This window comes from Ranitomeya variabilis, chromosome 4 (assembly GCF_051348905.1).
Source record: "Ranitomeya variabilis isolate aRanVar5 chromosome 4, aRanVar5.hap1, whole genome shotgun sequence".
NCBI classification, from domain to species: domain Eukaryota; kingdom Metazoa; phylum Chordata; class Amphibia; order Anura; family Dendrobatidae; genus Ranitomeya; species Ranitomeya variabilis.
Genome location: NC_135235.1, coordinates 414,120,503 through 414,384,466, shown reverse-complemented (window position 1 = coordinate 414,384,466; position 263,964 = coordinate 414,120,503). Strand labels below are relative to the sequence as shown.

The 263,964-nt window shown below is 44.8% G+C and overlaps 3 protein-coding genes across 9 annotated transcripts; 2 read left to right on the top strand and 1 right to left on the bottom strand.

Annotated features, from left to right (window-relative positions):
- Window positions 1-38,351: 38,351 nt before the first annotated feature.
- Window positions 38,352-92,850, bottom strand: LOC143765027 (uncharacterized). 4 transcript variants are annotated; one of them, XM_077251258.1, is made up of 9 exons: window positions 79,462-79,509; window positions 74,903-75,038; window positions 48,030-48,221; window positions 47,821-47,944; window positions 47,181-47,269; window positions 46,937-47,086; window positions 46,706-46,855; window positions 46,513-46,624; window positions 38,352-39,728 (listed from the first exon to the last, which is right to left on the bottom strand). In XM_077251258.1, exons 2-9 carry the CDS (start codon window positions 75,008-75,010, stop codon window positions 38,656-38,658), a joined length of 1,998 nt encoding a protein of 665 aa, XP_077107373.1. In that variant the 5' UTR covers window positions 75,011-75,038; window positions 79,462-79,509; the 3' UTR covers window positions 38,352-38,655. The 4 variants fall into 4 exon arrangements, with proteins under 4 accessions (XP_077107373.1, XP_077107371.1, XP_077107370.1 ...); XM_077251256.1 differs by lacking the exon at window positions 79,462-79,509 and adding an exon at window positions 92,814-92,850 and having other exon boundaries at window positions 38,353-39,728; window positions 47,172-47,269; XM_077251255.1 differs by having other exon boundaries at window positions 38,353-39,728; window positions 47,172-47,269.
- Window positions 79,487-151,895, top strand: LOC143765023 (uncharacterized). Of its 4 annotated transcripts, none has more exons than XM_077251249.1 (9): window positions 79,487-79,619; window positions 92,278-92,419; window positions 95,855-95,880; window positions 100,819-100,960; window positions 104,621-104,797; window positions 128,165-128,288; window positions 128,378-128,469; window positions 128,698-128,800; window positions 150,167-151,895. In XM_077251249.1, the coding sequence occupies exons 4-9, from the start codon at window positions 100,883-100,885 to the stop codon at window positions 151,678-151,680; spliced, it is 2,088 nt and encodes a 695-aa protein (XP_077107364.1). In that variant the 5' UTR covers window positions 79,487-79,619; window positions 92,278-92,419; window positions 95,855-95,880; window positions 100,819-100,882; the 3' UTR covers window positions 151,681-151,895. The 4 variants fall into 4 exon arrangements, with proteins under 4 accessions (XP_077107364.1, XP_077107363.1, XP_077107362.1 ...); XM_077251248.1 differs by lacking the exon at window positions 95,855-95,880 and adding an exon at window positions 95,445-95,696; XM_077251247.1 differs by lacking the exon at window positions 95,855-95,880.
- A 6,547-nt stretch (window positions 151,896-158,442) lies between these two features.
- On the top strand, window positions 158,443-238,044 carry LOC143767902 (uncharacterized). The gene is made up of 11 exons (XM_077256423.1): window positions 158,443-158,564; window positions 195,494-195,647; window positions 195,762-195,953; window positions 198,849-198,972; window positions 201,561-202,692; window positions 209,298-210,207; window positions 226,539-226,709; window positions 226,795-226,918; window positions 228,023-228,117; window positions 232,870-232,981; window positions 236,714-238,044. Exons 2-11 carry the CDS (start codon window positions 195,570-195,572, stop codon window positions 237,733-237,735), a joined length of 3,960 nt encoding a protein of 1,319 aa, XP_077112538.1. The 5' UTR covers window positions 158,443-158,564; window positions 195,494-195,569; the 3' UTR covers window positions 237,736-238,044.
- Window positions 238,045-263,964: the final 25,920 nt, after the last annotated feature.

Here is a 263,964-nt window from a genome sequence, read left to right as displayed (position 1 = left end):
GCTTATAACTTCACAATTGACCATTTTTTTGTTCAAAATAAAAAAAAAAGGTTGAAAACTCTGCTGTGCATAATAATTTGGAACATGCATTTTGAGTGTTTATTTTTTTTTAAAAGATACTGTTTTCATAGGCAGTTTGTTCCAAAACATTGCAATTATACTAGAATAGTAGATGACTGGAAAATAACAATGACTGCAATTCAGATAGGTAATTTAGAGAAAATATGAGGAAATATTATTTGCATAATAATTTGGAATACAGTGTAGGTGCTCATTGCCCAAGATCCCGCTGTCTACACTATTGAATTGTGATTCACCTATATAAAGAGGTAGACCAAGAAGTAAAGTTGTTAAAGTTTATAATAGTCACCTACACCGACTTTTGTGATACCAAGTAAAGGGAGTCTGTCAGCACAAAATGACTGTTCAAGCCAAGTACACACATGATAGACTTACATTTCCATCTATCTCCACCTTCTTCTGGCTCTTGTAAAGCCAGAGGTGTCAATCAAGGAATAGAGGGAAAATAAATGGAAACCAAGTAAATGGGAAGTTGCGCTGAGCATCTTGCCACATAAAGGATGCTTGGGTTGAAAAGTCATTTTGTGTTTATAGACTCCCTTTAAAGGCAACATGTCACTTAAATTTCCCACAATAAATCACCATTGTCAGGTTATTCATTTATTTTACATCTTTACAGGCCTGCTCTGAGGTAAGTTACAAGTCAACAGTAGTTTTTTTATTTGGGAAGTTCCTGTTATGCAGTCCTTGCTGTAATTATCACTTTGTTATTCCTGGATCACATATTATATGAAAGCATACTGCTCGGTATATGTTGCTTTGTGATATGCCTATGTCCTAGACTTTAACCCTTAATGACCAGTGATTGGGCAGCATGGTGGCTCCGTGGTAAGCACTGCAGCCTTGCAGCGCTGGGGTCCTGGGTTCAAATCTCACCAAAGTCAAAGTCATCTGCAAGGAGTTTGTATGTTCTCCCCATGTTGGCGTAGGGTTCTCCGGGTTTCCTCCCATATTCCAAAGACATACAGATTTTGAATTCAGATTGTGAGCCCCATTGGGGACAGTGATCATATGTAAAGCGCTGCAGAATAAGATAGCGCTATATAAGCAAAGCATAATAAATAAAATACTTTTATTGTATTGATTAAGAGGACTTGTCTATCAACACCATAAAATAGAAACGTTAAAGATCATGTAAATATGGTAGTACCCTCTGGCAAAATTACAGCAGAAGTTCGCTATATATTATAGCTGAAATCTTGCTGCATTGGTCACAATTGTTAGCACTGATCATGACCATTTAACCCCTCTGTCCCACTGTTCATAGCTGCACCTTGATGGTTAACAGAAGGAGGAGGCTCCTTTTTCAGCCCATTAGCACCCGGAGATAACCATAGTTGACATGGCAACCTGAAGCCAAATAATTGACATGATACAGTGGCCTGTCAGACACTGCCATAAACGAGGTCTAACAGGCTAAGGCTACATTCACAAATCCATGTGACACATTTGACTGCTGTTTGATTTATTTTTTTCATTCAGAACTCGGACCCATAGTCTAGAATAGATGTATTCACACATCTGTTAAAATGACAGATCCGAAAGTGAGTTCCGTGAGACATATGGAACATATGCTACCTATCTTGATCCAATTTGCCGATGAGACTCAGCCTTTCAAGTCAATGAGGATATGTGAGACATAGATGCTATTCGGAAATCTGTTTTCCATCTGTCTCACAGATCTGTTGCTTCGTGATCAACTTGAATACAAACATATGACCTTCCAAAGGTTTTTTTTATTAGCACACGTCTCCATGAAAATAAAATGGAAGAAAAAAAATCCAGATGTTACTACGATGACACCTAAGCATAAATGTCAGTCCGTTGCTCTTGGACAATATCAAAAAACTATATATATATATTTTTTTGTAAAATATTTGCTTTTACTGTGCAAATCTAGTGAACCCTAAGAGAACCTATATGTATCTGGTATTACAATGATCGTAATTACCTAGAGAATAAATCTGTTTTATTTCTCTTACCGCACAATGTAAAACATAAATTAAAAATTCCTAATTTTTGTTCATTCTGAATCCAAAAAATCTGAATAAAAACTATAATTACCGTATATACTCGAGTATAAGCCGAGAATTTCAGCCCATTTTTTTAGGCTGAAATTGCCCCTCTCGGCTTATACTCGAGTCATTCCCAGAGATCGGCAGGGGAGGGGGAGCAGCAGCTGTCTAATAATACTCACCTGCTCCTGTGCGTTGTGGAGCCGCATATTCATTACTGTAATGAGCAGTACCAAGTGACCGCTCAATACAGGAAGAAGCTGCCGGCGCCTGGAGAACCAGGGACCTGCAGGGACCGCGCCAGGAGCAGGTGAGTATAACGGGGGCATATTCACCCATCGGCGCCGCTGTCTTCTGCATCTGCAGTGATGCTCAGGCCAGAGGGCGCGATTAGTGTGCGCCGCCCTCTGACTGAACAGTCAGTACGGAGGACGGGGAAGACACAGCGGCGCTCAGCGGTGGGACAGATGAATATAGCAAGTGCCGGGGACCTGAGCGACGAGAGGGGAGTATGTGATTTTTTTTTTATCACAGCAACATCATATGGGGCAAATATCTCTATGAAGCACTTATGGGGCCATGTGCAGTGTTATATGGGGGCAAATATCTCTATGGAGCAAGTCCACCAAAAGAAAAAAATTCACATCCGCACTGCTGATCTTGGTGAATCCAGAATGATAAATGTTTACCACTGTAACATCTACAGGCTGCGCTGGCTATGCGTCTCCTCCACTCTTTTACTAAATGGGGGTGCCGCATCCAAAACAAAAGTTCAGAGTCCAATGAAAAAAAATAAAAAAGGAGCGCACTTACCCCAGTGGAGTTCAACATCACTTTATTAGGACATTCTTAAAAATCGAAGGCAGGGAGGGATAGTGTCAAATGCGGACAACGGCCGTTTCGTGCTCTACGGCACTTCAACGGGTCCTACCACTGACCGGATCCGGGGAGTGTTTTATAGACCCACCTGGGTCAGAAACACCTCCCCCTACCTACTCAAAACATGAACACAATTACATTTAAAAACAACATATAAAATTTAAAAACAACCTCTATGAATGAAAAAATAAGACAAGGATGAGTATTATAACCATAAATCTTTTACAAGAAGACCGACATGTCAACTTTATCGTTTAAGCCAGATGGTCCTGCTGCATCAGTGCGCAGAATCCATTTGGCCTCTGCATAACAACAGGCGGTTTAAGTCTCCTCCTTCAGGTAAGGAGACATGTTCTAAACCGGCAAATCTGAGTAGCCGTGCATCGCTCCCATGGTGAGTACGGACAAGATCTATTAATCTGGAAGCTCCTTTTCCTGTTTTCACGGAATTAAAGTGCTCTCTAATACGCACAAACAGGGCGTATCGTCTTCCCAATGTAAAAGTTCCTGCATGTACAAAAGATGACATATACCACATAAGTGGTCCTGCAGGATATGAAGTCCCGTACTGTATGTTGTATGTGCCCCACTCTAACTTTACTCCCCGTATAGTGATACCTACAAAAATTACAGCCCCCACATTTATAATTTCCTTTTGGAATACTATCTGTGAGCCAATTATTTTTGTCTGTTACAAAGCGGTTACGGACTATATTGTCCCTGATATTTTTGCTACGGCGGCTGGCAAATAGAGGTCCCCTATCTACTACTTCTGTCAAATCAGCGTCCTGTCGCAGAATCTGCCAATTCTTGCGGATTACTGTTCTGATGTGACTGTCCAGTGGACCGAACTTAAAGCTGAACACAAATTTTTTCTCGCTCTTTTTTTGTAAGGTAGTGGAACCATTCTCAGCAACTGCCCTATCATAGGCTGTGCTTAACACATCGGGGGGATAACCACGTTTTTCGAATCTCAACCAAATCAATTGACTGCCTCGTGAACCCCATTGGATCACTATTAAGTCTTTTCACCCTAAGGAATTGACTATACGGCAGTGATCGCTTCATATACGAGGGATGGGCACTGTTGTAATGCAATAGTGAATTTGAGGCAGACGGTTTTCGGTACACCTCTGTGGATATGCCTCCTTCATTGATACGTAATCTCACATCTAAAAAAAACAGATTGGTTCCTCCAAATTCCGAGGTGAACCCCATATTCATGGTGTTTGATGTCCCCATGTACCTCACAAACTCTGTGAATGTATCCTGGTGCCCATCCCACACCATGAATATATCATCGACATACCTAGCATAAAGCTTGATATGTCGAACAAAGGGGTTATTAGAGGAGTAAACGTACTCCTCTTCAAACCTGGCAAGGAAAAGATTGGCCAGGGTACATGCGACGGGGGTACCCATCGCGGTACCCTCCGTCTGCAGGTACCACTGGCCATCAAATTGGAAGGCATTATGCCTAAGGATGAAGGAAAGTCCTTCACAGATAAATTGCACAGTATCTCCTCCTGTAGGTGTGTTTTCTAAAATGCGTCTAACAGTGTCCACCCCCAATTCCTGAGGGATTCTTGTATATAGACTTTCGATATCAATCGAAGTCAAGGCATATGTTTCGTGACATTCAAAACCCTTCAAGATTTTTAAAAAATCCCCCGTGTCTTTAATGTAAGAAGGGACATCCCGCAGGAGTGGACGCAGTAGCCAGTCAATATAGGAAGACAGAGGTTCAGTAAGAGAGCCCACCCCCGATACGATGGGACGGCCGGGGGGGCCTCCACTGATTTGTGTAATTTGGGTATGTGGTACCAATGCGGTCTTCTCGGGTATTCTGGAAGCAATTTTTCGGCCTGTTTGGAGGAGAAGACCCTTTTTTCCACATAACATCTCAAAAAAGTACGTAAAAGATTCTTAAATTTTGTGGTGGGATCCCCCTTTAACTTTAGATATGTTTTTCCATCTGAAAGTTGCCTAATTGCTTCTGTTCTATAATTCTCTCTCGTTAACAAAACCTCATTTCCCCCTTTGTCCGCCCCCCGGACAATCACATCAGACCAGCTCCGTATTTCAGACAGAGCACGTTTTTCATTTGGTTCCAAATTATCTATCGGAGATTTGTATATTAGACCCTCTATATCTTTTAGAACCTGTAAAGAGTTAGAGTTTGTGAGGTACCTGGGGACATCAAACACCATGAATATGGGGTTCACCTCGGAATTTGGAGGAACCAATCTGTTTTTTTTAGATGTGAGATTACGTATCAATGAAGGAGGCATATCCACAGAGGTGTACCGAAAACCGTCTGCCTCAAATTCACTATTGCATTACAACAGTGCCCATCCCTCGTATATGAAGCGATCACTGCCGTATAGTCAATTCCTTAGGGTGAAAAAACTTAATAGTGATCCAATGGGGTTCACGAGGCAGTCAATTGATTTGGTTGATTCAAAAAACGTGGTTATCCCCCCGATGTGTTAAGCACAGCCTATGATAGGGCAGTTGCTGAGAATGGTTCCACTACCTTACAAAAAAAGAGCGAGAAAAAATTTGTGTTCAGCTTTAAGTTCGGTCCACTGGACAGTCACATCAGAACAGTAATCCGCAAGAATTGGCAGATTCTGCGACAGGACGCTGATTTGACAGAAGTAGTAGATAGGGGACCTCTATTTGCCAGCCGCCGTAGCAAAAATATCAGGGACAATATAGTCCGTAACCGCTTTGTAACAGACAAAAATAATTGGCTCACAGATAGTATTCCAAAAGGAAATTATAAATGTGGGGGCTGTAATTTTTGTAGGTATCACTATACGGGGAGTAAAGTTAGAGTGGGGCACACACAACATACAGTACGGGACTTCATATCCTGCAGGACCACTTATGTGGTATATGTCATCTTTTGTACATGCAGGAACTTTTACATTGGGAAGACGATACGCCCTCTGTTTGTGCGTATTAGAGAGCACTTTAATTCCGTGAAAACAGGAAAAGGAGCTTCCAGATTAATAGATCATGTCCGTACTCACCATGGGAGCGATGCACGGCTACTCAATTTGCCGGTTTAGAACATGTCTCCTTACCTGAAGGAGGAGGAGACTTAAACCGCCTGTTGTTATGCAGAGAGGCCAAATGGATTCTGCGCACTGATGCAGCAGGACCATCTGGCTTAAACGATAAAGTTGACATGTCGGTCTTCTTGTAAAAGATTTATGGTTATAATACTCATCCTTGTCTTATTTTTTCGTGCATAGAGGTTGTTTTTAAATTATATATGTTGTTTTTAAATGTAATTGTGTTCATGTTTTGAGTAGGTAGGGGGAGGTGTTTCTGACCCAGGTGGGTCTATAAAACACTCCCCGTATCCGATCAGTGGTAGGACCCGTTGAAGTGCCGTAGAGCACGAAACGGCCGTTGTCCGCATTTGAAACTATCCCTCCCTGCCTTCGATTTTTAAGAATGTCCTAATAAAGTGATGTTGAACTCCACTGGGGTAAGTGCGCTCCTTTTTTGTTTATCTCTATGGAGCAGCTTATGGGGCCATGTACAGCGTTTTATGGGGACAAATATCTCTATGGAGCATCTTATGGGGCCATGTGCAGCATTATATGGGCAAATGTCTATGGAGAATCTTATGGGGCCATAATCGGCATTTGTGCAGCATTGTATGGGGCAAATGTCTCTATGGAGCATCTTATGGGGTCATAATCAACATTTGTGCAGCATTAAATGGGGCATATTTTAACATGGAGCATCTTATGGGGCCCATCATAAACTGTATGGAGTATTGTATGGAGCATTATATATATATATATAGGGACAGCACGGTGGCGCAGTGGATAGCACAGCAGCCTTGCAGCGCTGGAGTCCTGGGTTCAAGCCCCACTAAGGACAACATCTGCAAAGAGTTTGTATGTTCTCTCCGTGTTTGCGTGGGTTTCCTCCCACATTCCAAAGACATACTGATAGGGAATTTAGATTGTGAGCCCCAACGGGGACAGCAACAATAATGTGTGCAATCTGTAAAGCGCTGCGGAATATGTTAGCGCTATATATAAAAATAAAGATTATTATTATATGGGGCTCCTGATTCAATATGGATATTCAAAAACACTTAACCTACTGATGTCTCAATAAATTTTACTTTTATTGGTACCTATTTTTATTTTTGACATTTACCGGTAGCTGCTGCATTTTCCACCCTAGGCTTATACTCGAGTCATTAAGTTGTCCCAGTTTTTTGTGGCAAAATTAGGGGAATCGGCTTATACTCGGGTCGGCTTATACTCGAGTATATATGATAAATGTTTTGTGCCCCAAAATGGTACCAATAAAAGCATCAACTCAAAAAAAATTAAAAAGCTATAGCGCCAAGAATATGGTGATATAAAAAAAATTGTTTTGTATACAAGAATATAAAAATGTAAAAAATATATAAATCTGGTACAGCTGTAATCCTATTGGCCAGAAGAATAAAGCCGTGAACGGTGAATAAAAAATATATAAACGCAATTCTTGAACTGCTTTTTTTGTTTTGGTTATTCTGCCTACCAAAATATAAGGCTAGGTTCATATTTATCCTGTATTCTAAGCTGAGCACTTACCTTGGGGTCTGGCCTGTATTCTGGCGGTGTCAGGTTTGATATTTTTTTTTTTTTACTGTTTAGTACACAAATGTCTGGTTAACTATGGTTCTGTTCATGTCTTCAACTCCTTAAGGACCAGACGATTTTTTTGTTTTCGTACTTTTCTTTTTCCTTCCCTTCTTCCAAGAAACATAACTTTATTATTTCTACACCCACATATGTGTATGAGGGCTTGTTTTCTTGTGGGATGAGTTTTTCGTTTTACTAACTTGATTTTATGATATAATATACTGTAAAATGGCGGGTAATTCAAAGTGAGGTGAAATTGAAAAATAAAATACAATTTCGCATTTGTTGTTTGGGTTTTAAATATGATTAACCAGGTCAGTACAATTATTGCAATTCCAAATTTGCATTTTTTTTTCAATATAAGTGGTGAAAAAAAAAACCCTGGAGATTTGCTTGTGTAAGGTCTATAACACTGTAACATTTTCAATTCGGTTGATGGAGCTGTATGATGGTTTGTTTTTTTCTGGGCGACCGGGTTTTATATTATTGTTACTAATTTGGGGTAGATGCAATGTTTTGATTGATACTTATATCAGTTTTTTGAGCAGCTGTGGCGACAAAAACACAAAACATAATTCTAAACTTTTTTATTTTTTACAGTTTTTACCAATTGGGTTAATTCATTTTATATTTTTATATATTACTGACTGCACTTTTATGGATGCCACAATACTACATATAGATATATACTTTTTTTTAGACCTTTATTTTAAATAACGGAGATAGGTTGTATAATATTATGTTTGATTTTTATTTTATTTTTTGTTTTTTATTTATTTTATAGTCCCCTTAAAGCAGGGGTCAGGAACCTTTTTGGCTGAGAGAGCCATGAATGCCACATAATTTAAAATGTAATTCCGTGAGAGCCATACTATATGTTTAACCCCTTTCTGTCATTAGCGATCGGCCACGCACACGGGTGGTGTGTGGCTGATTGTGGCCAGGTGTCAGCTGATTCTCACAGCTGACACCCGGCACTAAGTCCCAGGAGCAGTCATGGACACAATCGCAGCATTCCGGGAGCAGGCAGAGGGCTGACAGCCCCTCTGCCTTTGGATCAGAAACCTTGCAACGTGACGCGGGGTCTCAATCGCTGATATTGTAACCCGATGTCATCATGGTGACATCCTGGTTACCAGAGATGAGAAACTTCCTGCATGCGCAGTGCATGTCAGGAAGTCTCTCAGTTCAGTGTGCAGGGATTGCGGCTCTGACAGCTTCAGTAGCATGCAGATGTGCATGCTCTAGAAGCGATCAGCCTGCACAAAACGATTGTCCCATTGTGGGACAAAGTGTAAAAGTAAGTAATTAATTTAAATGTAATTTTTTAAAATAATTGTAAAAATATAAAAACATCAATATTCTATCATTAAATAAATATTTGAATTTAAAAAAAAAATCAAAACAATAAAAGTACACACATTTGGCATCACTGCCTCTGTAATGACCCGACCTATAAAAGTGTCCCACTAGTTAACCCCTCTAGTGAACCCCATAAAAAAGAAAAAAAAACGAGGCACAAAACAATGCTTTATCATTACACCGCCGAAAAAAAGTGGAATAACACGCGATCAAAAAACTGATATACAAAAACATGGTACCCGTGAAAACTTTCTTGTCCCGCAAAAAAAACGATACAGCGTCATCAGCGAAAAAATAAAGTTATAGCTGTCAGAACTCAGAATAAAGCGATGCAAAAATTATTTTTTACATAAAATTGTTTTTATTGTATAAAAGCCCCAAAACCTAAAAAAATTATATAAATCAGGTATCGCTGTAATTGTACTAACCCGAAGAATAACACTGCTTTATCAATTTTACCACACGCGGAATGGTAAAGATGCCTACCCCCCAAAGAAATGAATGAATTGATGATTTTTGCTCATTTTGTCTCCCAAAAATTGGAATAAAAAGAGATCAAAAAATGTCATGTGCCCAAAAATTGTACGAATAAAATCGTCAACTCGTCCCGCATAAAACAAGACCTCACATGACTCTTTGGGCCAAATCTGGAAAATTATAGCTCTCAAAATATGGTGATGCAAAAACTATTTTTTGCAATAAAAAGAGTCTTTTAGTGTGTGACAGCAGCCAAACATAAAAACCCGCTATAACTCCTCTTTCACACGTCCTGATATTTCCGGTACTGGAGATGTCAGTGTCCGCTGTTGTGATCCTTAGTGGTTGAGGATCACAAATTACTCCAGCTAAGTAACAAACATAGGACAAGCTCTAGGGAGGTGGCAAACTGGACTGACCGCAAATCTGAACCTATCCAAACACACTAGAAGTAGCCGGTGAACGTGCCTAAAAATCCTAGACGTCTCGAGCCAGCCTGAGGAACTAACTACCCCTAGAGAGAAAGAAAGACCTCTCTTGCCTCCAGAGAAATAATCCCCAAAGATATAGAAGCCCCCAACAGATAATAACGGTGAGGTAAGAGGAAGGCACATACACAGGGGTGAAAGCAGATTCAGCAAATGAGGCCCACTAATACTAGATAGCAGAAAATAGAAAAGGGAATCTATGCGGTCAGTAAAAAACCCTTACAAAATATCCACTCTGAGATTTCAAGAACCCCCACACCAACTAACGGTGTGGGGAGAGAAACTCAGTCCCCTAGAGCAACCAGCAAGCGAGGAAATCACATTTTAGCGAGCTGGACTAAAAACATAAGGAACACTGATAATCAAAAAATGATCAAACAAACACTTAGCTTGTCTTGGAGAGACTGGGAGCAAGGTAGCCACAAGGAATCTGAAGAGCACTGAATACATTGATAGCAGGCAAGGAACTGAGTCTCCAGGTGAGCTAAATAGGAAACCAACCAAGGATAACGAACCAGCTGATACAGCCAACCTGCAGAAAGACAACACTACACAGTACCGCTTGTGACCACTAGTGTTGTGAATTTGGATTCTGGGCTCCCCCGGTGGCTACTGGTGGAATTGAACTGGTGTCTTCATCTTCTCTGTTCACCTGTTCCCATCAAGATGTGGGAGTCGCTATATAACCTTGCTGCTCTGTTAGTTGCTTGCCGGTCAACAATGTTATCAGAAGCCTCTCTGTGCTTGTTCCTGCTCCTAGACAACTACTAGATAAGTTGGACTCTTGTCCATGTTTGTTTTTGCATTTTTGTTCCAGTTCACAGCTGTAGTTTCGTTACTGTGTCTGGAAAGCTCTTGTGAACAGGAATTGCCACTCTGGTGTTATGAGTTAATGCCAGAGTTTTAAAGTGATTTCTGGATGGTGTTTTGATAGGGTTTTCAGCTGACCATGAAAGTGTCCTTTCTGTCTTCTGCTATGTAGTAAGTGGACCTCAAATTTGCTAAACCTATTTTCATACTACGTTTGTTATTTCATCTTAACTCACCGCCAATACATGTGGGGGGCCTCTGTCTCCTTTCGGGGTATTTCTCTAGAGGTGAGCTAGGACTAATATTTTCCTCTGCTAGCTTAATTTAGTCCTCCGGCTGGTGCTGGGCATCTAGAATCAACGTAGGCATGCTACCCGGCCACTGCTAGTTGTGCGTTAGGTTTAGTTCATGGTCAGCTTAGTTCCCATCTTCCAAGAGCTAGTTCTTATATATGCTGATGCTATGTTCTCTTGCCATTGAGATCATGACAGTTTGACCGGCCCTCTAAAGGGTTAAAATCCTTGGCTGAGAAAGGAGAGAAATAAGTAGTCTGCTGAAATTTTTTTTTTTTTTTTTTTTTTCTCTCCTTCTAATCTTTGAATGGCTCTGTGTCCACCTGTTTGTAATGGATCTTCAGAGTGTAACTGCAGGTTTGAATAATCTCGCCACGAAGGTACAAAATTTGCAAGATTTTGTTTGTCATGCACCTGTATCTGAGCCAAGAATTCCTTTGCCGGAATTTTTCTCGGGGAATAGATCCGGGTTTCAGAATTTTCGAAATAATTGCAAATTATTTTTGTCCCTGAAATCTCGCTCTGCCGGAGACCCTGCACAGCAGGTCAGGATTGTGATTTCCTTGCTCCGGGGCGACCCTCAAGACTGGGCTTTTTCATTGACACCAGGGGATCCTGCGTTGCTCAATGTGGATGCGTTTTTTCTGGCCTTGGGGTTGCTTTATGACGAACCTCATTTGGAGCTTCAGGCAGAAAAAACTTTGATGTCCCTATCTCAGGGGCAAGATGAAGCGGAAATTTACTGCCAAAGATTCCGTAAATGGTCTGTGCTTACTCAGTGGAATGAGTGCGCCCTGGCGGCGACTTTCAGAGAGGGTCTCTCTGATGCCATTAAGGATGTTATGGTGGGGTTCCCTGTGCCTGCGGGTCTGAATGAGTCCATGACAATGGCTATTCAGATCGATAGGCGTTTGCGGGAGCGCAAACCAGTGCACCATCTGGCGGTGTCCACTGAGAAGTCGCCAGAGAGTATGCAGTGTGATAGAATTCTGTCCCGAAGCGAGCGGCAGAATTTTAGACGGAAAAATGGGTTGTGTTTCTATTGTGGTGATTCTACTCATGTTATATCAGCATGCTCTAAGCGCACTAAAAAGCTTGGTAAATCTGTTTCCATTTGCACCTTACCGTCTAAGTTTATTCTATCTGTGACCCTGATTTGCTCTTTGTCATCTATTACCACGGACGCCTATGTCGACTCTGGCGCCGCTTTGAGTCTTATGGATTGGTCCTTTGCCAAACGCTGTGGGTATGATTTAGAGCCTTTGGAGACTCCTATTCCTCTGAAGGGGATTGACTCCACCCCATTGGCTAATAATAAACCACAATACTGGACACAAGTAACTATGCGTATTAATCCGGATCACCAGGAGATTATTCGCTTTCTGGTGCTGTATAATCTACATGATGATTTGGTGCTAGGATTGCCTTGGCTGCAATCTCACAACCCAGTCCTCGACTGGAGAGCTATGTCTGTGTTGAGCTGGGGATGTAAGGGGGCTCATGGGGATGTACCTGTGGTTTCCATTTCATCATCTATTCCCTCTGAAATTCCTGAGTTCCTGTCTGACTATCGTGACGTCTTTGAAGAATCCAAGCTTGGTTCGTTACCTCCGCACCGAGAGTGCGATTGTGCCATAGATTTAATCCCGGGTAGTAAATACCCAAAGGGTCGTTTATTTAATCTGTCTGTGCCTGAACATGCTGCTATGCGAGAATATATAAAGGAGTCCTTGGAAAAGGGACATATTCGTCCATCGTCATCTCCCTTAGGAGCCGGTTTTTTCTTTGTGTCAAAAAAAGACGGCTCTTTGAGACCATGTATTGATTATCGGCTTTTGAATAAAATCACTGTTAAATATCAATACCCATTGCCGTTGCTGACTGATTTGTTTGCTCGCATAAAGGGGGCCAAGTGGTTCTCTAAGATTGACCTTCGTGGGGCGTATAATTTGGTGCGAATCAGGCAGGGGGATGAGTGGAAAACCGCATTTAATACGCCCGAGGGCCACTTTGAGTATTTAGTGATGCCTTTTGGTCTTTCAAATGCTCCGTCAGTTTTCCAGTCCTTTATGCATGATATTTTTCGCGATTATTTGGATAAATTTATGATTGTGTATCTGGATGATATTCTGATTTTTTCGGATGACTGGGACTCTCATGTCCAGCAAGTCAGGAGGGTTTTTCAGGTTTTGCGGTCTAATTCTTTGTGTGTGAAGGGTTCTAAGTGTGTTTTTGGGGTACAGAGGATTTCCTTTTTGGGATATATTTTTTCCCCCTCTTCCATTGAAATGGATCCTGTCAAGGTTCAAGCTATTTGTGATTGGACGCAGCCCTCTTCTCTTAAGAGTCTTCAGAAATTTTTGGGCTTTGCTAACTTTTATCGTCGATTTATTGCTGGTTTTTCGGATATTGCTAAGCCATTGACCGATTTGACTAAGAAGGGTGCTGATGTTGCTGATTGGTCCCCTGATGCTGTGGAGGCCTTTCGGGAGCTTAAGCGCCGTTTTTCCTCTGCCCCTGTGTTGCGTCAGCCTGATGTTGCTCTACCTTTTCAGGTTGAGGTCGACGCTTCTGAGATCGGAGCTGGGGCAGTGTTGTCGCAGAAAAGTTCTGACTGCTCCGTGATGAGGCCTTGTGCCTTCTTTTCCCGTAAATTTTCGCCCGCTGAGCGGAATTATGATGTTGGGAATCGGGAGCTTTTGGCCATGAAGTGGGCTTTTGAGGAGTGGCGCCATTGGCTTGAGGGGGCCAGACATCAGGTGGTGGTATTGACTGACCACAAAAATTTGATTTATCTTGAGACCGCCAGGCGCCTGAATCCTAGACAGGCGCGCTGGTCATTATTTTTCTCTCGGTTTAATTTTGTGGTGTCATACCTACCGGGTTCTAAGAATGTTAAGGCTGATGCCCTTTCTAGGAGTTTTGAGCCTGACTCGCCTGGTAACTCTGAGCCCACAGGTATCCTTAAGGATGGAGTGGTATTGTCAGCCGTTTCTCCAGACCTGCGGCGGGCCTTGCAGGAGTTTCAGGCGGATAGACCTGATCGTTGCCCACCTGATAAACTGTTTGTTCCTGATGATTGGACCAGTAGAGTCATCTCTGAGGTTCATTCTTCTGCGTTGGCAGGTCATCCTGGCATTTTTGGTACCAGGGATTTGGTGGCAAGGTCCTTCTGGTGGCCTTCCCTGTCACGAGATGTGCGAGGCTTTGTGCAGTCTTGTGACGTTTGTGCTCGGGCCAAGCCTTGTTCTCGGGCTAGTGGATTATTGTTGCCCTTGCCTATTCCTAAGAGGCCTTGGACGCACATCTCGATGGATTTTATTTCAGATCTGCCTGTTTCTCAGAAGATGTCTGTCATCTGGGTGGTGTGTGACCGTTTTTCTAAGATGGTCCATTTGGTTCCTCTGCCCAAGTTGCCTTCTTCTTCCGAGTTGGTTCCTCTGTTTTTTCAAAATGTTGTTCGTTTGCATGGTATTCCTGAGAATATCGTTTCTGACAGAGGGACCCAATTCGTGTCTAGATTTTGGCGGGCATTCTGTGCTAGGATGGGCATAGATTTATCTTTTTCGTCCGCTTTCCATCCTCAGACGAATGGCCAGACCGAGCGGATTAATCAGACCCTGGAGACATATCTGAGGTGTTTTGTGTCTGCTGACCAGGATGATTGGGTTGCTTTTTTGCCATTGGCGGAGTTCGCTCTCAATAATCGGGCCAGCTCTGCCACTTTGGTGTCCCCGTTTTTCTGTAATTCGGGGTTTCATCCTCGATTTTCCTCTGGTCAGGTGGAATCTTCGGATTGTCCTGGAGTGGATGCTGTGGTGGAGAGATTGCATCAGATCTGGGGGCAGGTGGTGGACAATTTGAGGTTGTCCCAGGAGAAGACTCAGCTTTTTGCCAACCGCCACCGTCGTGTTGGTCCTCGGCTTTGTGTTGGGGATTTGGTGTGGTTGTCTTCTCGTTTTGTCCCTATGAGGGTCTCTTCTCCTAAGTTTAAGCCTCGGTTCATCGGCCCGTATAAGATATTGGAGATTCTTAACCCTGTTTCCTTCCGTTTGGACCTCCCTGCATCCTTTTCTATTCATAACGTTTTTCATCGGTCATTATTGCGCAGGTATGAGGTACCGGTTGTGCCTTCCGTTGAGCCTCCTGCTCCGGTGTTGGTTGAGGGTGAGTTGGAGTACGTTGTGGAGAAAATCTTGGACTCTCGTGTTTCCAGACGGAGACTCCAGTATCTGGTCAAGTGGAAGGGATACGGCCAGGAGGATAATTCTTGGGTGAATGCATCTGATGTTCATGCCTCTGATCTGGTTCGTGCCTTTCATAGGGCCCATCCTGATCGCCCTGGTGGTTCTGGTGAGGGTTCGGTGCCCCCTCCTTGAGGGGGGGGTACTGTTGTGAATTTGGATTCTGGGCTCCCCCGGTGGCTACTGGTGGAATTGAACTGGTGTCTTCATCTTCTCTGTTCACCTGTTCCCATCAAGATGTGGGAGTCGCTATATAACCTTGCTGCTCTGTTAGTTGCTTGCCGGTCAACAATGTTATCAGAAGCCTCTCTGTGCTTGTTCCTGCTCCTAGACAACTACTAGATAAGTTGGACTCTTGTCCATGTTTGTTTTTGCATTTTTGTTCCAGTTCACAGCTGTAGTTTCGTTACTGTGTCTGGAAAGCTCTTGTGAACAGGAATTGCCACTCTGGTGTTATGAGTTAATGCCAGAGTTTTAAAGTGATTTCTGGATGGTGTTTTGATAGGGTTTTCAGCTGACCATGAAAGTGTCCTTTCTGTCTTCTGCTATGTAGTAAGTGGACCTCAAATTTGCTAAACCTATTTTCATACTACGTTTGTTATTTCATCTTAACTCACCGCCAATACATGTGGGGGGGCCTCTGTCTCCTTTCGGGGTATTTCTCTAGAGGTGAGCTAGGACTAATATTTTCCTCTGCTAGCTTAATTTAGTCCTCCGGCTGGTGCTGGGCATCTAGAATCAACGTAGGCATGCTACCCGGCCACTGCTAGTTGTGCGTTAGGTTTAGTTCATGGTCAGCTTAGTTCCCATCTTCCAAGAGCTAGTTCTTATATATGCTGATGCTATGTTCTCTTGCCATTGAGATCATGACACACTAGAGGGAGCCCAAAATAGAATTCACAACAGTCCGCGTGTGTAATACTTGCGGCATGCGTGTGCCGCATTAGTATTACAAGGACGGGCTCCAGGGAATAAGCGCAGTTCCCCGGCACCGGGTGATGAACTCGGCTGTCATCATTCTTCCCTGCTTGTGCTTATCGCTGGCAGAGCAGTAGAGAATGATGAGAGCCATGTTAAGCACCCAGTGCTGGGGAACAGCGCTTACTGTAACGCTTCTTCCCCGGTGCCGATGCGTGTCACATGGATGACATCCATGTGTGTTATGCATATGCACGTGTGCTGGATGTTTTGTGGCCCGTGCTGACATTAAAAAACGGACACACGGTCCATGGAAACACACTGACATGTGCACAGAACCATTCACTTGAATAGGCAAATAGCGCCTAATTCCTCCGGAGTCTCCGCATAGCTGCCTAATGGTATAAAATTCTGTGACACACCCATGGTGTCAATATGATCACTGCACCCCTAGATTAATTCATTGAGCTGTGTAAATCATAAAATGGGGTCACTTATGGGGGGTTCTGTGTTATGACCCCAATGGCGAGGGTCTCAGAGGAACAAGTAAGTCTGCGACGTACAAAAATCCAGCTCATAGGGCAGTGGTAACTGGGTTGACCATATAACTACTCCTAACGCCAACACTAGAAGTAGCCGGGGAACATGCCTACGTTGGTCGCTAGATGTCTCGCGCCAGCCGGAGGACTAACTACCCCTAGAAGAGGAAAACAAAGACCTCTCTTGCCTCCAGAGAATAGACCCCAAAAGTCGGATACAAGCCCCCACAAATAATAACGGTGAGGTAAGAGGAAATGACAAACACAGAGATGAACTAGGTTTAGCAAAGAGAGGCCCACTTACTAATAGCAGAATGTAGTAAGATAACTTATATGGTCAACAAAAACCCTAACAAAATTCCACACTGGAGATACAAGAACCCCCGAACCGTCTAACGGCCCGGGGGGAGAACTCCAGCCTCCCTAGAGCTTCCAGCAAGGTTAGGATACAGATTATGTACAAGCTGGACAAAAATGCAAACAAAAACAAATAGCAAAAAACAAGAAAGCAGACTTAGCTTAATTTAGCAGGAACCAGGATCAGTAGACAAGAGCACAACAGATTAGCTCTGATTACAACGTTGCCAGGCATTGAACTGAAGGTCCAGGGAGCTTATATAGCAACACCCCTGACCTAACGACCCAGGTGAGCATACAAGGGATGAATGACATACCCAGAGTCAAATCACTAGTACCACTAGAGGGAGCCAAAAGGTAAATTCACAACAGTTCTGCTGTTTTGGCACCTCCATGGGCTCTCCCAGTCAGGGCCGGACTTAGCCCAAAAGGCGCCCTGTGCGAGACTGCAAGACGGCGCCCCCCCCCCCCCAAACTTTGAAAGAAAACAATAACGCTTTAGTATTGACAACACGTTTACTTAGAAAACTTGTGTTTCCCTGCAAAACACTTCAAGAATATCCAAATACACTAATACTGCAATAACGGGAGTTATAAAGTGCTTTAAAGCGGTCCAAAAGTTTAAAAAATGACTCTCGGTCTACAGCCCTATCGAGTCAGGGGCATCCCATTAAGGGTTTCCCCACCATCTGGGTGTCCTCGCAAACCCCCGAACGGCATACCTGCCGCTCACTTACTTCCGGTCCGCATCGCACCCCACCTGCTGCCGTCCGTCTGCAACGCCTCTCCTCGCTGGCAGTCACCCCTGCACTCTGATTGGCTGTCTGCCTGACGCTCACAGCCAATCGGAGCGCAGAGATGACGGCCAGAATGGAGAGGCGTTCCGGATGGGTGGCAGCAGGTCAGGTGCCGTGTGCAATTTGCAATGACGTTGACGGTTCTCCTGGCTCCAATGGAATTGTGTCCATACCACTCCTTATTTCACATTCTTGCTGCGGAACATCTGAAGTCGATTCCTCAGCAGTGCTCGGTACATTGGTGCCACCACCATGTTCAGAAGATTTTACAAACAGTCTTTTTAAAGCCCCTGCTTGCTTTTGAATTGCCTGCTCTGCTAAGGCCTTTCGCTTCCTGTTCTGTGCACCAGACGCTTTCTTAGGGCTCATCTTGCCTGACAAATGCTATTCCTCCCTGGAAAGGTTAGGTGTGGACCAAAGGTCTTATTAGTGCAGTCCACAGGCTACTATCTATCACCATCTATCTACTCATTTAAACCTAGGGTGGCAGAGGTGAGCAGGTGATAAGTAACTAGAAACATGTAAGACTTTGTAAATTCCACAAATGAATCCCCCCATTCCCCCCCGCCCCCCCCCCCGGACAATTGGCAGCTTTGTAAATTCATACCTCCCAACTTTTGAGGAAGGGAAAGAGGGACAAAGTCAGCGGCGCGCATAGCGCGCCGCTGCAAATTTTAGGCCACACCTCTGACCACACCCATTTCACAACTAGCCACGCCCCAACCCCATTTAGCACTTCTGATCACAATGTTTCGTAAACAATAATTATGAACAAAAAAAATATGGCCACACACGACGCTCCATAGTGTACAATGGCCACACACGACGCTCCATAGTGTACAATGGCCACACACGACGCTCCATAGTGTACAATGGCCACACACGACGCTCCATATTGTACAATGGCCACACACGACGCTCCATACTGTACAATGGCCACACACGACGCTCCATAGTGTACAATGGCCACACACGACGCTCCATACTGTACAATGGCCACACACGACGCTCCATACTGTATAATGGCCACACATGACGCTCCATAGTGTACAATGGCCACACACGACGCTCCATACTATACAATGGCCACACACGACGCTCTATACTGTACAATGGCCACACACGACGCTCCATAGTGTACAATGGCCACACACGACGCTCTATAGTGTACAATGGCCACACACGACGCTCCATAGTGTACAATGGCCACACACGACGCTCCATAGTGTACAATGGCCACACACGACGCTCCATAGTGTACAATGGCCACACATGATGCTCCATACTGTATAATGACCGCACATGATGCTCCATACTGTATAATGACCCCACATGATGCTCCATACTGTATAATGACCGCACATGATGCTCCATACTGTATAATGACTGCACATGAGGCTCCATACTGTATACTGGCTGCACATGATGCTCCGTACCGTATATTGGCCGCACATGATACTTCGTACCATATAATGGCCACACATAGCTACTCCTACACACGCGGCTGCGCTCCGTACACACGCGCTCCGCTCCATACACCTCGTACACATTCAGCTCCGCTCCGTACACCTCATACACACGGCTCCGCTCCGTACACCTCGCACACACACGGCTCCGCTCCGTACACCTCGCACACACGGCTCCGCTCACCTCGCACACACACTGCTCCGCTCCGCACACCTTGCACACACTGCTCCGCTCACCTCGCACACACACGGCTCCGCTCACCTCGCACACACGGCTCCGCTCCGCACACCTAGCACACACACTGCTCCGCACACCTCGCACACACACTGCTCCGCTCCGCACACCTTGCACACACTGCTCCGCTCCGCACACCTCGCACACACACTGCTCCGCACACCTCGCACACACGGCTCCGCTCCGCACACCTCGCACACACACTGCTCCGCTCCGCACACCTCGCACACACACTGCTCCGCACACCTCGCACACACACGGCTCCGCTCCGTACACCTCGCACACACACGGCTCCACTCCGCACACCTCGCACACACGGCTCCGCTCCGTACACCTCGCACACACACGGCTCCGCTCACCTCGCACACACGGCTCCGCTCACCTCGCACACACGGCTCCGCTCCGCACACCTCGCACACACACTGCTCCGCTCCGCACACCTCGCACACACACTGCTCCGCACACCTCGCACACACACTGCTCCGCACACCTCGCACACACACGGCTCCGCTCCGTACACCTCGCACACACACGGCTCCGCTCCGCACACCTCGCACACACGGCTCCGCTCCGTACACCTCGCACACACACGGCTCCGCTCCGTACACCTCGCACACACGGCTCCGCTCCGTACACCTCGCACACACACGGCTCCGCTCCGCACACCTCGCACACACGGCTCCGCTCCGTACACCTCGCACACACACGGCTCCGCTCCGTACACCTCGCACACACGGCTCCGCTCCGTACACCTCGCACACACACGGCTCCGCTCCGCACACCTCGCACACACGGCTCCGCTCCGTACACCTCGCACACACGGCTCCGCTCCGTACACCTCGCACACACACGGCTCCGCTCTGCACACCTCGCACACACACGGCTCCGCTCCCCACACCTCGCACACACACAGCTCTGCTACATCCACACTGTACACCTCCTGACCCCACACACAGCCATTACTTACCTCATCCTGCAGCAGAAAGTTGCCAACCAGCACAACTTCGGAGGTCACGATCATGTGACCCCTGACTCCTCCCCTCCTGTGACCTCATCACAGGTCCTGTGCACAGAAAGCAGGCGGGCAGCCATACGGAACACAGGCGCAGCTCAGCTCTTCGGTCCTCCTCTGCTCTGTTCTCTTCTTCCTTTCCGGGAACAGAGCGGCGGCGCCCAGGGACGTGTGACGTCATGTCACACGCTGTGCACACAGCCAATCTCTCCCCGCTGGGGACAGCAGTAGGCGGAACTAAAGTTCCCTACGTGCTGTCCCTGCCCGGCGGGGAGAAAGGCTTGTGCGTGTGACAACGTCACATGCACAAAGCCGAGCGCCCGCTGGGAGTGGGACAGCGGCGGCGGGCGCCACAATAGGTGCGAGCGCCCTCGGGCCAGCCGATGATTAACTGCTAATTAAATCAAAGGCTCAAATCGGCGCCCTATGCCTTCTAGTAAGCCTTGGCGCCCTGTGCGGCCGCACAGGTCGCACAGGGCAAAGGCCGGCCCTGCTCCCAGTGGGTCATGGCACCTGCAAACCATAACAGTAAAATCTGGCGCTCCTTCCCTTCTGAGCTCTGCCATGTGTCCAAACAGTGGTTTACCCACACATATGGGGTATCAGCGTACTCAGGACAAATTGCACAATAACTCTTGGCATCCAATTTCTTCTGTTACCCTTGGGAAAATAAAAAACTGGTTTGTGGAAAAAATATTTTAATTATTTTCATGCCCGGGCGTTATAAACTTTAGTGAAACACCTGGGGGTTCAAAGTTCTCAGCACACATCTAGATAAAGTTCCTCGGTGGGTCTAGATTCCAAAATGGAGTCACTTGTGGGGAGTTTCCACTGTTTAGGCACATCAGGGGCTCTGCAAATGCGACACGATCCCCGCAGACCATTCCATCAAAGTCTGCATTCCAAAACGTCACTACTTCCCTTCCGAGCCCCGACGTGTGCCCATACAGTACTTTTCTCCCACATATGGGGTATCAGCATACTCAGGGCAAATTGGACAACTTTTGGGGTCCAATTTCTCCTGTTACCCATGGAAAAATAAAAAATTGGAGACTTAAAAGTTCATGTTTGTAAAAAAAATATGATTTTTTTTATTTTCACGCCTGGGCATTATAAACTTTAGTGAAACACCTTGGGGTTCAAAGTTCTCACCACAAATCTAATAAGTTCCTTGGGGGGAGTCTAGTTTCCAAAATGTGGTCACTTGTGGGGGGTTCCACTGTTTAGGCACATCAGTGGCTCTCCAAACATGACATGGTGTCCGATCTTAATTTCAGCCAATTTTGTGTTGAAAAAGTAAAACGGCCCTCCTTCCCTTCCGAGCTCTGCCATGCGCCCAAACAGTGGTTCCCCCCCCACATATCGAGTATCAACGCACTCAGGACAAATTGCACAATAACTTTTGGGGTCCAATTTATCCTGCTATTCTTGGGAAAATAAAAAAAATTTGGATCTGAAGTAATTTTTTTTGTGAAAAAAAGTTAAATGTTCATATTTTTTTAATTATTCCAAAGATTCTTGTGAAGTGCCAGAAGGGTTAGTAAACTTATTGAATATGGTTTTGAGCACCTTGAGGGGTGCAGTATTTAGAATGGTGACAGAAGCAAGGAAGAGGATGTCATCGCATGAAGATGGGAGGCGCCGGACCCAGACCTGTGACGCCCATCGGACCCGGACCGCCCCTTGGCGAGTATAATCTAAGTTGTTTTTCTTATCTTTCAGGTTACATGGGGGGCTTATCTACAGAATTACAGAATGCTGTAGATAAGCCCCTGATGGCTGTGGCCACAGCTTATATGCGAAAAATGAGGTGACAGATTCCCTTTAAAACGGTTTGTGAAAGGGAGGGTTTAGTTGAGCAGTTTTCTTCTCTCCTCGGAGCTGATTTACTATACATCTAAAAGTGAATGTAAAATGTTGCTATCAGTAAGCACAACACAGAGGGATGATAGTGTAATATATATAGAGTTGTACTTTAAAATGACATTCCTGCAAACGTATGCTTCAGGGAGGAAAAAGACACAACCAGCAGAGCCTTTAGTGAGGCGGGTGGAGAGGGACCAAGCACAGGTATGAGTGCTAGGAGGCCATTGGTCAGTCTGTAGGTGATCTCACTGAAAAATTGTCAATAGGCGTGGATGTTCAGGTGCTGCGGTCGAGTCCTATGATAGGATGGTGAGATTGCAGGACCTGTGTGACGTCAGTGGTCACGTGTAGCCCACGTGACTGCCGCAGGTAAGAGGTGCCATAGGTTTGGTCCTTATCATACGCGTTTCGGAAATCAGCGGTTTCCTTCATTATTTTTAATATTATTTTTTGGTAAAGATTTGTCTGAGAGCCAGATTCAGCCATCAAAAACTACATCTGGCTTGCGAGCTGTAGGTTCCCGACCCCTGCCTTAGAGGATTTGAACCTGCAATCGCCTGATCACGTATACCATATTAAGCAATGTTACTGTATTGCTATTTATAGAACAAATCAAGGTCTCCAATGAACATTTGCCAGAGGCTGGCATTCATAGGAGCACTGTCATAAAGGGAACGGGTCTTCAGCAGGCCCCTGGCAGTAATGGCAACACATTGGCACCCCACAACCGCGTGGGGGCAATGGGCGGTTATAACAGCACACACTCTAGGGATGGCTTTAAATGCCACTGAGAATGACAAAGAAAAAAAGAGATTGTTCCAGCTTCCAAGTAGTCCGAAAGGAATAATTTATTGCTTGCATATAAAACCAGACTTGTGGAGGCAAGTTCACATGACCAAATAGCAGCGTATAGCAGCTACGCGTTTCAAACACACTAGGTGTTCTTTGTCAAAGATATACCATAGATAAAATGGTAAGTATTTAAAAACACCAAAGCCAATGAAAATCAGTCAAAAGGTGATGTGACAAACACTGATTAAATTCACAACCAACATATGTGAGAATAACCACAATGTGAAAAAAAATAACAATTTCATACAAAAAGTATACATACAGTACAGACCAAAAGTTTGGACACACCTTCTCATTTAAAGATTTTTCTGTATTTTCATGACTATGCAAATTGTACATTCACACTGAAGGCATCAAAACTATGAATTAACACATGTGGAATTATATACTTAACAAAAAAGTGTGAAACAGCTAAAATTGTCTTATATTCTAGGTTCTTCAAAGTAGTCACCATTTGCTTTGATGACTGCTTTGCACACTCTTGGCATTCTCTTGATGAGCTTCATGAGGTAGTCACTGGGAATGGTTTTCAATTCACAGATGTGCCCTGTCAGATTTAATAAGTGGGATTTCTTGCCTTATGAATGGAGTTGGGACCATCAGTTGTGTTGTGCAGAAGTCTGGTGGATACACAGCTGATAGTCCTACTGAATAGACTGTTAGGGTATGTATCCACGTTCAGGATTGCATCAGGATTTGGTCAGGATTTTTCATCAGTATTTGTAAGCCAAAACCAGGAGTGGGTGATAAATGCAGAAGTTGTGCATATGTTTCTATTATACTTTTCCTCTGATTGTTCCACTCCTGGTTTTGGCTTACAAATACTGATGAAAAATCCTGACCAAATCCTGATGCAATCCTGAACGTGGACACATACCCTTAGAATGTGTATTATGGTAAGAAAAAAGCAGCTAAGTAAAGAAAAACAAGTGGCCATCATTACTTTAAGAAATGAAGGTCAGTCTGAAAAATTGGACAAACTTTGAAAGTGTCCCCAAGTGCAGTGGCAAAAACCATCAAGCTCTACAAAGACCACCCCAGGAAAGGAAGACCAAGAGTCACCTCTGCTTCTGAGGATAAGTCACCAGCCTCAGAAATCGCAGGTTAACAGCAGCTCAGATTAGAGTCCAGGTCAATGCCACACAGCGTTCTAGCAGCAGACACATCTCTACATCAACTGTGAGGGCTTGTTTCCACATGCGAGAATCACGTCCGTGTCTCGCATGTAGAAATCAAGCTCTGGTGTCTGCACTCCGGAGCAGAGCGTGTGGCCGCATAGGAACACATGGAGCCGCACAGCTCCGCTCCTGAGTGCCGGCGCCAGAGCTTGGTTTCTACATGCGAGACACGGACGTGATTCTCGCATGTGGAAACAAGCCCTTAAGAGGAGACTGTGCAGCAGGTCTTCATGGTAAAATAGCTGCTAAGAAACCACTGCTAAGGACAGGCAACAAGCAGAAGAGACTTGTTTGAGCTAAAGAACACAAGGAATGGACATTAGACCAGTGGAAATCTGTGCTTTGGTCTGATGAGTCCAAATTTGAGATCTTTGGTTCCAACCACCGTGCGACGCAGAAAAGGTGAACGGATGGACTCTACATGCCTGGTTCCCACTGTGAAGCATGGAGGTGTGATGGTGTGGGGGTGCTTTGCTGGTTACACTGTTGGGGATTTAATCAAAATTGAAGGCATACTGAACCAGCATGGCTACCACAGCAGTGGCGTATCCAGGGGGGGGGCAGCCGGGGCATTTGCCCCGGGTGCAGCTGACGGGGGGCGCCAGCGGGGCCGCCTGATGATGCGGCATTGCGGCTGTCTCATCAAAGCCAGGCTCCTCGTCGGTGCCGGCGGCATTCTGCCGCCCCCACAGGCCAGTGGGATAATCCCGTGCTGCTGCGCTAGTATGTGCCCGGTTCGCTTGCTTGCCTGAGAGTGAGAGTGACAAGAAGAGTCCCTTCAGCTTAAGCCAGCGCCTGGCCTGCGCGTGCGCCCCTGACAACTGCTGAGAGGCACTGACCGCTGCTGGCACTTCCGCATCAGGGAAGCGCCAGCAGCGGCTGACGTCACTGAGCGTGTGACAGGCTGCCGCTGCTGCTTCATTTGTCATTGCGCCGCAGTGCCGGGTGACTCGTCACTCACTGCCTGTGTGTTGTTTGTTGCCTGCATGGTTGGAGTTGGATGGTGACGTCGTCGGTGGTGCCGGTGGTAAGTGCTCCAGACCGCGGCCGCGGGGACCGGGTGGAGCTGAAGTCTGAACTAAGTTAGTTTGAAGACACCGACCGAGTCACCGAACCGAAGAGCCTGCCTGCATGCATGATAGGGGGAGGGAGAGGGAGCAGCGGCTCCGGCCAGAGCAGCCTGCAGGGCAGGGGCAACAACGCAAAATGGGTATGTGTGTCTGTCAGACTCACTGTTGTCGTGAGAATGTGAGTCTGAAGACTGTGAAGCTTAGCAAAGCAAGGCAAAACCTTAGGGGCAGGCACTGGCAGCTCAGCTGGATGAAAGACTGGTCTGAGGGAACATCATGATATCGGGGGAATGGATGCGGATGGGTTTCAGAAATCAGGACATTAAGGGGGCACAACAAATCAGGACAGTATGGGGGGCACTGTGGCACAAATCAGGACATTATGGGGGCACAAATCTGGACATTATGGCCCATACTGTCCAGATCTGTGCCCCCATACTGTTCAGATCTGTGCCCCCACACTGTTCAGATCTGTGCCCCCACACTGTACAGATTTGTGCCCCCATACTGTACAGATTTGTGCCCCCATAGGGACAGGAATGTACCTTGCCTTGGTCATACAGTTTCAATAGAGTTAATGTTCAAATGGGGGAGGTTGGGGGGGGGGGGGCGCCGAACTGATCCTTTGCCCCGGGTGCAGGAAAGGCTAGATACGCCTCTGTACCACAGCATCTTGCAGCGGCATGCTATTCCATCAGGTTTGCATTTAGTTGGACCATCATTTATTTTTCAACAGGACAATGACCACAAACACACCTCCAGGCTGTGTAAGGGCTATTTGACCAAGAGCTCGGAAGGGAAGGAGCACGGTTTTACTTTTTCAACGCAGAATTGGCTGGAATTGAGATCGGACGCAATGTCGCATTTGGAGAGCCCCTGATGTGCCTAAACAGTGGAAACCCCCCAATTGTAACTGAAACCCTAATTCAAACACACCCCTAACCCTAATCTCAACTGTAACCCTAACCACACCCCTAACCCTAATCCCAACCGTAAATGTAATTCAAACCCTAACTTTAGCCCCAACCCTAACCCTAACTGTAGCCCTAACCCTAGCCCCAACGGGAAAATGGAAATAAATACATTTTTTACAGTTTTCATAACTAAGGGGGTGATGAAGGGGGTTTGATTTACTATTTATAGCGTGTTTTCTAGCGGATTTTTGATTGGCAGCCGTCACACACTAAAAGAAATTTTTTATTGCAAAAAATGTTTTTTGCGTTACCACATTTTGAGTGCTATAATTTTTCCATATTTTGGTCCACAGAGTCATGTGAGGTGTTGTCTTTTGCAGGACGAGTTGACTTTTTTATTGGTAACATTTTCGGGCACGTGACATTTTTTGATCGCTTTTTATTCCGATTTTTGTGAGGCAGAATGACCAAAAACCAGCTATTCATGAATTTCTTTTTGAGGGGGCGTTTATACCGTTCCGCATTTGGTAAAATGGATAAAGCAGTTGTATTCTTCAGGTAAGTACGATTACAGCGATACCTCATTTATATCATTTTTTTATGTTTTGGCGCTTTTATACGATAAAAACTATTTTATCTACTATATAATTGTCTAAGGGTCACTTCCGTCTGTCTGTCTTTCTGTCTGTCACGGATATTCATTGGTCGCGGCCTCTGTCAGTCATGGAAATCCAAGACGCTGATTGGTCATGGCAAAACAGCCTCGACCAATCAGCGACGGGCACAGTCCGGAAGAAAATGGCCGCTCCATACGCCCCGCAGTCAGTGCCCGCTCCGTACTCCCCTCCGGTCACAGCGCCCGCTCCGTACTCCCCTCCGGTCACAGCGCCCGCTCCTTACTCCCCTCCTGTCACAGCACCCGCTCCGTACTCCCCTCCAGTCAGCGCTCACACAGGGTTAATGGCAGCGTTGACCGCGGTGTAACGCACTTGGTTAACGCTGCTATTAACCCTGTATGACCATCTTTTTACTATTGATGCTGCCTATGCAGCATGAATAGTAAAAATAATAAAAAAATAAAAAATAGTTACATACTCACCCTCCGGTGGCCCCCCGGGATCGAAGCGGCCGGTTACCGATGCTCCTCGCGACGCCACGATGACCGCTGCATGCAGTGCGGTATCGCGAGATGATGACGTGCGGTCTCACGAGACCGCTATGTCATCATCTCGCGAGACCGCCATGCAATCTTCAGACCGGAGCGCGCGAGGAGCATCAGTAACTGGACGCTTCGATCCTGAGGCTCCAGAAGGTGAGTATGCAACTATTTTTTTTTAATTTTAATTTTTTTTTTTTAACAGTGATATGGCGCATACTACGTGACTGGGCAGTATACTACGTGACTGGGCAGTATACTACGTGACTGGGCAGTATACTACGTGACTGTGCAATATACTACGTGGCTCTGTGCTGTATACTACGTGACTGGGCAATATACTACGTGGCTGGGCAATATACTACGTGGGCTGCGCAATATACTATGTGGGCTGCGCAATATACTACGTGACTGGGCAATATAATACGTCACTGGGCAATATACTACGTGGGCTGCGCAATATACTACGTAGGCTGGGCAATATACTACATGGGCTGCGCAATAAACTACGTGGGCTGCGCAATATACAACATGGGCTGCGCAATATACGTGCGCTGCGCAATGTACTATGGACTGGGCAATATACTACGTGGGCTGCACAATATACTACGTGGGCTGCTCAATATACAACGTGTACTGTGTGGGCTGCGCAATGTACTGCGTGGGCTGTGCGATACACTACGCATACATATTCTAGAATACCCGATGCGTTAGAATCGGGCCACCATCTAGTAGAAAAAATAATTATTTTTGCATCGCTTTATTCTGAGGACTATAACTTTTTTATTTTTTCGCTGATGATGCTGTATGGAGGCTCGTTTTTTGCGGGACAAGATGACGTTTTCAGCGGTACCATGGTTATTTATTTCCGTCTTTTTGATCGCATGTTATTCCACTTTTTGTTCGGCGGTATGATAATAAAGCGTTTTTAGCCTCTTTTTTTTTTTTTTACGGTGTTCACTGAAGGGGTTAACTAGTGGGACAGTTTTATAGGTCGAGTCGTTAGACGCGGCGATACTAAATATGCGTACTTTTATTTTTTTTTATTATTAAGCTAAAGGAATGTATTTATTGGAACAATATTTATATATATATTTTTTTTTTTTACATTTTTACTTTGCCCTGGGGGGCATCACAGTAAAGTGACAGATCGTCGCTCTGACACTTTGCTGTGCACTGTGTCAGATCGGCGATCTGAAGTGCACAGCTCCAGGCTTCCCAGCGCCTGCTCTGAGCAGGCGCTGTGAAGCCACCTCCCTGCAGGACCCGGATGAAGCCCCGCGGCCATTTTGCATCCGGGGCCTGCAAGGAGGAGACGCTCGGTACAAGGTGAGCACATCGCCTTGTACCGATCGTCTCAGGGAAGCACGCAGGGAGCCCCCTCCCTGCGCGATGCTTCCCTATACCGCCGGAACACTGCAATCATGTTTGATCCGTGACCGCTCCTGGCACATAGTGCCGGATGTCAGCTGCGATAGTCCCCCCGTGAGCTCGGCTGATCGCGCTGGACGTACTATTCCGTCCTTGGGAAGTGGGGCCCACCCCACATGGACGGAATAGTACGTCCAATGACAGAAAGGGGTTAAGGGCTAAATTTATAGAACAGAGCTGGAACAAAGGCTTGATGGAATCCACAGGGATTCTGTCTGCTTGCTTATAATGAATGACCCATTCATGTCGCAAGTTTTGTCTGAATCTCATGTTCAAGGACTTAGGGTATGTGCCGACGTTGCAGATTTGCCTGTGGAATTTTCTGTGTAGATTCTTCCCTCTCTTGCCAGAAAACGCAGGTGTGGATTTGCTGCGTTTTTTATGCTTTTTTCCATGCGGATTTGTCTGCGTTTTTATAACCTAAATAAAGCTAACATACTTAAAAAATAAAATAAAATTGTGATGTTATTTCTTGTCCAATCTCTTCATTTGCATACTCCATTGAAGAATACTGTTTACACAGATAGATGATAGATATATGGAATATAGATTGATGATAGATAGATACCAAGCCCAATGTTTAGTAATAAACATAATAAAATGGTACATAGAGAGTTAAATAAAGACACACACACACAAAATCTGTGTTAGGCCGTGGTCACACTTGCGAGAAACTCGCACGAGTCTCGCACCTCAGTACCCGCCACTGCCGCCGGCACTTGGGACCGGAGTGTGCGGCTGCATGTATTTCTATGTAGTCCTTTGGGTGGGCAATTAATTTTCCCAAGGGGGCCACATGAGAGACCGTGACTGTAGTGGAGGGCCGAACCAATAGGCTGAAATTAGTTCTGCTCAATATTAATAGCAATATATTATAATTATTATATTATTGATAATTTAATATTAATTGTATCACTTAATGTTGAGCAGAATTAAGTATGCCGACATCCCCCTATATATCGTTTGAACCAGAGTACAGCCCTTTCTGTATATCGTATGAGCCCAACAGCCCCTTATATGCGTCATGAGCCCCACACAGCCTCCCTATACACACTGTATGAGCCCCGCCCAGTCTCCCCCATATGCAGCATGTTGCCCCTATAGCCTCCCCATGTGCAGCACCATGTCACCCCCTTAGCATCCCCATACAAGACCACCACATACCTCGGTCCTGTTCCCTGCCTCCAGTGCGCGGACTCTCCGGAGTACACAGCTGATGCAATGAAATGACGTCATCGGGTCATCTGTTTCATACGCTGATTGGTGGTGGAAATGGCCGGAGGCCCCTCCTCCTCCAAAGGCAGAGGTGTAGCTAGGTTTTCTGGCACCCAGGGCAAGAATTCAGTTTGCCCCCCTATCTTTCCCAAGTACATATGCGACTTGCACACTTAGTCACGTACCAACGAGCTGCTCTCCCTAATGCTCTCAATGTTCAGTGAAAAACTGAGAGAAGCTGGAAAAAAAGCTCGTTGTCACAGGACCATAAGTTTGAAAATCAGTCGCATATGAGTGAAGTGTCCATGTGATGACTGCTGGAACCTGCAGAGCTGAATCCTGACATTGCAGGCTTCTGAATTCTCACAACGAATGCACTGCACAATTTTAGGATTCTCCCTTGGCGGTTACAAGAGTGGACGGTCATGCCAGCACAAGCATGCGATTTGTATACTTCTGGCCACATTCCGATTAGACGTGTCTGACCTCGCTCAGTTCATTTTCATTGAATGAGGCCATACATGTCTAGTCAGCGCGTGACCGCATGCATGTAAATCGCTGGCACGAGAGAATCCTAACGGTGCAGTGAGCACTGTGAGAATTTAGAAGTCTGCAGTCACGTAGAATGACTGCAGACTCATCACAAACCTAGACAACTCCTTTAATGCTCCTAACATTAATAAAAAGGTCAGAATTAGTCAGTATCACAAATAATATTAACATCCAGGTACCTTCTAGATGACGTCATCTATGGAGTCGTTGTCCTTCTTGTCTTCATCTTATCCAGACCCCTTGATGAGTTTTCTCATCCACAGCCGTCTCTGCAGACTTCCATATTCTCTGGTCTTCCGCCCTACGTTGAGCCCCTGAATAAATAATTGCCCCTCACTATATGTCTGCACAAAATATGACCCCACGCTGTCCCTCTTATGGTACATGCTCTTCACACTGGCCTCTCTTTTCCATACTGACCCCCTCTTCACACTGTCCTCTCACACTGTGTCCTTACCAGTCTCCATACTGTACCCTCTCATCACACTTTCCCCTCCTTGGTATACTGTCCCCTCCTGGCTGTACTCTTACACTGTACCCCCCCATGCTACGCCTGCCCTACTCAGTCTCTATTCTGTGCCCACTCACTTTTCTCCCCCCATACTGTCTCCTCACACTATTACCCTCCCTCCTCATACTGTCTCCTCTCATATCCCCGTTCACCAGTCTTCTCATATATACTCCTGACTCCCCATACTGTTTCTGCACACATCCCATCACCCTCACTCCCCATACTGTGTCCACATACATTTTCCCATCGCTATTCATACTGTGGCCACATACATTCCCCCGTTCACTCCCCATACTGTCGGCACCCATTCCCCACTCACCATACTGTGTTTGCACCCATCCCCCACTCACCATACTGTCTGCACCCATCCCCCATACTGTTTTCTCATCCATGCCCTCATTGCCCCATACTGTTTCCTCATACATGCCCCCCATACATGCTCTGCATCTCCCCCTTTGCTTATTTTGTCCCACATTAAATTCTCGATCCCCACCAAATCTCCCCCCACACATTAAGTCCCCCATCCATTAAATCCCCCTATCCCCACCCACACATTAAATCCCCCATCCCACTCCAAATCTCCTCCCACATTAAATCCCCCCATCCCCTACTCCAAATGTCCCCCACACATTAAATCCCCCATCCCACTCCAAATCTCCCCCCACACATTAAATCCCCCCATCCCATTCCATTCCAAATCTCCCCCTACCCTTTTTATCCCCTCATCCCCTACTCCAAATCTCCCTCCACACATTAAATCACCTACTCCAAATCTCCCTCCACACATTAAATTCCCCCATTCTCTCTCCAAATCTCCCCACACACATTAAATCCCCCATCCCCAAGCTAAATCATCCCCGTGCAATTAATCTTCGGTGTCTTCAGCTCCATTGGAACACTTACAACCAGTGTGCTGCCCTGCAGGGCGGCAAGTGACGTCAACAGCGTGATCACATGATCTGATCACGCTTCTCGCGTCGCTCTGACCCGGTGGTCAGAGCCTCAATTGTACTCGCGTCTGTGAGTACAATTGATCCCTGGGATCCGGCGCGCTGCAGCTTCTCTGTTCCGGCTGTCAGCTTGACAGCCGGTACAGAGAACAGCCAACTCCCAGTCCGCAGGGCAGCAGAATGCAGCCGCTGGGGGAGACATTGCGGACCGCCGCATTAGGTGACCCGACTGCGCCTTTTGGCTGCGCTCAGGGCACATGCCCCAGCTGCTCCCCCCACAGATACGCCTCTGAGTCCATCAGCGGCACAGCGCAGAGCCGTAGATGGAGTCAGTGAGTGGGCCGGCATGGTGCGGCCTGTGGACCTGATTTCCAGCCCCACGGCTGTCTCGGTCCGCAGATGTGGCAAAGTGCAGCCCGTGGGCCACATCCGATCCTTTGGCTGTCTCAGTCCAGCCCGTGGACCGAGACAGCCATGGGGCTGGAAATCAGAGGTCCCCACGGGCGGCACAGTGCCTGCCCGCTCGCTGTCTCCATGTGCGGGTCTGACTGCGCTGCGCCTGCTGCTGACTTCTTTGGTGGAGGAGGGAAGTCCGCCCACTTCCTCCACCAATCAGCGTGTGAGCGGAGGCAGGGAGAGAAGCAGAGCGCCAGGGAACAGGATCGAGGTATGTTTTTTTTTTTCTCAGGTGTATGGGCTGTTTGGGTGGGCATGGGGAGGCTATGGGGGTGTGACATGGTGTTACACACATGGGGCGACATGATGTTGCACACATGGGGCGACATGATGTTGCACACATGGGGCAACATGATGCTGCACACATGGCGTAACATGGTGCTGCACACATGGGGCGACATTGTGCTGCACACATTGGGCGACATGGTGCTGCATATGGGGGTGACATGCTTCACATGGGGAGGCTATGGGGGCGACCTGCTGCACATGGAGAGGCTATGGGGGCGACATGCAGTGTATATAGGGAGGCTGTGTGGGGGCTCATGCTGTATATAAGGAGGCTGTGTGGGGCTCATGCTGTATATGGGGAGGCTGTGTGGGGTTCATGCTGTATATGGGGATGCTGTGTGGGGCTCATGCTGTATATAGGGAGGCTGTGTGGGACTCATGCAGTATAGGGGGAGGCTGTGTGGGGCTCATGCAGTATGGGGAGGCTGTGGGGGCTCATGCTGTATATGGGGAGGCTATGTGGGGCTCATGCTGTATATGGGGAGGCTGTGGGGCTCATGCAGTATATGGAGAGGCTGTGTGGGGCTAATGCAGTATATGGGGAGGCTGTGGGGGCTCATTTTGTATATAGGTAGGCTGTGTGGGGCTCATACAGTATAATGGGGAGGCTGTGTGGGGCTCATGCTTTGTGTGGGGCTCATGCAGTATATATAGGGAGGTTGTGTGGAGCTCATGCAGTATATATAGGGAGGCTGTGTGGGGCTCATGCAGTGTATATAGGGAGGCTGTATGGTGCTCATGCTGCATATGGGGGAGGCTGTGTGGGGCTCGTGCCGCATATGGGGGAGGCTGTGTGAGGCTCATGCCGCATATGGGGGAAGCTGTGAGGGCTCATACCGCATATAAGGGGCTGTTGGGGGGCTCATACGATATACAGAAGGGCTGTGCTCGGGTTCAAACGATATATATAGGGGGATGTCAGCATTCTTAATTCTGCTCAATATTAAGTTAAACAATTAATATTAATAAAATTATCAATAATATAATAATTATAATATATCGATATTAATATTGAACAGAATTAATTTTGGCCTATTGGTTCGGCCCTCCACAATGGTCATGGTCTCTCATGTGGCCCCTCGGGAAAGTTAATTGCCCACCCCTGTTCTAATCTATACTTTATGAACTTCAAATATTAAGATATTTTTTACGAGCGCTCGGGACATCAAACAGCACAGCCATAGTATGGTGTACAAAGTAGGATTTCTGCTTTATTAATGCACAGGTCAAGTATAGTGTCACAGTCAACCTAAACTTGCAGAAAGATGAGGCCAATAGGAATTTAGAGGCATGAACAGAAATGTGAAACTTCTCTGCCCAACAGTGTTAACTATTTGATTGCCATGGAACAAGAGAATGAGACAAGATGGATACTCAGAGACAATATGGAGTCTAAATAGTAGAAAGAAATGCGGCACTCACCCTTTTATGCTTGTGAAATCGTGCTGTTTTTATTGGACCGACATGAAAAAGTTGTTACATGTCAATGTGATACATCAGGCGTACAGGAGGGTGCGGGAAGAGAAGAAGTGGACGACGGCCGTTTCGCACAAGGTGTGCTTCGACGGGTCCAGGTGATTGATTACTGTTCGTCATTTCCTTTTTAAAGGGGATTTAGACGTATGTGCATAGATATATACTAACAAATAGATAAAACAATCGTGAAAGTGCATTAAAAACGAGTAATCATAAATCACAAACAGACTTATAACTTTAGGCGAAATTTTGAAGCTTTTTGACACAATTTATAACATTAGCTGCGTTTATAGGAAAACCGACATGTCTAATCTGTCATTTAAACCAGTCGGACCTTGTGCGTTGGCATTCAGTATCCATCTGGCTTCTTTCTGCATCAATAATCTATTGTGATCGCCTCCCTGCGGAGGATATTTTACAATTTCCAAACCAGCGAACCCTAACAGCTCTGGATCAGAATTATGTTTTTCTTTCATATGCTGTATAACCTCAAACAGCCTTTGGCTGCCGTCACACTAGCAGTATTTGGTCAGTATTTTACATCAGTGTTTGTAAGCCAAAACCAGGAGTGGAACAATTAGAGGAAAAGTATAATAGAAACATATGCACCACTTCTGCATTTATCACCCACTCCTGGATTTGGCTTACAAATACTGATGTAAAATACTGACCAAATACTGCTAGTGTGACGGCAGCCTTTGCCTGTATTTATCGATTTGTAATGTTCTTTAAATCTGGTAACTAATGGTCTTATTGTTTTGCCGATATAAAAATATAAACAAGGACAAAATAAAACATAAACCACAAATTTACTAAGCTGAAAAAGGGTTATTTATTATGTGCAAATGGCAGAATTTACAATTGCCGCACTTATGGTTCCCTATTGGAGTATTGCTGTTTATCCAGTTAGTATTTTTAGGTGACAATATCCTATTGTGTACCAATACATCTGATAAATTTTGAGCACGTTTATATGCAAATCTCGGAGTTCTGGTATATGTCTGCTAGATCCTTATCTGTCTGCAGAACATGCCAGTTCTTACGAATCGACTAATGTATGATATTGTCCAAATTACTATGTTTGAAACAAAAGGAAAATCTCTTTCACAGCATTCCCCCTTTTTTGGAATTTCTTTTTAAAAAAAATCTGTGTATGTTTCTTAATCCGATTTTCGGCTTCCTCCAACAATTGTGAGGGATAGCCTCTTTTTCTAAAGCGCAGTTTTAAATTATTCACTTGTTCATTGAAAATTTCATTATTATTGTTGATCTTACGTAATCTTAACGTGTGCGCAATGTTAAAATGTAATAAATTATTAGTTGCTGTTGGCTTCTTATATACCTTAGTGATTATTTCTTCTTCTAAGTTCTCTATTTTTACATCTAGATATTCTAAACTATTAGCCCCATAGCAAGATGTGAATAACATATTTTCTGTATTAGTTACATTGAAATATTCCACAAAGTTATTAAATTCTGTCCTTTCTCCATCCCAAATTATCAGAATATCATCCACGAATCTAACATAAAAGCAAATATGCTTCAAAAATTGATTAGCTATGTTAGTAATGTATGTTTCTTCAAAGATTGCTAGAAATAAATTGGCATATGTACATGCAGTGGGCATACCCATTACAGTCCCAACTTTTTTCATACCATTTATCCATTAACTTAAAGGCATTGTGAGATAAAATAAATTCTAAACCCTCCAAAATAAACGAGGTTAACCCCATCTCTGTGTTCGTATTTTGTAGAACTTTCTGAATTGCTTTCAAGCCTTTATTTTGCGGGATACGAGTATAAAGATTTACTACATCTATTGATGTTAGTGAGAATGCACATTGCCAGTCTATTTCTTTTAAGGCCAAAACAAGGTCTCCAGAATCTCTAATATAAGATGGGATTGTTGGCAATAATGGTTTTAATAACCAATCTATTTATTGGGATAATGATTCTGTTAAAGGATTAATGCCAGATATTATTGGGCGACCTAGTGGCCTTTTCATACATTTGTGGAGCTTAGGTATACTATACCAATGGGGAAATTGTGGAAATTCTGGTAGCAAACTTTCTGCGCGTTTTTTCGTTAATACACCTTTTTCTACATATTTTCTTAGTATTGTTCTTAATTTTGTTTTATATTTCTGAGTTGGGTTATTAGATAAAAGGGCAGTATGTAACAGTCTCCTAATTGCATAAGGGCTTCTTCGATGTAATAATCACGGTCTAAGACCACTAAGTTACCCCCTTTATCTGCCCTTCTAATCACTATATCATCCCATTTTTTTAGCTCTTTTAATGCCATTAGTTCTTTATTCGTTAAATTTTTACTCGGTGTATGGTAAAAAATGGCTTCTACATCTTTTATTACTAGATCTTGAAAAAGATCAATGGTATTACCTGGGGAAATTGGGGGCATATATTTTGACGATATTCCACCTCTAAATGGGGTTTCTTGGGAAGTTTTTATAATCTCCCTATTAGTATTTTGTAGTAAAGTGGGATCATTTATGCTAAGTAGCAGTAATGAATCATCATTGTCAGTTGTATTTTCAGGCGGGTATACCATGAAGCCTAATGTACCTATAGAGATTTTATTTTCCGACGGAAATTGTGAGGTTTGGCTCAGTGAACTTTGCTTTTTGCCCTTGCTAAAGTGTTTTTGTAAGTGCAGTTTTCTTATGCTCTTAAACAGATCTATTTTAAAGTCCGTTAGATCAAATTCTTCCGGCAAACAGTAATTGAGTCCTTTAGATAAAAGTGAGATATGGTCCGCTGTAAGAGTTCTTTTAGATAGATTTACTACTTGAAGATCCTCTTTTTCTTCTTCTGTCATTATTTCCTCCAGGAGACTGGCTTGAGTTTTCTCCGGACATTTGCGTTTTCTACCTCCTCGTCTAGTTTTCTTCCTAAAGGGGTTGACGAGCCTGCTTTTTCTGGAGTATTATGTTTATCATCACCTGTGTCTTCTGCTACGCTTGATTCGGAGTCGGTGATCCAGCCGTCATGAACAGTTTTTTTATTATAGTTCCTGCTCCCCTTAGGGTTTTGGTTTTTATTAAAAAATGATGAGCGCTTTTCATTCTTATTCCAAGTAAAAACTTGACCCATCTCAAAATCACTTTTTTATCTCTAAGGTTTTTCCTTTCTTTTTTTGTTTTATTTCTATTCGTAAAAATGTCAATTTTCTTTCTAGTTTATTATCAAAGTTTTTATTTTGACTTTCTGTTAACCGACTAGATAATTCTGTCTTTGATTTTTCCAGTTGTTCACATAGAAGTGTATATTCTTTTTCATTTTGAGAGGTTACCAGATTTAATAAGCTACGAGAACATTGTAGATGTATTTTTTCCCATTCTTCCTGAAAAGCTGTATCATTCTGGAATTTGGAAATTTTTGCGGTTTGGAAATGGTAAAATATCCTCCGCAGGGAGGCGATCACAATAGATTATTGATGCAGAAAGAAGCCAGATGGATACTGAATGCTAACGCACAAGGTCCGACTGGTTTAAACGACAGATTAGACATGTCGGTTTTCCTATAAACGCAGCTAATGTTATAAATTGTGTCAAAAAGCTTCAAAATGTCGCCTAAAGTTATAAGTCTGTTTGTGATTTATGATTACTCGTTTTTAATGCACTTTCACGATTGTTTTATCTATTTGTTAGTATATATATCTATGCACATACGTCTAAATCCCCTTTAAAAAGGAAATGATGAACAGTAATCAATCACCTGGACCCGTCAAAGCACACCTTGTGCGAAACGGCCGTCGTCCACCTCTCCTCTCCCCGCACCCTCCTGTAAGCCTGATGTATCACATTGACATGTAACAACTTTTTCATGTCGGTCCAATAAAAACAGCACGATTTCACAAGCATAAAAGGGTGAGTGCCGCATTTCTTTCTACTATTTGTTCATTAGACTATATGCTATTAATGCTGAGCACCTCAAACCCTGGGAAATCGTGCAGGCTGTTAAATTGGATTCACGTGTATCCAAGTACTGATCGTGTACTCCTCTGGTGCCGTTCGTTCCACATACTTTTTCTTTTTTGGTCTGCACAATATGGAGTCTGTTCTTTCACATCTTCCACATGTAAATTACGAGAATGTATATGCTTTCTCTCCTTTATGAATTTTGTGATGTTCAGCTAAACCTGCTTTTTGGGCAAAACATTTTCCACATTTTAAACATGCAAATGGCTTCAACCCTGTGTGACTTCTTTGATGCATAAAGAGTCCTGATCTTTTGGCAAAGCATTTCCCACATTCTGAACAGAATATTGGCTTCTCTCCTGTGTGGATTCTCTGGTGTTCAACAAGACTGGATTTCTGGGTAAAACATCTCCCACATTCTAAGCATGAAAATGGCTTCTCCCCTGTGTGAATTCTCTGATGTTCAACAAGAGTAGATTTACAAATAAAACGTTTCCGACATTCCGAACATGAAAATGGTCGCTCTCCTGTGTGGATTTTCCAATGTTTAACAAGATCTGATTTAGTGATGAAACATTTTCCACATTCTGAACATGAAAATGGCCTTTCCCCTGTGTGAAACCTCTGATGTTGAATAAGAGAAGATTTCTGAGTAAAGCATTTCCCGCATTCTTCACATGAAAATGGTTTTTCTCCCGTGTGAATTCTTTGATGCTGAAAAAGATCTGATTTGCGGCCAAAATACTTCCCACATTCTGGACATAAAAATGGCCTCTCTGCATTGTGTATTCTCTGATGTTGAACAAGACTGGCGTTCCGGGAGAATGTTTTCCCACACAGTGAACATGAAAATCCTCCATGAATCTTTATATGACTACAAGGAATATTGCTCTGAGTAAGGCATATATTACCTTCAGAAGACGAAAGTTTACCGACATCCATGTGCAGCCTCTGAAAATTAACAATTGGTGCTTCCTGTAAAAAACTTTCTCCCAACTCAATTTTAGGAAATAATTCACATCTTCTACTATATGTTTGGTCTGTAATTATGTCTGATCTATGAGAAGGACGTTCTTGGTTAGAAGGATGGGACAACAGAGTTCTACTGTTGTGTCCTAGATAAATCATTTGAGTAAGAGTATTTTTTCCAGGAGAATATTTTGTGATATTCTTTACTTCAACTTCACAATCTGGAATACTTGAGACATTTCCCTTCAAATCTTTGTTGAAGTCACCTGCTGGGATTATAATAATAATAATAATGATTTAAAAAATGTTTATTATTCTCTGCTCACGTGGAAATAAAATAAAAGGGACAAAATAATATATGTACATTATAATATATATATACCCCTTTAAATTTTTCACTCTTTGTTTCATTGCAGCCATTTGGTAAATTTAAAAAAGTTCATTTTTTTCTATATTAATGTACACTCTGCACCCCATCTTGACTGAAAAAAAACAGAAATGTAGAAATTTTTGCAAATTTCTTAAAAAAGAAAAACTGCAATATCACATGGTCATAAGTATTCAGAAGCATCCTTCTGAGCTAGTACAGCCATGAGTCTTCTTGGGAATGATGCAACAAGTATTTCACACCTGGATTTGGGGATCCTCTGCCGTTCCTTTGACGGGCAGGTGTCCATTCTATTCCCATATAGACGTAGCTGGCTGAGACTGATGTGAAAATGCCAAAAGTGGCAGTTACGTAAAAATATTAAGAGTTCTTAAGGTATTTTATACAAGTATTCTATCACCATGTCTTTGACACCTAACCTGAGAGCAGCATAATGTAGATACCCTGATTCCAGCGATGTGTTACTTACTGGGTTGTTTAGTGTAGTTTTGAGAAAATCACTGTTTTTGAGTAAGAGATTATCCTTAGAGGACTAGTAAACCTGCTGCCAGGTAGTCAAGCATATTCATGAGCTCTGTATAACTCCGCTCCCACCACTGATTGGCAGCTTTCTGTGCAACACTGTACATAGCCAGAAAACTGGCAGTCAATGATGTGGGTGGGGTTATACAGAGCTCACCATTCAGAAACTACTAGATCTGCAGGAGATAAAACAATGATTTTAATTGAGTTATTCTGCTCACAGATAGGAGATTGCTTGGTGACAGATTCCCCTTCTTCTTCTTCCCCTCTCTCTCTCTCTCTCGTCATACGAAACACGACTTTGGCGCCAAGATCGCGTACCGCATGACCGACCCCACACAGGGATCGGGTCGGGTTTCATGAGACGCCGACTTTACCAAAAGTCGGCGACTTATGAAAATGAACGATCCGTTTCGCTCAACCCTAGTCACCACTTCTGCATTTATCACCCACTCCTGGTTTTGGCTTACAAATACTGATGTAAAATACTGACCAAATACTGCTAGTGTGACGGCAGCCTAACAGTGCCAATCTGACACTGTCTGTAGTTTACTTAGCAAAATCCTGCTGACAGGCTTGCTTTAAACCAGAGAGCGTTATGTTGCACAAAAGAATCAATAAATAACATTTCCCACATGTCTACTTTACATGAGCACAATTTTTGAAACATAATTTTTTTTTTGTTAGAAGGGTTAAAAAGTTGACCAGCGACTTCTCAGTTCTACCACAAAATTTACAAAACCATTTTTTAGGGACCACATCACATTTGAAGTCACTTTGAGGGTAAGAGACCTATATGATAGAAAATACCCAAAAGTGACACGATTCTAAAAAATGCACCCCTCAAGGTGTTCAAAACCACATGCAATAAGTTTATTAACCCTTCAGGTGCTTCACAAAAAGTAAAGCAATGTGGAAGGAAAAAATGAAAATGTAACTTTTTCCCACAAAAATGTTACTTTAGCCCTAAATTTTACATTTTCACAAGGTTAACAAGAGAAAATGAATGACATTTGCTGTGTAATTTCTCCTGAGTACACAGATACCACATATGTGGTGGAAAACTACTGTTTGGGCGCACACCAGGGCTCAGAAGTGAAGGACTTTTGAAACACCAAAAAATTGTCTGGAATAGATAGCGGACACCATGTCGTGTTTGCAGTAGAGCCCCTGACGTGCCTAAACAATGGAAACCAAAAAAACAACAAAGAGAAAGATCAAGTCCACACGGAAAGGAGCACCTCGAACATATGTAAAAAATGCAACATTTTTATTAATAAGCTTTACAAAAAATAGTGCAACACACAGAAAGACACATCACACAGAAAAAAGATTAAAAACATTAAAAGTGCAACAACAGCACAAAGCTTGTACAAAAGTCATATCCTAATATAGGGACAATGACATCCCACATCCCTAGCCCCTCCAAAATAGTAATATGATATGATGGCTGTGATATGCTATGTGGGTATCATTTTGTGTATATTTCTATTTTACTTATTTTCATGGTGTTGAGTTGTTATTTGCCATCTGATATTCTCCCCACAGTTCTGTACTGTTATCTCTCCACAGGGTCAGTGAATAATGTTGTTTGCTAATATGCTAATGACATGTTGACCTAGATTGTTGAAACAATGAGCCCCTGTGACCCACCCCCCTAACCTGTGAATGGGGAGGTGAGACAGAGATCAGTCTGATGTGTAACCATGATGTGAAGAGCATATCAGAGAGAAAGAAGGGAATATGGACTGTTATCCTCTGTGCTGGATTGTTGGACTTTTATCCTGTTACTGAAATGCAATCGTGTTCTGGAATATTTTATCCTTTGTGTGATGGATCGTATATATGGACCTTTCGTGTTTTGCCTAAATAAAGGTCTTGGAATTGTTCACTATTCTCTTGCTCTGTTTATTGTGTGATACCGGAGAAGGAACCAGTGACAACTGGTGGCAAGTAGCGGGATCAACAGAGCGTAACCTAATGGAGAACCACCCACAGAGTGAGTACAGAAATTGGACTGTATCCAGTTTACAGGAGAGAGCCAGAGACCTGGGCCTGAACTACCAGGGACTGACTAAAGAGGCCTTAATCGATCTACTGGTGGGTGCTAGCCAGACCACCTACTCCCATATGTCTGAAGGATGAGCACTGGAGACGAGGACCCCCACCCCAAAAAGCCAGTGGGTGGTGTGGTACGAAGAAGAGATGGCGGTTCTGGGCCCAGGCGTCTCTCAGGAGTACAAGGAGGAGGCTGCCCGCCAGGCACAGCGGAGGCAAGAAGCAATGGAGCTTGAAAGAGGGTGTAATGCAATGTGGAATGTAAACCCCACGATCCGGGAGTCTGTACGGATCACCCGGACAGAGTTTTAACCATTTGATGAGGCTTCCGGAGATGTGGAGGGGTTCTTCAAGGACTTTGAGCAGCAGTGTGCTGTGATGGAGGTGCCCCACTCTTGCTGGATGCATTTGTTAGTGGGAGTCCTGAACGGTAGCATATCGGAGGCTTACCGAACCATTGACTCACAGCGGAATCGGGATTATAACATTGTAAAGCAGACTATCCTGGATTACCATGCTATCACTCCAGACTCATATAGGGCCAAGTTCCAAGACCTCCCATGCACCACGGGGGGGTTCGTTTAGGATGTATGCACATATGATGTCCCAGGCATGTCGGAGATGGCTGGAAGCAGAAAACGCCTTTACTGTGGAAGATGTTATACAGGCGTTCCTTATAGAACAGTTTCCTGCCAAGTGCCCCGCAGAAGTATGGGAATGGGTCCGGGAGCGCATGCCGTGCACCGTGGATAGAGCTGCAGCTGTGGCCGATGAAGCCCTTACTATCCTACCGCAATAAAGGAGGCTTCTGGACAATGAACCACGGCCTTTGAACGCGCCCCATCCCCCTCCGATTATATCTGCCCCTCCACCCAGCCGCAGGCCAATGACAATCACAGCTCACAATCCTGGGCCCCAACAGTTCCGACCACGACCTGGGGGTATCACCGAGAGGAGATGTTACGGGTGTGGGCAAGCTGGACATTTGCAGTCTGGCTGTCCCTCAAGGATTCGGAGGGAGCCCCACCTCGTCCAGTGCATCTTGTGCACTCCATCCCGCCTGAGGAAGAGGAACCACCACCCCCACTAGAGTGGACCACCGACCACGGCACCATAGATACCCCTCCTGGAGTATACGGACTCCGGCCTTTGTCCAACAGAAATACAGAGCAATGGCATTGCCACCAGTAGGATGTCTTAATTGATGGATACAAAGTGCCATCTGATATTCTCCCCACAGTTCTGTATTGTTATCTCTCCACAGGGTCAGTGAATAATGTGGTTTGTGCTAATATGCTAATGACATGTTGACCTAGCTTGTTGAAACAATGAGCCCCTGTGACCCACCCCCCTAACCTGTGAATGGGGAGGTGAGACAGAGATCAGTCTGATGTGGAACCATGATGTGAAGAGCATATCAGAGAGAAAGAAGGGAATATGGACTGTTATCCTCTGTGCTGGATTGTTGGACTTTTATTCTGTTACTGAAATGCAATCGTGTTCTGGAATATTTTATCCTTTGTGTGATGGATCATATATATGGACCTTTCGTGTTTTGCCTAAATAAAGGTCTTGGAATTGTTCACTATTCTCTTGATCTGTTGATTGTGTGATACCGGAGAAGGAACCCGTGACAATGGCCTACAGTATAACCATATACAATGTACTTATTATACAAGATAAAAAATTCATATATACATGGTTCTCAGATCAAAGCAAGGAAACAATGTATACAAATAAGTCTAGACCAACTGATATCACAGTACCATATAGCCCTATAGATATAGATAGAAAACAGTGAAACCCACAGGCAAGGAAGATCATTGCCAAAACGGCTCCAACCAAAAAAGCCATGCAAAATAGAAGGACCACAAAGTGTGGTAAGGTCCTGCATGTCAAAAAACAATCAAATACATACACCAGATGGGATCCAAATGCTGAGATCAGGCTAAGGCCATATGAGTGCTGATGGAAGAGAAAGGGGGGGATGTGGGGTGTAAGCCCACGCGTATCGCCGCACAAATTGCGGCTTCCTCAGGGAGAAGTAGCATACTGTGTAGCGTGTCAGTCGAATATTTATATAGAATAATAATGAGGTAAATGGTGTTACTATTTTGGAGGGGCTAGGGATGTGGGATGTCATTGTCCCTATATTAGGATATGACTTTTGTACAAGCTTTGTGCTGTTGTTGCACTTTTAATGTTTTTAATCTTTTTTCTGTGTGATGTGTCTTTCTGTGTGTTGCATTATTTTTTGTAAAGCTTATCAATAAAAATTTAGCATTTTTTACATATGTTCGAGGTGCTCCCTTCCTTGACCTTTCTCTTTGTTGGTTAAGTTGCAATTTTTCCAAGTCCACGGTGAGCCCCAATATTTATACATTCAGCGGTGCCCTCCGCCTTCTTGTACTCATAAACAATGGAAACCACCCACAAGTGACCCAAGTTTGTGTGGTGAGCACGTTGAACATTTGCAAACTGTAAATCTGCCATTGTAGTGTCCATACATTGTAACCAGGTTGTGCTTCTGGAGACATGGACCTCATAAATTAAGCAGGCTCTGATCCCTATAGAAATACCAAAAGTGAATGCTAACTGCAGTTTAGGCACAATGTGCTGTTCAGAACGGAGGGGGCATTTGGATTTGGGAGCGCATAATTCTCTGAATTTCTTTTGGGTGTGAAAAAAACATTTCGTTTTTCCAGAGCCTTTGTACTACCAGTAACGTGGAAGCCCCTATTTTTTCATTGACAGATAACGGACCTGAGTGGGGACTTTTTTTTTGTGGATTGCGTTAAAGCTTTTATTGGGAACATTTGACATAACCATTGGGATCACATTTATCCTGCGCTCTATGCTAAGCACGTATATCGGGGTTTCCATCCAAATCTCCAAATGATGTGATTCAGATGAAATCCACGAGGTATCCATTCACTAAAATGAGGCAGAACAGTTACTCTGGACTCCGTCTGGCCTCCGTTCAGCGGTGTCTTTCTTTTCATACGTACACAAAACTGTGAAGAACTGTGATGCTAGCCTAAAAAGATGTACACTGCCGGATCACAGGTCAGACGGCATCCATAGCACCTCCATCTGCCTCTTTATAGGGAATATTCCACTTGGGGTTCCGTCTAAATCAGAGGTGTCAAACTGCATTCCTCGAGGGCCGCCAACAGGTCATGTTTTCAGGATTTCCTTAGCATTCCACAAGATGCTGGAATCATTCTGTGCAGGTGATTAAATTATCACCTGTGCAATACAAGGAAATCCTGAAAACATGACCTGTTGGCGGCCCTCGAGGAATGCAGTTTGACACCTCTGGTCTAAATCATGTATTTCAGAGATTTACACAAAAATCCCGGTGTAAGGGCTCAGCGTAGAGCGCAGAATAAATGTGAGCCAAGCCTTACTGTGATCTTTGGGAGTCAGAATAAACAAATCAACAGAAGGTGAAGATTTATTTTTTACGCTGTTCTTCGTGCGGTATAAGTGATTAAGGGACTTTATTCTTCAGGTTGGATGATTTTTAAAAGGAGTCTGTCAGCACAGAATGACATGTCAAATCAAGTACAGACGCTTGGTGCACACTTAGTGGGGCCAAACATTTAAGTGCACCTTCCCACCTACTTGTTTTCCATCTATCACCACCCACTTTTCTTGCTTGACTGACAGATCTGTTTTTTAGCTATCCAAAAAAGGGCTGAGATAGACAGAAAACAAGTAAGTGGGAAGGTGCACTTAAATGTTTGGCCACACAGAGAGTGCACTGACAGCCTGTACTTGGTTTGAACAGTTATTCTGTGATGACAGACTCTCTTGCAGCAAGCTTAAAAATCATTTTACTCCAAGATCCATGTTTTCCTCGTTCCTCGGGTGATTGCCAGCCTGTTTAGACAGATTGATCAGAGAACGAGCATTCCTAGGAGCGCTCGTCCATGTTACAAAGCCACCGTAAAATGTATTTATCATCATTGTCAATCTCTGATAACACAATTAAGTTCAGATAGAAGACATTAGACTAATGCTGCACAAAAACTGCTCTAATAAGAAATTGTAATAGAAATTTGAGGAGAGGATTTTCTCACCAGAAATGATAACTACATTAATTTCCTCCTCCTTAATCTGCGGATCACTGCTTAAACAAGCTTGTTCTTCGTCGTCTGAAACGTCAACTTTAATATCAATCAGATCTTCTAGCTGGACAAAAAAAAAAAAAAGTTATATACAGGCACTTTTTTATTTTATTTGGACGATTTAAAATAATTTTTCTGCCTCTACCTGACAAGCCTGTGGATTATTATCATCTTCCACTGGACAGTCCTGGGAATACAGAGGACTTGGAGATCGCTCTGGTGGATTTCTCTTACTTAAAAAAGCTTGTTCTTCATCGTCTGAAGCGTAAACTTTAATATGAATCAGATCTTCAATCTGGACAAAAAAAAAAAAAGTCATATAATTTTAGTTTATTTACTGATTTAGAAGATTTTAAATATTTTTTTCTGCCTCAACCTGACAAGCCTGTGGATTATTGTCATCTTCCACCGGACAGTCCTGGGAATACAGAGGACTTGGACATCGCTCTGGTGGATTTCTCTTACTTAAACAAGCTTGTTCTTCATCGTCTGAAGTGTCAACTTTAATATGAATCAGATCTTCAATCTAGACAAAAAAAAGTGTTATATACAGCCAATTTAAAATTTTATTTACTGACTTAGAACATTTGAAATCATTTTTCTGCCTCTACCTGACAAGCCTGTGGATTATTCTCATCTTCTACTGGACAGTCCTGGGAATACAGAGGACTGGGACATCTCTCTTGTGGATTTCTATTACTGGATTTATCTGTAGGAGACACAGTGACCAAATGCCCCAGATTTATTGATATTTTTACGACAGTTGCATCAAATTTTTGTCACAATTGCACGTTTCTTAGGACCTTTAACTGCACGTGTCAATTTAGAAATGTGTGAGATTTGAAGAAATAGTCTAGTGCTTAAACAATACAACACTGATGGAAAAGAAAGTATATATAAAAAAGGGCATTTTGGATGTTTTTGGTTGTCATTATGATTTCAAAAGAGAAAACAGTAGTTTGACTATAAATGGCTTCACCCAACCACTAACCATGGGTGGAGAAAAAGTTTTGGTATTATCATTCATATTCTCTGAAAAAAGGCCAAGAAAGCAAAAATTCTGCCGGGGTATGTAAGCTTTTGATCACAACTGTAAAATTATTTTTGCCTGAGCGGTGAAAATGTGTTTCCATTTTCGTTTATAAATTTACAATTTACGGTACTCTCGACCTTAATAAATAGGATCCGTTGTGTGTAAGTCCTAAATCAAATCAAATGAAAATTGCTTTCTCCATTCAATTAATGTAAGTCTCCTCCTACCTGGTAAAGGGGGAGACTCACGGCTATCCATCATGACGTCCTTGTACAGATCCTTGTGTCCTTCTAAATACTCCCACTCCTCCATGGAGAAATGGACAGTGACATCCTGATACCTTATAGGAACCTGACACACAATGGTACAGTCATCATCCAGACACATCATCCCTTGTGTTACTGTATAATGCCCCAGTATTCCCAGCAGCGCTCACCTCTCCACTCAGCAGCTCAATCATCTTGTTGGTGAGGTCCAGGATCTTCTGATCATTGCATATCTCAGGTATCAGTGAGTGAGGTGGAGACTCCATGATGGTGCTGTGGGTCCTGCTCCATCCTTCTGACACATGGAGGCATCTTCTGGTAATCCCATGCTCACTAGATGTCTTTTTTACTAATCTATAATCCTAAATATGTACACAGCATGTAAATATTCCTGTATACACGTCCAAAATTTTAGCAAGGTCTAGTAAACACATTCAAAATTTAGGAGCCAACAATGGTAACACACTGTTGCTCAGTAGCCATAGCAGCTGCCCTGTATCCCCAGGGGCATTCTTTCGGTAATAGGTTGGCACATAAGTTCGGGATGTGTTGCGGTCCATCTATAAGCCATGTGAGCTGTAGTACTGAAATCTAATAGCACAGTACAGAACGACAGGTCACCCAGGTAATGAAGAATGAAGTGCAAACATGGCAGTGATTAAGGCTATGTGCACACGTTCAGGTTTTTTTGCGTTTTTTTCGTAATAAAAACGCTATAAAAACTCATTAAAAACGCATACATTATGCATCCTATCATTTAGAATGCATTCTGCATGTTTTGTGCACATGGTGCATTTTTTTCTGCAAAAAAAACCGCATTGCGGTAAAAAAAAGCAGCATGTTCATTAATTTTGCGGATTTTCCGCGTTTTTCCCGCAATTCTATGCATTTGGAAAAAAACGCACAAAAAACGAGTCAAAAACGCAAAAAAAACCGCATGCGGTTTTCTGGCAGAAATGTCCGGTTTTTGTCAGGAAAATTTCTGCAAGAAATCCTGACGTGTGCACATACCCTAAAAGTTTACGCCCATCTTCATAAATTGGTATTGTCGGATAGTGCTTGTAAATATAAGCCAATTTATTGGTGATAGAACTTGTCAGTCGATCTTGAGATATTAAATTGACACTTTACTTTTGATTGCAGTTCATCGCCTTGGAGACCGACCACCGCAGCTAGACAGCAGAACATGCACAGCACTTACAAGTTCTTTTCCATTTAGCTTGTAAGTACTTTTTTGAAGCCAGGATTGGAGTAGGGCAAAGTTTCCTTCTAATAATTTCCAGCTCAGTGCTTTTAAAGGGAATCTGTCACCATGTTTTTGCTACCCCTCTGAAAGCAGCATGATGTAGGGGCAAAGACTTTGATTTTAATAATGTATCACTTACTGGGCTGTTTGCTGCAGTTTTGATGGCATTACTGTTTTATCTGCTGCAGACTGTAGTGATAAAATAAAATGACAATTTTATCAGAAGAAGTTTATCGAAACTACAGCAAGTATTCCATCATGGAATCAGGGTCTCTGTCTCTATATTATGCTGCTCTCAGAATAGCTGGCAAAATCTGAAGACAAATTCCCCTTAAGCTTTACAGCAGTGGTGGTCGGTCTTCTAGGCAACAAGAAGTAAAAAAATAAAAGTTTTAATACCTAAAGAAAGGCTACACATTTTAAAAAGCAGTAAATGACAAACGTGCCTGTATTTATAAACACTATCCAGTAATATCCATCTATTAAAGGGAAGGTGCCACCAGTTTTCTTGTAGTTTGTTTTTTTGTGAAATTAAGCTTAAAATAGTAAATAAAATGTATTAATGCAATGTTTGCACTGTTTGCAAACATTTCTATATGAAAAATATTATATACTTTCTTACAAATACATATATTTACCACTAGGGGGAGCATTTTCCGTTTTAGACCTCAAGAGGCTATAGTAAGACTTACCAGCTTTACTGTTAGCTGGAAAATTGGGGCAGTAACGGCTGACATCACCATTTCCCTCCCCTTTTGGGTGGTCTAATATCCCTAGGGCAGAATAAAGAGCAGCATGACAGGGCAGAGCCATTTTGTGTGTGACTGCCCTGTGACCTGCTATCACCAGCAGTTACTGCATCAGAAGCACAGCTTGTTTACAGAAGAGCAGAACACAGTGGGCTCGGCAGCATGGTGGACTGGAGGAAGAGTGAAGACATGTGGTGTGTATGGAGCAGCATTATCAGAGCTGTCTGTGACTCATCCTTCAGTAAGATAAGAAGGAGATCCAGGTCTGCAGTGAATAGCCAGGCATTGTGGAGGGAGGGGAGTGATACATTGGTATGGCTGAGAAAGACTGATGGGAGAGAGACATGTAGAATGATGAGTGAAACACTTGGAGCGTGATGGGGAGAGAGATACACATGGAACAGCAGGGGTGAGACACGGAGCGTGATGGGGAGAGAGATACACATGGAATAGCAGGGGTGAGACACATGGAGCGTGATGGGGAGAGAGACATGTAGTATGATGAGTGAGACACATGGAGCGTAATGGGGAGAGAGATACACATGGAACAGCAGGGGTGAGACACGGAGCGTGATGGGGAGAGAGATACATGGAATAGCAGGGGTGAGAAACATGGAGCGTGATGAGGAGAGAGACATGTAGTATGATGAGAGATACACATGGAACAGCAGGGGTGAGACACGGAGCGTGATGGGGAGAGAGATACACATGGAACAGCAGGGGTGAGACACGGAGCGTGATGGAGAGAGAGATACACATGGAATAGCAGGGGTGAGACACATGGAGCGTGATGGGGAGAGAGACATGTAGTATGATGAGAGATACACATGGAACAGCAGGGGTGAGACACGGAGCGTGATGGGGAGAGAGATACACATGGAACAGCAGGGGTGAGACACATGGAGCGTGATGGGGAGAGAGACGTAGTATGATGAGTGAGATACATGGAGCGTGATGGGGAGAGAGATACACATGGAACAGCAGGGGTGAGACACGGAGCGTGATGGGGAGAGAGATACATGGAATAGCAGGGGTGAGACACATGGAGCGTGATGGGGAGAGAGACATGTAGTATGATGAGTGAGACACATGGAGCGTGATGGGGAGAGAGATACACATGGAACAGCAGGGGTGAGACACGGAGCGTGATGGGGAGAGAGATACACATGGAACAGCAGGGGTGAGACACATGGAGCATGATGGGGAGAGAGATACACATGGAACAGAAGGGGTGAGACACATGGAGCGTGATGGGGAGAGAGACATGTAGTATGATGAGAGATACACATGGAACAGCAGGGGTGAGACACGGAGCGTGATGGGGAGAGAGATACACATGGAACAGCAGGGGTGAGACACGGAGCGTGATGGGGAGAGAGATACATGGAATAGCAGGGGTGAGACACATGGAGCGTGATGGGGAGAGAGACATGTAGTATGATGAGTGAGACACATGGAGCGTGATGGGGAGAGAGATACACATGGAACAGCAGGGGTGAGACACGGAGCGTGATGGGGAGAGAGATACACATGGAACAGCAGGGGTGAGACACATGGAGCATGATGGGGAGAGAGATACACATGGAACAGAAGGGGTGAGACACATGGAGCGTGATGGGGAGAGAGACGTAGTATGATGAGTGAGATACATGGAGCGTGATGGGGAGAGAGATACACATGGAACAGCAGGGGTGAGACACGGAGCGTGATGGGGAGAGAGATACATAGAATAGCAGGGGTGAGACACATGGAGCGTGATGGGGAGAGAGACATGTAGTATGATGAGTGAGACACATGGAGCGTGATGGGGAGAGAGATACATATGGAACAGCAGGGGGGAGTGTTGTGAATTCTGCTTTTGGGTTCCCTCCGGTGGTAGTAGGTGGTAATGCAGTTGTCCCTGGGTTGCAGTCCTGGTCAGGTGTGTCTGCTGATTGCAGTTCTGACTGGGGTATTTAGGTGTGCAGGATTCATTAGTCCTTGCCAGTTGTCAATTGTTGTTGGGAGGTGTTGGACCTCTGCCTGGTTCCTCCTGCCTTTCTGCCAAATCAGCAAAGATAAGTGTCTGGTTTTTTTTTCCTGTGGCACACATGCTGTGTGCTTCACAATTCAGTGCTATTCTTTGTGTTTTCTTGTCCAGCTTAGATTGTGTCAGTATTTTCTCAGTCTTGTTGGATTCTCTGGAGTGGCAGATATACATTCCATGTCTTTAGTTAGATTGTGGAACTTTTTGTATTATCTGTTGTGGATATTTTTGGAAGGGTTTTAATACTGACCGCCTAGTAATCTATCCTAACCTTTCCTATTTAGCTAGAGTGGCCTCTTTTGCTAAATCCTGTTTTCTACCTGCGTGTGTCTATTCTTCTCCTACTCACAGTCATTATTCGTGGGGGGCTGCCTATCCTTTGGGGGTCTGCTCTGAGGCAAGATAGCATTCCTATTTCCATCTATAGGGGTATTTAGTCCTCCGTCTGTGTCGAGGTGTCTAGGGTTTGTTAGGCACACCCCACGGCTACTTCTAGTTGCGGTGTTAGTTCAGGATTTGTGGTCAGTACAGGTTCCACCGACTCCAGAGAAAGTTTTCATGCGGCTCCAAGGTCACCAGATCATAACAGTACAACTGGCCCATAATGAGTTAAATGCATCTCAGAAGAAGGGAAGAAAGGTGTTGAGCCATTTTTTTTTCTGCAGTCTGTTTTGTCTTTTCTTCCCTCTTTATTTATGGGTGGCTGAGGAGTCTTGTGCCAGCATGGATGTTCAGGAATTAGCTTCTCGTGTAGACCAGCTTGCTGCTAGGGTACAGGGTATTTCTGATTATATTGTTCAGACTCCTGCTTTAGAACCGAAGATTCCTACTCCTGATTTGTTTTTTGGTGATAAGTCCAAATTTATGGGTTTTAAAAACAATTGTAAACTGTTTTTTGCTCTGAGACCGCGATCCTCCGGTGATTCCATTCAGCAGGTTAAAATTGTCATCTCCCTGCTGCGTGGCGATCCACAGGATTGGGCATTTTCCCTGGAATCTGGGAATCCGGCCTTGCTTAATGTAGATTCCTTTTTTCAGGCTTTAGGATTATTATATGATGAACCGAATTCTGTGGATCAAGCGGAGAAAACCTTGTTGGCCCTGTCTCAGGGTCAAGAGGCGGCAGAATTGTATTGTCAGAAATTTAGAAAATGGTCTGTGTTGACTAAATGGAATGATGATGCTTTGGCGGCAATTTTCAGAAAGGGTCTTTCTGAATCCGTTAAAGATGTTATGGTGGGGTTTCCCACGCCTTGCGGTCTGAGTGATTCTATGTCTCTGGCCATTCAGATTGATCGGCGCTTGCGGGAGCGTCAAACTGTGTGCGCTGTGGCGTCGTCCTTAGAGCAAAGTCCTGAGCCAATGCAGTGTGATAGGATTTTGTCTAGAACGGAACGACAAGGATTCAGACGTCAGAATAGGTTGTGTTATTATTGTGGCGACGCTTCTCATGTCATTTCAGTCTGCCCTAAGCGGACAAAAAGGATCGCTAGTTCATTTACTATCAGTACTGTACAACCTAAATTTCTGTTATAGGTGTCCTTGATCTGCTCATTGTCATCATTTTCTGTCATGGCGTTTGTGGATTCAGGCGCCGCCTTGAACTTAATGGATTTTGAGTTTGCCAGGCGTTGTGGTTTTCCCTTGCAGCCTTTGCAGAACCCTATTCCTTTAAGGGGGATTGATGCTACACCTTTGGCTAAAAATAAGCCCTAGTTTTGGACACAGGTGACCATGCACATGGCGCCAGCCCATCAGGAAGATTGTCGATTTCTGGTGTTGCATAATTTGCATGATGTTATCGTGCTGGGTTTCCCGTGGTTGCAGGTACATAATCCTGTGTTGGATTGGAAATCTATGTCTGTGACTAGTTGGGGTTGTCAGGGGGTTCATAATGATGTTCCTTTGATGTCAATCTCCTCTTCTTCCTCTTCTGAAATTCCAGAGTTTTTGTCTGATTTTCAGGATGTATTCGATGAGCCCAAGTCCAGTTCCCTTCCACCGCACAGGGACTGTGATTGTGCGATTGACTTGATTCCAGGCAGTAAGTTTCCTAAGCGCCGACTTTTCAACCTGTCTGTGCCTGAACATACCGCCATGCGGAGTTATGTTAAGGAGTCTTTGGAGAAAGGGCATATTCGGCCATCTTCTTCACCGTTGGCAGCAGGTTTTTTTTTGTTGCTAAGAAGGATGGCTCCTTGAGACCTTGTATTATCGCCTCTTGAATAAGATCACGGTCAAGTTTCAATACCCTTTACCTTTGCTTTCTGATTTGTTTGCTAGGATTAAGGGGGCTAGTTGGTTTACGAAGATTGACCTTCGGGGGGCATATAATCTTGTTCGTATTAAGCAGGGTGATGAATGGAAAACTGCATTTAATACGCCCGAAGGCCATTTTGAATACCTTGTGATGCCATTCGGGCTCACTAACGCTCCATCTGTTTTTCAATCCTTCATGCATGATATCCTCCGGACTTATATTGATAAATTCTTGATTGTATATTTGGACGATATTTTGATTTTTTCCGATGATTGGAAGTCTCATGTGGAACAGGTCACGATGGTATTTCAGATCCTTCGTGACAATGCTTTGTTTGTGAAGGGGTCTAAGTGTCTCTTTGGAGTTCAGAAGGTTTCTTTTTTGGGCTTTATTTTTTCTCCCTCATCTATGGAGATGGATCTGGTTAAGGTTCAGGCCATTCATGATTGGATTCAACCCACATCCGTGAAGAGCCTTCAGAAATTTTTGGGTTTTGCAAATTTTTATCGCCGGTTCATTGCTAACTTCTCCAGCGTGGTTAAACCCTTGACTGATTTGACGAAAAAAGGCGCTGATGTGGCGAATTGGTCCTCTGCGGCTGTCTCTGCCTTTCAGGAGCTTAAACGCCGATTTACTTCTGCTCCGGTGTTGCGCCAACCAGATGTTTCTCTTCCGTTTCAGGTTGAGATTGATGCTTCTGAGATTGGGGCAGGGGCCGTTTTGTCTCAGAGGGATTCTGTTGGTTCTTTGATGAAACCGTGTGCCTTCCTCTCCTGCAAGTTTTCGCCTGCTGCACGCAATTATGATGTCCGCAATCGGGAGTTGTTGGTTATGAAGTGGGCGTTTGAGGAGTGGCGACATTGGCTTGAGGGAGCTAAGCACCGTATTGTGGTCCTGACCGATCATAAGAATTTGATTTACCTCGGGTCTGCCAAATGGTGGAGTCCTAGACAGGCTCGATGGTCCTTGTTTTTTTCCCGTTTTCATTTCGTGGTTTCGTATCTTCCGGGTTCTAAGAATATTAAGGCTGATGCCTTTTCTAGGAGTTTTTTGCCTGATTCTCCTGAGGTCCTTGAACCGGTGGTCGGCATTCTGAAAGAAGGGGTGGTCCTTTCTGCCATTTCCCCTGATTTACGGCGGGTTCTTCAGGAATTTCAGGCTGATACACCTGACCGCTGTCCTGTGGGGAAATTGTTTGTTCCTGACAGATGGACTAGTAGAGTGATTTCTGAGGTTCACTGTTCTGTGTTGGCTGGTCATCCTGGTATTTTTGGTACCAGAGATTTGTTTGGTAGGTCCTTTTGGTGGCCTTCGTTGTCACGTGATGTGCGTTCTTTTGTGCAGTCCTGTGGGACTTGTGCGCGGGCCAAGCCTTGTTGTTCCCGTGCTAGTGGGTTACTTTTGCCATTGCCGGTCCCTGAGAGGCCCTGGACGCATATTTCTATGGATTTTATTTCTGATCTTCCGGTTTTCCAGAGGATGTCGGTTATCGGGGTTGTTTGTGACTGGTTTTCTAAGATGGTTCATTTGGTGCCTTTGCCTAAATTGCCTTTCTCTTCAGAGTTGGTTCCGTTGTTTTTTCAGCATGTGGTTCGTTTGCATGGTATTCCGGAGAATATTGTGTCCGACAGAGGTTCCCAGTTTGTTTCTAGGTTTTGGCGGGCCTTTTGTGCTAGGCTGGGCATTGATTTGTCTTTTTCTTCTGCATTTCATCCTCAGACAAAGGGCCAGACCGAGCGAACTAATCAGACTTTGGAGACTTATTTGAGATGCTTTGTGTCTGCCGATCAGGATGATTGGGTGGCCTTTTTGCCATTGGCCGAGTTTGCCCTTAATAATCGGGCTAGTTCGGCTACTTTGGTTTCGCCTTTTTTTTGTAATTTTGGTTTTCATCCTCATTTTTCTTCTGGGCAGGTTGAGCCTTCTGACTGTCCTGGTGTGGATTCTGTGGTTGACAGGTTGCAGCAGATTTGGGCTCATGTGGTGGACAATTTGGTGTTGTCTCAGGAGGAGGCTCAACGTTTAGCTAACCGTCGTCGGTGTGTTGGTTCCCGGCTTCGGGTTGGGGATTTGGTTTGGTTGTCTTCCCGTCATGTTCCTATGAAGGTCTCTTCCCCTAAGTTTAAGCCTCGGTTTATTGGTCCTTATAGGATTTCTGAGATTATTAATCCGGTGTCTTTTCGATTGGCGCTTCCGGCCTCTTTTGCTATCCATAATGTCTTCCATAGATCTTTATTGCGGAAATATGTGGTGCCCGTTGTTCCCGCTGTTGATCCTCCGGCCCCTGTTTTGGTTGATGGGGAGTTGGAGTAAGTGGCTGAGAAGATTTTGGATTCTTGTTTTTCGAGGCGGAGGCTTCAGTACCTTGTCAAGTGGAAGGGTTATGGCCAGGAGGATAATTCTTGGGTTTTTGCTTCTGATGTCCATGCTGCTGATCTGGTCCGTGCCTTTCATCTGGCTCGTCCTGATCGGCCTGGGGGTGCTGGTGAGGGTTCGGTGACCCCTCAAGGGGAGGGTACTGTTGTGAATTCTGCTTTTGGGTTCCCTCCGGTGGTAGTACGTGGTAATGCAGTTGTCCCTGGGTTGCAGTCCTGGTCAGGTGTGTCTGCTGATTGCAGTTCTGACTGGGGTATTTAGGTGTGCAGGATTCATTAGTCCTTGCCAGTTGTCAATTGTTGTTGGGAGGTGTTGGACCTCTGCCTGGTTCCTCCTGCCTTTCTGCCAAATCAGCAAAGATAAGTGTCTGGTTTTTTTTTCCTGTGGCACACATGCTGTGTGCTTCACAATTCAGTGCTATTCTTTGTGTTTTCTTGTCCAGCTTAGATTGTGTCAGTATTTTCTCAGTCTTGTTGGATTCTCTGGAGTGGCAGATATACATTCCATGTCTATAGTTAGATTGTGGAACTTTTTGTATTATCTGTTGTGGATATTTTTGGAAGGGTTTTAATACTGACCGCCTAGTAATCTGTCCTAACCTTTCCTATTTAGCTAGAGTGGCCTCTTTTGCTAAATCCTGTTTTCTACCTGCGTGTGTCTATTCTTCTCCTACTCACAGTCATTATTCGTGGGGGGCTGCCTATCCTTTGGGGGTCTGCTCTGAGGCAAGATAGCATTCCTATTTCCATCTATAGGGGTATTTAGTCCTCCGGCTGTGTCGAGGTGTCTAGGGTTTGTTAGGCACACCCCACGGCTACTTCTAGTTGCGGTGTTAGTTCAGGATTTGCGGTCAGTACAGGTTCCACCGACTCCAGAGAAAGTTTTCATGCGGCTCCAAGGTCACCAGATCATAACAGGTGAGACACGGAGCGTGATGGGGAGAGAGATACACATGGAATAGCAGGGGTGAGACACTTGGATGATTTTGATGCGTTTCCGCAGCGTTTTTGGATGCGCGGAATTGCATCAAATCCGCAGTGTAGTGCACAACCAATCTATTAGATGCGTCTTTTCTGGCACTTTGCCTGGCTCTTCCCACTTGCCCTGTAGCGGTGGCAAGTTGGTTTCATATTTGTGGGGTTGATGTCACCTTTCTATTGTAAGGTGACATCAAACCCACAGCATAGTAATCGAGAGGCGTATATGAGACACCTATCCATTACTAATCCTATAGTTGTATTGTAAATAAAGACACAGCCAGAATAAAGTCCTTTCTTAATCTTAATTAAACTATACTTACCGAACGCATAATCCCCGAATCCCTCGTCCTCGTCTCCTGCAACAAAAATAAAATAAACCACAAATATTCCTCACCTGCCCGCCGAGAAGATAATCCCTAATGTCCCACGACGATCCTGATCACTTTGAGAGCAGTCACATCAGTGATATGACTGCTCTCAAAGACAGCCGGCGATAGACTGACAGGATGAGATCGCTCCCTGCAGTGGATCACTGCACCACCGTGAGTATAATTTTTTTTTATTTTTATGTAAATGTGTATGTAATGTAACTTTTTTTTTTTTTTTTTAACTGTGAGCACAGGTAGCGGCAGATGATACTACTCTCCCATCAGACATAGCCCAATGGGAGCAGTAGTCTCATCGGTCCGCGCCTGCTTTTTTACCGCAAGTCACCGCTGCAGATCACAGTCAGCTGCGGAATCACACTGACATCTGCCAGCATGATCCCGCAGCGCTGTGACCGACAGTACCGGCGGTAGCGTTACCGCAGGTGACAGTCACAGCTGTGGGGGTCACGCTGACATGCGACAGCATGACCCCCGCAGCTCCTGTTATCGCAAGCACTGAGCTGTGTGTGCAATGGGGAAAGACATGCAGGGAGAGAGGAGTGCATAGGAGAGAGAGCGAACAGGCACAGGGGGATGGAGAGCACACATGGGGAGAGAGACAGCACCCAATTGGGAGAGACAGTTACCTCCAGGGTCACAGAGGGAAGATATATGGGGGAAGGAGCATGGTGACTGCAGCACAGAGTATTTCAGGAGAGCAGAGTGCTGGCCTATGGGAGATCACAGAAGAGATATATGGGGGAAGGGTATGTGATCCCTGTTGTGTGCACGCTACTTTTCTCCTGTTTTGTGACTAACATTCTTGCCATCCCCCCTTCCCCCACCTTAATCCCTGTCCTGTCAGCTGTCCTGCTCTTTCTCTCCAGGTGTCAGCTCCCTCTCTGCAGGCTGTGAGTGCAGCTTACCAGAGATCACAGGGACTGTGTGTGAGGAGGCGGAGACAGAGCAGGAGAAGCACACAGGGAAGGCACCATGTGAGAGCAGAGGATGTCTGCCCAGGACGTGCAGTGCCTGGAGTACAGAGAAGCAGGGAGGTAAATCACCCGCAATCCCCACTCTCCATCCTCCAGCTCCAGTGAGCACTTCTGTCCTGCAAATAGAGAGTAAGTGGAGCTCGGCAGATAGCACTGGGCTATAATAAAATGGCGGCCAGTCACACCTACAGCAGTGTATTGTGCAGCCCACAGAGGCGTGCCCAGCTCACTGCTAATGCTGCTGCAATGTTAGAGATAGGGTCAGCACCGGTCTATTATCTCCTATGTCCATGGGGTGCCGAAAATATGACACTGTTAGTTTCGTGCTACTGCTGTGAAACCAAGATGTCAGCCCGAGTGCCTTCTTTAAACTCATATAACACACGAAATCTGTTTCACATGCATTTAAAACTTGGTTATAGCAGCATGTTATGCTACATTACAGTTATTTATTAATGATCTACAAACACGGTACCTTCCCTTTAAGATGGGAACAACCCTCTAAATAGATATTTGTACAAATTCAGCCTAATAGATTGGTTGATGAATAGAGAGATTATGACCATGTGTCAATACTTAAATCAGTTTTTAGTGTTAAGGGTCCCTTTCCACTTGCGAGAGAAAAAACGGTCCGTAATCTGGACCGAAAAAACGGATGTAACGCATGCGATTGTCATGCGAGTGTCATGCGAGTGCAATGCGATTTTTAATCGCATCATCCGTTTTTTTGTAATCGCATCATCCGTATGACATCCGTATTAACTGTCCGATTTGTACGCACCAGTGTCCTTTGAAAAGCCGGCAAATCAGTGCTGTGTACAGTAAAATCACACTGATAGGTTAGAATAGAGTAGATATATACACATAGAATGTGTATATATACATATATATATGTCAGTGAGACACCTATATATGTATATTTATATTTAATGCAGCGCTAGATAGCATAAAAGCCGCTAATTCAATTGCCGGCTTTTGCTCTCTCCTTCACAAACCCGACATGATATGAGACATGGTTTACATACAGTAAACCATCTCATATCACTTTTTTTTTTGCATATTCCACACTACTGTTAGTAGTGTGTATGTGCAAAATTTGGCCGCTGTAGCTGCTAAAATAAAGGGTTAAATCGCGGAAAAAATTGGCATGGGCTCACGCGCAATTTTCTCCGCCAGAGTGGTAAAGCCAGTGACTGAGGGCAGATATTAATAGCCTAGGGAGGGTCCATGGTTATTGGCCCCCCCTGGCTACAAACATCTGCCCCCAACCACCCCAGAAGAGGCACATCTGGAAGATGCGCCTATTCTGGCACTTGGCCACTCTCTTCCCACTCCCGTGTAGCGGTGGGATATGGGGTAATGAAGGGTTAATGTCACAGATTAATAATGGAGAGGCGTCAATTATGACACCTATCCATTATTAATCCAAAACTACAAAATGGTTAAGAAAACACACACACATTATTACAAAGTCCTTTAATGAAATAAAGACACAGGGTGTTGTAATATTTTATTATTCTCTTAATCCAGCTGATGACCCTCGTTCTATAACAAAGTAAAAATAAAAAATAAACAATATCTCATACCTTCCGTCGTTCCGTCAGTCCCACGAAGTAAATCCATCTGAAGGGGTTAAATCATTTTACACCCAGGAGCTTTGCTAATGCAATTGTGCTCCTGTGTGTAAAACCCCGGCGAATGAATGAAATGCAGGGTGACCTGGAGTTACCTTGAGTTGCGGTGAGGCGCCCTCTGCTGGATGTCCTCATGAACTGGAGCCTGGTAAAAGTTCCCACTCTCGAGTTCATATGAGGACATCCAGCAGAGGGTGCATCACCGCAACTCAAGGTAACTCCAGGTCACCCTGCATTTCATTCATTCGCCGGGGTTTTACACACAGGAGCACAATTGCATTAGCAAAGCTCCTGGGTGTAAAATGATTTAACCCCTTCAGATGGATTTACTTCGTGGGACTGACGGAACGACGGAAGGTATGAGATATTGTTTATTTTTTATTTTTACTTTGTTATAGAACGAGGGTCATCAGCTGGATTAAGAGAATAATAAAATATTACAACACCCTGTGTCTTTATTTCATTAAAGGACTTTGTAATAATGTGTGTGTGTTTTCTTAACCATTTCATACTATTGGATTAATAATGGATAGGTGTCATAATTGACGCCTCTCCATTAGGCTTGAGCGAAACGGGTCGTTCATTTTCAAAAGTCGCCGACTTTTGGCAAAGTCGGGTTTCATGAAACCCGATCCGACCCCTGTGCGGGGTCGGCCATGCGGTACGCGACTTTCGCGCCAAAGTCGCGTTTCAATGACGCGAAAAGCGCCATTTCTCAGCCAATGAAGGTGAACGCAGAGTGTGGGCAGCGTGATGACATAGGTCCTGGTCCCCACCATCTTAGAGAAGGGCATTGCAGTGATTGGCTTGCTGTCTGCGGCGTCACAGGGGCTATAAAGGGGCGTTCCCGCCGACCGCCATCTCACTGCTGCTGATCTGAGCTTAGGGAGAGGTTGCTGCCGCTTCGTCAGAAGCAGGGAGAGCGTTAGGCAGGGTCCATTAACCACCAAACCGCTTGTGCTGTAGCGATTTCCACTGTCCAACACCACCTTCGGTGTGCAGGGACAGTGGAAGCTACATTTTTTTTTTTTCTCTCAGCGCTGTAGCTCATTGGGCTGCCCTAGAAGGCTCCCTGATAGCTGTATTGCTGTGTGTATGCCACTGTGCAAACCAACTGCTTTTTTCAAAGCACAAATCCTCTTGTTCCTTCCTTTCTGCACAGCTATCTTTTTTGTTTGTCCACACTTTTTATTTAATTTGTGCATCAGTCCACTCCTTATTGCTGCCTGCCATACCTGGCTGAGATTACTGCAGGGAGATAGTAATTGTAGGACAGTCCCTGTTTTTTTTTTTTTTTTTTGTGGGAGATTAAGATTGGCATTTCTGCTAGAGTGCCATCCCTGTGTGTGCCATCTCTCACTCAGTGGGCCATAGAAAGCCTATTTATTTTTTTGCTTGATTTGGGTTCTAAAATCTACCTGAAAAAAAATCACTACATCAATCAGAGGGAGAAAAATATTGGCCTCAGGGCTTGTGTGCCACTCCTGACTCCTGTGTGTGCCATCTCTCACTCAGTGGGCCATAGAAAGCCTTTTAATTTTTTTGCTTGATTTGGGTTCTAAAATCTACCTGAAAAAAAATCACTACATCAATCAGTGGGAGAAAAATATTGGCCTCAGGGCTTGTGTGCCACTCCTGACTCCTGTGTGTGCCATCTCTCACTCAGTGGGCCATAGAAAGCCTTTTTTTTATTATTATTATTTGGTTTCTAAATTGTCCCTGAAAAAATCATTTTATCTTATTTGGTTTCTAAAGTCTCCCTGAAAAAAAATAAAAAAATAAAAAAACAGTGGGAGATTAATATTGCCCTTTCTGCTTGTGTGCCAGTCTTGACTCCTGGGTGTGCCATCTCTCTCTCTCAAATTGTGGGCCATAGAAAGCCTATTTATTTTTTTGCTTGATTTGGGTTCTAAAATCTACCTGAAAAAAAATCACTACATCAATCAGTGGGAGAAAAATATTGGCCTCAGTCAGGGCTTGTGTGCCACTCCTGACTCCTGTGTGTGCCATCTCTCACTCAGTGGGCCATAGAAAGCCTATTTATTTTTTTGCTTGATTTGGGTTCTAAAATCTACCTTTAAAAAAATCACTACATCAATCAGTGGGAGAAAAATATTGGCCTCAGTCAGGGCTTGTGTGCCACTCCTGACTCCTGTGTGTGCCATCTCTCACTCAGTGGGCCATAGAAAGCCTATTTATTTTTTTGCTTGATTTGGGTTCTAAAATCTACCTGAAAAAAATCACTACATCAATCAGTGGGAGAAAAATATTGGCCTCAGTCAGGGCTTGTGTGCCACTCCTGACTCCTGTGTGTGCCATCTCTCACTCAGTGGGCCATAGAAAGCCTATTTATTTTTTTGCTTGATTTGTGTTCTAAAATCTACCTGAAAAAAAATCACTACATCAATCAGTGGGAGAAAAATATTGGCCTCAGTCAGGGCTTGTGTGCCACTCCTGACTCCTGTGTGTGCCATCTCTCACTCAGTGGGCCATAGAAAGCCTATTTATTTTTTTGCTTGATTTGGTTCTAAAATCTACCTGAAAAAAAATCACTACATCAATCAGTGGGAGAAAAATATTGGCCTCAGTCAGGGCTTGTGTGCCACTCCTGACTCCTGTGTGTGCCATCTCTCACTCAGTGGGCCATAGAAAGCCTATTTATTTTTTTGCTTGATTTGGGTTCTAAAATCTACCTGAAAAAAAATCACTACATCAATCAGTGGGAGAAAAATATTGGCCTCAGTCAGGGCTTGTGTGCCACTCCTGACTCCTGTGTGTGCCATCTCTCACTCAGTGGGCCATAGAAAGCCTATTTATTTTTTTGCTTGATTTGGGTTCTAAAATCTACCTGAAAAAAAATCACTACATCAATCAGTGGGAGAAAAATATTGGCCTCAGTCAGGGCTTGTGTGCCACTCCTGACTCCTGTGTGTGCCATCTCTCACTCAGTGGGCCATAGAAAGCCTATTTATTTTTTTGCTTGATTTGGGTTCTAAAATCTACCTGAAAAAAAATCACTACATCAATCAGTGGGAGAAAAATATTGGCCTCAGTCAGGGCTTGTGTGCCACTCCTGACTCCTGTGTGTGCCATCTCTCACTCAGTGGGCCATAGAAAGCCTTTTTTTATTATTATTATTATTATTATTTGGTTTCTAAATTGTCCCTGAAAAAATCATTTTATCTTATTTGGTTTCTAAAGTCTCCCTGAAAAAAAATAAAAAAATAAAAAAACAGTGGGAGATTAATATTGCCCTTTCTGCTTGTGTGCCAGTCTTGACTCCTGGGTGTGCCATCTCTCTCTCTCAAATTGTGGGCCATAGAAAGCCTATTTATTTTTTTGCTTGATTTGGGTTCTAAAATCTACCTGAAAAAAAATCACTACATCAATCAGTGGGAGAAAAATATTGGCCTCAGGGCTTGTGTGCCACTCCTGACTCCTGTGTGTGCCATCTCTCACTCAGTGGGCCATAGAAAGCCTTTTTTTTATTATTATTATTATTTGGTTTCTAAATTGTCCCTGAAAAAATCATTTTATCTTATTTGGTCTCTAAAGTCTCCCTGAGAGAAAAAAAAATAAAAAAATAGGTGGGAGATTAATATTGACATTTGTGCTTGAGTGACAGTCCTGCGTGTGTGGCATCTCTGTGATTTGGTGCCACAGAAAACAGAGTGTGTAACATTGTGCCTGACTTTCCTTGTGGTCTCACCAACCTGTTAAGGGATATTGAAATCATACTGAAGTTATAGCTCACCGTGTAAGTTGTTTGACAGCAACAAATAAAGTTACTTTGGTTAAGTTTTTAAAACAATGAGGAAGTCTGGTGCAAGAGGTCGTGGCCGTGGGCGTTCATTGTCAGCTGGTAATGATGGTAGTGGTAGTGGAGCATCAGGTGGTCGTGGGGATAAAAATATTCCACCTAAGTCTGGAGCTGTGGAGCCAGTTTCGTCATCTGGCTACACAAGGCCTCGAACGCTCTCTTTTCTGGGAGTAGGAAAACCGCTTTTAAAGCCGGAGCAGCAACAGCAAGTTTTGGCTTACATTGCAGACTCAGCCTCTAGCTCTTTTGCCTCCTCTTCTGAAACTGGTAAATGTAAAAGCAGCGCGTCGCTTGTGGATGTTCACGGTCAGGGACAAGTCGCTTCCTTGTCCTCTTCAGCAAAAACTACAACAAGAGAGAAGGATGCAGCAGGCGACACAACGGGTTACTCCATGGAGCTCTTTACACATACCGTCCCTGGCTTAGAAAGTGAAACACTTAACAGGCCATGCCCATTACAAGTAGATTCTGACATGGAGTGCACTGATGCACAGCCACAGCCAGAGTACTATGCTGCTCCTTTGACTCAGACCACAACATTGCCCTCTCAGGGTACTGATCCACAATCAGACCCTGATGAGACTATGTTGCCCCGCCACGAACGCTATACCACCGACCGACACAGTGACACAGACGAAGTTGCACACGAGCTCGAAGAGGAGGTAATAGATGACCCAGTTGTTGACCCCGATTGGCATCCATTGGGGGAACAGGGTGCAGGCGGCAGTAGTTCAGAAGCGGAGGTGGAGGAGGGGCCGCAGCAGGCATCAACATCGCAACAGGTTCCATCTGCCGGGCCCGTATCTGGCCCAAAACGCGTGTCAAAGCCAAAACCTGTTGGAGGACAGCGTGGCCATCCGGTTAAAGCTCAGTCTGCAATCCCTGAAAAGGGATCCGATGCTAGGAAGAGTGCAGTCTGGCATTTTTTTAAACAACATCCAATTGATCAGCGCAAAGTCATCTGTCAAAAATGTTCAACTAGCTTAAGCAGAGGTCAGAATCTGAAAAGTCTCAATACTAGTTGCATGCATAGACACTTAACCACCATGCATTTTCAAGCCTTAAGTCCCTTAAGGTTGTAGCACCCTCGGCCAATGAAGCTAGTCAGCAACGCAACATCCCTTCCGGCACTGTAAGGCCACCATTTTCCGCACCACCGGCAGTATCTGTGCAGGTTTCTTTGCCAGCCAAAAGCAGTCAGGGTCAGGGAATCACCAGTTTTGTAGGAGGAAATATTGCATCTAGGGCACCGGCGGAAACAATACCGTCTCCAACCGTCTCTCAGTCTGCCATGTCCACCGGCACACCCGAAAGTTCCACGATCTCCAGCTCTCCAGTCCAGCTCACACTACATGAGACTCTGGTTAGAAAAAGAAAGTACTTATCCTCGCATCTGCGTACACAGGGTTTTAACGCCCACATAGCTAGACTAATCTCGTTAGAGATGATGCCCTACCGGTTAGTTGAAAGCGAAGCTTTCAAAGCCCTGATGGAGTACGCGGAACCACGATACGAGCTACCCAGTCGACACTTTTTTTCCAGAAAAGCCATCCCAGCCCTGCACCAGCATGTTAAACAGCGCATCGTCCATGCACTCAGGCAATCTGTGAGTACAAAGGTGCACCTGACTACAGATGCATGGACCAGTAGGCATGGCCAGGGACGTTATGTGTCCATCACGGCACACTGGGTGAATGTGGTGGATGCAGGGTCTACAGGGGACATCAATTTCGGGACAGTTGTGCCTAGCCCACGGTCTAGGAAACAGTTGGCTGTAGGCGTTCGCACCCCCTCCTCCTCCTCCTCCTCGTCCTCCTGCAGAAGCTACAGCTCTTCCACAGACCGCAGTCGGCCAACCACTCCATCGGCAGATGACACTGTTGCACACCAGTTGTCCCATTATGGGCCAGCTACTGGCAAGCGTCAGCAGGCTGTATTGGCTATGAAGTGTTTGGGCGACAACAGACACACCGCGGAAGTTCTGTCCGAGTTCTTGCAACAAGAAACGCAGTCGTGGCTGGGCACAGTAGATCTTGAGGCAGGCAAGGTAGTGAGTGATAACGGAAGGAATTTCATGGCTGCCATCTCCCTTTCCCAACTGAAACACATTCCTTGCCTGGCTCACACCTTAAACCTGGTGGTGCAGTGCTTATTGAAAACTTATCCTGGGTTCTCCGACCTGCTCCTCAAAGTGCGTGGACTTTGCTCACATATCCGACGTTCGCCTGTACACTCCAGCCGTATGCAGACCTATCAGCGGTCTTTGAACCTTCCCCAGCATCGCCTAATCATAGACGTTGCAACAAGGTGGAACTCAACACTGCACATGCTTCAGAGACTGTGCCAACAGAGGCGGGCTGTTATGTTTTTGTGGGAGGATACACATACACGGGCAGGCAGTAGGATGGCAGACATGGAGTTGTCAGGTGTGCAGTGGTCGAAGATACAAGACATGTGTCAAGTCCTTCAGTGTTTTGAGGAATGCACACGGCTGGTTAGTGCAGACAACGCCATAATAAGCATGAGCATCCCCCTAATGTGTCTGCTGATGCAAAGTTTGACGCACATAAAGGATCAGGCGTCTGCACCAGAGGAAGAGGAAAGCCTTGATGACAGTCAGCCATTGTCTGGTCAGGGCAGTGTACAGGACGAGGTAGCGGGCGAAGAGGAGGTGGAGGATGAGGAGGATGATGGGGATGAGTATATTTTTAATGCGGAAGCTTTCCCGGGGGCACTGCAAATTGGTTGCGTGGCAAGGCCGGGTTCTGGTTTTTTGAGGGACACAAAGTGACGTAGATTTGCCTGAAACTGCCCCTCAACCAATCACAACCGGAGATTTGACAACTGGAACTTTGGCCCACATGGCGGATTATGCCTTACGTATCCTAAAAAGGGACACACGCATTACGAAAATGATGAACGATGACGATTACTGGTTGGCCTGCCTCCTTGATCCAAGCTATAAAGGCGTTGCATTGTGCAAAATATTATGCCACATGAGAACTTGGAACTAATATTAGCAACCAAACAATCAACTCTTGTTGACCGTTTGCTTCAGGCATTCCCAGCACACAGCGCACGTGATCGTTCTCACACGAGCTCCAGGGGGCAGCAGACTAGGAGTGTTAGGGGTGCACACATCAGAAGTGGCGTTGGACAGAGGGGTTTTCTGACCAGGTTGTGGAGTGATTTTGCTATGACCGCAGACAGGACAGGTACTGCTGCATCAATTGAAAGTGACAGGAGACAACATTTGTCCAGTATGGTTACTAACTATTTTTCATCCCTTATCGATGTTCTCCCTCAACCGTCATTCCCATTTGATTACTGGGCATCAAAATTAGACACCTGTCCAGAATTGGCAGAATATGCATTGCAGGAGCTTGCTTGCCCGGCAGCAAGTGTCCTATCAGAAAGAGTATTCAGTGCTGCAGGTTCAATATTAACCGAAAAAAGGACTCGTCTGGCTACCCAAAATGTTGATGATCTAACATTCATTAAAATGAACCACAACTGGATTTCGAAATCTTTTGCCCCACCTTGCCCGGCAGACACCTAGCTTTCCTATGAAAAGCTCTTGCCTGTGGACTACTGTGAATTACTTTTCTGATGTCTAATTTGCTGCAGCTGATTGTCCAGCATACGACATGTTTACACCTCCCTAAATGGTCAAACTCCCCACACGGGGCCGTGGTATTGCGACTTGGCGCAAGCACCCGTGAGACTGCTGTTTGTCTGAAGAGGTGGGTGTGCTCGCTTTTGGTCGACGGCATTGCTGGGTCCCTCATAGTACAATAAAGTGTCTCTGGCAGTGGTGGTGCGCACCCAACGTCAGACACACTGTTGTAACATGAGGGGCCCTGGGCCTGTACCGCCGGCCACAAGAGAGTTCACCCACCCCCAGGTCAAAGATTGCTCTACCACTTCCACAGTTATCTCTCACACTTCCACCAATGTTTAGTCTATGCGCTGACATCCTTCCATACCTGCCACTGACAATACCATTGTGTTGACATGTATGATGGTACTTAACATAGTCAGGGGCAGTGTCCTCTATTTACCACAGTAAATACTTTGCGCTAAATTAGTAGGTCTGAAACAACGCAGAGGATCCCACCCCTGAACCTAATGATTGCACCCTTTAGTGTTTTTTTGTTTTGTTTTAATGCGAGACATTCACATTTATTTGTTGTTTTGGACTACTAACTGGCAGACACTCATTACAATCGGCCTCCGTTGACCAGACCACTGCTGCCCGTGTACCCCTGGAACCTATGTTACAGTGCCTACAGCCAGCCCATTTTATTATGTTAGGCCTTCGAAGCCTGTCTGCGGTCCCTCCTTCCACTAGGCCTCCACTCACCTGACCACTGCTGCCCGTGTACCCCTGGAACCTATGTTACAGTGCCTACAGCCAGCCCATTTTATTATGTTAGGCCTTCGAAGCCTGTCTGCGGTCCCTCCTTCCACTAGGCCTCCACTCACCTGACCACTGCTGCCCGTGTACCCCTGGAACCTATGTTACAGTGCCTACAGCCAGCCCATTTTATTATGTTAGGCCTTCGAAGCCTGTCTGCGGTCCCTCCTTCCACTAGGCCTCCACTCACCTGACCACTGCTGCCCGTGTACCCCTGGAACCTATTTAAAGTGCCTACAGCCAGCCCATTTTATTATGTTAGGCCTTCGAAGCCTGTCTGCGGTCCCTCCTTCCACTAGGCCTCCACTGACCAGACCACTGCTGCCCGTGTACCCCTGGAACCTATTTTACAGTGCCTACAGCCAGCCCATTTTATTATGTTAGGCCTTCGAAGCCTGTCTGCGGTCCCTCCTTCCACTAGGCCTCCACTGACCAGACCACTGCGGCCCGTGTACCCCTGGAACCTATGTTACAGTGCCTACAGCCAGCCCATTTTATTATGTTAGGCCTTCGAAGCCTGTCTGCGGTCCCTCCTTCCACTAGGCCTCCACTCACCTGACCACTGCTGCCCGTGTACCCCTGGAACCTATTTTACAGTGCCTACAGCCAGCCCATTTTATTATGTTAGGCCTTCGAAGCCTGTCTGCGGTCCCTCCTTCCACTAGGCCTCCACTGACCAGACCACTGCTGCCCGTGTACCCCTGGAACCTATGTTACAGTGCCTACAGCCAGCCCATTTTATTATGTTAGGCCTTCGAAGCCTGTCTGCGGTCCCTCCTTCCACTAGGCCTCCACTCACCTGACCACTGCTGCCCGTGTACCCCTGGAACCTATGTTACAGTGACGCTCAGATTTAATGACGTCATGGAGGTATTCCTCCTCTCTGGGCGTCGCTGGGATAGCCGGAAGGAGCGCTGTGCCGGCGGATGCATCCGCCCACATGCGCCGCAATACTTTCATGCGGCAATTAGAAAACAGCTGCAGTAACGATATAAAACTGATCAGGCACTACGATCCACACAGCCCCCCGAGGAAGCTCTAAAACGCGAAACGCGCGTCGGGGCTATCTGTGAGGACACCTGGCATAGATCGCACACATGGGTAAGCACATTACTGAGTCCACGGCTTAGCCACATTACTGTTTTCGGGCAGGTTGCAATATGGGTGGGAGTTAGTGTAGACAGGGGTATTCTTATAGAAAAGGTTACTGACCACCTGGTTTTATACCACTGTCTCCCCTCCCTATTTTTACTATCTGTGTAAATATACATAGGTTACCGTGCCATGTTAGTGACTCATTGCAGGTTACATATGGTCCTGCAAGTGCACCCTTACGCTCTTTTTATTGTGTGCATATCTATGCCTGTGTTGCCTCTTAGTCATGCACCTTATCCTCATTACCTACTATTTTATGTGTTTGTATTTTGCTAATAAAGTTTACTAACTCTATTTACATTGTATTGTCATCCATTCTGTGAGATGGGGCATTATGCTCTTTTGAGCTTATAGGTTTATAGTTATTAGGGAGTTTTGCCCCTTGTTTTCCCCATTGGAGTGCGATGGGCACATCCGTAAGAAGGGAATTTATTACTAAAAATTACATCCACAGTGTCGGTTTTTGTTATAAAAAAAACCTATGTTACAGTGCCTACAGCCAGCCCATTTTATTATGTTAGGCCTTCGAAGCCTGTCTGCGGTCCCTCCTTCCACTAGGCCTCCACTGACCAGACCACTGCTGCCCGTGTACCCCTGGAACCTATTTTACAGTGCATAGAGCCTATTTTTTTATTTTATTTAATATTAATAAAGCCATGATGGACTACGCTGTACCACGCTATGAGCTACCCAGTTGACAATTCTTTTGTGAGAAAAGCCATCCCACCCCTCCACCAGCATGTTAAAGACCACATTGTCCTTTCATTCTGTCAATCTGTGAGTCCAAAGGTACACCTGACAACAGACACATGGAGCGGTAGGCATGGCCACGGAAGGTTACGTGTCCTTTGTGGCGCAATGGGTTAATGTATTGGATGCATGGTCCACACAGGGGACAGCCTGGTAAGTCTGTCTGCAGTCCCTAATTCAAGTTGTCCTCAACTGAATAAAGCTGAGCTTCCACCTTCTGGCTCTGATTAACTGCTGTTTTTTACAAAATTGGTGTTTCCGGCCTACTAACGGTGTCTGCCCCTGCCTGGTGTTGTCCTCAACTGAATAAAGCTGAGCTTCTACCTTCTGGCTCTGATTAACTGCTGTTTTTTAAAAAATTGGTGTTTCCGGCCTACTAACGGTGTCTGCCCCTGCCTGGTGTTGTCCTCAACTGAATAAAGCTGAGCTTCTACCTTCTGGCTCTGATTAACTGCTGTTTTTTAAAAAATTGGTGTTTCCGGCCTACTAACGGTGTCTGCCCCTGCCTGGTGTTGTCCTCAACTGAATAAAGCTGAGCTTCTACCTTCTGGCTCTGATTAACTGCTGTTTTTTAAAAAATTGGTGGTTCCGGCCTACTAACGGTGTCTGCCCCTGCCTGGTGTTGTCCTCAACTGAATAAAGCTGAGCTTCTACCTTCTGGCTCTGATTAACTGCTGTTTTTTCAAAAATTGGTGGTTCCGGCCTTCTAACGGTGTCTGCCCCTGCCTGGTGTTGTCCTCAACTGAATAAAGCTGAGCTTCTACCTTCTGGCTCTGATTAATTATTATTTTTTTTTTTTTTAATTGCTGGATGGGGCCTAATACCTCTGTTTACTGCTCCCTGGTGTTTGTCCTCAACTGAATAAAGCTGAGCTTCTACCTTCTGGCTCTCATTAAGTGCTGTTTTTTAAAAGATTGTTGGTTATGGGCCTACTAACGGTGTCTGCCCCTGCCTGGTGTTGTCCTCAACTGAATAAAGCTGAGCTTCTACCTTCTGGCTCTGATTAACTGCTGTTTTTTAAAAAATTGGTGTTTCCGGCCTACTAACGGTGTCTGCCCCTGCCTGGTGTTGTCCTCAACTGAATAAAGCTGAGCTTCTACCTTCTGGCTCTGATTAACTGCTGTTTTTTAAAAAATTGGTGGTTCCGGCCTACTAACGGTGTCTGCCCCTGCCTGGTGTTGTCCTCAACTGAATAAAGCTGACCTTCTACCTTCTGGCTCTGATTAACTGCTGTTTTTTAAAAAATTGGTGGTTCCGGCCTACTAACGGTGTCTGCCCCTGCCTGGTGTTGTCCTCAACTGAATAAAGCTGAGCTTCTACCTTCTGGCTCTGATTAACTGCTGTTTTTTAAAAAATTGGTGGTTCCGGCCTACTAACGGTGTCTGCCCCTGCCTGGTGTTGTCCTCAACTGAATAAAGCTGAGCTTCTACCTTCTGGCTCTGATTAACTGCTGTTTTTTAAAAAATTGGTGGTTCCGGCCTACTAACGGTGTCTGCCCCTGCCTGGTGTTGTCCTCAACTGAATAAAGCTGAGCTTCTACCTTCTGGCTCTGATTAACTGCTGTTTTTTAAAAAATTGGTGGTTCCGGCCTACTAACGGTGTCTGCCCCTGCCTGGTGTTGTCCTCAACTGAATAAAGCTGAGCTTCTACCTTCTGGCTCTGATTAACTGCTGTTTTTTAAAAAATTGGTGGTTCCGGCCTACTAACGGTGTCTGCCCCTGCCTGGTGTTGTCCTCAACTGAATAAAGCTGAGCTTCTACCTTCTGGCTCTCATTAAGTGCTGTTTTTTAAAAGATTGTTGGTTATGGGCCTACTAACGGTGTCTGCCCCTGCCTGGTGTTGTCCTCAACTGAATAAAGCTGAGCTTCTACCTTCTGGCTCTGATTAACTGCTGTTTTTTAAAAAATTGGTGTTTAAGGCCTACTAACGGTGTCTGCCCCTGCCTGGTGTTGCCCTCAACTGAATAAAGCTGAGCTTCTACCTTCTGGCTCTGATTAACTGCTGTTTTTTAAAAAATTGGTGTTTCCGGCCTACTAACGGTGTCTGCCCCTGCCTGGTGTTGTCCTCAACTGAATAAAGCTGAGCTTCTACCTTCTGGCTTTCGGCCTATACTATCAGATATTAAACTGCATTTGGCCTACTAGTGTGGTTGGGCCCTTGAAACAGTGTCTGCTGCTCTTGGGTTTGCTACTCCACTGAACAAAGCAATGCCGCCTGTTTAGTCCTGTTACCAATTTTGAACTGCATTTAGCCTACTTTATTCTTTGGCCCTATATCTGTTTCCTCCTCATCCTGCCCATTGCCCAGCCACTGCTAGATGAGTCTGCTGGTACATTGACCTAGACCACTACATTCCCCTTGCACTCTACACAGCCAGAATCTGACCCTGCTGAAAGTAAGGTTCCCCTTCCCGCATGTTATACCACCTTACACAGGGACAAAGAGGAAGGTGCAGATGAAAGTGCAGGTTCCTTCATCAGGTGGGGGGGCATACTCGTTGGCGACGTCACTGGCACAGGGCCCCTCAGAGTACGCAAAAGTGTCGCTGCTGGTGGGAGGCGCCCCCGCCATGCAAACACACCGCCGTACTTTGAGGGGCCCTGTGCCAGTGCCAATGCGAACGAGTGGGCCCCCCCTGCTTGCTCAGGATCACAGCACTTGCAACGTTGAAATACTTACCTCTCCCTGCTCCACCGCCGTGACGTAGTCCGCGTTTCCTGGGCCCACGAAAAACTTGAGCCAGCCCTACTCCCCCCACAACTTTTGCCAAATGACCCCCAATTTCCTATGCCCAACTATTATTATAAAGTTAATTAAGATTGACAAGCTTCAGAAACAAGAATGGATGTTTTTGGCATTAAAATGGGCACTGTAGGTGTTTTCCTGGCCTCCACTCACTGCCGACTATGCTTCCCCATTGACTTGCATTGGGTTTCGTGTTTCCGTCGATTCCCGACTTTTAGTGATAATCGGCCGACTGCACTCGACTCGACAAAGTCGGGTTTCACCAAACCCGACTCGATCTTAAAAAAATGAAAGTCGCTCAACCCTACTCTCCATTATTAATCTGGCTTAATGTCACCTTACAATAGCAAGGTGACATTAACCCTTCATTACCCCATATCCCACCGCTACACGGGAGTGGGAAGAGAGTGGCCAAGTGCCAGAATAGGCGCATCTTACAGATGTGCCTCTTCTGGGGTGGCTGGGGGCAGATGTTTGTAGCCAGGGGGGCCAATAACCATGGACCCTCCCTAGGCTATTAATATCTGCCCTCAGTCACTGGCTTTACCACTCTGGCGGAGAAAATTGCGCGGGAGCCCATGCCAATTTTTTCCGCGATTTAACCCTTTATTTTAGCAGCTACAGCGGCCAAATTTTGCACATACACGCTACTAACATTAGTAGTGTGGAATATGCAAAAAAAATGGGATATGAGATGGTTTACTGTATGTAAACCATGTCTCATATCCTGTTGGGTTTGGGAAGGAGAAATGAAAAGCCGGCAATTGAATTAGCGGCTTTTATGCTATCTAGCGCTGCATTAAATATATACATATATAGGTGTCTCACTGACATATATATATATGTATATATACCTATTCTATGTGTATATATCTACTCTATTCTAACCTGTCAGTGTGATTTTACTGTACACCGCGCTGAATTACCGGCTTTTCAAAGGACACCGGTGCGTAAAAATCGGACAGGACTCGCATGGTGCGAGTGCTGTGCGATTTTTTTCTCGCACCCATTGACTTGCATTGGCGAGTCTCGTCCGAGAATCGCAGCAATACGCAGCATGCTGCGATTTTTTTCTCAGCCGACCCAGATTTTTCTCAGTCCGATTTCGGCTGAGAAAAAAAATCGCAAATGAAAAGACACCTATTGAAGAACATTGGTCCGAGTGCAATCCGATTTTTTATCGGATTGCACTCGTCCGTTTTCCTCGCAAGTGGAAAGGGGCCCTAAGGTGCCAACAAGTAGGCCACCATCATTGTTAGTAGAGGCACACAGGGCAGTGTCAAATATCACTGTTAGGTTTCTCTACTGGGCAAGGTTGGTCATGTGACCGATTCTGCCTGGAGAGATGGAGCTTGATGCTGTCAGTGGCAGCTTTCAGCGGCCTGTTTGTCTGGACTTATTTTACACTTTTGGAGAGGAGGCTTCTTCCAGACCTGCTATACGGATTTTGAAAATACATTTTTGTTATGTCTCGGTTTTATTAAAAGTGATGTCACATGACATAATTTACAGATCCCCTCACCTCTCCAGTCAGCAGGTAGATGATCTCTAGGGTGAGGGTTAGGATCTTCTGTGCCACGTCCTTTCTGCCTTGGTACATCCCACAGGGTTCAGTCATAGAAAGAACCATTGTTTCATAGAAGACGTTCTTAAAGAGACTGCAACAGAAATTAAAATGAACCAAAATCTCTGGTAAAAAGAATGCATTTTTTAAAGGGGCTTTCCCAACTGTGACATTTAAGACATATCTACACAATATGCTATAAATGACTGATCCATAAAGATTACACCCAACACATATGAGCATAAATAACTGATAGATGCCAGTTTCTTCCCATCTCTGGAGGACAAAACGTATCTTTAGTGCTCATTTTTTTCCTTAAGGGCTCATACTCATTTGCGTGAAAAACGGACGAGTGCAATATAATTTAAAAAAAAATTGGATTGTATTTTGACCAATGTTAATCTGAGTCCCGATTTTATTCTCAGCTCAGATTGGACTTAGAAGAAAAAAAAAAAATCACAATATCCTGCGATTTGCTGCGTATATCGGACAAGGCTCGCCAATGCAAGTCAATGGGCGCAAGAAAAAAAAACGCACAGCACAGGGACAATGCAAGTGCCGTCTGATTTTTAGTAACCAATGTCCTAGAAAACCCAACATTTCATCAGCCAATTACAGTAAATTCACTGTGTGACCTGTCAGAATAGAAGAGATAGAATAGATATATATAGAACAAAATACATTGCCCTGTCCTTCAAACTGCACATCCAAGCTCTCGCCACCTCCTGTCGCCTCCAGCTCAAAAATATTTCCAGAATCCATCCTTTCCTCAACCCTCACTCTACCAAAATGCTTGTGCATGCCCTAATCATCTCCCGCCTCGACTACTTCAACATACTCCTCTATGGCCTACCTTCTAACACTCTCGCACCCCTCCAGTCCATCCTTAACTCTGCTGCCCGACTAATTAATCTCTCTCCTCGCTACACTCCTGTTTCCCCCCTTTGCAAATCCCTTCACTGGCTCCCAATTTCCCAGCGTATCCAGTTTAAATTACTAACACTGACCTACAAAGCCATCCATAATCTTTCTCCTCCATATATTTCCACACTAATCTCTCAGTATCTTCCCTCACGTAATCTCCGGTCCTCCCAAGACCTCCTTCTCTCCTCAATGCTTATTCGCTCCTCACCCAATCGCCTCCAAGACTTCTCCCGAATATCCCCCATCCTCTGGAATTCTGAACCCCAACACATCCGGTTATCCACTACTTTTGGATCCTTCAAAAGAAACCTGAAAACCCACCTCTTCAAAGAAGCTTACAGCCTGTAATGACCACAAGGCCACCTCAACACCATCGGAGCTACTGCAACCCTTGACCTACTGTCTCCTTCCCCATAATCCTGTAGAATGTAAGCCCGCAAGGGCAGGGTCCTCGCCCCTCTGTATCAGTCTGTCATTGTTAGTTTTGTTTACTGTAAGTGATATTTGTATTTTGATGTAACTCCGTCTCATGTACAGCACCATGGAATTAATGGTGCTATATAAATAAATAATAATAACATTGAAAGTTGTCAGTGACCTATATAATTAGTGCAGTCCGTGTGTAGTTTAATGTGCTTAGCTAATAACTAAGTAACTTAAAGAAAAAAATGGCGTGGGGACCCACGAAATTGTAATAACCAACACAGGAAAAGCCGACAGCTAGGGGCAGATGTGTATAGACTGGGATGGGGGTAGTAAGCATGGCGCTTCCCAGGCTATTAATATCAGCTAACACCTGAATACTTAGCCTTACCTGGTTATTAAAATGGCGCCCCCTATAACTAATAACCAGCAAAGGCTATATAGACAGCTGCAGGCTGATATTAATAGGCTAGGAAGGGGCCATGGATATTGGCCCCCTTCTCAGATTAAAAACATCAGCTTTCAGCTGCCCCAGAACTGGCACATCCATAAGATGCACCAATTCTGGTGCTGAGCCTCCGCTCTTCCCACTTGCCCTGGTGTGGTTGCAAGTGGGGTAATGGTATTGGGGTTGAGGTCAGCTTTGTATTGGCAGCTGACATCAAGCCCAAGGGTTAGTATGGAGAGGCATCTATAAGACACACCCATTACTAACCTTGAAGTCAAAAGGAAAAAACCCAAACACAACCTGAATAGAGTCCTTTAATTTAAATAAAGACACGGACATCTTTATTTGAAATTAAAAAAAAACAAAGTTATGCTTCCCTTTACACCTAATCCACTAAAGCCCACATCCCCTGTAAAAGACAAGAGATAATAAACCACCATATTCCTCACCTGTTCAACGAGAAGATAATCCATTTGTCCCTTGATGAGTCTAGCTCTGCTACATCTAGATGTCATGCTGAAAGATGGCATGATTAACATCAGCCCACAACTGTCTGCCTAGCCTTTGCTGGTTATTAATTATAAGGGGCCCCCCCATATCAATTTTGGGGGGTACCACAGTTTAATAACCAGTGAACGCTAAGTATACAGCAGTGAGCTGATATTAATACCCTGGGAAGCTCCATGTTTATTACCCATTCCCAGGCTATAAACCTCAGCCCCCAGCTGTTAGATTTCCATCTGCTGATTATTTAAATTTCGGCAGACCCCATACCTTTTTTTAATTTAATACATTTACAGTAAGCTATACACGCAAAGCAAGTTATATATCTCACATATTTCTACCTATTTACCTATGTATTGAAGAATATTCTGTTCGAAAACTTTCTTTCAATGACAATTACTCTATGTAAAATCTAATGTTAAAATCGCATTGCATACGCAAGCCACACAGATGTCAAACAGATGCTAGGTGAGAAAAATCACATTATACTCGCATGACATATGGCCGACTTTTCAGGAACAACATTGGACCAATTTTATTAACGCTGATGGGTAAGAGCACTGATTTATATATACATGTGCAGCCACCTGTGTGTTCATTTTCAACATGGGTGTGGCCTTCGTCTCACTACTGTTACTTTAAGATGACCCTCATTTATCATACAAAAATAGCAGATCCTGTACATACACCCTTTAAGTGTGGGAACAACCCTTTAAGAAAAAAATGGACAGCACTCTGCCTATAGGTTTTATTTTGTAACAACATGATAAAGAGACTGACTTTCAGTTATTCTTATATAGCAGTATGCTGCAAAACTAATGCAAATCAGTTGGAAGCACGTAGAAGACAGTAGGACTCCAAGTGAACATCTATTTTTTTTTCCTCTTTTGAAAAACTGTTGTACACATACGCAGGAGACTTAGTAGTCTCACAGGTCTTTTTCCTCTAGGTGTTTAAAGGGACTGTCAGCACAGAACGCCTGTTCAAACAAATGTATGGTGGCCACGCCATGATGCTCCGAGCACTTGTACGGGGTTTGAGTGCTTTTTGCAGCTTACTGTCAAATCAAGTGAACCAGGCACAGCCATTATAAAATGCATAGGTCCTGTTAAACAATAAAGGGGTCGCTGTCTCACCGAAAAGCTGTAACCCCTTCAATACAAAGATCAGTGGGATCAGACCCCTACCAATCTGAAGATGTTGGATAGGCCATTACTATTAAAAGTATTATAAAACCTCTTTGAAAAGGAATGTCATCAAAAATTAACTGTTATTTAAATCAAGTTTCTATGTTAAACATATTTTTTAAATACTTTTTGGTGATTTTTATTTTTTTTATAATTTTAAAATAAAAATCTTGTCATTTTTAACTCTAGTTACTAAGATTAATATTTGTCAGCTGCTTCCCGTTCTGTGCCAATCAACTTTCAGTAGTCTCATTATCATTACTAGCATGACAGATGACCTCTAGATGAATAACGTTGGATACCACATTCACAGTAGGTGATGATCGCAGCTTGTCCTCTCCTATAGAAGTCACAACCTGCAATCTAGACTGCAGATCTCTAAATGTAGTCAACAGAAGCCCAGGAAAGATCCCCACCCCATAATCATGTACAAAAAAAATACAACCGCAGGATTAAAAAAAAGATTAGAAACATATCCGGTGTTAACCTAGTAAAAATTATTGCAAGAGGTTGAGATTCCCTGTTACGCTACGTCCACACGTGAAGCACAGAATTTATTGCAGATTCTATTAGAAATATTCAGAACATTCCACTAGTATTAAAGGCAAATTTTGCTGTGGATTTGGTGCAGGTTTCATCCTATTCTTTGCAAGAGGTGAAATCAAAGCTGAAATCTACAGGAAAAAAGTGACAGGCTGTATATAAAAAATCCACACGGTGCCAAGTTGTCTGCACACGTATTTCTGCAGTGTGGATGCCATCTACTATGCTGGTCCCACTCGCAAAGCACATCACCCACTCAGAACGTCTCCCCTGCATGTAGGAGCCCGGGCACTCAGGCTGTCCTACTCCTCCACTCTCAATGCCCTGAACTAATAGGAGCCCCCTAGACATAAACCAAAGAAGCACACACAGTCCTGCCCTGCAGCAGCAGGAGGTGTCGGCCCCTATAGCAGCTCCAGGACACAGGGGACAATGTGGGCAAAGACAAGAAGTAATGTCATCAGCAGACTGCAAGCACCACTGCTCACCAACCATCTCACCCGGAAGTAATGTAGGCTCTCCAGCTCCTAGAGAGCTAAAGGACCTGGGACAAGGTCAACGTCATGTGACAAGTCACGTGTGCGGGAGGAGTCGCACTCCAGGCTGTCCTGGGGCTGGCAGTGAGCTGCATGAGGATTACTTCCTGGTGAGTCAGTTGCTGCACATTGCGAGTGTTAGTCAGTTGTGTGATTTTGCGTGGCGTTTCCTAACAGAGATTCGTCTTTGTGCTCCTAAATAAAGTCCTTGAGCCTTTCTACTCCGAGTCCGTGCAGTGTACACTGCAGCCATACTGGTCGGGGCTTAGCGGAGCTGTGCTTATATTCTCGGGAAGAGGCTGCTCCCTAGCAAGAATATGTTTGTGTATTATCCGTGCTTGCTCCCTCTCCACGTACAAGACCCCTCTGCTCCCCCCCTCCCATGTACAAGACCCCTCTGCTCCCCCCCTCCCATGTACAAGACCCCTCTGCTCCCCCTCCCATGTGCAAGACCCCTCTGCTCCCCCCTCCCATGTGCAAGACCCCTCTGCTCCCCCTCCCATGTGCAAAACCCCTCTGCTCCCCCTTCCATGTGCAAGACCCCTCTGCTCCCCCCTTCCATGTGCAAGACCCCTCTGCTCCCCCCTCCCATGTGCAAGACCCCTCTGCTCCCCCCTCCCATGTGCAAGACCCCTCTGCTCCCCCCTCCCATGTGCAAGACCCCTCTGCTCCCCCTTCCATGTGCAAAACCCCTCTGCTCCCCCTTCCATGTGCAAGACCCCTCTGCTCACCCCTTCCATGTGCAAGACCCCTCTGCTCACCCCTTCCATGTGCAAGACCCCTCTGCTCACCCCTCCCATGTGCAAGACCCCTCTGCTCCTACCTCCGATGTGCAAGACCCCTCTGCTTCCCTCCCACGTACAACACCACTCTGCTCCCCTCCCATGTACAAGACCCCTCTGCTTCCTTCCCACGTACAAAACCCGTCTGTTCCCCCTCCTATGTACAAGACCCCTCTGCTTCCCATGTACAAGACCTCTCTGCTCCCCCTCCCATGTACAAAACCCCTCTGCTCCCCCTTGCATTTACAAGACCCCTCTGCTTCCCATGTACAAGACCTCTCTGCTCCCCCTCCCATGTACAAAACCCCTCTGCTCCCCCTCCCATGTACAAGACCCCTCTGCTTCCCTCCCATGTACAAGACCCCTCTGCTTCCTTCCCATGTACAAGATCCCTTTGCTTCCCCACCCATGAGCAAGGCCCCTCTGCTCCCCCCTGTCATGATCTGTACTTTTGCCCTGTCCTGTATTTGAATAATATGCCATTTGATGTATGTAACTGTTCTCTGGTTTCTATTAGCTGTAATATATGTATTTTCTTGTGCTAGGAGTTTACCTGTAAAGGCCCCCGTCTCACATAGCGATTTACCAACGATCACGACCAGCGATACAACCTGGCCGTGATCGTTGGTAAGTCGTTGTGTGGTCGCTGGGGAGCTGTCACACAGACAGCTCTCTCCAGCGACCAACGATCAGGGGAACCTCTTCGGCATCGTTGAAACTGTCTTCAACGATGCCGAAGTCCCCCTGCAGCACCCGGGTAACCAGGGTAAACATCGGGTTACTAAGCGCAGGGCCGCGCTTAGTAACCCGATGTTTACCCTGGTTACCAAAAAAAACAAACAGTACATACTCGCCTTTCGGTGTCCGTCAGGTCCCTTGCCGTCTGCTTCCTGCTCTGAGTGAGCCGCCGTACAGTGAGAGCAGAGCGCAGCGGTGACGTCACTGCTGTGCTGCGCTCTCACTGTACGGCCGGATCTCAGTCAGAGCAGGAAGCAGACGGCAAGGGACCTGACGGACACCGAAAGGCGAGTATGTACTGTTTGTTTTTTTTGGTAACCAGGGTAAACATCGGGTTACTAAGCGCGGCCCTGCGCTTAGTAACCCGATGTTTACCCTGGTTACCAGTGAAGACATCGCTGGATCGGTGTCACACACACCGATGTCAGCGGGACCTCAACGACCAAAAAAAGGTCCAGGCCATTCCGACACGACCGGCGATCTCGCAGCAGGGGCCTGATCGCTGGTACGTGTCACACATAGCGAGATCGCTACTGAGGTCGCTGTTGCGTCACAAAACTAGTGACTCAGCAGCGATCTCGCTATGTGAGACGGGGCCTTAACAATGTCTCCTTCCCCCAATACTTGCAGCCCTAAGCTATAATGTAATTAAGCTTTGTCAACTAGTGAAGGAATAGCCATTCTTCCTCACAGCAGGTGGCTAGTCAAATGTACATACTACGGAGCCGTACAGTCTAGAATCTTCTGATGGACTCAACCATTGAATAGAAGGTGTGACCCCCCTACCCCCCTTCATGGGCGGATCCCAGGAGCTCAGACAATCCATTCTTATTTTGAGATCAGATGTGAGTTGATGCTGGAAGGAGAAGGAGTGGGGATTCTTAGCTGAGGCAAGACCCCACGTACATCTGTGACTGCGGAAGCGAACGGGACGAGACTTGAGCTGAGGACATATCTCGTCGTTCGTGAGATTGTTTAGGATCTCTTGGACACGTGTGGACTATTATTTTGTTAGCTGGCACAAGGATTATCGGGAGGTGCCCCCGAACCTGTTCCGTTGGACTAATTGTGGACTCTGTAGATCTACCTGCATGTGTTGTTCCAGCGTTCTTGATAATAAATCTGTGGAATCATCCCTTGGCCTGTTGTCCCTTCTTGCTCTGCCGTACACCCCGTCACAAACTGGTGGCAAGCAGCGGGATCAGAGCAGAAGGAATGGAGGACAATGGCCCAACATCGGGAACCAGCACCGCAGAGTACAAGAACTGGACTTTGGGGAGCCTACAATCAAAGGCCCGTGAAGTAGGAGTCCGTTTTAAAGGACTCTCCAAGGAGCAGCTAATTGAGGCTTTGGAAGGAGTTCGCCTGCAAGATGACGCTGAGGAAGGATCCTCGCAGCAAATGGAGGAAAGACTGCAGCCGGAGGTAAATACCCAAAAGAGTCAGTGGGTTGTGTGGTACGAGGAGGAGTTGGCATTGCTGGGAGAGGAGGCCACAATAGACGATAAGAGAGAGGCCATTCACAGAGCTCAGGAGAGGGAGAGGGAGGCCATTCACAGAGCCGAGGAGAGAGAGAGGGAGGCCATTCACAGAGCCGAGGAGAGAGAGAGGGAGGCCATTCACAGAGCTCAGGAGATGGCATTGCTGGAGAGGCAGATCGCTTTGGAAGCAGCTAGAAGCTCCAGACAGACTATAACCCCAGCACCCACCATGAGGGAACTTCCCAGAGTGTCCCGCAAAGACTTCAAGCCGTTTAATGAGGCTGCAGGCGACATTGAGAGCTTCTTCCAGGACTTTGAGCATCAGTGTCGATTAATGGAAGTCCCGGACAGGGAGCGAGTCCGACATCTGGTGGGGCTCTTAGAGGGTGGAGCTGCCGCAGCCTATAGAGCTATGGGCCCTCGAGAGAACTGTGAGTATGCGGAGATTAAACTGACTATTCTAGAACATTATGCTGTGACGCCAGACACTTACAGGACTCAGTTCCGTACTTTAGCCTGCAATGAGGAAGTGTCTTTCAAGATGTATGCCCACAGACTCAAACAAATATGTAATCGCTGGCTGGAAGCAGAGGAGGCCTTAACCTGGGAGACCTTTCTCCAGGTTATCCTAAAAGAGCAGTTTTACTTCAAGTGACCTGCTGAGATCCGGGAATGGGTGCGTGAGAGGAGACCAGCCACTGTGGAGGAAGCTGCAGCTCTAGCTGATGAGGTTCTCACCATCAAGCCTCAGTGGAGGGTTCTGTTAGAGGATCGAGAGAGGCCTACCAGCCCCACAACCCCGGTGGCCCCCAGTTCTTCTGTCCCCATTGTTCCCCGTTCCTCTAAGCCACCACCTCATGCTGATACCCGTGTAAATGTCCCTCCAGTTGCTTCTACTGCGTTTTCTGGAATACGACGAGGAGAGGAAGTAGCAGAGCGCAGGTGTTATGGCTGTGGGCATCCGGGGCATCTGCAGGCCTCATGCCCAGCCAGCTCATGGAGGAGTCGTCCTCAAACCCCTACAGCACCTTCAGGTGGGGGCCGGCCTCCAGGTTCCCTTACCCCTCACCCAAGAGGACGCCTTGGATGGAGTGAGACCCAGCACAGATGCTATCGATGTGGGCAGCAGGGGCATCTGCAAGCCTCCTGCCCAGCTGTTCCAATGAGGATTGATCCTGTACCCAGTCATATTATTAATTATGTACAGCCAAGTGCCATGGAGGAAGACGTGTTACCACTACGTGAGGACCGGCCTAGTGCCTCACCCACCCATGTTGCACCACTAGGAATTTATCGTGTGCGACCTGCAGCTATGACGACTTCTGCTCATCGAGGTAAACACTTGCAGGAGGTCGTGCTGGATGGACAGAGACTTATTGGATTTTGTGACTCAGGGGCTTTCCTCACACTGGCTGATCCCCGAGTGGTTCGGCCTGAGGCAATCCATAGAGGACCTGGGATTGTCATTGAACTGGCTGGTGGACAATGGAAGACTATCCCCACAGCCACTGTGGATCTGAACTTTGGTTTTGGGGTCAGGCGATGTGTGGTTGGGGTGATGGGTGGTCTGCCTGCAGATGTTCTCCTGGGCAATGATGTGGGAGAGCTACGATGCCAATTCGTGGCTGCATGAAGCCACATGTAAGTTACGCTCTGCCTTTGTGTACTTAACCAGCGACCTGTAGAGGTCCCTAGTACGTACACAAATTGGGAGGGGAAGGGATTGTCATGATCTGTACTTTTGCCCTGTCCTGTATTTGAATAATATGCCATTTGATGTATGTAACTGTTCTCTGGTTTCTATTAGCTGTAATATATGTATTTTCTTGTGCTAGGAGTTCACCTGTAACAATGTCTCCTTCCCCCAATACTTGCAGCCCTAAGCTATAATGTAATTAAGCTTTGTCAACTAGTGAAGGAATAGCCATTCTTCCTCACAGCAGGTGGCTAGTCAAATGTACATACTACGGAGCCGAACAGTCTAGAATCTTCTGATGGACTCAACCATTGAATAGAAGGTGTGACCCCTACCCCCCTTCATGGGCAGATCCCAGGAGCTCAGACAATCCATTCTTATTTTGAGATCAGATGTGAGTTGATGCTGGAAGGAGAAGGAGTGGGGATTCTTAGCTGAGGCAAGACCCCACGTACATCTGTGACTGCGGAAGCGAACGGGACGAGACTTGAGCTGAGGACATATCTCGTCGTTCGTGAGATTGTTTAGGATCTCTTGGACTCGTGTGGACTATTATTTTGTTAGCTGGCACAAGGATTATCGGGAGGTGCCCCCGAACCTGTTCCGTTGGACTAATTGTGGACTCTGTAGATCTACCTGCATGTGTTGTTCCAGCGTTCTTGATAATAAATCTGTGGAATCATCCCTTGGCCTGTTGTCCCTTCTTGCTCTGCCGTACACCCCGTCACACCCCCTCCTATGTACAAGACCCCCTCTGCTTCCCTCCCACGTACAACACCACTCTGCTCCCCCTCCCACGTACAAGACCCCTCTGCTTCCCTCCCATGTGCAAGACCCCTCTGCTTCCTTCCCATGTACAAGATCCCTTTGCTTCCCCCACCCATGAGCAAGGCCCCTCTGCTCCCCCCTCCCATGTACAAGACCCCCTCTGCTTCCCTCCCACGTACAACACCACTCTGCTCCCCCTCCCACGTACAACACCACTCTGCTCCCCCTCCCACGTACAAGACCACTCTGCTCCCCCTCCCATGTACAAGATCCGTCTGCTTCCCTCCCATGTACAAGACCCCTCTGCCCCCTTCCATTTACAAGACCCCTCTGCTCCCTCTTCCATTTACAAGACCCCTATGCTTCCCTCCCACGTACAAAACGGGTCTGCTTCCGCTTGCATTTACAAGACCCCTCTGCTTCACTCCCACGTACAAGACCCGTCTGCTCCCCCTCCCATGTACAAGACCCGTCTGCTCCCCCTCCCATGTACAAGATCCCTCTGCTTCTCCACCCATGAACAAGACCCCTCTGCTTCTCCACCCATGAACAAGACCCCTCTGCTTCTCCACCCATGAACAAGACCCCTCTGCTCCCCCTCCCACGTACAACACCACTCTGCTCCCCCTCCACGTACAAGAACCGTCTGCTCCCCCCTCCTATGTACAAGACCCCTCTGCTCCCTTCCTATGTACAAGACCTCTCTGCTCCCCCTCCCATGTACAAGACCCCTCTGCTCCCCCCTCCCATTTACAAGATCCCTCTGCTTCCTCTCCCATGTGCAAGACCCCTCTGCTCCCCCCTCCCATGTGCAAGACCCCTCTGCTCCCCCCTCCCATGTGCAAGACCCCTCTGCTCCCCCCTCCCATGTGCAAGACCCGTCTGCTCCCCCTCCCAAGCACAAGACCCGTCTGCTCCCCCTCCCAAGCACAAGACCCGTCTGCTCCCCCTCCCAAGCACAAGACCCGTCTGCTCCCCCTCCCAAGCACAAGACCCGTCTGCTCCCCCTCCCAAGCACAAGACCCGTCTGCTCCCCCTCCCAAGCACAAGACCCGTCTGCTCCCCCTCCCAAGCACAAGACCCGTCTGCTCCCCCTCCCAAGCACAAGACCCGTCTGCTCCCCCTCCCAAGCACAAGACCCGTCTGCTCCCCCTCCCAAGCACAAGACCCGTCTGCTCCCCCTCCCAAGCACAAGACCCGTCTGCTCCCCCTCCCAAGCACAAGACCCGTCTGCTCCCCCTCCCAAGCACAAGACCTCTCTTCTCCCACCCCCAAGCACAAGACCTCTCTTCTCCCACCCATGAGCAAGAACTCTCTGCTCCCTCTCATGTACACGACCCCTATAAATCCTCCGTACCTCCTTGTTTCTGTAGCAGTTGCAGTATATGTGCGTGCAGAGTCTGTATTATTGCCACGTTGGGTGTTGTGGTATCTTTATTGTATATACAGGAACCCGCCACTGTTCCCTTTGTTAAAAAGAAAAAAATCCTCCTTTCTCACCAGAGGACCTTTGCAAATTATGACATTTTACCAGAAATATAACTTTTTTTTTTCTGGTAAAATAACAGAAGCCAAGTAGATCTTAAGGACAATAAAGTCTTTTCGGTTCTGTTGGTGCCCATCAAGTGACAGATCCAACACTTCTGTCAGTTCCTTTGTTCTGCTTTTATCACAGCATTACAATAGAGTTAACTTGACCCCAGTTTGGACAGAGCCCAAGTGTAATACAACTGTGGGGAGTACAGCATCCCTAGGTGCAAATAAGTGTCTAGTCTGGAGCTCTTATTTTGGTCCATGATCAAAGTGGAAAAGATATGTATAAAAAGAACAAAGCAATTGATGGCGTTATATGAAGTTTTATATCGTAGAGCTCTGGGTACCAGACTGGTCATGCCATGTTTTATGTACTGGCGATCTTTAGTTTTCATAAAACGAAGGCAGTCTGACATATCTAGGCAACTAACTTTATATGATCTAAGAACCTGAGATTAAAGTGGTTGCCTGCTTCTAATGGATCCCCCAAGTGATACGGTAGGTGAAATTTGTGACAGTCTTGATGCAAGGGTTGATAATCCCTTGAAATCAGTGTTTTGGAATAAAATTAACTTTTAATAATAGGATATTAACAACCGTGAGTCTGCCATTTGAAAGAGGACTCGGGGTCTCTAAGGTCTTTTATAGACTAGTGTACCACATTATTTGTCTTGTCTGTCTTGGCACCTTGCACTTTCGGTTACCTCTTTTATACTATACTTATTAAAAGTTATATTTTATTCCAAAACGCTGATTTCAATTAAGGCTAGTTGGATGTAACCATCTGCTACATTTCATTGGTTTAATCCATGCGGCACCAGTTGTCTGCAATATACTAACATGTCTGCTTCTCCAGAGCGAGAACTGGACTATGTAGCTCAGGGGTAAGGAACCTTTTTTCGGACAAGGGACATTTGGATATTTATAATATCAGTCACAGGCTGAACAAAATTATCACCTTTAAAAATTAGCCTGTTATATGTGGTCAAACAATTAACTCTCTGCTAATGTGATGGCTGGAACTGCTTTTCTTTGGTGAGGTGTGCGATAAGTGGTACTGATGATGTTGCTACTCACAACTGCTTTTCCAGGCTAGCGTCAGTCTGTAGCTCAGTGGGCTCTGCAATAAGTTTTGTAAAAAGAAGAAGGCCACAGCAGTAAGGTGTTCCAAACACAGATGTATATTACACTGCTTGTCTCCTCAAAGAATACACAGGACTACTGTATGTACATCATATAGGATACACTGAGACTGCTGTATATACATCACAAAACATACACTGAGACTTTGGTGTATATACATCATACAACCCCTGGCAAAAATTATGGAATCACAGGCCTTGGAGGATGTTCATTCAGTTGTTTAATTTTGTAGAAAAAAAGCAGATCACAGACATGGCACAAAACTAAAGTCATATCAAATGGCAACTTTCTGGCTTTAAGAAACACTAAAAGAAATCAAGAACAAAAAATTTATTAGTCAGTAATGATTACTTTTTTTAACCAAGAATAGGGAAAAAATTATGGAATCACTCAATTATGAGAAAAAAATTATGGCATCACCCTGTAAATTTTAATTCCCAATAATGTCTCTTTTGGAGACATATTGCTTTAAGTTTCTGGTCTTGACGCTTTGAGGTCTTCCTTGGTCTACCAGTATGTTTGCCTTTAACAACCTTTCCATATTGTTTGCTTTTGGTCCAGATTTTAGACACAGCTGACTGTGAACATCCAACATCTTTTGCAACATTGTGTGATGATTTACCCTCTTTTAAGAGTTTGATAATCCTCTCCTTTGTTTTCAGTTGGAGCCATGATTCATGTCAGTCCACTTGGTGCAACAGCTCACCAAGGTGTGATCACTCCTTTTTAGATGCAGACTAACGAGCTGATCTAATTTGATGCAGGTGTTAGTTTTGGGAATTAAAATTTACAGGGTGATGCCATAATTTTTTTCTCATAATTGAGTGATTCCATAATTTTTTCCCTATTCTTGGTTAAAAAAAAGTAATCATTACTGACTAATAAATTTTTTGTTCTTGATTTCTTTTAGTGTTTTCTTACAGCCAGAAAGTTGCCATTTGAAATGACTTTAGTTTTGTGCCATGTCTGTGATCTGCTTTTTTTCTACAAAATTAAACAACTGAATGAACATCCTCCAAAGCCGGTGATTCCATAATTTTTGCCAGGGGTTGTATATGATACACTGGGACTGCTGTCTATACATCACATAGAATTCACTGGGACTATTGTATGTACATCACATAGAAGGAGAAGTGTGTGTATAATAGCCAGGATCACTAAATGTAAAATACAATACATTTTGTTGATGAACAACCGACCAAGCAAAATTATTTAAAAGCAAAAAGCTAAAAAGAGAGTGAAAGTAACCACTAATAAAATCATGTAAGGACTGTCAACCCTCCTCCAATGTGCTTGCTAGAGAAAGTACATAATAGTACCTGAGTTGTCACAGGATGCAATATTCAGGAAAATAGCCTGATCAATGATCACACTGGTCTACAAAAAAAAAAAATTCTGGCATGGACTTTAAGAACAGTTTTAGACTAATTTGAGGGTGCTGAATTCAAATCTGATCTCATAATTTCTCTATCACATCATGTTTTTGCGCTACAGGTATATAGCCCATTTTCAAGAATTCCATGATAAATATAAGTAGTGTATGAAAGTGACGGTTTATACGGCTCACTAAGGTAAATTTAGTTTTCATTTAGTCTCCCAATAAATGTGAGAATATCTTTGTTTTCTTTGAACATGCATAATTCCCATTTGTTATGATAACACCCTTGTTTTCTGTGCTACTGGGACAGTAGAGCTACAGCAGAGCATTGGGTGAAAACTGAATGGCCTCAGCGACAGAGTTTGGCATCTGGCGATAAGAATGTCATCCATGATCCTCTAGTGGATAGGAAGGACATTCTTTCCTCCCTTACACATAAAACTTGGATTGATGAAGCAGTTCGTCAAAGCTCTCAATCGCAGTGGAGAATGCTTTAACTATATATGTTCAACTTTTCCTGGTCTTAGTGAAGAGAAGAAAAAGGCTGGAATATTTGCTGGACCTCAAATAAGAACACTTATGAGAGACCCAAATTTTATCACATCAATGAATGTGACAGAAGAGCGAGCTTGGAATGCATTTTGTGATGTGGTGCAGAATTTTCTAGGGAATAAGAAAGCAGACAACTATGAAGAGATTGTGGAAGAGCTACTAATGAGTCTGTGAAATCTTGGATGTAGAATGAGTATCAAGATTCAATATTTACACAGCCATTTGGACTTTTTTCCAGAGAATCTTGGGGATGTGAGCGAGGAACAAGGGGAGCGTTTTCATCAGGACATTAAAACAATGGAAGAACGGTATCAAGGCCGGTGGGACTCACAGATGATGGCTGACTATTGCTGGAGCTTGATAAGAGACAACCCAGAAGCTGTACATCACAGATCAGCCAAGAAAAGAAAGTTCAAATAACGGCCATTTGTCATTCATCTGTGTGCCATATATATGTGTTTTTATATTTTGGAGTTTAATTCTGTAAGTATATTTGATTTGCTGTACATAGACTTTGTAATCTTTGTTATTCCTTGATTAAAAATATACAATGTAGTATTGAAAATCATGTGTTTTTATCATAAAACATTAAATAGGAGTAATTTTAATAAAAAATTGAAAATATCTCGAAATCCTGATGTGATAGCCAAAAACGGAGTTCATATTCGTAATCAGCAGCCAAAATTGACTTAAATTATGTTTTAAAACCTTTTGCAAGAAAAATTGCGTTGACCAGTGTAATAGAATAAGAAAAGCAATGTGCAATTGGGCTAAGTAATAAAAGGTCTATGACACTGAAAGCCGAATAATAAAGTCACATCAAAGCAAAAAAATTGTAAAAATGTGTAAATAAAGTAAACAACCCTTTTGAGATGGATTTTTTTTTTTTCAGAATAAATGTATATCACTAAATAAAATAATTTAATGTATATTATAGATGTGATCATGCTGCCGCCGGCGCTTGCCTGCTGAATGTGATTTTTTTTTTCTTCAATATATATTATATTCAGTATGTAAACTAGGGGGCAGGTCATTGAGGGATCAGTGACCTGTCATAAGCCATAAAGATGCATATGTAAGGCCTCTTTCACACTTCCATTTTTACAATCTGCACAGGATATGTCAAAATGTTGAAAAGACGGATCCTGTGCTGATTGTAAAAAACAGATGCACTGGAGCCTTTTTTTTGACGGTTCCAGTGCATCCTAGAAGGCTATGTGCACACGTTGTGTATGCGTCTTCGCCACGGTTTTTCGCTGCGAAAACGCATACACAACACAACCCATGATAAAAATAGCCTTCCCGATGCTGCCTGCAGCGCCGGTTCCCAGTGATGCATAGCGAGACAATGACCTGTGATGACGTAGCGGTCTCTCCAGACCAATACGTCATCGGGTCATTTTTTATTTTGAACATATCTTTTTACTATTGCTGCTGCATAGGCAGCATCAATAGTAAAAAGAGTGAGCGAGAGAGAATTTCCCTGACCGGAAATTCTTCCGCGCATGCTCAGTTTGAAAAGACGGCATCTGCCGCTGGACTCCTGCTTTTCACAGTCAGTGATGGATCCTGCACCCATAGGCTTCCATTATAGCCAACAACGGGCAGCGCAGGATACGTCGCTGAGCGGTTTTCCGACGTGCAGAAAAAACATTCCTCTGTGCGTTGTCTCTGCCCGACGGCAGCAATTTTACGATGGATCCAGCACACAACGGATGAAACATGTGGCCATCCATCACTAATACAAGTCTATGAGAAAAAAACGGATCCAGCAGCACCATTTGCTGGATCCGTTTTTTTCACAAAACGACAGATTGTGACGGAAAAAGAAAGACGGAAGTGTGAAAGAGGCCTAAGCAGATCACCACATAAATACCCTACGACCACAGGCCACCCTGGAGCATGAGAATCTCATTAACTACAAATAAAGATTAAACAACAACCACTAGATGGATTTCATCACCCAGGTATGATTTTTATCAGTATAACGACGCCAACCTGACTTTTTGTAGGTTACTGTGCGCAATCCTGCTGACAGGTTCACTTTAAAAACTCAGTTTGGCCAGCATGACACACCACTCTTTTTACATTTGCTCTAGATAACTGAATATCTTTTTTTCCTATGATTTCAGCCTAACATATTTTTTTTTCAAGAAGGACTCATTGGGTGATTTGATTTCATACGCAGGATTTTTTTTTAACCCTGCTGTTCTGTTAGGTCAAAAATGACCGTTTTTGAAATTCTATAATGTTATAAAAATTCAGCGTGTGATTCTGAGACTTGAGGCTCCCTGACTTTTCGTCATTAGGGGGGTACTCTCTGTGGGAATTTTTTTTTTTTTAATTTTTGTTTACTTTATTTGGTACAATTTTACAGTACAAGTGTATGTGAAATCTAAACAGAACAGCAGGGTTAAATTCACCTTTGCAGTTATTGAAACTCCAAAAGTAGATTCCAAGTCATGGGAAATTATTAGGAAGGACTTGCACTTCTCCTTCATGTAACATCCACTTCTGCCTTTGGCTCAAAAGCTGACTTGCATCTTTAAAAATAGTATTAAAAAATGCTATGTGTGATTACCACCATAGGATTTTTTTCTTGGAAGCTCTTGGCTGAAACCTTTCTTTCCTGACTCCTTTATTACATGCTAAAGTTGACTCTGTTTCAGTCCATGCATTAACTGTTTATCTCAACAGGGATCAAACAAACTTGCCTACTACATAATTGAATATTGATGGATCCCTTACAATCTGTGAGCCACCTATAAAAATGTCATGTAGACAGGATATTGTTGAAGATATACCCCCATGTCTTTTGAAACATTGTAGATGACTAGAGGTAAGTACCATAGTTTCATGTACTGTTTAGGAATGGCTATTCAGTAATTTTATACTGATGAAAATCATAAAATTAGTGGATCCTGTTTGTCTTGACTATATTGCACCATAGTGCATGATTGATGCAATAAAATATCTGCCATACATTGGTTTGGGATTTGACTATTAGACAGTGCATTACATCACTTTGTAAAAGGGTTTTCCTTTCTCGCTGGCAGACAGGAATTACATATACTCTTCAACATTGAAATTGCAACATAAAGAATGAAAAGTCGTGGAATTATGGAAATCATGGGTTGGATAGGCAATGGTATGCAAACAATGAAAGACTGGAAACAACATTTCAAAACATGTAAATGCATTCAGTATTGTGTAAAAGCACCTTTTAGGCTCACCTGTTGGGGTGGCTTCACAAAGCCGAAGGTCAGGGTGGACAAACGGACCCAGGGCATTGGTACAGATGGCTTGAAGGTATGTGAAGAAACAAAGACTTAGGGTACTTTCACACAGTGGCACTTTGGTCGCTACAACGGCACGATCCGTGACGTTCCAGCGATATAGTTACGATATCGCTGTGTCTGACACGCTACTGCGATCAGGGACCCCGCTGAGAATCGTATGTCGTAGCAGATCGTTTGAAACTTTATTTCGTCGTCAAGTGTCCCGCTGTGGCGGCATGATCGCAGCGTGTAACAAAGGTGTGCATGATATTCCCAATGTCCCGTATGACTTCTACATCGTAACTACGTCATGAAATTATCGCTCCAGCGCCGTGCATTGCAAAGTGTGACCGCAGTCTCCGACGCTGGAGCGATAATCAAGCGACGCTGCAACGTCACGGATCGTGCCGTCGGAGCGATCAAAGTGCCACTGTGTGACAGTACCCTTAGACACATTGGAGCCACAGGACCAGGAGCGCATAAAAAGAGGAATACATCTGGTCTGAGGCATCACACTGAGAAAGGCAGCAAATTATTGTACAATAACATTGTAAGCTTAATGCAATCAGTGGGTTAATTGAGGAGATGGCTAGCAGAGGGTTATCCGTCAAAAACTTAGTTTATGAAGGATCACAGAAGGTTTGAATGATTGATGCACATCATAAACTATCTATAGAGTCCCAAGACTAAGGCACAAGTGGGTGTATCTAAATGGTCTGTAAGTGGCCTAGGGAGATAATTCTACAGATATACACAGGGCAACTTGCAAAATCCATAGAGCACAACTGTTTTGAAAGGGCAAAGAGCTTATACCAACCTCAACAGATGTGTAACAGCGCCAAGCACAGAAGTACACCTACTCTCACACATTGGTATACTATCAGTAAGATGATTAATTGTGTGAGGAATGTTCCGCTACAGTAAATGCACTTGGGTACACAAATCATCAAGATCCATTTCTGGCAGCTCCTTTTGCAATTGCCAACAAATAATGCCCCACATGTGGTCTAAAGATGCTGTAGGTCATGATTGCACGTTTAGGCCTTGAGGGTTGCTCACAGTAGCGTCAGCAAGATGCGACCTGGCAGTCTCGTGTTGCAAAACGACTTCTGGCACATTTCTGAGAAATGACTGTACTGCTAGTTCCATGATCATATCAACGTGAGCTGTGAGTTTGCCAGAAATAAAGACTAGACCATAATCCTGGCAGAAGGACTGGTGTAACACTCTTGTGAAGTCCTCTTTATGGCATTGCTCACATGGTCCGCATACTAATCTCCGGCTGTCATTGTGTCCAAGACAGCATTGGGACTCCGAACTGAAGTAGATAGACCTCCATTGCCAACTTATTCTGGACTATGATAGCTTTGGAAAGCGGTCACATGAGGTCAATGGAACACCTGTTGCTGAACGACTGGCTTGCAGAACACTGTCATACAAATATCTTCTGATCGTTCGTGTACACTCTTGACACCTTATTCTTAATATGTAATGCCTAATTTTACTTGCAGTACAGAGTAAGTGAATCGTGGAGCCAGGGGTAAAGCCATTTCTCCAAAGTGTCCCAGGAGCCATTTTTTAGCACAACGACGCCAGGCTGCATGTTACTTGTGCTGTGAGCAGCTTGCTTGGCTTAAATGTGCTACAGGGGCCTGCAACGTCTCCAGACTTGTCTTCCATCGAGCACACCTGGGACATCATAGGTTGGGATCTACAAAGAGAGCTGCCACCAGTGCATTTGCATGATTTGTCCAAGTGCATTGAGCAAAGCAGAACATTCATTAGACAACCATTAATAACTTCATTGATAGCAGCCAAGTCGTTTAAGTGCGGGGATTTCTGATGTGATGCTTATACACAATGTTGAATAAATCAAGATGTTTTGAAATCTTTTCCATTTTTCATCATTTGTATATCACTAACATGTCTATCCTTCCTATGATTTCCATAATTTGACGACTTTTCCTTCTTAGTGTTTTAATTTAAAGCGAAGCTGTCAGTGGGATTTTGCTAAATAAACTACAGGCATTGTTATGTTGCCACTGTTCCACTGATTAAAATGATACCTGGGGTGAAGAAATTTGTATTGTGGTTCTTGTGTAATCAGTGTTAGAAGTTTTCAGTTAATGGTATGCCTGTGCTCCAGGGCGGTACTGTAGGCAGAATCTTATCTGTATATTCTAGGCCAGAAAACCTAAGAAGTGACCTGCCCACAGGCCACCATGAAAAACAAACATGTTCCTCATCAGTGAGACAGAGAGAGAGACAGACTCTTTATGCTTTAGGGCTGATTGTGGGGTGACCTGTCTTTCCTTGGTTTCTCTGGCCTAGAGCACCAAGATAAGACTCTGCCTGCAGTTCCGCCCCAGTGCATGAGTATATCATTACCTGCAAACTTCTAACACTGATTACACAAGAACCACAAGACGGATTTATTCACAGAAGGTCTCATTTCAATCAATGTAACTGTGGCAACATGACAATGCCTGTAGTTTACTTATCAAAATCCTGCTGACAGGTTCACTTTAATTGTTGAGAGAAAACATATGGGGATTTAATTTTTTATTATGGGTTTACCATTTATAGAGATTTTTACACTCATAAGGCCAAGCCCTTACAAAAGTACCCAGGTTAGAGATGAGTGGATCGCTCCAACTACGGTCAAGGTCAGTTCTCTCTGGCCATGGGCAGGAGCAGCGGGATATCCTAAGCCAAGCCTGGGATTTCAGAAGATCAGCAAATTGGCACAGCTCCTGTCAACAGCCAGCGATCACAGATTGTGGACCAGTTTTGCGCTAAGCGATCTGCTCATCTCTTGCTAAGAAAAGAAAATCGGAGGTAATTTTAGAAGAGTAACACTCAGGAATTAAAAGTAGAAGCAACTCCTCTGTTAAGATGCCCATACACATAACATAAATGTAAGCCAAACAAGCGTATTCTGGAAAGCCGAACAACCATCTAATGTGTTTAGTGGTTTCTTTACTCTCCCCTTACAGCAGATGCCATCCAGCAGAAGGATTGGGTATGTTGGATTTCAAAATGTTGATCCTTCTGTTATGATGGGATAAACTACCAAGTGCCGATAGAAGTTCAGTTTAAGATCTGTGGCCACAGTTCTTTTAATCCTCTTATTTATCAAAATTCTGACAAACAGTGGGGAAAATACGGTAAGTATTTGATACACTGCCGAACTGGCAAATTAACCCACCCAAAAAGAATGGAGAGATCTGTAATTTTTTATTCTAGGTACACTTCAACTGTGTGAGACAACCTAAAAATAAAAAACAGAGAATCGTATTGTATTATTTTTAAATAATTAAATTGCATTTTATTGCATGAAATAGGTATTTGATCACCTACCAAACAGCAAGAATTCAGGCTCTCACAGGCCCTTTAGTTTTTCTTCAAGAAGCCCTCCTACTCTGCACTTATTACCTGTATTAATTGCACCTGTTTAAACTCATTACCTGTACAAAAGACACCTGTCCACACAATCAATCACACTCCAACCTCTCCACCATTGACCAAGACCAAAGAGCTGTGTAAGGACACTGGGGTCAAAATTGTAGACCGCCACAAGGCTGCGATGGGCTACAGGACAATAGTCAAGCTGCTTGGTGAGAAGGCAACAATTATTGGCATAATTATTAGAAAATGGAAGAAACACAAGATGCCCGTCATTCTTCCTCAGTCTGAGGTCCCATGCAAGATCTCGCCATGTATGTTAAGAATGATTTTGAGACAGGTCAGGAATCTGCCCAGAACCGTGAAGGATGGTGGGAGAAACCTCATACTTTGGGGGTGCTTTTCTGCAAAGGGGACAGGATGACTGCGCTGTATTGAAGGGAGGATGGATGGGGTCATGCAATGCAGTATTTTAGCCAACAACCTCCTTCCCTCAGTAAGCCCTTTGAAGATGGATCATGGGTCTTTCTTCCAACATGACAGTGACCCAAAACACACAGCCAGTGCAACTAAGGAGTGGCTCTGTAATAAGCATTTCAAGGTCCTGGAGTGGCCTTACCAGTCTCCAGTTCTGAACCGAATAGAACATTTTTAGAAGGAGCTGAAAGTCAATGTTGCCCAGCGACAGCCACGAAACCTGAAAGATCTGGAGAAGATCTGTATGGAAGAGTGGACCAGAATCCCTGCTGCAGTGTGTACAAAGTTGGTCAAGAACTACAGGAAACTTCTGACCTCTAATTGCACTCAAATGTTTCTGTACCAAATACTAAGTTGTGTTTTTCTATTGTATCAAATACTTATTTCATGCAATAAAATGCAAATTAATTATGTTAAAATTATACAAAGTGACTTTCTGGATTTTTTTTTTTAATACTGTGTCTCACAGTTGAAGTGTACCTACAAAAAAATTACATACCTCTCCGTTCTTTGTAGGTGGGAAAACTTGCAAAATCGGCAGTGTATAAAATACTTATTTTCCCCACTGTACTTTCTCTTTTGTGCATAGCCTAAAGGGACCTCCAGTGAGCTGGATTCTAAGCTAGATACATCACTTTACATTAGGTCGAATACAAGGAGAAACATGAGTCAATGCTATATCATTAAAAATCCTTTACATTTTGTTACAAAAATGTTAAAAGCAAAATTATACATCTACAAACAAAATTGAGCAAAAATGTAACAAAAGTGGGGACAGTGCACAGGAGTGCTATCCTACCTACATCCATGAGTGATGACCACTATATTTGATCTATAAATGTATGTGTCTGCCAACCTTCACTAGATTGTTGACTGTTGTAACTATTTGTCATGGTTGACATTGCTCCATTTCCTCCAGTGCGAACTTGGATGTGGGTATTCAGCAACATTTGAATTCACGTTGACATCAACATTACATATTGCTGCGGTCCACTGTGAATGCTCCACTTGAATGTCGCATGTATAAATATTATTATGGGCATTGTCACCTTGACCACTTTTCAGATGGCCATAATATTTTGATTACTTTGCAGACATTAACCCAAGGGCTATTTGCACACCTAGTACTTTTTGCCCTACCTACTTTGGTTCTAGTGTGACCGTCCCCATTTTTGTTACTTTTTTGCTTAATTTTGTTTGTGTTTGTATGTGTATAATTTTGCTTTTAACATTTTCTAATAAAATGTAAAGGATTTTTAATGATCTGGCATTGACTCATGTTTCTCCTTATACAATTGTACTCAAAAGTTTACATATCCTGGCACAATTTTTGCTTTCTTGGCCTTTTTTTCAGCGAATATGAATGATAACACCAAAACTTTTCCTTTACTCATGGTTAGTGGTTGGGTGAAGCCATTTATTGTCAAATTACTGTGTTTCTCTTTTTAAATCATAATGACAACCCAAAACATCCAAATGACCCTGATCAAAAGATTACATTCCCTGGTGATTTGGGCCTAATAACATGCAGAGAAGTTGACGCAAATGGGTTTGAATGGCTACTAAAGGTAACATCCTCACCTGAGACCTGTTTGCTTGTAACCAGTGTGTGTGCATAAAAACTGAGTGAGTTTCTGGGATCCAGACAGACTTTTGCATCTTTCATCCAACCACTGACCTTTCTGGATTGTGAGTCATGGGGAAAGCAAAAGAATTGTCAACGGATCTACGGGAAAAGGTAGTTGAACTGTATAAAACAGGAAAGGGATACAAAAAGATATCCAAGGAATTGATAATGCCAGTCAGCAGCATTCTAGTTGTGATTAACAAATGGAAAATCGGGGGCTCTGTAAAAACAAAACCAAGGTCAGGTAGACCAACAAAAATGTCCACAACTGCCAGGAAAATTGTTCGAGATGCAAATAAAAACCCACAAATAACATCAGCTGAAATACAGGACTCTCTGAAAACTAGCGGTGTGGCTGATTCAAGATGCACAATAAGGAGGCACTTTAAGAAATATAGGCTGCATGGCTGAGTCGCCAGAAGAAAGCCATTACTACGCAAATGCCACAAAGTATCTCGCCTACAATACACAAAACAGCACAGAGACAAGCCTCAAAACTTCTGGAACAAGGTAATTTGGAGTGATAACATAAAAATTGAACTTTTTGGCCACAACCTTAAACGTTACATTTGGAGAGACGTCAGCAAGGCCTATGATGAAAGGAACACCATTTCTACTGTAAAGCACGGAGGTGGATCACTGATGTTTTGAGGATGTGTGAGCTACAAAGGCACAGGAAACTTGGTCAAAGTTGAAGGAGAGATGAATGCAGCAGGTTATCAGCAAATACTGGAGGCAAATTTGCATTCAACAGCCCAGAAGCTGCCCATGGGACGTAAATGGACATTTCGGCATGACAACAGTACAAAACACAAGGCCACCGGTCATTGGCTACAGCAGAACAAAGTGAAGGTTCTGGAGTGGCCATCTGTCTCCTGACCTCAATATCATTGAGCCACTCTGGGGATATCTCAAGCGTGCGGTTCATGCTAGACAGCCCAGGAATTTACAGGAACTGTAGTTTTTTTTTGCCTAGAAGAGTGGGCAGCTTTACCATCTGAGAAAATAAAAAACCTCACCACAACTACCACAAAATACTTCAAGCTGTTATTGATGTTAGAGGGGTGTGGTGATACGCTACCTGAGTGTGTTGGGGAACACTCGCTTGGCATAGGATTCAAGCACTCAGGCACGGTACCTCACACAAATCTGCTCAAATCCGGTTTATTAAACTTCATAAACCACATGACACAGTCTATTTCATTATGTCCATGAACTTATCACGACCACCAGTCTGTTCATGCAGCAGATAAACTTCTCTACCATATATTACAATCCCCTTGTCCGGGGATACCTTTCAGGAGTTCCACTCCTCACGCTGACTTCACGTCAATCCCAGGTACTCAACACAGACCGTCCAGGTCTACTGTCTCTAGGTGCTTCCAGGACGACTCCACTCCCAGGAGCCTCCAACACTGACCGTCCAGGTCTACGGTCTCTAGGTGCTTCCAGGACGACTCCACTCCCAGGAGCCTCCAACACTGACCGTCCAGGTCTACGGTCTCTAGGTGCTTCCAGGACGACTCCAGTCCCAGGAGCCTCCAACACTGACCATCCAGGACCTACAGCACACAGGCCACTCCGTGCCAAAGCCCAACCATATGCTATTCAGGAATTCCCAAGATTTTAAACACAGGCTTCCAGAGCCTTGCCCTTGGACCATTCAGATCCAAACACAGGAACCATGTGACCCACACCCTGGTCACATGATATACCCTTAACCACTCCTTTGGATGGGAGTGTAGATGTGTGGCTAGTTTGTCCCGCCCATCTCACATAACTAGCCTAGTAAGTCTCCCTTACAACTACACAACTCCTGAGGGACTACAGGTCCCAGAACAACAACATTACATCAGACTTACCACACAGACTCCCTCTGCGACACATATCGGCCATTCACAATTCTGCCATTCACTGTTTCACCACCATTACAACAACAGATACGCTTCCATGCATATCCCAAGGAGCACACACAGCGCCCCCTAGCTGTAACATTGGTCACTGCACCACAGGGGGCAATACACGTATTAAGAAATGGGGTATGTGAACTTTTGATCAGGGTCATCTGGATGTTTTGGGTTGTCATTATGATTTAAAAAGAGAAAACACAGTAGTGTGACAATAAATGGCTTCACCCAACCGCTAACCATGAGTGGTGAAAAAGTTTTTGTTATTATCATTCATATCCTCTGAAAAAAGGCCAACAAAGCAAAAATTCTACTGGGGCATGTAAACTTTTGAGCACAACTGTATTCGATATTTGACTGAGTTGCTTTCAAATTAATATATGGGTATCTGTTGCATAAATATGCATAAACCATTATGATTTTAATTAGTTTTCTTTCTATACTTTACATAAGGTGTTTATTACCCGTTGTCTGTAGATTTTAGGGTTCAGTGACATCAGTTACATGTGCAATCTAATTTTTGTTTTTTTTCCATGCCAAACAGGATATATATTACTTGTTGAGGTCTTATTATCCACCTACTCCTGTCCCTGACAAACCCACCAAGGATGGACATGACAAGAAAAATGATGACCGAGAAGATATTAAACCTCACCCTGGAGATCATCTACCTGCTGACTGGGGAGGTGAGGGATTCTTGGAATTATGTCACATGACGGAAGTTTTTTTTTTTTTCACTCATCACAATAGCATGTCAATAAAACTACAAGCTTTTTATTGGCCCATCCACAGCATCAATGGAAAACGAGTAGCACTCTGCTGTGCACTTCTGCCCCTTTGTTTCCATAGTGAAGGGCCTGACCAGTACAGATCAAAACTTCTGACATGTCACAATAAAATGTAAAACATCTACTCTTTAACCCCTTCCCGACCTTTGACGCCACGTAGGCGTCATGAAAACCCGTGCCAATCCGACCCATGACGCCTATGTGGCGTCATGGAATGATCGCGTCCCTGCAGAGCGGGTGAAAGGGTTAACTCCGATTTCACCCGATCTGCAGGGACAGGGGGAGTGGTACTTCAGCCCAGGGGGGGTGGCATCACCCCCCCCCATGGCTACGATCGCTCTGATTGGCTGTTGAAAGTGAAACTGCCAATCAGAGCGATTTGTAATATTTCACCTATAAAAATGGTGAAATATTACAATCCAGCCATGGCCGATGCTGCAATAGCATCTGCCATGGCTGGAGACCCCGATCTGCACACCCCCCCCCCCCCCCCCACTGCCAACGATCGCCCCCCCAGTTGTCCTTTCTGCCCCGTCCTCCTCTCCGCTCCCCTCCGTCCTCCTGTCGGCTCCCCCGTCCTCCTGCCTGCTCCCCCCGTACTCCGATGGCTCCCCCCCGTCCTCCGATCCACCCCCCATACTCAGATCTCCCCCCCCTCATACTTACCGGGCCTCCCGATGCCCGTCCGTCTTCTTCATGGGCGCCGCCATCTTCCAAAATGGCGGGCGCATGCGCAGTACGCCCGCCGAATCTGCCGGCCGGCAGATGAGTTCCAGGTATATTTTGATCACTGTAATATAACCTATCACAGTGATCAAAATAAAAAAAATAGTAAATGACCCCCCCCGCTTCATCACCCCCATAGGTAGGGACAATAATAAAATAAAGAAAATATTTTTTTTTCTTTTTTCACTAGGGTTAGGGTTAGAACTAGGGTTAAAACTAGGGGTAGGGGTAGGGTTAGGGTTATGGCATGTGCACACAGTGCGGATTTGGCCGCGGATCCGCAGCGGACTGGCCGCGGATCCGCAGCGGATTGGCCGCGGATGCGCAGCGGATAGGCCGCGGATCCGCAGCGGATTGGCCGCTGCGAATTCGTAGCAGTTTTCCATCAGGTTTACAGTACCATGTAAACCTATGGAAAACCAAATCCGCTGTGCCCATGGTGCGGAAAATTCCGTGCGGAAACACTGCATTGTATTTTCCGCAGCATGTCATTTCTTTGTGCGGATTCCGCAGCGTTTTACACCTGTTCCTCAATAGGAATCCGCAGGTGAAATCCGCACAAAAAAACACTGGAAATCCGCTGTAAGTCCGCAGGTAAAACGCAGTGCCTTTTACCTGCAGATTTTTCAAAAATCGTGCAGAAAAATCTCACACGAATCCGCAACGTGGGCACATAGCCTTAGGGTTAGGGTTGGAATTAGATTTAGGGTTGGAATTAGGGCTAGGGTTGGAAATAGGGTTAAGATTAGGCTTGTGGTTAGGGTTACGGATAGAGTTAGGGGTGTATTGGGGTTACAGTTGTGGTTAGGGTTGGGATTAGGGTTAAGGTTGGGATTAGGGTTAGGATTAGGGTTACGGGTGTGTTGGGGTTAGGGTTGTGGTTAGGGGTGTGTTGGGGTTAGGGTTGTGATTAGGGTTATGGCTACAGTTGGGATTAGGGTTAGGGGTGTGTTGGGGTTAGTGTTGAAGTTAGAATTGAGGGGTTTCCACTGTTTAGGCACATCAGGGGTCTCCAAATGCAACATGGCGCCACCATTGATTCCAGCCAATCTTGCGTTCAAAAAGTCAAATGGTGCTCCCGCCCTTCCAAGCCCCGACGTGCGCCCAAACAGTGGTTTATCCCCACATATGGGGTACCAGCGTACTCAGGACAAACTGGGCAACAAATATTGGGGTCCAATTTCTCCTGTTACCCTTGTGAAAAAAAAAATTGCTTGCTAAAACATCTTTTTTGAGGAAAGAAAAATGATTTTTTATTTTCACGGCTCTGCGTTGTAAAAATCTGTGAAGCACCTGGGGGTTTTAAGTGCTCATTATGCTTCTAGATAAGTTCCTTGGGGGGTCTAGTTTCCAAAATGGGGTCACTTGTGTGGGAGCTCCAATGTTTAGGCACACAGGGGCTCTCCAAACGCGACATTGTGTCCGCTAACGATTGGAGCTAATTTTCCATTCAAAAAGTCAAATGGCGCGCCTTCCCTTCTGAGCCTTGCCGTGCACCCAAACAGTGGTTTACCCCCACATATGAGGTATCGGCATACTCAGGAGAAATTACCTAACAAATTTTAGGATCCATTTTATCCTGTTGCCCATGTGAAAATTAAAAAAATTGAGGCTAAAAGAAATTTTGTGTAAAAAAAAAAAAAAAAGTACTTTTTCATTTTTACGGATCAATTTGTGAAGCACCTGAGGGTTTAAAGTGCTCATTATGCTTCTAGATAAGTTCCTTGGGGGGTCTAGTTTCCAAAATGGGGTCACTTGTGTGGGAGCTCCAATGTTTAGGCACACGGGGCTCTCCAAACATGACATGGTGTCCGCTAAAGATTGGAGCCAATTTTTCATTCAAAAAGTCAAATGGCGCTCTTTCCCTTCTGAGCCCTGCCGTGCGCCCAAACAGTGGTTTACCCCCACATATGAGGTATCAGCGTACTCAGGACAAATTGGACAACAACGTTCGTGGTCCAGTTTCTCCTTTTACCCTTGGGAAAATAAAAAAATTGTTGCTAAAAGATCATTTTTGTGACTAAAAAGTTAAATGTTCATTTTTTACTTCCATGTTGCTTCTGCTGCTGTGAAACACCTGAAGGGTTAATAAACTTCTTGAATGTGGTTTTGAGCACCTTGAGGGGTGCAGTTTTTAGAATGGTGTCACTTTTGGGTATTTTCAGCCATATAGAACCCTCAAAATGACTTCAAATGTGAGGTGGTCCCTAAAAAAAAATGGTTATGTACATTTTGTTGTAAAAATGAAAAATCACTGGTCAAATTTTAACCCTTATAACTTCCTAGCAAAAAAAAAATTTGTTTCCAAAATTGTGCTGATGTAAAGTAGACATGTGGGAAATGTTATTTATTAACTATTTTGTGTCACATAACTCTCTGGTTTAACAGAATAAAAATAAAAAATGTGAAAATTTAGAAATTTTCAAAATTTTCGCCAAATTTCCGTTTTTTTCATAAATAAACTCAGAAATTATCGACCTAAATTTACCACTAACATGAAGCCCAATATGTCACGAAAAAACAATCTCAGAATCGCTAGGATCCGTTGAAGCGTTCCTGAGTTATTACCTCATAAAGGGACACTGGTCAGAATTGCAAAAAACTGCAAGGTCATTAAGGCCAAAATAGGCTGGGTCATGAAGGGGTTAATTCTGTCCTAAGCCAATAGGCAATAAAATGATGACAGTTTTCCATCTCTTCTGGCTTCCAATATCTCCTCTGAAGGTCCAACTCTGGGTACTGTCACACATGACATCTTGATGCTGACCAATATTTTGGACATATTGGGTACGGTATAAAGCGATATTCAATTATGTCCCACTTTATATGCAGGATTGCAAAGTGGTAAAGGAGAATTCTGGTGAATGTATTATTCCTGGTGCATCTGTGGTATGGAACAGAATGCAAAGCCTCATGATAAAGCCCTCACCTCACTTACTGATACATGAGGAAAACCAAAAGAAGATCCTAGACCTCACCAACAAGATGATTGAGCTGCTCACTGGAGAGGTAAGCGCTGCTTTGAATACTGGGGCATTATACAGTAACCAAAGGTTTAGCTAGGGTTAGGGTAGCTCCTGAGTGGGCCCCTAACCAGAAAACCCTGATTACAACTATGGTGGTGCATCCTAATAGTGGATGTAGGAGAACCTCAGCAGATGACTGTGCTGTTACTGAAAATAACCTGTGTACAAAAACCAAAACTGATATTACCGCCATATGGTGACCATATAGTGGTAGATGCCAGTCCTGCAGAACATGTAATAGATTACAGTACAGTTACAGATAGTAACTTGCAACTTATGTTTTTTCTGATGAGTCGTTAACTTTTCCTTTATTTTCCATCTGGCCCAGACCAACACAACAAGTTCTCCAACCACGACTCGGCTGCATAGATTACCACAAAGACACATTTGACTTCTCACATTTCCTGTACTGTCCCCAGCTATTCCCAATTTGCACAATCTCCTCATCCTGCTGATACCTCAATTCTGAGCCGTTGCTGCCATATATATGTCTTATTATTGCACCTACTGTGTGTCCTCTAAATGGTAAAACAACCCTCTATACAGTAATGCCCTGTGTAAGTGCCCTAGAAAAGTGACCACATTTTGCCCCCCAGAAAGTAATAATGCCCTCAGTGTGCCCCTTTGACAGTCACAATAACCTGAGTTCTCCTTTAACAATAAGTGCCCACTTAACATGTAATAATGTCCCGAGTCTCCCACCTGTACAGCTCTCCTCTACATAATATGATGCTCTCTTGTACAGTTGAAACCACAAGTTTACATACACTATATAAAAAGACACATATGAATGTTTTTCTCAATATCTGACATGAAATCAGAATAAACCTTTCCCGTTTAAGGTCAATTAGGATTACCAGAATTATTATTTGCCAAATGCCAGAATAATGAGAGAGTGAGAATGTTTAAAGGCATTTTTATTATTTACTGCAAAGTCAAAAATTTACATACATTTCATTAGTATTTGGTGTCATAACCATTAAACTGAATGACTTGGGTCAAACATTTGGGATATCCTTCCACAAGCTCCTCACAATAGTTGGTCGGAATTTGGGCCCATGTCTCCTACAAAACTGGTGTAACTGATCCAGGTTAGTAGGTCGCCTTGCTCACACCGACCTTTTCGGCTTTGCCCATAAATTTTCAATAGGATTGAGATTAGGGCTTTGTGATGGCCACTCCAAAACATTGACTTTTTTATCCTTAAGCCTCTTTGTTACCATTTTAGCTTTATGCTCCAGTCCTTGTCCATTTGGTAGACGCATTCCGCCCAAGCTTTAACTTCCTGGCTGAAGTCTTGAGATGTTGCTTCAGTATTGCCACATAATCTCCTTTTCTCATGATACCATCTAACTTGTGAAGTGCACCTGTCCCTCCTGCAACATAAGAACTAGATAAGATGCTGCTGCTACTCAGGGCCGGACTAGGACAAAAAAGCAGTCCTGCCACACAGATCCCACCAGCCCCCAAACTATAACGCATCCCACCCCAGATCCGAGAATTTTTGTTTACTTTCTCCAGCGGTTTGTTTTTTTTCAGTGCTGGAGTGACGCTTTAATTGTAAGCCCCAGTGATATCCTCACCCTCCGACGTCTTCCCCGCTTTTCAGCACCGCTCCAGTCCCCCGACACCATTTTGTAAGCTCAGCTTCTGGCAGCCGGAAGTCAGGAGCTACATCACAAGCTTTCAATATAAGACTATGAGAGCCAGAATGAGGCCAGGATGAAGCTCTCATAGACTTGTACTGAAAATTGACCTCTGCGCAGCTTCATGAAACAATAGATCTGCGAGGAGGTCAGTTTTCACAAGAGACAAACCGGAGCGATGCTGGAAACCACTGAAGGCAGCGTAAGGAGAGTACAAGACAGGGGGCTTACATGTAAAGTACCACTCCAGTGCCACGCTGGGGCCGACGTGTATCCACCACACGAGACACTTTGGGGCCGACGTGTATCCACCACACGGGACATGCTGGGGCCGACGTGTATCCACCACTTGGGACACCCTGGGGCCGACGTGTATCCACCACATGGGACACACTGGGGCCGACGTGTATTCACCACACGGGATATGCTGTGACTGATAGTGTGTGTGTGTGTGTGTGGTCCTGGGATTTTTGCTCACCGTTCTTGAGATCATTTTGACCCCACGGGTGAGATCTTGCATGGAGCCCCAGATTGAGGGAGATTATCAGTGGTCTTGTATGTCTTCCATTTTCTTATTATTGCTCCCACAGTTGATTTGATCACACCAAACTGTCTGCCTATTGCAGATTCAGTCTTCCCAGCCTGGTGCAGGGCTACAATTCTGGTGTCCTTTGACAGCTCTTTGGTCTTCACCATAGTGGAGTTTGGAGTGTGACTGTTTTGGACAGGTGTCTTTTATAATGATAAGAAGTTCAAACCGGTATCATTACTACAGGTAATGAGTGGAGGACAGAGGAGCCTCTTAAAGAAGAAGTTACAGGTATGTGAGAGCCAGAAATCTTGCATGTTTTGTGACCAAATACTTATTTTCCACCATAATTTGCAAAATAAATCTTGCCAAATCAGACAATGTGATTTTCTGGATTTGTTTTCTTAACCCCTTCCCGACCTTTGACGCCATGTAGGCGTCATGAAAACCCGTGCCAATCCGACCCATGACGCCTATGTGGCGTCATGGAATGATCGCATCCCTGCAGATCGGGTGAAAGGGTTAACTCCAATTTCACCCGATCTGCAGGGACAGGGGGAGTGGTACTTCAGCCCAGGGGGGGTGGATTCACCCCCCCCGTGGCTACGATCGCTCTGATTGGCAGTTTCACTTTCAAGAGCCAATCAGAGCGATTTGTAATATTTCACCTAAAAAACTGGTGAAATATTACAATCCAGCCATGGCCGATGCTGCAATATCATCGGCCATGGCTGGAAAACCTAATCTGTCCCCCCCCCACACCCACCGATCTCCTCCCCAGTCCTCCGTTGTGGTCCGCCCCCCTAAGTCGTCCTGTCCGCTCCCCCGTCCTCCGATGCCACCCCCCGTCCTCCGATCCACCCCCCATGCTCAGATACCCCCCCCCCCCCTCATACTTGCCTCCGGGCGTCCGTCCGTCTTCTCCATGGGTGCCGCCATCTTCCAAAATTGCGGGCGCATGCGCAGTGCGCCCGCCGAATCTGCCGGCCGGCAGATTCGTTCCAGGTAGGTTATATCGCAGTGATCAAAATATATCACAGTGATCAAAATAAAAAAAAATAGTAAATGACCCACCCCTTTATCACCCCCATAGGTAGGGACAATAATAAAAAAAAAAGAAAATATTTTTTTTTCTTTTTCCACTAGGGTTAGGGTTAGAACTAGGGTTAGGGGTAGGGTTAGGGTTAGGGCATGTGCACACAGTGCGGATTTGGCTGCGGATCCGCAGCGGATTGGCCGCGGATCCGCAGCGGATTGGCCGCTGCGACTTCGTAGCAGTTTTCCATCAGGTTTACAGTACCATGTACACCTATGGAAAACCAAATCCGCTGTGCCCATGGTGCGGAAAATACCGTGCGGAAACGCTGTGTTGTATTTTCCACAGCATGTCAATTTTGTGCGGATTCCGCAGCGTTTTACACCTGTTCCTCAATAGGAATCTGCAGGTGACATCCGCACAAAAAACACTTGAAATCCGCTGTAAATCCGCAGGTAAAACAGTGCCTTTTACCTGTGGATTTTTCAAAAATGGTGCGGAAAAATCTCACACGAATCCGCAACGTGGGCACATAGCCTTAGGGTTAGGGTTGGAATTAGATTTAGGGTTGGAATTAGGGCTAGGGTTGGAAATGGGGTTAAGATTAGGCTTGTGGTTAGGGTTACGGATAGGGTTAGGGGTGTGTTGGGGTTACAGTTGTGGTTAGGGTTGGGATTAGGGTTAGGATTAGGGTTAGGGTTGGGATTAGGGTTAGGGGTGTGTTGGGGTTAGTGTTGAAGTTAGAATTGAGGGGTTTCCACTTTTTAGGCACATCAGGGGTCTCCAAATGCAACATGGCGCCACCATTGATTCCAGCCAATCTTGCGTTCAAAAAGTCAAATGGTGCTCCCTCCCTTCCAAGCCCCGACGTGCGCCCAAACAGTGGTTTACCCCCACATATGGAGTACAAGCGTACTCAGGACAAACTGGGCAACAACTATTGGGGTCCAATTTCTCCTGTTACCCTTGCGAAAATAAAAAATGACTTGCTAAAACATAATTTTTGAGGAAAGAACAATTATTTTTTATTTTCACGGCTCTGCGTTGTAAACTTCTGTGAAGCACTTGGGGTTTGAAAGTGCTCACCACACATCTAGATAAGTTCCTTGGGGGGTCTAGTTTCCAAAAAGGGGTCACTTGTGGGGTGTTTCTACTGTTTAGGCACATCAGGGGCTCTGCAAACGTAACATGATGCCCGCAGACCATTCCATCAAAGTCTGCATTACAAATCGTCACTACTTCCCTTCCGAGCCCCGGCATGTGCCCAAACAGTGGTTTACCCCCACATATGGGGTATCAGCGTACTCAGGAGAAACTGGACAACAACTTTGGGGGTCAAATTTCTCCTGTTACCCTTGGAAAAATTAAAAAATTCTGGGCTAAAAAAATATTTTTGAGGAAAGAAAACACATTTATTATTTTCACGGCTCTACGTTATAAACTTCTGTGAAGCACTTGGGGGTTCAAAGTGCTCACCACACATCTAGATAAGTTCCCTAGGGCAGAGGTCCCCAACCGCCGGTCCGCGGACCGGGACCGGGCCGTTGGGGTTTTTCAGCCGGTCCGCGGCGCCGCAGCTCTTCCCCTGTTCAGCGGTCACGTGGGACCGCTCATTAGAGAAATGAATAGGCTGCTCCACCTCCCATAGGGGCGGAGCCGCCTATTCATTTCTCTAATCAGCGGTGCCGGTGACCGCTGACAGAGGAAGAGGCTGCGGCACCGAAGACCAGCTGTCCGGGGGAAGGAGCGGGACGCCGGGAGCAGGTAAGTATCTCATATTCACCTGTCCTGGTTCCACACGCCGGGCGCCGCTGTCTCCATCTTCCCGGCGTCTCTCTCTCCTCACTGACTGCAGGCAGAGGGCGCGATGACGCATATAGTGTGCGCGCCGCCCTCTGCCTGATCAGTCAGTGCAGAGAGACGCCGGGAAGATGGCGCCGAGGAGCTGCAAGCAAGACAGGTGAGTATGTGTTTTATTATTTTTATTGCAGCAGCAGCAGCACAGCTATGGGGCAATAATAAACAGTGCAGAGCACTATATGGCACAGCTATGGGGCAACGGTACAGAGCACTATATGGCACAGCTATGGGGCAATAATAAACAGTGCAGAGCACTATATGGCACAGCTATGGGGCAATAATGGTGCAGAGCACTATATGGCACAGCTATGGGGCAACGGTACAGAGCACTATATGGCACAGCTATGGGGCAATTATGAACGGTGCAGAGCACTATATGGCACAGCTATGGGGCAATAATGGTGCAGAGCACTGTATGGCACAGCTATGGGGCAATAATGGTGCAGAGCACTGTATGGCACAGCTATGGGGCAATTATGAACGGTGCAGAGCACTGTATGGCACAGCTATGGGGCAATTATGAACGGTGCAGAGCACTGTATGGCACAGCTATGGGGCAATAATGGTGCAGAGCACTGTATGGCACAGCTATGGGGCAATAATGGTGCAGAGCACTGTATGGCACAGCTATGGGGCAATTATGAACGGTGCAGAGCACTGTATGGCACAGCTATGGGGCAATTATGAACGGTGCAGAGCACTGTATGGCACAGCTATGGGACAATTATGAACGGTGCAGAGCACTATATGGCACAGCTATGGGGCAATAATGGTGCAGAGCACTATATGGCACAGCTATGGGGCAATAATAAACAGTGCAGAGCACTATATGGCACAGCTATGGGGCAATAATGAACGGTGCAGAGCACTATATGGCACAGCTATGGGGCAATAATGAACGGTGCAGAGCACTATATGGCACAGCTATGGGGCAATAATGGTGCAGAGCACTATATGGCACAGCTATGGGGCAATAATGGTGCAGAGCACTGTATGGCACAGCTATGGGGCAATAATGGTGCAGAGCACTGTATGGCACAGCTATGGGGCAATAATGGTGCAGAGCACTGTATGGCACAGCTATGGGGCAATAATGGTGCAGAGCACTGTATGGCACAGCTATGGGGCAATAATGGTGCAGAGCACTGTATGGCACAGCTATGGGGCAATAATGGTGCAGAGCACTGTATGGCACAGCTATGGGGCAATTATGAACGGTGCAGAGCACTATATGGCACAGCTATGGGGCAATTATGAACGGTGCAGAGCACTGTATGGCACAGCTATGGGGCAATAATGGTGCAGAGCACTATATGGCACAGCTATGGGGCAATAATGGTGCAGAGCACCAGGGAAACAAGCATGGTGCTCCCACTCATTCCTGAACCTATGGTAAGTTGAATCACATTCTCATTATAAATGTCATAATTATATGATAAGTATGCACTAAGCTCCATCCCTCCATAACCCCACCCCCATATGACCAAAGCCCCGCCCCTGCCCCACCCCCACCGGGCCATGGAAAACTGGTCTGGCTTAAAGCCGGTCCCTGGTGCAAAAAAGGTTGGGGACCTCTGCCCTAGGGGGTCTAGTTTCCAAAATGGGGTCACTTGTGGGGAGTTCCTACTGTTTAGGCACATTAGGGGCTCTGCAAACGCAACGTGACGCCCGCAGAGCATTCCATCAAAGTCTGCATTTCAAAACGTCACTACTTCCCTTCCGAACCCCGACGTGTGCCAAAACAGTGGTTTACCCCCACATATGGGGTATCAGCGTACTCAGGAGAAACTGGACAACAAATTTTGGGGTCCAATTTCTCCTGTTACCCTTGGGAAAATAAAAAATTGTGGGCTAAAAAATCATTTTTGAGAAAAGAAAAATTATTTTTTATTTTCATGGCTCTGCGTTATAAACTTCTGTGAAGCACTTGGGGGTTCAAAGTGCTCACCACACATCTAGATTAGTTCCATGGGAGGTCTAGTTTCCAAAATGGGGTCAATTGTGCGGGAGCTCCAATGTTTAGGCACACAGGGGCTCTCCAAACGCTACATGGTGTCCGCTAATGATTGAAGCTAATTTTCCATTCAAAAAGCCAAATGGCGTGCCTTCCCTTCCGAGCCCTGCCGTGCGCCCAAACAGTGGTTTACCCCCACATATGGGGTATCATCGTACTCAGGACAAACTGGACAACAACATTTGGGGTCCAATTTCTCCTATTACCCTTGGGAAAATAAAAAATTCCGGGCTAAAAATCATTTTTGAGGAAAGAAAAATAATTTTTTATTTTCATGGCTCTGCGTTATAAACTTCTGTGAAGCACCTGGGGGTTTTAAGTGCTCACTATGCTTCTAGATAAGTTCCTTGGGGGGTCTAGTTTCCAAAATGGGGTCACTTGTGGGGGAGCTCCAATGTTTAGGCACACAGGGGCTCTCCAAACCTGACATGGTGTCCGCTAGCAATGGAGATAATTTTTCATTCAAAAAGTCAAATGGCGCTCCTTCCCTTCCGAGCCTTACCATGTGCCCAAACAGTGGTTTACCCCCACATGTGAGGTATCGGTGTATTCAGGAGAAATTGTCCAACAAATTTTAGGATCCATTTTATCCTGTTGCCCATGTGAAAATGAAAAAATTGAGGCTAAAATAATTTTTTTGTGAAAAAAAAGTACTTTTTCATTTTTACGGATTAATTTGTGAAGCACATGGGGGTTTAAAGTGCTCACTATGCTTCTAGATAAGTTCCTTGGGGGGTCTAGTTTCCAAAATGGGGTCACTTGTGTGGGAGCTCCAATGTTTAGGCACACGGGGGCTCTCCAAACGCGACATGGTGTCCGCTAAAGCTTGGAGCCAATTTTTCATTCAAAAAGTCAAATGGCGCTTCTTCCCTTCCGAGCCCTGCCGTGCGCCCAAACAGTGGTTTACCCACACATGAGGTATCAGCGTACTCAGGACAAATTGCACAACAACGTTCGTGGTCCAGTTTCTCCTTTTACCCTTGGGAAAATAACAAAATTGTTGCTAAAAGATAATTTTTGTGACTAAAAAGTTAAATGTTAATTTTTTTCCTTCCATGTTGCTTCTGCTGCTGTGAAACACCTGAAGGGTTAATAAACTTCTTGAATGTGGTTTTGAGCACCTTGAGGGGTGCAGTTTTTAGAATGGTGTCACTTTCGGGTATTTTCTGCCATATAGAACCCTCAAACTGACTTCAAATGTGAGGTGGTCCCTAAAAAAAATGGTTTTGTAAATTTTGTTGTAAATTTTTAACCCTTATAACTTCCTAGCAAAAAAAAAATTTGTTTCCAAAATTGTGCTGATGTAAAGTAGACATGTGGGAAATGTTATTTATTAACTATTTTGTGTCACATAACTCTCTGGTTTAACAGAATAAAAATAAAAAATGTGAAAATTTAGAAATTTTCAAAATTTTCGCCAAATTTCCGTTTTTTTCATAAATAAACTCAGAAATTATCGACCTAAATTTACCACTAACATGAAGCCCAATATGTCACGAAAAAACAGTCTCAGAATCGCTAGGATCCGTTGAAGCGTTCCTGAGTTATTACCTCATAAAGGGACACTGGTCAGAATTGCAAAAAATGGCCAGGTCATTAAGGTCAAAATAGGCTGGGTCATGAAGGGGTTAATTTTGACTCCCATAGTTGTGGTCTACCTATGCTGTCAATTACAGGCGTCTCTCATCTTTTTAAGTGGGAGAACTTGCACATTTGGTTGCTGACTAAATACTTTTTTCCCCACTGTATGATGGGATTAGATACACAGCTCAGTTGACTGAATCACACATGATAGGATTCGATACACAGCTCATCAGGCAACTACTGTGATCTGAGAGGAGCCATCATGTCATTGTGGCTGCTGCCCCCAGATAATGGTAATTACTGGTGAGCACAAGTTCAGGCACCAGGGCTGCGGTGGTGATTTCATCCAGTGATGTGCACTTATTGCTAGATGAAGTTACCGGTTTTACATTGAGCAGAGCTGAGACAGTGTTGAGAACAAAGTAGCATAATGATTTCACTACTGTGCTCTAAACAATGTTGGTGACAGCAGTGGTGAGCACAGATTGGGCAGCCGGACATTGTAATGCTAATGTCAGGCAACTGAACTATTCTCACAGTTGGAAGGAGTCACTGCCACAGCAGTTCTCTTAATGCTTAGAGCAGCACTGAAGCGGTACAGTGGTGATAACAGCTCGGTAGCCTGGCATTAGTAGCAAAATGTAAGGCTGCTTGACCTGTGCTCACTGCCCTTTTACTCCTGTCACCGCTTGTCTCTGAAAACTGTGTCAGTGGTGACTAGGGAAAATTGTAGTTTGCGTACAGTGCCTGGTTTAATAAATAGTGACTTGTCCCCCCACAGCTGTGAATTGGACACCTCAGGGGGCATGCCCAGTTCACAGCTGAAGCAGCCGCAGTAGAAGAGATGCGGTCACACACCAACTGGAATCTCCTATGGCCTGGGGCTGCCAAAATTGCGGTGTGTAAGTGTCGTGCTCAGATGATTACACACCAGCAAATAAAAATTGCAGCCCCCCTGTGACTGCAGAAAAAAATAATAAAAAACTTAAATGTTAAAACAGTAAATTTAATTTCTCCTACGCCTCATTGGGGGACATAGACCGTGGGGTGTATGCTGCTGCCACCAGGAGGCTGACACTCAGTGATACAAAGAAAGTTAGCTCCTCCCCTGCAGTATACACCCTCCTGCTGGCTCTCAGCTAACCAGTTCTTGCTTAGTGTATGTAGGAGGCACACGGACGGGTCTGGTTCAGACCCCAACGTTTTTATTTTATTTTTTACTTTTATGTAAATTTTTATTTTTTAATTAACGGAGTGAAGGGGGCGACGGATCCTTTCAAGGTTTCCGATCTCCCCGAACCATCAACAGGCGAGCACGCGGAGTGTCCCTCCCCGTACCCTCTCCTGCGACGTGGGAAGCCATGCCTGAGCTCACTTCAGGGGCGACGATTCCTTCACGGTCCCGATCTCCCCACACCAGCAGCAGGCGAGCACATGGAGTGTCGCCTCCATGTATCCTCTCCTGGAGCCAGGCCTATAGCTGGACAACTGGCCCTGTCCAACGGGGGCTGAACTCCGTGGATGTACAGAGGCCCCTCTCTATGGCATCCGAGCAGCCCCCACTGTCCCACCACGGTTAAAGCAGATGGCACAAGGAGGCGGATGGTTCCTCTCCACCTCCCTAACAAAAGGATGATGGATTGAGGTTTATCCCTTAACCGTCCACGCTGCAATACCTGACCTGCAGCAGAACAATAGAGTGTGCGCGCTTTCCTCAGCGCTGAAACCCAGTCATCGCGGCGGCTCCATGCCGGGACGCACACCGATGGTGAGTGGATCCAGTCAGCGATGGGCCTCTGCAGTGGGATATTCACATGCTGACAGGCAGCCTCAGCTTCCCTGTGGCCCACCTCACTGAGGTAACGCTCTGGTCGGCTGCAAAAATTTAGCCACAAGCTTCGGCCGATGTGTTGGCCACATTCCGGAAGCCGCGCCCGCACTATGGCACGCTAAGACGGCTCCGTCCATCTTTTCAGGCGCTTCTTCCCTGGCACGGGAGCGATCTCTTCCATCAGCAACGCTGGTATTGCTCACGCCGGCTGCAGAAATTTAGGCCCCTGCTTGGGCCTATTCATGGAAGTCATGAGGCTCCGCCCCCTGAATTGCCGCCTCTCGCTCTCTGCGAGACTTTACCACCTTTGCAACTCCCGGTGGCCATCTTGGTCCACCCTGCCGGCACACACACACACACACACACACACACACAAACACACACGGGCGATGGTTTTGTATTAAAGGGGCACAACGACTCTGCATCGGGTAAGAAGTACTGCTCTCTTCCCCTGCATCTTCCCCCTGTGCTTAACATGACCAGTATTTCCTGCCACATGACCAGTATGACCTTGTCTTAAAGGCGCATGACCAGTATTACCTGGTCTTAAAGGCGCATGACCAGTATTCCTGGTCTTAAAGGCACATGACCAGTATTCCTCGGTCTTAAAGGCGCATGACCAGTATTCCTGGTCTTAAAGGCGCATGACCAGTGTTTCCTGGTCTTAAGGGCACATGACCAGCATTCCCTGGTCTTAAGGGCATATGACCAGTCTGAAGCCGGTCACCCTAAATGAGCTCAGGAGCCCTCTGCCGCCAATCCCAGCTTATTACAGAGTACCTAGTTCCCTGAGTGGGTTTCGTCACTGCCGCAACCCATGGATTCTCTGACAAGAGATTGAATCCCTCCGTGTATCCTCTGGGGCTCGGAGTGCTTGCAGGACCAATATAGATGGTCTCTTTCCTTCAGGCTAGCAGGGGCCGCAAGTATTCTAGAAACATACACGTGCCTAGAAAACAAAAGTTTAATTTCCTGATTTGCTGAGAACAAGTCTCTGAATATGCCTCCGATATTGCCTTGGTTTTGGACTCCAGAACTTCAGAAAAGGATGTATTCGCCTATTTATATCATCAACCAATCTCTGTAGATTGACGAGGACTTTGGTTCTACTCTAGATCACACAGCGTCCCTCATGAGGAAACTAATCTCCCTCGCAGAGCATTTGCCATTCACCCTCACAGGGAGCGTCCGGATAAGCGATTCACTGGACCGAAACCTCTGCAAGCGCGGTATCCTTTTTCAGCTAATATGTAAACACGCGGGGTGTTCCCTCCACGTATTCCCACCTAAGATGTGAGATGCCATGCCTGGTCTGATTCTTAAGGGCGACGGGTCCTTTTAAAGGACACCGATCTCCCCACACCAGCAATAGACGAGCATATGGAGTGTAGCCTCCATGTATCCTCTTCTACAGCCAGGCCTAACGCCGGACAACCAGCCCTGTCCACCCAGGGACCTTAACTCTGTGGATGTACAGAGGCTCCTTTTTTTGGCGTCCAGACACCCCCTCTAAATCTCCACTATTTAGCAGATGATGCAAGGCGGCAGACAATGCCTTTCCAATTCCCTGTTAAGAGGATGGTGGATCGAGGGTTCATCATTTTAACTCCGCACAGTCAAAAGAGAGCGGCGATAGTAAGAGACGGTTTTTCCTAACCTTCTGCATGCAGCCGCGCCTTCTGCCACTTGGCATATTAACCGGGTAGAATCTCCTGTGGTATGCCTACCAGTATCCCTACCCGATGAATCATCAATTAAAAATACAACCGACTGTCAGATAGCAAATCTAGTTTGTTCCGTCTTGCGGCCTCCAGTTCAGCGCTCTATCCTCCCTTAGCCGCCGCATGTGTTTCTAGAGCAATGGTCTCTTGGTCAGAGACCTTAACTATTTTGATTTCCTATAGACCCAACCAGCAGTGGATCAGTTGTCCAGGACGGTCTAGATCTAAGGGATCTTGGTTCCAAAATGGGGACCGAAAAGTAAGACCGACCCTGAACCTCAAACTTCTACCAAGCTTGACAAGGTCCCCCTTCTTCAGATGAAGTTCCCCCGCTCAGCCATTACTTCAACGGAAAAAGGGGGAGTTTCTGGCATCCACCGACATTCGGGATGCTTACCTTCACATTCCTATGTTTTTCCCTCTTCAAAATTCCTTCGCTTTCCCTTTCGCGAACAGCATTTTCAAATCACGACCTTGTCCTTCGGCCTTGCTACCGCACCCAGAGTGTTCGCAAGGGTTATGGGGCTGTCATGTTCCTCTTGCACCCTAGAAGCGTGGTCATCCTGCCCTATCTGGTTGATTTTGTAGCCGCTCCGTCAGCCCTGCGCTGTGTCATCTATATCTCTTGCGATACCCTCTCTCATAGGCTGGCAGCTAAACTTACACAAGTTTTTTCCTCATTTCCAGCCCAGCAGATATCCTTTTTGAGGATGATCCTGGAATGTTCCAGAAGTTTGGTGATTCTCCCTTGAGACAAGGCTGTGGCCCTTCAACAGGGAGCTCGTGCACTTGTTCACTCATTCCATTCGATTTGCTAGGAGTGTTCTGAGGTAAATGGGTGACGACAATGGAAGTGGTTTCCTTCGCTCCTCTCGTTTTCTGCAGGTCAATCAAGCTTTCAGAGGGTAGTCTCTGAGCTCCTTCCTCATCCAGGGAAGATCCTTTCTCCTGGTTATTAGTGACTACCGATGCCAGTCCTCTCCTCCTGATAATTTTTCTGGGGATCCGAATGGTACAGCTAGTTCTACAGCAGGTCCACTGCCTTCTGCCCATCCGATTCAATCGGACAATGCCACGTTTGTGCCATATGTCAATCATCTAGCAGGTACCTCATCTAGCAGGTACCCACGGTCAGGCGTCATGACCGAGGTACCTCACATTCTCTGATGGGCCACAATCTATCATTTCGTGATCTGAGCACTACACATCTCAGGTGTAGAACTCTGGATGGCGGACGCTGTCAGAGTCCCGCCTCATGTGAGTGGGAACTTCACCCGGAAGTCTTCCATCAGATCCGTCTTCTCTGGAGCACTCCAGATGTAGGTCGGATGGCATCCAGACTGAACGCCAATGTACTCTAAGTTCATGGTTCGGCCTCCAGGTCCAAAAGCCATCGCAGTGCATGCTCTGGTTCTTCCATGGTACCAGTTTCCTTGGACTTCCTTGCAGGGAGTCTTCACATGTGGTTCTTCTCTATCGCATACCGTTAGATCTTTGGGACCTTAATGATCCTGGGAGTCTTACAGTAGACTCCTTTTGATCCGGACAGACTTTACAATTAGGGAACATTGCTCTTTTTTTCTCTGCGATCTCCTCATCCTGACGAGTCTTCAGAGCTGGCCGCTTTGTTCTTTCAGACCTTTTTCTCTTATTATCATCAAGGCAAGGTTGTCTACAAGCAATCCCCATCCCTTGTTACCAAAGGGTATTGTATTCCCACAGTTATGAGGTAATTGTTCTTCCCTCATCTCTTTCAGCACCAGTCCACATAGCGGAATGGGTTCCCCATATTCTAGACGTGGTGAGTGCTCTGAGTAGGTACGTCTCAAGGATGGCGTCCTTCCGAAGGTTGGACACTTTATTTGGGCTACCTCACTGTAAGAGGACTGCTTCCTGACGGTTACAGGAAGGGTTTAGCCGTTTCATCGACCATGTTAGCTTGGTGGATTTGTTACCCACCATCCAGGAATCCTTCCGTGTTAGATGTCAGCCTATCTCCCTGTCTATCGAGGTTTCTTGGATTCTAGGCACCAGGCGTCGGCACAGCACGACTGTAATCTTGCGGGTTCGTCCACTCCGCATGCATTCTTGAAGCACTATAATTCCCAGACTTTCACAGATGTGAGTCTGGGCAGGCGGACTCTGCAGGCCGCGGTGTCGCACTTGTAAGTAGCGGTTACACAGGGCCTGATATAATGTTGCCCCCACCAGGGACTGCTTTGGGACGTCCCACGGTCTGTGTCCCCCAATGAGGCATAGGAGAAATAAAGATTTTTGTGTACTCACTGTAAAATCCTTTTCTCCGAGCCAATCATTGGGGGGCACAGCTCCCACCCTATTATTAGCTTGTGCTTATTTTATAATTTGACATGCTGTACTCTCATATATATAATGTGACATGCTATATGCTCATATGTTGTTATTAATCTCCTACTGCTTTTGCACCGAACTGGTTAGCTGAGAGCCAGCAGGAGGGTGTATGCTGCAGAGGAGGAGCTAATTTTCTTTGTATCACTTAGTGTCAGCCTCCTAGTGGCAGAAAGAATAACATGCACCAAATATGGACCCAGTCAGTGGAAAGAATAGCAGAGAAATGTTATTGATATATATATATTTTATTTAATGTTAAGAATAGAGGTACAATATAAAAACAGTATAAAAAGTGTGAAAAAATCATATATATATATATGTATACTTTTTTAATTTTTTTCACGGGCACATATCAAAAAGGATGTTGCTTTTATAAATACATATTTTGTGTATAATACAATATATCATTGCTTAAGGGCTGGTTTATAAATATATACTGGATATCCCTATCATAGAAATGAATAGATAAATAGAGTAGGGATCACATGCACCATAAAAAGATATATAAAAAGTTATAAAAAGTGAGAATATATAAAAAGATAATTTTAAAAAAAATATATATAAGCAACCATGTGCTTGTAGCATATAAGGAAAAAACGGTGCAAAAGTGCAAAGGGTGTCAACTAGTGCAATTACAATGTGCAAAGACAAAATATTTCACAGAGAGGGTGCTAAATGAGCATATGATCCAATACTACTTACATATGAAGCTAGGGAATTGTCTCCAGAACCGCCACAAAATTTGATAATGTGCTCATCATGAGCACATTATCAAATTTTGTGGCGGTTCTGGAGACAATTCCCTAGCTTCATATGTAAGTAGTATTGGATCATATGCTCATTTAGCACCCTCTCTGTGAAATATTTTGTCTTTGCACATTGTAATTGCACTAGTTGACACCCTTTGCACTTTTGCACCGTTTTTTCCTTATATGCTACAAGCACATGGTTGCTTATATATATTTTTTAAAAAATTATCTTTTTATATATTCTCACTTTTTATAACTTTTTATATATCTTTTTATGGTGCATGTGATCCCTACTCTATTTATCTATTCATTTCTATGATAGGGATATCCAGTATATATTTATAAACCAGCCCTTAAGCAATGATATATTGTATTATACACAAAATATGTATTTATAAAAGCAACATCCTTTTTGATATGTGCCCGTGAAAAAAATTAAAAAAGTATACATATATATATATATGATTTTTTCACACTTTTTATACTGTTTTTATATTGTACCTCTATTCTTAACATTAAATAAAATATATATATATCAATAACATTTCTCTGCTATTCTTTCCACTGACTGGGTCCATATTTGGTGCATGTTATTCTTTGTATTACTAGTGGGTTCACTATATTTCTCTACACAGGTGGTGACCAGTCTCTATTTTATTTTATTTCAGTTATATTTGATGAGATATCAGAATATATATCAGTTTATTATATAGACTGGTTCTCTCCACGTCTGTGTTGATTCTGTTCTCCTAGTGGCAGAAGCATACACCCCACGGTCTGTGTCCCCCAATGATTGACTTGTAGAAAAGGATTTTACGGTGAGTACACAAAAATCCCTATTTTGTTTTAAAACAAAACGGTTACCGTATATACTCGTGTATAAGCCGAGTTTTTCAGCACATTTTTTGCTGAAAACACCCCCCCTCGGCTTATACATGAGTCAATTGTCCCAGAGGGCTGGCGGGGAAGGGGGAGTTTTAGAGCAGCAGGTCACAGTCAGGAGTCTGTGGCTGTGGGTAAAGCCTATGCAGCTGCTGTAATAGCGCACAGTGCCAGCTGCCGCCGCTGACTTCCAGCACATATCCTACTCGCCTGCCGGCGCACCTTTGGTGGCACTGCATCTAGTGATGAGCGAGTATACTTGTTGCTCGGGTTTTCCCAAGCACGCTCGGGTGACCTCCGAGTGTAACTCTGCTGGCATCACGGCATGGCCTCTCATCTCTCACACTATCTTACCCACTGCTCCAGGCAATGATGTGGTTTTTGTTTCATACCAGCTGCATATTCTGTGTCTCTGCTCTCTGCATGCTTCCTGGCTGTGTGCATAGGGGGCCAGTGCCTGAACTCTCTGGTTCTTATAGGAATCAGGTGCATCTGTCTAATCTGTTCCTGACCAACTACCAAGAGGCCTCCAGTATATAGTGCAGCTCCACCCAGTGGTCTGGGCCTGTGCAATGTGTTAGCTCAGTTTGTGTTTAGCTTTTGAGTTTGCCAGGCCTTGCTCTGTGTTACTCCCTCTCTGGAGGCTTTTCTCTGTATTCTTGCCTTGATCTTGTTGTCCGCCCTCCAGGAGGCAGAATATCCTGGTCCCTGTGTCTTTGTCCTTGTTTCTTGTCTTGTTCCATTTCCTTGTCTGAACTTAGTCTTATCTCGGTCTCCTTGTCTGTGGCTTCCTTCCCTGCTGTGTCTTTCCTCGTGTTCTCAGTGTCAGGACTCTGAACATTTTTTTACCTTTTGTGCATTACTGCCCTTTTCCAAGATGGCGTCTTTGGTCTCATGTGCAGTGTCTCCTGCTATAAAACTCCACCCCAGCCTTCAGTCTGTGCTAGAGTATTCTGCCTTGCATCCAGCTCCTGACCTCTGATTACTCCCTGGCTATACACCTGCTCCTGTGAACCTGTGTGGTGATCCTGCTACTCTGCTCTGAGTTCCTGCTGCATACACAAGTTTCCAGTAATCCTCCTTCATCTGCTGTTCGTGTTTACTTCCATCTGCATTTGCTGGTCATGTAAGCTGTTGCTGCTTTGCAATAACCTGAGACTATTAACCAGGCCTCCCTGGTTGAGCTAAGATATGATTTGAACTGCCTAATAAGCATATCTATCTGTGCCTGGACTAAGACAAGGATTTATTCGTGTCAAGTATCCTCAAGAATGACTGTGCTTCATAGACTTTCTGCTTGATTGCATTTTCCTCTGAAGTTTCCTATAGACTGCTAAGCTGCGTTTATTATTTGCACCAAGTGTTGTGGACTTAAGTTTCTCTCTGCACCTGTTTGAATCACCGTGTGATAATATAGACTTTACCACTTATAAAACTGTGTCCTGTAGTTGTCTTGTTCCACGCAGAGAGTCTCCTGAGTTACCCCCTATAATTATTACGCTCAGTCTGCTTACACTCCGCACTCTTGCGACTCTGCCTGCTCTGTACCTTTGTAGCTTTACCTCTGCTCCACACTCCTGCGGTTCTGCTCCTTTCTACTCTGCTTATCTTCTGCTGCTTCAGTAATCTCTTGCTGCAGCTCCTCTCCGCACTCCTTGCGGTTCTGCTCTGCTTTGCTGCTGCAGAAACCTCTTGCTGCAGCTCCTCTCCACATTCCTTGTGGCTCCGCTCTGCTTAGCTTCTGCAGCTGCAGTAATCTCTTGCTGCAGCTCCTCTCCATACTCCTTGTGGTTCTGCTCTGCTTAGCTTTTATTGCTGCCCTATCTCTTGCTGCTCTACCGCTCCTATCCGCAGCCTTGTGGTTCTCCTCCTGTGTGAACAGGTCTTTACCTGTTCCTCCATACTACATATCCGTACCTGCACCTCCAGTGTGAACAGGTCCCTACCTGTTCCGTTATACACCACATCAACCAGCCCTGTGTTCTCTGCCGTGTCTCTGCCAGCCCTGTGTCTCAGCCGTGCCAGCCTACTCATCTGAGTTTCAGCCGTGCTCTTCTGCCAGTCCTGCTTGATGCGCGCACCAATCCTTGTGTTCCTGTCTCCCAAGTGGGATCAGCAGCCACAGCCAGACATCACCCTGGAGTAGCACCTGGCAGCTGCCTGCTGCACAAGCCTGACCTCACCATCAGAGGCTCCAGTGAAAACCCAGGCAGCTGTCATAGTCACACCCCTTCCAGGGTAGTCTGGTTTGTGGCACAGTGGGGCCACAAACCCCTCGAGCTCACGCCCACCAGTCAGGGCGTGAGCGTGACACCGAGTATTTGTTAGTAGTTGGAGATTTAGTTTTCATCACCTCAGCTGAATGATTTACAGCTACTAGCCAGCTTGATTACATGTGGGGGTTCCCTAGCAACCAGCCATGCATACAAGGACGGGAGGGGGGAGGCATGCATTCAATGACAGGGATGGGAGAGCCATGCATACAATGACAGGATGGAGGAGCCATGCATACCAGGATAGGGATGAGGGTGACAGTGCATACCCGGCTTATACTCAAGTCAATAAGCTTACCCAATATTTGAGGCAAAATTAGGTGTCTCTGCTTCGGGTAGGCTTATACTCGAGTATATACTGTATTTGATTAATAATGAACTCTTGAGCTTTTCCCACATTCCAGAGGTCATACCAGTTGAGGCTGTGAGGCAGCGCAGCATCAGTGACGGCACCGCTAATCACTGAAGCTGCCGCTCGCGGCCGTGCTGAACTGGGATGACCTCTGGAGCGTGGGAAAATGCCAGTTCATTTTCACACACTCAAGAGTTCACCGCGGGTCAAGCTGTGAGTCAGCACAGCATCAGTGACTTCAGTGCTAGTCAGTGATGCTGCCGCCGGCATCTTCTCATTCATTCATCAGTGGTTTACAGCCGGGGCTGTTGCATTAGCATCAGCTCCCGGTTGTAAACTGTATATTCCTTAGATATGGATTACAGCGTGGGACTAAACGCCAGACAGGTATGGTATATTGTGGGTTTGTTGTTTTTTTTTTTTTTTCTTTGTTTTTTTTATTAAAGGAGATTGAGGGCGTTGCATGGCAGATGGCAAACTGTGTTTAGTGTTTTATTTCATTAAAATACTTTTTTCTGGCTGTGTCTTTATTTAACCCTGTACCAACTATAGGATTAGTAATGAACAGGTGTCTTATTGACACCTCTCCATTACTAAGCTGGGCTTGATGTCACCTTACAAAGGTGATATTAACCCCCAAACTATTACTTCACTTGCCACCGCTACAGGGCAAGTGGGAAGAGCAAGGCTAAGTGCCAGAATTGGCGCATCTTACAGATTCGCTTTTTCTGGGGCAGTTGAGTGCTGATGTTTTTAGCTGGGGGGGAGACCATATCCATGGTCCCTTCCTAGGCTATTAATATCAGCCTGCAGCTGTCTGCATAGCCTTTGCTGGTTATTATTTATGGGAGAACCCCATGTCATTTTTTGGGGGGTCCTCCATTTTAATAGCCAGTAAAGGCTAAGTATACAACTGTGAGTTGATATAAATATCCAGGGAAGCTCCATGGGTATTACCCCCTTCCCTGGCTATAAACATCTGCCCCCAGTCGCTGGCTTTCCCTCTGCTGGTTTTGAAAATTGCCCTGGAGTCCACGCCATTTTTTTTCCTGAAATGATCTTTTATTACGTACATGTCTCCTAATTTGCGCACACTGTACTAATTGTATTTGTCCCTGACATCTATATATGTACCTATTCTATATGTATTTACTGTTTGTAATCCATCTCTTCTATCCTGTCGGCTCCTGCAGTGAATTTACAGAACCCGGCAAATGAATTACCCACTATTCTTCTATCTATCCCTCTAACTATGTAATATAAATGTATGTGTGTGTGTGTATGTGTATATATATATATATATATATATATATATATATATATATATATATATATATATATATATATATATATATATATATATATATATATATATATATATATATATATATATATATAGTGTGTGTGATATTGACTTGTGTATATATGTATTCTATGTATGTGTGTGTGTGTTCTATCTTTTCTATTATAACCTGTCAATGTGAATATTACAGTAGCTGCATATGAATTGCCGGCTTTTCAAAGGACACCGGTGCGTAAAAAACGCACAGCACTCGCATAGTGCGAGTGCTGTGCGTTTTTTTTCTCGCATCCATTGACTTGCATTGGCGAGTATCGTCCGAGATACGCAGCAAATCTCAGCATGCTGCAAATTTTTTTCTCATTGTGATTTCAGATGAGAAAAAAATTGCAGATGACATGTCACCCATTGAATAACATTGGTCCAAGTGCAATCCAATTTTTTTCTCACAAATGGGTATGAGCCCTTACAGGTGCTTCTCACAAGTTCTTCAATACAAAAAGTTAAGCTCATATATAGAGTCATTACAATCAGAGGGATCTATTTCAGTGTTTATTTCTGTTAATGTTGATGATTATGGCTTACAGCCAATGAAACCCCAAAAGTCATTATCTCAGTAAATTAGAATACTTTATAACACCAGCTTGAAAAATCATTTTAAAATCCGAAATGTTGGCCTACTGAAATGTATGTTCAGTAAATGCAGTCAATACTTGGTCGTGGCTCCTTTTGCATCAATTACTGCATCAATGCGGCGTGGCATGGAGGCGATCAGCCTGTGGCACTGCTGAGGTGTTATGGAAACCCAAGTTGCTTTGATAGCAGCCTTCAGCTCGTCTGCATTGTTGGGTCTGGTTTCTCAAATCTTCTCTTGACAATACTTCATATATATAAGGTTAAGGTCAGGTGAGTTTGCTGGCCAATCAAGCACAGTGATACTGTTGTGGTACATTGTCTCTGTTGTTTTTAAGCCAGGTATTGGTACTTTTGGCAATGTGGACAGGTGCCAAGTCCTGCTGGAGAATGAAATTTCCATCTCCAAAAAGCTTGTCGGGAGAGGGAAGCATGAAGTGCTCTAAAATTTTCTGGTAGACTGCTGCCTGACCTTAGTATTGATAAAACATAGTGGACCTACACCAGCAGATGACATGGCTCCCCAAACCATTACTGATTGTGGAAACTTCACACTAGACCTCAAGCAGCTTGGATTGTGTGCCTCACCACTCTTCCACCAGACTCTGGGACCTTGATTTCCAAATGAAATGCAAAATTTACTTTCATCTGAAAACAACACCTTGAACCACTTAGCAACAGTCCAGTTATTTTTCTCATTGACACAAGGAATGCGAAACTTGTAGCCCATGCGCTGGATATGTCTGTGTGTAGGGGCTCTTGAAGCAATGACTCCAGCAGCAGTACCCTCCTTGTGAATCTCCCCACATTTTTGAATTGTCTTTTCTTAACAATCCTTTCCAGGCTGTGGTTATCCCGGTTACTTGTGCACCTTTTTCTACCACACTTTTTCCTTGCAGTCAACTTTCCATTAATATGCTTGGATACAGCACTCTGTGAACAGCCATTTTTTTTTTTTTTTTTAGCAATGACCGTTTAAGGCTTACCCTCCTTGTGGAGTGTGTCAATGACTGCCTTCTAGACATCTGTCAAGTCAGCAGTCTACCCCATGATTGTGATGCCTACTGAAACAGACGAAGGGACCTTTGTAAACGCTTAGGAAGCCTTTACAGGTGTTTTTGTTAACTATTCTAATTTACTGAGATAATGACTTTGGGGTTTTCATTGGCTGTAAGCCATAATCATTAACAGAAATAAACACTTGAAATAGATCTCTGTTTATAATGACTCTATATCATATATGAGTTTCACTTTTTGTATTGAAGAACTGAAATAAATTAACTTCTTGATGATATTCTAATTTTGTGAGATGCTCCCGTATATAAGAGTAAAATAAATTATTTATTACATTTGTTTAAAAATGTACATTTCGTCATGTTAAAAAAAAAAAAAACATACATGTAAGGAAATATCAAACACCTTAGCGGACATCTAGGAGTACGGGTCGGGTATAATAGAAAACAAGATAATGTAATCAGGAAGTACTCAATTGATGACTCTCCCCAAGGGATATAGCAATATTAAACATCATTTAGAGCATATATATAAGCGTGATTATGTATAAGATAAAAAAGCATGGTCAGTAATATACTGTAATAAATGGTTACCCCAACCAACACTAAAGATGACTGCTCCTCGATGCTCGTTGCTTTCTCAAGGGAAATGTAGCTGTTTGATTTTTTTGTTTTATGTGGGACAAATTGTATTACTTTTTACTGCCGCTTTGAAATGCATATAATTACTATGGAATTTATATTCATTCTCTTTTTGTGATGTAAATATAGGAAAAAGCTGTTTTTGATTTAGTTTTTGTTTTTTTTGGTTACTTTCACCTTTCACACTAAATAACCTGTTGAATGAATTCTCCAAGTTATTACAGTCATGTGGAAATAAAACAATTATTTCAGTATTTTTTTTTTTTATAGTGGAGCCTGTTTATCTTGCTTTCTTTTTTTTTTTTTGCAGATGAGTTATACTTATTTATATATTTAACATAAATTTGTCCTCAAAAGATCATAAAAAAAATCTCTGGAGAATTTATTTTTTTTATGTTTTATCGTTCATTTTTTTTCTCACTGTAACTGGGAAAAGATTATCCTACTTTGCAAGGTTTCAGTGACAGAGCTAATCTGGAAGTACCAAGCAACCCAACTGGGACAGCAGAAGCCCAGTGATTATGTGACTTCCAGATTCTATAGAAATATCTTCACTGCCCATGGTTTGCTTCACTTTATAGGGCTCACTGAGCAATAAGTAGCCCGTAATGGAGACCATTGAAGCAGTAATAAACATCTTCTGTTTTCTCCCTAGGATTCACTATTGACAGCCAGGGACAGTACCTGCTCTTGCTAGACTGCATGAGCTTTAATTTTGCACCATAAATTTACTGCACTTGGTCCTTTTCTGGTCAAGGTCCTTTTCTGGTCAATAAATACACTAAAAAGAAGAGGGCCCTATACTGATCCCTGTCTACACCACTGTTAAATATATCCAAATCAGAGTGTTTTCCATTGATAACCATACTCTGTTTCCTATTACTGAGCCTTTTGTTAACTATCATTGTGTATCAGGTTCCTGTAAGGTGTCAGGATGTCACTGTCCATTTCTCCATGGAGGAGTGGGAGTATATAGGAGGACACAAGGAACTGTACAATCACGTCATGATGGAGGACCACCAGCCACAAACATCAGCTGGTAAACTTTTATTGATGAAAGCAAGATCATCATCTGATTATCCTGCATATAAAATGTATTTCTTCACTGTGTATATACGTTTCCTGCAGATGAATCCAGTAACAAATCCACACCAGAAAGATGTCCCAGTTCTCTGCATTCCTATGATTGTCTAGAGGAAAATGACTTAGAAGATTTTCAGGTAAGCTGAGCTCACAAAATAGCAAAACGATCCAGCTAGTAGAATATCTACATTTTTATTGTATTTATAGGTGTATTACAGTATTTTATGTAATGAGGAAGGCGATAACTAAATGATGAATTTAGGTCAGTACATGGCCTAAAAATACTTCTAGTATTTCATACTTTGTTGAATATGTCTCGTGAGGTTAGATCCATTCTTATATCGTTGAATCATTTGTTGATACAGGCTGAAGATTTCATGGATATTAAAGTTGAAGTTTTAGAGGATGATGAAGAGACCTATGAGATGGGTGATCAGGAGGTGGGAATTCCTATAGATCTAAGCCCAGGTGAGTAATAACGGCTAAATACAGAAAACAGATAATGCTTGTTGATAATGAATGAGGACATGTTTAACTTCTTTCTGTGGTGCAGTTATACACTGTGGACTCTGAATTGTTCCCATAGTCCAATGTATGCATACAGTGGCTTGTGAAAGCATTCACCCCTTTGTCATTTTTCGTGTTTTGCCATCTCACAACTTGGAATTTCACTGTTTTTTTAGAGTTTGCATCAGTTCATGTAAAGAACATACCTACAACTGTGAAAATGTGTTTGTCTTTTTATTGTGAAGCAAACAACAAATAGGACAAAATTTCTGAAAACTTCAGTGTGCATAACTATTCACCCCCCTAAAGTCAGCACTTTGTAGATTCTCCTTTTGCAGCAATTACAGCTTCAAGTCGCTTTGGATAAGTGTCTGAGCTTTCCACATCTTGCCACTGTGATTCTTGGCCATTCCTCAAGGTGAAACTGCTCAAGCTCCTTCAAGTTAGATGGTTTCCTCCGGTGAACAGCAATCTTCAAGTCTGACCACAGATTCTCAATTGGATTAAGGTCTGAGCTTTGACTGGGTCACTCTAAAACATTTTCACATTTCCCCATAAATACTTTGCGTGTTGTTTTCGCAGTATGCTTTGGGTCATTTTCTTGTTGGAAAGTGAACCTCCGTCCCAGTCTCAAATCACTGACAGCCTGAAACAGGTTTTGCTCAAAAATATCCCTATAATTCACACCATCTTCCCCTGGACTCGGACCGTTTTCCCTGTCCTTGCTGTTGAAAAACATCTCCACAGCATAATGCTGCCACCACCATGTTTCACTGTCGGGATGGTGTTCTTGGGGTGATGACCTTTGTTGGTTTGGCGCTAGACATAGCGTTTACCATGTAAAAAAGTAAAATTTTTGTCTCGTCTGACCACAGCTCCTCCATACATTTTGGAATTCTCCCACATTTTTTTTGCAAACTCAAACCGAGCCTTACAATTTTTGTGTGTAAGTAAAGGTTTTTTTCTGCCCACTCTTCCATAAAGGCCACCTTTTATGGTGTGTGGTCGTATGGTCAGATACTGCACTCTTTACTTGGGAACTCTGCAGCTCCTTCAGGGTTACCTTTGGTCTCTGTTCTGCCTCTCTGATTAACCCCTTAAGGACCAGGGGTATTTCCATTTTTGCATTTCCATTTTTTGCTCCCCTTCTTCCCATAGCCATAACTTTTTTATTTTTCAGTCAATATGGCCATGTGAGCGCTTGTTTTTTTGCGAGACGAGTTGTACTTTTGAATGGCACCATTGATTTTACCATACTGTGTACTGGAAAACGGGGAAAAAAATCCAAATGCGGTGAAATTGCAAAAAAGTTCAATTCCACAATGTTTTTTGGATTTTTTTTTAACACGTTCCCTAAAAGCTAAAACTGACCCACCAATATGATTCTCCAGGTAATTACAAGTTCACAGACACCAAACATGTCTAGGTTCTTTTTTAAGTGGTGAAAAAAAAAATCCAAAGTTTGTAAAAAAAAAAAAAAAAAGTTGCCATGTTCCAAGACCCGTAGTGTCTCTATTTTTCGGGATCTGGGGACGGGTGAGGACGTATTTGTTATTTGCGTGCTAATATGACATTTTTATTGATACAATTTTGGTATGTATACGATCTTTTGCATTTCATTGCAATGTTGCAGCGACCAAAAAAAACGTAATTCTGGCATTTCGATTTTTTTTATCGCTACGTCTTTTACTTATTGGATTAATTCTTTTATATATTGATAGATCAGGTGATTCTGAACACGGCGATACCAAATATGTGTATATTTGATTTTTTTTTATTGTTTTATTTTGAATGGAGCGAATGGGGGGGTGATTTGAACTTTTATTCCTTTTTTTAAAAAAAAACAACTTTTTTTTACCTTCTTTAATATTCTCCATGGGAGACTAGAAGCTGCGATCATCCGATCGTTTGTAATACTTAAATCAGGGCTGCAGCTATGTAGCAGATATGCTCACTTGCTTGATCAGATCAGCTGTCATGTGCCCGAAAAGGTGCGGGCTCCGGCGATGAGCAGGGAGAGGTGTGCAATGTCGGATATATCCGTCATTGGATGGTAATGGGTTAATTCCCTCCTTGCTCCGGCTGAGCGTTTTGGTGAGCGGCCCTCTGTTGGCAGGTTTGTTGTAGTAACATGTTCTTTCCATTTGATGGTGCCCCAAGTGATCGTCATAGATTGGGATATTGTTTTATAGCCCAGCCATGACTTGTATTTCTCAACAACTTTGTCCCTGACTTGTTTGGAGATCTCCTTCGTCTTCATGGTGTTGTTTGGATAGTGGTGCCTTTTGCTTAATGATGTTGCAGCCTCTGTGACCTTTCAGAATTGTATGTATGTACTGACAGACCATGTGACACATAGATTGCACACAAGTGGACTTCCTTTCACTAAGCATGTGACTTATGAAGGTAATTGCTTGCACCAGAAATTTTTAGGGGTAGGATTTTTAGATATTTGATCCCATAAATTTAATTTATGCCTATATTTTTCTCGCTTCACTTCTCAAATTTAGACTATTTAATGCTGATGCATCACACACAAATCAGATTACAAAAATATTTAAACACAAGTTGTAATGTACCAAAAAAATTGGTAAAAAGCCAAGGGGGTGAACACTTTCATAAGCGTCTGTATAGTGAGAAACTTAGGTGCACGCCCAGTAGCTGTTTATACTTTTAAACCCAGTTCTCTAGCCCACAAGTCACCACAATGAAAACTAATTGGAGAGCTTATGGCATTTTAAGCCCCAGCATCAAAAGTTTTTTATTCACCATTTTCTTTTAACCCCTTAACTACCGCCGATACACATTAAAACGTAATGAAATGGCAATTGGGAATAAGGTTATAGTGCATTCCCCCCTTTCTCATCCCCCCCGTGTCAGAAATTCTCTGGGGCTTCAGCTGCAGGGAGTAGCTGAGACCCTGGAGTACACGATCAGGGATGTTTTTTCCAATCCCCGATCGCATAAAAAAGGGTGCCTGCTATTAAAAGCATTTATATCTCTTCTAATCCCTGGCCGTCCATCAACACTTCCTGGAAAAATAAATAATTAGTATGTCATCCCCTTAGTCTGATTACATTTTTTTATTTTATAATTTTTTATTTCTTACATTCTTTGCTGTTGGGGCTAGGCTAGGGTGTGGGTTAGGCTAGGACTAGGGTTGTGGTTAAGTTAGGGCTAGGATTAGGGTTTTTTAAAAGTTAGAAAACCAAAAAACTTTGACAATATGATAACTAATGTTGAGCGTAAGTGCTCGCTACTTGAGTTTGCATCTGGGTCGTCCGAGCACTCGGGATATTTGGTGTATACCCGAGCACCCCAATGCAAACTCGAGTAGCAAGCACTTTTCCTCAACACTAATGATGACATATTCAATATGACAACTTTATTTAATCAAATTCTATGTAGTACATTTGGGCTAAAAATCCTCACTATACTCCTGGATAAAATCCATCAGGGGGTCTAGTTTTCCCCAACATGTGGGGTATCGGCGTACTCAAGAGAAATTGCACAACAAATTTTGGGCTCCATTTTCTCTTGTTACCCTTGTGAAAGTAAAAAATTTTTGGACTGAAGCAAAATCTTTGTGAAAAAAAGTAAACTGTTAATTATTTCCTTCCACAGTCCATTAATTCCTGTGAAGCACTTGAAGGGTTAATAAACTTCTTCGAAGTGGTTTTGAGGACTTTGGGGGTGCAGTTTTTAGAATGGTGTCACTTTTGGGTATTTTCTGTAATATAGATCCCTCAACGTCACTTCAAATGTGATGTGGTCCCTAAATAAATGGTTATGTAAATTTTGTTAGAAAGTTGAGAAATTGCTGATCAACTTTTAACCCTTCTAACTTCCTAACGAAAAAAAAATATGATTCAAGGATTCTGCTGATGTAAAATAGACATGAGGGAAATTTTATTTATAAATTACTTTGTTTGGTATAATTATCTGATTTAACCCCTTCCTGACCTGTGATGCCACATAGGCGTCATGAAAGTCGGTGCCAATCCGACCTGTGACGCCTATGTGGCGTCATGGCGGGATCGCATTCCTGCAGGTCGGGTGAAAGGGTTAACTCAAACGTCACCCGACCTGCAGGTACGGGGGGACTTGTACTTGAGCCCAGGAGGGGTGGCTTTGCCCCCCCCCCCCACCGTGGCTACGAACGCTCTGATTGGCTGCTGAAAGTGAAACCGCCAATCAGAGCAATTGTAAAATTTTACCAATGAAACTTGGTGAAATATTGAACTATTACAATCCAGCCATGGCCGATGCTGCAATATCATCAGCCACGGTTGGAGACCGTGATCTGCCACCGACTGACGGCGGCGATCTGCCACCGCCGTCAGTCTTTCCTGTCCTCCGCTGCACTCCTCTCCCCTCCATCCTGTCCTCTGCTCCCCCCACGGTCTGATCCCACCCCCCGGTAACTCCCGAGTCCTGGTATCCCTCCTGGTGTCCGTCCGTCTTCCCCCATGGGTGCCGCCATCTTCCAAAATGGCCGGCAGATTCATTCATTCATTCATTCCAAGTACATTTTGATCACTGTGATAAACCCTATCACAGTGATCAAAATAAAAAAATAGTAAATAACCCCCACTTTATCACCCCCATAGGTAGGGAAAATAATGAAATAAAGAAAAAAGAAAATATATTTATTTTTATTTTTCCACTAGGGTTAGGGTTGGAATTAGGGTTAGGGTTGGAATTAGGGATAGTGTTAGAATTAGGGTTAGGGTTGGAATTAGAGTTCGGGTTGGGGTTAGGGTTGCAATTAGGGTTGGAATTGGGGTTAAGATTAGGGTTACAGGTGTGTTAGGGTTAGGCTTGTGGTTATGGTTAGGGTTGGGATTAGGGTTAGGGGTGTGTTGGGGTTAGGGTGGTGGTTAGGGGTGTGTTGGGGTTAGGGTTGTGATTAGGGTTATGGTTAGGGTTGGGATTAGGGTTAGGGGTGTGTTGGGGTTGTGATTAGGGTTATACTTAGGGTTGGAATTAGGGTTAGGGGTGTCTTGGGGTTAGGGTTGGAGTTAGAATTGGGGGGTTTCCACTGTTTAGGTACATAAGGGGCTCTCCAAACACGACATGGCGCCACCATTGATTCCAGCCAATCTTGCATTCAAAAAGTCAAAGAGTGCTCCCTCCCTTCCGAGCCCCGACATGCACCCAAACAGTGGTTTACCCCATCATATGGGGCATCAGCGTACTCAGGAAAAAATGCACAACAACTTTGGGGGTCTAATTTCTCCTGTTACCCTTGGAAAAATAAAAATTTGGGGTTAAAAAATTATTTTTGTGGAAAAAAAAAAAAGATTTTTTATTTTCACGGCTCTGCGTTATAAAATTCTGTGAAGCACTTGGGGGTTCAAAGTGCTCACCACACATCTAGATAAGTTCACTGGGGGGTATAGTTTCCAAAATGGGGTCACTTGTCTAGGAGCTCTAAAGTTTAGGCGCACAGGGGCTCTCCAAATGCGACATGGTGTCCGCTAACGATTGGAGCTAATTTTCCATTCAAAAAGTCAAATGGCGCTCCTTCCATTCCGAGCTCTGCAGTGCTCCCAAACGGTGCTTCCCCCCCACATATGGGGTTTTAGCGTACTCAGGACAAATTGGACAACTTTTGGGGTCCACTTTCTCGTTTTATCCTTGGGAAAATTTAAAAAATTGTTACTAAAAGTTCATTTTTGTGACTAAAAAGTTACGGTAAATGTTCATTTTTTTTCCTTCCATGTTGCTTCTGCTGCTGTGGAAACACCTGAAGGGTTAATAAACTTCTTGAATGTGGTTTTGATCAGCTTGAGGGATGCAGTTTTTAGAATGGTGTCACTTTTGGGTATTTTCTGTCATATTGACCCCCCAAAGTCACTTCAAATGTGAAATGTCCCTAAAAAAATAGTTTTGTAAATCTTGTTGAAAAAATGAGAAATCGCTGGTCAACTTTTACCCTTATAACTTCCTAACAAAAAGAAAAATTTGTTTCCAAAATTGTGCTGATGTAAAGTAGACATGTGGAAAATGTTATTTATTAACTATTTTGTGTCACATAACTCTCTGGTTTAACAGAATAAAAATTTCCAATTTTTTCACAAATAAATGCAAAAATTATCAACCTAAATTTACCACTATCGTGAAACCCAATATGTCACGGAAAAACAGTCTCAGAATTGCTAGGATCCATTAAAGCGTTCCTAAGTTATTACCTCATAAAGGGACACTGATCAGAATTGCAAAAAATGGCCAGGTCAAAATAGGCTGGGTCTTGAAGGGATTAAGGGCATAAAAAAAATAAAGTTTGAAAATTGCAACATTTTCTTATTTTTTGTCAGACTTTTGGTATTTTCATAATGATACGCAAATCATAGTGACCAAAATTTACCACTATCATGGTATGTACATACTTGTCACTTTTGTGCATACTTTGCTTATAATCCCTTTGCCAATAGCAGCATTCGCTCTCTGGAATGCTACAAAGAGATTACAGATGTGCAGTTTCTTCTAAATCCCTTTTTCTATGCATCAGAACTGTATATTTTCTGCTAATGCCTAAATAGCATTTATAATATTTCTATATTATGCTACTGATAGACCCAGTATAACGAAAAGGATTGCAGGAAGGCTTCTGTGCAACACATGCCACACAGCCTGCTCAGGATAAAAAATACCAAAGTGCAAGGATCTCATATGGACAAACAAACTGTCAAACTGCTATTTTTTAAAGAGAATCTGTCAGCAGGTTTTTGCTATTTATTCTGAGAGCAGCATAATATGGGGACAGAGATCCTGATTCCAGTGATGTCCCTTATTGGCCATTTGTTGTTGTTTAAATATAATCAGTGTTTTATAAGCAGGAGATTATTACTAGAGGACTAGTGATAGTGCCACTGATTAGCAGCTTTCTGCCTATGCACAGTGTATACAGAAAGCTGCCAATCATTGTTGTGGGCATGGTTATACAGGACTCCGCATTCAGAGAACTGGTAAATCAGCAGCTGTGAAAACTTTTTTAGCAAAAGCGCAGCAAGCAGCACAGTAAGTGACACATTGCTGTAATCAGAGTCTCCTAGATAAAATTGTTGTAATGTTGCACACAGGCCTGCCTCTACCATGAATACAGTTGAGCATTTGATCTCAGGCGGCAAAAAATGACACTACCTTAAACTGCTTCTCCAGGAGTTACATATTGAATGCCTTTTTGGACTGCCTTATTTTTCCTAAAAGGTTTTCTTTTGACATATTGCATTTGCAGCGCCCCTGAATCATTAGTACACCGGAAACATCCCCTCCCTCCAGAAGTGATCATTTTTGGAAACTATAACCCTTCAAAGTATTTATCTAGAGGGGTAGTGAACAGACGTGGCAATGCCAAAAACGTATATATTTTTTTTTTTACAATGCCAAAGAACATAAAAAATTTAAAAAACAATCCTAATTTTAATTAATTTTTCTAAACATTTTTCTTTTTAACTTTGCTGTTGTGATGCACAGAAAACCGAGTATTACACAGGGGCGTAAGATTATCATCTGTCTCCTGTCCCTGCAACCTTTTAGTTGCTCACCGACACAAAAAGAGAACTTAGAAATCCTCAAAAAAATTGGAAAAAGTCACAGAGAAAAAAGCAGAGATGATTACCTGCTGAAGCCTCCAACCAAATGCACTGGCAGGGTACAGCAGACCCGATTAATGATGGCAAACACACAGGTGCAAAAAATACCGATGAAATAACCACTTTCAATCCAGTGTTGGCTGTTTGGTATTAGTGCACTAAAAGATAAGAGATACTAGTCTGTATGTGGCATTGTTCACACAGGCAATGCAGAGCATCTGGTTTACAGCTTATTACTAAGGCTACTTTCACACTAGCGTCGTACGTCGCAATGCGACGTGCCGACGTACCGACGCATACTGTGCAAGAAAAACACAACGGGGGCAGCGGATGCAGTTTTACAACGCATCCGCTGCCCCAGTGTGATGTCCGGGGAGGCAGGGGTGGAGTTCCGGCCGCACATGCGCGGTCGGAAATGGCAGACACAACGCACTAAAAAACATTACATGTAACTTTTTTTGTGTCGACGGTCTGCCAAAACACGATGCATCCGTCGCACGACGGATGCAACGCGTGGCAATGCGTCGCTAATGCAAGTGTATGGAGAAAAAACACATCCTGCAGGCAATTTTGCAGGATGCGTTTTTTCTCCAAAACGACGCATTGCGACATGCATCGTACGACGCTAGTGTGAAAGCAGCCTAACGCACATACAGGCGAGCCGCCCAGTGCTTCAAAGTGCATGCCATCTGGGTCCAACTGCACCTTGCAAGATAAAGTGCAAAAAAAACCCACATATCAATGTATATAAGGTATTAGTTTAGGTTGGAGGCTTCAGCAGGTAATCATCTCTGCTTTTTTCTCTGTGACTTTTGTCAATTTTTTGGAGGATTTTTAAGTCCTCTTTTTGTGTCGGTGAGCTTTTATTTTATGTTTAGCGTTAGGACTGGCAAAATGTAAGGACCCTTGACGTGGGTTGCCGGCTTACGTATTGAGGCCCCAATATAAACTAATACCATACATACATTGATATGTGGGTTTTTTTGCACTTTATCTTGCAGGGCGCAGTCGGACCAAGATGGCTCTGTAAACTGTAGGCCTCTATTCACACAGCATGCATTTTGTAGCACTGGGCGGCCCACCTGTATGTGCGTTAGTAATAGGCTGTAGACCAGATGCTCTGCATTGCCTGTGTGAACAATGCCACATACAGACTATTATCGCTTATCTTTTTGTGCACTAATACCAAACAGCCAACACTGGATTGAAAGTGGTTGTTTCATCGGTATTTTTTGCACCTGTGTGTTTGCCATCATTAATCGGGTCCATGTACCCTGCCAGTGCATTTGGTTGGAGGCTTCATCAGGTAAACATCTCTGCTTTTTTCTCTGTGACTTTTTTCAACCTTTTAGTTGCCCAGCCGTAAATGACAAGACAGTCACTTCCAAACAGAAAATTGGTGTGTACAGGTGCATACTAAGAGTAGACATCCCTATATACATAATTCAAAAATAAAGTTGCACTCTGTAGTGCTATAACATGTAAACATGAAATATATGAAATCTGAATTGCATTACTGTTCTAGATAATATGAAAAATGAAGATACTTAGTTCATAATTTGGCCAATTCATGCTTGCCCAGCTGGCTACCTCCTCCTGCGTCACACTGGCTGAAATCAGAAGGAGAGGTAGAAGCATTTCAACAGGATGTATCTCTGCCTGTATCCCAGCTACAGAAATTCGTAGTTTTAAGGTTGACTCATGTCTGTGTATAAAATCGGCTAGTTCAATGCGTTAAAAAAATCGCATTGTACTTGTACCAATGTTATTCAACGACCAGTGTTAACCTGCGAGGTTTTCCTCAGCTGGAATCTGGCTGAGGAAAAAATCCCAGCATGCTGCGAGTGGTCGCCTATATCAGACAACAGGCTGAAGGTCCACGGTTATTGGGCCCTTCTCAGCCTAAAAATACCAGCCCACAGCCGCCCCAGAAGTGGTGCATCACATGAGATGAGCCAATTCTGGCTATTTAACAAGATTAAACATAAATAAGGGCGCTGCACTATATTCACTTAGCCTGCTGCAGCAAATATTAAGAACTAACTACCAAATAGTTCAAAAAATATAGGCAAAAAAAGGGCCAAACGTAATACCTTATGGGGAAATATCTGCGCTGCAGGTTATTTAGATAGGGGGGGGGGGGCAAATTCAGAATAGCAAAAGTAGTTAGAGATAATACCAATATTTGTACAGAAAAATGCTTAATAATACATCATACACTTACTCCTTACTTGCTACAATGCAGCGATAATGGTGATCATGAGACGTTTCAGAAAGGTCCTTTTGGCTTTAAAGTAACTCTATCAGGATGTCCACGTATAGCTTGAATAAATCTGTAGTTGCTCCAAGATGTAAAATACCAAGGTGTAAACCTGTCCCGGCCGGTGACAGGCACCTGTATTATATTGTAGATAAGAATCCACTCACAAGACGATAGCGCGCGCTTCCAGTAACAGTTTGCCGGCGAGGTGCAGCAGGGCTGCAGGACCTCGCGTGACGTCACAAGCACGTGGGGTATCACGTGATCGGCTGGAGGATGAGTACAGATCGCACCATAGACCAAAAAGCTAATCCAACGCGTTTCGGAGTCGGCAGACTCCTTCTTCAGGGATCCCGGCCGGGACAGGTTTACACCTTGGTATTTTACATCTTGGAGCAACTACAGATTTATTCAAGCTATACGTGGACATCCTGATAGTTACTTTAAAGCCAAAAGGACCTTTCTGAAACGTCTCATGATCACCATTATCGCTGCATTGTAGCAAGTAAGGAGTAAGTGTATGATGTATTATTAAGCATTTTTCTGTACAAATATTGGTATTATCTCTAACTACTTTTGCTATTCTGAATTTGCCCCCCCCCCCCCCTATCTAAATAACCTGCAGCGCAGATATTTCCCCATAAGGTAATTCTGGCTATTTGACTTGTTTTCACGATTTCCCTGGTACATTGGCAATCAGGTGGGGCTTGAGGTTGAGGTCAGCTGTGATTTGCTAGTGATCAAAAGTCAGGGCATTTGTTTTTTATTATTTATTTATTAGGTAAAGGCTAAACAACCTTTAGTGCCACATGGGCTTGTGAAATTATATATCTACGGGATATCTACTTTCGACTCTGAGTACCAACACCAAGACCCGGTCTCCAGGTCTAAACTGTCTCAGCCTCGCTGCCCGATTGTATACCCTTGCCTGAACCTCTTGTGCTTGAGGCTCTCCCTCACAATCGGCATCACTTTCATGATCCACTCCTGCATCTGGGCCACATGCTCGATGCTGCTCCGATGGGGTGTAACCTCTGCTTCCCAGGTCTTCTTTGCAGTATCCAGAAGACCAGGAGGCTGCCATCCATATAGCAGCTCAAACCGTGAAAACTCTGTAGAGGCCTGTGGAACGTCCCAACTCTGTAGAGGCCTGTGGAACGTCCCTAATAGAGCCTAACAGGTATGGAATTAGGCAATCCCAGTCTCGGCCATCCTTCTCAACAACATTCTTAATCATGGACTTTTAGGGTGTTGTGGAACCTCTCCACCAGGCCGTCTGTCTGTGGATGGTACACCAACGTCCGAGTTGTGTATTCTGGAGAGCCTTGCACAACTCCCTCTTCACTTTGGACATAAAAGGACTTCCTTCGTCTGTCAGGATCTCATTTGGCAGTCCCGTCTGGGGAAAAAATGTGGCCTAGCGCTCAAACTATACTTCTGGCCGAGGGTACCGTGTTGAATAGTCCCTTACCACCAGGATGTACTAGTGCACCTTGGCTGACTTAACTAGGGGCCTGACAAAGTCCATTGCAATCTGGTCAAATGGGACATCTATAATGGGCAGCGGCACTAGGGGACTGGAGTAATGGGATACTGGTGCAGTTAGCTGACAGGTAGGGCAGGACCGTCAGAAACTAACAATGTCTCAGGGACATCCAGGCCATTTGAACCTCTGAAGGACCCGCCCTTGAGTTTTGTCTAGTTAATAATATTTCCCATTCACATCAGCATCATTTTTTAAACTTTTTTTTTTTTTTTTTTAAGAATTTAGAAGGGTTAATCATTTATCAGCAATTTCTAATTTTTCCAACAAAATTTACACAACCAAATTTTAGGGACCATATTCCATTTGAAGTGACTTTGAGGGTCTTGTGTGACACCATTTTACAAATTACACCATCAAAGTGCTCAAAACTACATTCAAGAAGTGTATTAACCCTTACAGGACTTCACAGGAATTAAAGCAATGTTGAAGGAAAATATGAAAATTTTTACTTTTTCCTACAAAAATAATGTTTTAGCCGCAAATTTAACATTTTCAAAAGGGTAACAGGAGAAAATGAATCTTATAACTTGTGCAGCTTTTCATGAGCACACTGATACCTCATATGTGGTATAAAACTACTGTTTGGACGCAAGGCAGGGCTCGAAAAGGAGAGGACAATATTCAACTTTGGGAGTGCAAGATTGGGTGGAAAAGAGAGCGGACGCCATGCCGTGTTAACAAAGCTCATGATGTACCTAAACAGTGGAAACTCCCCTCAAAGGACCCCATTTTGGAAACTGCACCCCTCAAGGAATTTGTCTAAATATGTGGTGAGCACATTGACTCATAGTTGTTTCACAGAATTTTATAACTTTGAGCCATAAAAATTAAAAACTACATTTTTCCTGCAAAAATGTTTTTATCCACACATTTTTCCTTTTCAAAACAGAACATGGACCACAAAATTTGTTGTTCTGTTTCTCCTGAGTACACTGATTCCTCTTACAGAATTTTAAACCATTGTGCGGTGAAGAAAGACTGATTACATTTTTACCTCTAAAATGTTGTCTTAGCCCCAAGTTTGTAATTTTTATAAGGGCTAATAGGAAAAAATGGGCCTCACAGTTTGTTGTGCAATTTCTCCTGAGTGTGCCGGTGTATTCGGGAACTACTTTTCAGGAACAGTGCAAAGCTTAGAAAGGAAGGAACACCATATTATAGTGCAGATTTTGCCTTCATGGTTTGCGGATGGGAAGAGATCACTAGAGGAGCCCCTGTGGTACCATTTGGCAGTGATGAAAAAATAATTACATTTTTTTACACAAAAATGTTGTTTTAGCCCCAGATTTTACATTTTCACACAGGGAAATGGGTAAAAATGGCACCAAAATTTGTCACACAATTTCTGCTGAACGTGGCAATAGCCCATATGGGCTGTACAGTACTGCTTAGTCACGTGGCGAGGGAAGGAAGGAGCACTGTTTGAATCTGTGAGAACAAATTATCATAAAATAGTTTGCAGACTCCATATTCAAAAGAGCAGAATTCCCCCAGGGTGATCCCATTTTGGAAATTACACTTCTGTGGGAATTTGTCTACAGGTGTAGTAATGACTTTGACTTCTTGGGTATTTTCCAGAAAGAAGCGGCAGTGGTTTTTGCCGAGTGAAAATTGCAAGCTGCCTGTCACAGGTTTACCGAGACAGAGAGAGGCCAGAAGACTACAGTTTTATTTCTCCTACTCCAGCACAGATTAGAAGCACTTTACCTTCTTATTAAATGGCGTTGATTTCTTTTAGCAGTGCAGGGGTTAATCTGCTCAGTTGAGAGTTCCTGGAACTCTCAGCTATGCACTGTTAGCCACTCCTATCTCCTATATAAACTTGGTCCTGGCTAGCACTCATTGTCAGAGTAGCTTTTGCTGCATGGCTGGAGGTTGTTGGTTATTATTGGAGAAGGCGTTTGGTGGATTTATCTGTGACTGGTGCTAGGTTTTGAGTGCGATTTCCTTTCTTCTCCTACTTTGGTTTAACCCCATCCTCCACTCCCCGATGCATTCCTCTGTTGTATGTTTGAGTATATTTGTACATTTGGTATTTTTTGTTACCGCTGTTCGTATTACCCTGTTGGTCTAGTTGGTGTACTATGGGACACTACTGCTCCCCTCTTCCCTGGGTGGCGGAAGGGTACAGACTGAGGCCAGATTCAGGAGCTAAGGTAAGCTACCTGGCCCAGGCGTTTTCACCATCAGAAGTAATCGGGGAGCAGGGCGAGCTAGGGCTCCCTTAGTTTTAGGGAAAGGGAAGGAGCCCCTGGATCCGGGACAACCGACAACAGAGCCGCGACACTGCCATTATTGTATCCATACATTGTAGTGCCCAGTTCGTTTTAGTGCCCATACATTGTAGTGCTTATACATTGTGTGTAGCTTGTGCTTCTGGAGACATGAAAGCCGTAAATTAAGCAGGCTCTCATTCCTACAGAAATTCCAAACATATGGATGCTAAATATGGTTTAGGCTCAGAAGGGAGGAGGGCATCTGGGGGGCGAGGAGCCATAATGCTTTTCCAGAAGGATTATGCTACCAGTAATGTGGAAGTCCCCTATATTTCCATTGACAGATGACGGACCTGAGTGGGGACTTAATTTTTTTTTTAGTTTGAGTTGAAGCTTTTATTGGGAACATTTTACACAACATTTTGAATCACATTTACCCTGTGCTCTACACTGAGCACTTATGTTGGGGTTTCCATCTACCTATAATGTTTCTATATTTCTGCCAACAGAGTAATGTGCTGTTTTGTTTTTTTGTGGGATGAGTTGACGTTTTTATTGGTACCAGGAATTGTTTTTTTTTCTATGTCGTTCACCATATGGTAAAAGTGATTAAAAAAAATATTTTATAGAAGAAAATGATAAAAAAATCATAAAAACAAAACGTAACAAAATAAAGTACACATATTTGGTATCGCGGAGTCTGTAATGACTTAACCTATAAACATGTCACACGAGTTGTTAACTTAATTGAACACAAATATAAAAAAAAGTGCCAAAAAATAATGCGTTTTCATCGTCCTGTAAAAAGAAAAAACGTGATCAGAAATTCAAATGGAAATAAAAAATGGTATCTTTGAAAATGTCATCTTCTGCAAAAAAAAACAAGCCACCATACAGCTCCATCAGTAGAGAAATTAAAGTTATAGCTGTCAGAAAATAGCAATAAAAAAATTGCTATTTTCTGACAGCTATAACTTTAATTTCTCTACTGATGGAGCTGTATGGTGGCTTGTTTTTTTTTGCAGAAGATGACATTTTCAAAGATACCATTTTTTATTTCCATTTGAATTTCTGATCACGTTTTTTCTTTTTACAGGACGATGAAAACGCATTATTTTTTGGCACTTTTTTTTATATTTGTGTTCAATTAAGTTAACAACTCGTGTGACATGTTTATAGGTTAAGTCATTACAGACTCCGCGATACCAAATATGTGTACTTTATTTTGTTACGTTTTGTTTTTACATACAGTGGGTACGGAAAGTATTCAGACCGCTTTGCAAGAATTTCTATATTTCTGTATTTTTCAGTGAAGATGGGGTGCAGAGTGTACATTACTTTGAAAAAAAACAACCCTTTTTTTAATTTACCAAATGGCTGCAATGAAACAGTGAAAAATTTAAAGGGGTCTGAATACTTTCCGTACCCACTGTGAATATACCTATTTATTGGTACAATATTTTTTTCCTTTTTTTAATTTATTTTGATTTTTTATATTTACTTTTTTTTTTTTACACTTGGCCTCTCTACGGGACTAACTTTCATTACTATGATTACTGGTATAATGCAGTATTAGGCCATGTTCACACTCACACCAGGAATGGGTGATAAATACAGAAGTGGTGACGTGTTCCTATTAGGGTATGTGCACACGTAGTTTTGAGCTCTGCGGATTTTTCCGCAGCGGATTTGAGAAATCTGCAGGTAAAAGACATTGCGTTTTACCTGCGGAATTACCGCGGATTTTATGTGGATTTTGTGCGGATTCCTATTATGGAGCAGGTGTAAACCGCAGCAGAATCCGCACAAAGAATTGACATGCTGTGGAATGTAACCCGCAGCGTTTCCGCGTGTTTTTTCTGCAGCATGTGCACTGCGAATTGCGTTTTCCATAGATTTACATTGTACTGTAAACGCGTGGAAAGCTGCTGCGGACCCGCAGCTGCAGATCCGCTACGGATGCGCAGCAAAATCCGCAACATGTGCACATAGCCTTATACTTTTCCTCTGATTGTTCCACTACTGATTTTGGCTTACAAATCCTGAGGTAAAATACCGACCTAATACTGAATGTGTGAACGTGGCCTAACACTGGCAGAAGCCATAACGTATAGGTATGTCAAAGGTCCTGAAGGGGTTAAATGTAGTAAAACTTAAAGACTGCAGAAATTTGGCACTACCATAAGTGCACTAACCAACAAAATAAGGTTCATGTAATTTATTCATGTGATGCAGTGACCCCTGTAACAGGTAGGGGGCGCTGCATGGTCTCCCCGGTATGTGCACGGAGTTGTATTGAGGCCGTGAGAATAGACCTGCAGTGATGTCAGGATCACGTGACCAGCCATGTGATCCATTACTGTGGGTGTGGTTACAGGTACATAACGTGACCAGGGTGTGGGTCACATGGTCCCTGGGTTCCTGTGTGGTTCCAGTGAGTGGACCTGAGTGGTGAGGTTACAGGGGGTTCCTGAGCGCTGTGTGTGGGCTGTGTACGCTCCTGTGCTGGAAGACCTGGTAGGAGGCTTCCTGGAGAGCACATGCTGGCGTGAGAGGTCCTGGGAGGTGTACCAGGACCCCTGAGCAACACACAGTAGAACTTGGGGAAGCTACAGTCCTTCGGTGGCTCTGGACTGACTGATGTGTGCCGGCCAGGCAAGTTGGTGAACCCCGTTAGGCAGTTTCCCCAGGAGAGCGGACTGACAAGGAGTCAGCAGATGGATCAGGAGCTCCCATAAGGTACCTCCACAAGCTGTTGGTGCTTGTAACCTGGACTGTGTGGTAACCCACGGCAACTGGTCAGTGAGGACCAGCATGTTTAGTGTCCCTGAGTCAAACCTGTAGTTAAAGTGTTTGAAGATGCAAGTTAATATCACCAGTTGGTGCCTGTGATGTTCTATGAACTGTGCATAACCCGGTTTATGAGGCTTAATAAACCGTATGGACTGCTTTGTTTTAAAAACCCGTGCCCGTGTGCTTGAAATATCGCAGCCAAGCGAGTGTCCCCCAATACACTCAGTAAGAAAAGTCTTACATTGTCTTACATTTGGTGCTCGAATGCGGGCAGCGATCCCGAAGGCACACGTGGAGTTAATTGCTGTGGCTCGGCGGGGCCACGAAGAGTGCGTCTGGCTGTAACTCGGCGGGGTTACGAAGCTGACAAGCGTCTGGCTGTAACTCGGCGGGGTTACGAAGCTGACAAGCGTCTGGCTGTAACTCGGCGGGGTTACGAAGGGGACAAGCGGCGTCCTGTGGATTGGCAGGTCCACGAAGCCGGCGGTAGAGCCTGGTGGAGCGTAGCTGCAGTGGCAGCAAGAGGTTTCCCAGCAGTGGCAGCAGCAGTGGCTTGTGGTTGCAGCCGGAGGTGCCGGTTGTGTGTGACTGCAGCGGGAGCTGTGGCGGTACCAGCAGGAGCTGGTGAAGTGACATATAGAAAAAAAAATAAAATTTTTTTTTTTTCTTTTTGTGCAGACTCTTAAAGGGCCAGTACAAGCCCAGAGACAAAGGGGTGTACTGTGCGAACTGGGGCCTGAGTGCCGTGGGGAAGTCCACGGGGTGTATCCCAGGGTGGGGAGTATCCCTAATAGTGAGCGGTGGCCCAAACGGGGATGGTTGCCCAAAAGGGGGCGGATACCTAAAAAGGGGCGGTAACCCGAACAGGGGTAATGGCCCAAAAAGGGGTGGAATCCCGAAGGGGGGCTGAATCCCGAACCGGGGTGGTGTCAAAAAGCACAGCACTTGCCCAAAAAGGGGGCGGAGCCAAAAAAGGGGCGGCAATCAGTGAGGTGTCACGACTGTGTCCTTTTTGGCTGGATGGAAAGTGTGTGCGGGGATTGATAGACCCGGGGAGAGAAGCGTCTGTGCTGAGAACCCTTCCAGGAAATTCTGTGTCACCTAGCGACACTGAATATCTCCAGGTAGCCACTATCTACATTGTCGCAGCGGAGGTTTCCACATACCATGAGGTGGCTGTAGACCCGATCTTGCCGTATCCTATGGTAATAGGACAAGATTTGGTAGCACTGTGGGAAAAGGCTGAAGTGTTTGTGGACATAATGTGGATGTCAGTTAGTAATATTGAGAAGGCGCCCCCTAGAGTTGACAGTCCTAAGGTAGGGAAAAGGTGCGACTGTCCAACTAACTGACCTGACGTCACCTGAAGTGTGCCACAATATGACTGGTAGTGGTCTGCTGGATAAAACAAGTGGAGCTGACACCCAGACAGAGAGTGACTCGTGGCGTCATCATACTGTGTGACACAGATTCTGGGGGTGACTGTGACAAGTCAGGGCCAGTAACAAGCGCATGTGCCATGGTGACTGGTGGAGGACGGGGTCCAGGACCTGTGGTAATGGGTGGAGGACGGGGTCCAGGACCTGTGGTAACGGGTGGAGGACGGGGTCCAGGACCTGTGGTAACGGGTGGAGGACGGGGTCCAGGACCTGTGGTAACGGGTGGAGGACGGGGTCCAGGACCTGTGGTAACGAGTGGAGGACGGGGTCCAGGACCTGTGGTAACGGGTGGAGGACGGGGTCCAGGACCTGTGGTAACGGGTGGAGGACGGGGTCCAGGACCTGTGGTAACGGGTGGAGGACGGGGTCCAGGACCTGTGGTAACGGGTGGAGGACGGGGTCCAGGACCTGTGGTAACGGGTGGAGGACGGGGTCCAGGACCTGTGGTACCGGGTGGAGGACGGGGTCCAGGACCTGTGGTGACTCCCATTCAGACGGTGATACCAGTGGAAAAGAGTGTAATAAGGTTGACTCAGGCAATTCTTCCTCCCGTTGCCGGAGATATAAAAGAGCCAAAGGGGCTGAGCCGGTTGTTCCGTGTGAGGAATTGACGGAAGATGCTGAGGACCTGGGGTGTATGAAGTACTCTGAAGTCCCAGGGAAAAGGGATGAACCTAATGATGTCACCGCTGAGACCCAAGAGAGGGCCGACCCTGACAGTGCAGAGTCTGAGGGTGCAGAAGTGGAGGAGGCCACCAAGGAGGTGGTGCCTGAAGTTAATGCCTCCTCAAGTGATGGATGTTCCACCAATCCAGAGGATGGGAGAAGCGAGATAGAATTGATTAAAGAGACAGCGAAGGACCATGTTGAGCGAGAAAGGGTCCTGAGACAGGCCGCTGAGCACAGGGTGGATGAGTTGGAGAAGGAAGTCTCTGAACTCAGAGGTCACCTGTCAACATGGCTAAGTGTGTATCAGACCCTAAAGGAAGACATGGAAGTGCTCAGAGGAGCACTAAAAGGCCCTCTACAAGAGAAAGAGGTGGTGGTCGCAGACTTCTCGTGTCAGTACCAGAGTGGTAACGAGGTGAAGCTGCTAATGCCCATCTTGACCCGGGGTCTGGAAGAGGGTAAAGCTGAAGAGGAGTTGGCGCTAAAAGCAGAACAAGATGGTCACCCGGTTGTGACAGGTGTCTTGATGGAAAGGTCCATGGCAAGGCAGGAGCCATCTGTTCTTGAAGGAAGTGAGACTCCGCTCTTCAAGTGCGTGATAGATGTACCCGTAGAGGCGCAAGATGCATGTACCCGTGAGGGTGTGCATGAGGCCTTTAAAAAGGCAGTAGAAGCGTGTAGTGGGCACTGGAGACGAAACAGTTGGTGATACTGTCTTCTAAGGAAGTCACAGTGAAGAGGGTGGCTGTCCTGAGGGACATGCACCTACAGTGCCTCCGCACGAAGCAGAGGATCCTGTTGAGGAATGGTGAGGCCACTCGATGTTTGGAGCAAGCCAGGAAAGCTCAAAGTCGTCTGGGCTTGGTAGAGGACACAGTCCAAGTGCCCAGAGCTCTGGTAGCGAAGCTCATTGGCCGATTTGGGAAAGTGATGCAGGAGATGGTGGATGTGTCCGGTGTGAAGAGACTGAGGATTCCGGCTGAAGACGAGGCCCAGGTGGGTGAAGATGGGATGGTGTCATTCCTGGTCGTCGGGTCCAAGGAGAGTCTAGGAAATATCCGGATGCTCCTGAGGTATCGCGTGGCATACCTGAGAGAAGTAGAGCAGCTAAGACTGTACAGACGGCAGGTCAACAAACAGCTGCAGAACATGAGGTGGCGGCCACCTTCTTCCCAAGGAAAAGGGAACAGAAGGGACCCTCCAAATGATGAAATAGCAGGTTGCCGGAGACTTTCAGCAAGGCAAGAACGTCGAGAATCTGCAAGTAGTAGTTCTACTCCCAGTATGAGACTGAGAGACCTGGACAGTAGTTCCTGTCGTATACTAAGTGGGTCCGACTCAAGACCAGACAGTCGGTTTGACCGTCAGTAGGACTCATGACCGCGCCAACCGTGGGTGCCAGCCGTGGAGAGGAAAGTCGGGTGATGGGGCGTACAGAAAAAATGTGGTGACCAGGGGTCTGTTGACACGAGTAGATGGTGGCTTGAGAGCTAAAACTCAAAATATACACATTGACCGCTGGGGGCGGGAAGACCTTACCAAAGGTATGATTGTATGTGATGCCCAAAACCGACTGAGACGGTTCCCTCGACTGATACGGCAAGGTAACGTGCGTGACATGTCTCGTGACCCCACGTGTATGACAGGTGTTCAACCCCACAAGTTTGAACAGAGGGGGGGGATATGTGATGCAGTGACCCCTGTAACAGGTAGGGGGCGCTGCATGGTCTCCCCGGTATGTGCACGGAGTTGTATTGAGGCCGTGAGAATAGACCTGCAGTGATGTCAGGATCACGTGACCAGCCATGTGATCCATTACTGTGGGTGTGGTTACAGGTACATAGCGTGACCAGGGTGTGGGTCACATGGTCCCTGGGTTCCTGTGTGGTTCCAGTGAGTGGACCTGAGTGGTGAGGTTACAGGGGGTTCCTGAGCGCTGTGTGTGGGCTGTGTACGCTCCTGTGCTGGAAGACCTGGTAGGAGGCTTCCTGGAGAGCACATGCTGGCGTGAGAGGTCCTGGGAGGTGTACCAGGACCCCTGAGCAACACACAGTGGAACTTGGGGAAGCTACAGTCCTTCGGTGGCTCTGGACTGACTGATGTGTGCCGGCCAGGCAAGTTGGTGAACCCCGTTAGGCAGTTTCCCCAGGAGAGCGGACTGACAAGGAGTCAGCAGATGGAGCAGGAGCTCCCATAAGGTTCCTCCACAAGCTGTTGGTGCTTGTAACCTGGACTGTGTGGTAACCCACGGCAACTGGTCAGTGAGGACCAGCATGTTTAGTGTCCCTGAGTCAAACCTGTAGTTAAAGTGTTTGAAGATGCAAGTTAATATCACCAGTTGGTGCCTGTGATGTTCTATGAACTGTGCATAACCCGGTTTATGAGGCTTAATAAACCGTATGGACTGCTTTGTTTTAAAAACCCGTGCCCGTGTGCTTGAAATATCGCAGCCAAGCGAGTGTCCCCAAATACACTCAGTAAGAAAAGTCTTACATTGTCTTACATTCATTACAGGGAACATTGTGAAAACTAAGCTTAAAATTACCTGATTTCATTTTCAATTTCTCACCAAAAATATAGTTGTTTTTTTATACATTATGTATGCCAAAATGGTATAAAAAAAGTTATGGCTCTTCAAATGATAGAAAAAAAAATCACTTTGTCATGAAGGCTTAAAACTGGCGTTTTTGTTGTTGTTTTGTTATAAATGGTCCTTTTTTTTATAGATGAATGTTCTGAAATTCCCAATGAAAACAAATATAAATATCTGAAAGATTAAAAATATTTTTTTTCTAATTGTCAACAGATGGCTACAGCAAAGGTAACCTTCAATTTCCAGATTGCGAATTTGTAGAAAACACTCTTACACAAAATAAGTATCCAGGATATCACAGCAGCAACCTGTCATCTTATCCTTCTTGCCAAGATCAACTTTCTCCTCATATATTGGATAGAAATGCAGAACATACAGACTGTGAATTATTTTCTTGTTCAGAGTTTGGGAAATGTTTCACTCAGGAAGTCAATCTTGTTAATCACGAGAGGACACACAAAGACACTAATAAACCTTCATCTTTCGAATGTATGAAATGTCCTACCCAGAATGGTGGTGTTTGTAACCATATGATGATCCCAAAAGGCTTGAGGAAGTTTTCATGTTCACTGTGTGGGAAGTTTTTTACCAGAAAGTCATATCTTGTCCATCATCAGAGAATTCACACAGGAGTCAGGCCTTTTCCATGTTCAGAATGTGGGAAATGTTTTACTCAGAAATCAGTTCTAGTTCAACATCGGAGGATTCACACAGGAGAGAAACCATTTTCATGTTCCGAATGTGGAAAATGTTTTACCATCAAATCAAGTCTTATTGAGCACCAGAAAATTCACACAGGAGAGAAGCCGTTTTTATGTTTGGATTGTGGGAAGTGCTTCTACAAGAAATCAGATCTTGCTAAACATCAGAGGTTTCACACAGGGGAGAAGCCTTTTTCGTGTTTGGAATGTGGGAGATGCTTTGCCAATAAGTCAAATCTTATTACACATGAGAGGAGTCACACTGGGGAAAGGCCATTTCCATGTTCATTTTGTGGCAAATGTTTTACCAAGAAATCAATTCTTGTTAAACATCAGAGGTTACATACAGAAGGAAGGCAATTTTCTTGTTCAGAATGTGGGACAACCTTTACAAAAAAAGCTGATTTAGTTAAACATGAGAGAACTCATACAGGGGAGAAGCTGTTTACATGTTCAGAATGTGGGAAATGCTTCACCCGAAAATCTGTTCTTGTTCAACATCAGAAAATTCACACAGGTGAGAGGCCGTTTTCATGTTCACTATGTGGAAAAAGTTTTACCCAAAAATCGGATCTTAGTGATCACCAAAGAATACATACAGGGGAGAAGCCATTTTCTTGTTTGGAATGTGGGAAATGTTTTACTAAGAAATCAAGTTTAGCTCAACACCAGAAAATTCACACAGGAGAGAAACCGTTTTCATGTCAAGATTGTGGTAATTGTTTTAGCCAGAAATCTTATCTTATTAGACATCAGAGAATTCACACAGGGGAAAAACCATTCTCATGTTCGGAATGTGGGAAAGGATTTACTCAGAAAGCAGGTCTCATAGCACATCTAAAAGGTCACACAGGGGCGAAGACCTACAGTTGTTCAGAATTTGATAAATGTTTTACCCAGGAACCAGGTCTGGATGAACATCATATAATTCAGATAGAGGAAAAAACATTTCTAGACAACACAATGGATGACGAAAGTGAAGATCCAGTGTTTTTTCCTGAAACATTCACCAGTGCAGACTCATGAGGTCTCTTGTAATGTAGTTTCAGTTGTTCTCTTTTTTTCTGTAAGCTAATATATTTTCTCTTTTCATTTTGTAATATATTTTAAAAATATTTTGAATAGACCATTGGTTATGTAATTATGTTATGTTTTAAATAAAACTTACAATATAAATAACTTTGATGTGATTGTTCATTTTTATATGTGTATGTGGCTAGCACACTGAACATAGAATTGTAGACATTATTATTATTATTTATTATTATAGCGCCATTTATTCCATGGCGCTTTACATGTGAGGAGTGGTATACATAATAAAAACAAGTACAATCTTGAACAATACAAGTCACAGCTGGTACAGGAGGAGAGAGGAACCTGCCCGTGAGGGCTCACAATCTACAAATGACTGGTGCTTTAGTATACATTGTATTATATTTACTTACAATGTAATACCGCTAGAGAGGAATGCCAAAAATATAAACCTACAAAGCAATAGATGAATTACCGTATTTTTCGCTTCTTATAATCCATGCATCTTATTGCTTACCGGGGGTGGTGGCTGCGGTGAAGCTGGGTCGCTGCTGGAGGAGGTAGGAGTGGAGCGTTGCTGCAGGCTAGGATGAGGGGGAGTGCAGGTGTCCTGTGCTGCAGGGGTGTCTCCGGTGCTGCGGGGGGCTCTGCCAACATTTTGTGAAAGGCCAGAGCCCCCCGGCAGTTTGTCCATGCTTTAATGTACGGTGGACTTCGGGAAAATGTCCTCCGAGGCGGCGCATGCGCAGACGGAGATCTCGAGAGAGATGAGATCTCAGCGCTGAAATCTCATCTCCTGAGATCTCGGCGGCCATTTTCCCGGACTACGTCGCACAGGAAAGCATGGACGAACTGCCGGGGGGCTCTGGCCTTTCACAAAATGTCGGCAGAGCCCCCGCAGCACCGGAGACTCCAGCATCACCCTGGACAGCAGCGAACAACGCGGGCAGCGGCGGCGGACACCCCCTCATCCCAGCCGGTAACGGTAAGCGGTATATCCGCTTTGTAAGACGCACCCCCATTCCCCCCCAAAAAATTTGGGGGAAATAAAGTGTGTCTTACAAAGCGAAAAATACGATATGTTTTATGTGGATTTATTTTATCATTTTAATTTTGGTGTGGTTAATGATTTTTGAAGTAATTTTTTAATGGAATTGGTAGGTTATGAACCTTTTAGGCTATGTGCACACGTTCAGGATTTTTCGCGTTTTTTTCGCTATAAAAAACCGATAAAACTGCGAAAAACCGCATACATTAAGCATCCTATTATTAGAATGCAATCCGCAATTTTTGTGCACATGTTGCCTTTTTTTTCCGCCACGGAATCGTATTCTGGAAAAAAATGCAGCGTGTTCATTCCTTGTGCGGAATCGCGGGGATTCCGCACACATAGGAATGCATTGGTCCGCTTATTTTCCGCATATGGTTATGCCGACTGTTGTGAATTCTGCTCTTGGGCTCCCTCCGGTGGTTATAAGTGGTAGTGCTGCTGTCTCTGGATCACAGCATTCATCAGGTCTGTCAAGTTTTTGCAATCCTGACTGGGCTATTTAGCCTTGCTTGACCCTTTAGTCAGTGCCAGTTGTCCATTGTTCCTGGAGGATTCACATCCCTGCCTGCTCTCTCCTGCTTTGCTGTTCATTTCAACAAAGATAAGTTCTGGCCTTGATTTTTGCTGTCCACATGCTGTGGCCTTATTGTTCAGTTCTTTTCCATGTTTTTGTCTTGTCCAGCTTGGTCTGTATAAGGATTTTGTTTAGCCAAGCTGGTATCTCTGGAGATGCAGATATACCCTCCATATCTTTAGTTAGCTGTGGAGATTTTGTATTTTCTGTGGTGGATATTTTCTAGTGTTTTAATACTGACCGCATAGTACTCTGTCCTATCCTTTCTATTTAGCTAGAAGTGGCCTCCTTTGCTAAATTCTGATTTCAGTCTGTGTATGTTTTTTCCCTCTCCTCTCACAGTCAATATTTGGGGGGCTGCCTATCCTTTGGGAATTTTCTCTGAGGCAAGATAGTTTTCCCTTTTCTATCTCTAGGGGTAATTAGTCCTGTGGCTGTGTCGAGATGTCTAGGGAGTGATGGGTACATTCCATGGCTACTTCTAGTTGCGGTGTTAGGTTCAGGGTCTGCGGTCAGTACAGGTACCACCTTCTCCAGAGTACGTCTCATGCTGCTCTTAGGCCACCAGATCATAACAGCCGACCATGCGGGAAGTAAGCGGATCATGTTCGGTTTGTACCCAGGGTGGAGGAGAGGAGACTCTCCTCCAGGCCCTGGGAACCATATAATTGTTAAAAAAAAAAAATAAATAAATAATTAATCGTGATATCCTCACCTTCTGGCGTCCCTCGCAGCGTTCCCGCTCGTCACGACGCTTCCGTTCCCAGTGATGCTTTGCGGCAATGACCTGTGATGACGTGGGTCTCGCAAGTCTGCTACGGCATCTGGGGTCATTACCGCTAGGCATTATTGGGAACGGGAGCATCGCGAGGAGCTGGAAGACTGCCGGGGATCCCGGAAGGTGAGAATATCACTATTTTTTTTTTATTATTATTTTTAACATTAGATCTTTTTACTATTGATGCTGCATGGGCAGCATCAATAGTAAAAAGTTGGTCACACTTGTCAAACACTGTTTGACAAGTGTGACCAACCTGTCAATCAGTTTTACAAGCAATGCTACAGATCGCTTGTAAAACGCTAGTGTTTAGCTGGAAAACGCATGCCAATTCTGCATGCGTTTTACCCGCAGCACAATTGCGGAATTGCCGCGGAAATTTCCGCGGCAATTCCGGACGTGTGTACATAGCCTTAAAGTTGTCCAGGTTAGGCTTGAAAGTCTTCAGACCACACCACGCACATTGCATGCTTCCTGTTAGGATTCTCTTGGCCACATTCCGATTAAACTGTGCGGCCTCACTCAATACAAGTGAATTGAGCGAGGCCGCCAACGTCTAGTCAGAATTTGGCCGTAAGTATGAGCATCAAACATGCTTGTGGTTGCATGACCACCCAGTCTCGCTGAAGACGTTTTAGTCCAAGTTTAGATGTCCCTGAAACGCGGTCCAAGTACAGACTGTGATGACTGAACCAGCCATGGTTCTCCTGACCTGAACTCCAAAGTCTTATAGGTATATGTGAGGCTGAGCTCAGGTCAGAAGAGATGTGGCCAGTCTGGACATCATGGTATGCACTCGAACTGTCATTCACAGATGTGAATTTCAGTGTTTGTTGCAAAATTCTTAATTGTGAAAAATGTAATGATTAATGCTTGGACATGAGAACTAATGCTTACTTAGCTCTACATTGGATCTTGGAACTGACCATCTTCTTGGTTATGTAATTATCTCCCTATATCATTCAATTGTCGATTATTCAGAATAGTTGAAAAGGCTCCCCCCACCTATCACAAGTACGGGGGTTCTGATTGCATGTTCCTCCCCACTAAGATCGGGATTGGAGCAGCAGGATTGTGCATAACTGCTGCCACTCCCAACTAATTTCAATATACCTTACTGAGATAGCTGAAAAAAAAAAAAAAACTAAAACGTCAAAGTGTCAGTCATCGAGCAATATAACATCATTCCAGTATTACTGATGTCCAGGTTGGTGATCTGTACTGTCTGCATCTTTTTCTTTGCTTCCGCATCTGAAGCTAAATTTTTTTTTTTGCTTCGCCCGATCCACTTTAACCCCTTCAAGACAGAGCCCTTTTTCGTTCTTGTGTTTGTATTTTGCTCCCCTTCTTCCCAGAGCAATAACTTTTGTATTTTTCTGTCTATATGGCCATGTGAGGGCTCGTTTTTTGCCGGACAAGTTGTACTTTTGAATGACACCATTGGTTTTACCATTTTGTGTTCTCAAAAACGGTAAAAATAATTCCAAGTGCTGTGAAATTCAAAAAAAGAGTGCAATTCCACAACTTTTCTTTTTTTTTTTTTTTTTTTACCATGTTCACCGAATGCTAAAACTGACCTGCCATTATGATTTTCAAGGTCATTGTGAGTTCATAGACATCAAACATGTCTAGGTTCTTTTTTATTTAAGTAGTAAAAAAAATATCCAAAGTTTGTTGAAAAAAATAAATAAATTTGTGTCCGAGACCTGTATGGTCTCAATTTTTCGTGATCTTGGGTTGGGTGAGAGGGGCTTATGTATTGTGCGCCGAGCTGACATTTTATTGATTTCATGTTGATGCAGATTTTTTGATCTCCCGTTATTGCATTTTAATGCAATGTTGCGGCGACCAAAAAAAAACATAATTTTGGCATATTTACTTTTTTTTTCTCGTTACGCCGTTTAGCTATCAGGTTAAACTTTTTTTTATTGATAGATCGGACGATTCTGAACGCAACGATAACCAATATATGTTTGATTTTTTTTTAATGGGGCGAAGGATGGTGATTTGAACTTTTATATTTTTTAAAAATATTTTTAAAAACATGGCCGGAAACGCGCATTAAATGCCACTGTCAGTTTGACAGTGGCATTTAACTGGCTAATAACCACGGGTGGATTGCGAATCCACCCACGGCTGTTCTGGGCACATGTCAGCTGTTCAAAACATGCTCAAGGAGACAGGACCTCTCTCCACTCCCATAGGCGTGGAGAGAGGTGAATATTCATTACCTTAATGAGCAGGGACACGTGATCGCCCAGCCGCAGGAGCTGCTGGCAGCGGAACAAGATGCTGCGAGGACGCGCAGGGAAGGTAAGTAGTATTTTTTTTTTCATGCTTTTTTCTCATGGGGACCATACATACAAGGATGGGAATAAGGAGCCATGCAGACAAGGATGGGAATGAGCCATGTATACAAGGATGGGGATGAGGAACCATGCATACAAGAATAGTTATTAGGGGACAATGCATACCCAGCTTATACTCAAGTCAATAAGGTTTCCCAGTTTTTCGAGGCAAAATTAGGTGCCTTGGCTTATACTCGGGTCAACTTATACACAAATATATACGGTAAGTAAAAACCAAGTGGGTCCAACCACTCAAGCCCTGCTCCACATGCCACAATGGAAATACACACATATGTAAATAATCATGTAGGATATAATGTCCATAAATAATATATCTGTATTAATCCTTATACTTAAACACCCAACACACCACGGTGTCTATACACCCTGTATACGGTTTAAGATAAGTGGACTGTCTCCTATGAAAAATCCTAATTGCCCAAAGTACGGATATTGGGGGTCCAAACTAAACTGTAATAGGTCATCAGTCAGAAAGCCCAGGGGAATGAATTCCTGCTAAGGTTAGCATCAAGTGCACACTGACACATCAGTACAGGATGGATCAAGACACCCTGAGCAAAGTTATCAAAAGCAGCCCAAGTAGAGGGGCTAATGTTGTGGAGGGGCTGATGGAAACAGAAAGGTGCAGCTGATAAGGTAGATGGGAAAACCTGGAATAGGGTACTCCAAGGGTGTCAAGGAGATGCATCCGTCTAGCTGAGGGACAGAAGGGGGGCTGAACCAGGAGAGCAGGGGCATGAGTGGGGATCCCCTGACGAAGCCGTATCAGATACGGTGATATGCGTGGCACCTAATTTTGGACCCACTTGGTTTTTACTTATGTTTTATCTTTTTGTATAGTGTGTGCCAATAAAGTTTTCCTACACTATTATCTTTGATTCTTAGTGTGCATATCATACAGTAGTGCTTTTCTCTTTGTCGAATATACTATCATAGCCGGGTATGATAGCAGAGGCAGGGAATGGAGTAGCTGAATCTGGATGGGATGTCACAGCTTAGCAATAAAATTAGGGAGGTAGGGAAAGCATCTCAATCAGATTAAGGTCAGGACTTTGACTAGGTCACTCCAAAGTCTTAAGTTAGTTTTTCTTAAGCCATTCAGAGGTGGACTTGCTGGTGTGTTTTAGATCATTGTCCTGCTGCATAACCAAAGTGTGCTTCAGCATGCGGTCACAGATGGCCAGACATTCTCATTTTCCTCTTTTTGGTGTGGATGATGCAGGAACCGAAATCTAATGCCTGAGCAGTATCATCGCAGGCTGGTGCACTTTGCTCTCCCCTACTGGTTTCGGTACATAGGACCTCAAAATGACGTGTCTCTGCGCATGCAGTTGTTTTATGCCCACCCGCAGTAGGGCACAGCAAAGGGCACCTGTGCGACCCAGCGATTCTACTGTGCAGGCGTAAGCTTTCATTTTGCTATAAACATTCCCAGCAATCAAAGCTAGAGGAGCCGAGAGCCAGATGCCTCAGCCCATTGGAGTGTCTGGATTAACATACTGGTAGGGGGCAATATAAAAGGTATCCTGGGGGTATACAGGGGGAGACGATAGAAAACAATGTGGACTGCGGCACAGGCGATGAGGAAGGTGTGGGAAGTGATCAAACCCTAAAAACTGATGGCAGGTTGCCTTTAAAGGTGGAGACAGTTCTGTAATGTTTGCTACGGTTACTGGCAATTAACCATATAGCCACCGTAGCTGCATAGGACAGGAGCAGACTCGTGTACACGCAGTATCGCACAGCTGGCACATATGGTTTTGTCTTGTAGCTCGGCGCCCTGCACCTCGGGTGGCACGTCGTTGTGCCCGCCAGTCCCCACACCAGCTCCATGGTAAGCCTGTGCTGAGCACGCTGGCCGCACACGTGACCCCTGACAGGCAGCGCTCCTGCTCCGCTTCTATCCTCGTGGTATACAACACAATGCCGGCCTCCTCAGAACACAAGCACTCGGGGCTTCCATGACGCAGCCAATAGCGTGCAGAGCGAGTCACGTGAGCGGAAATAGCTTGGAAAAACCGGAAGTGGAGATTGGAGAAGAAACGTTTCCGGGGCAAAGGAAAAGTGGCTGAGTGTGGTGAAAAGATAATCGGCTGCTGTACGGACGTAAGACTTAATGCCATCCTGTTATGTGTCAGCCATCAGGTGGCATCATACATCTCTCTGCTGTACCCCATGTACAGGGCGTCCTCCTCTCCACTGCATTCCACATGTCCTGCATTCTCCCGGTATATAGGACCTTCTCTATATACAGCGTGCCCTCTGCAATCTACCTGTGTATAGGATGTCCCTTCTGTGCACCTGCCGTATATACAGCATGCCCTCTGCAATCTACCTGTGTATAGGATGTCCCTTCTGTGCACCTGCCGTACATACAGCGTGCCCTCTACAATCTACCTGTGTATAGGATGTCCCTTCTGTGCACCTGCCGTACATACAGCGTGCCCTCTGCAATCTACCTGTGTATAGGATGTCCCTTCTGTGCACCTACTGTACATACAGCGTGCCCTCTGCAATCTACCTGTGTATAGGATGTCCCTTCTGTGCACCTGCAGTACATACAGCATGCCCTCTGCAATCTACCTGTGTATAGGATGTCCCTTCTGTGCACCTACTGTATATACAGCGTGCCCTCTGCAATCTACCTGTGTATAGGATGTCCCTTCTGTGCACCTGCCGTACATACAGCGTGCCCTCTGTAATCTACCTGTGTATAGGATGTCCCTTCTGTGCACCTGCAGTACATACAGCATGCCCTCTGCAATCTACCTGTGTATAGGATGTCCCTTCTGTGCACCTACTGTATATACAGCGTGCCCTCTGCAATCTACCTGTGTATAGGATGTCCCTTCTGTGCACCTGCCGTACATACAGCGTGCCCTCTGCAATCTACCTGTGTATAGGATGTCCCTTCTGTGCACCTGCCGTACATACAGCGTGCCCTCTGCAATCTACCTGTGTATAGGATGTCCCTTCTGTGCACCTACTGTATATACAGCGTGCCCTCTGCAATCTACCTGTGTATAGGATGTCCCTTCTGTGCACCTACTGTATATACAGCGTGCCCTCTGCAATCTACCTGTGTATAGGATGTCCCTTCTGGGCACCTGCAGTACATACAGCGTGCCCTCTGCAATCTACCTGTGTATAGGATGTCCCTTCTGTGCACCTGCTGTATATACAGCGTGCCCTCTGCAATCTACCTGTGTATAGGATGTCCCTTCTGTGCACCTGCCGTACATACAGCATGCCCTCTGCAATCTACGTATAGGATGTCCCTTCTGTGCACCTGCCGTACATACAGCATGCCCTCTGCAATCTACGTATAGGATGTCCCTTCTGTGCACCTGCCGTACATACAGCATGCCCTCTGCAATCTACCTGTGTATAGGATGTCCCTTCTGTGCACCTGCCGTACATACAGCGTGCCCTCTGCAATCTACCTGTGTATAGGATGTCCCTTCTGTGCACCTACTGTATATACAGCGTGCCCTCTGCAATCTACCTGTGTATAGGATGTCCCTTCTGTGCACCTGCCGTACATACAGCGTGCCCTCTGCAATCTACGTATAGGATGTCCCTTCTGTGCACCTGCCGTACATACAGCATGCCCTCTGCAATCTACCTGTGTATAGGATGTCCCTTCTGTGCACCTGCCGTACATACAGCGTGCCCTCTGCAATCTACCTGTGTATAGGATGTCCCTTCTGTGCACCTGCCGTACATACAGCATGCCCTCTGCAATCTACCTGTGTATAGGATGTCCCTTCTGTGCACCTGCCGTACATACAGCGTGCCCTCTGCAATCTACCTGTGTATAGGATGTCCCTTCTGTGCACCTGCAGTATATACAGCGTGCCCTCTGCAATCTACCTGTGTATAGGATGTCCCTTCTGTGCACCTGCCGTACATACAGCGTGCCCTCTGCAATCTACCTGTGTATAGGATGTCCCTTCTGTGCACCTGCCGTACATACAGGGTGCCCTCTGCAATCTACCTGTGTATAGGATGTCCCTTCTGTGCACCTGCAGTATATACAGCGTGCCCTCTGCAATCTACCTGTGTATAGGATGTCCCTTCTGTGCACCTGCCGTACATACAGCATGCCCTCTGCAATCTACCTGTGTATAGGATGTCCCTTCTGTGCACCTGCCGTACATACAGCGTGCCCTCTGCAATCTACCTGTGTATAGGATGTCCCTTCTGTGCACCTGCAGTATATACAGCATGCCCTCTGCAATCTACCTGTGTATAGGATGTCCCTTCTGTGCACCTGCCGTACATACAGCATGCCCTCTGCAATCTACCTGTGTATAGGATGTCCCTTCTGTGCACCTGCCGTACATACAGCGTGCCCTCTGCAATCTACGTATAGGATGTCCCTTCTGTGCACCTGCCGTACATACAGCGTGCCCTCTGTAATCTACCTGTGTATAGGATGTCCCTTCTGTGCACCTACTGTATATACAGCGTGCCCTCTGCAATCTACCTGTGTATAGGATGTCCCTTCTGTGCACCTGCCGTACATACAGCATGCCCTCTGCAATCTACCTGTGTATAGGATGTCCCTTCTGTGCACCTGCAGTATATACAGCGTGCCCTCTGCAATCTACCTGTGTATAGGATGTCCCTTCTGTGCACCTGCAGTACATACAGCATGCCCTCTGCAATCTACCTGTGTATAGGATGTCCCTTCTGTGCACCTGCCGTACATACAGCGTGCCCTCTGCAATCTACCTGTGTATAGGATGTCCCTTCTGTGCACCTGCCGTACATACAGCGTGCCCTCTGCAATCTACCTGTGTATAGGATGTCCCTTCTGTGCACCTACTGTATATACAGCATGCCCTCTGCAATCTACCTGTGTATAGGATGTCCCTTCTGTGCACCTACTGTATATACAGCGTGCCTTCTGCAATCTACCTGTGTATAGGATGTCCCTTCTGTGCACCTGCAGTACATACAGCTTGCCCTCTGCAATCTACCTGTGTATAGGATGTCCCTTCTGTGCACCTGCCGTACATACAGCGTGCCCTCTGCAATCTACCTGTGTATAGGATGTCCCTTCTGTGCACCTGCCGTACATACAGCGTGCCCTCTGCAATCTACCTGTGTATAGGATGTCCCTTCTGTGCACCTACTGTATATACAGCATGCCCTCTGCAATCTACCTGTGTATAGGATGTCCCTTCTGTGCACCTACTGTATATACAGCGTGCCCTCTGCAATCTACCTGTGTATAGGATGTCCCTTCTGTGCACCTGCCGTACATACAGCGTGCCCTCTACAATCTACCTGTGTATAGGATGTCCCTTCTGTGCACCTGCCGTACATACAGCGTGCCCTCTGCAATCTACCTGTGTATAGGATGTCCATTCTGTGCACCTGCCGTACATACAGCATGCCCTCTGCAATCTACCTGTGTATAGGATGTCCCTTCTGTGCACCTGCCGTACATACAGCGTGCCCTCTGCAATCTACCTGTGTATAGGATGTCCCTTCTGTGCACCTGCTGTATATACAGCGTGCCCTCTGCAATCTACCTGTGTATAGGATGTCCCTTCTGTGCACCTGCCGTACATACAGCGTGCCCTCTGCAATCTACGTATAGGATGTCCCTTCTGTGCACCTGCCGTACATACAGCATGCCCTCTGCAATCTACCTGTGTATAGGATGTCCCTTCTGTGCACCTGCCGTACATACAGCGTGCCCTCTGCAATCTACCTGTGTATAGGATGTCCCTTCTGTGCACCTGCCGTACATACAGCGTGCCCTCTGCAATCTACCTGTGTATAGGATGTCCCTTCTGTGCACCTGCCGTACATACAGCGTGCCCTCTGCAATCTACCTGTGTATAGGATGTCCCTTCTGTGCACCTGCCGTACATACAGGGTGCCCTCTGCAATCTACCTGTGTATAGGATGTCCCTTCTGTGCACCTGCAGTATATACAGCGTGCCCTCTGCAATCTACCTGTGTATAGGATGTCCCTTCTGTGCACCTGCCGTACATACAGCATGCCCTCTGCAATCTACCTGTGTATAGGATGTCCCTTCTGTGCACCTGCCGTACATACAGCGTGCCCTCTGCAATCTACCTGTGTATAGGATGTCCCTTCTGTGCACCTGCAGTATATACAGCATGCCCTCTGCAATCTACCTGTGTATAGGATGTCCCTTCTGTGCACCTGCCGTACATACAGCATGCCCTCTGCAATCTACCTGTGTATAGGATGTCCCTTCTGTGCACCTGCCGTACATACAGCGTGCCCTCTGCAATCTACGTATAGGATGTCCCTTCTGTGCACCTGCCGTACATACAGCGTGCCCTCTGTAATCTACCTGTGTATAGGATGTCCCTTCTGTGCACCTACTGTATATACAGCGTGCCCTCTGCAATCTACCTGTGTATAGGATGTCCCTTCTGTGCACCTGCCGTACATACAGCATGCCCTCTGCAATCTACCTGTGTATAGGATGTCCCTTCTGTGCACCTGCAGTATATACAGCGTGCCCTCTGCAATCTACCTGTGTATAGGATGTCCCTTCTGTGCACCTGCAGTACATACAGCATGCCCTCTGCAATCTACCTGTGTATATGATGTCCCTTCTGTGCACCTGCCGTACATACAGCGTGCCCTCTGCAATCTACCTGTGTATAGGATGTCCCTTCTGTGCACCTGCCGTACATACAGCGTGCCCTCTGCAATCTACCTGTGTATAGGATGTCCCTTCTGTGCACCTACTGTATATACAGCATGCCCTCTGCAATCTACCTGTGTATAGGATGTCCCTTCTGTGCACCTACTGTATATACAGCGTGCCCTCTGCAATCTACCTGTGTATAGGATGTCCCTTCTGTGCACCTGCAGTACATACAGCTTGCCCTCTGCAATCTACCTGTGTATAGGATGTCCCTTCTGTGCACCTGCCGTACATACAGCGTGCCCTCTGCAATCTACCTGTGTATAGGATGTCCCTTCTGTGCACCTGCCGTACATACAGCGTGCCCTCTGCAATCTACCTGTGTATAGGATGTCCCTTCTGTGCACCTGCCGTACATACAGCGTGCCCTCTGTAATCTACCTGTGTATAGGATGTCCCTTCTGTGCACCTACTGTATATACAGCGTGCCCTCTGCAATCTACCTGTGTATAGGATGTCCCTTCTGTGCACCTGCCGTACATACAGCATGCCCTCTGCAATCTACCTGTGTATAGGATGTCCCTTCTGTGCACCTGCAGTATATACAGCGTGCCCTCTGCAATCTACCTGTGTATAGGATGTCCGTTCTGTGCACCTGCAGTACATACAGCATGCCCTCTGCAATCTACCTGTGTATAGGATGTCCCTTCTGTGCACCTGCCGTACATACAGCGTGCCCTCTGCAATCTACCTGTGTATAGGATGTCCCTTCTGTGCACCTGCCGTACATACAGCGTGCCCTCTGCAATCTACCTGTGTATAGGATGTCCCTTCTGTGCACCTACTGTATATACAGCATGCCCTCTGCAATCTACCTGTGTATAGGATGTCCCTTCTGTGCACCTACTGTATATACAGCGTGCCCTCTGCAATCTACCTGTGTATAGGATGTCCCTTCTGTGCACCTGCAGTACATACAGCTTGCCCTCTGCAATCTACCTGTGTATAGGATGTCCCTTCTGTGCACCTGCCGTACATACAGCGTGCCCTCTGCAATCTACCTGTGTATAGGATGTCCCTTCTGTGCACCTGCCGTACATACAGCGTGCCCTCTGCAATCTACCTGTGTATAGGATGTCCCTTCTGTGCACCTACTGTATATACAGCATGCCCTCTGCAATCTACCTGTGTATAGGATGTCCCTTCTGTGCACCTACTGTATATACAGCATGCCCTCTGCAATCTACCTGTGTATAGGATGTCCCTTCTGTGCACCTGCCGTACATACAGCGTGCCCTCTACAATCTACCTGTGTATAGGATGTCCCTTCTGTGCACCTACTGTACATACAGCGTGCCCTCTGCAATCTACCTGTGTATAGGATGTCCCTTCTGTGCACCTGCAGTATATACAGCGTGCCCTCTGCAATCTACCTGTGTATAGGATGTCCCTTCTGTGCACCTGCCGTACATACAGCGTGCCCTCTGCAATCTACCTGTGTATAGGATGTCCCTTCTGTGCACCTACTGTATATACAGCGTGCCCTCTGCAATCTACCTGTGTATAGGATGTCCCTTCTGTGCACCTGCCGTACATACAGCGTGCCCTCTGCAATCTACCTGTGTATAGGATGTCCCTTCTGTGCACCTGCCGTACATACAGCGTGCCCTCTACAATCTACCTGTGTATAGGATGTCCCTTCTGTGCACCTGCCGTACATACAGCGTGCCCTCTGCAATCTACCTGTGTATAGGATGTCCCTTCTGTGCACCTACTGTACATACAGCGTGCCCTCTGCAATCTACCTGTGTATAGGATGTCCATTCTGTGCACCTGCCGTACATACAGCATGCCCTCTGCAATCTACCTGTGTATAGGATGTCCCTTCTGTGCACCTGCCGTACATACAGCGTGCCCTCTGCAATCTACCTGTGTATAGGATGTCCCTTCTGTGCACCTGCTGTATATACAGCGTGCCCTCTGCAATCTACCTGTGTATAGGATGTCCCTTCTGTGCACCTGCCGTACATACAGCGTGCCCTCTGCAATCTACCTGTGTATAGGATGTCCCTTCTGTGCACCTGCCGTACATACAGCGTGCCCTCTGCAATCTACCTGTGTATAGGATGTCCCTTCTGTGCACCTGCCGTACATACAGCGTGCCCTCTGCAATCTACCTGTGTATAGGATGTCCCTTCTGTGCACCTGCCGTACATACAGGGTGCCCTCTGCAATCTACCTGTGTATAGGATGTCCCTTCTGTGCACCTGCAGTATATACAGCGTGCCCTCTGCAATCTACCTGTGTATAGGATGTCCCTTCTGTGCACCTGCCGTACATACAGCATGCCCTCTGCAATCTACCTGTGTATAGGATGTCCCTTCTGTGCACCTGCCGTACATACAGCGTGCCCTCTGCAATCTACCTGTGTATAGGATGTCCCTTCTGTGCACCTGCAGTATATACAGCATGCCCTCTGCAATCTACCTGTGTATAGGATGTCCCTTCTGTGCACCTGCCGTACATACAGCATGCCCTCTGCAATCTACCTGTGTATAGGATGTCCCTTCTGTGCACCTGCCGTACATACAGCGTGCCCTCTGCAATCTACGTATAGGATGTCCCTTCTGTGCACCTGCCGTACATACAGCGTGCCCTCTGTAATCTACCTGTGTATAGGATGTCCCTTCTGTGCACCTACTGTATATACAGCGTGCCCTCTGCAATCTACCTGTGTATAGGATGTCCCTTCTGTGCACCTGCCGTACATACAGCATGCCCTCTGCAATCTACCTGTGTATAGGATGTCCCTTCTGTGCACCTGCAGTATATACAGCGTGCCCTCTGCAATCTACCTGTGTATAGGATGTCCCTTCTGTGCACCTGCAGTACATACAGCATGCCCTCTGCAATCTACCTGTGTATAGGATGTCCCTTCTGTGCACCTGCCGTACATACAGCGTGCCCTCTGCAATCTACCTGTGTATAGGATGTCCCTTCTGTGCACCTGCCGTACATACAGCGTGCCCTCTGCAATCTACCTGTGTATAGGATGTCCCTTCTGTGCACCTACTGTATATACAGCGTGCCCTCTACAATCTACCTGTGTATAGGATGTCCCTTCTGTGCACCTACTGTATATACAGCGTGCCCTCTGCAATCTACCTGTGTATAGGATGTCCCTTCTGTGCACCTACTGTATATACAGCATGCCCTCTGCAATCTACCTGTGTATAGGATGTCCCTTCTGTGCACCTACTGTATATACAGCGTGCCCTCTGCAATCTACCTGTGTATAGGATGTCCCTTCTGTGCACCTGCAGTACATACAGCTTGCCCTCTGCAATCTACCTGTGTATAGGATGTCCCTTCTGTGCACCTGCCGTACATACAGCGTGCCCTCTGCAATCTACCTGTGTATAGGATGTCCCTTCTGTGCACCTGCCGTACATACAGCGTGCCCTCTGCAATCTACCTGTGTATAGGATGTCCCTTCTGTGCACCTACTGTATATACAGCATGCCCTCTGCAATCTACCTGTGTATAGGATGTCCCTTCTGTGCACCTACTGTACATACAGCATGCCCTCTGCAATCTACCTGTGTATAGGATGTCCCTTCTGTGCACCTACTGTATATACAGCGTGCCCTCTGCAATCTACCTGTGTATAGGATGTCCCTTCTGTGCACCTACTGTATATACAGCGTGCCCTCTGCAATCTACCTGTGTATAGGATGTCCCTTCTGTGCACCTGCCGTACATACAGCGTGCCCTCTACAATCTACCTGTGTATAGGATGTCCCTTCTGTGCACCTACTGTACATACAGCGTGCCCTCTGCAATCTACCTGTGTATAGGATGTCCCTTCTGTGCACCTGCAGTATATACAGCGTGCCCTCTGCAATCTACCTGTGTATAGGATGTCCCTTCTGTGCACCTGCCGTACATACAGCGTGCCCTCTGCAATCTACCTGTGTATAGGATGTCCCTTCTGTGCACCTACTGTATATACAGCGTGCCCTCTGCAATCTACCTGTGTATAGGATGTCCCTTCTGTGCACCTGCCGTACATACAGCGTGCCCTCTGCAATCTACCTGTGTATAGGATGTCCCTTCTGTGCACCTGCCGTACATACAGCGTGCCCTCTACAATCTACCTGTGTATAGGATGTCCCTTCTGTGCACCTGCCGTACATACAGCGTGCCCTCTGCAATCTACCTGTGTATAGGATGTCCCTTCTGTGCACCTACTGTACATACAGCGTGCCCTCTGCAATCTACCTGTGTATAGGATGTCCATTCTGTGCACCTGCCGTACATACAGCATGCCCTCTGCAATCTACCTGTGTATAGGATGTCCCTTCTGTGCACCTGCCGTACATACAGCGTGCCCTCTGCAATCTACCTGTGTATAGGATGTCCCTTCTGTGCACCTGCTGTATATACAGCGTGCCCTCTGCAATCTACCTGTGTATAGGATGTCCCTTCTGTGCACCTGCCGTACATACAGCGTGCCCTCTGCAATCTACCTGTGTATAGGATGTCCCTTCTGTGCACCTGCCGTACATACAGCGTGCCCTCTGCAATCTACCTGTGTATAGGATGTCCCTTCTGTGCACCTGCCGTACATACAGCGTGCCCTCTGCAATCTACCTGTGTATAGGATGTCCCTTCTGTGCACCTGCCGTACATACAGGGTGCCCTCTGCAATCTACCTGTGTATAGGATGTCCCTTCTGTGCACCTGCAGTATATACAGCGTGCCCTCTGCAATCTACCTGTGTATAGGATGTCCCTTCTGTGCACCTGCCGTACATACAGCATGCCCTCTGCAATCTACCTGTGTATAGGATGTCCCTTCTGTGCACCTGCCGTACATACAGCGTGCCCTCTGCAATCTACCTGTGTATAGGATGTCCCTTCTGTGCACCTGCAGTATATACAGCATGCCCTCTGCAATCTACCTGTGTATAGGATGTCCCTTCTGTGCACCTGCCGTACATACAGCATGCCCTCTGCAATCTACCTGTGTATAGGATGTCCCTTCTGTGCACCTGCCGTACATACAGCGTGCCCTCTGCAATCTACGTATAGGATGTCCCTTCTGTGCACCTGCCGTACATACAGCGTGCCCTCTGTAATCTACCTGTGTATAGGATGTCCCTTCTGTGCACCTACTGTATATACAGCGTGCCCTCTGCAATCTACCTGTGTATAGGATGTCCCTTCTGTGCACCTGCCGTACATACAGCATGCCCTCTGCAATCTACCTGTGTATAGGATGTCCCTTCTGTGCACCTGCAGTATATACAGCGTGCCCTCTGCAATCTACCTGTGTATAGGATGTCCCTTCTGTGCACCTGCAGTACATACAGCATGCCCTCTGCAATCTACCTGTGTATAGGATGTCCCTTCTGTGCACCTGCCGTACATACAGCGTGCCCTCTGCAATCTACCTGTGTATAGGATGTCCCTTCTGTGCACCTGCCGTACATACAGCGTGCCCTCTGCAATCTACCTGTGTATAGGATGTCCCTTCTGTGCACCTACTGTATATACAGCGTGCCCTCTACAATCTACCTGTGTATAGGATGTCCCTTCTGTGCACCTACTGTATATACAGCGTGCCCTCTGCAATCTACCTGTGTATAGGATGTCCCTTCTGTGCACCTACTGTATATACAGCATGCCCTCTGCAATCTACCTGTGTATAGGATGTCCCTTCTGTGCACCTACTGTATATACAGCGTGCCCTCTGCAATCTACCTGTGTATAGGATGTCCCTTCTGTGCACCTGCAGTACATACAGCTTGCCCTCTGCAATCTACCTGTGTATAGGATGTCCCTTCTGTGCACCTGCCGTACATACAGCGTGCCCTCTGCAATCTACCTGTGTATAGGATGTCCCTTCTGTGCACCTGCCGTACATACAGCGTGCCCTCTGCAATCTACCTGTGTATAGGATGTCCCTTCTGTGCACCTACTGTATATACAGCATGCCCTCTGCAATCTACCTGTGTATAGGATGTCCCTTCTGTGCACCTACTGTACATACAGCATGCCCTCTGCAATCTACCTGTGTATAGGATGTCCCTTCTGTGCACCTACTGTATATACAGCGTGCCCTCTGCAATCTACCTGTGTATAGGATGTCCCTTCTGTGCACCTACTGTATATACAGCGTGCCCTCTGCAATCTACCTGTGTATAGGATGTCCCTTCTGTGCACCTGCCGTACATACAGCGTGCCCTCTACAATCTACCTGTGTATAGGATGTCCCTTCTGTGCACCTGCCGTACATACAGCGTGCCCTCTGCAATCTACCTGTGTATAGGATGTCCCTTCTGTGCACCTACTGTACATACAGCGTGCCCTCTGCAATCTACCTGTGTATAGGATGTCCATTCTGTGCACCTGCCGTACATACAGCATGCCCTCTGCAATCTACCTGTGTATAGGATGTCCCTTCTGTGCACCTGCCGTACATACAGCGTGCCCTCTGCAATCTACCTGTGTATAGGATGTCCCTTCTGTGCACCTACTGTATATACAGCATGCCCTCTGCAATCTACCTGTATAGGATGTCCCTTCTGTGCACCTACTGTATATACAGCGTGCCCTCTGCAATCTACCTGTGTATAGGATGTCCCTTCTGTGCACCTGCCGTACATACAGCGTGCCCTCTGCAATCTACCTGTGTATAGGATGTCCCTTCTGTGCACCTGCCGTACATACAGGGTGCCCTCTGCAATCTACCTGTGTATAGGATGTCCCTTCTGTGCACCTGCAGTATATACAGCGTGCCCTCTGCAATCTACCTGTGTATAGGATGTCCCTTCTGTGCACCTGCCGTACATACAGCATGCCCTCTGCAATCTACCTGTGTATAGGATGTCCCTTCTGTGCACCTGCCGTACATACAGCGTGCCCTCTGCAATCTACCTGTGTATAGGATGTCCCTTCTGTGCACCTGCAGTATATACAGCATGCCCTCTGCAATCTACCTGTGTATAGGATGTCCCTTCTGTGCACCTGCCGTACATACAGCATGCCCTCTGCAATCTACCTGTGTATAGGATGTCCCTTCTGTGCACCTGCCGTACATACAGCGTGCCCTCTGCAATCTACGTATAGGATGTCCCTTCTGTGCACCTGCCGTACATACAGCGTGCCCTCTGCAATCTACCTGTGTATAGGATGTCCCTTCTGTGCACCTGCAGTATATACAGCGTGCCCTCTGCAATCTACCTGTGTATAGGATGTCCCTTCTGTGCACCTACTGTATATACAGCGTGCCCTCTGCAATCTACCTGTGTATAGGATGTCCCTTCTGTGCACCTGCCGTACATACAGCATGCCCTCTGCAATCTACCTGTGTATAGGATGTCCCTTCTGTGCACCTGCAGTATATACAGCGTGCCCTCTGCAATCTACCTGTGTATAGGATGTCCCTTCTGTGCACCTGCAGTACATACAGCATGCCCTCTGCAATCTACCTGTGTATACGATGTCCCTTCTGTGCACCTGCCGTACATACAGCGTGCCCTCTGCAATCTACCTGTGTATAGGATGTCCCTTCTGTGCACCTGCCGTACATACAGCGTGCCCTCTGCAATCTACCTGTGTATAGGATGTCCCTTCTGTGCACCTACTGTATATACAGCGTGCCCTCTGCAATCTACCTGTGTATAGGATGTCCCTTCTGTGCACCTGCCGTACATACAGCATGCCCTCTGCAATCTACCTGTGTATAGGATGTCCCTTCTGTGCACCTGCAGTATATACAGCGTGCCCTCTGCAATCTACCTGTGTATAGGATGTCCCTTCTGTGCACCTGCAGTACATACAGCATGCCCTCTGCAATCTACCTGTGTATAGGATGTCCCTTCTGTGCACCTGCCGTACATACAGCGTGCCCTCTGCAATCTACCTGTGTATAGGATGTCCCTTCTGTGCACCTGCCGTACATACAGCGTGCCCTCTGCAATCTACCTGTGTATAGGATGTCCCTTCTGTGCACCTACTGTATATACAGCGTGCCCTCTACAATCTACCTGTGTATAGGATGTCCCTTCTGTGCACCTACTGTATATACAGCGTGCCCTCTGCAATCTACCTGTGTATAGGATGTCCCTTCTGTGCACCTACTGTATATACAGCATGCCCTCTGCAATCTACCTGTGTATAGGATGTCCCTTCTGTGCACCTACTGTATATACAGCGTGCCCTCTGCAATCTACCTGTGTATAGGATGTCCCTTCTGTGCACCTGCAGTACATACAGCTTGCCCTCTGCAATCTACCTGTGTATAGGATGTCCCTTCTGTGCACCTGCCGTACATACAGCGTGCCCTCTGCAATCTACCTGTGTATAGGATGTCCCTTCTGTGCACCTGCCGTACATACAGCGTGCCCTCTGCAATCTACCTGTGTATAGGATGTCCCTTCTGTGCACCTACTGTATATACAGCATGCCCTCTGCAATCTACCTGTGTATAGGATGTCCCTTCTGTGCACCTACTGTACATACAGCATGCCCTCTGCAATCTACCTGTGTATAGGATGTCCCTTCTGTGCACCTACTGTATATACAGCGTGCCCTCTGCAATCTACCTGTGTATAGGATGTCCCTTCTGTGCACCTACTGTATATACAGCGTGCCCTCTGCAATCTACCTGTGTATAGGATGTCCCTTCTGTGCACCTGCCGTACATACAGCGTGCCCTCTACAATCTACCTGTGTATAGGATGTCCCTTCTGTGCACCTGCCGTACATACAGCGTGCCCTCTGCAATCTACCTGTGTATAGGATGTCCCTTCTGTGCACCTACTGTACATACAGCGTGCCCTCTGCAATCTACCTGTGTATAGGATGTCCATTCTGTGCACCTGCCGTACATACAGCATGCCCTCTGCAATCTACCTGTGTATAGGATGTCCCTTCTGTGCACCTGCCGTACATACAGCGTGCCCTCTGCAATCTACCTGTGTATAGGATGTCCCTTCTGTGCACCTACTGTATATACAGCATGCCCTCTGCAATCTACCTGTATAGGATGTCCCTTCTGTGCACCTACTGTATATACAGCGTGCCCTCTGCAATCTACCTGTGTATAGGATGTCCCTTCTGTGCACCTGCCGTACATACAGCGTGCCCTCTGCAATCTACCTGTGTATAGGATGTCCCTTCTGTGCACCTGCCGTACATACAGGGTGCCCTCTGCAATCTACCTGTGTATAGGATGTCCCTTCTGTGCACCTGCAGTATATACAGCGTGCCCTCTGCAATCTACCTGTGTATAGGATGTCCCTTCTGTGCACCTGCCGTACATACAGCATGCCCTCTGCAATCTACCTGTGTATAGGATGTCCCTTCTGTGCACCTGCCGTACATACAGCGTGCCCTCTGCAATCTACCTGTGTATAGGATGTCCCTTCTGTGCACCTGCAGTATATACAGCATGCCCTCTGCAATCTACCTGTGTATAGGATGTCCCTTCTGTGCACCTGCCGTACATACAGCATGCCCTCTGCAATCTACCTGTGTATAGGATGTCCCTTCTGTGCACCTGCCGTACATACAGCGTGCCCTCTGCAATCTACGTATAGGATGTCCCTTCTGTGCACCTGCCGTACATACAGCGTGCCCTCTGCAATCTACCTGTGTATAGGATGTCCCTTCTGTGCACCTGCAGTATATACAGCGTGCCCTCTGCAATCTACCTGTGTATAGGATGTCCCTTCTGTGCACCTACTGTATATACAGCGTGCCCTCTGCAATCTACCTGTGTATAGGATGTCCCTTCTGTGCACCTGCCGTACATACAGCATGCCCTCTGCAATCTACCTGTGTATAGGATGTCCCTTCTGTGCACCTGCAGTATATACAGCGTGCCCTCTGCAATCTACCTGTGTATAGGATGTCCCTTCTGTGCACCTGCAGTACATACAGCATGCCCTCTGCAATCTACCTGTGTATACGATGTCCCTTCTGTGCACCTGCCGTACATACAGCGTGCCCTCTGCAATCTACCTGTGTATAGGATGTCCCTTCTGTGCACCTGCCGTACATACAGCGTGCCCTCTGCAATCTACCTGTGTATAGGATGTCCCTTCTGTGCACCTACTGTATATACAGCATGCCCTCTGCAATCTACCTGTGTATAGGATGTCCCTTCTGTGCACCTACTGTATATACAGCGTGCCCTCTGCAATCTACCTGTGTATAGGATGTCCCTTCTGTGCACCTGCAGTACATACAGCGTGCCCTCTGCAATCTACCTGTGTATAGGATGTCCCTTCTGTGCACCTGCCGTACATACAGCATGCCCTCTGCAATCTACCTGTGTATAGGATGTCCCTTCTGTGCACCTGCCGTACATACAGCGTGCCCTCTGCAATCTACCTGTGTATAGGATGTCCCTTCTGTGCACCTGCCGTACATACAGCGTGCCCTCTGCAATCTACCTGTGTATAGGATGTCCCTTCTGTGCACCTACTGTATATACAGCATGCCCTCTGCAATCTACCTGTGTATAGGATGTCCCTTCTGTGCATCTACTGTATATACAGCGTGCCCTCTGCAATCTACCTGTGTATAGGATGTCCCTTCTGTGCACCTGCCGTACATACAGCATGCCCTCTGCAATCTACCTGTGTATAGGATGTCCCTTCTGTGCACCTGCCGTACATACAGCGTGCCCTCTGCAATCTACCTGTGTATAGGATGTCCCTTCTGTGCACCTGCCGTACATACAGCGTGCCCTCTGCAATCTACCTGTGTATAGGATGTCCCTTCTGTGCACCTACTGTATATACAGCATGCCCTCTGCAATCTACCTGTGTATAGGATGTCCCTTCTGTGCACCTACTGTACATACAGCGTGCCCTCTACAATCTACCTGTGTATAGGATGTCCCTTCTGTGCACCTGCCGTACATACAGCGTGCCCTCTGCAATCTACCTGTGTATAGGATGTCCCTTCTGTGCACCTGCAGTATATACAGCGTGCCCTCTGCAATCTACCTGTGTATAGGATGTCCCTTCTGTGCACCTACTGTACATACAGCGTGCCCTCTGCAATCTACCTGTGTATAGGATGTCCATTCTGTGCACCTGCCGTACATACAGCGTGCCCTCTGCAATCTACCTGTGTATAGGATGTCCCTTCTGTGCACCTGCCGTACATACAGCGTGCCCTCTGCAATCTACCTGTGTATAGGATGTCCCTTCTGTGCACCTACTGTATATACAGCATGCCCTCTGCAATCTACCTGTATAGGATGTCCCTTCTGTGCACCTACTGTATATACAGCGTGCCCTCTGCAATCTACCTGTGTATAGGATGTCCCTTCTGTGCACCTGCCGTACATACAGGATGCCCTCTGCAATCTACCTGTGTATAGGATGTCCCTTCTGTGCACCTGCCGTACATACAGCGTGCCCTCTGCAATCTACCTGTGTATAGGATGTCCCTTCTGTGCACCTACTGTACATACAGCGTGCCCTCTGCAATCTACCTGTGTATAGGATGTCCATTCTGTGCACCTGCCGTATATACAGCGTGCCCTCTACAATCTACCTGTGTATAGGATGTCCCTTCTGTGCACCTGCCGTACATACAGCATGCCCTCTGCAATCTACCTGTGTATAGGATGTCCCTTCTGTGCACCTGCCGTACATACAGCGTGCCCTCTGCAATCTACCTGTGTATAGGATGTCCCTTCTGTGCACCTACTGTATATACAGCGTGCCCTCTGCAATCTACCTGTGTATAGGATGTCCCTTCTGTGCACCTACTGTATATACAGCTTGCCCTCTGCAATCTACCTGTGTATAGGATGTCCCTTCTGTGCACCTGCAGTATATACAGCGTGCCCTCTGCAATCTACCTGTGTATAGGATGTCCCTTCTGTGCACCTGCCGTACATACAGCGTGCCCTCTGCAATCTACCTGTGTATAGGATGTCCCTTCTGTGCACCTGCCGTACATACAGCGTGCCCTCTGCAATCTACCTGTGTATAGGATGTCCCTTCTGTGCACCTGCAGTACATACAGCGTGCCCTCTGCAATCTACCTGTGTATAGGATGTCCCTTCTGTGCACCTACTGTATATACAGCGTGCCCTCTGCAATCTACCTGTGTATAGGATGTCCCTTCTGTGCACCTGCCGTACATACAGCGTGCCCTCTGCAATCTACCTGTGTATAGGATGTCCCTTCTGTGCACCTACTGTATATACAGCATGCCCTCTGCAATCTACCTGTGTATAGGATGTCCCTTCTGTGCACCTACCGTACATACAGCGTGCCCTCTGCAATCTACCTGTGTATAGGATGTCCCTTCTGTGCACCTGCCGTACATACAGCGTGCCCTCTGCAATCTACCTGTGTATAGGATGTCCCTTCTGTGCACCTACTGTATATACAGCGTGCCCTCTGCAATCTACCTGTGTATAGGATGTCCCTTCTGTGCACCTGCAGTATATACAGCATGCCCTCTGCAATCTACCTGTGTATAGGATGTCCCTTCTGTGCACCTGCAGTATATACAGCGTGCCCTCTGCAATCTACCTGTGTATAGGATGTCCCTTCTGTGCACCTGCAGTACATACAGCATGCCCTCTGCAATCTACCTGTGTATAGGATGTCCCTTCTGTGCACCTGCCGTACATACAGCGTGCCCTCTGCAATCTACCTGTGTATAGGATGTCCCTTCTGTGCACCTGCCGTACATACAGCGTGCCCTCTGCAATCTACCTGTGTATAGGATGTCCCTTCTGTGCACCTACTGTATATACAGCATGCCCTCTGCAATCTACCTGTGTATAGGATGTCCCTTCTGTGCACCTACTGTATATACAGCGTGCCCTCTGCAATCTACCTGTGTATAGGATGTCCCTTCTGTGCACCTGCAGTACATACAGCTTGCCCTCTGCAATCTACCTGTGTATAGGATGTCCCTTCTGTGCACCTGCCGTACATACAGCGTGCCCTCTGCAATCTACCTGTGTATAGGATGTCCCTTCTGTGCACCTGCCGTACATACAGCGTGCCCTCTGCAATCTACCTGTGTATAGGATGTCCCTTCTGTGCACCTACTGTATATACAGCATGCCCTCTGCAATCTACCTGTGTATAGGATGTCCCTTCTGTGCACCTACTGTATATACAGCGTGCCCTCTGCAATCTACCTGTGTATAGGATGTCCCTTCTGTGCACCTGCCGTACATACAGCGTGCCCTCTACAATCTACCTGTGTATAGGATGTCCCTTCTGTGCACCTGCCGTACATACAGCGTGCCCTCTGCAATCTACCTGTGTATAGGATGTCCCTTCTGTGCACCTACTGTACATACAGCGTGCCCTCTGCAATCTACCTGTGTATAGGATGTCCATTCTGTGCACCTGCCGTACATACAGCATGCCCTCTGCAATCTACCTGTGTATAGGATGTCCCTTCTGTGCACCTGCCGTACATACAGCGTGCCCTCTGCAATCTACCTGTGTATAGGATGTCCCTTCTGTGCACCTACTGTATATACAGCGTGCCCTCTACAATCTACCTGTGTATAGGATGTCCCTTCTGTGCACCTGCCGTACATACAGCATGCCCTCTGCAATCTACCTGTATAGGATGTCCCTTCTGTGCACCTACTGTATATACAGCGTGCCCTCTGCAATCTACCTGTGTATAGGATGTCCCTTCTGTGCACCTGCCGTACATACAGCGTGCCCTCTGCAATCTACCTGTGTATAGGATGTCCCTTCTGTGCACCTGCAGTATATACAGCATGCCCTCTGCAATCTACCTGTGTATAGGATGTCCCTTCTGTGCACCTGCCGTACATACAGCATGCCCTCTGCAATCTACCTGTGTATAGGATGTCCCTTCTGTGCACCTGCCGTACATACAGCGTGCCCTCTGCAATCTACGTATAGGATGTCCCTTCTGTGCACCTGCCGTACATACAGCGTGCCCTCTGTAATCTACCTGTGTATAGGATGTCCCTTCTGTGCACCTACTGTATATACAGCGTGCCCTCTGCAATCTACCTGTGTATAGGATGTCCCTTCTGTGCACCTGCCGTACATACAGCATGCCCTCTGCAATCTACCTGTGTATAGGATGTCCCTTCTGTGCACCTGCAGTATATACAGCGTGCCCTCTGCAATCTACCTGTGTATAGGATGTCCCTTCTGTGCACCTGCAGTACATACAGCATGCCCTCTGCAATCTACCTGTGTATAGGATGTCCCTTCTGTGCACCTGCCGTACATACAGCGTGCCCTCTGCAATCTACCTGTGTATAGGTTGTCCCTTCTGTGCACCTGCCGTACATACAGCATGCCCTCTGCAATCTACCTGTGTATAGGATGTCCCTTCTGTGCACCTACTGTATATACAGCATGCCCTCTGCAATCTACCTGTGTATAGGATGTCCCTTCTGTGCACCTACTGTATATACAGCGTGCCCTCTGCAATCTACCTGTGTATAGGATGTCCCTTCTGTGCACCTGCCGTACATACAGCTTGCCCTCTGCAATCTACCTGTGTATAGGATGTCCCTTCTGTGCACCTGCAGTACATACAGCTTGCCCTCTGCAATCTACCTGTGTATAGGATGTCCCTTCTGTGCACCTGCCGTACATACAGCGTGCCCTCTGCAATCTACCTGTGTATAGGATGTCCCTTCTGTGCACCTGCCGTACATACAGCGTGCCCTCTGCAATCTACCTGTGTATAGGATGTCCCTTCTGTGCACCTACTGTATATACAGCATGCCCTCTGCAATCTACCTGTGTATAGGATGTCCCTTCTGTGCACCTACTGTACATACAGCATGCCCTCTGCAATCTACCTGTGTATAGGATGTCCCTTCTGTGCACCTACTGTATATACAGCATGCCCTCTGCAATCTACCTGTGTATAGGATGTCCCTTCTGTGCACCTGCCGTACATACAGCGTGCCCTCTGCAATCTACCTGTGTATAGGATGTCCCTTCTGTGCACCTGCAGTACATACAGCGTGCCCTCTGCAATCTACCTGTGTATAGGATGTCCCTTCTGTGCACCTGCAGTACATACAGCGTGCCCTCTGCAATCTACCTGTGTATAGGTTGTCCCTTCTGTGCACCTGCCGTACATACAGCATGCCCTCTGCAATCTACCTGTGTATAGGATGTCCCTTCTGTGCACCTACTGTATATACAGCATGCCCTCTGCAATCTACCTGTGTATAGGATGTCCCTTCTGTGCACCTACTGTATATACAGCGTGCCCTCTGCAATCTACCTGTGTATAGGATGTCCCTTCTGTGCACCTGCCGTACATACAGCTTGCCCTCTGCAATCTACCTGTGTATAGGATGTCCCTTCTGTGCACCTGCAGTACATACAGCTTGCCCTCTGCAATCTACCTGTGTATAGGATGTCCCTTCTGTGCACCTGCCGTACATACAGCGTGCCCTCTGCAATCTACCTGTGTATAGGATGTCCCTTCTGTGCACCTGCCGTACATACAGCGTGCCCTCTGCAATCTACCTGTGTATAGGATGTCCCTTCTGTGCACCTACTGTATATACAGCATGCCCTCTGCAATCTACCTGTGTATAGGATGTCCCTTCTGTGCACCTACTGTACATACAGCATGCCCTCTGCAATCTACCTGTGTATAGGATGTCCCTTCTGTGCACCTACTGTATATACAGCATGCCCTCTGCAATCTACCTGTGTATAGGATGTCCCTTCTGTGCACCTGCCGTACATACAGCGTGCCCTCTGCAATCTACCTGTGTATAGGATGTCCCTTCTGTGCACCTGCAGTACATACAGCGTGCCCTCTGCAATCTACCTGTGTATAGGATGTCCCTTCTGTGCACCTGCAGTACATACAGCGTGCCCTCTGCAATCTACCTGTGTATAGGATGTCCCTTCTGTGCACCTGCCGTACATACAGCGTGCCCTCTGCAATCTACCTGTGTATAGGATGTCCCTTCTGTGCACCTGCAGTACATACAGCGTGCCCTCTGCAATCTACCTGTGTATAGGATGTCCCTTCTGTGCACCTGCCGTACATACAGCATGCCCTCTGCAATCTACCTGTGTATAGGATGTCCCTTCTGTGCACCTGCAGTACATACAGCGTGCCCTCTGCAATCTACCTGTGTATAGGATGTCCCTTCTGTGCACCTGCCGTACATACAGCGTGCCCTCTGCAATCTACCTGTGTATAGGATGTCCCTTCTGTGCACCTGCAGTACATACAGCGTGCCCTCTGCAATCTACCTGTGTATAGGATGTCCCTTCTGTGCACCTGCCGTACATACAGCATGCCCTCTGCAATCTACCTGTGTATAGGATGTCCCTTCTGTGCACCTGCCGTACATACAGCGTGCCCTCTGCAATCTACCTGTGTATAGGATGTCCCTTCTGTGCACCTGCCGTACATACAGGATGCCCTCTGCAATCTACCTGTGTATAGGATGTCCCTTCTGTGCACCTGCCGTACATACAGCATGCCCTCTGCAATCTACCTGTGTATAGGATGTCCCTTCTGTGCACCTGCCGTACATACAGGATGCCCTCTGCAATCTACCTGTGTATAGGATGTCCCTTCTGTGCACCTGCCGTACATACAGCATGCCCTCTGCAATCTACCTGTGTATAGGATGTCCCTTCTGTGCACCTACTGTACATACAGCGTGCCCTCTGCAATCTACCTGTGTATAGGATGTCCCTTCTGTGCACCTACTGTACATACAGCGTGCCCTCTACAATCTACCTGTGTATAGGATGTCCCTTCTGTGCACCTGCCGTATATGCAGCATGCCCTCTGCAATCTACCTGTGTATAGGATGTCCCTTCTGTGCACCTGCCGTACATACAGCGTGCCCTCTGCAATCTACCTGTGTATAGGATGTCCCTTCTGTGCACCTACTGTACATACAGCATGCCCTCTGCAATCTACCTGTGTATAGGATGTCCCTTCTGTGCACCTACTGTACATACAGCGTGCCCTCTGCAATCTACCTGTGTATAGGATGTCCCTTCTGTGCACCTGCCGTACATACAGCGTGCCCTCTGCAATCTACCTCTGTATAGGATGTCCCTTCTGTGCACCTACTCTTTATACAGCATGCCCTCTGCAATCTACCTGTGTATAGGATGTCCCTTCTGTGCACCTGCCGTATATACAGCATGCCCTCTGTGCACCTACTGTACATGCAGCATGCCATCTGATGCTCCCTGCAGTCTACATGAAAATAGGATGTCCCCACTGTGCACCTACTCTATATACAGCATACCCTCTGATATCCACACTGGGATTATGTATTTTGAGTCTACCTGTATATAGCATGTCCCTTCTGTGCACCTACTGTATATACAGCATGCCCTCTGATGTTTTCTCTATGCATCTAGTTTGTATACAGCATGCCCTCTGATGTTTTCTCTATGCATCTATTATGTATACAGCATGCCGTCTGATGTCCCCTCTGCACCTACTGTGTATAGGATGTTTCCTCTCTTTACCTACTGTATATGCAGCATGCCACCCTTCTGATGTCCCAACTGTGCACCTACTGTATATACAGCATGCCCTCTAATGTCCCCACTGGGCACCTACTCTTTACACAGAATGTCCTCTCTATGCACCTACTATATATACAGCATGTCGTCTGATGTCCCTTCTGTGCACCTACTGTAGATACTGCATGCTCCCTGTAGTCTCCCTGTATAGCATGTTACCCACTGTTCATCTACTGTACACACTATGTACACACTGTGTACACGCTACCGTTCAAAAGTTTAGGGTCACCCAGATAATTTTGTGTTTTCCATGAAAATTCATACTTTTATTAATCAAATGAGTTACCAAATGAATTGAAAATCTAGTCCAGACATTGACAAGGTATTTTTATTTGAAATAATAATTTTTTTCCTTCAAACTTTGCTTTCGTCAAAGAATGCTCCCTTTGCAGCAATTACAGCATTGCTGACCATTGGCATTCTAGCAGTTAATTTGCTGAGGTAATCTGGAGAAATTTCTCCCCATGCTTCCAGAAGCCCCTCCCACAAGTTGGTTTAGCTTGATGGGCACTTTTTGCGTACCATACGGTCAAGCTGCTCCCACAACAGCTCAATGGGGTTGAGATTTGGTGACTGTGCTGGCCACTCCATTACAGATAGAATACCAGCTGCCTGCTTCTTCCCTAAATCGTTCTTACATAATTTGGTGGTGTGCTTTGGGTCATTGTCCTGTTTGTAGGATGAAATTGGCTCCAATCAAGTGTTGTCCACAGGGTATGGTATGGCGTTGCAAAATGGAGTGATAGCCTTCCTTAGTCAAAATCCCTTTTACCCTGTACAAATTAGCAACCCCAGACCATCACATTACCTCCACCATGCTTGACAGATGACGTCAGGCACTCTTCCAGCATCTTTTTAGTTGTTCTGCATCTCACAAATGTTCTTCTGTGTGATCCAAACACCTCAAACTTGGATTTGTCTGTCCATAACACTTTTTTCCAATCTTCCTCTGTCCAATGTCTGTGTTCTTTTGCCCATATTAATCTTTTCCTTTTATTAGCCAGTCTCTGATATGGCTTTTTCTTTGTCAATCTGCCCTGAAGGCCAGCATCCCGGAGTCGCCCCTTCACTGTAGACTTGACACTGGTGTTTTGCGTGTACTGTTTAATGAAGCTGCCAGTTGAGGACCTGTGAGGCATCGATTTTTCAAACTACAGACTCTAATGTACTTGTCTTGTTGCTCAGTTGTGCAGCGGGGCCTCCCACTACTCTTTCTTCTCTGGTTAGAGCCTGTTTGTGCTCTCCTCTGAAGGGAGTAGTAAACACCATTGTAGGAAATCTTCAGTTTCTTGGCAATTTCTCACATGGAATAGCCTTCATTTCTAAGAACAAGAATAGACTGTCGCGTTTCACATTAAAGTAATTTTTTTCTGGCCATTTTGAGAGATTAATGGAACCAACAAATGTAATGCTCCAGATTCTCCACTAGCATTCAGGAAGGTCAGGTTTATAGGTTTTCTAATCAGCCAAACTGTTTTCAGCTGTGCTAACATACTTGCACAAGGGTATTCTAACCATCCTTTAGCCTTCTTACACAGTTAGCAAACACAAAGTATCATAAGAACATTGGAGTGATGGTTGTTAGAAATGGGCCTCTATACATCTATGAAGATATTGCATTACAAACCAGAAGTTTGCAGATAGAATAGTCATTTACCACATTACCAATGTATAGAGTGTATTTCTGAATCATTCAATGTTAGCTTCATTAGAAAAAACTGTGCTTTTCTTTAAAAAATAAGGACATTTCTAAGTGAGCCTAAACTTTTGAATGGTAGTGTGTGTGTGTGTGTGTGTGTGTGTGTGTGTGTGTGTGTGTGTGTGTGTGTGTGTGTGTGTGTGTGTGTGTGTGTATAAGTGCCCACTGATGCCCCCTGAAGTCTCCCTGTATATAGGATGGTCGCATTGTGCACATACTGTATATAGGATATTCCTACTGTGCACCTACTGTATATACAGAATGTTCACAGGTGCTCCCTGCAGTCTCCCTGTATATAGAATGTTTCCACTGTGCACCTGCTGTATATACAGAACGCTCTCTGATGGCCCCTGCATATAGGTTGTTTCCACTGTATACCTACTGTATATACAGCATGCCGGCTGATGCTCCCTGAAGCTTCCCTGTATATGGGATGCTCCTGTGCACCTACTGTATATGGGATATTCCCACTGTGCACCTACTGTATGTATAGAATGCCATCTGATGCTCCTACTGTATATATAGAATGCCCACTAATGGCCCCTGCAGTTTCCCTCTTTATAGGATGTTTACACTGGGCACCTACTGTATATACAGTATTCCTGCTGATGCCCCCTGAAGTCTCCCTGTATATAGGATGTTTCCACTGTGCACCTATTGTATATACAACATGCCTTTTAATATCCACACTGGGCACCTACTGTATATACAGCATGCCTTTTCATATCCACACTGTGCACCTACTGTATTTCTGCTGATACCCCCTGAAGTCTCCCTGTATATAGGATGTCCACACTATACACCTCCTGTATATACAAAATGCCCTCTAATATCCATTTTGGACACCTTCTGTATATACAGCATGCCCCTTGATGTCTCCGCTGAGCAACTACTGTATATACAGCATGCTGGTGATGCTCCCTGAAGTGTAATATATATATATATATATATATATATATATATATATATATATATATATATATATATATATATATATATATATATAAAATCTCCCTCTGTGCATCCACTGTATATGGGATAGTCCGACTGTGCACCTACTATATATACAGAATGCCCACTGATGCTCCCACTGTGCTCCTACTGTATATACAGCATGCCCACTGATGCTCCCACTGTGCTCCTACTGTATATACAGCATGCCCACTGATGCTTCCACTGTGCTCCTACTGTATATACGGCATGCCCACTGATGCTTCCACTGTGCTTCTACTGTATATACAGAATGCCCAGTAATGGCGCCTGCAGTTTCCCTCTTTATAGGATGTTTCCACTGTGCACCTACTGTATATACGGTATGCGTGCTGATGCCCCCTGAAGTCTCCCTGTATATAGGATGTCCACATTGTACACCTACTGTATATACAAAATGCCCTCTAATATCTATTTTGGACACCTGTATATGCAGCATGCCCTTTAATATCTCCGCTGAGCACCTACTATACATACAGCATGCCCTCTGATGCCCACCACTGCAGTCTCCCTGTATGTAGGATGTCCCAACTGTGCAACCACTGTATATACAGAATGTCGTCTGATGTCTTCTACATTCACTTTGTATGTAGGATGTCCCCTCACTGCATATACAGCATGCTCTCTGATGCCCCCTGTTGTGTCACTGTATATAGGATGCTTCAACTGTGCACTTACTGGAAATACAGCATGCCCTCTGGTGCTTCCTGTACACATTACATTAAAGGGGTTTTTATCTTTCAGGAAAGTGGACCCCAAATGTTACAATATACATAAAATAGAGTAGGTCCCCCACACACACTACCAGGCCCAGTTTTGATAAAATCCCTGTTTTCTCTTCGCCACGACAGCACCCACTGAGAGAGGGGATCCGCCCCTAGGAACAGGAAACCCTACGGAGAGATAAAAGGGGCGGTCCCCCTCGCTCCCACAGTTTTGGTTTCCTGTTCCTATGGGAAATCCACGGAGAAGAGGATACCTAGCCTGGATGCCGCTTGCGCAGTTTACCTGTGAGGACGGCAAGGGCTCCAGAGCTGGATGCAGCGTCGGGGGTCCTCTTCTCAGCTTCCCCTCTCTGCTGGCAGGCACCATGAGGCCAGAACTGCAGGGGTTCCTGGCTCATGGAAATCCACCTGGATCGTCTGCGGGACCAAGCGCCGAGGAAGGGTGAGCGCTGCGCCTTGGCGAGCGCTCATGCGGCGTGGAGCTCCACTATTTCCCCGGGAGTGCTCAGGTAAACTCCGGAGTGAGAGAGGAGGTGGACGGCACCCGCGCTGTTGCCGGTGGCAGCGCGGGTGCAATAGAGTATGGCCGCGACCCGGAAGTGATTAGCACTTCCGGGTTCAACCAGAAGAAGATGGCGGCCCCCATGTGAAAAGGACGCCGGCGCTAACTCTCCGGCGTCCAATATGGATTCCATGCAGGACTCTGCGGTGCCTTCTGTGGAAGCTACCGCAACCATACCACGCAGCCGGGGCAGCAGCGGTCGCTCTAATCAGAGCGGATCTTCTAGGAAGAAGTCGGACCGAGCTATTTCTCTGCCACAGTCTCCTCCTCGTCAGTCGGTACCTTAAACAGACAGCTTCACTGGGGTGAGTGTGCATCTACCCTGATAGGCTGCTTATTGTTCCCTCTCCTTCTATACACCCTAGGGAAAGAAAACTGAAAAAACGAAACACAAGCAGTGTGCGTTATGTCTCCAGCCCCTTCCGGATAGTTACACAAAGAGGCTTTGCAAATCATGCATTAATTCCACCTTACGACAGGAAGCCGCAATTAAATCAGAAGATATCAGGCTTATGACTAGGCAGGAATTACGAGCCCTTCATAGTTCTGACAAGGAGCCACGTACCAAAGAGAAAAAGGGGTACGTGTCCCCTATATCTGATCAGTCTTCTGATATGGAGAAGGCAGACTCGGATATAACCAACGAATATGTTTCCTCAGATGAGGATCAGGATACATGCTTTCCCACCGATAGTATTGATAACCTTGTGAAGTCCGTTTGTAACACCATGGGCATTGAGGATTCGAAAGTCCCTAAAACGCAGCAGGACATAATGTTCGCTGGTTTGTCGGAGAAGAAAAGACCCTCCTTTCCGATAATAGAGGCGGTAAAAAACCTAGTTAAAAAAGAGTGGGAGACTCAGGGACAAAGAGGATTACCACCATCCTCAAAAAGGCGTTATCCCTTCAATGATGAAGAGTTTTCAACATGGACAAAAGCCCCGAAGGTGGACACAGCAGTGGCATCCACATCAAAAAAATCCCTGCTGCCTGTAGAGGATTCAGGCTCATTACAGGACCCACTGGACCGTAAAGCCGACTCTCTGTTAAAAAGAGCTTGGGAGTCATGTACGGGAGCTTTTAGACCGGCTATTTCAGCAACATGCACCACTAGGTCCATGTTAGTCTGGCTAAATGACTTAGAGGAAGGACTAAAAGGCGGTCTCTCTAGAGACAAACTGAGGTCCTCTATACCCTTAATAAGGGGTGCTACAGCCTTCCTAGCGGACTCATCTGCCGACTCCATACGCCTGGCAGCCAAGTCGGCAGGTCTCACGAATGCAGCACGTAGAGCCCTGTGGCTTAAGGGCTGGAAGGGTGATCCCCAGACGAAGTCCAAATTATGTGGCCTCCCATGTCAGGGTGAGTACCTGTTTGGTACCAAACTGGACGAAATCCTCACTAAAGCGGGAGAGAGAAAGAAGGGCTTCCCTAATAATAATTACCTTCCGTCCTATAGGAGAGCGTTTCGGAAGCCCGTGTTTAATAAAAGAAAAGAGTTTAAGCAGCAAGACCGCTGGACCCCTAGAGATACCAAACAAAGGGGTGCATTCTTTGGGAAGCGCCCTTTCAAACCTGAAGACAAACCCCGTTAGAGCAGATCTACCTGTGGGAGGTAGATTGTCCTCCTTCTCAAACCAATGGAGGAAAATAACATCAAACGTGTGGGCAAATAGTCTCATCACCTCTGGTTTAAAGTTAAAATTTGCCCGAGTCCCTCCGGACTCATTTCTATTGACTTCTTTAAAATCACCGTCTCAACAGGAGGCATTAGAGCAAGAAGTAATGAAGCTTCTGTCAAAAGGAGTTTTGGTGGAGGTTCCATTTCTTCAGGAGGGAAAAGGGTTCTATTCCCCTTTATTTTTAATTCCAAAACCTGATGGATCAATCAGAACCATTATAAATCTTAAAAAACTGAACACCTTCTTAAAAAATCAAACCTTTAAAATGGAATCTATCCGGTCCACCATAAAACTCCTTTTTCCCCATTGCTTTATGGCGGTTCTTGACTTGAAAGATGCGTATTACCATCTACCAATCTTTGAAGAACATCAACAATATCTCCGCGTGGCGATTGTACTAAATGGGTGTATACGACATTTTCAGTATACAGCGATGCCCTTTGGACTATCAATAGCTCCAAGGGTTTTCACTAAACTGATGTCAGAGGTAATGTCATATCTAAGATCAAAAGACACCCTCATAATCCCATACCTGGACGACCTCTTGGTAGTAGGAAAATCCCCTTCACAATGTCAGCAACGACTGTGTGATATAATTTCATCCTTACAGAAATTAGGGTGGTTAATAAATTGGGAAAAATCTAGACTAGTCCCGACAACTCGACAAACATTTTTGGGGATTATATTAGACTCAACAAAACAGAAATGTTTCCTCCCAGAAAACAAAAATATAACAGTTAGAAATAAAGTTCAGTCTGTATTAGATAAACCTATAATTTCCCTGCGGGAAGGCATGTCCCTACTTGGCTCCTTCACGTCGTGTATACCGGCTGTTCCATGGGCTCAGTTCCATTCAAGGTGTTTACAGTATGCAATTTTACATGAGGAGATAAAATTACAAGGACGACTAGACGGTAAAATTTCCCTTTCTGGTGATGTAATCCAATCCCTAACCTGGTGGCTAGAACCAGATCATCTAACTAGCGGGGTTCCCTGGGTGGTTAAACCCTCAAATATAATATTTACAGATGCCAGTCCTAATGGTTGGGGAGCACACTTAAGGGACCAGATAGTCCAAGGGCTATGGTCGGTTACGGAGTCAAATGACTCCTCTAATAAAAAAGAACTAAAAGCTATCTATCATGCCCTATGTGAATTCCTTCCGCAGCTACACGGAACACATACCAGAGTTCTCTCAGACAACATGACATCAGTGGCTTACATCAATCATCAAGGGGGAACAAGATCAGGCACTCTCATGTCTATAGCCGAAGACATCCTAACTCTAGCCGAGAACCATCTTCTGTCCTTGTCAGCTCTACATGTCCGAGGAGTAGACAACTCAAAGGCGGACTTTCTCAGTCGTCATACCCTCCACCAAGGGGAGTGGGTGTTAAATCATCAGATATTCAAGATGATAACCATGAAATGGGGTATACCCCACATAGATCTCTTCGCTACAAGAGACAACAGGCAGGTAAAAACATTCGCCTCAATGTTCCGAACCGACAACCCCGATGTTCTCGATGCCCTCCAGGTTCCATGGACATTTCAGAAGGCATATGCCTTTCCTCCGTTGATTCTTCTTCCAACAGTAATCAGGAAGATAAGGGAGGACAGAGCAAACATAATATTGATTGCCCCATTTTGGCCAAAGAGACCATGGTTTTCCCTGCTCAGAGCCATGTCCATCTCGGATCCATGGATTCTCCCAGAGGATCAGGATCTTCTCTTCCAGGGGCCCTTCAACCACCCTCATGTGAAGGGACTACGGTTGACAGCCTGGAATTTGAGAGGCAGCTATTAAAACTAAGAGGCTTCTCTGATAAAGTAATTGATACCTTATTGCTAAGTAGAAAAAGATCCACTACATCGATCTATGTAAGAGTATGGAAAAAATTCTTAAGCCTCTATCCATCAGCCCTGTCAAACGAAATTCCGGTCTCTATTATTCTCGAATTTCTCCAGAGAGGACGTGATTTAGGCCTTGCAGTTAATACCTTAAAAGTACAAGTTTCTGCGCTAGGAGCCTTGTATAGTCACAACATTGCGGGTGATAGGTGGATAGCCAGATTTATTTCAGCCTGCCAGAGATCAGAACCAGTTCAAATTCCCCACTTACCTCCTTGGGATGTTAATCTAGTCCTTGAAGCCTTGACAGATCACCCGTTTGAGCCTCTACACTCAGCTCATATTAAACACGTCTCCCTCAAGACTGCTCTTCTTGTCGCTCTAGTATCGGCAAGAAGGGTAAGGCCATGTGCACACGTTGCGGATTTCTTGCAGAAATTTCCTGAAGAAAACCGGAAATTTTCTGCAAGAAATCCGCATTTTTTTTTTGCGTTTTTTTTCCGTTTTTTTTGCGTTTTTTTAGCATTCTGCAAGCGTAATTAGCTTGCAGAATGCTAAAGTTTTCCAAGCGATCTGTAGCATCGCTTGGAAAACTGACTGACAAGTTGGTCACACTTGTCAAACATACTGTTTGACAAGTGTGACCAACTTTTTACTATAGATGCAGCTTATGCAGCATCTATAGTAAAAGATAGAATGTTTAAAAATAATAAAAAAAATAAAAAAATGCTTATACTCACCCAGACATCTCATAAGCGGCGTCCGTTCGTCTTCCTATAGCTGGTCTGTGCGCACAGGGCCTTCCGTGACGTCACGGTCACGTGAGCGGTCACATGACCGCTCACGACCAATCACAGGACAGTGACGTCATCGGCAAGGTCCTTCGCCGCACACCAGCTACAGGAACCGAACGGCAGCGTGCAGCGGTGAGGCGGGAACACTGCGCGGGACATCGAGGGTGAGTATAGGACTATTTTTTATTTTATTTCTTATTTTTTGACCAGTTATATGGTGCCCAGTGCGTGGAGGAGAGTCTCCTCTCCTCCACCCTGGGTACCAACCGCACATAATCTGCTTACTTCCCGCATGGTGTGCACAGCCCCGTGCGGGAAGTAAGCAGATCAATGGACCCCTAGGTGTGCGGAATCCCTGCAATTCCGCATTTTTAATGAACATGTTGCTTTTTTTTCCGCTATGCGATTTTTTCGCGGAAAAAATCGCAACATTTGCACAAAAAATGCGGAATACCTTGTAAATAATAGGAGGCATATGTTAGCGTTTTTTTCGCGTTTTTATCACGTTTTTATAGCGAAAAAACGTGAAAAAAACGCTAAAAATCCTGAACGTGTGCACATGGCCTAAGTGACATACAGGCACTATCAGTAGATCCTCCCTTTATGTCAATATTGCCAGATAGAATTGTCCTGAAAACAGACCCTTCCTACCTACCTAAAATGTGTACTAAATTTCATAGGTCTCAAGAAATTCTTCTTCCTTCCTTCTATAATAACCCTACAAATCAGGAAGAGGAGAAGTACCATACTTTAGATGTGAGAAGGGCTGTAATAACTTATCTAGACAGGACTAGCGCCTGGAGGAAGAGCAGGGCTCTCTTTGTTTCCTTTCAGGGTCAAAGGAAAGGAGCTGGTGTTACAAAAGGCACTTTATCCCGATGGATTCGGGAGGCGATATACCTGGCCTATTCGTCTAAAGGGGAAGATCCACCTGAGACTGTGAAGGCACATTCCACCAGAGCGATAGCATCATCTTGGGCTGAGCGGGCAGAGGTTCCAATAGATCTCATATGTAAGGCCGCAACCTGGTCCTCTCCTACTACCTTCTATAGTCACTATAGACTAGATCTATCTACCTCCACTGACTTGTGTTTCGGTAGATCAGTTCTTAACACAATAATCCCCCCCAAATAACTATCTCTGAAAGTCTCTCAGTGGGTGCTGTCGTGGCGAAGAGAAAACACCGGATTACGTACCGGTAATGCTCTTTTATAGAGCCACGACAGCACCCCTTCACTTCCCTCCCTTTATATATTAGTTTGCATATGAGCACTATTAAGGGTGATTGGTTCTTGTAAATATACGTAATTAAGTTAAGATAAAATGTAAATATAGAATGACCTACTAAAACTGGTGGGCGGTTCCTCGCAATCTCTGTAACCCAAACTGTGGGAGCGAGGGGGACCGCCCCTTTTATCTCTCCGTAGGGTTTCCTGTTCCTAGGGGCGGATCCCCTCTCTCAGTGGGTGCTGTCGTGGCTCTATAAAAGAGCATTACCGGTACGTAATCCGGTGTTTTATCGGTAGGAGACTATCATTAGAGGACAAGTATACCTGCTGCCATGTAGTCCTCCATATTCATGAGCTCTGTTACCCAACCACTGATAGGCAGCTCAACACAGCCTCAACACATGCAGGGATTGCCTGTTAGGGAATCCCCACATGTGTTGAGGCTGTGTAACAGCCATGAATCATGCAGCCTCAGGGACTCGAACATAGTATACGAGCACTGCGTGAGATATTCTGATGACACCCGAACATGTTCGGATAAGAAGTTATCCATCTGAGCACATTCGCTCATCAGTAATGTTGATGTATAAGTATGGATGCCACATGGACATAAAATAGAGATGCAGGAATAATTATTTTTAAATCATTAATTCCAATGTGTTGTACATGTGAAGATAGTTTACATAGATATTATACACACATGGAGAAAATTGTTAGTACCTTTCTGTTGTCTCAGGAGATTAGAAAGAACCCTGTAATCACCCAGAAGGGATGACACCTGGAGGAGATCCCACACACCCAGCCAGATAAGATGGCTGATCTGTCTTTCACAATACTCAAACCTCTGCCTCATATTATGCGCTTGAGCTGTCACTCACTCCCAATCCTGACAGCTCAGCAAGCCCTCGATCCCATAGAGTGGCAGAGCTGTCATTTATAGCACAGTATTCATAGGATACTATGAGTAGTGGAATCGTGACACAAGGTACAGGGGTTGGACCAAATAATTGAAACACCTAACGTTTTGGCATCATAATCTTCGAACTAGTGATACTGTAAACATGCAAACCGTGACATATGGTAATGTTTTGTAGTTGATTATTTGTGATATGTGTATGTAAATTAACTGTTTGTTTTGCATAATTGTAAGAACATTGATGAGAACCTGATACCAATGGCAGACCTCTCGGATTTTCAAAGAGGCCAAATTGTTGGTGCTCGTATGGCAGGCGCTAGTGTAACAGACAGTGCCCGAATGCTTGGCGTGTCAAGAGGTACTGTCTCCAAAGTAATGACTGTGTTTGAAAGAGAAGGAAAAACGTCCGCAGCAAAGCACAGGACCGGCTGAAAGTCAAAGTTGACTGAGAGAGACCGCCGGACTCTAAAGCGAATTGTGAGAGAGGATCGCAAGACCACGGCTCCGAAAATCACTGCCGAGCTCAATGAACACCTACAGAACCCAGTTTCCACGAAAACTGTTAGTCGAGAGCTGCACAAATCTGGATTCCACGGAAGAGCTGCAATTAGAAAACCGCTGCTCTCAATGACAAATGTTTCCAAGCGTTTAGAGAAACCTCCAGAATTGGTCCCTCGAGCAGTGGAAACATGTGATATTCTCAGACGAATCATCGTTTACCCTATTTCCGAACTCCGGCCGAGTGTACGCTTGGAGACTGCCTTCTCCCAACTGTAAAACATGGTGGAGGTTCTGTGATGATCCGGGGTGCTATTTCGTGGAGATCCGCCGGGCCAATGATATCCCTTCATGGAAGAATTAACAGCCGAGATTATTTAGGCATTTTGGGCGACAAAGTGCATCCAATAGTTCAAGCACTGTTCCCGGAGGGGAACGCCATCTTTTAGGATGATAATGCACCAATTCATACAGCTAGAATCATTAAAGCATGGCACCAGGAACATTCTAATGAAGATGAGCATCTCATCTGGCCCCCACAATCCCCAGACCTCAACATTATTGAGCATTTATGGTCAATTTTAGAGATTCAAGTTAGACGTCGATTTCCGCCGCCATCATCGCTCAAAGAACTGGAGGGTGTTTTAACTGCAGAATGGGCTAAAATTCCTTTGGAAACAATTCACACCTTGTATCAATACCTCGGAGAGTTGAGGCTGTAATGGCCACAAAAGGTTGACCTACACCATATTAAACTAATTTTTTTTGGTGTTTCCATTATTTTGTCCAACCCCTGTACATCAGTGTCAGATTGCACCATCCCTCGCTGCCTTAGTTAAAGAGGACTTCATGGAAGATCACAGAAGAGGAAACCATTGTTAAAATCAAATCATTAAAATGTGAAATTGAAATGTGCCAAAATGCATATTGACTAGCCACAAAGCTTCTGGGAGAATGTCCTTTGGACAGATGAGACAAAACTGGAGCTTTTTGGCAAGTCACATCAGCTCTATGTTCACAAACGCAAAATTGAAGCATACAAAGAAAAGACATTGTACCTACTGTGACAGATGGAGGATGCTTGGCAATGTTTTTGTTTTGCCGCATCTAGCACAGGGTGTCTTGAATGTGTGCAAGGTATAATGAAATCTCTAGACTATCAAGACATTCTGAAGTTAAATGTACTGCCCAGTGTCAGAAAGCTTGGTCTGAATTACAGGTCATTCATCGTCCAACAGGATAATGTCCCAAAACACACATCTAAAAACCAAATCCAAGATTGGCTAAGAGCAAATCATTGGCCTATTCTGAAGTGGCCTTCTATGATCCCTGATCTAAATCATATTGAACAGCTGTGGAAGTAGCTGAAACATGCCCTCTGGAGAAGATACCCTTCACACCTGAGACAACTGGAGCACTCATGAGGAGTAGGCCAAAATACCTGTTACCTGTTGGCCCGTGCAGAAGTCGCATTGAGAGTTATGGAAATTGTTTGCAGTGACTGTCTCAAAAGGTTGTGCAACACAATATTAAGCTACAGGAACCTTCGTCTTTGACCAGGCCAGTTTCATTCTTTGGGGGGGGGGGGGGGGGGGTTCTGTTGATCTGCAATTAAAAAGCAATGTCTGATTTCCATTAGTTAATATTCAGTAAATCTAAACTGAAAATTACTTTTGTCAGTTTCAAGATATGTCAGTGACCAGTGTGGGTTTTTCTCACTTTAACAGAAAGGCACCTACAATTTTTTCCATGTGTGAAAGGCATAGCATTCAAAATATAGTGAACATTCGAACAGTGACAGATTGGTACGGAGGGGAAGAGGACTCTGCCCTCTTGGGATTAAAAAATCAACAGGATAATGGGGAATGAGATAGTAGGTTGGGGCTGGTACCATTCCTGTGGTAGTGAGTTGGCAAATGGGTTATTGCAGCTTGCAGGCTTTCCTGAAGAGATAAGTTTTTAGTTTGCATCTGTAAATTTTAATTGTGAGAAACAATTGGATGTGTTGAGTCACTGATGGGATATGTATGGAGGAGACAGATTGTGAACAGCCTTTTAAGTTGTTGTTAGTAATTAACTGGATTCTCTGGGGAATTGGAAGCCAGTGAAGCGTTTGGCAGTGTGGAGAGGTGGATTTATCAGGCAGCAGAGTTAAAGATGTACCGGAGATCTGTGAATATGTTAGGAGGTCACAGAAGTATAGTGCTGTAGTACAAGCAGGAGATGATGAGGGCATGTATTAATATTTTTGCTGATTCAGGGTTGATGAAAGGATGAATTCTGGAAATATTTGAGTTGGAGGCAGTAGGAGGTGGTGAGGGCTTGGATGTATGATTTGAAGTACACGGTGTAGTCAAGGGTTACACTGAGTTAGCGCACTTGTAAGAAAGTGTGGTGTCATTTATAGTGATAGATTGGGTAGGGGGGTTCAGTGAAATAGAGGAAAGATGATGACCTCGGTTTTGTCTACATTGAATTTTATAAAACGTGATGAGATGAAAGATATGGTTGATGGACATTCTGGGCAGCAGAGGGTGTGACACCTGGCCAGACAGGTAGATTTGAGTATCACCAGCATATAGGTGGTCCTGGGAGCCATAGGACTTTTTGAGTTGTCCTGTGCCAAAGGTATAGATGGAGAAAAGTAGGCTTCCCTGGACAGAGCCTTGAAGGACACCAACATAGAGCGGGTGGGATGAGCAGGTACTATAGGAATCAGAGACATTAAATGTGAGGTATGAGGAAATCTAGGCGATGGCAAGGTGTTCATGCCAATGAAAGAGAAGATCTGTAGTAGGAGGCAGTCTTCAACTGTGTCAAAGGCAGAGGACTGGTCAAGAAGTAAGAGTCTAGAATATTGTCTGTAGGTATGACAGTAACTCGTTGATAATTTTGGTTAAAGCTGTTTCAGTGGAGTTGTGGGGACAGAAGCCGGATTATAGATTGTTAAACAGCAAGTTGGATGAGAGGTGGGAGGAAAGTTAAATGTGGACATGCTGTTTAAAGCGTTTCTAGGTGAACAGATCTAACGATATCAAGCGATAGCTGGACATATATGTTGGGTCAAGGGATGATTTCTTCAGGATAGGTGTGATTGTTGCATGTTTGTAAGCTTAAGGGAAGATATCTTTACGATTGGTGTTATTGTTGCATGTTTGAAAGCAGAAGGTAAGAGAGTGAGATATGAGGAGATCCAGGTAAGGGCAAGGTGTTTTGATGCCAAATAAAGAGAGGATCTGTGATAGGAGGGAGTGATCAACTTTGTAGGTTGCAGAGGACAGATCTACATGGAGGACTGCAAAGCCTTGTCTATTAGCATAGGCAGACAACAGGTTGTTTGTAATTTTGATTAGTGTAGTTTCAGTGGAGTAGTGGTAATGGAAGGCAGATGATAGGTTGAGAAAAATGTGTCAAATAAGAGGTTGTTTGAGGCAAATGCAGAGTAGTGACAAGGATGCTCCACTTCTTTCTTGCTTAAAAAAAAATGTCTTAGGGCATGTGCCCACTATCAGGAATAGCAGCGTTTTGGGCGCAGGTAAACTGCTCTGCATCCAAAATGCTGCCTTCTACATTAGAAGCGCAGTGGAATGTATTGGATGTGGTAAATACGCATTGTTCAGTAAACACGTGGATTTACCTGTGTGATTAGAACTCAGCGTTTTGGATGTAGCGAAAATACGTTGCATGCAAAGCTCTGCTACTTCCTGATCATGATCTCGTAACCTTATAGTCCAAAAAATATGGTAAATATTTTTTCCCTAATTTTGGCTAAAGTTCCGCCTTCAAAATGAGTCATGAACCTTCTACATAACTGTTATATACTGTATTCACTCATTTTTCTTTTTGTTGCTGTTTTAGAAACTCTTCCAACCTGAAGTCTTTGTAATCTCCCTCATGAGCCAGTGGGGCCCGCTCGTTGAGTAAACCACATAGGATGGAGAAGGGCAGAAACACAATTTCAGGACAGATGTTAAACTTTGCACTGGAGATAATCTATCTGTTAACTGGAGAGGTTGGTTTGTTCACACTGTATCTAAAGAACAGGATAATGTAGATATGATTGGGGAGGAGAGTTGGTCTGGTAATGCACATGGTCATATTCCTAATCGTCTCTACCTACGTACAGGATTACACAGTGGTAAAGAAGACATCTAGGGAGTGCGTGAACCACAGATGCGGTTATTGTGCATCCGAAGGATGGTGCAAGAGTTGTAGCCCCATCATGGAGCCTCCACCTCACTCACTGATACTAGACAGATACAGTGGTGAGAAGATCCTAGACCTCACCAACAAGATGATTGAGCTGCTGACTGGAGAGGTGAGCGCTGCTGGGAATACTGGGACATGACACAGTAACACAAGGGATGATGTCCCGTGTGTCAGGTTCCTATAAGTTGTCAGGATGTCATTGTCCATTTCTCCATGGATGAGAGGTGTCATATGAACTAGATTGTTTAGAGTTGAATTGCTGCACTTCTGTGGTACTTTCACTAATGTTCTCAGAAAAGTGTATGTCAATGTTATAAGCCAGGTCACTTCAACTACAGACAGGAGTGATCAAGCAGACAGTGTAACTTCTTGTAAGTCTCTCAACAAGCTATAAGCTGAGTATCAAACAGAGTGGAGACTAGCAAGGCATTATACAGGTATTAATGGCAAAATCAACAACCCACCCTGAGCTGATGCCTTAGGCCTGTTCATATGCATTTCTGAAGAACCGCCAACAAACCCAGAAAATTAAATATTACAAAATGAGTTATAATAAACACCATTTCTGTTATTTTTTTCTGTGAACGTGTCCATTTGTTCAGAATGGCACAGAAATGTAGCAGACTATGTTTCTGTGAACATCTAAACAAACGGACACTTTCAGAGTAAAAATGGAGGTCATTGAATTCTATGGTCCCATCAATGGTTTGTGTCATCTTTAGGTGGTTTGAAACGCAGTGCAAAAGCGAAGTGTAAACAGAGCTGTACAGTGTTTGCTAGCGTGTATCAACCTTTTCATGCACTGACCACCTCCTAAGAATAATATGACTTTTTAATGATGTGCTGAATTCTTACAGAAGAAATGAAAGCTTCCTCTTGTTTCTAAATCTGTGTGTGCAGTAACTTTGTATCTTGTAATATCTGTCTGTTCAAAGATCTGCTGTTTACTATATCCCACTTAACAGATAAAAAATTCTATCATATTGAAGATTTTAATGGATGAGATAATTGATCTTACAGCCACCTGATATCTTGCTACCTCCCCTCCGCCATGGTTTCCTCTGTAAGTCACAGTTCAGAGCAAAATTACTGCTAAACTACAACACTAATATTTGAAAGGTTGGGAATGGGTTGTGGTGAAACATTTTCTGTTACATACTTTAGCATGCTATCAATAAGGTTATCAATGGTTATCCGAGGAACGTTCAGCCGTGCTGATTGCACTTGTGGACACAAATCCGCTGCTGGCAGCTCCCTTTACACATGCTAGGCTTGACTTTTCAGATGTGCTTGATGTACAACAAGCCCGGAGACACTGCAGGCAATGGTGGCAACTTTAGGAAGACTCTGCAGGTAATGGTGGCAACTTTAGGCCACACATGCTGCACTCAGTAGCACGAGCATCATGCTGCCTGTTGTCATTTTGAAAAATGGTTTCTGGGACACTTTGGAGAAATGGCAGTACCACCTGTCCAACCAAAAAAAATGAATGTAAAGACTTGGGCAGGTTTTTATTATAAAGTTTATAGAAAGATATATCTGACTGTTGATTGAAGGAGTCAGACAAACATATTCATGACCTATCCTCGGGACAGATAACTTAGATTGCAGAGTAAATGAAACCTGATAACTCTAGCAATCTGCTGTCACCATCTCCGGCAAGATGTAAGGGTTCATTCACATTGCATTTAGGCCTCAATGCCTAAAGTTCAATGGCCTCATTGGGGCATATGTCTGAACTTCCCCCGCAAATCAGTATTCGGACGTATGCGCCGATGGGGCCATATAATAGTGCCGCAGAGTGAACGTACGCTCTGCCGTGCATCATTTCAAGTCTTGTATGCCTACTGGAGGCGGCCACCCAGACACAGTCTGCTCTGTCTGGGTGTCTGTCTCCAGTAGGCGTACATGCCCGAAAATGATGCATGGCAATGATGGCATACCTCATGCTCGCTCTGTCGGCACCATTATAGTCTTTGGCCGTCCGAATCCCGTTTTGTGGGGGGTTCAGTTGTAAGCCTCAATGGGGCCACTGAACGGGTGCCTAAACACAATGTGAAAGCACCCTAAATAATGTCCAGAGAGGGACATGCACAGCTCTATACATTGTTTAGGGGTCACTCCCAGTTACAGGACCTCATGTTCTATCTAAGTGAATAGGTGCTAGTCTGCATTATTAGGGAGCTGCCACAAAACAGTGTACAGCGCTGTGTTGTTTCCGCTCTGTACATTATTTACATCTGGCTGCTTCCAAAGCTGATCTCAGATGATTGTGCGTCAGCGAGGTTTCAGACCCCTACAGATCTGTTATTGATGACCGATTTTATGGATAGGTTATTAGTATGTTAGTCCTGAATGAACTTTTAACATCAGGTTAATTACCCAGGATGGCACTTTATTATTTACTCAATGGCACATAAAACATTTTTGTTACAATGCCTAGAAGTCTGCTCTAAGTGTTGGGCAAAATCCTATGGTCTATAAGTGCTATCTCTTTCTGATTTCTGTATGTTATTATAGTGCCCTTGAATTAATAAAAAAAAAACATAATGTACATCAATATCTGCTTCCTACCTGGCTAGAATATTGGTAGTTAATTGCGTAAAGACAGAAAATGCTTTAGAATACAGTAGCTCCTGTAAATTCAAAAGGTAACATGGAGCCTCAGGCTTTGTCCCTGTATTTTGTCATAACTTTTCTACGCACGTTAACTTTTTTTGCTAGGTCTACATTATGCAAAGTTTAGGACTCTCTTCTAAACACTACTAAGTACTCATTGGTGCTTTTATCTCTCCATATACCTGTAGAAATGCTAGTGTGTGTACATTGAACATAAAAGGCAACTGATTTTCTCCACCGAAAACAGTAAAGGGCCATATACTGAAAAAAAAAAAGGTCAAAGCATTAGATCATTTTTTGGTAATTTATTTATTTTACTTTTTTGGTGGTGTAAAACGTTTCTGTTGGAAATTTTCAACTTTGATGGTACGTTCTTCTTTAACAGGAAGAAGATCTGATTGATATTAAAGTTAAAGTTATAGAAGATGATGAAGAAGAAGAAGAAGAGGCATTTGTCATGGGAAATGAGCAGTATAAGGAAGAGGAAAGTCCAGTAGAGATCAGTCCCGGTGAGTAATAAAAGTGCAAAAATTACCAAAACCTATTGCCTACCCTCCTGTCTGTACGATCTAATAAAGAGACTGCAGAGTCAAATATGGCTTGAGTTTCTAATTTTCTTCACTCTGTCAAGTATATTAATCTCTGTACAAAACTTCTGTTTCTCAGTAAAGTTTAGTTTTCCTCCAGTCAATCGCATAATCATCAGATTCATTGTGGATGAAGAGGAAAGAAAAATTGTGTTCAATACATATCACAAAGCATTCAGGCAGATCTGGAGATAAAGCTGTGGCGCAAGACATTGCACTAGAATATTAGACACGCATCTACTATTTATCCACTTTATTTCCTTCTTTCCCCATGACGTACTATAGTGTCATAGAGCAAATGTAGGTGTTTGGAGCGGCTTTATTTAAGTAGCCCATTATGTAAATGCCCACTTCCCCACCACCACACAACGTGATCACGGGGGTGTTGATGGGTTACCACTGCAGCCGGGGGCTAGCTGAAGGCCTCCATGCCGTCTATGAAAGCTATATTTTTGAAACTTAATCTGTGACTGGGCTTCATTGGAGATCAAGACTTAAACTATATACTGCAATATTGTGTGAAAAAAAGGACAAGCTATCAAATGAATGCAGGTTCAAATTCCCTATGGGACTAAAAAAGTGGAAAAAAAGTTTTTCAAATATTAGAAAATAAAAAACATAATCTTTAATCTTTTTTTCCAGAGTCAAAGATAAAAAAAAATAGAGATAAAAAATAAATCTTATTTGGTATTGCTGCTTCTAATCTATCACAATAAAAAAAAACTATTTATCCTGTACAGGAAATGTTGTAAAAAAAAAAAAAAAAAGCAGATTGATAAAATTTGCTGTTTTTTTTCGTCAGTGTACAACCAAGGAAAATGCAATAAAAACATTTGTATGTGCCTCAAAATGGTACCCATGAAATCTCAAGTGACAAAAAGAATGCAAAAAGTTATGTCTTTGAAAATGTCGACACAAACCAATTTTCTTTTTTTCCCAAAGTTCAGAATTTTTCTAAGCCACTGAAAGCGCAAAATTGCTATTATTGTACTGACCTGGGAAATCCTCATGCCATTCTTGTGTACTGGATAATTAATGCCATAAAACTGAAACCCAAAACACCATTTACCATTGCACCAAACTTTATTTTTTTTATTTTTCTCAGCACATTATATGGTAATGTGAATCGTCCTTAACCCCTTCATGACCCTGGGTATTTTCGTTTTTCGCTCCTTTCCTTCCCAGAGCTATAACTTTTTTATTTTTCCATCAATATGGCCATGTGAGGGCTTATTTTTTGCAGGACAAGTTGTACTTTTGAACGACATCATTGGTTTTAGCATGTCATGTACTAGAAAACGGGAATAAAATTCCAAGTGCGGTGAAATTGCAAAAAAGTGCAATCCCACACTGGTTTTTTGTTTGGCTTTTTTGCTAGGTTCACTAAATGCTAAAACTGACCACCATTTTGATTCTCCAGGTTATTATGGGTCCATTTTTCGTGATCTCGGATTAGGTGAGGGCTTATTTTTTGCGTTCCGAGCTGACGTTTTTAATAATACCATTTCAGTGCAGATACTATCTTTTGATCACCTGTTATTGCATTTTAATGAAATGTCACGGCGAGTAAAATTATGTAATTCTGGCGTTTCAAATTTTTTTTTCACTGCGCCGTTTAGTGATAAGGTTAATCCTTTTTTTTATTGATAGATCAGGCGATTCTGAACACGGCGATACCAATTATGTGTATATTTTATTTTTATTTTATTTTGAATGGGGCGAAAGGGGGGTGATTTAAACTTTTTATATATTTTTTTTTTTTTTTTTTTCATATTTTTTACAAACATTTTTTTTCTTCTTTTGCCATGCTTCAATAGCCTCCATGGGAGGTTAGAAGCTGGCACAACTCGATCGGCTCAGCTACATAGGAGCGAAGCATAGATTGCTCCTATGTAGTAGAATTGCTGCATTGCTATGAGCGCCAACCACTGGGTGGCGCTCACAGCAATCTGGCATCAACAACCATCGAGGTCTCAAAGAGACCTCTGGTTGTCATGCCGACGCATCGCTGACCCCCAATCACGTGACGGGGGTCAGCGATGCGCGCATTTCTCGCCGGATGGCCGGAAGCGCTAGTTAAATGCCGCTGTCAGCGTTTGACAGCGGCATTTAACTAGTTAATAGCAGCGGTTGAATCGTGATTCCACCCGCCGCTATTGCGGGCACATGTCAGCTGTTCAAAACAGCTGACATGTCCTGGCTTTGATCCGGGCTCACCACCGGAGCCCACATCAAAGCAGGTGATCTGACCTCGGACGTACTATGCCATCCGAGGTCAGAAAGGGGTTAAGTCGTTTAAAAGTACAAGTCATCCTCCAAAATAAAAACTGTCTTCTTACTGCTATGACTGCCTTGAAGGGTTAATAATGTTTCTCTACTATTTGCATGTTTTAGGAATTGAAATCGTAATTAATTACTTTATGCAAAGTGTACAGGAAAAAGGAGCTTGGATAATAATGTTATGTTTCATGAGATTTTTAATTAATTTTCTTTACATTTTTTATTCTCAGCTAATGAGCAAAGCAAGACCTTTGAGAGACATGATAAAGATATACAAAGTTTTCCAAGTAAGAATCCAATTGGTGAAAATTTGTGTTCAGATTCAGGACTCCACGATGCCAATCTATCATTTGATTCCTCCAATGAAGAGGGATGTTCTGATAATTCACATATCGTTCAACAAAATGCAGAGCTGTACTCTGAATCTGAGGAATGTTCTACAGAGGAATCTGAGAATTTAAGTCGGGAAAGAATGCGTGAAGTGGAAAAAACATTTCTTTGTCCTGAATGTGGACAATGTTTTGCCCAACAGGCAAGTTTAATTTTACACCGAAAATTGCACGAAAAATGTTGTGATGGACTGGAAAGCTCTCCGGTTAAAAAGCTCTTCTCTTGCTTAGTGTGTCCAAAGAGTTTTACCAAGAAATCTCTTCTCATTGAACATCAGAGAACTCACACAGGGGAGAAACCATTTCCTTGTTCACAATGTGGGAAATGTTTTACTAAGAAGTCAAATCTGGTTAAACATTGGAGAATACATACGGGGGAAAAGCCATTTTTGTGTTCTGAATGTGGGAGATGTTTTACAAATAAATCTGATCTTGTGAAACATTACAGAATTCATACAGGGGAGAAACCATATTCCTGTTCATCTTGTGGAAAGTGTTTTACCCAAAAGTCAGGACTTATTGAACATCAGAAAATTCACACAGGGGAGAAGCCATTTTCATGTTCAGAATGTGAAAAATGCTTTACCCATAAATCGGGTCTTATTGACCATCAGAGGAGCCACTCAGGGGAGAGGCCTTTTAAATGTACGGAATGTGGGAAATGTTTTGCTCGTAAATCATTTCTTTTTAAACATAAAAGAGGACACTTGGGGGAGAAACCTTTTCCCTGTTCAGATTGTGGGAAATGTTTTGCCAAGAAGTCGAATCTTGTACAGCATCAAAGAATTCACACAGGGGAGAAACCATTTTCATGTTCGGAGTGTGGGAGATGTTTTACACAGAAATCAGCTCTTGTTGAACATCAGAGAATTCATAAAGGGGATAAGCCATTTATATGTTCAGTTTGTGGGAAATGTTTTACCCAGAAATCTTATCTCTTTAGACATCAGAGAACTCACACAGGAAGTAAGCAGTTCTTATGATCACAGTATATGAAAGATTTAGATCAAGATTGCGTAAGTTAATCACAAAAATTAAGTCACTCAATTTCTTAAATATTCAGATGACCGGTAATCCATTTTGTCAAAAGTAGCTGTTTAACGTGAATTCTTTTAAAACAGCTTGACTCAGTGAGCAAATTATTCTTACATTCTTCTATAGGCATTTTTCTATAGGCGTTCTTCACTGAGTTCTTCTCTCCTGTACATGAGAGGACATTATCAGGCATTGTTCATACGTCCATTCAGACATTTACTGTGTCTATTGCCTTTTAGGAGTAGAAACATGGAACAAGTTATTCATTGTATCGGTTATGCAAACGGAAGCAAAGTGATCCCATTAATTATTATGGGGCTCGTTTGGTATCCATTCTTAAATCCCTTCACACCTCAGCCATTTACTTTTTTCTTTTTGTTTTTTACTCCCCTTCTTAGAGCCACTACTTTTTATTTTTGTGCCCACATAGCCATATGTGGGCTTGTTTTTTACAGGACAAGCTGTACTTTTAAGCGACACCATTTATTTTGTCATGTGATGCACTGGAAATCGAGAAAAATATTCCAAGTGTGCAATCTCACAATTTTTTAATTTTATTTTATTTGTTTACCCCTTCATGACTGGAGGTATTTTCGTTTTTTGCTCCCATTCTTCCCAGAGCCATAACTTTTTATTTTTTTTTTGTAAAAATGGCCATGTGAGGGCTTGTTTTTTGCGGGGCAAGTTGTACTTTTGAACGACACCATTAGTTTTAACACATCTTGTACTGGAAAACGGAAAAACAATTCCAAGTGCAGTGAAATTGCAAAAAAGTGCAATTCCACAGTTGTTGTTTTTTTTTTTTTTTTACCATGTTCACTAAATGCAAAAACTGACCTACCATTATGATTCTCATTACAAGTTCATGGACACCAAACATGTCTAGGTTCTTTTCTATTTAAGTGGTGAAAAAAATGCAAAACTTTGGTTAAAAAAAGGCACCATTTTCCGAGACCTGTAGCATTTCCAATTTTCGTGATCTGGGGCTCGGTGTTGGCTTTTTTTTTGCGCACTGAGCTGATTTTATTGCAATGTAGCGGTGACCAAAAAACGTAATTCTGACGTTTTGAATTTCTTGTTATGCCATTTAGCGATCGGGTTAATTATTTTTTTTATATTGATAGATCGGGCGATTCTGAATGCGGCGATACCAAATATGTGTATGTTTGATTTTTGTAATTGTTTTATTTTTGAATGGGGTGAAAGGGGGTGATTTGAACTTTCATGTTTTTTTATTTTTTCTAATATTTTTAAAAACTTTTTTTTTTACTTTTTGCATGCTTCAATAGTCTTCATGAGAGACTAGAAGCTGCAGTTGTCTAATCACCTGTGCTACACAGAGGCGATGAGCAGATCGCCGGTGTGTAGCAGAAATGCTCGCTTGCTATGAGCACCGACCCATCGGTGACACACGATCACGTGACTGGCACACTGATGGGCGGGATTAACAGCCTGCTTCCGGTAAGCGTGAGTTAAATGTTGCTGTCAGATTGACAGCGGCATTTCACAGGGTAAAAGCTGCAGGTGGAACGAGATTCCACCAGCGGCTGTTAGAGGCACATGTCAGTTGTTCAAAACAGCTGACATGTGCCTGGAAAGATGTGGACTCCGTGCCAGACCCTTCATCAAAGGGAGGGATTCTGACGTGTGTACTATTACATCCAACGTTGGAAATGGGTTAACTCTACGGTAAAACTGACCTGGCAATATGATTCTACAAGTCAGTAAGATGCCAAACATGAATAATTTTTAGTTTTGTTTTGCTTTTTTAATTTAAGTGGGGTAAAAAAAAAATAGGATAGTTGTAAAAAAACCCAAAAAAAAACACAATTTGCTTTTGTTGCCATTTTTCGAGACCCGTAACGCTTCCACTTTTCGGGCTACAGGGCTGTGTGATGGCTTATTTTTGTGCCCTCATCTGACATTTTTACTGATACTACTTTGGGGTAGATACGATGCTTTGATCAGCTCTTCATTTTATTTTTCACAATGTTGTGGCTGCCAAAAAAAATTAATTCTGACATTTAAATTTGTTTTCTCCTTTCACCATTTACAAATCAGATTAATTTATTTAATATTTTGACAAAACTGACTTTAACTAATGCAGCAATACCAAATTTTAGAATTGTTTTATTTTTCTGAGGCAAAATGGAGGTAATTTGATTGTCATTTCTTCTTAACACATTTTTAAAAACATTTTTTTTTACTTTTTACTGAATTTAATACTTAGTTACATAGGTTGAAAAAAGCCCAATCTTTCCAACCTCTCATCATATGAGAGGCCTTCCATCCCTTGTGATAATGTAGTTGCCCGCCTTTGTACTGACTAACTTCTGAATATCCGTTTTAAAATGTGGAGCCCAAAATTGGATCCAATGTTCTAGATGTGGCCTCACAAGGGATTTATAAAGGGGTTACAATACGTAGGGATCGCGGGATTTTATCCTTTCCTTAGGGGACTTGAAGCCGTGATAGCTTGTACTATACATAGCAGTGCATTAGCACTACTATGTATAGTGAAAATGACGATCTCCTATGAATGCTAGCCACAGAATGGCTTTCACAGGAGAATCGTCATGACAACCACAGGGGTCTTCATTAGACCCTCGGCTGTCATGGTAACAAATCAGTGCCATGCGATCACATTCCAAGCATGCTGGTGGGTGCGTGGAATGACTGCCTGTACGTGTTTAAAGCTGCTGTGAGAAATTGACCTAGGCATTTAACAGGTTAACAATTTCGAGAGGAGCTCAGCTCTGTTCGCGGCTGTAAAAGACACAGGGTGGCCATCATCTGCTGAGAAAGAGGTGAAATCGGCGTTCGATCCTGCTTCAGAGGCAGAAACACGACATGACATAAATGTATGTGATATGTCGTGAAGGGGATAAAATGGAAAGAAAAGTCCTGCTGGAGAGCATTATTTATATTCTAAAAAACTAACTGATCCCATAATACTCAATGGGGCCCCTTTGTTTTCATTTGAATAATTTATGCAATGGAGGATAACTTATTCTGTTTGTCTGTTCCTAAAATGGAATGTTCTAATGGACATGCTAACAGAGCCTTATCAGTTAATTATTAGTGATGAGCGAATATACTAGTTATTCGAGATTTCCTGAGCACGCTCGGAGGTCCTCAGTATTTTTTAGTGCTCGGAGATTTAGTTTTTCTTCCCGCAGGTGAATGATTTACATCTGTTAGCCAGCATAAGTACATGTGGGGATTCCCTAGCAGCCAGGCAACCCCCACATGTACTTATGCTGGCTAACATATGTAAATCATTCAGCTGCGGCAAGAAAAAGGAAATTTCCAAGCACTATAAAATACTTGGAGGACCCCCGAGCGTGCTCGAGAAATCTCGAGTAACGAGCATATTCGCTCATCACTATTGATTATCATCTCTGGGCGCAGTGTAATATAAAAGACCGCCCAAACGCCCTGTGTCTTGCTTTGGCTGCAGCGCTGACATGTTAACAGCGCTGCAGCCAATCCATGAATGAAGCAGCTCTGAACAGGGTGTTTCTCCTGCACTAGCAAAGCTGCTGAACACTCTGATTGGCTGCCGCACTGTCAATGTGACATCACCCCCGCAGCCAACAGTAGACACAAGGAGCAGTGGCAGAGACTCGGCGGTGGACCTAGGGACGGAGAGTACAGCTCTGATTGCTTTTTAATACCAAACTGCACCCAGGGAGGAAAACTAACTGAAAGGAGACCGCCCCTTTACCAGTGTTTTAGCTGTTGTATTATTGTGTGCAGGAAGATATTTTAGTTTTCATAATAAAGGAATGGCTGAAGAAGTTTTGGTTTTGTGGTCATTCTGTGATAAAATTCAAAAGTAGGGGACAGGTGGTTTGTCCTGATGAGGAAGTCTGTGAACTTCGAAACGCGTTGACAATAAAACCACAAATCCTGGATTCCATCTTTTCCATCTGGAAACCATTATTGGTGTCTTCGGCAGCGCCAAAAAAGGTTGATCCTCCAGTTAGTTTGCTTCTTAGAATACACCCTTGGATCTGCAGAAGCCATTGTTTTGCGCTTTTATGGTGTTCTGGTCTTACAATGCCAAGTGAGTACATTCCTGAACTTGTTAGTCTTCCATCATCTATTTTTGCAGGACCCTATATTGCGCTATTTTTTTTCAAACTTTCTTATTGAAAAATAGGGGACAGGCATTCACGTAGTAAGAATTTGGTGATCCTTTGCAGGAGTTGGCAGAGTAAGTTTCCTGTTGCATAGTATTTACACAGTATATGGGCACTTCATGGTAAAGTTCTGATATGGCAGCAAAGAATGAACTGGATGAAATTTCTGGAACGTAGGCACAACTCTGATGAGAGTAATATTCCTTGTGTACACTTATACTCTGCCCATTCAGCCAATTAGAGGCTTAGAAATTAATAGAAAAAAGAAGAAATAGCTTGAGGAAGAAATCAGACCAATTTAAAAACACGCTGTTTGAATGTGATTTTTTTTTTTTTCCTTTATACTTGTACTCTTTTTCACAGCTCCCACTGTAATGTTATTTCTGCTTCTATTTATTATCTGCTGCACATGTTGGGGAATTGTTAGACAGAACGATGGCAGTGCACTTTAATTGCTAATGATTTAACATTATTTTTTTAGGGGGGATGAGGGGTGCAGTGTATCATAATGCAGCTAGCCATTTAGCCTTTAAATAGTATGGGCCACTAGTAGTTGTCGAATGTTGTGCTCTAGTTGTGTTGTGGCACAGAAATGGAGACAAATGTTCATGCATCCTTCTATATATGTTATATTGTCTTCGAGACAAGACCTTAGATATTGCATAGCATGCAATAGACACTAAACATAACTAAATAAAGTCAATGCGAAGTTATCATTCCCTTTATGCCAGAAAACTAGCATAAAAACACAAAGTCCACGCCAAGCGGTCACACCTCCCGGATCGTTATACCGGACATATGAGCGGCGTTCACCAGTAACTTATATTCAAGTGGGATTTCTAACTCTGCCTCACACATTGATAAAAAGACAGAAGTCTCTTGAAAAAGGCTAAATAGGCTGAAACGTTGAGAAATATATGTAACCTGTCTATCAAAAAGTCTACAGATCTTATTTGTATGGAATCCCACCAACGCACTTATTTTTTCATTGGAATAAAGATAAAAGAATGACAATGAAGTGAATTTCTTTTTTTTGTGTGCCGGAGTTTTTTCTATTTTGTGTATTGGACTATTTTTCTCCTTGGCACCACTAGTTGGACAGTGAGCACCCTCTTAAACGTAATTTTTTGTATTTTATTTAATGCTCAAAGAAGTGTGGAGGGGTTTTCCCACAAAGAAAATTCTGCTTCGAGGTGATTTATGTGGAAAAGCTGTGGTTATCATTCTACCCGTAATGGGGGTTGGGTTGCCACTATTGCGAGGGGAGCTGGATGTGACTCAAGACCCTCTCTCAGAGCTGGATGTGGCTCTCAAGGTCATAAAGGATGGGAACCACTGATATACAATATCCTTATGAAGAATGCTCCCATAAAGATAATGTGTGCAAACTGTAAAGCGCTGCGGAATATGTTAGCGCTATTTAAAAATAAAGATTACACAGGTCAACAAAAAAAAATTTTTTTTCTGGTGTCCAAAATATTTTAATGAATTTGGGGTATTTTTGGGGTGCTGATTCTGAATATGCTATCAGTTTTGCCAGATTGGCTCAAGTTTTTGAGATTTTTGGTATCTTATTTATAGCACTTGTTGGTAAATGCGACGCATCATCTCATTAATTTCTTTGGATTAGTACTTGAACTGAGCAGTTCTCAATATAGTTTTGTGTTAATTAGTGTTCTAAAAGTTTGTTCATAGCTTGATTTTTGCACTAACTTTATGTTGTTGTCTGTTTTCCAGTGAAAAGCATGAACTCATCAAGAAGAAGTTGTCTTAACGATCCAGACTCATTCTGTTACATTTGTGGTGAATACACACTGCCAAAACATAGAAGAAACATAACAGACTTCGTAAAAAAAGTGTATTTTGCCTATTTTGGGGTTATGCTTGGGGACCAAGACAAGTTTTGGGCACCACACATAGTGTGCAAAGCATGTATCGAATTATTACGAAAATGGACCAAAGGACAAAGAAAAAGCTTCAAATTTGGTGTTCCAATGGTGTGGAGAGAGCAAAAAAATCATCATGATGACTGTTATTTCTGTGCAGTGCAAGTGCAAGGATTCAATAAGCATAAGAAACGAAAATGGGAGTATCCGAACATGGAATCTGCAAGAAGGCCTGTCCCTCATTGTGAAGATGTGCCTGTACCTGTGTTTACCATGTTACCTGACCTTCCCCCACCTGATGATGATGAAATGCAGGGTATGGAGCTAAACATTAGTTCTGGAAGTGAACTAGAATATGAAGGAAGTTTCAGAACACCTACGCAATTTACCCAAGGAGAGCTCAACGATCTAATAAGAGACCTCAACCTCTCAAAAAGTGCATCCAAACTTTTAGCTTCAAGGCTAAGTGAAAAAAATTGTCTGACGCCTGGAACTAAAATTACATCTTACAGGACCAGAGAAGAAGCACTTCTTCAATTTTTCTGTGAAGATGACCTACTTGTATATTGTAAGGATATTCCTGGCCTGATGCTGCAAATGGGTTTACAAGTATATCGTCCTGAAGACTGGAGGCTTTTCATAGATAGTTCTAAAAGGAGTTTGAAATGTGTTTTGTTGAACAATGGCAATCAGTGTGCATCTCTTCCAGTAGCTCACTCAACTAAACTTGCAGAACAGTACAAAAATGTCAAAATGGTCTTGGAGAAACTGTGCTACCATGAACATTCGTGGCTGATATGTGTTGATTTAAAAATGGTCAACTTTTTACTTGGACAGCAAAGTGGATACACAAAGTATCCTTGCTTCATCTGCATGTGGGATAGTAGAGCAAAACATCAGCACTGGGAGAAACTGAATTGGCCTCCAAGGGACACCTTGACAGTAGGAGCATCAAACATAGTGAACGAACCTTTGGTGGACAGGGAAAAAATCATTCTACCACCACTTCACATAAAGTTAGGATTAATGAAGCAGTTCGTCAAGGCATTAGACAAAGATGGTAATTGCTTCATGTACATCTGCAGATCTTTCCCTGGTCTTAGTAGCGAAAAACTGAAGGCAGGAATCTTTGATGGTCCTCAAATTCGGAAACTCATTAAAGATTCAAATTTTCCTAAGGAAATGAATGACATTGAAGCTGCTGCATGGTGTAGTTTTGTGTTGGTAGTGAAGAACTTCTTGGGAAATCAAAAGGCAGACAATTATGAAGAACTGGTACAAAACATGCTATTGAGATTTAGAAATCTGGGTGTACACATGAGCATTAAATTGCATTATCTTCACAGTCACTTGGACAGATTTCCAGAAAACCTTGGAGATTTTAGCGAAGAACAAGGGGAGAGATTTCATCAGGATATTATGGTGATGGAGGAAAGGTACCAAGGCAGATGGGACAGACATATGATGGCTGATTACTGCTGGAATCTACAGCGTGACTGCCCAAATAGCTCACATAGAAGAAAATCATATAAAAAGCGCTTTTCCAGCGATTAAATGTCTCCTATCTTTCATGTCTTGTTCATTTTTGAAGATTACTTTCTAAAACTAGTTAAAATAAACTAAAATCAACATTTACTTTGTTAAATTTATTGTATTCATGACAATATCAATAAAGTTAATGCGCGTGTAGCAAATTACGTCTTTTTTTTTACACATTTTACGAAAAATCTCAAAAACTTGAGCCAATCTGGCAAAACTGATGACATATTCAGAATCAGCACCCCAAAGTTACCCTAAATTCGATGAAATATCTTTGGCACCAAAAATGCTGTTGACCAGTGTTATTATTATTGTAAAACAATTCCTGTTAGAGACTACACCATTATACAATACCAGCAAGTACCCACATACAAATAGTGCAAGCAAAGACCAATGCAAAGCCCACCTTTGTTGTCTACACACTACATACAGCGGGGGAAATAACTATTTGATCCCTTGCTGATTTTGTAAGTTTGGCCACTGACAAAGACATGAACTATCAATAATTTTAAGGGTAGGTTAATGTTAATATTGAGAGAATACAAAAAATAAAATTCATAAAATCACATTGCATAAATTGTATACATTTATTTGCATTTTGCAGTGAGAAATAAGTATTTGATCCCTCTTGCAAACAAGACTTAATACTTGGTGGCAAAACCCTTGATGGCAAGCACAACAGTCAGACATTGTAGTTGATGATGAGGTTTGGGCACATGTCAGGAGGAATTAATGCCCACTCTTCTTTACAAATCATTAAGATTTTGAGGCAGTCCCTTGGCAACTCGGATCTTCAACTCCTTCCATAAGTTTTCTATGGGATTAAGGTCTGGAGACTGGCTAGGCCACTCCACTACATGTGCTTCTTTTTGAGCCACTCCTTTGTTGCGTTGGCTGTGTGTTTTGGGTCATTGTCTTGCTGGAAGACCCATACACGACCCATTTTTAATGTCCTGGCGGAGGGAATGAGGTTATCACTCAGGATTTTACAGTACATGGCTCCATCCATTCTCCCATTAATGCGGTGAAGTAGTTCTATGTTCTTAGCAGATAAACACTCACAAAACATGTTTCCATGTTTTCCCCCCACTGTGTATAGACCTCTATACTGCCTACACATTACATACATACACCTGCTGCCAAAATATTATATTCTCACCTCTGCTGTCTTTGTTACATACATGCAAACCTCGAACGTGTAGTCATATACAGTATCTGCATACTGCTTACACATTACATGCATACTCCTATTCTGAATATTATATGCATGCACACTCCTGCTGTCTACTCATTACATACATGCACACCTACTGTCTACACATTACAATCATGCACACCTCTGCTGTCTACTATTACATACATGCCCATCTCTGCTGTCTATCCATTGCATACATACACACTTCTGTTGTCTGTGTTGCATACATGCACACCTTTGCTGCCTACAATTACATGGATGCACGTCTGCGGCTCACACATTTCATGGATGCACACCTCTGCTGCCTACACATTACACACATGCACACATGTGTTGTCTACACATTACTTGCATGCACACCTCTGCTGCCCACACATTACACTTATGCACTCCTATGCTGGCCACACATTACATGCATGCACACCTCTGCTGCCCTCACAAAACACGCATGTACACCTGTTATCTAATTTATTAGATCAGTGCACACCTCTGCTGCCCACACATTACTTGCATGCACACCTGCTGCCTACACATTACACGCATGCACACCTCTGCTGCCCACACACATTACTTCATGCTCACCTATTGCCATTACATCCAAGCACACCTCTACTGCCCACACATTACATACATGCACACCTCTGCCTACACATTACACGCGTACACACCCGCTCCCTACACATTACTTGCATGCACACCAGTTGCTTACATATTACATGCGTGCATGCACACCTTTGCTGCCCACACATTACTTCCATGCATACCTATGCTGCCTACACATTACTTGCATGCACACCTCTGTTGCCTACACCAGGGGTGTCAAACTGCATTCCTCGAGGGCCGCAAACAGGTCATGTTTTCAGGATTTCCTTGTATTCCACAGGTGATAATTTAACCACCTGCACAGATAATGATTCCAGCACCTTGTGCAATGCTAAGGAAATCTTGAAAACACGCATGGTTTGAGGCCCTCGAGGAATGCAGTTTGACACCCCCTGGCCTACACATTACACGCATGCACACCTGTTGCCTATACATTACACACATGCACACCTCTGCTGTCCACACATTAAACACATGTACACTTCTAATCAAAATAGTGTCCGCCAACATATCTATGAGGGGCCTCAGATAGCCTGAAGCAATTACCTCATAATAGTAAAGAGGTGTTGATAAAACATATGACATCATAAAAAGGATTTTAAAAAATCCAAAAAACACCACTTAACAAATAAATAATTAATAAAAAAACCTCAATCTTTATTAGAGATATCAACATACAAATATAAAGATAGCATGAACCATGTGTACTTCGAGGCGTATAAGGTATAGAAAAAAATAGAGAATCAAGTCCATACATATAGTGGAACAGACCAAAATTCAGGCTGCAAACTAGTTAAATGATCATAGTAAAGCTCCACCAGGTCAAAAAAGAAGACCAAATGGAGCAGTAATTCATAAATTGATCTTACCCATGTTGCTGTAAGCCTCTGTCTATGATGCCAAAGAACGCCCCAACGCGCGTTTCGCAGATGTGCTTTCTCGAGGGGAGTGTGTACACTTCTGCTGGCTACACATTACTTGCATACATAGCTGTTTCCCTTGTATTACTTGCATTCCCACCTGCTGCCCACACATTACATGCATGCACACCTCTGCTGCACACATATTACACATGCACACCTCAGCTGCATAATTACACGCATGCACACTTGCTGCCCACACATTACAGGCAGGCACACCTCTGCTGCACACATATTACACATGCACACCTCAGCTGCATAATAATTACATGCATGCACACCTGCTTCCCACACATTACTTGCATGCACACATACTACACATGCACACCTCTGCTGCATAATAATTACACGCATGCACACCTGCTGCCCACACATTACTTGCATGCACACATATTACACATGCACACCTGTGCCGCATAATAATTACATGCATGCACACCTGCTGCCCACACATTACTTGCATGCACACCTGCTGCACACATATTACACATGCACACCTCTGCTGCATAATTGCACGCATGCACACCTGCTGCACACACATTACTTGCATGCACACCTGCTGCACACATATTACACATGCACACCTGTGCCGCATAATAATTACATGCATGCACACCTGCTGCCCACACATTACTTGCATGCACACCTGCTGCACACATATTACACATGCACACCTCTGCTGCATAATTACACACATGCACACCTGCTGCCCACACATTACTTGCATGCACACCTGCTGCACACATATTACACATGCACACCTCTGCTGCATAATAATTACATGCATGCACACCTGCTGCCCAAACATTACTTGCATGCACACCTGCTGCACACATATTACACACATGCACACCTCTGCTGCATAATTATTACATGCATGCACACCTGCTGCCACACATTACTTGCACGCACACCTGCTGCACATATTACACATGCACACCTCTGCTGCATAATAATTACATGCATGCACACCTGCTGTCCACATATTACACATGCTCACCTCTGCTGCATAATTACACGCATGCACACCTGCTGCCACACATTACTTGCACGCACACCTGCTGCACACATATTACACATGCACACCTCTGCTGCATAATAATTACACGCACACCTGCTGCCACACATTACTTGCATGCACAGCTGCTGCACACATATTACACATGCACACCTCTGCTGCATAATTACATGCATGCACACCTGCCACACATTACTTGCATGCACACCTGCTGCACACATATTACACATGCACACCTCTGCTGCATAATAATTACACGCATGCACAACTGCTGCCACACATTACTTGCATGCACACCTGCTGCACTCATATTACACATGCACACCTTTGCTGCATAATAATTACATGCATGCACACCTGCTGTCCACATATTACACATGCACACCTCTGCTGCATAATTACACGCATGCACACCTGCTACCACACATTACTTGCATGCACACCTGCTGCACACATATTGCACATGCACACCTCGGCTGCATAATTACATGCATGCACACCTGCTGCCACACATTACTTGCACGCACACCTGCTGCACACATATTACACATGCACACCTCCGCTGCATAATAATTACACGCATGCACAGCTGCTGCCACACATTACTTGCATGCACAGCTGCTGCCACACATTACTTGCATGCACAGCTGCTGCACACATATTACACATGCACATCTCTGCTGCATAATTACATGCATGCACACCTGCTGCACACATATTACACATGCACACCTCTGCTGCATAATATTTACACGCATGCACACCTGCTGCCACACATTACTTGCATGCACACCTGCTGCTACACATTACTTGCATGCACACCTGCTGCACACATTACACATGCACACCTCTGCTGCATAATAATTACATGCATGCACACCTGCTGCCACACATTACTTGCATGCACACCTGCTGCACTCATATTACACATGCACACCTTTGCTGCATAATAATTACACGCATGCGCACCTGCTGCCACACATTACTTGCATGCACACCTGCTGCACACATATTACACATGCACACCTCTGCTGCATAATTACATGCATACACACCTGCTGCCCACACATTACTTGCACGCACACCTGCTGCACACATATTACACATGCACACCTCTGCTGCATAATAATTACACGCATGCACACCTGCTGCCACACATTACTTGCATGGACACCTGCTGCACACATATTACACATGCACACCTCTGCTGCATAATTACATGCATGCACACCTGCTGCCACACATTACTTGCATGCACACCTGCTGCACACATATTACACATGCACACCTCTGCTGCATAATATTTACACACATGCACACCTGCTGCCACACATTACTTGCATGCACACCTGCTGCACACATATTACACATGCACACCTCTGCTGCATAATAATTACATGCATGCACACCTGCTGCCACACATTACTTGCATGCACACCTGCTGCACTCATATTACACATGCACACCTTAGCTGCATAATAATTACACGCATGCACACCTGCTGCCACACATTACTTGCATGCACACCTGCTGCACACATATTACACATGCACACCTCTGCTGCATAATAATTACATGCATGCACACCTGCTGTCCACATATTACACATGCACACCTCTGCTGCATAATAATTACATGCATGCACACCTCCTGCCACACATTACTTGCATGCACACCTGCTGCACACATATTACACATGCACACCTCTGCTGCATAATTACATGCATGCACACCTGCTGCCACACATTACTTGCACGCACACCTGCTGCACACATATTACACATGCACACCTCTGCTGCATTGTCTGTTTTTTTATCATTTTATTTGCATATTATGGTGGAAAATAAGTATTTGGTCAGAAACAAACAATCAAGATTTCTGGCTCTCACAGACCTGTAACTTCTTCTTTAAGTGTCTCCTCTTTCCTCCACTCATTACCTGTAGTAATGGCACCTGTTTAAACTTGTTATCAGTATAAAAAGACACCTGTGCACACCCTCAAACAGTCAGACTCCAAACTCCACTATGGTGAAGACCAAAGAGCTGTCAAAGGACACCAGAAACAAAATTGTAGCCCTGCACCAGGCTGGGAAGACTGAATTTGCAATAGCCAACCAGCTTGGAGTGAAGAAATTAACAGTGGGAGCAATAATTAGAAAATGGAAGACATTCAGGACCACTGATAATCTCCCTCGATCTGGGGCTCCACGCAAAATCCCACCCCGTGGGGTCAGAATGATCACAAGAACGGTGAGCAAAAATCCCAGAACCACGCGGGGGGACCTAGTGAATGAACTGCAGAGAGCTGGGACCAATGTAACAAGGCCTACCATAAGTAACACACTATGCCACCATGGACTCAGATCCTGCAGTGCCAGACGTGTCCCACTGCTTAAGCCAGTACATGTCCGGGCCCGTCTGAAGTTTGCTAGAGAGCATTTGGATGATCCAGAGGAGTTTTGGGAGAATGTCCTATGGTCTGATGAAACCAAACTGGAACTGTTTGGTAGAAACACAACTTGTCGTGTTTGGAGGAAAAAGAATACTGAGTTGCATCCATCAAACACCATACCTACTGTAAAGCATGGTGGTGGAAACATCATGCTTTGGGGCTGTTTCTCTGCAAAAGGGCCAGGACGACTGATCCGAGTACATGAAAGAATGAATGGGGCCATGTATCGTGAGATTTTGAGTGCAAACCTCCTTCCATCAGCAAGGGCATTGAAGATGAAACGTGGCTGGGTCTTTCAACATGACAATGATCCAAAGCACACTGCCAGGGCAACGAAGGAGTGGCTTCGTAAGAAGCATTTCAAGGTCCTGGAGTGGCCTAGCCAGTCTCCAGATCTCAACCCTATAGAAAACCTTTGGAGGGAGTTGAAAGTCCGTGTTGCCAAGCGAAAAGCCAAAAACATCACTGCTCTAGAGGAGATCTGCATGGAGGAATGGGCAACAACAGTGTGTGGCAACCTTGTAAAGACTTACAGAAAACATTTGAACTCTGTCATTGCCAACAAAGGATATATTACAAAGTATTGAGATGAAATTTTGTTTCTGACCAAATACTTATTTTCCACCATAATATGCAAATAAAATGATAAAAAAACAGACAATGTGATTTTCTGGGTTTTTTTGTCTCAGTTTGTCTCCCATAGTTGAGGTCTACCTATGATGTCAATTACAGACCCCTCTCATCTTTTTAAGTGGTGGAACTTGCACTATTGCTGACTGACTAAATACTTTTTTGCCCCACTGTATTACACATGCACACCTCTGCTGCATAATTACACGCATACACACCTGCTGCCCACACATTACTTGCATGCACACCTGTTGCTCACATATAAGGCCGGCGTCACACTGGCGAGTTTTACGGACGTAAGAGCGCAGAAACTACGTCCGTAAAACTCGCATAACATACGGCACAATTATTCTCAATGGGGCTGCTCCTATTAGCCGTATATTACGGTTCAGTATTATACGGCTTTCTACGGCCGTACAAAATCGCAGCATGCTGCGTTTGTCAGCGTACTGCGCAAAAAAATCGCCAATGAAAGTCTATGGGGCGAGAAAAATACGGATTCCACACGGACCAGCAGTGTGACTTGCGAGAAATACGCAGCGGTGTTAGTGAAAAGTCGGTAATTCAATTGCCGGCTTTTCATTTCTCCTGCACAAACCCGACAGGATATGAGACATGGTTTACATACAGTAAACCATCTCATATCCCCCTTTTTTTTGCATATTCCACACTACTAATGTTAGTAGTGTGTATGTGCAAAATTTCAGCGCTGTAGCTGCTGAAATAAAGGGTTAAATGGCGGAAAAAATTGGCGTGGGCTCCCGCGCAATTTTCTCCGCCAGAGCGGTAAAGCCAGTGACTGAGGGTAGATATTAATAGCCAGGAGAGGGTCCATGGTTATTGGCCCCCCGTGGCTAAAAACATCTGCCCCCAGCCACCCCAGAAAAGGCACATCTGGAAGATGCGCCTATTCTGGCACTTGGCCACTCTCTTCCCACTCCCTGTAGCGGTGGGATATGGGGTAATGAAGGGTTAATGCCACCTTGCTATTGGAAGGTGACATTAAGCCAGATTAATGATGGAGAGGCGTCAATTATGACACCTATCCATTATTAATCCAATTGTAGGAAAGGGTTAAAAAACACACACACACATGATTGAAAAGTATTTTAATGAAATAAACACAGCGGTTGTTGTAATAATTTATTGTTCTCTCAAATCCATTTGCAGTCCCTCGCTTGGCAACATAATAAACGCACAAGATACATACCTTCTGATGTACTGTCAGGTCCAACGATGTAATCCATCTGAAGGGGTTAACTAATATTACAAGCAGGAGCCCTGCTATAATGCAGCTGTGCTCCGTGCTTGTAATTCCCCGGCGAATGAATGAAATGTAGGTCATTGACCTACATTTCATTCATTCGCGGTGAGGCGCCCTCTGGTGGATGTTCTCATGAACTGCAGCCTGGGAACTTTTTCCCACGCTCCAGGTCATATGAGGACATCCACCAGGGGGCGCATCACCGCGACTGAAGGAAATGTAGGTCAATGACCTACATTTCATTCATTCGCAGGGGAATTACAAGCACGGAGCACAGCTGCATTATAGCAGGGCTCCTGCTTGTAATATTAGTTAACCCCTTCAGATGGATTACATCGTTGGACCTGACAGTACATCAGAAGGTATGTATCTTGTGCGTTTATTATGTTGCCAAGCGAGGGACTGCAAATGGATTTGAGAGAACAATAAATTATTACAACAACCGCTGTGTTTATTTCATTAAAATACTTTTCAATCGTGTGTGTGTGTTTTTTAACCCTTTCCTACAATTGGATTAATAATGGATAGGTGTCATAATTGACGCCTCTCCATTATTAATCTGGCTTAATGTCACCTTCCAATAGCAAGGTGGCATTAACCCTTCATTACCCCATATCCCACCGCTACACGGGAGTGGGAAGAGAGTGGCCAAGTGCCAGAATAGGCGCATCTTCCAGATGTGCCTTTTCTGGGGTGGCTGGGGGCAGATGTTTTTAGCCACGGGGGGGCCAATAACCATGGACCCTCTCCTGGCTATTAATATCTGCCCTCAGTCACTGGCTTTACCGCTCTGGCGGAGAAAATTGCGCGGGAGCCCACGCCAATTTTTTCCGCCATTTAACCCTTTATTTTAGCAGCTACAGCGCTGAAATTTTGCACATACACACTACTAACATTAGTAGTGTGGAATATGCAAAAAAAAAGGGGATATGAGATGGTTTACTATATGTAAACCATGTCTCATATCCTGTCGGGTTTGTGCAGGAGAAATGAAAAGCCGGCAATTGAATTAGCGGCTGTTCACAGATATCGCGCTGAATGAAATCTAAATACAGAATATATATATATGTGTCTCAATGACATATATATATATATATATATATATACTGTATATATGTTTTAATGAACATTTGAGCACATAAATCCATTAGATGTCGGTTTTGCAAGCCTGCGAGAAAATATCGCAGTACGGATGCCATACGGATTACATACGGAGGATGCCATGCGCAAAATACGCTGACACACCCTGCCTACGGATCACTATTTTGGGAACATTTCACCGTATTTCGGCCGTATTACGGCCGTAAAATACGGACCGTATTGTCTTACGCCGAGTGTGACGCCGGCCTTACACATGTACACCTCTGCTGCATAATAATTACATGCATGCACACCTGCTGCCACACATTACTTGCATGCACACCTGCTGCACACATATTACACATGCACACCTCTGCTGCATAATTACATGCATGCACACCTGCTGCCACACATTACTTGCATGCACACCTGCTGCCACACATTACTTACATGCACACCTGCTGCACACATTACACATGCACACCTCTGCTGCATAATAATTACACACATGCACACCTGCTGCACACATATTACACATGCACACCTCTGCTGCATAATAATTACACGCATGCGCACCTGCTGCCACACATTACTTGCATGCACACCTGCCCACATATTACACATGCACACCTCTGCTGCATAATTACACGTATACACACCTGCTGCCCACATTACTTGCATGCACACCTGTTGCTCACATATTACACATGCACACCTCTGCTGCATAATAATTACATGCATGCACACCTGCTGCCACACATTACTTGCATGCACACCTGCCCACATATTACACACAATCACGCCTACTGCCATTACACCCACGCACACCTCTGCTGCTTATATAATGCACATTCTCCTGTGCTTTCCTATCTGTGCCCACACAACTCTGCTATGCACACATAAGGGTTCACAACTCTTCTCTATACAACACTGAAATATTACAGTCACTGTCTAGGATACTGAAAGTGCCTGACTCCTCCTACACACGTGACTAGTCACATGGCCAGGATGACATCACCAGTAGGATCTCCAGTCCATAAGAGGAAATGACAGTACTGAGATCATCATCAGATGTCTCTGATCACACCAGGGGATGCATGGCGGAGAGAGAGAGTGTATGGTAAGTGCTAGTGGCCTCCCCCTTGCACCTTTAACTACCTTCTTTATATCTCCTGCTGTATTGGTGAGTAGAATAGTGCTGGATATAATACAGCCTTTCCAGTGTCTTCCTCTAAGACTACATCCTCTCCCCCATCAGCATGTGTATAGCCTCTGACATTCCCTGTCTAACTGTAGGATGAATGACCTCCCGCAGCTTTGGCACCAACTGAGCAGATCACTTCTAAGCTGATGGCATGGAGTCAAGATCACAGACTGATTGTGATGGGACATGATGAGATTTAAAGATCCTGAAAGAGTTGCATCGTCCACTATATACAGCTTTGCCTTCTGGAGGACTTTATATGTGCACACGTTTGTACAAGTTTTAACGAGCCCCTCCCAAGTAAGTATGTGACCGTATGGGAAATAATCATCTAACCTAATTGTGCAGCTGCACTCCTGGGTCATTTAAGTGTAGTGATCATTTACAATGTATCCAGGGTTTTTGGCCACATGACAAGGAGTATGTTACGGTGCGTGCCTACGATCAGCGTTTTACATTAGAAGCCCAGTGGATGGCATTTATAGAAACCTTATGCCCACTGTGCTTCTATTTAATGCTGCATAAACTCACCCGCAGTGCGGGTTTACGAGCCGCAGCACGTCCATTATCTGCAGTGGAGACGCTAGTCTCCCCTGTGTAGTCTCACCCACAGCCGTTCACTAGATGCGGTAAATCTGCATGGTTCTGTGATCACATGCGGATTTACCTGTGTGTTTGGAACGCAGCAATTTGGACTTAGCAAAAATACACTGCGTCAAAAACACTATTTCCCAATCATGGACACATACACATGTTAAAATTGTTGGTACCCCCCTTTTAATGACAAAAACCCACAATGGCCACAGAAATAACTTGAATTTGACAAAAGTAATCTATAAAAATGAACAAATGTAAGTCAGACATTACTTTTCAACCATGCTTCCACAGAATTTAAACAAAAGTAAAACTCATGAAATAGGCCTGGACAGAAACGATGGTGTCCTTAATTTAATATTTTGTTGCACAACCTTTTGAGGCCATCACTGCAATCAAATGATTCCTGTAACTGTCAATGAGACTTCTGTGCCTCTCGGTATTTTGGCCCACTCCTCAAGAGCAAACTGCTCCAGTTGCCTCATGTTTGAAGGTTGCCTTTTCCAGACGGCATGTTTCAGCTCTTTCCAAAGATGCTCAATAGGATTTAGGTCAGGGCTCATAGAAGGCCACTTCAGAATAGTCCAATGTTTTCCTCTTAGCCATTCTTGGGTGTTTTTAGCTCTGTGTTTTGTATCATTATCCTGTTGCAAGACCCATGACCTGTGACTGAGACCAAGATTTCCTAACACTGGAAAGCACATTTCTCTCTAGAATCCCTTGATAGTCTTGAGATTTCATTGTACCCTGCACAGATTCTAGACACACTGTGCCAGATGCAGCAAAGCAGCCACAGAACTTAACAGAGCCTCCTCAATGTTTCACAGTAGGGACAGTGTTCTTTTCTTGATATGCTTCATTTTTCCGTCTATGAACATAGAGCTGATGTGCCTTGCCAAAAAGTTAAATTTTTGTCTCATCTGTCCATAGGACATTCTCCCAGAAGCTTTGTGGCTTGTCAACATGTAGTTTGGCAAATTCCAGTCTGGCTTTTTTATGATTTTTTTTTCAACAATGGTGTCCTCCTTGGTCGTCTCCAATGAAGTTCACTTTGGCTCATACAACGACGGATGGTGCGATCTGACACAGATGTTCCTTGAGCTTGAAGTTCACCTTTAGTCTGTTTAGAAGTTTTTCTGGGCTCTTTTGTTACCATTCGTATTATCCACCTCTTTGATTTGTCATCAATTTGCCTCCTGCGGCCACTTCCAGGGAGGTTGGCTACAGACCCATGGATCTTACATTTAAGAATAATATGTTCAACTGTAGTCACAGGAACATCAAGCTGCTTGGAGATGGCGATTGGAGATTAACTTATTTGTCTATAATTTTCTTTCTAATCTCCTGAGACAACTCTTTCCTTCCCTTCCTCTGGTCCATGTTGAGTGTGATACTCACTGTGCTGTTTGGTGACATGGTGTGTATCTGTAGCCCTGTATTCAGGCCCACTCACTGATTCCAACATTGTAGACACCTGTGATGCTAGTTAGTGGACACACCTTGATTTAACATGTCCCTTTTGTCACATTATTTTCAGGGGCACCATCATTTCTGTCCAGGCCTATTTCATGAGTTTTATTTATTTATTTTTTTAATTCTGTGGAAGCATGGTTCAGCAATGTCTGACTTTCATTTGTTCATTTTCATAGAATTTTTATTTATTATTACTTTTGTCAGAGTCAAGTTATTTCTGTGACCATTGTGGGTTTTTCTGTCATTAAACGAGGGGTACCAACAATTTTGACCTCGTGTGTAGACTTAGTGTTACATATAGTTTCCTGGCTACATAATACTAATGATCATAATATTAAGTGATGTTTTCTACATTATGTCTCTTGATTCCATAGCGTATTAATACAGAATCTTATGGTTTTCCTCCTCCTAAAGTCAGGAGTCTTCTCATTTACTGAGGAAGTATGGACAAGCAAGGGAACCACATAACTGAGAGGATATTAAACCTCACCTTGGAGATACTTTACCTGCTAACCGGAGAGGTGAGGGATTCTAGGAACAATGCCACTTGGCTTCACTCTTATTTCTATTAATGGGTATTTCCCAATGTTTAAATGATAGGTGATAACTTTCAGATCAGAGGTCTGACCTCTAGGACCCCCACCTTTCCCAAGAATGAAGCTCTGAAATACGCCATTAATATTGCCTAGCAGTGTATTAAGCTGTCTCCAGCAGTCCTATAGTGAATGAAGGTATAGGTATCGCACATGCGAAAATTACTGGAGGAGGCTTGTAGGGTGTCAAAAAAATGGGGCCAAACTGCTATCGCCTTGTCAAAAGTTTGAAATGGAGGGCTAGACGAGATTACACATTTTCCAATGAAGCACATGAGATTAGGGCCATCCTGGCGAAACACTGACCTATCTTAATTATTGACAGTGATATCTGTTCTCACTTGGACACCGATTATGTCCCCTGCCACACTGAGTTTTGACTACTGAAGGTCACTATTCGACAGGTGGATACCTTTGTCCATGAAGTTAAGACACATGCTGTGGCTCTCCCCTGAATACTTTTCATAGGAGAAACTCGCCGGGAGGCACGTAGAGCGCCTATAGGGCAAGCTAGGCAAGGCTAGCTGTGGTCTGCCCTTGTTGGGGCAGGAATCTTGTGGGCACTAATGTTACCTAATGTCAACCTAGGGCACATTAAGGTCAGCTCCAGACTCTGCCTATTATTCAGACCAGATGAGATTCTGTAAACAATGCAGCAAAGGAAGGACTTACCATATTTCATGTGGATGAAACAGATGGGTGAGGCGGTTCCTATTATTCAATTGTTTGTATGTATTTACTCACCCTTGTCTTATCATGATAGATTATCCTGCAGCCGTCTACATGTCCTCATTATACATACGGGTTTGATAATGTGTTATTTTATATATATCGTTATTAACCCCTTACCGACATTGGGCATAATAGTACGCCGATGTCAGTATACCCCACTTTGATGCTGCTCCAGTGGTGAGCCCACATCTATTCCGGGACATGTCAGCTGTTTTGAACAGCTGACATGTGCCCGCAATAGTCACATGTGGAATCTCGATCCACCCGCAGCTATTAACTAGTTAAATGCTGCTGACAGCGGTATTTAAATGGCGCTTCCGGCAATCGTGCTGGAAATGCGCACACCGTTGGCCCCCAACATGTGAACGGGGGGTCATTGGTTTGTCAGCATGACAACCAGAGGTCTCCTGGAGACCTCTATGGTTGTCAGTGTCGAATTGCTATGACCGCCACCCAGTGGTCACCGCTCATAACAAATCAGTAATTCAGCTACAAAGAGGTGTCGCCTCTATGTAGCTGAGCCGATCGAGTTGTGGCAGCTTCTAGTCTCCCATGGAGACTATTGAAGCTTGCCAAAAGTTAAAGAAAAATGTTTTTAAAAATATATAAAAGTTCAAATCACCCCCCTTTTGCCCTATTCAAAATAAAACAATAAAAAAATCAAACATACACATATTTGGTATCACTGCGTTCAGAATCGCCCGATTTATCAATAAAAAAAAGATTAATCTGATTGCTAAACGGCATAGCGATAAAAAAAAAAAGTCAAAACGTCAGAATTACATTTTTTGGTCGCCGCGACATTGCATTAAAATGCAATAGCAGGCGATCAAAAGAACGTATCTGCACCAAAAGGGTATCATTAAAAACGTCAGCTCGGCACGCAAAAAATAAGCCCTCACCCAACCTCACATGGTCATATGGACGTAATAATAAAAAAGTTATGGCTCTGGAAAGAAGCGGAATGAAAACGCAAAAAAAGCTCTGAGGGTTAAGAGTTTAAGGGTTAAGTTTATTATTATTATAGTTCCATTTATTCCATGGCGTTTTACATGTGAAAAGGGGGTATACATAATAAAAAGCAAGTACAATAATCTTAAACAGTACACATCACCGGCTGGTACAGGAGGAGAGAGGACCCTGCCCACGAGGGCTCACAGTCTACAAGGGATGGGTGAGGATACAGTAGGTGAGGATAGAGCTGGTCGTGCAGCAGTATAGTGGAATGAGAGTTTCTGCAGGTTGTAGGGTTGTCGGAAGAGGTAAGTATTCAGGTTCCTTTTGAAGGTTTCCACGGTAGGCGAGAGTCTGATATGTTGGATTAGAGAGTTCCAGACTAGGGGAGTGATTGTGAGAAGAAGAGATAAGAGGGGAGTAGAGAAGGAGATCTTGTGAGGATCGGAGGTTGTGTGCAGGTAAGTACCGGGAGACGAGGTCACAGATGTATGAAGGAGACAGGTTGTGGATGGCTTTGTACGCTAAGGTTAGGGTTTTGTACCGGAGTCTCTGGGTAATGGGGATCCACTGAAAGGATTGACAGAGAGGAGAGGCCGGGGAATAGCGGGGGGACAGGTGGATTAGTCGTGCAGCAGAGTTTAGGATAGATTGGAGGGGTGTGAGAGTGTTAGAGGGGAGGCCACAGAGCAGGAGGTTACAGTAATTGAGGTGGGAAATTATGAGGGCATGGACTAGGGTTTTTGCAGATTCTTGATTAAGCAATATATAAATCCGGGAAATGTTGGGAGTTGACAGGAAGTGGAAACGGCTTGGATATGTGGTTTGAAGGCGAGACTGGAGTCCGGAGATACCAGCTTGCGGGACTGGAGAGAGTGAGCAGCCATTTACTTTAATGGATAGGTCTGCTGAGGGGTTTGAGTGAGATTGGGGAAAAAAGATTCACTCATTATTGCTGCTAATACTTATAAATGACTAAGTGAGGCATAGGGAGACACGCTGAAGCTTCTGGTCCCTAGATCGGATTATCATTTGGAGCTTTTTCTTGCTGCTAATTATAAGCATAAAGTTGAGACAGAAACCCCGATTCCAGCAATGTATCATTTGCTGGACAGCTTGGTGCCATTTTGATAGAATCCCTGTTTTGTATGCTCTAGATGTAGCAGAGCTTTGTCTTTTTGGGCTGTTTATAACTCTGCCCATGACTCATCTACCTGTGTACACTGTAAATGGTCAGTAAGCTGCCAATCAGTGGTGGGGGTGGGATTACACAGATTAGCCTGACTAGTCCTCTAGTGAAAGTTTTCTGCTGATAAAACAATGATTGCAATGAAAGTACAGCACACAGCCTAATAAGTGACATATACATGTAATCGGGCTCAAAGCTCCTACATTATGCTGCTCTCTTAAATAGCAAAAACCTGCTGACAAATTCCCTTTAAATGCTGGAATATAACATTTTATCAGTATAGAGGCATACCAGAGTCTCTTTTAATACACAGGATTACACAGTAGTGAAGACATCTGGAGAGTGTGTGATCCCCAGCAGGTGTATATCTGGTGGGCGGAGAAGGACCCAAAGCCCCATCCTGGAGCATCCACCTCATCCCCTGCAACTTGATCAGAAGATCCTGGACCTCACCAACAAGATGATTGAGCTGCTGACTGGAGAGGTGAGCGCTGCTGGGAATACTGGGACATTATACAGTAACACACGGGATGATGTGTATGGATGATGACTGTACCATTGTGTGTCAGGTTCCTATACGGTGTCAGGATGTCACTGTCCATTTCTCCATGGAGGAGTGGGAGTATATAGAAGGACACAAGGGTCTGTACAAGGACGTCATCATGGAGGACCACCAGCCCATCATATCATCAGGCAAGTGCAGACTTTAGTTGTTCAGGTGCACTGAACAAGATAATACAATGCAAAGCGATTGTAAGCAGAGCGTTGTTAATACTACTTGCTTCATGATTATCATGCCCTGTAAATGGGCTGCCTATCACTTGTGATTGTTCTTATTCTGCAATATCTTTTATTGTCTGTACAAGTCTCCTCTAAAATGTGAAGTGCTGCAGAATATGTTGGCGCTATAGAGAGAGCATTTTTATTATTATTATTATTATTATTATACAACTGCTCATTCATCGGGTGAAATGATCTTTGTGCGGCACAACAGATTGGTGGTGCAATGTTCCGTGTAAACAGGACTCGCACTGCCAAGAACCATTGCAGGTTATGTGCACTGAGTTATCTAGTATAGATGTACAGTGGCATGTGAAAGTTTGGGCACCCCTTATCAAATTTACTGTTATTGTGAACAGTTAAGTAAGTTGAAGATGAAACAATCTCTAAAATGCCTAAAGTTTATAGTTTGGGCACCCTTTGAGATTTGTGTGCTCAGATAACTTTGACCAAGGTTTCAGCCATTAATTAGCCTGCTAGGGTTATGGCTTGTCCACTATTAGCCACCACGAGTTCAGTCACCGCTCCTGTTTATTGAGAGCGACAGCTAAAGTTGTGCCCCTGGCACTGACTGACAGCATGACCTAATGCTGGGCGAGCTGTCAGTCAGGGCTGGAGGCACAGTTAAAGCTGCCGTGCTTTATACACAGAATGGTGTATGAACCTGCGGCGGCGCCACCTCCATGAATGAAACCTGAAAGCTGCAATGGAGAATAAAGTTCAGTTCATCTCGGTAGCGAAGCTCTAAGTGCGTGCGCCTTGCACGTACAGAACGTAATTAACCTCCAGAGTAACCCCATATCTTCAGGTTAATATCTTTTTTTTTTCATATGACAGGTTCCCTTTAAACGACTGATGTTTAGTAAAAGTTTACTGATTGGCGGACATATCGTGCCGCCGATCGGTCAACGTAAAAGAACCTTTATTAGAATTCAGATAACCGTATTGTATGTGTATATACATAATATATTTTCACGCACTTTTCACTGTGTTTGATGTATTTCTGTTTCCCAACAGAAGAATCCAGCATCAAAAATCCAGAGAGATGTTGGAGTTCTCTGTTTTTCCAGGAGTGTCAAGCAGAAAATAATGATGTCCTAGAGAATCTTCAGGTGGATGACATAAAGAAACACGCTATGGATTTCTTGATTAATCTCCTCCAAATTTAGAAAATTCAGGCTTAAAGGGAACCTGTCATGTCCCCCGTGTCCCCAGAAGCACTATAGTAGCTGTTCTTACCTATCTAAATTCCCTCCCTAACAGTCTCTTTATTACATTGACACATAAACAGATCTTTAGAAAAAGTATTTCTAAAGTCTGCTTATAATATGTAAATGAATCCTTTGACTAGTCTATGGGACGTTAGTTTGCACAAACTAATTGGCCCACTTAGTTTGCTATCTAGCCCCTGTGTGTGCGAACCCCTGGATGTTTGGGAATGGGGGGCCCGAATATCCATCGTTTGCCACTCTGTCATTTGCATGATCAGAAGTAAGATTATTATCTCCGGTCAGAGAGCTATGTCTGCGCTATAAATAAATTTTTAAAAAATTTAGCAGAATCCGCTCTATTTGTGGAGTCCTCCCCATTTTTGACAACCAGCCAAGCTAAAGCAGATAGCTGGGGACTGGTATTCTCAGACTGGTAAGGGGCCATGGACATTCCCCCCCCCCCAGCCTAAAAGTAGCAGCCACTCCAGAAAAGGTGCATCATTAGATGCGCCAATTCTAGCTTTTTGCCTGGCTGTTCCCACTTGCCCTGTAGCAGTGGCATGTGGGGTTAGTATTTGTGGGGTTGATGTCACCTTTGTATTGTCAGGTGACATCAAGCCCACGGGTTAGTAATGCAGAGGCGTCTGAGACGCCTTTCTATTACTATTCCCATAGTCATATTGTGTCAATCAGCAGGTTCCCAAAAATTATTAAAACGTAACCTTTATTCGTTTAAAACCTAAAAAAAGTGCAGACATATAGTGCTAACAAAGTGCTAGGTGCAAACAATAAACACAAAAAGACTCATTTAAAATGTCACCGCCAAAGAATTAGTATCCAATTAACTTATAGTGCCCGGTATACCACAAATGACACTCCTGGATAAATCACTGTATCAAGCAGAGAACCAGTCTCAATATCCCATGCGCACGTATACTTTATTAAACCTCATATGTCCTCTGTTAAAGGTACCGGCTCTTAAGTATTTGCGCCATTACAGCAGGGGTGAGAAGATGACCTCTTTTTTATGTTATATTATGGTCCTATTCCCTTTATCACCCTTATTGGCGGTGGCAAAACATATGCAGCTTGCTCATAAAGAAAAAACCGACATGCTAAATTTGCATCAATAAGTACCCAAATTCATGGCGTACAACCTTCCACGTGCAATATCGCATATAGTCAAGCAGTTTTTATATACTCATCTGCCTTCTCATAATCATGCAGTTCGAGTATTCATGTGGACTTTCTCAGCGGTTTTAAACGTCCGCATTCCTCCTTTCATGTCCACCTAGATGAATAGTGCCTCCCAACGCGTTTCATCATTCGGAATCATCAGGGGATTATGTCACCTTCATGTGTATCGACTGAGCATATCGCTAATGCGGCAATCGTTCTGCCTAGTTTATGTACACTGCTCACCGGCGTTTTCAAAATCATACTTCCGGACGCCGGGAATCCATTTCCGGTCTGTGTGTGCACCGTAGAATACGGTTCCTAGATCCCTTCTGGGTATCCTGACGTTGGCACATCGTGCCGTAACGTCATGTCCGGTGGGCGTCCACATTCACCTATATCCCGCCCCTTCTACAGTGAAATGCAAAAAGCGCACTTTGTTCCATTAGTCTGAGCAGGCGGCTCGCGGACATAAATGAAGCATGCCGTGGCCATCTGATCTGGTGGGCGGATACTTCCACCTTTGTACCGCCCCCCCTGTACGCATTGTATAGAAACAACACCGCATTCTATGAAACAAAGAACAAAGAGGCGCGTCACTCATAAGCCTCCTGTCTTTGATTCATGTAATAAAGGGGAGGAGAAGTTTGCCTCCCGAGCCATATAAAGGGCATGTGCAGATAAATTGGCCGTTTAAAAAAAGAAACCCCATGTATCGAGGATTACAAGAAGCTACAGCGATGGGTATCCTATCTCACGCAGAAGATTATGTACACACTTTTTAAAGAAAAGAATTTTTGACAAAGAAAAAGAAAGAGACGGCCAATTTATCTGCACATGCCCTTTATATGGCTTTAAATGAGTCTTTTTGTGTTTATTGTTTGCACCTAGCACTTTGTTAGCACTATATGTCTGCACTTTTTTTAGGTTTTAAACGAATAAAGGTTACGTTTTAATAATTTTTGGGAACCTGCTGATTGACATAAATATTTTGGTCCCTGTGAAAATAATACAGAGTCTAGCTAATATTTTTCCATAGTCATATTGTAAATAAACACACAGCCAGAATAAAGTCCTTTATTTGAAATAAAAATACACCCAGTTTTACTTTTTTATTTAAAAATAAAAAACAAAATTATATTCACCTTACACCATTCCATTGAAGCCCTCGTCTCCTGCAAAAAATAAAAAATAAATAAATAAAAAACATCCATATCCCTCACCTGTCTAACATACTGTCCCACGCTGTAATCAGTGTCTGCAATAAGTGGTTTTCAACCTGGGCCGTGCCAAGATGCAACTATCCAGGCTGAAAACCAAAGGAGAATGAGCTGCTGCGAGCACAGTGTCACAGTGACTAGTGGTGACTTAGGCTGTGTTCCCAGCTCACTTTGCTGTGTTCCCAGCTCACTTTGCTGTGTTCTAGGATGATGAACTGCGGTGACCTCAGTGAGATCACCGCTAGCACCGTGAGAAAAAGTCCACTTATTGCTGCCTGGGATTATGGCATAAGACAGTATGGTGAACAATTGAGGGATATTTTTCTTTATTTTTTTTTTTCTTTACATGAGACCATGGCTTAAATAGAATGGGCGTTAGGTGAGTATTATTGTTTATTATTTTCTGTTTTTCACAGGGGATGAGGGCTTCAATGGAGTGGGCATGAGGTGAGTATAACTTTGTTTTTCATTTAAAAAAAAAAATAAAAAAGTGAAACAGTGTGTATTTTTATTTCAAATAAAGGACTTTATTCTGGCTCTGTGTTTATTTACAATATGACTATAACCCCACAAATATGTGAGTGAGAAGAGCCAGCCTAATAGATGCACCTTTTCTGAGGCTTTTGAGGGTTGCTATTTCTAGGCTGGGGGGAGCAATATCCATGGCCCCTTACCAGCCTGAGGATACCAGCACCTAGCTATCTGATTTAGCTTCGCTGGTTGTCAAAAACTTAGGAGATACTCAACGGCGTTTTTTAATTATGTATTTAAATAATTAACAAAAAAAAACAGCATGAGGAGCCCTCTATTCTTGATAACCAGCCATGATAATGCTGACAGTTGAGGGTTGTTATTATTATTATTATTATTATTATTATTATTATTATTATTAAAAAAAAATGAGGGGAACCCACACAATTAAAAAAAAAAAATGCATTTATTTATAGCGCAGTCACCGTTTGATGCACCTGCTCTCACTGTTATCAGCAAAAAACAGGCGTAGGCTGATGCGAGTAGTACGTTCTCATCAGCCGAGGCCTCTGGACCAGCAGTAAACTTTTTACCGCCGGTCACAGTTGCTGACTCACGCAGCTCTCTGACTGGCAGTAATAATCTTACCGCTGATCAGAACCGACTGTGTCACTCGCGCTGTCATGCAGATGACAGCGTGGGAAACACCCGATGTTCGGACTGCCGAACCCAAACAGTAACACGACCTTATGGAGAAGTCCGTGTTCAGGGTCCATGCCCCAACAGTAGATGTTCAGTATGGACCCCGAACTTTACTGTTCGGATTCGCCCATCTCTAGTGATAACATGACTTACAAGAGCCAGTGTCACTGCCAGCGCTATACTTACCTTGTACATGTGCACATCTTTGATCCCTCACATTATTGAGCCTTGGAAGCTGGGTGTACGCTTCCCAGCTTCAGAAAGGAGCCCTGCGCACGATTGGAAGTGCAGAGGACTTCCAGTCATGTGCAGTGCACTTTTCTAAGTTTCGGGACGTGTACACAGCTTCAGAGGCTCAATTATGTGAGTAAACCTAGCTGCGCGCATGTGCAAGATTTGTATAGCGATGGCTATGACTCTGGCTTTTGCAAGTGGTGCTATCACGCCAACATGACTTGCTAAGTGGGCTGTCTAGTCTGAGGAACCTAATGCCCAATCGACTAGTCAAAGGGTTTATTTACGTATCATAAATAGACTTTAGAAATACTTTTTCTAAAGTTCTGTTTGTGTGTCCAATGTAATAAAGAGATTGTGAGGCAGGGAATTTAGATAGAACCATCAGCAGTTGTGTGTACCTATGGGCAAGGGGGGCCTGACAGGTTCCCTTTAAAGAGGAACTGTTGCCACTCCTGACATGCCCATTTACGTAAATAATTGTGTTTCACATAAAACAACAATTTTGAAGTATCTTTTCTTATAAATCCGTAATATACTGTTCCTCTACTACTTCTCCTTGAAAAGGTATAAATAAATTGAGAAATGGGTGTGACTTTTCTTTTCATTAAACATGCATCCTCGTTACACTGATGACCCTTGATTGTAATTGGAGCTCTACTGTTTCCTTTTCCCTGTGATAGGTTCTTTGTCAGATAATCATTCATCGACACTGACCCAACCCAAGGAAAATGTCAACTGATATCAGTTAGCCTGCAGTTTTTAACAACGAATCCACGGTATATGGCTGCTAGCCAATTTTCATTAACATACTTCTGATTTGTACGTTTCTTTTTTTCTTGTTAATCAGCACAAATTTCCTACTGAAATTAAAGCTGAAGTCATGAGTGAAGAAGAAAAGACATATAAAAGTGGTAATCGCTTGTTTAAAGAAGAGGATATTGCTATAGATATCCATCCAGGTGAGAAAATAAAAAGAAGCTTGACATTAAGGGGTCGACTGTCCCATTATCGACTCCTAAGTATTGCTCTGAGCTTTTCCAGAAGAAACCTTTACTTGTCTTACATGGCTAATTTAACAGCAAGTACATTATAGCTAACCGTGCAGTGTAGAAAAAAAGAAAAAAAAACCCTTATGAGTCACCAATCTAGCGACTCTTAATGCTCTCTCAAGACTAATTATAAATTATATGAAAATGTTAATTAAATCCATAAACGTGTAGTGTACGTAAAGTAGAGAGATCTTCCTTTATATTTTTATATATCTGAGGTATTCCATATAACTATATTTATAGTGATACAGTAAAGGAAGTTTATATAGAGTCCCAGTAAAAAAAATTTTTATTATTATTTATTTACTGGTTTTGGAAGCAGTCTTATTTATTGCTCAAACAATCTTCTCTTGTACTAAAATTGACATTTTGCTTTTTAAAGATGTGGATAACCCCTTGTCAATCTGAATGTTTCCCCTGTAAAAATAAAAAAAAACTTATTCTCACCACCCGTGCCTGGTGCAGCGGCACTGTTTCTGCCTTCAGAAGTATTAGTAATTAGGAAGACGTGAGCGGCCAGCCTCAGCTCTCACTTCATCTCGAATACATATAGGCCCTAAGACTGAATGTGCGCAAAGCTCACATGTCATGACAACCGCATGTGAGCCCTAGAAATGTGAGTGCCAACACTGCTGGAACGGTGCCAGCATGGGAGGTGAATATAAGCTTTTCTATTTTCACGGGGGCAAGATCGAGAAGGGGTTATCCTAGTGGACAACCCCTTTAATGACTAGATACTTTTATTCTTGGCACATAAGCTATGAATACATACTGTAGGCCAAAATGCACAGCAATGCATCCTTGCTGTATGTGGTGTGTAGGAGCTGTCGTCTGCATTGACTCTTCGTGTCTCACTGAGGACATCAGCTGCTTTATATTACCCTGTGAGCATACTTGTAGGATACATACTGTATTAACGAGATAATAACCAAAAGCCATAAATTTATTGAGCTTGGCCCTAGGCTATAACACCACAACCTTGTAAATTTATGGCACTTGTTTAAAGCTCCTGCAATCAAGCAGGAGCTGTTCGATTAGCTTTGGACCCTGGGGAGAAGACAAGCTATTTATTTTCATTTATTGCCATTTTGCAGTGAAAAGAAGCAACGACATTGCCTATGCTTCTGTAGGACCTGGCGATCACAAGATCAGACTCTTTCCCGCCATAGCAGAGCTTCTCGGTCCTATCCGATCCAGATCAGCTCTCTGTGGAGCTTGCCTTTATTACAATGGGGGAAAAATGTTCCCCACAGATCTTTAATGATTTCCTGGGAGACAAATTATGTAAAAAAAAAACAAGTAATACAAAACAAAAAGCCCTCACTAGAAAAAATATCAAGCAATGTTTTTTTTATTTAAAATACATTTTATTACATATATATATATATATATATATATATATATATATATATATATATATATATATATAAAAGCCTGCGCATAATAAATATCATGACAACATAATAATATGAACAATTAAGTCAACAGGTTATTTGGTGTTAAAAGTGAAGAGTAAAAAATAAAAATACAGAAAACCAAAAATTGCTTTTGTATAGACTGTGTGCAGAGTTATTAGGCAAGTTGTATTTTGATCACGATAATTTTTATACATGTTGTCCTACTCCAAGCTGTTCAGGCTTGAGAGCCAACTACCAATTAAGTAAATTATGTGATGTGCATTTCTGTAATGAGGAGGGGTGTTGTCTAATGACATCAAAACCCTATATAAGGTGTGCTTAATTATTAGGCAACTTCCTTTCCTTTGGCAAAATGGGTCAGAAGAGAGATTTGACGGGCTCTGAAAAGTCCAAAATTGTGAGAGGTCTTGCAGAGGGATGCAGCAGTCTTGAAATTGCCAAAGTTTTGAAGCGTGATCACCGAACAATCAAGCGTTTCATGACAAATAGCCAACAGGGTCACAAGAAGCGTGTTGGGCAAAAAAGGCACAAAATAACTGCCCATAAATTGAGGAAAATCAAGCGTGAAGCTGCCAAGATGCCATTTGCCACCAGTTTTGCCATATTTCAGAGCTGCAACGTTACTGGAGTAACAAAAAGCACAAGGTGTGCGATACTCGGGGACATGGCCAAGGTAAGGAAGGCTGAAAAACGACCACCTTTGAACAAGAAACATAAGATAAAACATCAAGACTGGGCCAAGAAATATCTTAACACTGACTTTTCAAAGGTTTTATGGACTGATAAAATGAGTGACTCTTGATGGGCCAGAGGCTGGATCAGTAAAGGGCAGAGAGCTCCACTCCGACTCAGACGCCAGCAAGGTGGAAGTGGGGTACTGGTATGGGCTGGTATCATCAAAGATGAACTTGTGGGACCTTTTCGGGTTGAGGAAGGATTGAAGCTCAACTCCCAGAACTACTGCCAGTTTCTGGAAGACAACTTCTTCAAGCAGTGATACAGGAAGAAGTCAGTATCGTTCAAGATAAACATGATTTTCATGCAGGGCAATGCTCCATCACATGCCTCCAACTACTCCACAGCGTGGCTGGCCAGTAAAGGTCTCAAAGAAGAAAAAATAATGACATGGCCCCCTTGTTCACCTGATCTGAACCCCATAGAGAACCTGTGGTCCCTCATAAAATGTGAGATCTACAGGGAGGGAAAACAGTACACCTCTCGGAACAGTGTCTGGGAGGCTGTGGTGGCTGCTGCACGCAATGTTGATCATAAACAGATCAAGCAACTGACAGAATCTATGGATGGAAATCTGTTCAGTGTCATCCATCATAAAGAAAAGTGACTATATTGGTCACTAATTTTGGGGGGGTTGTTTTTGCATGTCAGGAATGTTTATTTATAAATTTTGTGCAGTTATATTGGTTTACCTGGTGAAAATAAACAAGTGAGATGGGAATATATTTGGTTTTTATTAAGTTGCCTAATAATTCTGCACAGTAATAGTTACCTGCACAAACAGATATCCTCCTAAGATAGCCAAATCTAAAAAAAAATCCCCACTCCCAACTTCCAAAAATATTAAGCTTTGATATTTGAGTCTTTTAGGTTGATTGAGAACATAGTTGTTGATCAATAATAAAAGTTGGTGTGATATGATCATCTGTCACATCACAGAAAATCTCTGAGCCCTTATGGGTTAACAATCATGGCCCATTCATATAATCCGACTAAACATTGTCTTTCATTGCTTGTTGACCATTAAAGCGGTTGTCCTGTGAAAACAGGTTGTCTCCTAGCCACAGAATAGGGGATAAGTTAGTGACTGGTGGTTGGTCGAACACTGGAAACCCCCCCCCCAAATTGTTAGAACTGTGAATTTTTATTCTTGATGGGGGACTTAATTACAAAATTACAAAAAAAAAATTACAAAATTAGTTACAAAATTGAGTGGTAGTTTGGAGTGCAACCCCCGAGGAAATAAATGGAACAGTGGTTGAGCATGCGCCTTGACGCCCTATTTTAACGTGGATAAAAGTTTTTCGTTTTGCCAATCAGTGCGGGTACCATCGGTCAAATCCCCACCAATCAATAAGTTATCACGTACTCTATTCATGGGTGATGACTTGTCTTTACTAGACAACACCTTTACATCTGTACAGGTCTGTATTTTGTGTGATTTATAATATACAAGTTGTAAAAAAGAAAATGCCTTTTTATTTCCCAGCTGGTGACTACAACAATACCTCGAAGAGTCAATATAATGATATCTCAAAAGATTCTCTAGAACATTATACTACCCAAAATATGTATGCAGGACTTTATTTTCCAGAACTGTCGTGGGATTTTTCGAATCATGAGGAAGGTCCAGAACATATTCTTCCACAGAGTTTATCGTCTGAATCTGTGGAATGTTTGGCTGAAGAATCTGAGCAGTGTTGCCAGGAAAGAATGGGAAATGTGGATAATCTGTTTCCTTGTCCAGAATGTGGACAATGTTTTGCCCACAATGCAAATCTCCTTGTACATTTAAGAATTCATAAAGAAAGTCTCGAAGGACAGAAAAACACTTCTCTAAAAAGGCTCTTTTCATGCTTACAATGTGGAAAATGTTTTACTAGGAAATCTGTTCTTAATGAACATCTAAGAACTCACACAGGGGAGAAACCTCATTCTTGCTTACAATGTGGCAAGTGTTTTACCAAGAAGTCAAGTCTGCTTAAGCATGAGATAATTCACACAGGGGAGAAGGTATTTTCATGCTTGGAATGTGGAAAGTGTTTTATGTTCAAAGATCATCTTGAGCGTCATCAGAGAATTCACACAGGAGAGAGGCCATATCCATGTTTGGAATGTGGAAAACGTTTTATCCAGAAATCAGGTCTTAGTAAACATCAAAAAATTCACACAGGCGAAAAACCATTTTCATGTTCAGAATGTGGGAAATGCTTTGCTGAGAAATCAGGTCTTGTTAGACATCAAAGAACTCACACAGGTGAGAAACCATACTCATGTTCAGAATGTGGGAAATGCTTTGCGCAGAAATCAGAACTTGTTGAACATCACAGAAATCACACGGGAGAGAAGCCGTTTTTGTGTTTGGAATGTGGTCAGTGTTTTAGCAGGAAATCTGTTCTTGCTAATCATCAAAGAATTCACACAGGGACAATCAATATTGAAAAATCATCTAAGCTCCAAGAAAATCTTCTTTGTGTAATGAATTATATGGACTCGTTAGAGAAAATGTGATTCAGTGGACTTCATCGTAAACAAATGTTCAAGCCTTTGTAGTATTGTGTGTCTGCCCAGAACTACTGTGCTGGTGTTTGTCATTCGCTATAAAGATTCTGCTCAAGTCTTGTTTTCATTCTTGATCATGCTACACTCATTTCAAATAAAATTATTTTCATATGAATGACTTCAGTCTGGTTGGAATATGTTGCACTGAATCTTCCTTCCACTCTTGCCATATTGAGTGTTTACTGAACACCCTCATCATGGTGTACATTATGCAGCAGTACTGAGTGGTATTGCTGTAAATTGAGCACTAAGGCAAAATGGTGGAAACTAAAGGTACCTTCACATTAAGCGACGCTGCAGCGATAGCGACAACGATGCCGATCGCTGCAGCGTCGCTGTTTGATCGCTGGAGAGCTGTCACACAGACCGCTCTCCAGCGACCAACGATGCCGAGGTCCCCGGGTAACCAGGGTAAACATCGGCTTAGTAACCCGATGTTTACCCTGGTTACCAGCGTAAAATGTAAAAAAAAAAAACAGTACATACTTACATTCGCGTCCCCCGGCGTCCGCTTCCTGCACTGTGTGAGCGCCGGCCCTAACAGCAGAGCGGTGACGTCACCGCTGTGCTGTACTTTCACTTTCACTTTACGGCGCTCAGTCAGTGTGGGAAGCGGACGCCGCGGGATGCGAAGGTGAGTATGTAGTGTTTGTTTTTTTTACATTTTACACTGGTAACCAGGGTAAACATCGGGTTACTAAGTGCGGCCCTGCGCTTAGTAGCCCGATGTTTACCCTGGTTACCAGTGTAAAACATCGCTGGCATCGTTGCTTTTGGTGTCAAACACGACGATACACGCTGGTCTGACGACCAAATAAAGTTCTGAACTTTGTTCAACGACCAGCGATATCACAGCAGGATCCTGATCGCTGCTGCGTGTCAAACTAAACGATATCGCTAGCCAGGACCCTGCAACGTCACGGATCGCTAGCGATATCGTTTAGTGTGAAGGTACCTTAAGTCATGAAGATGTCAAACACTGGGCACGTGTTTGGTAGCTTTACTCTTACCATTTAGTTCTAGGTTTCATTGATTTGTAGTGGAATAAGTTGTTACAACAAATAAGTTCACACTGACCTTTATGGTAGATAAGTAGTTTTATTGAGGAAATATGAGTTCACTTGCCTTGTCTGATTTAGTAAGAATTACCAATAAAATATCAATTCTGGATCACCTTTTGTTAGAACTCTGTGTTGTGTTGCCTTTCTGTTTATAAATCTGACAAGTCCTCTTTATGTCCAGCGCTTTAGACCTGTTTAGTACCGCTTTATGCATTTACATTTTTACATACAAGTTTGCTTGTGTTACCAGTTTTCTGGCAGCACCTATGTCTAATTGGGATGACCTGAAAGAAAACAGGTATAAAACCAGCATTGAAACACTATTGAGCGATAATTTCCAAAGGATATATGGGGATAGTAAACCGTTTTCCACATGTGCTCATCACTGTCTGCGTCCTGCTCCAGCAATAAATGATTGAAACAGTAAAAAAATGTGTGTGACAGCACAGTCAGATATATGTCACATGTGAATAGGCATGATTTAGATATAAATAAATGTTGCAATTTCCTTCATTGTGTACACAATATGCATCGTTCTAATCTGTGATAAATATTTAAATCTAGGACTTTTAATAACAAAACCTCACAGGATACTATGTTTTCATTTTCTATTCCAGTCATTCTATAAGTGATATATAATAGATGAACAAGCATGGCAAAGAAATGACCAAAAGGATATTAAACTTCACCATAGAGGTGATCTATATAGCTCTGCTTCTGGCGTCCCTGCATGGTGTCACCTTCTCTCTTCATGCAAGGACACCGCTTACTCACCACCCCAGCCCTGGGTGCGGTACCCGGCGTGCTGCTTCCTGTGTGTGTGCGTGCTCCCACATTCTTAAAGGGGCTTGTGGCTGAGAGGCATTGAATAATCAGAACACCTGCAATATGGCTCCCAGCCAATTGCTGGGAGTCACCCTGTATAAAAGACTCCCTCTCTCCTAGGGAGTCGCCAAGCAACCTGTAGAATCATTAGTAAGGTGTACTACTAGAGAGTTTTGAGGTCCTGTGGTCCCAGTGTGGCCAGTCCTGTATCAGCAGTTCCCTGGTCCCAGAGCGGCGAGCGCCTGAACCTCATCTCCTAGTCCCAGAGCGGCCAGCACCTGAATCTCGTACCCTGATCCTGGAACAGCCAGAGCCTAAACATTATCCCCTGATCCGTGTGTGGCCAAACCCTGATTCAGTATGCTAGATCGGCATGTCTGATCCAAGCACTGATCAGTGTCAGTAACTGTTCGGTAGAGGTGCCGGAAATTACTAGCCTGAACGGAGACCTAGCTCCTGGTGTCAGCAGCTGCAATACTGGGCTCTGCCCAGGAGTGGTACCTGGTGGCTACCTGCAGCCCAGTCTATTTCCACCAACAAGAGCTCCAGTGAACACCAGGTAGACGCTTAGCTATGCTCCTTCCTGGGCAGGCTCGGCCATGTGGCACAGTGGGTCCACAAATCCACATGCACATGTTGGGTGTAACAGTCTGCTTGGCCTTGACATGGCCACATCATATCATATTTGTCATGTGGCACCATTCTCAATTAGGAACCCATATTTCTTACTGGTTCTTTCCATATACGAGGTTACTATTGCAAAATAGCACTGTACCTACTTGCCATGTTTACACTTACAGCTCCTGGGCAGACTATCTCTCTCCATAATATCCCTTCCACACCACTCTCCTCCATAATATACCCCCTAAACCATACCTCCCCATAATATAACCCTTATACCGCCCCTCTCCATAATATACCCCCTACACCACCCCTCCCCATAATATACCCCCTACACCACCCCTCCCCATAATATACCCCCTACCCCACCCCTCCCTATAATATAACCCCACACCACCCCTCCTCATAATATACTCCCTACACCACTCCTCTCCCTAATATCCCTTTCACTGACCCTCACTATAATATACCCCCACACACGCCGCCCCTCCCCATAATATACCCCCACATACGCCACCCCTCCCCATAATAAATGTCGCTGTTCATAATATCCCCTTCACTAACTCTCCCTATAATATACACCCTATACCTCACCCCTCCCCAAAACATACCTCCCCTCCCTATAATATCTCGCCTACACCATCCCTCTACATAATGTTTGTCTCCATAATGTCCCCCACGTGCTGTCCCTAGTCTCTATAATGTCCTCCCTCAACACTGCCCATCTGAAAACACACTCTCATACATACACACAGACTCATGCACATTTACACACTCATATACACACACTCCCCCTTCTCATCGGAGCGCTGCTCACCATTCTTCCCACCGGATGCCGTGTCCCCGCCTCTTCTGCCCTGCTCTGTGTCGCCAGCAGTGGCAGTGTGATGAGGTTGCAGCATGATGACCTCATCACTCTGCTGCACACCACGGAGCAGGAACAACCACGATACTCTGCAGATATTGCAGCTGCAATCAAAAGTATAGTTCCAGTCCTCCTGGCGGCCCTAATCAGCCTCCTGGGGACTGGCTCAGGGGGAAAATGCATCCCTGCCCCCCCCCCCCGACCCAGCCTGCCACTGATTCAGGAGCAGGGCATCAAATTATGATGACTGCAGGGGGTGGAACGGCACTGCTGCCCCCTGTCGACCGCCGCCTGAGGCAAAGTGCTCAACTTGCCTCATTATACAACCCCTGGCAAAACTTACGTAATCACCATCCTTGGAGGATATTCATTCAGTTGTTTAATTTTGAAGAAAAAAAGCAGATCACAGACATGGCACAAAGCTAAAGTAATTTCATATTGCGACTTTCTGGCTTTAAGAAACACTAAAAGAAATCAAGAACAAAAAATGTGGTAGTCAGTAATGGTTACTTTTTTAACCAAGCATAAGGGAAAAATTCTGGAATCATGAAAAACAAACAAAAAAACACTCCAACACATCACTAGTGTTTTGTTGCACCACCTCTGGCTTTTATAACAGCTTGCAGTCTCTGAGGCATGGACTTAATGAGTGCCAAACAGTACTCTTCATCAATCAGGCTCCAACTTTCTCTGATTGCTGTTGCCAGATCAGCTTTGCAGGCTGGAGCTTTGTCATGGACCATTTTCTTCAACTTCCACCAAAGATTTTCAATTGGATTGAGATCCGGACTATTTGCAGGCCATGACATTGACCTTATGTGTCTTTTTTCAAGGAATGTTTTCACAGTTTGTGCTCTATGGCAGGATGCATTATCATCTTGAAAACTTATTTCATCATCCTCAAACATCCTTTCAATTGATGGGATAAGAATAGTGTCCAAAATATCAACATAAACGAGCATTTATTGAAGATGTAATGACAGCCAACTCCCCAGTGCCTTTACCTGACATGCAGCCCCATATCATCAATGACTGTGGAAATTTGCATGTTCTCTTCAGGCAGTTATCTTTATAAATCTCATTGGAACGGCACCAAACAAAAGTTCCAGCATCATCACCTTGCCCAATGCAGATTCGCGATTCATCGCTGAATATGATTTTCATCCAGTCATCCACAGTCCAAGATTGCTTTTCCTTAGCCCATTGCAACCTTGTTTTTTTCTGTTTAGGTGTTAATGATGGCTTTCGTTTAGCTTTTCTGTATGTAAATCTCATTTCCTTTAGGCGGTTTCTTACAGTTTGGTCACAGATGTTGACTCCAGTTTCCACCCATTCGTTCCTCATTTGTTTTGTTGTGCACTTCCTTGGCCTACGAGTATGTTTGCCTTTAACAACCTTCCCATGTTGTTTGTATTTGTTCCAGATTTTAGACACAGCTGACTGTGAACAACCAACATCTTTTGCAACATTGCGTGATGATTTACCTTCTTTTAAGATTTTGATAATCCTCTCCTTTGTTTCAGTTGACATCTCTCGTGTTGGAGCCATGATTCATGTCAGTCCATTTGGTGCAAATTTCCAGGGTGATTCCATAATTTTTTCCTCAGAATTGAGTGACTCCATAATTTTACCCCTATGCTTGGTTAAAAAAAGTAACCATTATTGACTGCCACATTTTTTTGTTCTTGATTTCTTTTAGTGTTTCTTAAAGCCAGAAAGTTGTCATTTGAAATTACTTTAGTTTCGTGCCATGCCTGTGATGTACTTCTTTTCCTCAAAATTAAACAACTGAATGAACATCCACCAAGGCCGGTGATTACATAATTTTTGCCAGAGGTTATAGGTGCGCCCCTGCGGCCTTCATATGCTTCTTCGCGCATCCTGGGGGACACATAGCGAGCCTCGCATAGAACACTGGTTACTGCCTCACAAGGTGTAGTGACTATTTTGACTCCATGGGTATTTTCCAGAAACAAGCAGCAATGAATCCCATACTTCTGGAGATGTGTACCCGTAAGTTAGGTAAGCTCTCATTGCTTCAGAAATGCCAAACATATGGATGCTATATGTGGTTTAGCTATACTGTGGGGCTCAGAAGGGTGGGTGGGGGGGTTCAATTTGGATTTGGGAGCACAGAATATGTTCAATTTCTTTTAGAGGGTTAGGAGCAGTTTTGCTTTTTCTGCCTGGCTGCCGCACTTCATGTCCTCAGAACTACCAACCCTTATTGCGGGAGACTTCAACATCCCCATTAACCCCTTAATCCCATGTAGAAACCGCAGGTAAAGAAAGATGCAGGGACAAATGGGAGCCAGAAAGCAAACAGCGTTTTTAACTTTTCTTTTAACTTCCAACCCAAAAATGTAACAACAGTTTTCCACACAGGGAACTTGAGTACAAGTATACAATATCACAGTAAATCCTAACTACTATATAGGAGGCCTGAACTATACCCGAAGAACGCGGCCGCGCCTCACTAGTACCTCTCCTACTAAGGTAAAGTCAACAACGTTCACTTATCAGTGCTGTCTCAGCGATGTAGTCCCGGTGGTGAGGCTCCGTCAGCGACGTAGTCCTAGTGGTGAGGGAAGGCGGCGTCCTCCGACGTCGAACCCAGGTGTAGATTCGAGTCCAGAATGTCTTTTGCGGTGCTGCGTTACCTCCCGCAGGCGGGCGTTGATCCGGGGTAACCATTTCCACGTCCAGAGAGGAGTCTTTTGGAGGAGAATTAGCAGAATTATCAGTATCAGTCACAGCTAAGAAAATCCCAGGAGGATCCGGAGCACTCTGTGGCAAGATGCTCCCGGGGAGCGCGGTAATACTGTCCCTGAGCTGATCAGCACTACCCCTCTGCCTGGGGGGTCGCTGACGACGAATGCGCCTCTTTTTGGGGGCTCTGGTAATTGCCCGCAGTGTCTGTTGCACGTTTTCCCCCTGCTTCCAGCAAGTCTCACTGCGGCCTGCACACACACGACAACTGCGCTGCAGTTTCCTCTCCTCAGAGTTTTCCCGCGCTTCTCTGTCTCTGCTTTCGCGCGTTTTGCTTTTTATCCTCTCCTCTCCCTGCGTCACTCTGCCTCCTGTCACATGAGCCTGGCTTCCCATGCGCCCCTCAAATCTGTCCCCCGGAACCCCGACTCCCGGCAACAATGGTTCCACCCGTCTGCACAGCTCACCAGGTCCCTGTCCCCTACATTCCCCCACCCTGTATGCTCGCCAGTCCCCGGGCGAGGCCTTCGCACTGACAGGTCGCCCATCTGACGGGTTGTTCCACACTTGGGTCTGTCTAGTGTGTAAGTCAGGACTGTAGCGAGTTGGGGGTCTACCGGCAGTAGAACGTTCAGAACGTCGTGGCTCGGGTCCTTGTGTAGGGGGTGTTGGGGGAATGTCGTCAGCGGAAGGGTGACTGGTCAGGGGTAGTGTAGTAGTCGAGATAGGGGGAGTATTTTGACGCCGTTCTTCTTCTTCATCATCTTCTTCATCCCACCAATGGTTGTTGGGGGACTCAGTCGTAGGTGGCTCTTCCCTGATTGCGGATTCCGGGGTGTCCGAGTCAACAGAGCGACACAACCGGAGCATGTTGCGATGAAGAATGCGAGTACCTGTACTTCCGGGGGCCTCAGACTGCACTTCATATACAGGTCCATGCGGGTCTATACGGCGAAGCACCCGATAGGGTGTTTTTTCCCAACGATGGTCTAACTTGTTTTGCGGTCTTTGCTCTCGAATGAGTACTCGATCACCTGGCCGGAACTCTGGGGGTTTTGCTGTAGGGGTGCTCCGATGCTCCACTTCCCGAATTCGAGTGTGTACCAGTCGGTGTAAGGTCTGCAGCCGATGCTGATGATCACGCACCCACGAAGCCATCCCTGTTCGGGGGCCTTCTTCCTCCGAAGACAGTTCCAGATCTGTCATGCCTTTTCCTGGGCGCCCAAAGAACACTTCATACGGGGTGCGTCCTGTGACTTGATGAACTCTATTGTTGTAGACCCACACTAGGTCAGACACATACTCCGGCCAGCGGGCCTTCTGATCTTGTTCTAGCGCACGCAGCATTTGAAGCAAAGTCCGGTTAAACCGCTCACAAGCCCCATTTCCCTGGGGGTGATACGGTGTGGTGCGTGACTTATCAATGCCGTAGAGGCGATGCAGCTCTTCCATGACTTTGCCCAAGAAACAGGCGCCTTGATCCGAATGTATTCGCCTCGGACAGCCGTAAACTTGAATAAAGTTCTTACAGATAGCGCTCGCCGCCGACTCAGCTGTCTGATCACGGGTAGGGGTGACTACCGCGAATTTTGAAAAATGATCTACCATAACGAGGCAGTGTTCGTAGCCTTGATGCGCTGCTCCAATGGTAATGTAGTCTATCATTAATACTTCAAAAGGGGCAGACGTCGTGATGCTCTGCACAGGTGCCCTTTCCTCCGGTGACTTGGTTAGCTCACATTGTCGACATTGTCTACAAGCAGTTTGTACTTCCGCAAGCAGCCGAGGATGATAGAACCGAGTTCGCAGCCACTTAAACGTCCTCTTCACTCCGAAGTGTGCCCCGGACTCATGAGCTTCTTTAGCAACTGCGGCCACCACGGGCCCTGGTAAGACCATCTGCCAGGTCGGCTCGGAATCTGCCTGAGCCATGGTTAAGTGGCATAAGAGCCCGTCCTGAAGAGTTAGGCGCTCCCACTGCCGCAGAAGAAGGTTCAGGTCTGACGGGAGAGTTTGTCCAGGGGTTCTCACGGGCAAGAGACCATTCGTTATCCACTGTCGCAATGGAGCTAGTTCCTGGTCTTCCTGTTGCAGCCGTATCCATTCGTCCCGACTCTGAACCAACAGTCCTGTAGCCGTTCCGTTCCCGGTCTGTTCCCGGCTCACAGCCGTCCGAGCAGCGCCCCCGATGGCGTAGGGGATTTCTTCTCCCTCCAGCTCCTCATCTCGGTTAGTTCTTGGGGGGTTCTTCCGCAGACGAGATAACGCGTCAGCATGAACATTCTCCGCTCCTCGCTTGTAGAGGATATGGTATCTGTACTTGGCCATCCGGGCTACCCAGCGCTGTTCCAGGGCACCCAATTTCGCATTTTCCAGATGTGCCAATGGGTTGTTATCCGTGCGTATCAGCACCTCGGAACCGGCCAGGTACTCAGCGAACCGCTCCGTCATAGCCCACACCACGGCCAGCAGCTCCACCTTGAAAGAACTATAATTGTCCGGGTTCAACTCAGAGTCATGAAGAGACCGACTCGCATAGGCGATCACTCTCTCCCGCCCATCCTGAACCTGAGACAACACAGCCCCCAATCCCTGAGAGCTGCCGTCGGTGTGTAGGATGAACGGTTGCGAAAAGTCCGCATAAGCCAACACCGGCGGCTCCATGAGAGCTGTCTTCAAGTCCCGGAACGCTGCTTCTTGTGGCTCCTGCCATTGTATCTTCTTTCCCCGTTCCTTGGGGGAGCTTCCTTTCAGCAGGACTTGTAGATTGTGAGAACGGCGAGCAAAGTTCTTCACGAAGCGCCGGTAGTACCCAGCGAGGCCCAAGAACGCCCGTACATCCTTGGCGGTCTCCGGTGTGGGCCACTCCTGGATTGCGGCAATCTTCTCCTGCGATGGCCGGACTCCTTCGGCGGACACCACATGCCCCAGGTACTCGATCTGTTCCCGGAACAAGTGACACTTCTGGGGCTTCACCTTAAGCCCGTATTTCAGCAACCGGTCTAGTACCTGCTCCAGTCGGCACAGATGTTCCTCGAATGTTGGAGCATAGATGATGATGTCATCCAGATAAATGAGAGTGGCCTCGAAGTTCAAATCCCCCAGACACCGCTCCATTAATCGTTGGAAGGTGCCTGGAGCGTTGGCCAGCCCAAACGGCATTCGATTGAACTCGAATAGTCCCATGGGAAGAATAAACGCTGTCTTAGGACGATCTGCTTCTGTCATCGGGACCTGCCAGTATCCGCTGGCTAGGTCTAAGGTGGAAAAATATTTGGCCCGACCCAGCACGGAGAGAGACTCCTCGATACGGGGAAGTGGATAAGAGTCTCGGACGGTGCATGCATTTAGCTTACGATAGTCCACACAGAACCGGAGCGTGCCGTCCTTTTTCCGCACCAGCACGATCGGGGCAGCCCACGGGCTCTGACTCTCGCGGATCACTCCCTTTTGTAGCATCTGGCCTAACAACGTCTTTACTTCCTGGTACATCTGCGGGGGAATCTGTCTGTACCGCTCCCTGATGGGCACTGTATCTCCGGTCGGAATTCCATGTTCGATGGCCGTGGTACAGCCAAAATCATCTTCATGTTGTGCGAACACTTTAGCATAATGTCCAAGGAGTCGCTGCACTTGTGAGATCTGTGATGGATCCAGGCCCGACAATTCCGTCCGCATGTGCTCCAGAATAGTTTGACCCTTTCGAAACGCTATTGGCTCAGGATCCTGCGTAGACCGGACACTGACCATCCAGGGATCAGGGGAATCCACCGTTAACTGCAAAGTATCTGGAGGGGGCATCACTTCTAAAGGTCGTAACACTTTGGCCATCTCACTTCGGACCCGTAGCACGACATCGTGTTCGTCCACATTCACACATCGCACTGGTACGGCCCCATTTTTAACAGTAGCCAGGGATCGGGCCACCAGCAGTCCTGTGGGCAAAGGGGATGTAAAGGTGGGCTCAATCTGTACTTGTACTCCTTCTAGAGGGATGCGAGCTCGTATGGGCAGGGATATAACAGTCTGTCCTGGGGGGAACGTCACCTTTGCTGTCGGGGAAGTAATTACTCTCCCTAGTATGTCTCCCTCCTGACAGGTCTCTTGTACTCGGACTTCCCTCACTAACTGTCTGAACACGGAGCCCTGAGGTGTACTGATCCCCCACTGATTGAGTGTCTCTTGCGTAGTCTCCCCTAACAGAAAACTGCCAAAATCTTTCAATACGTTCATCCCCAAGGTCACAGTATGTTGTGGGCCGGGATCTCCCCGTGTTAACACAACCCCCCGGCGGCCCAGGTCCTTCCCACATAAAGATATTTGCATCCAGGTGACCCCTTCCACTGGGATGGGCAGCTGATTGGCGGCCTGTAACCGAATTACGGGACCCCATTGGGGTCTGACTGTCAAAGGAAAGTGTTTTCTAAAATAAGCCTCGGGCATAGTCGTGACTTGGGACCCGGTGTCCACCAGACAACGGACAGCCCGCCCTTCAAACTCTGCCCAAACCAGGGGGCAGCTGGCAACCAAATTTCCGGGACTTTCACCACCCATCCGCGGGGACTCTGGCTCCGAGCGTCGTCCCCTTAGCTCGGAGCCCTCTAGTTTAACGCCTGACGGGACGAGGCCCTCCCTCTCCGGGGGCACTCCCGTGCGAAATGTCCTGCCTCCCCGCAACCATAGCAAGCACCGGGGACCGGATAATATCCTGGACGAGCGCCACAAGCTGGACTCCCAGACCCTTGCCCCCGGGGTAGCTCCCTTGGGCTTCGCGCATTCTTTTTAACTTCAGCCAGTTCGTCCCTGATTTGTTTGAGCTCCTGCCGCATCTCCTGAACCCACGACGGCTCACCCCCTCCTGGTGCAGCGGTCTGGATAACCCGAGTCTCTCCTGTCAGGACCGTCACCCGCCTCTCTTGCTCCCGGGTGCGGGCCTCATTGCCTATGTCGGAGAAAGTCAGGCGCGGGTCGACCCGCACTCGTTCACGTAGAGCCTGTTTGGTCAACTCATCTCGCAGTCCCATCACCAGTTGGTCGCGCAGGGTCACGTCAACATGTCCCATCCCCATACCATCCTTCCGCACGATTGCAATGTTTAGCTCTTGCAGAGCATTCATGTACTGAGTGACAGTCTCGCCTTCTTTTTGTCGCCGTCCAAACAACCGGGCCCGCAGCTCTCCCACGTCGGTGGGATCCCCGTGCGTCCCCTCTAACACATTTAACACCCCGGTAAAAGTATTCCGCTCTGTGGGGGGTCTCAACATCACTGAATCTCGGGCCTCTCCGTCTAAGGCCATAATGGCCACCTCTGCTTCCAGGGCCGGGGTCATAGGATGCATCCTCAGCAGCCCCCGCATCCTTTCAGTCCAACTCCACAACAACATGTTGCTCCCATTAAACTTGGGCAGGTTATTCAACATGGCCCCCAATGAGAGAGACGCTCTCGGGCCAGCCCCATCCTCCATATCTTCTGGCTCCCTCTTTGGATCCTGCATCCTGCCGACTACGCCAAATGTAGAAACCGCAGGTAAAGAAAGATGCAGGGACAAATGGGAGCCAGAAAGCAAACAGCGTTTTTAACTTTTCTTTTAACTTCCAACCCAAAAATGTAACAACAGTTTTCCACACAGGGAACTTGAGTACAAGTATACAATATCACAGTAAATCCTAACTACTATATAGGAGGCCTGAACTATACCCGAAGAACGCGGCCGCGCCTCACTAGTACCTCTCCTACTAAGGTAAAGTCAACAACGTTCACTTATCAGTGCTGTCTCAGCGATGTAGTCCCGGTGGTGAGGCTCCGTCAGCGACGTAGTCCTAGTGGTGAGGGAAGGCGGCGTCCTCCGACGTCGAACCCAGGTGTAGATTCGAGTCCAGAATGTCTTTTGCGGTGCTGCGTTACCTCCCGCAGGCGGGCGTTGATCCGGGGTAACCGTTTCCACGTCCAGAGAGGAGTCTTTTGGAGGAGAATTAGCAGAATTATCAGTATCAGTCACAGCTAAGAAAATCCCAGGAGGATCCGGAGCACTCTGTGGCAAGATGCTCCCGGGGAGCGCGGTAATACTGTCCCTGAGCTGATCAGCACTACCCCTCTGCCTGGGGGGTCGCTGACGACGAATGCGCCTCTTTTTGGGGGCTCTGGTAATTGCCCGCAGTGTCTGTTGCACGTTTTCCCCCTGCTTCCAGCAAGTCTCACTGCGGCCTGCACACACACGACAACTGCGCTGCAGTTTCCTCTCCTCAGAGTTTTCCCGCGCTTCTCTGTCTCTGCTTTCGCGCGTTTTGCTTTTTATCCTCTCCTCTCCCTGCGTCACTCTGCCTCCTGTCACATGAGCCTGGCTTCCCATGCGCCCCTCAAATCTGTCCCCCGGAACCCCGACTCCCGGCAACAATGGTTCCACCCGTCTGCACAGCTCACCAGGTCCCTGTCCCCTACACCATATGACGTACTATCCCGTCAAGGTGACCTGGGACTTAATTCCCAGTGACGGGATAGTACGTCATACGCGATCGGCCGCGCTCACGGGGGGAGCACCGGCCGATCGCGGCCGGGTGTCGGCTGCATATCGCAGCTGACATCCGGCACTATGTGCCAGGAGCGGTCACGGACCGCCCCCGGCACATTAACCCCCGGCACACCGCGATCAAACATGATCGCAGTGTACCGGCGGTATAGGGAAGCATCGCGCAGGGAGGGGGCTCCCTGCCGGCTTCCCTGAGACCCCCGGAGCAACGCGATGTGATCGCGTTGCTGCGAGGGTCTCCTACCTCCTTCCTTCCTCGCTGCAGGTCCCGGATCCAAGATGGCCGCGGCATCTGGGTCCTGCAGGGAGGGAGGTGGCTTACCGAGTGCCTGCTCAGAGCAGGCGCTGGTAAGCCTGCAGCCCTGCACAGCAGATCGCAGATCTGACAGAGTGCTGTGCACACTGTCAGATCATCGATCTGTGATGTCCCCCCCAGGACAAAGTAAAAAAGTAAAAAAAAATTTTTTCCACAAGTGTAAAAAAAAAAATCCTAAATAAATAATAAAAAAATATATATATTATTCCCATAAATACATTTCTTTATCTAAATAAAAAAAAAAACAATAAAAGTACACATATTTAGTATTGCCGCGTCCGTAACGACCCAACCTATAAAACTGCCCCACTAGTTAACCCCTTCAGTAAACACCGTAAGAAAAAAAAAAAAAAGAGGCAAAAAACAACGCTTTATTACCATACCGCCAAGCAAAAAGTAGAATAACACGCGATCAAAAAGACGGATATAAATAATCATGGTACCGCTGAAAACGTCATCTTGTCCCGCAAAAAACAAGCCGCCACACAGCATCATCAGCAAAAAAATTAAAAAGTTATAGTCCTGAGAATAAAGCGATACCAAAATAATTATTTTTTCTATAAAATAGTTTTTATCATATAAAAGCGCCAAAACATAAAAAAATTATATAAATGAGGTATCACTGTAATCGTACTGACCCGAAGAATAAAACTGCTTTATCAATTTTACCAAACGTGGAACGGTATAAACGCCTCTCCCAAAAGAAATTCACGAATAGCAGGTTTTTGGTCATTCTGCCTCACAAAAATCGGAATAAAAAGTGATCAAAAATGGTCACGTGTCCGAAAATGTTACCAATAAAAACGTCAACTCGTTCCGCAAAAAACAAGACCTCACATGACTCTGTGGAGCAAAATGTGGAAAAATTATAGGTCTCAAAATGTGGAGACGCAAAAACTTTTGTGCTATAAAAAGCGTCTTTTAGTGTGTGACCGCTGCCAATCATAAAAATCCGATATAAAAAACGCTATAAAAGTAAATCAAACCCCCCTTCATCACCCCCTTAGTTAGGGAAAAATAATAAAATTTAAAAAAATGTATTTATTTCCATTTTCCCATTAGGGCTAGGGTTAGGGCTAGGGTTAGGGTTGGGGCTAAAGTTAGGGTTAGGGCTAGGGTTAGGGTTAGGGCTAGGGTTGGAGGTAAAGTTAGGGTTAGGGTTGGGGCTAAAGTTAGGGTTAGGGTTGGGGCTAAAGTTAGGGTTAGGGTTTGGATCACATTTACGGTTTGGATTAGGGTTGGGATTAGAATTATGGGTGTGTCAGGGCTAGGGGTGTGGTTAGGGTTACCGTTGGGATTAGGGTTAGGGGTGTGTTTGGGTTAGGGTTTCAGGTAGAATTGGGGAGTTTCCACTGTCCAGGCACATCAGGGGCTCTCCAAACGCGACATGGCGTCCAATCTCAATTCCAGCCAATTCTGCGTTGAAAAAGTAAAACAGTGCTCCTTCCCTTCCGAGCTCTCCCGTGCGCCCAAAAAGGGGTTTACCCCAACACATGGGTTATCAGCGTACTCGGACCCCAGAAGTTGTTGTTCAATTTGTCCCAAGTTCTCTTGTTATCCTTGGGAAAATAAAAATTTGGGGGGCTAAAAATCATTTTTGTGGGAAAAAAAAGATGTTTTATTTTCACGGCTCTGCGTTATAAACTGTAGTGAAACACTTGGGGGTTCAAAGTTCTCACAACACATCTAGATAAGTTCCTTGGGAGGTCTAGTTTCCAATATGGGGTCACTTGTGGGGGGTTTGTACTGTTTGGGTACATCAGGGGCTCTGCAAATGCAACGTGACAGCTGCTGACCAATCCATTTAAGTCTGCATTCCAAATGGCGCTCCTTCCCTTCCGAGCTCTGTCATGCGCCCAAACAGTGGTTCCCCCCCACATATGGGGTATCAGCGTACTCAGGACAAATTGGACAACAAATTCTGGGGTCCAATTTATTCTGTTACCCTTGTAAAAATACAAAGCTGGGGGCTAAAAAATCATTTTTGTGAAAAAAAATTTTTTTTATTTTCACGGCTCTGCGTAATAATCTGTAGTGAAACACTTGGGGGTTCAAAGCTCTTAAAACACATCTAGATAAGTTCCTTAGGGGGTCTACTTTCCAAAATGGGGTCACTTGTGGGGGGTTTCAGTGTTTAGGCACATCAGGGGCTCTCCAAACGCAACATGGCGTCCCATCTCAATTCCAGTCAATTTTGCATTGAAAAGTCAAATGGCGCTCCTTCCCTTCCAAGCTCTGCCATGCGCCTAAACAATGGTTTACACCCACATATGGGGTATCAGTGTACTCAGGACAAATTGCACAACATTTTTTGGGGTCCAATTTCTTCTCTTACCCTTGGGAAAATAAAAAATTTGCGGCGAAAAGATCATTTTTGTGAAAAAATATGATTTTTTATTTTTACGACTCTGCATTATAAACTTCTGTGAAGCACTTGGTGGGTCAAAGTGCTCACCACACATCTAGATAAGTTCCTTAGGGGGTCTACTTTCCAAAATGGTGTCACTTGTAGGGGGTTTAAATGTTTAGGCACATCAGAGGCTCTCCAAACGCAACATGGCGTCCCATCTCAATTCCAGTCAATTTTGCATTGAAAAGTCAAATGGCGCTCCTTTCCTTTCGAGCTCTGCCATGCGCCCAAACAGTGGTTTACCCCCACATATGGGGTATCAGTGTACTCAGGACAAATTGTACAACAGCTTTGGGGGTCCATTTTCTCCTGTTACCCTTGGTAAAATTAAACAAATTGGAGCTGAAATAAATTTTGTGTGAAAAAAAGTTAAATGTTCATTTTTATTTAAATATTCCAAAAATTCCTGTGAAACACCTGAAGGGTTAATAAACTTCTTGAATGTGGTTTTGAGCACCTTAAGTGGTGCATTTTTTAGAATGGTGTCACACTTGGGTATTTTCTATCATATAGACCCCTCAAAATGACTTCAAATGAGATGTGGTCTCTAAAAAAAAAATGGTGTTGTAAAAATGAGAAATTTCTGGTCAAATTTTAACCCTTATAACTCCCTAACAAAAAAACATTTTGGTTCCAAAATTGTGCTGATGTAAAGTAGACATGTGGGAAATGTTACTTATTAAGTATTTTGCGTGACATATATCTGTGATTTAAGGGCATAAAAATTCAAAGTTGGAAAATTGCGAAATTTTCCAAATTTTCGCCAAATTTCAGTTTTTTTCACAAATAAACGCAAGTTATATCGAATAAATTTTACCACTAACATGAAGTACAATATGTCACGAGAAAACAATGTCAGAATCGCCAAGATCCGTCAAAGCGTTCCAGAGTTATAGCCTCATAAAGGGACAGTGGTCAGAATTGTAAAAATTGGCCCGGTCATTAACGTGCAAACCACCCTCGGGGCTTAAGGGGTTAACAGCCTCACTTCCACATCTGCATCCCAGCTTCTATCACTAACCAATTCTCTAGGCCTCTCACAGCTCTCAACCTCTGAAACACACAAAGATAGTAACACCCTTGACCTGATCTTTGTCCGGCTCTGTTCAATCTCCTACCTAGATAACTCACCGCTCCCCCTCTCTGACCACAACATTCTATCCTTCACACTCACAATCCCTCGCCCACCCCAGCACTCTCCTACCTACCACACATTCAGAAATCTACATGCTATTAACCCTCACACACTTTCATGCTCCCTACACTCATCATTGCCCCCAGTCTCCTCTTTTTCTTGTCCTGATCTGGCTGTACATCACTTCAATGACACGCTTAGAAACACCCTTGACCAAGTAGCTCCCCTTACCCTCAGAATCTCCAAACACAGAGTAAAACAGCCCTGGCTTACGTCGCAAACCCAATTTCTCCAGCGATGCTCTAGGTGTGCTGAGCGCTTATGCAGGAAAACTCGCACACCAGAAGACTTCATACACTTCAAATTTATGTTAAGGACCTATAACTCTGTCCTTCACCTCGCCAAACTGACCTACTTCACCACTCTGATCTCCTCACTATCCAACAACCCCAAGAAACTTTTTGACACCTTTCACTCCCTCCTTAAGGTACCGTCACACTCAGCGACGCTGCAGCGATATAGACAATGATCCTACCTAAACTAGATCGCTGGAACGCTAAACTAGATCGCTCCCGAACGATGCAGGAGCGATCCAGTGACGTAACAGCGACTCACTTATCGTTCTCGCTGGTTGTTAGCTCCATGTCAAACAGCTAGAGTGTAACGATCCGACAAATTGCAGCGTAGCCAGATAGGCGTGTTTCTCCACATGGGGACACCCAAGAAGTGACGTCCCGGAATATAAACCGCGACTCTACAGCGATTCAGTCGTTCCATATTGTTTGAGAGCTGCGTCTTCACGTTCTTCTGCCTTTCCAGCATCCTGTCCGGACGACCCTCCGCCATCTACGATCCTCTTCTCCCGTGAGCGTTCTGTCCGGAACGCCGTACTCAGTATACTGCAGGCATCTTCATCGGTTCTTTTCTTGCTCATCAACGGTATGAAATATCTTTGAGTTGTTGTTTGTTTCTTCTGTGTATAGTTATGGCTATGCAGCAATGCTTATCTATGTACAAGGTAAAATGATGTATGAAACATCTCTGGCAGCCATCTTGTGCATCTGGCAAGCGGACGCACAAGATGGAGGCCCTTTAGGATGCGGTTAGCAACTCTTTTGCGCTGGCTGCCATTTTGAGCGCACACTATATGGAAAGGTAAACCAACTCTTTTGTGTCTGCCTTGGCTTGGCTGGCCCTGGCCTGCTCCGCTAGTTAATTAAAACAGCACACAACATAACGGTAATATGAAACTTTTTTTTTTTTTAAAACAACTCGTAATATAAACTTTTTTTTTTTTTTTAACAAAAATGTAAATCCTCCCACGGCGGTGGGCTAACAGGTGTCGCAGCATGCGGCCCTGCTGCTTCACTTGCTCCAGCAGGAGCGCTGCTGTCCTGTCCATTCTTTTCTGCTTCGCCAGCAGCTCTCTCACGGTGGGCGATTCTGTGGATAGAAGAGGTCGGAGAACGGACGGTGATTACGCTGCAAATACGGCATGTGTGAACATACCCTGAGATTTACTACACACTCAATTTGGTCCTGTCCCAGAGGGCGAGAACGTTTTTTTTTGTCGTTCTTGTCGTTATCAAATGTGACATCCCACCGATAACCCCTCCAACTGTCTGTATACTTACGGAGAAGGGACGCCGGTTGTTCATCCCCGGAAGAGGTGCTGCTGACCTCCCATCCCCTCGCTCAGGCCACAGCTGCCGCAGCTAAAAGGAAGCAAATACATATCTGGTTAACAATTGAACATGCTGTGGGGAAGCGCTCGCAGTTTTGGTCACTTACGAATTCTCGCCTCTGGGGAGAATGCAGCCGACCCGAGGGAGGAAGATGAGTGGCGGAAGGGAGGTGTTGTGGCTCGTGGAGGGGTGCTAGCACGCCTGCGCCTGGTCCTTACTGCGTCTGTAATGTATACAATATTTCAGCTCCCCTCTAATGTCCCATATGCAGTAATAAAATTGCAAAGAATGATGGTTAACATACGTGATGTCCCGGGCTGTGGGCTGCCGCTGGTGGCGGATGAAGGCGTGCTGGTGCCTGTTGCCGGCGCCGTCTCTCTACACAAACATTAAAGAACCGCAATATTTAGACACCAAAAGTACAGGGCTCCAGAATAAAAAAAAAAAAATACCTAGGCGCCATTGGCGGCAAAAGTTAGGAGCCAAATGAAATTTTTAGTCGCCAAATGTACGTACATATATAGAAAATAGAGATCACTCTTCCCAGTGATGCTATACTCTGCATTGTCTGGGGGCTCTGGTGTTCAATGCTCTACGTGGCCTGGGACACGTATTATTGCATCACTAGGAAGCGCCTCACGGCAGCGCGCGTCTCCTGATTCCCTCCTCTGGCAACTGCGGACATCCCAAAATTTTATATGTTGGTATAGATTCTGGAACCCCTGACCAGACCATTTTTCACGGACGCCACATTTTCCTCTCGGACAATACGGACATGAGGAAAAAGTGGCATGTTTTTCCGGGAATTCCGGGACAAGTTGGCAACCACGAGTGCGAGTCTCCCTATTCCCCCCACCCGGCTGCGTGCGTCACCCGATTCCCCCATACTGGTACTTGCCTCGACTTGTCTCCGCCCGCAACTCTGCCAGAAGCTGTGGGGTCTTGAACTTGAGGTCCGCCCACTTCTTGCGCAGCTGCAGCGCACTGCGGCGGATGCCAAATCGCTTCTCCATGAGGGCAGCAATGCGGCGCAGCACCTACTGCTTATGGAGGTTCTTGTGTGCAGGTGCAGTCACCTGACCCTCATAATCCCACTCTTGCATTTTTGAAACCAAAAATCTCAGCTCTGCCTGCCCCAGAGGAGCAGAGCGCTGTCTCGCCACCATTTTTCCAGGAATGACGCTGAACGTCACCGCCTAACCACGCCCAGAGGAGGTCCTTGACTCAGGCGTGATGCCGTGCGATCTGCATCGCTATAGCGTCTCCGTTTATGCACAGCGTCGCGGTTGTGACGCAGGCTCCTGAAATCACTGTTTGGCGTTCCCGGTTTCAAGCCGCAGCGCTCTTCGTCCTGGTATCAGCGTTTCAGCGGCTTGTACAGTGATTTTAGGGTATTTATGGGGTACGGCTGTTGCGTCAACGTTGCTTATTAGCCCTGCGTATTTAATGTACGTATAATATGCGGCAAAAACGCGATGTGTGAACACTACATTACAGTATTGGATGTCTTGTGTCAGTTTAGCAAATCATAAGTACTAATTCTTTTTTGGGGGCTTTTTCAGGTTGCCATGTCTATTACAGATGTACCTGTGCTTGTAGCGGCTGCGTTGTTGGTTGAAGCTCACCGCCAGCTGGAGGCTCACGCGCGGAACACTCGTACACAGCGACAGCGCCGCATGTGGACCAGACAGTGGCTGCAGAAGAGGAATCAATTGTCCCATATGGGCCTAATAAGGGAACTGCAGGAGAACAACCCGCATGATTTCAAGAACTACCTGCGAATGTCAGAGGATTCCTTTAATGTGCTACTTGCTGCTGTGGAACCTTCTATCAGGCGGCAAAATACCAGGATGCGAGCTGCTGTCCCTGTGGATGAGAGACTGGCTGTCACGCTGCGGTTCCTGGCGATTGGCAGGTCTATGCAAGACTTGCATTACTGCGCAGCTATTTCCCGATCCCTGCTCAGCGTCATCATCCCAGAGACATGTAAAGCAATCGTCTCAACTTTACACCGCACTTACATGCCTTTCCTGGAGACTCAGGATGATTGGAAACAGATTATCTATGGATTCCAGCAGCAATGGCAGTTCCCAAATTGCGGTGGGGCCTTGGATGGGAAACATGTCTGCATCACCCAACCACCACACTCCGGCTCATTTTTCTACAATTACAAGGGTTATTTCAGTGTTATTCTCATGGCCCTCGTTAATGCAAACTATGAATTTATAAGTGTGGCTGTAGGGATCAACGGGAGAGTATCTGATGGCGGAGTTTTGGAGCACACCGATTTTGGGGACCGCTTGAAAGAACACAAACTGGCCTTGCCGCCCAACAGCGACAACTGAAAACATGAACTTTGTATTTGTCGGAGATGAGGCGTTCCCACTGCATCCCAACCTTCTGAAACCCTTCTCCCAGAAAACTCTGACACCGGAGAGACGCATTTTTAATTACAGACTTTCCAGAACTAGACGCGTTGTGGAGAATGCTTTTAGTATTATGGCAAACCGATTTCGGGTTTTCCACACTGCACTCAACATGAAACTCTCGTCTATTGACTCTGTGGTGCTTGCCTGTTGCGTCCTGCACAACTTTCTACGCCGCCGTGATGCCAGTGCATACAGCCCTCCACAATATGTTGACTCTGTTGACCCTGCAAACGGAGATGTAACCCAGGGGGAATTGCGTCTAGACGAGCACAGAGTTTCAGGCTTGGAAAGTCTTGGATCCAGAAGGAACTCTGATGATGCGACGATTTGCAGGGAGAAGTACTGTGACTTTTTCAATGGGCCAGGGGTTGTCCCATGGCAGCATCTCCAGCAGTAGCGTAACTGTAGCCATTACTTTTACCATGTATTATGGAATACATTTGTTTGGGTTGATGTGCTCTCGTGTACTTGTACCATGTATTATGGAACACATTTTTTTGGGTTGATGTGCTCTCGTGTACCATTTTGTTGATGACCCATGCAATTCCTTTTTCTGTCTCAATCTAATATATAAAGCTGAATGTGTGTGTGTGTGTATGTCCGGGATTGGCATCTGAACCGTAGCAGCTACAGCCACAAAATTTTGCACAGTCACACGTCTGGACCCCGAGAGCGTCATAGGCTATGTTGTGAGGTGAAATTTTAACCCCGCGCTTTCCAATTCACCAAACAATTTTGCCCCTATCTACATAATGGGGAAAAAGTGAAAGGAAAAGTGTTGGAGGCGTCGCAGCTACAGGCACAAAATTTTGCACAGTCACACGTCTGGACCCTGAGAGCGTCAAAGCTATATTGTGAGGTGAAATTTTAACCCCGCGCTTTCCAAGTCACCAAACAATTTTGCCCCTATCTACATAATGGGGAAAAAATGAAAGGAAAAGTGTTGGAGGCAAATTAACAGCTGCCAGATGTGAACAAGGGGGACTTAAAGAATGACAGCGATGGCACCAAAGAGTATATACTGTACAGTTGCTAAGGTGGGGCCCCAACATGGGATAATCACACCACCACGGGGATATGAACACACACACAAAATGCGCCACACACTACCACGTGCTCGAACACATATACCACCCTCAGTGCACATTTCACCACACATACACCAACCTCGCCACATAAAAGTAGAAACACAAAAGTCGCCGCTCAAAACTCGCCACGCGCAAAACTCTCCACATGCAAAACTCGCCACACGTGCAAAACTCGCCACACGCAAAACTTGCACACGCAGAAAAATTGCCACACGCAGAAAAATTGCCACATGCACAAAAGTTGCAACACATGCAAAAGTTGCCTCACACAAAACTTGCACATACTCAAAAGGCACCACACATAAAACTCGCCACGCGCAAAACTCGCCATGCGCAAAACTTGCTGCACACAACTTGCTACACTAACCTGTCACATGCAACTCGACACACAAAAAGTTGCTACACGCATGTCGCCACACAAAACTCATCTCACAAAAGTCCCTACATGCATGTCGCCACACGCAACTCAACACACACAACTTGACACACGAAACTCGCCCTAAAACACACACAAGTCTGGTATCCTTCAAAAATAAAAATCTGATTAATAAGCAGACAAACTACAAGAGCAACAAATGTACCATATAGGAATCCGGCAGCTGTCAGTCACATGACCAGTCTATTATGTGTATGTGTGAGCTAATATATACTGCCAGGGGGTGGGCTTACTGTTGGCTGGGGATTTATCAGGCTGCCATTTTAGCTTACAAATACTGAGGTAAAAATACTGACCAAATAACGTGTGAACGAGGGCTAATACAGGAGGAGATGGCATACAGCTATATACTATATACAGGAGATGACACACAGGTATATACTATTTACAGGGGAGATGACACACAGGTATATACTATATACAGGAGGAGATGACACACAGATATATACTATATACAGGAGAGATGACACACAGGTATATACTATATAGAGGAGGAGATGACATACAGGTACATACTACATACAGGAGGAGATGACATACAGGTATATACTATATACAGGAGGAGATGACACACAGGTATATACTATATACAGGAGCAGATTACCTACAGGTATATAGTATATACAGGAGGAGATGACACAGGTATATGCTATGTATAGGAGGAGATGACATACAGGTATATACTATATACAGGAGATGACACACAGATATATACTATTTACAGGGGAGATGACACACAGGTATATACTATATACAGGAGGAGATGACACACAGATATATACTATATACAGGAGAGATGACACACAGGTATATACTATATAGAGGAGGAGATGACATACAGGTATATACTATATACAGGAGCAGATTACCTACAGGTATATAGTATATACAGGAGGAGATGACACAGGTATATGCTATGTATAGGAGGAGATGACATACAGGTATATACTATATACAGGAGATGACACACAGATATATACTATATATAGGTGAGATGACACACAGGTATATACTATATACAGGAGATTACATACAGGTATATCTAATATATAAAGCTGAATGTGTGTATGTATGTATGTGTGTATGTCCGGGATTGGCATCTGTACCGTCGCAGCTACAGCCACAAAATTTTGCACAGTCACACGTCTGGACCCCGAGAGCGTCATAGGCTATGTTGTGAGGTGAAATTTTAACCCCGCGCGTTCCAATTCACCAAACAATTTTGCTCCTATCTACATAATGGGGAAAAAGTGAAGGGAAAAGTGTTGGAGGAAAATTGACAGCTGCCAGATGTGAACAATGAGGACTTAAAGAATGAGAGCGATGGCGACAAAGAGTATATACCGTACAGTTGCTAAGGTGGGGCCCCGACATGGGATACTCACCACACACGGGGATATGAACACAAACACAAAATGCGCCACACACTACCACGTGCTTGAACACATATACCACCCTCAGCACACATTTCACCACACACACACACCAACCTCGCCACATAAAAGTCGAAACACAAAAGTCACCACTCAAAACTCGCTACATGCAAAACTCGCCATATGCAAAACTAGGCTCACGCAAAACTCGCCACACGTGCAAAACTCACCTCATGGAAAACTCACCTCATGCAAAACTTGCACACACAGAAAAATTGCCACATGTACAAAAGTTGCACCACATGCAAAAGTTGCCTCACACAAAACTTGCACATACTCAAAATGCACCACACATAAAACTCGCCACGCGCAAAACTCGCCATGCACAAATCTTGCTGCACACAACTTGCTACACTAACCTGTCACATGCAACTCAACACACAAAATGTTGCTACACGCATGTCGCCACACAAAACTCATCTCACAAAAGTCGCTACATGCATGTCGCCACACGCAACTCAACACACACAACTTGACACATAAAACTCGCCCTAAAACACACACAAGTCTGGTATTGTCCTTCAAAAATAAAAATCTGATTAATAAGCAAACTACAAGAGCAACAAATGTACCATATAGGAAATACGGCAGCTGTCAGTCACATGACCTGTCTATTATGTGTATGTGTGAGCTAATATATACTGCCAGGGGGGAGGGCTTCCTGTTGGCTGGGGATTTATCAGGCTGCCAATAGCAACCAATCACAGCTCAGCTTCTATTTTGCTACAGTTAATTAACCTGAGCTCTGATTGGTTAATATAGGCAACAAAGACATTCTCAGTATAACAAAGCTAATATATGTTGTGAAATGCTTCTATTTGCTTAGTTTTTGCCTTTTAATAATTACATTTCTATCTATTTGTTTTGTGGTTTTTGTGTGCAGAATAAATTTTTGTTAACACATTCTATTTTGCTAACAGCAGTCATTAACCCGGGCGAAGCCGGGTAGTACAGCTAGTGTCTACATAAATATACACTCACCGGCCACTTTATTAGGTACACCATGCTAGTAACGGGTTGGACCCCCTTTTGCCTTCAGAACTGCCTCAATTCTTCGTGGCATAGATTCAACAAGGTGCTGGAAGCATTCCTCAGAGATTTTGGTCCATATTGACATGATGGCATCACACAGTTGCCGCAGATTTGTCGGCTGCACATCCCAAAGATGCTCCATACAAGGCAGGATGGATCCATGCTTTCATGTTGTTTACGCCAAATTCTGACCCTACCATCCGAATGTCGCAGCAGAAATCGAGACTCATCAGACCAAGCAACGTTTTTCCAATCTTCTACTGTCCAATTTCGATGAGCTTGTACAAATTGTAGCCTCAGTTTCCTGTTCTTAGCTGAAAGGAGTGGTACCCGGTGTGGTCTTCTGCTGCTGTAGCCCATCTGTCTCAAAGTTCGACGCACTGTGCGTTCAGAGATGCTCTTAGGCCTACCTTGGTTGTAACGGGTGGCGATTTGAGTCACTGTTGCCTTTCTATCAGCTCGAACCAGTCTGCCCATTCTCCTCTGACCTCTGGCATCAACAAGGCATTTCCGTCCACAGAACTGCCGCTCACTGGATTTTTTTTCTTTTTCGGACCATTCTCTGTAAACCCTAGAGATGGTTGTGCGTGAAAATCCTAGTAGATCAGCAGTTTCTGAAATACTCAGACCAGCCCTTCTGGCACCAACAACCATGCCACGTTCAAAGGCACTCAAATCACCTTTCTTCCCCATACTAATGCTCGGTTTGAACTGCAGGAGATTGTCTTGACCATGTCTACATGCCTAAATGCACTGAGTTGCCGCCATGTGATTGGCTGATTAGAAATTAAGTGTTAACAAGAAGTTGGACAGGCGTACCTAATAAAGTGGCCGGTGAGTGTATATCTATATATGCACATACTCTAGTTCTGTATCAAACATATCAATAAATATATCTATCTATGCACATACTCTACTTCTGTATCAAACATATGAATCCTGGGAGTCCGCAGCATCCTCTGCCCTAGCGCTTTCATGATTTTCATCTCTCTCTCTATCTATATATATATATATATATATATATATATATATATATATATATATATTAGATGGTGGCCCGATTCTAACGCATCGGGTATTCTAGAATATGCATGTCCTCGTAGCATATTGCACAGCCCACGCAGTATATTTCCCAGCCATGTAGTAAATTGCCAAGCTACGTAGCATATTGCCCAGCAATGTAGTATATTGCCCAGCCACTTAGTATATTGGCCAGCGACGTAGTATATTGCCCAGCGATGTAGTATATTGCCCAGCCACAGAGCCATGTAGTATAGAGACTTAAAAAAAATATATTTTTTTATTATTTTTGACATGACATATTTTTACTATTGATGCTGCATAGGCATAGGGGATTACGGAGTAGGGGAGGGACTAATCAGACTTATAAAGTTTATTAACATATAAATATATATATATATACATACACACTCACCTTCCGAAGTCCCGTTGAAGTCCTGCTATACTCACCATCCGCTGCCTTTCCCTGGGACCGGAAGCTGCCGCCTGCAATGGAGCGGTCCCGGGAGCGGGAAAGGCGGCGGAGGGTGAGTATAGCAGGTGTGGGTTTTTTTATTATTTTTGACATGACATTTTTACTATTGAT

Coding starts and splice junctions, on each gene's coding strand:
- LOC143765027 (XM_077251256.1), bottom strand. CDS start 75,010: ATGGTTCTTTCTATGACTGAACCCTGTGGGATGTACCAAGGCAGAAAG. Junction 47,945..48,029: donor TTGAGCTGCTGAGTGGAGAG/GTGAGCGCTGCT, acceptor ATTGTGTGTCAG/GTTCCTATAAGGTATCAGGA. Junction 47,087..47,171: donor ATAATCCACAGGCTTGTCAG/GTAGAGGCAGAA, acceptor TTTTTTGTCTAG/ATTGAAGATCTGATTCATAT.
- LOC143765023 (XM_077251247.1), top strand. CDS start 100,883: ATGGACATGACAAGAAAAATGATGACCGAGAAGATATTAAACCTCACC. Junction 100,961..104,620: donor TCTACCTGCTGACTGGGGAG/GTGAGGGATTCT, acceptor CTTTATATGCAG/GATTGCAAAGTGGTAAAGGA. Junction 128,801..150,166: donor TCCTATAGATCTAAGCCCAG/GTGAGTAATAAC, acceptor AATTGTCAACAG/ATGGCTACAGCAAAGGTAAC.
- LOC143767902 (XM_077256423.1), top strand. CDS start 195,570: ATGGAGAAGGGCAGAAACACAATTTCAGGACAGATGTTAAACTTTGCA. Junction 202,693..209,297: donor ACTCACACAGGAAGTAAGCA/GTTCTTATGATC, acceptor TACATCTTACAG/GACCAGAGAAGAAGCACTTC. Junction 210,208..226,538: donor GATTTCATCAGGATATTATG/GTGATGGAGGAA, acceptor TTTAATACACAG/GATTACACAGTAGTGAAGAC.